The sequence below is a fragment of the Ahaetulla prasina genome, chromosome 1 (assembly GCF_028640845.1).
Source record: "Ahaetulla prasina isolate Xishuangbanna chromosome 1, ASM2864084v1, whole genome shotgun sequence".
Classification (NCBI taxonomy): domain Eukaryota; kingdom Metazoa; phylum Chordata; class Lepidosauria; order Squamata; family Colubridae; genus Ahaetulla; species Ahaetulla prasina.
In genome coordinates, this window is record NC_080539.1 from 57484775 (window position 1) to 57761261 (window position 276487).

General features: G+C 40.0%; 3 protein-coding genes across 7 annotated transcripts; 2 read left to right on the plus strand and 1 right to left on the minus strand.

Annotated features, from left to right (window-relative positions):
- The first annotated feature begins 18773 nt into the window (after positions 1-18773).
- SMYD2 (SET and MYND domain containing 2) lies at positions 18774-74999 on the plus strand. Of its 3 annotated transcripts, none has more exons than XM_058165398.1 (12): positions 18774-19280; positions 25122-25185; positions 31321-31431; positions 33542-33602; positions 37623-37747; positions 38601-38668; positions 45779-45881; positions 49066-49176; positions 50019-50139; positions 52841-53015; positions 56130-56238; positions 71516-74999. In XM_058165398.1, exons 1-12 carry the CDS (start codon positions 19099-19101, stop codon positions 71570-71572), a joined length of 1287 nt encoding a protein of 428 aa, XP_058021381.1. In that variant the 5' UTR covers positions 18774-19098; the 3' UTR covers positions 71573-74999. The 3 variants fall into 3 exon arrangements, with proteins under 3 accessions (XP_058021381.1, XP_058021382.1, XP_058021380.1); XM_058165397.1 differs by lacking the exon at positions 71516-74999 and adding an exon at positions 59349-59787 and having other exon boundaries at positions 18780-19280; XM_058165399.1 differs by lacking the exons at positions 31321-31431; positions 71516-74999 and adding an exon at positions 59349-59787 and having other exon boundaries at positions 18776-19280.
- Positions 66968-208968, minus strand: PTPN14 (protein tyrosine phosphatase non-receptor type 14). Of its 3 annotated transcripts, none has more exons than XM_058165387.1 (19): positions 208249-208964; positions 154667-154991; positions 148036-148205; positions 117014-117129; positions 114797-114861; positions 107488-107558; positions 106387-106471; positions 103015-103103; positions 97842-97929; positions 95877-95959; positions 92725-92782; positions 92234-92312; positions 89100-90583; positions 86842-86985; positions 86188-86406; positions 82976-83104; positions 76877-77108; positions 75008-75171; positions 66968-71545 (listed from the first exon to the last, which is right to left on the minus strand). In XM_058165387.1, exons 2-19 carry the CDS (start codon positions 154838-154840, stop codon positions 71417-71419), a joined length of 3579 nt encoding a protein of 1192 aa, XP_058021370.1. In that variant the 5' UTR covers positions 154841-154991; positions 208249-208964; the 3' UTR covers positions 66968-71416. The 3 variants fall into 3 exon arrangements, with proteins under 3 accessions (XP_058021370.1, XP_058021369.1, XP_058021371.1); XM_058165386.1 differs by having other exon boundaries at positions 106387-106474; positions 208249-208963; XM_058165388.1 differs by lacking the exons at positions 66968-71545; positions 75008-75171; positions 76877-77108 and adding an exon at positions 77138-77350 and having other exon boundaries at positions 106387-106474; positions 208249-208968.
- An 18958-nt stretch (positions 208969-227926) lies between these two features.
- CENPF (centromere protein F) lies at positions 227927-270129 on the plus strand. The gene is made up of 17 exons (XM_058165406.1): positions 227927-228036; positions 230243-230423; positions 232246-232442; positions 234557-234666; positions 234814-234905; positions 235568-235865; positions 237620-237822; positions 242237-242353; positions 245985-246107; positions 249649-249784; positions 251014-254048; positions 256490-257326; positions 259140-260429; positions 261369-261531; positions 261881-262210; positions 264609-264778; positions 267009-270129. The coding sequence occupies exons 2-17, from the start codon at positions 230262-230264 to the stop codon at positions 267180-267182; spliced, it is 7437 nt and encodes a 2478-aa protein (XP_058021389.1). The 5' UTR covers positions 227927-228036; positions 230243-230261; the 3' UTR covers positions 267183-270129.
- The last annotated feature ends 6358 nt before the right edge of the window (positions 270130-276487 follow it).

A 276487-nucleotide genomic window follows, 5' to 3' on the forward strand; every position in this document is an offset into this window, starting at 1 on the left:
CAAGAGAGACAAACATTGGTTCTCTGAAACTCAGATTTTCCCACAAAGATTCGACAGCTGTCTACATTACCATTTTTTTTTTTTTTTTTTTTTTTTTATAAATTTGAATTTATATCCCGCCCTTCTCCAAAGACTCAGGGCGGCTTACATTGTGAAAGGCAATAGTCTCATCCTATTTGTATATTTATATACAAAATCAACTTATTGCCCCCCCAACAATCTGGGTCCTCATTTTACCTACCTTATAAAGGATGGAAGGCTGAGTCAACCTTGGGCCTGGTGGGACTCGAGCCTGCAGTAATTGTAATTGCAGACAGCTGTGTGTTAATAACAGGCTGCATTAGCCTGGTGAGCCACTTCCCAGCCCGGTTGGGAAGGTTACTTACGGTTTCTTTAGCTTTCTTCTTCTTTACTGCTGGCAAGTCTTCAGAATACTGCTGCGGATGTGCACGTGCCGATCAGCTGGCACATGCTCACGCTGGAAAATGGAAGACCAGCTCTGACGCAAGCACAAAGGTCAGCTGATCGTCGCGCACACATGTGCACCAAAAACCCAGAAGAGGAACAGGTGCCGCCGCGGGTGCTAGGCGACATGGCTCCGCCTGCCAATCTGGGCACACGTGCCATAGGGTCATCATCACGGCCATATACTAACATCAAGACCCTATGTACATTTTTTGCCCTGTTAAATCCCTAAAAGCAGCTCTAGCCTCTCAGTCATTTTGGTTGCAAAGAATCTTGAGTAGTTTCCAGGTTACCATTCCCCACCCCACCCCAAAGCCACTCTCAAATTATTTCATTGCCACCAGTGGAAACATTCTTTGAAATGCAGATCCCAGCTTTGGAAAGTTAATTTTCCAAAGGCTTCCCCATGGAGAGTGACAGGGTGGAGTGGAGAACAGGATGATATTAATTGCATCCTGTATCCTTTTAAGTCAACATCTTTTCCCCCACCAACATTTTTACCATATCACATGGTACTATCCAGTTTCTCATAATTTTTAACCATACAACAGCATCTTGATATTTAGGAAATCATTTTAAACCATCTCAAATGTTTGAGAGGGTTTTGTTTTGTTTTGAAAAATGGGGATCTCAAACTGTCAAAAGCAAGATATTTGCAGCTACTTGATGTTTGCACAAAAATAGGTCTCTACTGCCAAGAGTCACTGATTAAAACAGGCAGTAATCAAATTCTGCAGCAGATAAGCAAGGACTACTGTGATTTATAAAGCCTGAGGATTTATCTGTAGACTGAAACAAACTCACAGATTAGTTGTTCAAACCGAGGAATCAAGCTTGGAACAGTTCCTCTATAGCTCCAGTTAGGGGACTGTTGGTTCCTAAGTTAAACAAGTCTAGTCATAGCACTGTTGATGGACAATATCAAAATGTTCCTGTTTTCATACCTTGGGTTGGGAGCTCAGACATCTGTGCATGCAGTTGAATTCTTTTTCTTATGGCATCTCCTAACAACAGAAGCATGTTTTCTCATTATTTCACCCACGAGCCCACAGGTGCTTTCGTCCCCTTTTTCTTCTTATGATCCATCACATGCTTAAAAATCAGATTCCAGACAAGCAACTAGACAAGAATTCCACCCTTAGAAACTTCTTAGAACTTCAGGTTATAAGGCCTAGCTTGGCAACAGACAAACTGAGGAGTCTGCCCCTATCAAGACCTACTCATTGCTGCTAATACCTTTTTCAGCTTCTGACCAATTCAGATGCTACTTATTGAAATTCTTCTCCTCCCATCTTAGTGGAATCCAGCACAGCTGCTGTCAAATCTGCCAACAGTCACAGCAATGCTACTGTGATAAAATAGGTCCAATTCTCTCCCAATCTTACATTCCTGGGGAAGGACAGAACTCATTAAATAATTATCAACTGTGACAAGAAAGTAGCCGGCCAAACACTTGCTGCTAATCTAGCCATGACAGCAGGACTATACCTTTCAAAACGGTAATTAGCTAGATGAACGACAACATAAGTAGCAGACAATGACATGGAAAGGACTGTCCCCAAAGAACAGATTCATTATACATAGGGTTTAGAGTTTGCATGACTTATGAATGGCATTTTGCATTACACAGTGGCATTCCATCTTTTTCCTTTGTTGTTCTCCCTGCTGTAAGCAAAGGAAGAAAGGAAGTGTATGTATTATGTACCTAAAGGTGAGGCTGAACATCAGAAGAAATAATTCTGCCTTGGCACAGGTATGACCAGAGAAGGAGCTATTATCGATCATTAGAACCTGTGCCCTATCATTCGAAGCACTTGACTATTAACCTCCCCCCTCCCATGAATGATTACAGAAACAAAGGGCTAAATTAAATACTAAAGGAATGCCTATGTGAACAATATGAACCAACAGATACCTATGTGACTTGACAAAGATCCACAAATGAAACTGCTGAAATATCACCTTAATTGCTCACATGCAGTGGTGGGATTCAAATAATTCCACCACCGGTTTGCCGAAAATGCATGTGCATGCATGTAGGCATGCACAGCCTCTGCACATATGACGCACACACTTTCCAAATGGGACTTCTTATAGGTAAGAACCATCCAGACTCTGGTCCATTCCCAAACCGCTTCATCCCTCCTGTACTCACACCACCACCACCCCCGCGGCCTTTTGGCCTAGTGCGGCAGGCCACATAAATTACTTTGGCCTGGGGCCGCATAGTTTGAGACTAGAGGAGGGCAGAGGCAAGGCTGGAGTGGGAGAATGACATGTTCCCTGACCCGGGCAAGATGAATGGTGAGTGGGCGGAGGTTCTGGGGCAAGTCCAGAGCCAGGGAAGCCGCTTCCCTGGGCCCCGACCCAAGGCAAAGCGTGAGCGGGCGGCATGCTTACCTTTGGTGAGCAGAGTGGGTGAGCGGGCGGCATGCTTACCTTTGGTGAGCAGAATGGGTGAGGAGTAGAGGTGAGACGCAGAGATTAGCTGGGCTGCATAGCAAAGGCAAGATATATAGGATGGGGTGGGGTGGGGCAGGGCGGGGCCAGCGACGAGCGGGTGGGCAATGCGAGCGGTGAGCCGGCGACCGGGTGGGGGCAGGGACAACCAGAGGTGGAATTTGCCGGTTGTCCGAACTTCTCAAAATTTCCACTATCGGTTCACCCAAACTGGTCTGAACCAGCTGATTACCACCTCTTCTCTCATGGTATTTGCTTTCATCTTGCAAGAAATTAATATCAATATAATACAATATAATAGGATTCATTCTGCCCAAGAGAGGTGTCTTCAGGAGATGGTAAAAAAAATGGTCAGGAAGGCAGCTGTGACAGAGTGAGCAACCAATGGAAATGAGATATCTCATCTCAGCTAGTTTGCTGCAGTGATTAAAACATCAGGATAGAAACTGGAAGACTGTGAGTTCTAGTCCTGCCTTAGGCATGAAGTCAGCTGGGTGATCTTGGGCCAAGTATTCTCTCCCAGTTTTAGGAAGAAGGCAATGACAAAACACTTCCAAAAATGTTGCCAAGAAAACTGCAAAAACTAATCCGGGCAGCCACCAGGAACCATAATTTTGAAGATTCAGAAATAAATATTCAGAGAGGTTCCTTTGGAATCCCCTTTAGTATCATTTCAACTTCAGGCAAAAACCTACTTGCCCAGGCTTTTTAATTGGCTTTTCACTATATTTTAATTTAGATTGTTTTAGGTTTTGAATGACCACCATAGGTTTGACACATGACACCCTGGTCTAGTATCAGCTCTCAGAATTCTCCAGTCAGCATGCTGGAGTTGAAATCCAGACATCTTAAAGTTGCCAAGTTTGAAAATCCCTTCCCTAACGTACATGATTTTATTTGATTTTATTATAAATTGTTTTATCTCAGATTGTATTTTGTACATGAGTATTTTATTCGTGGTGCTTCGTCTACTGAACAGTATAAATACATAGATATAAAATAAACCAACACACAAGAAAAGGGGCAGGGCTATAGCCAGTGGTGGGATTCAACCAGTTCGCACCACTTCGGGAGAACTGGTTGTTAACTTTCTGAGCAGTTTGGCAAACTGGTTGTTGGAAGAAAACATTAGGGCAAAGAACCGGTTGTTAAATTACTTGAATCCCACCACTGGCTATAGCCATGCAGTCGAGGTCACCAGCCTGATTTTGCACCCTCCCTTGAGCAAAGTCTTGTTCTCCAGACATGTTTTCATGACTTCAAGTGGGAATCTGACAACCATGTCAAATTACAAACCTGACATATAGTGTTATTCTGGTAAAAAGATAAAAATCGTAAACAGGATTTCTCCCAGGACGAACTTCAGAAAACATATTTCTTAAAGAAATGAGTAAACATAAAAAAGAAGAAAATGTAAAATTAGAAGAAAATTTTTATTTCCCTCAAATTGTTGGCCTGGGGGATGTGTTTCCTTTCCCCCTTTTTAATTATGTTGTTAGAAATTCTGATACGTTGTATTATTTCAATACAGTGGTATTTATACAATATTAATTGAAGATTATTTACATTCTATTATTTAGATAATTTAGAGTGTTGAAAATAGAAAAACTATCAATAGAGAATCATTTATTTGTAAACGTATGTATGTCACCTATTACCACACTTTTAAGGACTTACGAAACACCCAGTAAAAGATCTATAAATACTCATAAAACTATCCATACTTGTCTTTCTTATCAAAAATTGTTAAGTTAGATTGTTGTGTGGCAAGGGCTGTTTGTTTGAATTCTAACATCTCAGTTTAACTTTAACTTTTAACTCGCACTTTAACTTTTCATTTTCTATTACTTTGTCTAGTTCTTGCTTGTAGGTAAATGGTATTTCTTACAGAAATTATTGTGTTTTGTTGCATAGTTAGCCAAATTAGATTTGGCATTTTTATTCATCTATTCATTTATTTATTTATTTTGTCACAACAGTATATATAAGCATAAGCATGAAATAACCATACAATATATAAGCATATATATATAAGCATATATATAAGCATAAGTATGTAACAACTATATTAATTGGATACAATCAAAGGGAACATTAGGACAGGAACAGTAGGCACGCTTATGCTCTTATGCATGCCCCTTACAGACCTCTTATGAATGGGGTGAGGTCAATAGTAGACAGTTTTTGGTTAAAGTTCTTCCCAGGGACCTGGGAAAGGCAGATGTTTGTGCTTGATGGCACTTTAGGTATCATAGGATATAAGCCAATGATGTTCATGTGGAGTGTTTTGGGATTGCATTCAAAGTGCCTATTGGTACTACTTTTGCTTTCTTTTGCCACAGTGTTCTATTTCTATTTCTTTTTATTTTGTGATTTTCTTTTTATTTTGTGATTTTCTTTTTATTTTGTGATTTCTCCAGTGCTTTTTCTTGTATTTTATTGCCTCCAGGTACTGCCACGTTTACAATTTGTCTTCCTTATTGACAGATGTTAAGTCTGGGGTGTTATATGGCAGGTGCTTGTTTGTTTGAATTTTTTATTCTTATTATTACAGTATCATCAGAATCATTTCATGGGTGGATGGTTTTAATATTTGATAGACAAATAGATAGACAGACAATGAGAAAATTACTCCATAATGCCCACAGTTTGAATCATGAAATATGGACTTATTTAAATGCTCCAAGGAAGGCCTCTTCCCCAGTCCCAGTTCAATCTGTTCATGAAATAAAAATTAAATGGTGCATTAAAATATTTGTCTAACTGGAAGCAGAAGTAGAGTTAATGTGAAAAAAAGATGAATTAGCTAGTCAGAAGGCCAAAAGAAATACCCAGTTTATCACATGTTCTGGTTATTTATCACATGATTATTGCAAGGTAATATTTGGTGGAGGGATGCAGATCGCCACATGCTTGCATAGGGTATTACAGAAGAGCCAACATTCCTATTGGCACATGGGTCATGCCATCCTTGCAAATTGTGGGTTTGTGGCTGCACTGCTCTGTTTCTAAAATTGCTTCTTGGTTGCCAAGTTCGGCTCCGGCTTCGGCCACATCCTTTGTTTGCTTGCCCATTCAAATTCTTATCCACCCCCGCCCCTGCTTCGTATGGCAGATGATTCCATTATTTCTGCCTTATATTGGTCTAGCCTCCCTCCTGCCTCACTTTTCATTAACCTAAGCAGCAAAAGCCAGGAGTAAACCGAAGCAGCTGGTTGCAGATTCCCACTATCAGACTATGCAACAGCTGCTTTGCAGAAGGGCCACACTGAAAACTGCCTACTGCAGATCTCCTATTATTCTAAGTGTCAGCCAACAGAGGAGAAAAGACGGAACAAATTCTTTATTTTTACCTATGCAATCACTGGTTTAGCTAGGCGAAAGGAAAGGGGCAAGGAAGGAAAGAGACTTGAAAATGTATCTAATCTCTCTTTTTGGATGTTACGTCTGTACCCAAATCAGGCTTTGCAGGTACATTCTTGGCATTGGATCACATTATTATCTATTTGTGCACCAGCATTCATTGGCTCTCTTTCACTGTTCAGTCTTGAAAATGATTTCTGGATTTTCAGTAAAAATTAATATCCACTGGTTAGTTATTTTTGGCAACACGTTGTTTGACAGCATTTAGTAGAAATGGCAAACAAGGGAACCAGAATATTTACACTCAAATAACTTCATTTAAACGAGGGTAATTTGAGAGTAAAATCTCTCTTTTTTCCCCCCTGAGGAATTACATTCATGACACTGACACCCCCTTCTGTTTCATATTTCCTAATTAACAATTTAAAAAACCTTAAATGTCAAAAACAGCCAATCAAGCCTAATCTTAAAACAATAAACAAAATCAGTGGATTGCATCCAGATTTAGCAGTGCTCCCCAAAAACTCAGCGAGGCTTATATTCCTGACTAATCCCTTCCACTTATTCCAGTGGTCTAAGCAAAACTATATTTGGATTTAACCGAGTATATTTTAGAAAGACCACATTAATGCAAAGGCTTTTTTCTATGCAGACGTTTACAATCAGCGAATTAATCACTGCAGATTCTCTTCAAAGTTAGCTTTCCTATAATCTATATGGGGAGAATACTCAATACAGAAAGTTAAAATAAAAGGATGCTTTCTTCAGTACTTCCTTTCATCACTTACAGTTCAGCCCACGTCTGATCACTGTGTGGAGATGCCATTAAAATGATGAAGTCAGTGGCCCTTTTTCTCCTGGACTTATTCCGTGACTAAGGTACGTGTTTAGTCTTCTTTGAATCCTCAAGGGCTCAAACAGGCTATTATCACCTAAAAATGATCAAGATCGCTTTTTAAATCTGAAATACTTCTATAAGAGGTTCTATGTAGTATAATTGAAAGTTAGACAATGGGCCTATAATATTATGAAGAGTCAAGGATAAAAATTCTAACGTAATTGTGGATGATCAACTAGCAGATCATCCGAGGTATTGAATTAAATAGCTAGAATGTTAAGAGGGATAAGATTCTTTCCTATTTTTTGTTCATATTATTGTACAAATTTTATACTGTAAACACCGCAGCTAAGCACATTACCTAATCTAGTCTAATCTAATCACAATATGCCATTCAAAAGTGACTACTGCTGTCACATCTCCACCTAAACCAGGTGAGTACTATCTGGAACTAGAAGTCAACTTGACATTCCTTGGGACACACTAATCTAATAAAATAAGTAATGAAAGATGGGACAATGGCACAAAATAATACATAGAATAAATTTGAGGATTTTCCATTTTTCCTTGGATAAGAATTTTCTTCCTTCCTTAATTCCTCCCTCCCTCCCTCCCTCCCTCCCTGAATACCAAAGTAATAGTAAAACAATAGAACAGAACAGAACAGAACAGAATAGAATATATTGCTTTATTGGCCAAGTGTGATTGGACACACAAGGAATTTGTCTTGGTGCATATGCTCTCAGTGTACATAAAAGAAAATGTACCAAATTTAAAATAATAGGAAATAAATATAAGTACTCAGAACTGATAGAAAAGCCATGTTTATATTAACTATATTCCTAACAAACAGGAAGCAACAGGTGAAGCTAAGCACAGTCACATCAGATACCTGTACAATTAGCACAGGGCCCTTCCCAAGGCTGCGTGCTCTTCCCACTTCTCTTCTCTTTGTATAGGAATGACTACATCTCTAACAATCCATCTGTTAAATTACTGAAGTTCACAGATGACACAACAGTGATTGGTCTCATTCGAGACAATGATGAATCCGCATACAGATGGGAGGTTGAACAACTAGCCTCGTGCTGTGACCGGAACAATCTGGAACTGAACACACTCAAAACTGTAGAAATTTTCACATTTCTAGCTTCTATCATATCGCAAGATCCAAAATGGACAGCTAACATCAAAAATGTCATCAAAAAAGGACAACAAAGAATATTCTTTCTGTGCCAACTCAGAAAGCTCAAACTGCCCACGGAGCTGCTGATCCAGTTCTACAGAGGAATTATTGAGTCTGTCATCTGCACTCTAGAATTGTCTGATTTGGTTCTGCAACCCAACAAGACAGACACAGACTTCAACGGATAATTAGAACTCCAGAAAAAACAATTGCTACCAACCTGCCTTCCATTGAGGACCTGTATACTGCATGAATCAAAAAGAGAGCTGTGAAAATATTTACAGATCCCTCACATCCTGGACATAAACTGTTTCAACTCCTACCCTCAAAATGAAGGTTTAGAGCACTGCACACCAGAACAACTAGATACAAGAACAGTTTTTTCCTGAACAGCATCACTCTGCTAAACAAATAATTCCCTCAACACTGTCAAACGATTTACTAAATCTGCACTACTATTAATCTTCTCATCATTCCCATCACCCATCTCCTTCCACTTATGACTGTAACTTTGTTGCTTGTAGCCTTATGATTTATACTGATATTGATAGTTTCCTGATTGCTTATTTGTAGCCTATGACTATCATTAATTGTTGTATCATTAAGTGTTAAATTTGTCCCCGATGACTATCATTAAGTGTTGTACCTTGATGAAGGTATCTTTTGTTTTATGTATACTGAGAACATATGCATCAAAACAAATTCCTTGTGTGTCCAATCACACTTGGCCAATAAAAAAATTCTATTCTATTCTATTCTATCATTTTGCTGGACCCAGGAATCATATCTTCTATCTTGCCTCCTCTGCTTTGTGGCTCTATCAGAGATTTGTATGGCTACACTCTGTTAGTTTTTTATAAGGCCCTCAAAACTGGCTCTTTCCTCAAATATTTAGGCCAGAATATTAAGTGAACTTTCATGATTGGTGGGTTTATTTCTGTTTTTATGGTAAAAATGGGATTTTTTTTAAAACTGAAGTTTTGATTTCTGGTTTATTGGTTGCTCAGTGTTACTGCTGTTTAACTTCTTGTACAACACCTATGAGATGGGCAGCTATAGAAATTGTGTGTGTGTGTGTGTGTGTGATGTGTAAATAAATATCTTTTGCAGACTATGCTGGATTAATCCCTTAAATCATTTCCAAAAGAAGCAGGAGGAGGAGGAAACCACTGAGCAGAAATACTATATTGGGATGACGGCTTACTCTTAACACGAGGCAATCAAGATTATTGCCAGAATACTCTTTGTTTAATTGTGTGGCAGCACCAACTTATTTAAAACAACCGAATATTTATCCCAGCCTTGCTTTGAGCAAGGTCCATTTGGATAGGCAGAACTACAAATCCCATAATCCCCAGATGACTCAACCAAGAGTCTCAGATGCACTGATTGAAGAAAAAAAAGATTATGTAGTGGCACACGTACATATCTAAGCCCATATGCAGCATCCTACAAGCCGTGGAGCCTGGGGCCTCTTGCCCCAGTTTGCCATTAGTCATCTTCAAGGCAGGGAAATTTGGGAACTAAACTAAGGCTGCTGAGCTTTGCTTGGGATGACACTGATATATATTCAAGCCAATGTCTTTCAAATGTTATTGTGATTCACCTTCCCCTCCTTCCTTCCCCTGCTTCAGTTATCTTGCTGGCTCTGAATTTTTTTACTTTTGTCTCGAACCTCAGCTGTCTTCAGTTTATTGCAGATGACTGCTATTATCTTTCTCTTTTATCCGCTTCACTGTGTCTCATTTTCCTAAAGTACCTGGCACCCATTTTTCCATAACATTGTTCCTTTGTTTCAGGAAAAGCATAATTTCAGGAGACAGCAGAAACATAGTTCAGAAGGCCAGGAGGTGACATCCTCTCTCACCTGATCTTTATTCATATCTGGTTTTAATTGCATTCTTTTTTATTTTCCATTTCTCAAGCACCTTGAAACTCCCTTCCTCCCCGACAGGAAGATGCATTTTGTTTCTCATAAAATTGCTTTCCTATGGCATTTCTATTCTTCAGAGATGTAAGGCCCGCTTGGCCTCTGGTGGCTCTGTCCTGCGCATTGAACTGTTGGCCTTCATGTAGCTTATTCCTGTTACAACTTGATGTTATTCTTTTTCCCCAGTTGCACCATAATGGACTTTTAAAATGTTCCATGGCCAATGAGTTCAGAATGAATGTTCGTAGGCATATGTTTAACACCACAGCTACGTTTTTCCATCCCTTCTCACAGTTAAGTTGATGCCTCTTTAGCGAAGCAAATTTTCTCCAGTTCATTCAAAATGCAAACTATACAAATATAATTATAATAATATAGTATACTGTACTACACTACACTACACTTTACTATTATATATCAATCACATTTCTGTATTGCGCATCTCCCACACAGAGGAACCTTGTGTGGTGTACAATAAAATGTTAAACTATAAAGCAGAATATATAAAAAGTTTTTAAAAAATTAAGAAGAGTCAAGAGATTAAAATTATTTAAAATTTAAAAGTAGTTAAAAGGTGAAGGAAGAATTTGCAGAGGACTAACCAGCCCCATGGCTCCATGTTCCCCTGGGCTCCCCATAAGAGGCTACAGAGCCATGTTTTGACTCCTATTCAAGAAGCAAGCATTTTAACATTTTGTTTGCACAGAATATGGGTTCTGTGGCTGATTGGTGAACCCATAGAATGTCTCTCATTGTGTAAATTATCCAGTTTTGTGTAGGGGTTAAGGCACCAGGCTAGAAACCAGGAGATTATGAGTTCTAGTCCCATGTTAGGTATGAAAACTGACTGGGTGACTTTGGGCCAGTCATTTTTTCTCAGTCCAATTCACCTCATACAGTTCTTGTTGGAAAAATAGGAGGAGGAAGGAGCATTAGATATATTCACTGCCTTGAGTTATTTATAAAAAACAATAAAGGTGAAATAAAAAAGATCTAAAACAAAATAAATATTTGTTCTTTAATGAAGTTCCACTAGTAACAAAAATGGCACAGGAAGTTATGGGAAAACATGATGAATTTCAAATGGTGGTGAGTGTGGTTGGAACTAAAACAAGATATTTTAATAGGAGTTCTCAAATCCTCTGCTTGAAATAAAATTCCCTAACCCACCAGGCTTGAAATCTTAGGTCTAGAAAGCCTTGAACTACATCATCTACGTTTTGACCTATGCTTAGTTCATAAGATTATTTACCAAAATGTTCTACCTGTAAATGAATACTTTAATTTCAACCATAATAATACAAGGGTCATTAATAGATTTAAACTCAATGTAATTCACTCTAATCTTAATTTTAGGAAATATGACTTTTGGAATAGTATAGTAAATGTCTGGAGCGATCTACCTGATCCTGTTGTTAGTCTCTCTAATCCTCATACCTTTTACCTTAAACTGTCTACCGTGGACCTTTCAGGTTTCTTAAGAGGTCCCTAAGGGGTCGTGTATAAGCACACCAGCATGCCTACCATCCCTGTCCTACTGTTCCTAATTATATGTAATCATTCTATGTGTTTATGGTTATGTTTTGCCAATTTATATCCTTTTTTTTGTGCCAAAAAATTTTCATGTGTCCATGTCTGTGTCTGTTACTTTTTTCTTGTATTTGTTGACAAATAAAATAAATAAATAAATAAACAAACAAACAATCTTTAAATTACATAAATATATAGGGCAGTGATGGTGAACCTTTTTGGCACTGAGTGCCCAAACCAGAACACGCGTGCACATGCACGCCCACACGCCAGAAACCCAAAGATCAGCTGGCTGCTGCGAATGCGAATAGTCTAGGCCCGCATACACACATGCATACCAGCTAGCTGGTTTTTGGGTTTCCGGTGCTCCAGTGCGCGCAAAGACCAGCTGGCGCACCAAAAACCAGAAGAGCAGCTGGCTATGGCACGCATACCCACAGAGAGGGCTCTGCATGCCAACTCTGGCACCTGTGCCATAGATTCGCCATCACGGATATAGAGGAATGGCGCAATAAAAACTGGAAACACTCACAAATTACCCTTCTCTACAAAGAGAATGTCATCTTACCCCCTTCCTTGGCCCAAATTTAGCTTAACAGATAGAAAATTTCTGAATTCTACTTTAAAGTAAAATGCTGAGAGAATGAACAAGAGAATCAGTATTTTTATTTTATTTATTTTATTAGATTTTTATACCGCCCTTCTCCCGAAGGACTCAGGGCAGTGAATGTTATACTCATGTATCAGAGCCAGAACAATTTTTCTAGAAGTAAGAAAGTAATAAATTAACTTGCCTTTGGCATCCAGTCAGAACACTCTTCTAATGCCATTAGCTATGTCTATACTGTGTCCTACATTTTATATGTCTTTATTTTAGCTAAGAACATATGGAGGACAGCAGCATCAGCTTTTTATTATGTGAAAATTCGATGGAAAAGATGGAAGAATTTGTAAGGTCAAGAAGAGGAGAAGTCTCTTTAACCACCAATTCTTTAGACAAAGGGAGCTAAGCTTTCATGGTTTTCATTTATGTAGTATACAGAGCCACAATGTTGCTGAAGTCAAAAACAGCATGGAAATAACTCAAAGATGAACAAAACAAATGGTGACTTAACAGCTGCCCCCTTTGGAAGACAACTCCGTAAAGTGCTGAATACCTCTGGTGTGGTTGTTTTCAATAATCAACAGCTTATTTTTCTAACGGGGCTGTCCTTGACAGAGACAAAGAGCTGTGTGTAAGGAATGACATATTAACCGTGACCTACTCATTAGTATCCATTCAAATCTTTTCTAACAACTGTACAGCTAAGCAAATCTCCTTGGAGTATCACACAATTCAATTCTATATTCAACTCTTTTCTATGTTTTTTTTTTAATGAAGATATCCTTTCAGTATATGGAAAAGTATAATACAGGTATAATGAGTGGCACCTTTCTTCCTTCCATGACATGCATGGCTTTCCACTCCAAAACATTATATTGCAACAACTCTTGGATTTTATTGTGCAAAGCTTAAAATCAAGAAAGAATACTTTCCTTTTAGTACACAACCAAAGAACTTGATGCAATCTACCAAACAAATATTGTTATCGATTTTCTATGCCAAGGATATGATCCAAAGCAAATCAAGCACTATTAGACTTCACTGATTGCAGCGTACAGTTAAGATTGCATTTAATTCAATGAATGTAATTTAGAATACTTGTGGGTTCAGCCTAGAAGTCCACCTGGCAACATAATACTTCCAATTATTTAAAGAAATTAAATTATTTTCAGTAGCTAATAACTTCTCTGTTATTAATACCTTAAAGATAAAAACCAAAAATACTGGATCAAAGGTAACTAAACGTGCAAGAGGTCAGAGGAAACTGGCTTTAATTCAGAAATCCTTTTGCCTAGTTGAGTTTATTTTCTTTAATTTTTTTCATCTGTGAGATAAATATACCCTAATATACATATGGAACATTCAAATCTATTCAACTGTAAGATGAACCCAGAGAGTCTATATTAGTAGACTCTAGTATACTACTAGATTTCTGAAATTCATCTGAACATATATATTAGGTCAAAACTTGCGTCTCAGCCGAGTTGCCAGTTCAGTTGTGAAGATGTATTCCATATGCTTTTATTTACTTAATCCCTGATAGGGCTGGTAGGGCAAAATGGATTTAATATAGCATGACAATTGAGACGCTGCTGTTTCTGATAAAAAGCTATTATGAACTTCTAGCCATCTAAGAACTGGATGTCATTTTCATACTTAACAGCTGCCCTTGCCTTTTCTTATCACCGCTTTCCTAATCTGTTATTGAAGACAGATCTGTGCTGCTGTCACTCCTTGTCTTTGCAGATTTCCTGGAAGACTGATAGATTTAAAATGCATTCAGAAATGCCGACACACTGAAAAGACCTTGCAACTTTTACAGCTTAGTTATGTCACTAAATTGTATATCTGTGTTTCTATCTCAAATCTGTGAGATGTCTATGTCTCAGACACACAAATATTTATTTCAAAAACCGAACTGTCATTGCCTGTGAATTTATATATCATCCAGGATCAGAGCTGAGGCCAACCAACAAGTTGCTTTTTAGAAACATATTTAGCAGTCTGACAAGCACCATCATTTTTATAATTCTGTATGAAAAAGTTGTTTAATCATTCAAATTGTTCTGATGCTTAATTATTTAAATGATACTAACCTTCAATCAAATTTTACTGCAACACAACTCTATGTGCAGATCCATCCTGTGCACTAGTTGGCACTTGGTGGACTGAAGCTCTGCTCACAGTCACTCATGTCTTAGTCACCTCCCAATTAGACTATTGCAATGTGTTCTACTTGGAAGTGCCCTTGAAGAGCATCCAGAACCTGCAACTGAACCAGAATGCAGTAGTGCAGTGCATGGAGTTCTGGATACATGTCCACGTAATACCAGTTTTGTGAGTTTCACCAGTTCCCAATAGGTTTCCAACAGGGGTGAAATGCTCCTGGTTCGGACCGGATCGCCTGATGCGGTAGCGACGGCGATGGGTGGTTTGGAGAACCGGTAGCAAAAATCCCTGCCCCCACCCCACCCCAGCTGAGCCGTGTGATCATCAGGTTTTGTTTTGTTTTTTAAAGCATTTTTTCTTCAGCTGAAAAAATGCTTTTAAAAGTAAAAAAACCAAACCCTCTGATGATCGTGTGGCTCAGCTGGGATCGTCAGAACACTTTAAAAGCATTTTTTCTACAACCTCTTCAGCCAAAGAGGTTGTAAAAAAAAAAAGCTTTTAAAAGGCTCCTCTGGCAATCCCAGCTGAGTTGCCTGATTGCCAGAACATTTTAAAAGCATTTTTTTTACAACCTCTTTGGCTGACAACTCAGACAACTCAGCTGGGTTCGTCAGAACCCTTTAAAAGCTTTTTTTCCTCTGGCGATCCCAGCTGAGTTTCCTGATCATCACAGGCTTTTAAAAAGCATTTTTTTTGGCTGAAGAGGTTGTAGAAAAAATGCTTTTAAAAGTAAAAAAAAAAATGAAGTTGGCCACACCCGCCTAGTCACATTACCCCCCCCACCAAGCCATGCCCACAGAACTGGTAATAACAAATTTTACATTTCACTCCTGGTTTCCAAGTGCATCAAAATGCTGATCGTCACCTACAAAACCCTGCATAGGACAGGTGCAGATTACTTATAAGACTGATGTATGTAATGATCTAATTAAATCAGATTTAGCAGGATAGACACACTTCTGTCAAACATCAATTGTTTAGACCCAGGAGATATAATTTTGCAGTACCTGCCCTACGGAACATCCACCTCCCAAATGATTCAGATGGTTCCAACTTTATTAGCTTTCCATAAGATTTGGAAAACCTGGCAATTCCCCCAGATATTGAGGTCAGGATTTCGGTTGAGTCCAGTACGTATGCTTTACAATGTGTTGCGGACAAGGTTTGCTTGGAGCCTCAATCGCATTGTGTCATGCTGAACTCATTTTACCCAACCCCATTTTATGATTTTCATTTATTTATTTTTGGATTTTATTGTGATACTTTTATCAATCTACATTGTAAGAAATTTTGGAACAGCACTGCTGGAAAGCTAGATGGTTACATATTAAATGATCACATAAACAGAATGTAAAGCAATTAAAAGGAATAAAATTGTTGGAAGTTTTTTTGTTATATTCATAACAAAGACATGTTCAACTCTGTTCATCTGTTGCACTCCCCATTTTTTAAAATCAATTTCTGTCTGTTAATTGTAGCCATGGCTAAGTCATCAAACTAATGCCTTGGGAAATCTGACATGAGTAATATCATTAGTAGTATTTAAGTTGATTTAATAACATTAATGAAAATGGTAAACATTACCAGAAAAATAAATGATCCACTATATTCTGGTGTGAATGAAGTGTTAGATTATTCTACTGTTCTACTAATGCAGCTTGACAAATCTAATTGGCTTCAGAAAAGCATTACTGACTGAGATGACAAGGAAGGAGGGAGAGTACTATAATATTCTATAGTAGAAAGATCCATGCTATACAGGAAAGTGCATTTATTCTGTAAAACGATGGCCAGTCGTAGCTTAAGGAGGGATCAGTTATTCGCTGGATTCACACATAATTTTCAAAAATATTTTTGAACACACCATAGGTTGGATCTGTATATCTATATCCATATAATTATTTCAACTATGATTAAGCCCCAAATATTCATTCATTCATTCTTAGCATGCCATAATGACTCTACTGGCAATGGGGTTACAATCAAGTTATTTGTAGTAAAGCATTTAAAGTATCAACAATATCAATTAATAAAATGATCTCAGGTTATAATCACAAAATCACATCAAAAACACAAGTTCAAACAAGAAAATAATTAAATTATTGCATGTAAGCACCAAATTCTGACATGAAAACTGAAGAAATATACAAATGCAAATATAATCATGCTGAAGACTCACTAGAATCCATTAGTCTTATGTTATTTGCCCTTCATCAATACCGCTGATTTGAATTCTCTTAAAACTGATTTCTGTGTTCTTGGGAATAAACACGCATGAGCAATCTCATTTACGACTGAGGTTACAATAAACTACAATTTGCTATTATCATGATCTGTTTACTAAACCACTGTTAAATCAAATGACATCCCTGCAGTTTAATTCAAGGTGCTAACTAGTCTCAAATTATTTATTTTTGATTCAATCTTATGCATACTTACTTAGAAGTAACCCCTACAGTGTTCATTGAATTGATTTCCAGATTAGTTTGTATAGGATTACAGCTTCAGTTTAATATTAGTGTGTGATTTGGTAGGGTGAGCATCATCAATGAAACAGTATTTTTCCTTCTCTCATGAATGGTTATTTACCCATAGACTTATGGATTTCTATGTAAAATAAATATGTACATCCTGAGCATTCATCCTTATCTAATTGTCCTCAATTGCTTAGAAGCACAAATTGTTGAACTAACAATGTCTGTAACAGAATTACAAATACCTGCTCCCAAGTGAATAAAAGAATAGCATATAAACTTTCTATGTGGGTAGTGTAGGAAGAAAAATCCAGTTCCAGTTCCAAGCCAGGAATAAGATGGAAGCTGCTTAAGAAAGATCCATTTATTGGTGAACAGAACCAACACACACCAGAGGTGGTATTCAGCAGGTTCTGATCAGTTCTGGAGAATCGGTAGCAGAAATTTTGAGTAGTTTGGAGAACCGGTAAATACCACCTCTGACTGGCCCCGCCCCCACCTATTCTCTGCCTCCCAAGTCCCAGCTGATTGGGAGGAAATGGGGATTTTGCAGTAACCTTCCCCTGGAGTGGGGTGGGAATGGAGATTTTACGGTATCCTTCCCTGCCATGCCCACCAAACCAAGCCACGCTCACAGAACCGGTAGTAAAAAAAAATTGAATCCCACCACTGACATACGAATAGCATGCAGCTCTGGGAGAGCTGAAAAAATTGAGTTGAGAGTAGGGGTCATGAGAGCAGGGGTCATGTAGGGGTCATGGCTGGCTCTATAGGCAAAAGGGGAAATGCAAACCCTAGGTGTTTGTCTGAGCTAATCTTGTCTTTTCTAATTGCTTATCTGGAGTTTCTGTCTGACCCACTCTTTCTGAATGGATTACCAAATCTGTATTTCTAAAAGCTGGCCTCCTGAGTTTCTGCTTGGGGCAGGGAGACTGGTGCTGGTTTCTGCCTCTCTTTAAGATTTTTTCCCATTTTTCCTTTAGGGGAAATATTCTATCCTGCCTTTTTAATATACTCCAAAATGTTTCATTCTCTAGGAGGGTGGGCGAGTGCTGACTTTCTAGAGTAGCAAACAACCAAGAACAAATCCATTCTGCAGCAGATTTCTGAGTATAATATCCATGTGAACTTATCCATGAACACGAATAGCGTCTACTTATACCCATTTGTATGGCTGTAAATTAAAACAGTATATGACCCTTTCGACCCTTGAAATGAGCATACAAAGAACACACTTAGGTCCTTTGTCCTATCTGCTGGCTTTATCCAATGATTTGTCAATGATTTAAGACTAAATCAGAATGGATTTGTTGCCCCCACCCCACTAGACCATTCTACAATTTTATCAAATTTAGATATTATCATCCCACTGTCATTTAGAAGGGATATTAGTTTAATTAAATTTCAATAGTTGAACTGAAAACTCTATTAATTATCTGGCCATAATATCTACATTTCATCAACTGTAACCTGCTTGAAAGAAACTTGCTATGTACTTTTTAAACTTCCGTAAATATCACACGAATCATATTTTACTACTACTCCATTTTTAGTGGGTTCCCCCTCCCACCCCAAATTCTGGATCCTAACCGATTCGTAGTAATCAGACCGTTTTTATTTCTACTGTAGATTGGCCCAGAGCCCCTACCTCGACAACAAGACCGCCTGCACCCAAAACGATGCCACTAGGCGCGATGTGGTTCTTGCACAACTTACGGGTGCAAAAGCCCAGCCACTGCGCGTGGTTTTAATACATCGCGGGGGAGCAAAGGAGGCGCTCGGGGAAGACGCAGCAAGCCTCGGGCTCCTGCAATTGCGCCGTCGAAACTTTTCCTTCCAATAGAGGCTGGCGGGCTATGCCCGATCTCAGCGGCACCCATTGCCTCTAGGACCCAGCGGGCTCCGACGCACTTTTTTCAGGGAGCCGGCGGCTGCCGCCGTTCATGCCCATGTATGTGCCGCGGTGGCTGACTCGTTGGAGCCGGGCGCTGCGGGTGGCGGCCGCTCCATTAATAGCCCCGCGAGAGGCGCCGCCATCCCGGAGCCGCGTTGCTTGAAGGCAGCGGCGCCCCTAGAGTCATGCGCGCCGCAGCCCCTTCCCAGATGGAACGCCTGGAGAAGTTCCAGAGCCCCGGGAAGGGCCGGGGCCTGCGGGCGCTGCGCCGTTTCGTCGTTGGGGAGCTGCTCTTCTCTTGCCCGGCCTTCACTTGCGTGCTGACCGTCAACGAGAGGGGCAACCATTGCGAATGCTGCTTTGCCAGGTACCGCGCAGAGGGAAGACAAGCTGCCGGCCGCCCTGGGAGGAAGGAGACGAGGCCGAGCAAAGTGATCCGCCCGGCGGCCTCCCCCACCCCAACACCTCCCCGGGTCCCACCACGATGCGATGGTCCCTCGCTTCCGGGTGGCTCCCGAGGGATGCGGGCGGGGCGGGGCGGGGGAGCTCGAAAGGCCTTCGTGGAACTTGCGCCCCTCGTGCTTTAAAAGAAGAAAAAAAAATATCTCCTCCTCCTCCCTAAACCCGGATGTTAGCGGTGGGCTGTGGCTAAAGGGCAGCCGCTTCCTCCTTCATCTCGTGTGCTTAATGCGGTTGTCAGACAGACAGCAGCTCAACAGGTGCCCGCCCTGCGTTGAGGGCCATCGCCTAAAGCTGTTCGGCAGGTAGAAACTGCGCAAGGAGTCTGGGTGTGTAGAAATCAAAATCAGAATCAGAATCGAGCTGTAGGGGACCTTGGAGGTCTTCTAGTCCAGCCCGCTGCTCAAGTAGGAAACCATATACCATTTCAGACAAGTGACTGTCCAGCCTCTTCTTAAAAATATCCAGTGATGAAGCACACACAACTTCTGAAGGCAGGTTGTTCCACTGGTTAATTGTCCTCACTGTTAGGAAGTTTCTCCTCAATTCCAGGTTGCTTCTCTCCTTGATTAGTTTCCATCCATTATTTCTTGTCCTGCCTACAGTTGCTTTGGAAAATAAATTGACCCCCTCCTCTTTGTGGCAGCCTCTCAAATACTGGAATAATGCTATCATGTGTCCCACCCTCCCCCTAAACCCAGTCTAGTTTCTCTAGTCTAGTCAAATCCAAATCCTGCAACTGTTCTTCATAAGTTTTAGTCTTCAGGTCTTTAATCGTCTTAGTTGCTCTTTGCACTTTTTGCAAAGTCTCAATATATGTAATCTGGTTACCAAAACTGGATGCAGTATTCCAGGTGTGGTCTTACTATTTCTTTATAAAGCGGTATTAATATGTCATCTCTAAGTGATAGAATACATGATTTTGATTCTATGCCTCCGTTTTAACAACAAAGGATTGTATTAGGCTTTTTGGCTGCTGTCGTACATTGCTGACTCATGAGTGATCATCCACTCAGTGAAGACAGGTTCCTGGTCGGCAAGGGGGAGGCACAGGTGTTCTGAACCGTTTCGGTCTCACCTTCTGCTGTTATTTCTCTTGACCCGCAGCTGAATTGTGGACCTAAAATGAGACCCAGGATGTAATTTCATTCACCGCCTGTTTCTTGCATTCTTCCTTCAGCCCATGCCATAAAGGGCAGTCCACATTGTCAAATAGAACAAATAAGCAGGGTTTGAATAGTTTGATTATGGTGCCTCAAGTTGGTGTCAACCTTTAGCAACTGCATAAATAGACCTTGTCTAGGACAGAGGTCCCGAGCCCTCAGTCGGTGGACTAGCACCAGTCCATGGCATGCCAGAAACTGGACCACACAATCAAGTGAAGCCCTGTCCGTGGGATACAGGCAGCACACAAAACACACCACTTCTAGTCCATGGAAAAACCTCTCTCCACGGAACTGGTCCCTGGTGCCCAAAAGGTCGGGGGGCTAGGATGATCCATCCCCAACTGGGCCCTTTAGGAGTTTTTCTGGTTTACCCATCACCACTGTAATAGGGCTCATTGTGATCTCCAGAAAACTGAGCCATTGCGTAATGTGTCCAAAAGATAAGTTAAGCCTGGTCGTATATGCTGTGGGTTTGGAACTCAGCACTGGGTTTATTCTGTGTTTCATTTGTTTGTTTGAGAATTGACCACAATGGGTCTGAGCAGACTTCTCCAACACCAACGTTCAGAAGCTTCAGGGAAAAACATATTGCATGCATGATTCTGATCTTTGTATAAACATGTTACAAAATCTGAATATCTTTTTCAAGGCCTTCATTGCTACTTATTTGGTTCCAGGGTTGGTGCATTTCTTGCTGATTCCTTTACTGAATCAGTCTACCATTTCTAAATCTTCATTGTCAGTTCTAAGATTTATAATCTAGTCCCATTTTTCCCCACTGTGTTCCTTGACATTCATTAGTTGCGCTTGTAGATCATTCCCATTTTAGATAATAAAATATATCGATAAAATAATATTTTAAATGCGCTCACAATATTGATTCTCCAACCTCTTTTTGTGTTTACCTCAGTGCCTGAGAGTGTCCAATTATAGAAAAATAGTATATTTCCATATATAAAGTCTGCATGTATTTGATAAGTTGGACACAATGCTTGAGGACAAAATGACACTTTGTAGTTCATAGATGGGTGGGAATGGCAAGGAGCAGTCCCTATGTGGACTTATTTGCAGGAAGATAAACTATTGAGGTCTGGATCTCAGGATGCCTAACTCCGTTGGCTGGGTTTCCCAGGAAAGTCCCATTCTTTTTCACGTTTCATTCTTCCTTGAATGGCCTTGCTTGGATTTCCCCAATCCTTTGAATCCACCAAGACCCCTTCAGAACTTTCTAAATCGGAACAATTTTAATGCAAACCTGGAAGTGTGATTACTTAGCAGAAAGTCTTATCTGGATAAGAGCTTGACATAAGCCCTAAGAGATGGGATATCTTTTATATTTTCTTGTCATCTTATTTTCCCAATTATTTGTTATTATAAATAATAGTGGATTAACCAATAAAAATAAAAAGCAATAAAGTACAATTATATAGTTAATTTTCTCTAGTTGCCTCTGCCTGTCCAGAATGGTCCATCTCTGAGTCCTATCAATTGAAGAATAACATTTTGAGAGATCCAGGAAATGTACTCAGTTGCAATTCCTACCCTCTAGATAGAATGATCTCCCTTCAGAGAATTGTGTTCTCACCCTTATTTTATTCAGGAAATTATTGAATGGTTGGTTGTTCTTCCAGGCCTTGGAGACAGGGTGACTGAGCCTTTGCTTTGCTTTGCTTTGTGTCAGTTTTTCTATTTTGTGCTTCTAGTCTGTATTCCTTTTACATAATTTTTTTTAGTTGTAAGAGAATCATTTGGAAGTCAAGTTGTCTATATATAAGTAAATAATCAAATAAATAAAAAATAGTGATTAAAATAAGCTAGCGTAAAAAAATGATCCATTCAATATTAAAATATGATTATCCTTTAAAATATACGAGTGATGGCTAATCTTTTTGCCATCACGTGCCAAAAGCAGGGGGAATACGGGGAGGTGAGTCACACGTGTGTGTTTCCATACCCATAATTCTATGCACCCCGTGCATGTACGTGCCCCCCCCCCCCCCGCGCTCCCCCTGCTTTTGGCACGTGATCTCCCCAGGCTCCAGAGCCTCTCTAGGAGCCTGGGGAGGGTGAAAACAGCCTTCTCCACCCCCCCGGAGACCCTCTGAAGGCTAGAAATGGCCCATTTGCTGACTTCTGGTAGAACTGGAAGACCCGTTTTTTGCTCTCCCCAGGCTCCAGAGCCCCTCTAGAAGCCTGGGTAGGGTGAAAACAGCCTCCCTCCCCCCGGAGGTCCTCTGGAGGCTGGAAATTGCCCGTTTGGGAGCTGAGCTCACGTGCCCACCGATATGGCTCCGTGTGCCATAGGTTCACCATCATAGATATATACTTTTAGTAGTTCAGATTTTTATAGGGAACTTAAACTTGCAACTAACATTTGTATTCATTTGAGCAGCCTGGATTTCCTCATTTCCTTGGGGCTTGACATGAACCTGAACTAATAACAGTCAAAGCAAATTGACGGTAGATAAGAGTCAACGGAATTCAAGGTGGGCTGGACTTAGATCTCTTGGGGGTTAGGAGGGACTCAAGACTCAGGACATGTTTGACACCTCCCTTGGGCTAAGCCTGGTCATCTCCTATAGAACTATTGAGCAATGCATTATTCTGTCCTATGATTATTTTATTTATGTATAAAAGGAAGTTTTATTGTGAAAAAAAGCTTGTAAAATTTATAGCTTAATAGATGGATTAACAGGAATATAACGCCAAAATGTTACTGCTTCCATAGGTATAAAGAGGCTAAGTAGCAGCCAGGTATTGCTAATCAAATGCCCTTGATCAATTAATCATCAGCAAGTATGACTATAAGAGCCAAAGTTTTAGGAGTTTGCTGATCTGCAGCATTAAGGTATAATGTTAATACAATGCCAAAGCGTAAAGACATCAGCAAGGATCTTAGAGAAGCAATTGTTGCTGCCCATCAATCTGGAGAAAGTTATAAGACTATTTCCAAGCAATTTAAAGTCCATCATTCTACAGTGAAGCAGATTATTCACAAATGGAAAACATTCAAGACAGCTGCCAATCTTCCCAGGAGTTGGACATCTCAGCAAATTCAGCCCAAGGTCAGACTGCAATACTCAGAGAAATTGCAAAAAATCCTAAAGTTACATCTCAGACTCTACAGGCCTTAAATGTTCATGACACTACAATTAGAAAAAGACTGAAAAACTATGGTTTGTTTGGAAGGATTGCCAGGAGAAAGGCTCTCCTGGCCATGGTAGCCCAGCTTAGATTTGCAAAGTTAATTTGGCTTTGCTGGATCTCATGGCTTCCCATATTTTCTGTGCATCATTTAAGCCCAAAGAATCACCATGGGAACACGGCTTAGTAACAGTACTGGATATCATAAGGGAAATCATAATATTTGGCAATGTTATGCTTAGGTGATAAGAACAGAAAGCAATTCTTATTAACCAAAGCATTTATTTATTTATGTACTAATAGTGTAAGATACAGAAATAGAAAAGAAAAGAAAGTGAACATAAAGATAAAACCAGAAACTTTTCTTTTGGGTTTAATGGGAAAAGATTTGGGGGGGAAAAACCTGGAATGCTGTATATGTTGATGGCAGCAAGATTACGTTATGCAAAAAATGGAAGGACACTTTGATTCCAACAATGGATGAATGGATGCAGATTCTAACAATGGATGCAGAAGTTGATGGAGTTAGCAGAGATGGCTGACCACTTTGATGAAAGACAAAAATACAACAACTTTGTTTCTACTTGGAAGCCGCTTCTGAATTTTGTGCTTGAGGTAGAAAAAAACTGAAACTTTGATTTTGGGTTAGATAAGTTTGTTGTTATAGAAATGGTTTATACTACCTTGTTTCCCCGAATATAAGACCCTTTCTTATATTTTTTGGAACCCTGAAATAAGTGCTTGGCCTTATTTTCAGGGAGATCTTATTATTTTGGGGCGTGTGGAGCAAGACGGGGCTCTTCTTGCCATCTTACCTGATTTCCAGCTCTGTCTCCCTAACCCTAACCAGACCGGCTACGCATGCATATTTTCGGGGAGGGCTTATTTTTTGGGGGGGGTTTCTTATTTTCGGGGAAACACGGTATTATGTAAAAGTAAAAAGTTGAGAGTCAGAAGTCAAAGCCCTTCCCTCCCCTCCCCCCTCTTTTCCTTCTCCTATCTTTCCTACTATTTTCGTTTGTGTTTCTGTATCTTATACTATTAATACAGGAGCAGAAAGCAATTCTTGAAAAGTAACTAGAAATAAAAATAAAGAGCAGAGGTAGACATAATTTGGGAGCTGGTGACCTGCTTAAAAATTCAAAAGACCATGGGCACTTTTACAGAATGGATCTAAGAAAATTGTCAAGTTGCAGTGAACTTAATAACCAGAAATATCAGCTGGCAGAGTGATGCCTATGGGCCGAAAACTGCCCACCCTGGTCTGGAGAATAAAGCTCATCTTGGCAACTTTTTATAATAATGATGATTGTTATATGAGTCTGCCTTTGTCCTTATAGGGATTACTAATTTTATTTTATTTTTTTTGCCTGCTGCAGTACTAAAGGCTGTTATTGTCATAAAGAAAGCATGACCATTTTGTACTTACTTCTGTTTAGGAAAGAAGGATTGTCCCGATGTGGAAAATGCAAGCAGGCTTTTTACTGCAATGTGGAATGCCAGGTGAGTAACCCAATAAATGTTGATTTTTGTTCTTAATGCTGTGTTTCTAAACGTCTTTATGTCAGATAATAATTTCCAGGTACTGTAGTTTGTAGAGGGAAACAGGGATTGAAAACGTCAGTGTAGCACAAAGAAAGGCTGCAGGGGGAAGTAAGGGGACGCTGTTGATCAGTGGGTCTGGTTGGAACTAAATCAAGACCTGAACCATTCTAAGAATTTGGAAATTATCAGAATGCAGTATTTCTCTGCCTTGGCTACTTTAAGTTGTGTGGATTTCAACTCCCAGAATTCCCTTGCTGGCTGGGGAATTCTGGGAATTGAAGTCCACACAGCTTAAAAGTTGCCAAGGTTGAAAAACACTGCCATAACAAGTCACTGAGGATCAGCTGTGCTGGATCATAGGACTGCTGAGCCATTAGATTAGTTGACTGCTACATGGCCCTAATTGCTTCAAAAGCTTCTGCCTACTTTTAGGGAACCAGATGGTTTAACGTTATTTCACTAAGCCGATGAGGAAGCTTGTGCCTATCTGAGCAATCAGAAATAAAGACTAGATTTAGCTTTGGTGTGTGTGTGTGTGTGTGTGGTGTGTGAGTGGGTGGGAGAATCTGTTTGCAAATGTACTTCATTGCTGCTAATAATAGTGTGTGTTTACAAACCAACTGTGCCTGGCTAGGTAGTTTTATACTTATATTACAGAGGAAGTACTATTAGGCTAATTTTGAATATTTATTACCACTTACAAAGCTTTTGTGCACAAAACAGGGGTTTTTAACCATAAGTTAAAAATGTTTTTCAGTTTAGAGCGTTCCTACATAATTGTTGTATGTGGATTTCCACTGCCACATTGAAGTTTTCTGTTTATATTCCAGATTTAAACTAATCTATGGAATCAGTTTGGAATTAATTTACATTGCTATACGGTTATATGTCAGGAAAGTAAGATCTAAGGAACCATAAAGAATCATATGAAAATGGAATTGAATCAGGCAAAATTATATAATCATAGCCAGTTTTACCCTAGAAAGATTGCTATATAGATGGATACTTTTGTAATCCTTGTCATTCATATACTAAGATGTCTTATTGCTACTTTTAATAAATGAATTGGAATCTATGTATCTTTTCTCCTCTTGAACTAACAGAGAATAAGAAACAGAAGCAAACTTTGCTTTTCTTCATTTTGGCCTGGAATAGTATGATGCACAGAAGCAAAACTGACAGTAGAATATTTAAGGATAGAAAGTAAAATGATGCACACAATAATAAATTGTTAGCCTATAGAGAAATTAAACTATTTGGGGAAGCTAAAATATATTAAAATTTAAAGATATAGGGGACAAGAGTGATTGCAAATGCTTGGACAAATATATAATTTGTTTATTATCTGAAGATTAGGAGACAGTATCATGACAAAAGCTTCACCACCAAAATAACCTTACTTCTGGTTATCACACTCCCAGACAATATCAGTCCTCTTTTTCTTTTCTACCTTCCTTTTTTTTCACCATCTAATATGACTGTCAAGGAAGAGCCATGCCATTCTTTCTTGAGTCTGAATTTTGCAAAAGGCTTTTGAAATTAGTCCAAGGCCATCATCCCTTTTTCTCCTCTTTCCGATAGATTCTTTCTGAGTCTATCTAGAACTGAGTCCCAGCTGAACTGTTCAGAATTGACAAAAACTGAGAAGAATTTGTTATCCTTATTAGAATTGCTGTTCGCACTCTGTGAATTTTGTGTGTGTGTGTGTGTTGCTGTTGTTAAATCACCAAAGCTGAGGTAATGCTTTTGGATATTGTCTGTTTTTAAATACTGCAGATCAGCTGACTTAGTTTTGTGTATCTGCATGCTTCTTATTTATTTTACTGTCTGGAAGGTTTCTGGGTATTGGTTTGATGAAACTGTCATTTACTGCAAATGTCCAGCAGTACAGCTGTAAATACCTCAGAAAAAGTAATTCTGCTTTCATTGGTAGGTGTGCAACAGAATTATATGGACTGAATCAAGAGAAATTAGGAATTTGATGGATTAAAACTGTTGACTATCCATATTATTCCTGTGCTCATGATTTTATAATGAATTGCATGAAGGGTCATGAAAGAGTCACAGGCATATTTTTCTTGATAGCTTTATAATATGGGAAGATGAATATAGCTTCACAGTGAATAAGTATAATAGCAGTATTACATTTTATATTTGAAATCATCTGAAATAAAATTATTTCAAGTTCTCTTCTAAATTTGTGTATTTCTTCTTTCAACTGGATTTACAAGTCATTGAAAACCAATCCACTTCATAAACCCTGAATAGCCATGTCTTCTGCTTTATCTGAACACCGTAAATTAATTCCACTCCCAGCTTTAATGCTCTGACTAGAACACTCTCTGACAGCATCCCCATCATGTGGGGTTGTTGTGGCCTGATCCCTTTTAGTGCTAGTGCCAGCTCACCACGATCAAAGGCAGAAGTAAATTAAGTACTTCCGGGGAATCTGCTGTTTTGCTGAAATTCCTTTTTCTTGAAGAAAAACCCACCTGAAGCCATCTTGTTCATCTACCATGTTTTACGGGGTGTATGGGAGGGGAAAGGGGAAAAATTATGTATCTTTTATTCCTCCTATGACTTTTCAATAGATTATTTTTGTATATGTATTGTATATTTGGATTCCCTTCTCAGCTTGTAATTATTCTGAATAAATTACGTACCTCTGGGGAATCTGACTGAATCTTCAATAGTAATGTGGATGATTAATTACCTTGCTTCTGGTTTAGCACTCTGGCTCTCACCACAAAGCAAGCCTGTAAATTGTCTTCCAAGAAGGAAGATTCTTCCACCAAGATTTTTGGACACTTAAAAGTTGAAGGCAGATTAAGATTTATATGAATCCTTAAGACGTACCATCATATAATAATTTCATGATGGCCCTCCTCCAGATATAATGGACATTGCACAGCTTTATTTACTATAGTTTCAAACATCTTGATTGTCTATATTCTGAGCTCAGAAATATGCTAGGTTATGATATGAATAAGAGCTATATCAAGTTTAAAGAAAGTAGTTTATAAAGTTTTTTTTTTAATTTGAATTTATATCCCGCCCTTCTCCGAAGACTCAGGGCGGCTTACATTGTGTTAAGCAATAGTCTTCATCCATTTGTATATTATATACAAAGTCAACTTTTATTGCCCCCAACAATCTGGATCCTCATTTTACCTACCTTATAAAGGATGGAAGGCTGAGTCAACCGTGGGACTTGAACTTGCAGTAATTGCAAGCAGCTGTGTTAATAACAGACTGCATTAGTCTGTTGAGCCACCAAGTTGTGGCTTGGAGTCAGTTAATTTATGTTTAATAGTTATGAGCACAGTGAATAATAGTAGTATAATAATAATAGTTCTTATCCCTTGCAATTCAAAGGGAAAGGCCCCCAAATTAAATTTGTTTGCAGCTGCATCTCTAGTTTTTATACAGCTATCTTAAATTAAAGTCATATTTTCATCTTGTTCAGATTGTAGTGTTGACGTGAATCTGGGGAGGATAACTCTAGTCTAGACCATTGCAAGACCTTCTTGCTCCAGGAATGGTAGTTAGTACCTAAGGTGTATGTATTCCTTTTAAGATATGGACTACATTCCCTCAACTAGAAGGTAGAAAACTATGTTTAAAAGTGTCTGTTTCACCAGGATTTTAATTTAAAGCCATCAGTTAAATTTAACATTAACTATGATTTACGTAGTTTTTGGATGTCTTTTCTTTTTGAATTTTGCTAGCTGCCTTGAGTACTTGTTTAAACAAAAAAAGATATATAAGTATCAAGAAATGTTACTTTTTGGACATGGCAACTATTATAACTTACGTGGTTCCACAATGATTTTCATTGTACTATGGTATATAATTTAAGATAGCTGGTCTTTTAACAACTTTCCAAAATAACCAGTTCCCCAATCAAGTCCAGATAATTTGCCAAACCTTATTAGTTATAATACGTTTCAAATTGAAGAATTTTAGATCTACTTCTCTCTGTTATGTTTCCACTTCAGAAACTGATTAGCGGTACTGAAAATAAGTATTCTTGTTTTTGTCCCATTACATCAGCCCATCCCATCTAGTCAGGCAGGGAAAGTATGTTGCAGACCCTGTCAATGAAAGAAATGGCAGATCCAGAAAGAGAACCTTCTTTACCACTGTTCCCGCCCTTTGGAATCGTCTTCCTCCAGAGGTGAAACAGGCCCAATTCTGCTGGCCTCCCAAAAAGGAGACAAAATATGGCTCTGCCACCTTGCGTGGAGAGCCCAGAGGAGGTGGCTAGTGCCCTGAAAGCCCTCCCTTCACCTTTTAATTAAATTTAACCGTGTTTAATCATCCTTGGTGCTTTCTAAATCTTTAACTTTTATATACTGTTTTTATATTTATAAAATATAAAAATTTAATAATAATAATAATAATAATAATAATAATAATAATAATAATAATAATAATAATAATAATTATTATTATTATTATTATTATTCAACATTTTATTGTACGCTGCCGGAGTCCTTCTCTGAGGAAGATGGATGTCCAAAAAAAGGGAAAAATGAATAAATTCTAAAGCTCATCTCAGCTATATGCACTGTTATTTCTCCCACTGTTCATTCTATTGGACCTCAATAAGTAAACAACATCTCTTTTGGGTTCTACTTTACTTTGGTTCTTCCCATCCAGGCCCTTACTGCCTTCAGTCATCACTTCTAACTTTGACTGTAACACCAATGTGACCTAGATTGGTGATGTTCACAATCAGAGTTTTTTTTTTAATTCTTTCCCCTACTTTTTATGTATTATTTATTTTAGGTTTTGGTGAGTTTTCCTTTGGTCTTGATGCCTCTGAGAATCTAAAATGCATAGGAGACTTCGAAAGGAAATATCAAATAGCCACATTTTAGCTGTGGAGAACTTGATATTTTTTGTGTGTGAGAGAGATAAGTTTCCATAAAGTTCTGTTCAGTATATCCTTAGCAGATGGGAGTCATTCCGAACACCCCAGCAGAGACAATTCATGTTTCCCCTTCCATTTTTAAAAGGCAGATGTCCTTTCCAGAAGTTTTCTGATTGTAATCCTTAAATCAGAGAGAAATATTGGCTGCCCTGTTTTTTCCCCTCTTGAATCTGGAGTATCGTTACAGCATTAGAGAGTTGGCTAGAACAACGCTGCCTGCTATCAATCAAACGGCTTAGAGGAATGGTGGAAAAGAATGTTAAATGTGATCCTGCTGTGATCACTAAAAAGATCTCTGTCAGAATGCTTCCGTGCCAGATATTATGCAGACACTGCTCCCATATTCCTGCAATGTTCCTGCCTTTTATCTTGTTTTGCACAATTCATCTATATCTTGTCCCTTTAACCACCTTACTAGTTCATATAACTCAGTTGGATTCAGCCTGAGGAAAAAATTTAATTAACTATGCTTAAAGAATAAAGGGGTCAGAAGGGGATGTTGGAAGGACATATTGGCATTGTCAATTTTGCATCTGTCTTAACTGGGCATTTTCTATGCCTATGTGCGCTAGTGAAAATAAGACTGTTGATTAATGTTTTGAAGATTATTTTCTACCTCATAAAAGTCAGCAACTTCTCAACAGTGTTTTCTCTCACATGTATCTCACATACAAATATTCAGCAGCTTCAAATGGGTTTTTTTTTTTAGCTTTAATCTCTGATGATTACTTCTTTGGCAAATATAAGTGGAGATCACTGGAAAATAGTTTCTGGAGAATAGGATTTTAAGAGATCATCCAAGATTTGCTTCAGTTCTTTGTTGTGTAATTTGTAGCAAAGACAATTATTTCATAGAACCAGCAATGGTGATCATTGCTGGTTCTATGAAATAAAATGAAATTCCATTCATGGCAATGGAAGAAGTAGGTAATGGTCAATGACATTTCCCACTGTAACCCAGATCAGTTCTTTCAATTATCATATTGCAGATAGACTCTATGTTCTTTTAAGTATTACAAATATTACCAATACATATGAATTTATGTCAGAAAAGAGGATACCTTTACCTTCAAGTTTAATTTTTTTTCCAGTGCTATCTTTTCATTGTGAGGAAAACAAATTTCATGCATTTTCAAATTGTATGTTTAATTCTTTAGAAACAAGATTGGCCATTGCACAAATTGGAGTGTTCTGCCATGTGCGTATTTGGACAGAACTGGAATCCCTCTGAGACAGTCAGACTCACAGCAAGGATTCTTGCCAAGCAGGTGAGCTGATCTGAAATATTTGTTTTGCCTTGCTTTGTCTAGATGGTTAGGAAAGAAGAAAATAAGTCTGTCAATAACAGATCTCTGCAAAATTTATTTCCTAACTTCTTGCCTATAACTATTGATAGTTCTTTGCTGAACCTCTGAATAATACATTACTTAAGAATATTTTAAAATGTTGCATCTTGAAATAATCTTTATCTTTCCTATCTGCCAAGTTGCCTCCTATTGCCCTCCCTCTTACAGGATTCCATAAAACATGAATCTGGGTTTGAGAGTACTTGCTTTAGTCATGCAGTTGAAATTTTGAGCCTGCTGTGGTCAGTTTCTCTACAAATCTAGTTGTTTGGAAGCTGGTGTTATTTTTGCATCACTTAAAATACATGAATTATTGAGAAACATGTTCCCTAAGGTAAAACAAGTATAGCTATTTTCACTAGGAAAGTAGAGGTCTTTGAAATGACCTTTGTGACAACCTGTCATTGCCAGCTGAGACATCATAGCTTGGTTTTTAAAACCAAACATAGAGAAGATTTGAGAAAATAGAATAAAAGGTAGATATGAAGCTCAGTCTGATTAGATCACTAAAAATAATAGTCTAGCAGATGAATGAGTTTAATTCTAGAAGATCTGCTTTATATTTGGAAAGAGAAGAAGAAGAGGAAAAAATCCTTAGACACCTTTATACTATTTGCTAGGTGATTTTCACTGCTCCATCAGTCATATTTTATGTAACTTGGAGATTTTCCTTTTCTTTACAGTTAGACATATAGTAAAACCTTCTGAGTTTTATACATCCATTGATCGGTCACCTCCTGTATCAGGGTGGCTTAACATAGATGAAACAATTGAAATAATGTGACACTAATGGGGCCTAAATTAGCCAGCACATGCTTAATTTATTGTAGGATTAATGGATATGTTGTCATGGGGTGACCCAGTTTGGCTTTAATCTACTGAAATTTGCTCAAAAGCAAACAATTCAGAAAAACTTAATCCAATATGAAAAAAGTATTATATCAAAATAGTCCTTGAATAGGTAGGTACCTTCTTTGGTTTCAAGATAACTGCATGAATGGGTATATCTTAGCCTATTTTACCATGCAAAGATAGCAGCTTAGTAGAAGAGAAGTAAGAGAGAGCACAGAGCATAGAAATAACCCCATCAACATCAAAATACCTGGATAGTCCTTCCTATATAATTCTTGGATTGGTGAGAAGCATGCCTAGAATTTGTTCACAGGAAGAATTTGCTTGTTTGCATGTTTCTAAGTAACTATATTGTACTGCTCTTGCACTTCTCCAGCATGCCCATCTTTGCCATTAAAATAAAAATTAAATTCCTTAAACAATGGCCTTTGAAGAAAATCTATATGTCCGAGAATTACTAATCTGACAAGAATAATCCAGGTAGAGTATAGAGAAAAGATGCTGAAGGCTTGTTGGCAGGGTAGTCTGACCAATTCCCTCCTCTGCTTCTTTCTTTCTCCCTTTCCCTTTTTCAAATTAAAGCATAGTCTACTGATGACCCAGAAACAAAATTAGACATTTTAATGATGAAAAGTCATTGGAATAAATTTGGGCTTTTATAGCTTGCAGGGAATGGAAGGGGGCCCTACATGGAATATGAAAACTAAATATGCAAACTAAAGTCTCCAAACCTCAGCTGTTGGGCCACCTGCAAACTCACATTTAATGGCCAAGATTACAAAGGAGTGGCTTTAGGCCAATGCTGGAGTGTTGCTTTTGAACTCTTGTCAACATTGAGATTATTCACTTTCCTCAAAGCAGAGTTTGCCTTCTGACTGCTTGCTATTCTTAGCTGGGTTTTTTCCCCCCAAATTTGCAACTAAAACAAGGGAGAGTTTTTCTATCACTCTTCCTATATGTATGTGTGCAAATTCCAGCATGAGCTCTATGTCTCTTGATGGCTTATATATTGTAAGAGGTCTTGACAGGTAAACCTGAAAAGCTGTTCATCCCTTCTCTGCAGTCTTCACAGGATGATTGTTACAAGTGACAATTGCAAATAGCCGAAGAAATATTTTGGAGGTTTTTCAACAAGTCATTTTCTCTCCCTCCCCCCCTCCTTTTTTTGCACCATTACCAGAAAACACACCTGGAAAGGACTGAGTCAGAGAAACTCCTTTCTATAAAAGAATTTGAATCCCGTAAGTAAAAATAAAGGAAAACAGTATGTTGATTTTCAAAAGGCTTTTCAGGGGAAGAAAAAAGGCTTACTAATTTTTCTATGTATATATTCGCTTTGTATCTGTTATGGATTGGATGTAGACATTGGTGAGGAGCAAGGAATAACTGAATTCTGGTTATCCTCTTCTTTGCAAGAAGCTCCCTCCAGGCCTTGCTGCCTGGACCGGGGCATTGTGAGAAAAAGGAGACATTTGAAATATTGGCAGAAGCATCTTCTGAATATGGAGCATATGAATATGAACTGCTGCCTATTTTCCATCATCTCCCCATTTCCACTTGGTGGCTTTCCACAACAAACTATGACAATCCAAAATGACAGTACACATGAAAGATGACACAAGTTTTAGCTTTTGTGTGACTTGGTCCCCTCTTGTCTCCTCTGAGGATGGTTATGGGCTCAACCTCCCACTCCACTTAGCAAGATTTCCTCATCCTTGAAGCATGTTAAAGCATTTCTGTGGGCTGATGGGAAAAAGTATAAAGGGAAAGTCATTTCTCTTGACTCTTATCTACAATTGGATATCTGGATCTAATCCAATAGTTGAAGTAATCCAACAAGCCAACCTTGGTCTCTTTGATTTTGACATAGCATTAAATATAAATGCATCCATTTTGGATTGTTAACCATTGTTTAGAGCAGGGGTCTCCAAGCTTGGCAACTTTAAGATTTGTGGACTTCAACTCCCAGAAAAGCTGGCTGAGGAATTCTGGGAGCTGAAATCCACAAGTCTTAAAGTTGCCAAGGTTGGAGACCCCTGGTTTAGAGTGAGCCCAAACCAGTTATGGCTTTTTAAACAAACTGTGCTTAAACTATGACATGCTGGATGATTTGAACAGTCCCGTTGAGGAGCAGAGTAACCCCCTCCCCTGACCTACCCTCCCAAATGATTCTCCCAGATGTTATAACTTTGGGAAAGATAATTAAAATTCCACCTTATTAATTATGTCATTTCTATTTGTCAAACAATATTCCTGGCTGAGGGTAACTTTTGTGGCTATTACTGTTATAAAATTTTAAACTTGTTACCACAAGTCATAAAATTAGAGATGATACTGTTTTTTGATAGTGCCTCTAACTGTAAGGTCCACTAGTATTGCCATTCAGCTCTGACATGTCCTTCATGATTTCCATCTTTCTGGATGTCCCTAAAGTAAACTAAGGAAATAACTGCAATTAACTCTTTATATATGTGGTGGTGGTATTGTTGGAGAAAAATCAATAAGGGAACTTCTGAATATTTATGGCTTTCACTTTCCTCTGTCTTCTCACTTGGCCTTGCAAGACAAAGATGAGTTTATTTTTCGTCGTACTTCAGTCTCCACACAATTTATTATAGGTTTGCAAAGCCAGGTCAAGTGCGCATGGTCATGTTCAATAACATACCATGGGCAAGATCATGAAACAAAGAAAATAGGGTGTGTTTATTGTCAAGCAACAAGAACCTAGAAATTAACACACTATGCTGTACTTGTCAAAGGCAAAATTCCCCAACTTTCCACTAGTTCTGATTGTCTGAGCAATTTCTTCTTGAACCCTTCTGAATATGATTCAAGGTGGTGCTGATGATCTGAAATCAAAGGTAGGTTTCAGCAGGTTTTGACCAGTTCTGGAGAACCGGTAGCAGAAATTCTGAGTAGTTCGGAGAACTGGTAGTAGAAATTTTGAGTAGTTTGGAGAACTGGCAAATACCACCTCTGGTTGGCCCCAGAGTGGGGTAGGAATGGAGATTTTGCAGTATCCTTCTCCTGGAATGGGGAGGGGATGGAGATTTTACAGTATCCTTCCCCTGCCATGCCCACCAAGCCACACCCACAGAACTGGTAGTAAAAAAATTTGAAACCCACCACTGCCTGTAATATCCTTCACAGCACAGGACTGGATTATTTGAGGAATAACCCCTCCCCCCAATTACATCTACCCATCCCGTTAGGTCCAACAGAAGGGGAATGCCTTGAGGTCTATCATCTGGGACTCCAGGAAGAGTCTACCTGGTCAGGTAGAACAGGTCAAATGGAGAGAAGAGATGTGTCTGTGCCACCAGGCTTGGGTATCTGGAGGTGCAGTAGAGCCTGTATAGTGGTTGTGTTGAGCGAAGATTAGTTTTATTAAACCTTGGCTATGGATTCTGTTACTTAGCCTTTTAGATGGTTTCATGGGCTTTTTATATTTTTCAAGATTGCACTTCATTCTGTTGTAGTTTTTAATTTGTAAGCCACCCAAAGTCAAGAAACTGAAATGTGTAGCTATATAAATTGAAATAATAAATAAAAAAGCACTAACACAGAGTTTGAACTATTACATGCTAGCTAATGAATGGCTGCCATATAATACTTAAAAGTCTGACGATGCCTGTGCTAAAGCGCTTATTAGTATTCAAATTGTACCTTCCACGGGATATATGTATGTGTATGTGAGAGACAGATAGAGAAAACACCCCCACCACCACCACATTGCCCCATGGCAGACAGAGAAATAAAGCAACTGTGAAAGAAGGCAGAGCAAGCTGGAAGAATTGGCTCTTCAATCAATTGATAAATTGTTGCTTGATCTGGAGAATTAAAAAAACCCACTCAGGGGTTCAAGGGAAGCTCCTTGGACAGTGAAGATTATGAATTCAGGTTAGAGTCATTTGGGGAGTGGGGGGGGCAGGACAGTTAGACCTTTACTCAGTTGAAGCACTTTCTCTTTCAGTTTGTGTTAAATAAAGGTATTTTGTGTGGAAAAAAGGGTACAGTGCAAATACTTTAAATGTTGCCCGTGCATATTATAACATAGGTAAAGGTAAAGGTTCCCCTCACATATACGTGCTAGTCGTTGCCAACTCCAGGGGGCGGTGCTCATCTTTGTTACAAAGCCAAAGAGCCAGCGCTGTAAGACGTCTCCGTGGTCATGTGACCGGCATGACTCAACGCCAAAGGTGCACAGAACGCTGTTACCTTCCCACCAAAGGTGGTCCCTATTTTTCTACTTGCATTTTTACGTGCTTTCGAAACTGCTAGGTTGGCAGAAGCCGGGACAAGTAATGGGAGCTCATCCCGTTACACGGCAGCACTAGGGATTCGAATCGCTGAGCTGCCGACCTTTTGATCGACAAGCTCAAAGTCCTAGCCCCTGAGCCACCGCGTCCCCTATTATAACATAAACTTGGCTTAACAAGTAATTGTTCAAGATGAAATATTTTTACTTCTAGCTTTACTCATTTATACATTTAGAACTACTTCTAAATGTCTTCTCAGATGGCGCCTCTCAAGATGCTTTCTTTTTTAATCACAGTTTGAAAAAAATAGCAACAGGTTATATTAGGCATGTAGTTTTTTGCACAACTGAAGACATTTTTGACATGTGGTTTTCAATTGTTTTCAAGTCCTCAATTTTAAAATCTGAGCAATGTTAAAATCTGTTTTCCTTTTGAACTATTATTCAAAATACAATGATTATTCACGTAGGATATCACATCATTGGTATCAGCTTAAAACGAAGAGAATTAATTTTATTATAGGCTTAACAAAAATTTTGGTTGTCAATTCCCCCCTCCCCCATGATTAAAGGTTGAAGGCCAGTTTTGTTAAGTCACCAGGTTAGAGATTGTGAGTTCCAATCCCATTTTAGTGGCAAAGTCAGTTGGGTGGTTTTGGGTCAATCACACACTCTCAGCCCAAGGAAGAAATGCAGCTGCAAACCATATCTGAAATCTTGCCAAGAAAACTTGTCTAGGCATTCACAAGGAATTATGACTGATTCAAAGGTACATGAATGCACACACTCACATACAGAGTTAAAATGTCCTGGTTATTATCATTTTTGATGATAATTACTCATGTTCACAAATCCTGGACAAGGGAAAGATTGGAGTAACATTGTTCGTTGCAGTAAAAGAACAGTACATGGTCTTTCCATAGAGTGTATAATATCTTGAGCTTAAGTTTATTATTGACAACAAGTGATCATTATGGTGTTAAAAATGTCCTTTCCTTCATAGATCTTGATAAGCTTGACAATGAAAAGAAGGAGCTAATTCAAAATGATATCTCTGCTCTTCACCACTTTTATTCAAAGCACATAGAATACCCTGACAATGAAGCTCTGGTGGTACTTTTTGGACAGGTAAGGTAGCTGAAGATAAAAGGGGTTAGGAAGTATGATTGCATAGGTACAAAACTGTGTTGTAATTTCTGCAATTGTTTCTTGGCAGTCCTTCAGTGTGGACTGTGATTGCACTGATTCTTCAATACTGCAAAGATATTTTTTACAGATTGCTTCCTCTTGTATTGTGTATATAAAAACACTTGGGCATAATAAATTCCAAATCCCTTATTTTGGAAGCATGCTAATATCAAAACCACATCAGATGCACATTTTATGTTTTAAGGAATTCTGCTGGGGAATTTTGGGATAAAATGCAACATGCTTAAATGAGGAATTGCTTTAAGACTGAATTTCTTTCCCCAAAGAAATAAAATATACTTTTATTATTTTGTTAAGCAATTTAAAGTAGGAATAACTTACTTTCATGTTTTTCTGGACTGTTATTTCAGAATCTATTTTTTTTTAGATTTAAATGTTATGAATGGATGGATGGATGGATGGATGGATGGATGGATGGATGGATGGATGGATGGATGAATGAATGAATGAATGAATGAATGAATGAGATTTTTTGAAAAATTCCTTCCAGCCTTCCATCTTTCATGGTATTTGTGTCGTTTGGTCTGCCCCAGCTAGGCTATGCAATTCTCATTTTTCAGGCAAAATTAGATTATAAATAAACTTTGCATAAGCTCCCTTATGTAATCCTGGTAGTTCAACAGCAAGATTTAATTAAGAATAAGCAGTGTTATAATCAGATTAATCAGCATGGTACAGATGAATGGGGTCAACTACCATGCAGAGCTAAGTAAGCCGGTGGATTTTTTTTATTTCTAAGATCTGAGTGTGTCTGTCTTCCCGCTTCTCTCAGGTTAATTGCAATGGCTTCACAATTGAAGATGAAGAACTTTCACACTTGGGATCAGCAATATTTCCCGAGTAAGTGTTTGAGAAATAGTACTGTATTCTTTCCCCCAATGTATTAATGTTGTTGTCAGCGTTCCAGAAGAACCCAACTCCAACTAAAAACTCCGAGACAGTAATTTTCTCAAAGTTCCCATTTATTAGAGTAGGTATAACTAGCACATCTGGGAAAACCCGAATCTTTATTATTTATTTATTTATTTATTATTTAAATTTATATACCGCCCTATCTCCCAAAGGACTCAGGGCGGTTCACAGGCATATAAAACATCGATACACAAAATTAAAATAATCTTTAAAAAACTTATTCCAATGCCCTATCATTAAAAATAGAAATATAAATATTAAAATCAATTTAAAACCCCTATAAAATTTAAAATCTAAGCCAGTCCTGCACAGATGAATAAATGTGTCTTGAGCTCATGACGGAAGGTTGAAGGTCCGGAAGTTGGCGGAGTCCTGGGGAGCTCGTTCCAGAGGCGGGAGCCCCACAGAGAAGGCCCTTCCTGGGCGTCGCCAGGCGACACTGCCTAGCTGACGGCACCCTGAGGAGTCCCTCCTGTGAGAGCGCACGGGTCGGTGAGAGGTATCTGGTCGCAGTAGGCGGTCCCGTAGATAACCCGGCCCTATGCCATGGGCGCTTTAAAGGTGGTCACCAAAACCTTGAAGCGCACCGGAAGGCCACAGGTAGCCAGTGCAGCCTCGCAGGATGGGTGTTATCACGGGAGCCACGAGGGCTCCATCTATCACCAGCGCAGCCGCATTCTGGACTAACTGTAGCCTCCGGATGCCCTTCAAGGGAGCCCCATGTGAGGCGTTGCAGTAATCCAGGCGAGGCGTCACGAGGCGTGGTGACCGTGCATAGGGCCTCCCGGTCCAGAAAGGCGCAACTGGCGCACCAGGCGAACCTGGTAGAACGCTCTCCTGGAGGCGGCCGTCAAATGATCTTCTAGAGACAGCCGTTCATCCAGGAGGGCGCCTAAGTTGCGCACCCTCTCCATCGGGGCCAGTGACTCGCCACCGATGGTCAGCCGCGGTTAGCTGACTGTGCGGGATGCGGCATCCACAGCCACTCCGTCTTGGAGGATTGAGCTTGAGCCTGTTTCTCCCCATCCAGACCCGTCGGCCTCCAGACACCGGGACAGCACTTGATAACCGTTGGGGTGGTCCGGTGTGAAAAGTACAGCTGGGTGTCATCCGCATACAGCTGGTACTTCACACGAAACCACTGATGATCTCACCCAGCGGCTTCATGTAGATGTTAAACAGAAGGCGAGAGAATCGACCCTGCGGCACCCACAAGTGAGGCGCCTCGGGGCCGACCTCTGCCCCCTGTCAACACCGACTGCGACCGGTCGGAGAGATAGGAGGAGAACCACCGATAAACGGTGCCTCCACTCCCAATCCCTCCAATCGGCGCAGCAGGATACCATGGTCGATGGTATCGAAAGCCGCTGAGAGGTCTAATAGGACCAGGGCAGAGGAACAACCCCTATCCTGGCCCTCCAGAGATCATCCACCAACGCGACCAAAGCCGTCTCCGTGCTGTAACCGGGTCGGAAACCGGACTGGAGCAGGTCTAGATAGACAGTTTCATCCAGGTGCAAGGGAAACTGATATGCCACCATACTCTCTACAACCTTCGCGAGCGGGTTGGAGACCGGACGATAATTACCTAAAACAGCGGGTCAGGAAGGCTTCTTGAGGAGGGCCTCACCACCGCCTCTTTCAAGGCGGCGGAAGACTCCCTCCACCAAAGAAGCACTCGTAATCGCCTGGAGCCAGCCTCGTGTCACCTCCTGCGTGGCCAGCACCAACCAGGAGGGCACGGGTCCAGTAAACATGTGGTGGCATTTAGCCTCCCCAACAACCTGTCCATGTCCTCGGGAGCGACAGGGTCAAACTCATCCCATACAATGTCACCAAGACCGCCCTCAGCCGTCTCACCCGTATCACCGCAATCTTGGTCCAAACCATCCCGAAGCTGAACGATTTTATCGTATAGATAACCGTTAAACTCCTCAGCACGTCCCTGCAACGGGTCATCCCGCTCCCCCTGATGTAGGAGGGAGCGGGTCACCCGAAACAGGGCGGCTGGGCGGTTATCTGCCGATGCAATGAGGGAGGAGGCGTAGGTACGCCTCGCTTCCCTCATTGCCACTAGGTAAGCCCTAGTATAGGACTTCACTAGTGTCCGATCAGCTTCTGAACGGCTAGACCTCCAGGAACTCTCTAGGCGTCTTCTCCGGCGCTTCATCCCTCTCAGCTCCTCGGAGAACCAAGGGGCTGGTTGGGACCTGCGCTGGGTCAGAGGCCGCAAAGGCACGACCCGGTCTAAGGCCCCCGCCGCGGCCCGTTCCCAGGCCGCAACAAGTTCCTCAGCCGAGCCGTGTGCCAGACCCTCAGGAAATGGCCCAAGCTCCGTCCGGAACCCCTCCGGGTCCATCAGGCGCCTGGGACGGAACCAACGTGTCGGCTCCGTCTCCCTGCGGTGGTGAATGGCGGTCAGAAAGTCCAGACGAAGAAGAGAGTGATCTGACCATGACAAAGGTTCAATGACTATTTCCTTTAAGTCCAGATCTCTCAACCACTGACCAGAGACAAAAATCAAGTCCAGAGTGCCACCCCCAACGTGAGTAGGGCCATCAACTACTTGGGTCAGGTCCAAGGCCGTCATGGAAGCCATGAACTCCCGAGCTACCGTCGATGACGAGCCGGACGATGGCAAGTTAAAGTCCCCCACGACTAAAAGTCTGGGGGTCTCAACTCCCACCCCAGCAAGCACCTCCAGGAGCTCGGGCAGGGCAGCTGTCACGTAGCAAGGAGCCAGGTGCGACCAGCAAGCCCATCTGACATCTATGACCCCATCTCACAAGAGGATTCGCACCCGGCAATCTGAGGTACAGTGGTCTCCCTCGGCTCTAGACTCTCTCTAATCACAACCGCCACCCCACCACCCCTACCCTGGCCCATTGGCTGGTGAAATGCTTCGGAACCCGGAGGGGACATCTGAACAAGGGCACGCCCCTTCTGGGCCCAACCAGGTCTCCATGCGCCCATAAGGTCCGCGGCACCCCTGAATAAGATCGTGAATTAGGGGGCCTTATTGGCCACGGACCGTGCATTGCATAACATCAGCGAAGGCCAGGGCCCTGAGGATCCTGACCATCCGGGAACGGGAGAAGTTTGAGGGCTCGGGGCGCGCGATCGCCTGTAAGCACCGAGCGCGCACCCCCCTAACACGATATGAGCCCCCACTTCCGCTATATCTGCCCCTCCCCCTTACCGTGGAAATAGCACCACCCTCCACCAATGGAACACCGACTCCCCATGACCTCGGACCCACCAACCCCGCCACGAGCATGTGCAGGAACTGGACTCCCCGACGGGTTACCCCAACACCCACCCTTCCTCCCACCCCCAACCCAAGCCCGTCGGTTTCCTTCCCCCTTAAAATCCCTTAAAACTCCCTTAAAAATCTATTAAAACAGCCAATTAAAAACCCTAAGCCTCCTATTTTTCGCATGCCACCTCTCGGGACTCCAAAGCCCGTCCTCAAGGTGGGCCCTCGATAATCTGGAGGGCCAGACCCGCGAGAGAGGGGCATCTCGCAGGGCAAGAAGGTCAGCCGCAGTAAATGTTCGCATCACTGAGGCGGTCCGGGCAAGGCCCATCCTGGGCTGGTCAAGTTGGCAGCAAAAGTCATAACAGATGATAAAATGACCATGACCAGTCTGTCCTGATGGGAAATAGTTCGAGATAATCCATGTGCGGTAGATGACAAAACCGCTGACTCAGTCAGTTCACCACCCCATACAAACGACCTGGGGTGGGCTAAGGAAGAAGGGGAGAGGAACGATGGTAGAGATGTTATAAAGATGGTAAATAGTGGAGGGGTGTCCGCTGGACCCGCGGGTCTTCCTCCGGCGCTGTCACATATCCGCGCCACTAGGGCAAGGTCACAGCCACCCTGGGCCTATCGGGCCATCCGCCACTTCAAAGCACCGGGGCAGGCCGCCGCCGCCCACCGCCTCCGCCAGGCCACCGCCACCGCCTCCGCCAGGCCGCCGCCCTCGCCACCGCGAGCAGGCCACTGGAGCTCCCCTAGATGAGAGGGGGACCCCCGCCGCCAAATCCGCCAGCAGACCCAGGGCCCACCAGTGACAACGCCCGACGGAGAGGGAAGGGCCAGGCCGCCGCCCTCGCCACCGCAGGTTCGAAGGGCCGATGGAGCCCGGGCGGCCCTCCAGATCTTCATTGGGGCGCAGCCCCTCCGGGGCTCCTCCCATCGCCACCGGAGACGCCCAAACTCCAAACCTCAACTTCCACTGGCCAAGGCTTCCAGGCCGGGGTCCAGGGCGCTGCCCCTACCCCCGCCGCCGCCGCCGCCGCCGCCGCCGCCAAACCGCCGAAAAAGGCTGGCGGCGGCTCGGCAAGCCGCTAGGCCGCCAGGATTCCCTCTGGGGGGCCGGGGCTCCGCCGGGCCTCCCGGGCTTCTCCCAGCGCCCAGTGTCAGCGCCCAGCCACCCTATTTACGGGTGGCTGGATCTTCCTCCATCAGGGCGGGGGCCTATGATGGTATTAAGGCCCCCCCCCAGACCCAAAAAGAGCCTGGAAAGGCCCGTCGCCGCGTCCCCGATCAGCAGGGCGGCGCCATCTTGGACATGCGCAGAAGACTATCTGACTATCTGAGAGTTCCAGGCTTTCCCTCAATAATTCAAAACCCAAATCCAGCCCCTGCACCCATCAGTCCATCACATGGTCCAACCACCATCCGTCCCAACTTGAGACACCAATCCAACCACTCCTCCTCCAGATGCAGGAATACCATGATCTTGACCGAAAAGAAGAATGCTGTTATGTCTAACTATATTCTCTCTACCAAATCCCCCCTCCTAATTTCCCAGGCACAAGAAGGTGGCAGCATGGAAGCTTCAGGTGTTAATATGGCTTCCAAACCTGACAGTTGTTTCCAATAACAAGTGTTTTAAAAAAAATCTCTAGCTTGTTTACAGACTTGAGCCAGTGGTCCTAATTCCAACTTGTACTTCAGACATCATTCTCAACTACTCCATGTTCAACCTAAGAAGCAGATTTTCTAGGTAGCATCTCTGTTTCTGCATTAGGAATGACTGCTGAACATAAGAACTTGCATTAGGTTAGGTTAGGCAAAGTACCTTCTCTAACTTAGGACTGTCTACTTCCACTGGCAATACTCCTCCAGAGATCTTTGCTTGGGAGAATAGCCAAAGGTGGGCAATCAGAAGAACTTGGAGAAACTCAATTTATAAAAGTCTGATATAAGCCATAATAGATTAAAAGGTCTCGTATGGTGTATTATACTCTTTTATGGTAGCAATCTACCTATGTAGAGAGAAAGCTGTGATGGTAAAGACATAACATTTGATTTCTTTGGACTTCTGAGAATCCAGCCCTTAAACTTGTGAATAGATGCAAAAGAAGCATCAAACACTTCAAAGGCAAAACATAAATTTTGCATGCACAGGGATTCGCCAGGGTCTCTGGCCTCTCTAATTAAAAATCCTCACCTTTATTAAGAAGGCTTTTAGGTATTAGATTCACGAGGCCCATTGTAAATTAAGATAGGTGATTTTGCCCTTACGACTGTTGACAGCTTTTTAATATTTATATGGTTGGGAGATCATTGAGTTGATACATATGGAAGGTGTCTATGAACCCCATAGAAAATGAAGGTGCTGAAATGTCAAAAAGAACAGAGAAATAAGATGTACAGTTGGCCAACTGACCCATGGAGGAAATGGAATGTGCCTCCCCTTTTATTTGCTTAGCTTATATAGTGTTGAGGTACAGGCTAGATAGTCTTGGTCTACCCGTTGGTGCTTGAGACGTACCGTTGGGACTGGAAATCTGACCATTCAGTTATAAATTGGGTTGTAAATCAAGGCACCTAGATGACTGGACCTGATTTTTTTATATATTTTTGCAGTAGCCATGCAGTAGTCATGCAATTGTTAAGTGAATGGCACAGTCATTAAGTGAACCCATTATTCTGAATGGGTGTCTTTTGCCAGAAACTGACCAAAACCACTGGAAACCTGCAAAAAATCCATAGCAAATCATGGGTATCTGACCACAGGATGCTGCAATCAGTCATAAAAGTGAGCTGGTTGCCAAGTGCCCAAAGGTGGTCACATGACTGCCTGTTTCTCAATTTTTAGCAATTTGTAGGAAGGAAGAGCAGGACATAGACCATGAGGGAGACTACAAATTAATGACTAACTTAATGTAAAATCAACATTATCTTTTGGGAGTTGGAATATGGGACATGTGGCTCAACTATGATCGATTCTGTTATGACTTATTCAGCTACACAATGTGTTGCCATAAAATAATCACTTCTGTAATATATTAACACTTGGATATGACTTACGATCGCAATTGAGCCCAAAATTTCTGTTGCTAAGTGAGACATTTGTTAAGTGAGTTTTGCCCCATTTTACCACCTTTCTTGCCACAGTTGTTAAGTGAATCACTGGAGTAGATATAGTTAGTAACACGGTGGTTAAGTGAGCCTGGTTTCCCCATCGACTTTGCTTGTCAGAAGATTGCAAAAGATGATCACGTGACCTTGGGACACAACAACAGTCATAAGAATGAACCAGTTGTCAAGCATCTGAATTTTGATCACATGATCTTGGGGATGTTTCAAAGGTCGTAACTGTGAAAAATGGTCATAAGTCGCTTTTTTCAGTGCCGTTGTAACTTTGAACGGTCAGTAAATGAACTGTTGCAAGTCGAAGACTACCTGTATAGAAAAGTTTGCAAATTCACCACCCAACCCAAACCAGGCACAGTGAAATTACTTCAGTACAGTGGCTTCAGTGAGAAAGTTAACACATATTGAATGAACTGTTTCTTTAAAATAACTTGTGTTTTTAATTCATTTAGCTACATTGTGTACAAACTTCATTTTCTAAAATAATCACTGGCAATGGCAACATATTCTAGAAATTAAGCAAATTGTTACGTCCATTTCACATTGTGCTAATCTTTTCCAGTGTTAGAAATATATCTCACACCTTTGCATAAATTGGAGTATTGCTTGTTTCTTAAAAAAAAAAAAAAAACCTCTCTTTTTCTCAGTGTGGCACTTATGAACCACAGTTGTTGCCCCAATGTGATTGTTACCTATAAAGGGACGGTGGCTGAAGTCAGAGCAGTTCAAGAGATTGAAGCAGGAGATGAGGTAACTGACTCTATGCAATTTTTATGTGCTGCTTTGGAATGTATAACAAATACGTTGCACAGGGAAAGGCCAAGTGTTTTGCTCATGCAATATTGCTGAAATAAATAGTATCAAGTTTATGGTATCTCAGTCGCTTCATCTGGTTTCTAGTTTTAAAGTACAGCTGGAAAATAAGCGTCTCTAAATTTTGAGGAATACAGAAAGGAGAATGATAGAGCTGGAAGTGACCTTGGGGTCCTTGCCTAAGCTGGAGACCCTGCTATCCAGTGTCTTCTTAAAAATCTCCAGGGATGGAGCACCCACAACTTCTGGAAGCAAGCATTCCCGTTGATTAATTTCTCCTTGGTTCTAGATTGGATCTCTCCTTAATAAGTTTCCATCTGTTACTTTTTATTGTGCCCTGAGATGCTTTGGAGAATTGATTGAAACCCTCCCCTCTTCTCTGTGACCATCCCTTAGGTATTGGAAGACTGCTATCATGTCACTCCTAGTCCTTCTCTTCATTAGACTAGTGATACCCAGGTCCTAGAACTGCTCATCATATGTTTTAGCCTCAAGCTCCCTAATCATCTTCGTTGCTCTACTCTGCACTCTTTCTAGAGTCTTAACATCTTTTTGTATCACAGTGACCAAAACTGGACACAATATTCCAAGTGTGGTCTTACCAGTGCCGTATATAATGGCATTAACACTTCACATGATCTTGATATTATCCCTCTGTTGATGCAACCTAGAACTGCATTGGCTTTTTTGGCAGCTATAGCACATTGCTGGCTCATACTTAGATGCTTGTTCACTAGGACTCCTACTGTTACTACTGGTAACCCAGGTACCACCTATTCTATATGTGTGCATTTGGTTTTCCTTGTCTAAGTGTAAAAATCTTACTTTTCTTGTGTTCTGTTGGAGACTGCCCAGTGTTCAAGCCTGCCAAGATCTTTTTGGATCTTGAGCCTATCTTCTCAAGTATTGTCCATTCTCTCCAGGGCTTGCTGCAAATTTGATGAGTTTCCCTTTTATCATCTCATTTAAATTGTTTATGCTAAGAATACTGGGCGTAAGATAGAACCCTGGGTCCCCGCTGCATGCTTCCCTCCATGTAGATGTAGTTCCATCCTTATGTTTAGAGATTTGATTGACTGGTTATTTTCAGTGTTCTAAAATGGTAATCCCAGTTTTTTCTCCCACTTCTCTCCCTGAATCTTAAATTTTTTTAAAAAAACCTGTATTTTTTGTCTCCAATCTTCAGTATGATTGGATAGCCACTGCTAAGAGTGGGACATTTTGGCTAAGTGCAGTTTAACCAAAAGAAGACATTATGGAGTTGCTGGATTCATTAGCAAAGAATATGTGATTAAGTGGGCATACAGTTGCTCTCCAGTACTCTAAGATGCTTTCAGAATTTTATTGCTGCAAAACGTGGACTAAGTTTTACTTGCTAATTCAAGCACCTAAATGTAAAGAACAGAGAAATAACAGGATAAATAGATAAATAGGCACCTTCTCATAGTGAAGAAGTATTTTAGGAATGTAACTTCTCACTTCCTGCATATTCATCCTCATCTGAGTTTGCCATGGCAATGGCACTAGAACCTCTTCACTGCATTCCTAACTACTATGGGGTTATTCAAGAAGACCCTGATCTCTTTGGATGCCTGCCTTATATCTGTTTTGGAGACAAAAGGGCTGTAGAGGAAAAGTTTTAACAGGTCAAATGTAGAGAATGTTAATTGAACTTTTGGAAAAGATTCTTAAGTAGAGTTAAACTCTAACTCATTAATCTTTGGTGGTATGGCGTATGCCTCCATCTTCTGGTTCAATGTGATTATTGCATGAGAAACGTGTCAAAAAAATCCCACTGTGTGTGGGGAAGGGAAGTACACATGTTTAAATTGGCTTTCGTATTTTGTATCTGGAAAAAGCAATTGAATACGCTCACTGTAGAATAAAAACAAGCAACTGTTAACTAACATCATTGCCTTAGGTTTGCTGTGAGAAAGTGAAGGACACAAAGAGCTGGCAGAATGAACAATTTACATCTGTGGTGGAGCAATTAGATATTTGCCTTTCCTTCTTGGTTTTATCACATTTTATTTTAGTTGAGAGATTCAAAATGGGACTAGGGTCATTTTAATTTTGTTTTTCTTATATGTGAATGTATTTTTTATTTTGAAACTTTTAGAAAAAAATATAGGTACTTTATAACTGACTATGATAATAGAAATAAGCAAAAGACCTCAACATCCTATTTTATATATGGAAGGAACTAAAAAAAAAGAGAAGGCTAAATTAAGATGTGCAACCTTCATTTGTGTGGCTGTATTTATCCACAAATGGCTTTTGGTGGTCATTTTATTTGATCCTTCTATAATGCAGTTTCCCAAAGTATGTTCTACCAATGCTATTTATTTAACAATCAAGTTGGGATTGCTTAGTACAGCATTCATTTCTGGGGTTTGTTTGTTTGTTTATATTTATTAGATTTTTATTCAACCTTTATTATTTTATAAATAACTCAAAGGAGCTATATGAGTATACTTAATACTCATTCTTCCTTCTATTTTCCCCACAACTATCCTGTGAGTTGACATTGGACTGAGAGGGGGACTGGATCAAAGTCACCCAGCCAGCTTTCATAGCTAAAGTGGGACTAGAACTCATAGTCTTCTGGATTTTAGGCCAGCACCTTAACCAATGGTGGGTTTTACCGGTCTGCCCCGGTTTGGGTGAACCGGTAGCGGTGGCTGCGGGAGACTCTGCCCACCCACCTGGATGTCTCTGCACATGTGCAGAAGCTTCTACACACAGAAGCTTCTACACATGTTGTGTGAGTGCATGAGTGCACGCCCACGAGCGAACCAGTAGCCACTGAAATTGAAACCCACTACTGACCTTAATAAATGTACTAAATTGGACAGTCTGGCTCTCCTTATGTCTGTTAATCCAGTAACAAACTCTAGTTAGGAATTATGATTTTCTTGGGTCCATTGAATCTTTTATTTTATTTTATTTATTTACACGAAGGGAGAAATATACATTGGCTGGAAGCTTACTATGTCCTGAAGTTTTGAAAAATAATTGTCATTGGAGTTTCATATGCATAGCATATACAGCAGGTTTAGTATCAGATGGACTGTATTAAAATCTGTGTGCTGTTAGACAACTGTCATTTTACTTTTCTCAGATTTTTACCAGTTACATTGACTTATTGTATCCAACAGAAGATAGGAATGATCGATTAAAAGATTCCTATTTCTTTACCTGTGATTGCAGGGAATGTTTTACTAAAGAAAAGGTAAGCCAATTTAACCATTTAATTATATGCTTTAGTACTTAGACCGGTAGATTGACTATGATCACAACACTATTCTTACAATATCTAGCAGTTTTATAGTGCCCCTGCAGTACTTGAGACCCCCAAACAGACTTGGGATTTTTGAGGTCAGCTAGAGCTAAGGAGAGATTGAAACCCAGGTTACGTTTCCATTTCATATTTTCTGCCTGTTCCCCTTTCTGTTGTATCTTAACTACATCACTTATTTCTATTACAATGCAATGCCCTTTTCCAAAATCATTCCATAATTCAGATCAGGTAGGTGAAATGGTCAGAAGCCAAAGGTACAAGGGTCATAGATCCCTCACCCCCAGCCATGGGGGGGATTTATGAATTAAAAGCAGAAGCTACTCTCTTACTTTCTCAGCAACTTTCGTCTTATAGATCAGGGGTCTCCAACCTTGGTCCCTTTAAGACTTGTGGACTTCAACTCCCAGAGCAAAGCTGGCTGAGAAACTCTGGGAGTTGAAGTCCACAAGTCTTAAAGGGACCAAGGTTGGAGACCTCTGTGATAGATGGAATTGTAGCCTTCCAAACGAGTCAGATCTCATTTTGTAATTGAATGAATTTTAACTTGCTTCTTTGTCAGTCTTCTGTAATCTAGGGTCTTCCAGATCTCCTCACGATCACAGTAGGTAGCCCATGGCTTTCAGTTTGATAGAAATTAGCCAATACATCCAGAAGGAACCAAGTTTTAAGATGCCTTACCCATTTTGATCAGTTTAGTTACTGCCAGTTTGCCTGTGGATCTGCTTTTTGTTTTTGGAATAGCCTTTGTAACTTTCTTATAAATCTTCCCTCAGGACAAAGATAAACTGGAAATCCGTAAACTGAATGAGCCTCCGTCTACGGAGGCTGTGCGAGATATGATCAGATATGCCAGAAATGTGATTGAGGAATTCAGGCGGGCCAAACATTACAAATATATCCTTTGGTGTTATCTTTCTTGTGTCCATTTCTGCAAAGCTGAAATTTCAGTTCAATTTAGCAGCCTCACTTGTTGAGGCATATCCAAAAAATGATTTCCCACAAACTTGGGTTGCAGCTCTCAAATAGAAACTTTTTAAGAATTTTATTTGAACTGCATTGTTAAGCCATCCTAATTCATGGTTCCTGACTAAGGTACAGATTAGAAAACAGTTGCTGTTCTTCAAATGTTGTAATGTACTTCCCAGCTCAAAAAGTGTGTGTCGACAAGGTCTCACTCATCATCTTCAGGCTGGTGCTTTCGGCTTTGTGCTTCTGTGAGCAAAGCGTGGTCGGAGCTGCCATCTCTCTATAAATACTGGTGGGGAGGTGGGGAGTGTTGCTGTGAGCGGGTTGGTTGACTGTGTGGTTGCATCTTGATTGGTAGATGGAGTGGGTGTTTGCAGATTGGTTGAGGTGGGGAGTGTTGCTGTGAGTGGGTTGGTTGGCTGTGTGGTTGCATCCTGATTGGTAGATGGAGTGGGTGTTTGCAGATTGGTTGGTTGTTTCATAGCATCCTGTGTGGGTGTGGTCCTAGTCTTTTGTTCCTGAGCTTTGGTGTTGTGGCCTTTGGAGTTCTGTGATGTGATGTCTTGAGCAGATGGCTATGATGCAGCATCTCGGGTTTTGGTTTGGCTCTGAGTCCGAGGTCTTGTCATGTGTTCCTGGCATGTATCAGCTTGCTTTGTGGGGATCGGAGGGGGGGTGCCAGCATGGTCTGGCTTCTGGATGGTGGTTGTGTTTTGTCTGTGGGACGGGTTTGGGTTTGAATCTGGTGAGAATGATTGGTGGTGGAGTTGTGTGTTATCCTGGGTCTGGTGTCAATTTTTGTGGCTGGGACTCGTTTGTTGACTAAGGCTAGTTTCCAGATGTCTGGTAGGCGGGAGGTGTCATCCTGTTTGTCCTGCCGTATAGAGAGACAGCAGCTCAGACCACGCTTTGCTCACATGGGCACGAAGCCAAAAGCACCAGTCTGCTGTTTATTCCTTTTTAACTGCTAGTGGGGGTTTGAACTGATTGGGTGGGAGCTTGGCTGTGCTCTGATTGGATGGGGGTTTTTTTGTGCTCTGATTGGCTGGGGGTGTGTCCTGTTTGGGTGGGGGATTGGTTGTGCTCAGATTAGTCTGAGTTACAGGGGGATTTGAGCTGCTGAGCTGCATTGCTGTTGTTTGGCTTCGTGTTTGTGGTCGTGCTACATCTTCATAGTGGGTGTCTGTCTGCTGTATGTATGGATTGGAGGGGTTTGAAATGGCTAATGTTGCAGCTGCGGTCTGGCTTCTGGTCCTTGGTCGTGCTTCCTGATCAGTGTGGGTTTGGGTCTGCTTTCTGGGTGGATGTGTGATGGTGACATCCTGTGTGGACCTCGTGAGTGTGGGTCTGGTGTCATTCCTCGTGTTAGGGATTCGTTTGTCATCGAGTCCCTAACACGAGTCTTGACATCGAGTCTTGACATTGAGTCAAGTCCCTCGTGTCAGGTCCCTCGAGTCAAGTCCCTCGTGTCCCTGACACTGACTTGACATCGAGTCAAGTCCCTCGAGTCAAGTCCCTCGTGACATCGAGTCAAGTCCCTCGTGTCAGGGACTTGACAAATGAGTCCCTAACACAAGGAATGACACCAGACCCACACTCACAAGGTCCACACAGGATGTCACCATCACACATCCACCCAGAAAGCAGACCCAAACCCACACTGATCAGGAAGCACGACCAAGAACCAGAAGCCAGACCGCAGCTGCAACATTAGCCATTTCAAACCCCTCCAATCCATACATACAGCAGACAGACACCCACTATGAAGATGTAGCACGACCACAAACACGAAGCCAAACAACAGCAATGCAGCTCACCAGCTCAATTCCCCCTGTAACTCAGACTAATCTGAGCACAACCAAGCCCCCACCCAAACAGGACACACCCCCAGCCAATCAGAGCACAAAAAAACCCCATCCAATCAGAGCACAGCCAAACTCCCACCCAATCAGTTCAAACCCCCACTAGCAGTTAAAAAGGAAGAAACAGCTGCAATCACACATTGCTCCCAGAAGCACGAAGCTGAAGCCTGAAGATGACGAATGAGGAACCATAATTTGAACATTTAGGCTAATATATGAGTATTATAAATAAGCTTGGTATAAATGTTCATTAATGGTCATACAAGCTAAAAAAAACTTATAGATCAGTATTTTGAAACAGGATGGGGCTTTCATAAGACATCAAACTGAGGTGGATTGGAAATAGGGTGCTGTTTCCACCCATCCTTATTGACAGCATCCTCCATCTCCCTGGGATGAAAACAAGCAAGGGAGAAAATATTTGGTATCATCAAAATCTTACTGTCTATCTACTATCAGCTTCACATTGCTTTGTATAGATTTTAAATAACATGCAAAGATGAACTGAAACTATGCAGCACCTCAAAGGCCAAATGTCATATGAAGCATCACCACTATAATTCCTCTAGTCTAGGCCTTTAGAGGAGGCTACATATTTACTATTAATAATCTCTTTAAATGCTAGTCTGCAAAAACAAAAAGCAAAAAGGTGCAGAGTATACATCCTTACAGTTTCAGCTGAGGCAATAATGATGAGACATAATATTCAGAAACCTAACCTGGAAAATATAGTTTTCATTTGTCATGTACCTTAACTCTTGGCTTACCCCCAGGTGAACTGCAGGAGATTTGTGAGCTCAGTCTGGACAAGATGGGTTCTGTGTTTGCAGAGAGTAATGTTTACATGTTACATATGATGTATCAGGCCATGGGAGTTTGTCTGTACATACAAGACTGGGAAGGTGCTTTGCGCTACGGGCAGAAGATTATTAAGCCATATAGGTATCTGACTTTTCCTCTTGCAACTTGTATAATATAGTAAATTGAAATATTTGTAAAGAAATACATCTAATTAAACACACTGTTGGCTTTCCTTTCAATGAGCAAAGAAACAAATATCATTCCTAAATATTTTGGTGTGCATGTGCCAATATAAAATTACCTAAAACAATTACCTGAAACAATATAAGTCTTTTTATGGTGGCAATCAGTTGTCTTGAAGCAACAACTTTTAATTTGTTTACATTGATGTTTGAATTAATAGATAGATAGATAGATAGATAGATAGATAGATAGATAGATAGATAGATAGATAGATATAGATAAAACAAACAAATTTCTCTAGAATATTAGATGAAAAGTTCTAGAGAAAAAACTAGTAAGCTAGGAAGAGAACTATGAATGTTGACTTCATAAACAAACTCAGTGTGACTGAAATTTTATAAAGCACCTTATCTCTAAGCCCATCAAGAATAGAATAGAATAGAATAGAATAGAATAGAATAGAATAGAATAGAATAGAATTTTTTATTGGCCAAGTGTGATTGGACACACAAGGAATTTGTCTTGGTGCATACACTCTCAGAGTACATAAAAGAAAAGATACATCCATCAAGAATCATAAGGTACAACACTTAATGATACTCATAGGGTACAAATAAGCAATCAAGAAACAATCAATATAAATATAAATCATATAAACCTATCAAGTGGTAGCTCCATGATAAAAATCGTTTCTTGGATCTCTGGCCTCTTCTATCATTAGAGATGTCAAGTTTTATGTTCCTGTTTCTCTTCTTCTGTTAGCCAATCTTCCCAGTGTCTCATGTTATGATTATGACTGGTTGGTATTCTGACCTCTTGCTTTCATTACCTAAAGAGTCATGAAATTAAGAGCATTCATGGATCTATTTTGATGTCGGAAAATATGAAGCAGATTTTGCCCAGAAAATAGAATGCTAGCATAGCTATGCATTTTGACCTTAAGCATCATATAAGTTATCCATCTCAGTTTTCCTACCCAGTATATCCTTCATGATGAGGACAAAACTCATATACATGCTTTACATGGAAAAGGTCACAGGTTTATTTGTCAGCATTTCTTGTTATGGCTGGAAGCACTGTTGTAGGAACTGAATTGTTGGTGTACTGTAATATCGAGACACAGCTACAGGGTCCAATGGCCTGTCTTCATATATGGCAGCTTTCTTTGATCCTATGTTCCCAACATATTTCTCTCCAGTATGCCTGTTCCTCTTGCTCCCCTCCAGCAATGCTACTGTAACTGGTTGGTCTTCTATTTCAGGGGTCCCCAACCTTTCAGACCTTAAGGATCACTAAATTCATAATTTTAAATCCCACAGATCATTAATATGATCTGCCTAATGACCAGCTGGGTGGGTGTGGCTAGGTGGTCATGTGACTGGGTGGGTGTTGGCAACCCAATGTCACTCACATCGAGGGGCGCCTCTACTCACCCCTATCCTGCCAGCCACTTCTTGCCTGCCCGGCCGGGCTCCTTAGGGCCCCAACAAGAAGCAGTTGTTGGAGCTAAGCAGTCACCATTAGAACTAGTTGGCAAAACAGCTGCTCAGTTCAAATTGGATCTGACCAAGAATGAGGCTCAGCAGAAGCACCTCACTGAGGACTAGGAGCATAGGCTTTCCAAGCAGAGGCAAGACCTGCGGGAGTGCAAGGCTAGGTACCAGCGCCTGGAAGCGGGCTGAGATGGTCAGCTAGTTCCAGGCCATGAGGCAGTCCCACTGGAACAAGGCCCTCTGGCTTTTTGCCACCAGTGGTACTTCCCTCCAGACTTCGGCCAAAGCCCTGCACCAGGAGGCTGAAGCAGACCCCAAGTTGGAATTTCTGCCTCCCTCCGACCCACACAAAAAGACCCTGAAGGGGGAGACACTCTGCAGCAACACAAACATTCATTGCACGTATCTGTCCCAGGGACCATAGTTTGAGGACCCCTGATTTAGTGCAATATTAAAAAAATGCAAATAATTTTTCTGTGGATCACCAAAATTTTCTCAGGGACCACCAGTGGTCCATGGACCACCAGTTGGTGACCCCTGTTCTGTTTTGCTCACGACAGTTAGGAATTGACAAAGTTCAGCAGAGTTTTAGGAGAAGAGGAAGGCAGGTTCTTGTGGCAGACCTCTGGCTTACAGGAGGTACTTCAGTAGGCCTCTCGAGGCATTTGGTTTGGAAAAAGATTTCATTGGCTTGGATTTTAAAGAGCCACTGAGGTATATGGGCACTTCTGTATCACACAGATAGGCAGTCCGATGGCCTCCAGGTGTTTTGGAATACAGCTATCGTAGTCTGCAGCCATTATGAACAAAAGGAAAGGGATGTGGGAGTCCCTGTCCAAAATCTAGAGGACCAGCTCACCTTCTGTATGGGAAGAACAAGTATTTCTTTGAAATGGCAGATTTTTACAGGGCTGGTGGCTTCTTAGATATTTTAGTTTCAAGGTTATAAACAAGATTGTTCTAAAAAGGCTACATTTTGTAGCCTATTTACAGAGAAGCATTACTGCCAGACTTGTAAACCTTAGGTTTGTATATATATGGGTGTGTGAGCCAGCAATCAGTAGGTTCCTTGATAAATTATTATCTTAGAGCATAATTTCCCCCCTAGCTGGGAATACAGCTCTTTCCCTTTGAATCAGATGCCAGTGTGAAGTCATAGATCAGCTGGCGGGGAGTGGTGATAGGGAAAGCACAAGAGCACACACTTCCCCCCTGAGGCCACAATCAGATTTATCACCCCTGATCCTTGCCTAGCTTTTATGGGCTTGGAGCCTAATTTCCTAAGCTGGTTTAGGCTGGCTAAAAAAACTACCAAGGGTCTGGTGTACTAATACTTTAGTTCTTGGATTGCCTTCTCCCTGAATGGCTATCTGTAAAAACTGTAAAAAAAATAATAATCTTGATCTGTTGAGCATCAGTTGACTAAAGTTCCTTCCATGAGACTATCGTGAAACATCCACCATCTCTAAAACCAATCTTTGTCCTCGTGGTCAAGTTAAGTGAAGGCAGGGCTGTGATACCTCTTGGATAGCTAAGAAACCACATCCTTTATAAGCAAATGTGTGTTTATATTTTGCAGTAAGCACTATCCATCTTACTCTCTCAATGTGGCATCCATGTGGCTGAAGCTGGGAAGACTTTACATGGGCTTGGAAAACAGATCAGCTGGTGTTAAGGCTCTCAAAAAGGTATACGCATTGTCTTTGCAGAATATGGGTGTTAGTTTAATTTGAACCTTCATGTCGTCACATAGCAATGTTTTGCTTAGGAATATTTGTTCATTCCAAAGGGCTTTGCATTATAATGTTCTTTATTGTGAATTCCTACTTGGGAAGTTAGCCTCCTTGATTTTAATGGGATTTACTCCCTATTAAATGTATATAGGGTCATACATTCAACTTTTGCCTGCCACCAAAAGAGTAAAATAAAAGGTGTCCCCCGAATCAAAATAATTATTTTTAAAACAAATGATTCTAAAGATTTCTCAAATGTATTTCTCGTGGTCACTCCAACTCTTCAGTTCAGGTAGTAGGAAGAGAGAGCTGAGTTTAATTCATGCATGTGGGTCTTCCAACAAGATCCCTCACTGAAAAGTTGTTCTGAGTTTTCATGCTTTTGTGTACAGTCAGGAGCTGTTCAGAAACTGAATGTTCTTGGCTGTGGTCAAAGCTGACATATGGCACCAAGCAGATTGCATTTCAGTAGCTAGTTTGAATGTTAGTGCATATGGTAGTCAAAATATTTTTTTTGTCTGTGGTTTCACAAAAAAAAAACATGTGTTGGGGGGAGGGGTGTGCGAGCAATAAACGTGGAGATTTTCTCATTTTGCGGGATTCATTTTGCTTCTGTGGGGGCAGTTGCTTTGGATACCTTCTAGTGGGTCAATATCCAGGCAGGAATGATAGAAGCTCTCTAGAAACTAGAGTAAAGATGAATAGGAAGCTGGAGTTCTCGGTATACAAGGCTTAATGGAAGCAACTACTACAGAAAGCAGCTTACATAAATCATATGCCAGTCTTAATTCAAGAGGACAGTTCATATAAAATAAGTTGATGATTCACATTGGATGAAGGATGTTTATTTCCTGATTTGTGGTACTTTGCATGATTCCACCTAAATCGATTCATGGCCAATCTTGCTAATTTGCTTTAGAATTAACCTGAGATTCCACCTTCATGAATTTCTTTGAATCCTCTGCCACTAGCGAATTCTGTGATCACGCCATATAATATACTGATTTTATTTTATTTATTTATTTTTTTAAATAATTTTTATTAAACAGATTTGTCTTTAAAAACAACATAAAAAACAACCACAAATACATAAAAACAAAACACAACAAACAATACATACCATCTAAGGTCATTTTACAGCTGTCTGTATCAGCATATGTATTTTGCTTTTGTGGTTCTCTATTCTATCGTATCTATTTACTTCTTGATAATAGTTTAATAATGTTACATCAACTTAAATAAACATACTAATTTTAAATTGCACACATATTAATTCAGTACCTTGGGAAAGGTGCTTTGTGACAAATTGTCAATTGTATCCTATCCTTCTTGTATCCAAATAATTTTTATTATTAATTATATCCAGTGATGTAGAATTACCTCCAAAAGGTTTTTTAACTGCTATTTATCTGATTCTAGTTGGTTGTGATTTTCCAGTTGAAAGTATCTTCAGGGAAGCATCTTTAATATAAATGTCATCATCATCATAATTAAACTGTACCACCCAACTCTCAATGACTGTGGACAGGCTAGCAATTGTTAAAAACATTTACAAGCAAGGAAATAGTAACAACAACAAAAGAATAAAGATGACAGAAATAACAAACCCAGATGGAAACAAAAAAAAAGAAGAAAAAGGGGCTTCAATCACATTTGCCAAAGGCCTGTGCAGGAAACACCATCTTGAGAGGCCTTGGGAAAACGGGGGTCATTTGAGTATCAGGGGGAAACTCATTCCAGAGGGCAAAGCACTGCTACAGAGAAAGTGACTTCTGGGGTCCCAATAGATAACATTGTTTAATCAAAGGAATCCAGAGTGTGCCAATCCTGCCAATTTGGTTGTTATTACAGGAGACACCTAGTCCCTATGCCACTTAGGTAGCAACCATACCTTGAATTGCACCTGGAAGCAAACTGGCAACTAGCGCAGCTTGTGAAGCTGAGGCGTTATAAGGCCGTACTGAGGCAGTCCCATCACTGCCTCCACAGCTGCATTCTGGACCAATTGAAGCCTCTAGATCAGGGGTGTCAAATTCAAGGCCTGCAGAGTGCTGAGATCTGGCTCGCAGGGCCACCCTGGAAACAGTGAAGGACTGGCTTGCCGTGCCTCTGCCAGTGAAAACGGAGCTCCGCTTTCGCTGGCAGAGGGTTGCAGGAAGCCATTCCAGTCGAAAATGGAGCTCATGAGCCTGTTTTCTCTGGCAGAGCGCTCAGGCCAGCACAGGTGCCCCCAACATGAGTGACGTCAAGCTAAACCCCCCCCACCCCTGAGGTCAAACACAACCCTAATGCGGCCCTCAATGAAATTAAGTTTGACATCCCTGCTCTAGATGGTCTTCAATGGCAGCCCCATGTAGAAGACAATCTACGTATATAGTAACTTCAATTTAATCCTATTCACTTTTGGTGGGTCTATTAACTGGGCCTATTAACTGAACATAGCAACTTGAATCTTCCAAGGTGAATCCCTTTTAAGTATGTTTATTGCCTCAAATTATTTATAAAAATAATAAGAGAAAATGAATAAATGAATAAAAATAAAGTATTACTTCAAATCTGTTGAAATATTTTAACTAAATTGTCACAATTTATAAGTACAAGTACTTTCCTCCTAATTGTTGCACAAATGATTGCAAGGGTCTTAGCACGGACTAAGGCCAAGATTACTTATGTCAGTTAGGTTACAGAGGGAGCATGAGCCATTCTTCTTGACTACCCAAACTCCATCTTGTAATAGAGTTTTTTTTAAATATAATCGGGGCCAAATGTGGCTCAAAACAGCCCTAGGCAAAAGTCCTCTTAAGTTTGGAACAGAAAAGCAGATATAATGTCATTTAACTTTTTGCTTTTCTGTGCCTTTCAAAAGAGCTCAGAGATCTCTCAGGATCAAAGGTACTGTGTATAGAATACAGTTTGATACTTGCAATCAAATGGGCTGTTTTCAATGGGGTACATTTAAGAGGACAAAAACCAGCTAGAGGTTTCTGACTCTTTGGAATCCCTGATGAGCATATTTCATAAACCAAGGCTGTCTGAATCAATTGTATTTTTTCCCCCATTTGCAGGCAATCGCTATCATGGAGATAGCGCATGGGAAAGATCATCCATACGTTATAGAGATCAAAAAGGAATTAGAGACCCACTGAGTCTTTGAATCTATGTAATCCTTCAACCTTTCTTTAAAAGCCTTGCTATGGAAACTTCGGGAGTGCTTTGAAAATTGACGCGGAATGAAAGCTTTTCTGTAAAATAATTGGAATGACAAACATGTGGTGCATTTGGGCCTTGCCTCTTCCATTCTCTGAGGTCTATGTGAAATATCTTGAGCCTTGATAAATTAATTCTGAATGCCTTTTCCTCCCTAAGAAAATGCCATGGTTTCACACAGCTAATGCCTTTGATTGATCATGTGCAAAAATGACCAGTTCTTCTCTCAATTGAGTTTAATGTATTGTATCTTATGCAAAACGACTAATTAAATTTGGACAACACTGCTTGACCTGACTTGCTTGTTTGCCTCGTTATTGTGATTTAAGTGTATAAAAAACATTCTGGGTACTATTTTTTGTAACTTTTAAATATAATTATACACCTTGCATCTCAAAAGTTCAAGTTCAAGACTATTACATATACAACTTGTTGATGTTGCATATATTTTGTCTCTAATTATATTCTTATTATGCTTACTCAAGTTTGTGCTAATAATACATTTAGGGATTGTGAACATATATTTTCTAAGCATTATGAATGGCTGCATAACTTAATATGCCTGGTTTAATATGGAAAAAATGGAGGCTTGTCAATTATATATTCCTGTAGATAGTTTTTTTCCATTTGGGAATACCTTTACTGTATTTGTGGTTTTTTTAAAAATATTTAACTGATACTCATCTCCGTGTATTTTTAGAAGCATACATTTGCCAAGTGCCTTCTGCTCATTTGGCCATACAGATACCAAACAGAATTAATGCAGATTGTTTATATAGAAGTTAAACCTTAGGAAATATCCTTTTCTGACATGAATAGCAGTATTCAGTGTTTTGATACTGTATGGGAAAGCTACACGTGATGGACTTTATTCAGCTTAATTTTGCTTCTTCCGATTAAAGACAATGTATTCTCTTAAAAATTCAAATATAAAGCTTATTGGTTAAACACTAAAAGTACATTCAGAGTAATTCTATGGTATATGTTTTATTGGAAAGAAACTTGAATGATTTAGGCAGGTTTGTCCTTTGAGTTTGTTGCTTGGCTCCTGGACATTTCATTACCAACTAGGTAACATCTTCAGCGAGGTTTTGGGGCAAAGTGTCTTGTTTGTTATATAGGTCTTGGGTGGTTGATTGGTTTTGTGATTGAATCACAAGACTGAGTTACAAGACGGATTGGATCACAAGACTGTTTGAATCACAAGACTGCTTCTGGTCTTATGACTTCTGGTTGGTTGCTGGGAGGCGTGAAATTCAATAATCAGAGGATGATTGGTTCTGTGGTTGGTTGATGGTTTGGATGGTCTGCTTCCTTATTGGTACGCTGGTTCTATGTCAATGTGTTTGTTGAATGGGCCCGTTGGCAGAATGCCAGGCTTCGATAAACTCACATGCCTGACAGGTTTGCCGATGACTTTGGCTTCGTTCCAGTCGAAACAGTGTTTGTTGTTGGCTTGACTGTCAATCAGCGTCTTCGAGTCATGCCATTTGACAGCCAGCTGGTGTTCATGGATTCTGGTTTTTAAATTCTGCTGTCCTGTCTGCCCGAGTAGAACTGGTTACAGTTGTTGCAACTGATTCTGTATATGATGTTGGTACTGTCTTCCTTCTGTGTTCTGTCTTTGATCTTTGTACCCTGCTGAAGATGTTACCTAGTTTGGTAACGAAACATCTGGGAGGCAAGCAGCAAGCTCAGAGGACAAACCTGCTTAAATCTACAAACCGAGCTACAAATATTTTCTCCCGTCTCCAGACTTGAATGAATTGTAATTTCCAAACAGATGGGCCACTTCTTCATACTTGATGCTTTCTTACAGCACCACTTTAAACAAATGCTGGTTGCTGGGTGACGTTGTGTTTTAGCAACAGATGCAAAGTGTTTCTCAAACCTCATTGCAGCAAGTGGGATGGACAGCGTTGAAACTAAAACTACCAAGACAATGAACAATCCTAGTCTCAAATGGAACTTTCCCTGCTCATTTGCCTAGTTACACAGTGGCTTGTTTTGAGTGACAGAAATTATCACGGGACCTTAACTGACCCTGACTGAGCTTCAAAAAGTTAAGCAGGTTCAAACTCAGATTATTCTTACACGGGAGATGACCAGGAAGTCCCAAGACTGAAAACCACACCGGGAAGTCCAAAAATTGTTTTGGAACACTTTGCATTATCTGAAAAAAAGAATGTACGTGCTGTTGCTAGAAACCTGCATGGTTGTCAGTAACAAGAAGTCAAGCCTGACTCAAGGACTGTATCTTTTAAATCAGGGGTCTCCAACCTTGGCAACTTTAAGCCTGGAGGACTGCAACTCCCAGAATTCCCCAGCCAGCAAAGCTGGCTGGGGAATTCTGGGAGTTGAAGTTCTCCAGGCTTAAAGTTGCCAAGGTTGGGGACCCGTTTTAAATAATGGATTAACACCCACAAAGAACATAATTGATAATATTTCTACATGTCTAAAAGTACCTAAATAATTTGGAACATTTTCCTTTTTAAAAAATTGTGAGACCAGAAGAGTGGAAAGTATCTAGTGCCAATAGTGTGTTAGTATGTTTGATGGACCAAAGTGTGAAAGTCCTCCTGTCTTCCTGGATCTGAAACAAGATAATTCTTGTCACTTACTAATTCTTTTTCTCTCTTGAAAGCTATGCATCTTCCCGCTCTACCAGCAGCATCTGCAGATACCTGTATAGTTATTCTATGGTGTAATTTCCATAGTGCCTTCCCCTAGTTATTTGGAAAATGCTAACTTATTCCCTCTCCATTTTTAAACCCTGAAACTTAGAAACAGCATACTAATTCATGCCCTTTTATTTTGTTATTTGTGTTTGCTTGTATGTATGTTAAAAAATAAAGTATCTTCTGGCACATGACCGGCTCTGCTATTCTTTGAAGTGGTTATTTATTACTTTGCTGAAACTTGGTAAATTTTTGGATGTTTTTCTTATGCTAGTTGTCTAGAGAAGGCATGGGAACATGTAACAAATAAGTCTCTCCAACCTTTCCTCTTTCCATTCACACAAGTAGGGCATTCGGTTATTTTTAAGCAAACTTAATTAGGCAAATTTAACAGCTGCCTTTTCTCATACAACACATATCCTGGAGACCGTGTATGGAAAGCCAGCTGGGTGGCTTTGGACCCGTCAGCCATCTCACTTCACAGGGTGGTTGTTGTGGGGAAAAATAGGAGGGAAAAGTATTAGGTATTTTTGCCACCTTGAGTTATAGTTTATAAAAATAGTAAAAGTGAGACATAATCAAATATAAAATAATTACGCAGAGCAAACTGATTCTAAATTAATCCAAATCTGATGTCATCTTCTTTTAAATGACCCCATAATCCCTTGCTGGATGGAGTCTGGGCAACTGAATGGAGCTGAGTGTTTACTGGCCGGATGCCCTTCCTGTCCCCAATGTGGAGTTATATTCAGCAGATATAGTCTCATTGTGCCGAGTGAAATATCTGCCTCAACCTAGGATTGAACTCACAGCCTCCTGATTGTGAGGTGGGAGCTCCACCTCTAGACCACTGCACCACTCAACAGCATATGCAAAATAGTCACTGCCAATGTTTTTGAATCAATTACACTGATTATTAGAAAGTTGAAAAAAGTTTTATTGCATAATAAGGCTAAGCATAATCTTTTACAAAACAAAGCTTGAATCAAAATTTTCTTACATTGCAAATATTTACAAAAAAGCAGTGTAAGATGTAAAAAACATATTGCAATTATATGCTGAAGTAAAAATTATAAAAACCAAAGAAAAGCGGAGAAAGTGCAAAATACTGTCAAAAATCAATTGCTTTTATACAAAAGAAACCAACAAGCATAAGCTTATGTACTGATACAAATATAACATGGCATGCATAGGTTTTTTTAAGGCTTTCAATGGTACAAAACAATAGGAAATGGATTATGGCAACCATTATGAATTCATAAAATGACTGAACTTAATTGTTTACAAAATGTATACTTAAGAAATAAGTTTTTTTTTTCAATGATGGCTCTGGATTTAAATTTATAATGCAATTTTCAAGTGAGGAATAAAAATACTGCAGTAAACCAGAACGAGAACAAATCAATGATGCAAAATATTTTTAGTGTGTTAATTTCTGGAACACAAACCTGGCATAATTATATTTGGTATAATTTAGGGACATCCATATAGTGAAATACCCACTTAAGATACCTGTCTTAAGGTATTAAGTTGATACTGGAGGTGATCTAAGCAGACAATTATTGTTACTTTGTATCTTCTAGTGTTACTAATGCCTTTTAGAACTGAATAGCAGCACACACATAAGATTTCAGAAAAACATCAGTGATGAACTCATTTCTAGACCCTATGCTGACAATGAAGAGAGTTCAAATCTAATGTTGGAATGGAAGTTTACATTCCATTCTAATTGTTTCCAAAAGAAGATATTACAGAATGGCATTAAAGGCAGCTTGCAAACTTCTGTGGCAGACTCATTAAAAAAAAAAATCAAGACAAATACAAGCTATTTGAAATATATGGATATAGAGAAGTCTTAACACAGTGCAGAAATGCATTTTTAAAGGTAACAGTCAAACAATTAACTTTGTAGAGCTAGCTTTAGTGCCAAGGCATTTTCCAATTGCTTGTCCATGATTGCCCAATGTTCAGCAGCTCTCTGCCATTTCCTAACAAAGCAATGGCCAAAGAGACATGCCACCTATCTATTAGGCAAAGGGCTTTTAGGACAGAGGACTGTGTTATCTTTTAGCAGCTAGGAATGCCTCTCAACACGTTTTAGAGGTTAAGAGTGTCTTTCTCTTCTTTTGGACGGGTCTTTTTAAAAAAGTCATTCATACAATTTGCTTTACACTTTCCCAAATATGAGATTTATGCCAATTTTAGCAGTACTGCTCAGAAGGTGGGGGGGGGGAAGCATAAAATAAGGGATGGTTGGCAACCCTGGAACTGCAAGTGGTCCCACTTTGTCCTGTGATATGAAGTCTAAAGCTATAACTCAATATGGTTTATTAACTGTAAGGTGTTAATCCATAAAGTGAATTATGTTTCAAATATTTAATTGGGATATATCTTAAGTATGGATAAAGTAATAGTCTAGACTTACAATTTCAATTCAAATGGAGGCATTTCACTAAATAAAAATGACTTCAAATATATAAATGATTTATAGGGTCATCCTTTACAAATTTACATAAGCAGGAACCATTGTCAATAATTATTTGACAGAACTTTGTACATTAAATTAACTTGTGGATGCAATTTTTCCTAGCTGAAATCATGCTTTGGACTATAGGAGACATTTTGTCTTTTTTTTTTGCTAAAGAAATAGAGAATGTTGTTATAAAAACAAATAGAGTAACTGAATTAGAGACTAATTGCAAATTTACATATGGTGTATAAGCCTAACAAAGGTGCAAAAATGTAATCTGACTTAAAATAATTCCCTTACTATGGAACATGATTATATCCTAATTACTTAACAATATCAATTTCACTGTATTTTACACAGCCAACACTAAAAAAAGCTGAAAGAATTCAGTGCACGGTCAGAGCATCTACAAATGTATAAAAGCAATGATCTGAGGATAAAGTTTGGATATATGTTTCTTTTTACACTTCGGTGCTACAATGGAATATATTATGAGAAGGCATTCTAAAAAGTATCTGCATCAACATTTGAATGGGATAAATGATCTGAAAATGGAGTCCAGATGAGGAAGCCAAGCAAAATGCATTGTTAACTCCAACCGTTAAACATATGTAGATACATAAATGTGGTAGCCCTTTTTCTAAAATATAGGCTCTATTCCATGAACATCTGAAACATATTGAACAGTGTAAATATAGTACTGATTTAAAAGCAGATTAACCGCTTGATTTGAAGTCATGTATTCAATCACTGTTAACTGCACTTATAGTATATGGAGGAATCTCGGTTTTCAAGGTAATGGGAAGTTTTAAGCGGCTTTTTAGTTAATAATGATTTCTGGTATTATTTAAGAATTGAACTGTTGTAGGATAGGCTTTATGGGTATAGGTAATATTTAAGTTAGATTTTGAAAAACAATATATGAATGTAGAAATTTGCTGTCAAAATGTGAAAGCCCAGAAGGAATATATTAAAGCAACTAATGTCAGCATCAATAACTAGTCATCAGAATCTAGAAAGGATACAAGAAATTTTATCTACAACATAAAAACTAAATAGCATGGTTTTATATGTATATCCCTCATGAGTGATTTTAGGAGAATAATCAGATTAAAAAGGTGCATCTCTTCAATAATTACTGTCCTTATCTTAGTGTTTTGGATTTACAAGTTAGTAATGCCCTTTTGGTAGCAACTTTGAGTAGTAATGCTCATGGCAGAAGCAATCTGTGACAAGGCAATGGGTTTTTCATGGGAAGAATTTTATCTTTTGATCAAGAGACGTGCAAAGATAATTCAAAATATACTAAATTGCTTTATTAAATACAACACAAACTTGAGAGAGTGAGAGCCATTTGGTGTAGTGGTTAAGGCATCAGGCTTAAAACTGGGAGACATTAAGTTCTAGTCCCACTTTCTCTCAGCCCATAGGAAGCAGGCAAGGGCAAACACCTTCTGAAAATCTTGCCAAGAAAATGGCAGGGATTTGTCCAGATCACCAGGAGTAAAAAACTACCTGAAAGGAGGGAGGGCAGGGGAAGCAATGAGGTATGGGAGACACTAGCATCCTGAAATACATTTCCAATTTTACACATCAAAAAAGGTCATGCGTTAGTAAATAAAAATGTGTAAGTAACAAATGACTGCAAGGTTGATTTAGTGTTTGTTATTTTAAGGAATGCCCCTAGTATAAATTGAAAAGAGCAAGCTACTTCTACCCTGGCATTGTGAAGTCTTGGCACCTCAATAGAAAATGTTCGCTCTCAGAAAATTCTCCACAGTATGACATTTGGTAGACTTTTCAGATAAAAGGGTTTTAAACATGAGTAGGCAATGCAACAGGCATGCTTACTAAAGATATAGCAAAGAAATATTTGACACGATGGGAGTAATATTGGGGATTCATTGAAATCTTGCAAGATGTAATTAATTTAGCTTAAGATTTTACTAATCTGACACAAGGTCTCGTTAACTACTCAAAAGATTTCTCCCTGAAATCTCACAAGAATTCAACAATTATTTACTGTTCCACTATGCAGGATTATGCAGCAGTATGCAAAAGGGTTAAAAGTTCAGAGCAATTCCTATAAAGCAGGGCTGTCAAACTTGTGGCCCACGGCCAGGCCCACCCCCATTTTAGCAAAGGGGTAAAAAGTCGTGATACGTCATGTGATGATGTGATGCCGCGAGTTTCACACCCCTGCTATAAAGAAAAGACATTCTAGATACACTGGTCCAGATCATTTATTACTATATAGAAATCAAGTAGGCTTCAATGTCAGCCTGCATTATACAGTAAAACACTTGCTAACACAAGTTACCTACCTAAGAATTCTGCCATGTATAGAATATATTATAATAATTTTAACAAGGATGATTTAAAAAATGAATCATGTTAGGTTAGAGTGAAACTATCTAAGGAGTAGCACTACCAAACCAATTGCTTCCATTCAACACATCTTTCATGGGCCGTAAGAGCCTTCTGTTATGTAGTTGGGGGAAAAGATTATGATGTTTACATTGTCAGATATTATCATTCTGTACAACATTAATTTGCTTGCAATGATGTATGAATATTGCCTATTGATTTTTTTCCTACAATTCCATAGTTCATTATTATTTATATTAACCCACAAGAGGAACTTTATAATTTTACTTAGCTTTTTCTGAAATTAACTAACTTAATTTAAACCAGAATTTTGGTTCCACAGGCCATACATCTGCTAATGTGAAATTTTATCTCAGAACTGGGGTGATTAATAGATCTATGTAAATTCTAGGAAAGGGAATAAAAGACCATTCTTCAACTTGATGTTCACTAATACATTTGAGTACAAGTGTCTTACTCTATAGCCGGCCTGCAACTGAAGTTCCATTCATCTCTCTATACTACTCAGGATAGCAGGTGTTAAACTGGCAGCCTGTGGGCCTGATGCGTCAAGCGCAGGACATACCCACCCCAGCTCTGCAAATGGGAATAACGTCGCAAAGTGTCACACAACAGCAATGTGACGCCATGAGCTTGACATCTGTGCAGTACAGGAACAGGGGATATCGCATCATCCCCTGAAACATTATGATATTCTGAGATTAACAACAGTTGCTTTTTTAAAAAAAAACTATCCTTGGATTTATTCCTTGAAGTAACTTCATTCTTGAACTTTCTTGAAATTAAGATCATTAATATAATCAGTTAAGTTTTGTCTTTACAGCATGATGCTTAATTAACATTAGATTCTTCAAACATTAACAAAATAAAGCTTCTGATGCTGAGGGTCATTAGAATTTGAGCAAGACTTTTAAAATTAAGCTTGTTAAGGTCAACATTAGTATGAAAATCACACTAAAATAGTATGTACCTTAATAGTCTTAATTTTTTTCTTTGAACACCATCTTCCTTGTAGACTACCTTATAGTGTGAAAATGGTTCCTTATTATATTAGTAGTGGTTCTTTATTATATTAGTATTAGTGGCTTGGTCTTGGGCATTGGTGTTTAACTGCAGGAAGATTTCCCTTGCAATTATGTGTGCAAGATAGGTATACATTGTGACAAAACGCCTTGGCAATGTCTCATCAATACTTCCTTTTTTAGTATCCATTATGCCTGCTTATTAAATAACTTCTTTTGGTTTGCATACTTCTAGAACAGCCAAGACTATACAGATCACATCCTAAATCTCAGAGCAATCAGACCTTGGAGGGGATTATTTTCTCTTTCTAACTCCCTACCTGTCAGGCCAAATAGAGCAATGGGACTTGACAGCTCTGGTTTCAAACTTAATTCATCATTAGGAAATTATTCAAAAAACTATAATGAGATAACTAATTTAATACACTTTGCTTCAAGGTTTATTCCTTGGCCAGCTTCCCAGATACAAAGCGTCTCTGTTCAATTATCACGCAGATGCCACTAAAAGACTTTAAATGGTTTCAGCTAATTTAACAAGAGATATGTTGGCATTGGCAAAGATATGCTGGACTGGAAACTGCACACTAAAGAAATAAGAGTCTCTAAAGGAGCATCAACAGAAGACATTCTCTATATATTCTTTTCCTAAATATTTAAGGTGGCTTGAATTCTGTCTTTTTCTTAGTAAGGTTGGGGTGAATTGAGCAGTGGTTTAGATTTAACATGTGAGGGCAGTGAAATAAGTTAAGCCTATCCATATATACTTAGAAGTAAATCCTTCTGAGATCAATGGGACTTGCTCCCAGGAACATATAGACAAGACTGCAGGTTTAATCCCTACAAAGAAACTGCAGTTTTTTTAAAAAGTATATATTATACTATGTAAAATATAGTATAAGTAGTCCTTGACTTATAGCCATTCATGTCAGATGCAAGAAATCAGGAGTCAAGGTGGTTCAAATGACTGCATGCTAATGATCTTTACAAGAATCTGAACTACTAATGGTCAAAGCACGGGTCCAGTAAACACTTGGTGGCATTCAACCTACCCAGCAACCTGGGTAGGTTGGCAACTGGCAGATATTTATGACAGCTGCACTGTTCTAGGATCATGTGATCGCCATTTGTAAATTTCCCAGCTGGTTTCCAACAAGCAATGGGGGAAGCCAGATTCACTTAGTAACTACATAATTCGCTTAACAATGGCAATGATTCACTAAGCAACTATTGCAAAAAATGGTTTAAAATAAGGCACAACTCACTTAACAACTGCCTTGCTCAATGGAAATGTTGAACCCAATTGTGGTTGTAAGTCAAGGATTACTTGTATAATATAAATATAGATACAACACAGGTGTCAAACATTATGTTAAGAGATATTTTTCCCATCGGATATACAATGGGAATGCCTCTTCTATTCAAGAAACTGCCTGCAATGTCACTTTGGGTGTTCATCTAAAAGAAAGCATGCTAGAAACTGTGACTTTTGCTTTGATATCATTCTTTTCATGTATATTCAATTTTAATCTATAGTTTGGTCACAAAAATAACTTCCTCTCTTTTTTAAAAAATCCCTATTCATTTTTATATTTTGGATTGGTTAAAAATCTTGAATCTGGCTCATTTCCACAAAGTCTATAACCCATCCTAAGCATATCAGCTTTAATACTATTGTCTAATTTAGAAATTTGGGGGGGAGGAGGAGAAGGGAGGAATCATAAGTATTTTAAAAGGCAACACAGGATTATTATGTATAAAAGCAATATTAAAACTGGTTATAATAACTCAATGTCAGATGGATGTTTTGATGAGCAAATCATATTGTTCAGTGGGAGGGGGAAATAATTTGAATCAGGACCTTGGAGAGCGATGGCAAATCAGAGTGGACACTGCTGAGATAAATGGATCAAAGATTATGTACCATCAAGTCACTGTCAATTCCTAGCGACAACGTAGATTTTGTCCATGACAATCTGTCCATCACCTGATTTTTCAAGAGCAATAAGCAAAAAGTCTAATTTAACATAATTATTACATTATGTGAAGATGATTAAAAATTATTTGTGAATCCAAGGAATGCATTGCAGCCACACAACAGAGCCGGCAGACACAAACCCTACAGGGGTTTTAGAGCCTGGAGACACTTAGGGCAACATACCTAAACCACTAGAACATTCTCTTTTGCAAACAATACTAAATCAATAAGTTAGCATTTCCTATTCATTTAAATGGATGTTTTTAAAACACTTTCAACTGTCATGTCCTTATACCTGCTGTTCTAGGCTACAGGTAGTTATTGGCTTACAGTAATTGGACACAAGATTAACCTCAAAAGCTGTTTGCATGTTAACCTAGTAAGATTTCTAAAAAAAGCTAAACAACCATTCTCCATATATACCTCTCCCTTAGAAGGAGAGAGAACAGAGAGGAAGTCACAGAAAGGGTGACTCTGCTACTATCAGCATGCACCAACAGAATGTTCTACCAAAATATGGCCATCAATAGAAAAGATCTTCAGATTTACTCTGTATGATTCAAAGAATAATCTGACTTGAAAAACACCCCTGATCTCGGTATTTCACATCATGTGCAGGGCAATTTCTAGACTCAAGATACAGCATCAACTGTAGGATTTAGGATTGATTAGATCTTGCTTGGACCCTTAAAAACTTCTTAGAATGGATCTCATTCCAGTATTTCAGCTATTTTATAGCTTTAAATATTGCTACTATCCATCATCAAGGTACTACCAGTATAATCATACTTGCTTAGTACTGAACCCTTGAAATCTTGAGCTTATTGGAAATCCCCCTGCTATTCTGTAAGGCACTGCATGTATCATAGATGGCAAAAGCTTGTTCCTTTTCTATAATATTATAGACATACATCTGCTTTTAAATTTGAACAAAAGTCAAATACTTTTTTAAGCTGGTTTTTCTTCTATGTGCACAGCCCTGAAAACAGATTGCTAAATACTCTTTTCACAAAAATAAAATAGAATACAATAAAATAGCAAAGCTGCCTTGCATGTCATATAGAAATGCAATGGTCAAGAGAACATCTCCAGATAGGATTATTTTCCGTCCTAAAGACAGATTACAATAAAGAGATGTGTCAAATGTGGTTCCGTCATTTTAAGGTTACCCCACGTTCCACCAATTAAGAAAGTTCACACATCATTTAAAAAAAATAAATTATCTCATATAAAATCATCCGCAAGAAGAACAAAGTGTCCTTATCATTGAAGCAATTTTGATCAGGTGTCACAAAATACTGCAAAGCAAGCAGCTTTGTAGTAGGGTGATTCTCAGCCAAACCAAAAAGGCTGTCTAAATAAGTGAATGAAAAGAATGTCTCTTTTAAAGGTGTTAAATGAGCCTGGAATTTTGTAGAAATAAGATAAGGACCTGGTAGACAAATTTATACTGTGCGATAGTTTGGATCATGAACATTCTTTGTTCCCTCAGGTGTTGAAGCATCACTGGAACGTCTACTTTCTGCAAAGAGGAAGAGAAAATGCATAGCAACATTATCGCTGTAGAGCTAAACAAAATAATATAGGAGTCAAACAATTGTTGCATTTGCTTTCTTTAATTCTTATTCTGCACCATTAAATCCCATTGCTGTATCAGTTAGTGGTTTTCTTTTTTTTTTCTGGGAATCACAACAGTAGGATAAATATAAATACAGAAGAACAACTAAGTCCAGGTTTGCATACAATTTGGGAAGCATCAACCTAAAATTAAACTGGACAGCATTCTTAGATTAGAGGTCCATTTAGTTTCATTTCTCTTGTGCTCTAAATTGTATCAGAGACACATAAGATGTTTCTTTATTCATGGGAAGAGTTTTCATGTGAAAGAAAAAAAACAAGAAGAGTGAATTGTTGAGATTATTAGCACGTATTTGTTCTAGAGCAGGGGTCAGCAACCCGCGGTCTGGAGCCACATGTGGCTCTTTCATCCCTCTGCTGTGGCTCCCTGTTGCTGGTCGGCTCCACAATTGATAGGGCTTTCAGTTCGGACAGGTAGAGGGAAAAGGATGCTGCGCTAGGAGGAGACTATGGTGGGGGAATCAACTTCCAGTTGGCAGAGGAAAAAGGATGCCGTGCTAGAAGACTCTATGGTGGAGGAACCGGATTTCTGGTTGGCTCTAGAATTGAACAGGGGCTTCCATTAGAACCTTTGTGGCTCTTTGAGTGTTTAAGGTTGCCAACCCCTGTTCTAGAGGATTGTTATCTTTATCAAGGCAAGAAAAGAAATGGTTCAATTCATATTCTGCAACTAATATAAATCCAATAATTAACATAGCCTCAGAATGGCCATTCTGATTGTTTAAAAATGTGTCAGTTAAGTTCAAGAAGACATCTAAAGACTATTTATTAGAATGATGCTTAACAAGATATATTTAGAACTCCAGTCTTACTGCCTTGCAACCACTAGTGAGGCAAATATAAGAAGAAGACTGCATAAATATTTTTACACCATTCTTCTTCCTGGACCCTCTTCGCCAAAGAATCGCAAAAGCTAAGAGGTGCACAGAGGGTTCTATACAACCCAATAAAATTGAATACATAAAGATGCTATAGAATATTTATATTCTAGCATGTTCAAAACACAAATATAAACTTCAATATCCCAGCTTATTTTTTTTTCTTGCTAGAACTTCTTTCATTGGCAGAAACAGGATAGCATCATTTTCCTATTCTCTGCAGCCCTTCGCCATCCTTCATATTTGCTTCGAAAGTTTAAAAAAACAACATTGAGAGGCATAATTGGGATTACAGGTGTCTTACTATGAGGAGGGAAGTTTCCTTGTGCAAAGTTTGTTCTTTATGAAAAGCAGTTCTTAACCGGTTTCAATATTTGCATTTTTGCATTCACTTTCCACCAATGTTCCTTTGTTTCCCGATAAAGGTATTTCCTTACTTAATTTGTTCTAATAAAGAACAAATTTCAAAAGTTGTTATTCTACCTAAATATGATCCTGTTTTACAACAGAGATGTAAGATAGTTGTCTTCAAATAGGACAGTTGAAGGACTGTCTTACTGATGATGTAGTAAACTTGTTTGGTGTTCTCTAGAAGGCAAGAAACAATGAGCTGAATGGATAATTCAGATTTTGACTGGACATCAGAAAAATTTTCCAATGATAAGAGCTGTTCAACAATGAAACTGTATTAGGGAACTCCTGTACTGGAAAAAGAGTTAAGAGTAGTTGATTTCAAAATTCACTCCAATTCTAACTTTCTATGATTATTGTAAGTAGCACAGTTCTTTCCCAGTGCTATTCCCATCACCTAGACATTTCAAACAAGTTCAGCATATATAATGCCAATTCCTGTTGATCTTCATTGATGGCACCCTATGCTTGAATAGCATCATAATATACTTTTATCTATTTTGGGATGAAGAGCTACTTTGAGTAACACACTGAAATCTGATAATGCAAAACTTCAAATGATTTGTTAAACTTACTGTAAATTAAACACAATTAGTATTAATGTTCCCAATAATCTCCCTTTTTATGACCCTGTAATCTTCAGGGTGGAGTAGGGGTAACTGGATGGAGCTGAGAGTTTACTAGCCAAATGCCCTTCCCCACACCATGCGGAGTTCACAGATTTTTTTTTTTTTTGCACCCTAGAAGAGAAACATCTGCTGCTACCCAGATTGAATGCTCAACCTTCTAAATGGGAGGTGAGCATCTTCACCACTAGGTCACTGTGGCACTCAGTACTATTGCTCCCAATGAAATTTAAAATTTCAGTTTTCTGTCACACTATAATTTAAGTATTATAGTTCAGAGGAACTCTAGAGACTATGAGAGGTAACTCTAGAGACTATGAGAGGTAATTTTGCCTTGGGACTTTCAGCTAAGTGCCATTCCTCTACCAGGTCCTATACAACACATTTTATTTGAACCATCAGATTGCTCTCTTTGTTTTAAACAAGTACGGATAAGGATCTCAGTTTTCTTCTTCTCAACTTTGTTAACTTTCAGACCTTACCAAAGAACGTTGCTGTGTGGAATTTGATCAACAGCAGCCTAAATTCCTTTGCTAAGCTAGTTAGAACATAGTTCAATCTAAGCAAGAAAAAAATGCAGGCTAGTTTGGACTTGCAGGGCTCAACCCAACTCTTAATAGCCGAGTGTTTGATTTTCAGTCATAATTCTCGTATTTGCTGCAAAAACAAATCTATGACAATATCCTTGTTTTCCAAGCCAAGCTTCAAAACCACTTGAGAGGACAGGGACAAATATTGGACAGTGTGCTTTCAAATCTCTTTTTTAAAAAAAACAACAAAAATCTTGAAAAAAGGCAAGTGGGGGATGGGACGTGCAAAATTATTCATGGAGAGAAGGAGATCTGTCTCTTTTTCTCATTGTACTACAAGCTGGGATTTGGAGACTCCACCATGAAATTGCTGAACTAGAACTAATTAAGAAGTTTCCCTATATTTAGATTTGAGTGGAGACATTTGTTTTCTGTTCCACTACAGATGTTAATTAGCATACTTTACTGGGATGGCTGGATCATTACCAATGGCTGTTGTTCTGAACGGTCAATTTACTTATCTTGAGTTTTACAAAGATCTCCCCCCCCTTTTTTTTTTTTTTGCATTCCATTGGCATTAGACTTCATTTCTTTTTCATGTCTCTGTGTGACTTTGCAGATGCATAGGCCAGTGTGTATAAACTATGTTGATTGCCGATTGAGGCTTCTGCCACAATAAGAAATGTATTCCGATTATCCTATCTGGTTACATAAGTCACATTTGTTAGTTTTAAGGACCTACAAGAGTGTTGCTTTTGTGGCACAGTGCAATATGGTGACTCCTTTAGTATTGGTGGACCTTTTCCTGCACACATTTGTACTTCACCCTGCAGTGACGCTCCCTGGACTGCACCTCTTCTTAGGAAGAAATACATAACTTCAGGAAGACCCTTTCACTTACCTCATTGTGTTCCAAGCAGCCAATCATAAGCTCTGTCAAAATAACCACACCTGTCCTCCCTACTCCAGCACTACAGTGCACAACAATTGGAGGGTTGCAGTTATTACTGCTGTCCAGAATGCTGTTGGTGTGACGGCGCACCGACTGGATCTCTTCCAAATAGGCTGCAAGGTAGGAATAAACAAAAAAAAAGTACATTTCCCAAATCTATTGCAGTTTTACATAAACTACGGCAAGGAAGTTGAGGGGAGCAAGTTTCCTTTTAAATTATGATCATTTACAGTTCTTAGGAAACACTAATTATTTGGCCTCTAGACAGCAAACCACACCGAATGCAGTAAGTGCCAGCAGGGTGTCGATTACTACTTGGGACTTTAAATTAATCAGCTGTTTAAAAAAATACCCACACATACACTCTTCCACCCTTTGCAAATCCCAAAGTCCCTGAAGCAGATGACTGTAGACATTACTTACAGCAATTCCTACGATTAACAGGCTGGGATCAGAACAACAGCAAGTTTCCCCCAGAAACATGCCTGCTGGAGCACTATCTAATAGGAAGGGGCCATCCATCTGGCCCTTTCCTTACCTTGCAAATTGTGACTGAATTTCAAGTATTTCTGCCCTATCCTCGACTTCCAGGCATCGTTTTTAGGGCTAGTGAAAAGTTTGAATAGCAAAACAAGCAAACAGCAGGTTTGCCCTTAGCTGCACCATAGTTTGTTAAAGACAGAACCTTTGACAACAATGATCTGTGATGTTAAACAAGGCACAAGACTGCTTAGTCCTACTCAAGGATTCAGCTTTAAGAGCTGCTGAATGCAGAAGGGGAAGAGAGGAAGGATGTTATGTCAGTGATGAAATCTGAACCGGTTTACTACCGGTTCACTGGCAGCACATGGGCACTCTGCGCGCATTTGCAGTGCACACCATGCACCAAATGCGAGATGCGCGTGTGCAGTGCATGTCAAAAGGAGGCATTTGGTAAAGTAGAACAGCACCAGGGGGTGGGAGGTGATCAACTGTGGCGCGTGATCTGGTTTTGTTTTTGTTTTTACTTTCAAAAGCATTTTTTTACAACCTCTTCGGTCAAAGAGGTTGTAGAAAAAATGCTTTTAAAAGTAAAATAAAAAAGCCTCTGATGAACAGGCAACTCAGCTGGGATCATCAGAGCCTTTTTTTCCCTTTTAAAAGCATTTTTTACAACCTCATCGGCCGTAAAATGCTTTTAAAAGGCTCTGATGATCGCGTGACTCAGTTGGGCATGGGCAGGGAGGGGGCGAGGGATTTTTGCTACCAGTTCTCCAAACCACTTGCCGCCATTGCTACCGGATTGGCCGATCTGGTCCGAACTGGGAGCATTTCACCCCTGTGTTATGTCCTTCATGTAATTGTTTCAGCTACTTTACGGATTTTGGAGACAAACTCTCTAGTGCGGAGTCTTCTGTATCCAAATAGGTTCTTAAAATGTTACAGCATATGCAGTAAAGTATTTCAGAGCAATCTGCATATCTTATACTTACTCAGTTTAAAAAACACTGACCTAAGAGAACCCGAGCAAAACCTTGGGAAATCATGACAAGCACATAAGAATACTATTTAGGTATTCTACAGTCATTGTAGAATATTCAATATTCATATGCAGAATTCATTCGTTATTGTTTTCTCAACAAAATGAATTCTGTTAGGTTATTGCATTTATTTTTGTAAAATAACAGGATTCATTTCATCAAGAAAATGCAATGGTCATCTATTTGTTATCTTTCCTCATAAACATTTCTTAAGAGTCCTCTTTTTTTGCTCTCCCTCCCCCCTCCCCCTGCTCCAATAAACACAGTTGCCATTAGATTCACATGTAGGAAAGCTTACAAAGGAAGTCTTGCTCTCCTGGACAAGCATGATCTGGCCAGTTGGTGTACTGTAAATGCCACACAGTCTTCTCTTGTCCTAACAATAGGTGCTTGACTTTCAGGCCCGTTGTAGCATAACAACCAGAAACAGTCCGGAACTTGGTGGTCACTTTGAATTTTCCATAAGTGGCTGAGCTATGTTTTGAGCCAAGTTTGGGCCAATAACGATGGCTTTTGGTTCTTCCTCTTTCCTACCCCGCCCCCAAAGGAAACAGAAACAAAATTTGCAACAATCACTGAAACGAAAGAATTGATCAAGTATTAGGTTGGCATGCTATAGCTGTTACAATGTCAAAATAAGATTAGAGTCACCTGGATTCAATTCTCCATACAGTTCACTGGATAGTTGTGGATTATTATTTTCTTTTAGTTTACAGCCTTGTAATGCAAGTAACATGAGCTATGGAGAAAACTCCATCTGCTGTTCAGACTTCTTTGGAGAAAGGATAGGATAAATCAATGTGTTAAACAGCCGTTCAATGCTGCATATACCACCCTTACTTTTGTCTCACCACTGACTAGCCTGTAATATTTTTAAACTGTCATATACAGTCGCAAATTCTACCTTTATTGAATATAATATAAAATACAAAAGATCTGAATATAAAATACAAATCTTGTGTTTATATTTGGGATGATCTCTGAGAAGATATTCAGGTTGAAATAGAAATTGAATAAATAGAAATTGAATAATTGATTGCTTGAATGAATGATTAATTCTAACCCCTGACAACTAATTTGGCAGCATCCAAGATCTATAAAACACATGTGTTCCAGCACAAGACTATTGACATATGCCCCTCTATACACAATAGACCCTGTATTCAATAACTTGTCTGATAATCAGAAATGTGGACTTTGAAGAAGCAAGACAGAAAAAGTATTAATGCTTTTGAACTTCAGGAATTGGAAAAGACTCCCGATAATAATATAGATAGCCAAGATAACAAACAAATGAATAGATGAACAACTCAACTCAGAGATCTGACTCAAGACACAAATGAACGGACTCAAATTATTTCACTTCCAACACATTATGCTAAGACCATATCTCTAGAAAAGGCTCTAATACCGGGAAAGGGAAAGGTGGGAGGAAAGAGAAGAAGAGAACAACCAGCAGGAACCTGGATGGACAATGGCATTAAGTGCATCATTGGAAAACCTGAAAGACCAACGAGGATGGAAAAACTCAATCTATTTAGTCACTGAGAGTTAACACTGACTCGGTGTTCCATGGAACTCTGTGCAAGCTACAAAGTGGGGTAGGAGAGGAGGGACAGATTTCACCCAAGGCATTATCACTACAATTATTCCTCCCTTTCCAGGATTCAGTTTGCGTTAGCATTAGAAGAAGCAAAGTCACAGAATTTCAGTAGGCTGGAAGAGAAGGATCAGATTGGTAGATGCAGATATGAACTTATAGACAAGGGACATGATGCTTTATGTTTTAACTGGTTCTGTTTTAGAGTTTTTAAAATAATTTTATATGTCTTTAAATTTTTGATTCAGAGCCGCCCAGAGTTGGCTGAAAGATGGATGGCTATATAAATGTTTTAAACACACAAACAATATGTACACATTGCACATGCACGCACACACACACAGTGTTCTGTGCTACCATTGAAGAAAAGGAGCCTCTCTGCAAACTGCCAATAGAGTTTACATCAAAGAAAGATTACACTAAGAAACAAGTCTAAAAAAAACCCAACAAAAAACTAGATAAAATAGCTTTATAGGATAAATCAAGAACTCTAAGCGCGCTTTACGTCATGAACCTACAAGGTGTTCAGAGACTGAAAAGTCCACAATGCAAATTGATCCCCTGTCTGGGTGTCATCTCCTCCATCTACTGCCAACAGAATCATAAAAGGAGGTACGAGAGATCAACCTTTCCTTTTGTTCCTAGGAGACTTCCTGAAGAAATCTGTTCAGGAAGCTGTTAGTAATTTATTTATTTATTTATTTTGTCACACATATATATCAGCATAAGCATGAAATAATTATACAATATATAAGCATATATATAAGTATAAGTATGTAATAACTATATTAATTGGATATAACGAAAGGAAACAATAGGACAGGAATGGTAGGCATGCTTGTGCTCTTATGCACGCCCCTTACAGACCTCTTAGAAATGGGGTGAGGTCAATAGTAGACAGTTTTTGATAAGCTTTGGGGATTTGGGGAAGAGACTACAGAGTCAGGTAGTGTATTCCAAGCATTAACAACTCTGTTACTGAAGTCATATTTTCTGCAATCAAGATTGGAGCGGTTAACATTAAGCTTAAATCTACTGTGTTTTGCAGGAGGAGCCCAGGAAATTAAAAGACAGGTATAAGGATACTGAGAGAATGAATGAAACTCTCAGAGATTGCTCCATATCCTTTAAGATTACACTTCTATATGTTTAGATTCTGTAATATAGCCACAAACAAAGTGTGTTGCTAAAGACTTTCTATCATGAATTCATATGTCACAGCTTGTGTTTCATTTAAAGAGAAAACAAATTTCAGCATGGTATGAATTCCCATTGCAATTATTATGTAGACATTTCTGCTATCCTGGGATTCCAAAGATTCCCTGCCTCATTAAAAAGGTCGCAACAGCATACATACGTATATATAATCACAGTCTGGGTCCTAAGATTGTCCTGTTCTCTGCGGCTGCTTAGGAAGCAACTTTTTCCATCGCCCAATTATTCTGTAACGGTGCATTTAATGGACTCTTGCTCCCCCTTCTGAACAGCTGATAGCTGTAAATGTTTAAAATGGGAATGATCGGGAAGAGAACAGCTGACCCTCTGTGCCTGTAAAATCCATGCGTCTGAACTGGATTCAGACTGCTGGTTGCTGGTGCGTGCCAGTTTTACAATGCAACGTACAGTTTGGGGATTATCTGTTTTGCTTGGCATGAAACAGCAGACTTTCTCTTCCCCCCCCCCCACTTGATACTTTTATACAGGAACAACAGCTTCTGGTCTCCTTGCAGCTGATAAGGATTCTAGTACGCAGAGGTGGCCTTGGATGAGCTGAGAATGTCATTCTTTTCAAATAAGAACGGCTTTGTATTCTCAGAATTCACTGGAATTCCGTTTGCTTTGTTTGGCATGCTGCAATCGTCTAATGGAGCTAGAATGTTACAAACAAGGTTGTAATGGTTGAGTCATCCCAGGCAGAAGTTCAAAGGATTTAAAACAAAACAAAACCGAAGAGTAAAGGGCCAGCAAAGACAAGCTGAGAGACCTTCCTACAGCACAAAAACCACACACGCATAACCATTTAGGTACCCCTCCCTCAACGGTATGCAGGATAAAACCCGGGCCTGCCACAGTGGAGTTCTTGCTATAACAGAGGGCAAGCTGATCAAAAGAGAGAGAACAAATCCACAGAGGAAGACTTGTTCCAAGATTTGAAAAAAAAAAAAAAGAAAAGAAAAGAAGAAAAGGAATTAAATTTGTGGCATAGAGCCTAGTTATTTGAGACATCACCTGCTTTAGGGTTGTTTTTGCCTGTCCCATGAGATTGAACAGAATCTTCTCTTTTGCTAAGTTTAATTGATATTTAGTTTTTAGCACTGAAATTAAAATTCTTAAAAAAATTTTTTTAAAGATTGGGTACAGTGGGGGCACTTCTGGTCAATCTTTGTTTCATTGATCAAGCAGTGTGATCTTGTGGAATTCAGAAATCTGCCTTTTTTCCTGTTATCTGCTGGGATGGTTCCCAGCCCAACACTGTTCAGGAAGCTACTACAGATCTGGCTTTGGTTGAAAGTTGAACCCTAATAGTTTTGGTTTGCGGGGGAGGGTTGTTGGTTGGTTTAGTTTTATGCAGTTTCTGTTCATGATTTCTTTTTGTCCTTTGTATTTGTCCTTTTTATTTTTTAATTGTAACCTGCTCAAAGTCAATGGAAGCCTATAATTTGTGTGTTGTGTATGTTTGTGTAGACAGACAGATACACACATACCACACACACACACACATATATATACTGTATATGTGGTACCTTGCTCAATAGTAGTAATTGTGAGAGGGATCTTGGAGTCCTAGTGGACAACCATTTAGATATGATCCAGCAGAATGCAGCAGCTGTCAAAAAAGCCAACAGTTTTGGGTTGCATGATCACGTGAAGTGTTAATACCACTTTATAATGCCTTGGTAAGGTCACACTTGGAATATTGCATTCAGTTTTGGTTGACACGATATAAAAAAGATGCTGAGACTCTAGAAAGAGACTCAGAGAAGAGCAACAAAGATGATTAGGGGACTGGAGGCTAAAACTATGAAGAACGGTTGCAGGAACTGGTATATCTAGTTTAATGAAAAGGAGGACTAGGGGAGACATGATAGCAGTGTTCCAATATCTCAGGGGTTGGCACAAAGAAGAGGGAGTCAAACTATTCTCCAAAGCACCTGAGGGTAGAACAAGATGCAATGGGTGGAAACTAATCAAGGTGAGAAGCAACTTCATGGCATAGGACCCGGATATCTACGGGACCGCCTTCTGTTACCATATGCCTCCCACCGACCGGTGCGCTCCCATAGAGAGGGTCTCCTCAGGGTGCCGTCAGCCAAACAATGCTGGCTGGCGACCCCCAGGGGGAGAGCCTTCTCTGTGGGGGCACCTACCCTCTGGAATGAACTTCCTCCTGGACTCTGTCAACTTCCTGACCTCCGGGCCTTTCGCCGCGAGCTGAAGACGTATTTATTCTTACGAGCAGGACTGGCATAACATGGGTTTTAAATTGGATTTTAAACGGGGTTTTATATTATGTCTTTTATAGTTTTAATTTGGCCAATGTTGAATAAGTTTTTTAAATGGGTTTTATTGTATATTGTATTGTATTTTTATCCGCCCTGAGTCCTTCGGGAGAAGGGCGGTATAAATAATAATAATACACACACACACACACACACACACAATAATAATAATAATAATAATAATAATAATTATTATTATTATTATTATTATTATTATTATGTGTGTGTGTGTGTGTGTGTGTGTGTATTATTATTATTATTATTATTATTATTAACTTAGAACTAAGGAGAAATTTCCTGACAGTTAGAACAATTCATAAGTGGAGCAACATGCCTGCAGAAGTTGTGAATGCTCCAACACTGGAAATTTTTAAGAAGATATTGGATAACCATTTGTCTGAAGTGGTATAGGGTTTCCTGCCTGGGCAGGGGATTGGACTAGAAGCCCTCCAAGGTCCTTTCCAACTCTGTTGTTATTGTTAATATATACATATATACATACATACATACATGTGTGTATGTGTGTGTGTGTATGTTAAAATCAATGTGGCCAGTGATCAGCTCAAGTGAATGAATTAAAGATCATCTTCAGAGTTATCAGTGAGCCAGTTGGTTTCTTTTATAACCCTGATCAGTCTACACTAGCATAGCTAATCGCAAGGCTGTAGCTTTTTATATATATATATATATCCCCCTTTCTCTCCAGAAGCAAAAGGTTTGCCATACTGGAATATTCTACATAATGATAATACTGGACAAGACCTAAATGGCTCTCACTCAGCCCCAGCGTTACTAGGATGCTTTTGAAATCTCTATTGGGTAACAGTTAGTGCTGACTTAGAAATAACGTGTCCTGAGTTCATTTCCATATTTAGCCACGTTACTCAATGGCTTATTGTTTCATACTCTTGATACCTTAACTGCTGTTTGTGTAATGATTGTGGTTTCTCTACGGTATGTATTTAAAATTGTCTTCCTTCTGTCACAATCAACATGACACTTTTGTAACTCCTTGGGACATCTCTGGATAGAGGAAGGAGAACATGCCTAAGGCTCTTACAGATCTCAGAGTTCACCTTTTCTGGAAGAGAAAGTTTCCTAACTCTTCTTCTTGGCTTCATGAGAGGAAGAGGGGAGCACATGAGCCTGGGAAATGGCCAGAGCTTTTAACACCTCACTTAAGCCACGACTCAGCCTGATCTCAAATGCAGTGGTCCACCTCCCTTGGAAACATTTTTCCTGGCTGGGAAGCTTCTGTTTGTGTTCCGCTGCAGATGTTTCCTGTCCTGTTACATACCTCTTCTGCTGTCACCATGGCTATCACATTGACTCCTTCCTCCCACACCATTTGCCAGAAATCATGGCATGTTTGTGGCAAAGGTCCTTGTGTAGCTATATAGTGCCATTCTTCTCCACCTACTGTCACCTAAGGAAAAGAGAGAGAGAGGAATTACTTTCATAACTGCACAACTGTCCTATGGGTGCTTATAACATGCTGATCTGATCTACACATTTTTGCTCTTCTTAAGGCCGGACACCAAATCAAGTTTATGTTTCTCTCTATTAGTTCAAAATAGAAGTTCCCTGTATGAACAATATTTAAGTAATTGGAATGTTCTTAGCCTAGCTTTGATGGAAATATACATTTGAAAGCAAAACCAACAAAATACAAAATGTCTGTCTAGAAATGAAGCCGCTTCTTATTTCTGATTCTCCTGTGAAATATTGTCTGCTTGTCTACTCTCCCCATTCTAATATTTTTTTCCAGATAAATTTTCGGATTTAAAAAAAATTGGTCTGCTTATGTCACTTGTAGTGCCATTCTATGACTCTACTCTGTATCTATAAATGCATCTGTATCAGTGGTGCTATTCAGCCGGTTCTATCTGGTTCGGGCAAACCGGTAGCGGCAGTTTTGGGAGGCTCCACCCACCTGCCCAGACATCATCATGTCCCATTTTTGACGCTCTGCGCACATGCAGAAGGTCCTGCTCCTGCGCGGAAGTGGCGAATGCAAGCAAAGCAAGCGTGTTGGCGCGCTCCTGTTTGCTAACTGATAGCTAAGGTAAGTGAATACCACCCCTGATCTGTATGGAGTTTTCGGCGGCCTATGTTCCATCTGATAATGTATGTTTATTTCCCAGAGATGAAAATTTCAGTGCTTGTATGTCTTAGTCAATCTTTAAAAAGGGAGAGCTCAAAGATGGTACATTGATGGTGGTTAAAAAAAAAGTAAACATGCCGACAACTGAGATTATTTAGAATATATGGATAGAATGTTTGTAATTTCAGCAACCTAGATAAACAGTTAAGTATTTAAAAAGGCAGACAACCTACCAAGACTGGCAGAGGAGTAAGATAACTCTTATCAGACTATTAAGAGAGTTCAGCTTTGGTTACAATTTAAAGGCCCATTTTCAACTACCTGGAACAAAGCTGGAATAAAAATCCATAAATAGTCAAGAGTGAAAGAATAGCCTGGAACATGGAGGAATAGTATTATCCTGACTGCAGCTATATTAGATATTGGTAATTGGGAGAAAATCACTTACTGTGTAAATGAGGCAAAAAAAAAATTGCAGATGGAGTTTCACCTTCTGAGTAAAAGAACATCTGCTTGGCTTCTGCCTCAGCCACTTGGAGTGCAGGAAAGAAATGTACTGGCAACACAGAGTTGTATATGACTACAGATCAGCACATGCCCCGACATGTGCTACAGAACAATGTGTGCATGTCCAATACTGATATACCAGATGAAATATGAGGTTTTAAAACTGGCTAGGGAGAATTCTTCTTGGCCCTTGCCACCTGATGGGGTGAAATTATGCCTTCCCAAACAATTTCTCCTCCCATAGATAGATGAAAAATGTTCCATTCAGTAATCAGTCATCCAAGCTAAGGCAGATTGTGCCAAAAGTACCCAATATCTTCTTGCCACCAGGTCTTTTGGCAGAAATCTGATAGGATTCTGATTTAGAAGGCTTTTAACTCAACAAGGGGTTTTAGTATTGCAAATTATGATCAAACAGCTCTTGGAACTCAAGAGAAATGTCTTTCAGGAAGTATAGTTAGAGCTAAAAATTATTTGGACCAAAATGAAAAGTTATCATTATAAATAGATGTATTCATTTTTTTAAAAAAATAGCAAGACAACAAACCACTAGATAGAAATGTGGAATGATTTTCTTCTAAACTCTTTTATTCTAGAAATGATTTTCAGTGTCACTATCAGTTACACCATAAGGCCAAGAGGTTTGCTTTGAAAATGTTGCCCTAGCCATCTTCTTATGTTTCGTGCAGGGTTGTTTTGAAAATACAGTAGGGTAAGAAAAGCCATAAATGCTGCCTTTAAATCAACTTTCTTTTGCATATGTTCAGTTGTTTCAGATTCAGATTGCAGAATGAAAGCAAGAATAAAGCCAAGTCAGGATCGAAGGATGATTTGGATTGTAATCTAAAATCGACTAAAGATGCCAGTTATTTTATCTATTCATGAATTTCTATACACAGGTGCACTGGCAGCTCACATAAAACGTTTAAATTGAGATCAAATAAGAACATGAAAATAGTCTTAAAGCTGAGTTTGCCAATGTAATACATAGGGCCTTTTAATAGCAGAAAAGAAAACAGAAATAAAATCAGATAACTGCATTGGAATCTGAAGAAATAAAAAGGTTCTCTGTCTGCCAACTATAACAACAACCAGAATAGGTTGCAGAAGAGAAACTCTAGGAAAAGACCATAATGGAGTCAATGAGGTTGGAAGCAACCACCCACTAAAGCTCAAACTTTTAAGAGCACAAGGCAGAAATCTTCAAAAAGCCTGAACCTATAGCATGTATTTTATGCCTATTCCAATGAATGATATGAATTTACATTAAAAAGCCTCCCTGTATTAGTGTACTCTTAGATATTCAATGAAATACAATCCAGATAACATCACTGATTCTGGAATTTTCCCTGCCACAGACTCATTATTATGAATTTACATTAAAAAGCCTCCCTGTATTAGTGTACTCTTAGATATTCAATGAAATACAATCCAGATAACATCACTGATTCTGGAATTTTCCCTGCCACAGGCTCATTCACTGCCCTGAAGCAATCACTGTCTTCCCCCACATAAATTAGAGATACAGCAACAAAATCATTTGCCTGATTTGCTTAAAAAATACATGTTTGCTGATTTTAATAGTATGATCTTGAGTATCTACGAGTGGGCCCCAAATGAAGCCAAGTGATTCCTCTTCAAAGAAATAGGTTTAAATTTTGATATATTTTTTCCATATTCATTTTCAGGTGTATTAAATCCTGGATGACAATTGCAACCTAGCGACAACGGGGTGGGTTACTTATCAGCTACTGAGGCCAAGAGGTTGCCTTTGCAACCAGCCTGCTACTTCGTCCACATCTCAGCAAGGCCTGAGCATTTTGCTCACCCAGGTTCATGTCAACTTCTTTTAGCCACAATTCTTTTCACTGTACACGGCTTGTTTTCCCTATTATTACCTTTATGTGTGATGCATTGATATAGCCTGTATTGTTTTCTTTGGTGGGTACCAGCTCCACTCGATTTTCTTCGTAGGGAATAACTTCTCTGACACGATTACGCTCAATGTTCTCGGGGAGAATGGCAGTGGTAAAAATTCCGTCTGCCTTCTTCTTTGGAATCTGCTCATACTCCGTGAACACCATCCCCTCTTCCAGTTTCCTCCTCAAGGTTTTGCACTACCATTTTCCATTGAAGATATAAATGAAGAGAGAGTGTTTATCTAAAAGGCTGTTCCAACTTTTTCTTTAATCCATCCTCATACAGTTGTCTGAGGATATACTAGCAAAGGGGAAAGAGCTACCTATGCTACCATTAGCAACTGAAAGGTAAGGAAGGATAAAAGCATTCTGTTGTTTAGAGACAAATATAACTATTCATGGACTAATTCAAGGGCAAGACTTTCATGACCTAGCATGGTCCTAATATTTTTCCCCATGCTGCACTGGTGATCCCATACATATGATCCCAATTTTACAGTTAACAAGGGTATAGTATACTATTGCCCAAGTATTTTTAAATAAAATATTTAAGAATGGCGATTGCTGACAACCTCCCTACCCCTCAGCAAAAGGGGGGGAAAATCTGCTTTGTTTTGCAAGTCCTATTCTTACCCGCTCATCCATTGGCACCTTGGCTCCTTCATCTTGGCTATCCTCAGGCACTGGAACTCGAGCAACTGAGAGTCCATTGAGTGCTGCCAACATCAAGGGCCTCTTCTGGGCTTCCAGGCCTGCCATCTTCTGTTTCTCTAGATACTTTTGGCAAGAAAAGGCATGCTTTCATCTCAGGATGATTAGAAACAATGCCAGCAGAATGTTGGAATGTCGTTTTAATCTCCCACAAAATCTACAACACCAACTGAGGAGTGCAGATGATCGTCATTAGCAGAACAAACCCAAATGCATCTCCTAAACTTCCTATTATTTCCTTGGGGGAAGGAGATAACATTCTGACATGAATGCAGAATTTTAATTTCAAAGAAACTGTCTCATAATACAGAGGACTTGTCATCAGAGGCAGTCCTTTCTCTCTTTCATACTCTCCGTCAAATGTAAATGTTAGCCACAGAATGAGCAACACAAGCTAGCCAAGAAAACTACAAAAGTCAGATATAACACCCAGATTGCTAATATACTTTAAATGAGGTTGTCATGCTGAAATTAAAACAATGAGCTCCATTAAATATTAATTTAAAAAAATACATCTCTCCTCACCCATCTACCCCAATCCCACCAAGAATATCAATTGGAAAAGGTTCCTAATAGGTAAGCATTGTATAAATGTGCAGAATTGTATAAATGTGTAAAAAAAACCCTCTATGGTCCATTTCTGTTAGGTTCAAAAACTGTACATGCCATTAACTTGCCATTTGTGAGGCCATCTCTCAGAATTCATGAAAGCTCCTGTATTTTTTTGATTGCTCCCAACTAACAAAAGAAAGAGCATTCTTCATTTGGGAGCGGGGGGGGAAGGTAAGGGAGCATTATGAAATGTCAGCCATCTTCTCTTCTTTCAGCTTGGTAATATTCTACCTTTCAAATATATTATTCATAGATTTATATGTAGCCCTGAAAGAATTCTCAAATATTTTTCAGGGTTCAACTAATCTCTTTGCAAAGTTATTAAAATTAAAATTGTCTTGCAATTCTGTAATAAATGGCTGCATTTCAGATCTAGGTGGTCTGGCTTGATGTTGAAAGCTTCAAGGGAAACTGTTCTTTTGATTGCCCCCCTAAGCCTTAGAGTCCATAAACCTTTCTGGGGAGTTTCCAGATCTTCAAAAGACAACCAAAATAGTTACTACTGGATGACCTGAAAACAACAAAAGCCAAGGAATGATGAATTAGGGAGGGATTGTACCCTGCCTTGAAAATAAAATTAATGTTCTGTCAACCTGAGCAGCCTGAGTAATCTAGATGTTGGATTTCTTGTTCACTCTGGAAATATGAGAGCATCAGCAATTCTACATTTCTGTTCTTATCAATGAGTCTTGCTTTCAGGTGAAGAAAATAAACAGATTTATTCATACAGACCATATTTAAATTATAACAATGACAAGCAACTTGAATAGCTTTCAAAATGGGGGCAGATAGCTATCATTGGCCAGCGGCTATGACGTTTATTCACTATTTCAACAATCAGAACAAGATATCCCTGGATATCAGTTGCTGGAGAATAGAAGCAAGATAATGTGGTTCACCCATATCCTGCTTGTAGATTTCCCCATGACATTTGGATGAGTAACCACAGCAACAGAATGTTGGCCTAGACATGTTTTTAAGGTGATCCAGCAGATCTCTTACTATCTCCTTACCAGTTCAGACATCACATTGGCTTATGCATCAATGAAATCTAATGTCTTCTATTTTAAGTATTCTGGAATGTTTATGCTGACTCTGAACATGATCCAAGACAACATTTATCTATTTCAATGATTTTTATGTAAACTTTCTAAAAGCTACAGTTAAGAACGTTCCAACTTTGCTACTTACTTCAGTGAAAGACTTCAAGTTTCTAACCAATATGATTATAATTGCAGTTTAATAAAGACATTCTTGGATCTGATTCCCCCTCCCAATTGCCCATATGTTCAAACAGAGGCATAATTTAATTTAAACTAGCTTTGAAAGAGGCTTCTTTTTAATGACATAGCAGATATTTCTTTTCAATTGTAACATCTGGTTACCGTTCAGAGATACCCCTAAAGCAGGGGTCTCCAACCTTGGCAACTTTAAGACTTGTGGACTTCAACTCCTAGAGTTCCTCAGCCAGCTTTGCTGGCTGAGGATCTCTGGGAGTTGAAGTCCACAAGTCTTAAAGGGACCAAGGTTGGAGACCCCTGCCCTAAAGTACAAGAAAATACACTCACCCTCATTTCCCTTTCTATAATACTATCTTCAATGGAGAACATTTCAGACACAGGCCTCTCCTTCACCGGCTCTTTCTTGACCCGTTCCTTGACACTTGTGAGGTCTGGCTCAGAGATTGATGGACCAAGGGAAGATCCATTCATCATGCTCTGATCAGTCCGAGATATGCTAATTGTCCTGGCTGGTCCCGGCCTCACCACCTTGGCTCGAGACACAGCCCGTGGAACGTTATTCATCTGCTCATTCCGCAGAGCTCCATTGCTAACGCTTTTCCTAGGACCAGGATACTCAGGAGGAGGTTTGTTAGGTATTCGAGCCAAGGCAGCTTGCAACTGAACGCTATACTCCATGTTTTCATGTAGGGCTGCCATGGAAGGCACAGATTCTGATGCTTCTTCCTCATCTTCACTTTCACTGCTGTGGATCAGCATTGTAGCATCTGAGAAGGTCTTTTTGTGATGGTAATGAGGGAGCTGCTGAACTTCATGCCCTCTTTGCACCACTTCCTCTGGCTGCATCTCATTGCGTAAGGTATTTCTGCGTGGCAAGGGAGCATTTAGGCTTTTTAAAGCCATAGCTTCCATTCCACGCACCATATTACTGATCACTTCCAAACTGTGGCGTTTGTTGATGGCCGCATGATGTTTGGCTGCCATAAGAGGTTCGCTAACTTCCTGCAGTGACTGGTGGATGACAGGAGCACTATCCTCTTGGAAAGTCTTCACTGAAAGCTGCACTTTCCGAGGGACCAGGTCAGGACTACTGCCAGTGACATACTTGTGGCGGTGACTGGCTAGGTCGGGTGTACTGGTAGCAGGACGTGGACGTGGATAGGGTGGTGGCGGCCTGAAAAGGTAGTTCTTCAGTACGTGTGCAGGGCCACATCTTTGATTGCCGGGGAGCTGCATATTGGCCAGCTCTGGAGTGCTAACTGTATGGGAAATGGCACTAGATGTCGGTTTTGCCTGCAAAGCATTCATGGGATTCACTTGCTCAGAAGGAGTCACATGTTTTTTATAAGTGCCTTGAGGCCCATATGCAATGGTATAAGAAGGTCTCTCCTGAATTTCTGGTTGACTGTATACAAGATCTGTGGGTTGGCTGTAAACATGAGTGTTCCCAATGTTGAGGTTCCTCAAAGACTGGCTTTGGCTATCAGTGTGAATCACTCCTCTCTTCATTTGCCTCATTACAGTGTCATAATCTGGGGTTGGCCTATACGAAGGGACAATTATTGCACTGTGTCTATGGCTTGGTATGTAATCTGCTCTCATAATGTCACTTCCAGGGATACTGAGGTTGGAGGACACTGGAGAAGCTTGAATGAAGTTCTGTGAATGGTTGAGGGAGTTCATACTTTGAGCACTGCACACACTGCCATTTGGGACACTGCCGTTCAAATAGCTGAAGTCCATTGCACATCTGTCCAAGCTAGTCTGAGATCTATAGTAAAACATGTCTTCATTTCCATGAAAAATGCTATCTGTGTGTAGGAAAAGTAGAAAATGAATGGAAAATACAATTAGCAGGCTATATAACAGATAGAAAAAATGATGTAAAAGCATTATTACAGCTACATCTCAGTTTTGGCCATAGCAATCCCACCTGCATAATCAAAGTCTTGTCACTGATGGCTATAGAAAAAGAAATCTAATGCAGTTTTGGAGTTCCTCACATTTAGGAATAGCAATGCAACAACCACAGAAACTCGGGATCATTGTCTTCTGAATTGAATAAATACTGTTATTGTCACTATTCAATAACCTTCTTGTTGGTGCAGAATTCTAATATGCACAACATGGGAAAGCTTTGTATTTCCATTCATCCATCTATTCACCCACCCATTCAAAAACTGTTTCTTTTTCCTCCTTTTTAATAGGAAGTTTACTCGCACAAACATTTTGTACTCTCATCCAAGTACATGCAGGGCTCTTGATTAAAAGTTCGAATCATAGTGACCATGTATTGCTGACTGCAGTTTTATTCAGAAGTATGACATGATAAGATGTATGTATTGCCCTTCACTTACCTTTGTCAACATGTTGATGGGAGGAAGCTCAGAAGAATAATGGTATTTATGTTCAACTGGGAATATTTATAATTTCATTTCAGATGTTCTCTATTCATTCAAGTAAATTTGGAGGTTGGGGGGTGGGGAGAGACTGACAAGAACTTTTGTTCTAAGAAGACCAAATATGAATGATAAGCGTTCTCTGTGATGGATTTCAAATTCTGGAACTCTTGACCACCAGATGTCAACAAGCTCCCTTGAAGTTTTTAGATCTCAAAGGCTAGCTAAGATGGACACCATCTTGGAGAAAGAATTGATTGCTTGTTATAATTTTGATTTATTTCAACTGCTGATTTTATACTTTCAAGTGTTCTAGTTTGTCCAGAGTCTTCTATATAAAAATTGTAAAATAAATAAATAAATGTTCCCATTTTCCCTTGGACTATCTAAAGCAAACATAAGAAGGTACTTTTTCTAAACTGTAGCAAAAATAAATCAACCATCTATTTCCAAACTTTAGGATGGAATCAAGGATATTTTATTATAGCCTGTTACCATTTCAAGACATACCATTTATCTCTGCATTTTAGATTTTAACACACTAGGAATGGCATTGCTAAATAATTCTTATTAATGAATTATTTACTTACTTACTTCACTTTCTCTGCCATTCAGTTCAAGTATTAGTCAGATCACCAGTAACCTTCCATGGGAAAGGGAGATATGACTGTTCAATAGGTAAGAACTATGGCTCTAAATCAAAAAGGCTCCATTTCAATCCAGCAACTATTATCAACTATGTACCTGGCCAGTGGGCCAAATACAAAAACTGAGACTGCCAAGTCTAGCTAGATCTTTGGATTTGAAAGGCAAAACTTGGATGCAAACCTATTTCGGAAAGAGGATGCATATACTCATTTAATTCTGCCCTGTCTTCAGCCAATTGCAGGAATGTGGCCTCCTCAAATATTGACTAAGTTATAGAAACCTTATGAAAAAAAATGCCTATCCTTATCATATTGCAAAAAAATAAATAAAAATAGCTTGATATTTTAAATTCCTTTTTAAAAAGTAGCCACTATATCTGATATTATTGCTATTATTCCCGTTCCCATCACTAACCTTGTGAATTGTGAGTTTCAGTGTAGTGTTCTCCACACTGGACATGCACAGGAGGCATAATAAATGGGTGCTGCCTTGGCTAAAAAGTGAAGTAAAATAAAACATATACACTGGACAGTTATTTACAGCATTTTTTTGTAATTCATCATAGCAATAGCACTTAGACTTATATACTGCTTCACGGTGCTTTTCAGCCCTCTCTAAGCGGGTTACAGAATCAGCCTATTGCCCTCAATAATCTGGGTCCTCATTTTACCAACCTCGGAAGGATGGAAGGCTGAGTCAACCTTGAGTCTGGTGAGAATCGAACTGCTGAACTGGTGGCAGCGGGCAGTCAGCAAAGCTAGCCTGCAGTACTGCATTCTAAACACTGTGCCACCATGGCTCTTTTTACAAAACCGTTTATTACAACTGTTTGTAATTACAACTAGTTGAGGAGCTCTAGAGTATTCCGTGTCTCTTGAGCTCAGCACTCATGGCAAGATATTTACCAAAGATGATCTGCTCCATGTGGGCCGCCGTCTGATAGGGGGAGGAGAATTTGATTGTCTGTGGGGAAAAGATGAAAATGCTTCTTAATCACTGTAATTCTGTAAAATATAGCACATGTATTTTTATGCAAGTGGAATGAAAATACTGTTACATAACGGCAGTTATTATCTGTTTTGAAAAGATATGAAAATATATGTACTAAAGAAATAGAGAGTATTATTTATAAAGGTGTTAACATTTACTATCACACATTCCCTTAAAAAAAGAACTAATTTATTTAAACCTGAAATTGCGGATAATAAATTCAATAGAACCAAACCAAACTATCAGAGTTAATTTGACATTGTTTAGGCCAATTTTTTCTACAATTAGAGCTCTCCAGACCTGTTTAACCACAACTTCTGTCACTTCTATTATTGAGGTGATGACCATTATAGGTCCAAAATATGAAGGGCACCGGGTTGGAGAAGGCCAGTTTTAGAAAGGGAATTAAAAAAAACAACATAACATTAAGAGCATAACAAATCACCCAGCAAGATAAAAGCACTCGCAGGCTAAGAGAGAAACAAGCAGGTAAATGAAATTTCATGTTAAAATAGTAAGAAGCAGGTGGGAGGTGGGAGAAAGAACAGAGGCACAAAATAAAAAAAAAATCACAAGATAGAAATAAAGTGCTTACGTGCAGAAAGGAAAGGTGGAATTCCTCATCTTACATTTTCTGATCTGGTAAATGATGTGATGTGCAATTAGAAAATACCCACTCATACCTGCCTCCATACAAATTGCAAACAGCAGACACAAAAGATAAAGATATGGAATACTTCACAGCTAGACATCATAGACCTTGGGAACTAATGCTATTAACCCAACCAACAAGAAGTACCGGGCGGCTGTTCTCTTGTGAGCGGGACAGGAGTTTGCAGGTGAGGGAGATGGATGGATGAATGGATGGGAGGCAGGCAAGCGCAAAGAACGCTGGGGGGGTGGGAAGAGAATGAAAGGCAGCTCCTAATCAGCTCAGCTGATCCACGGGTTGCAATTAAGGGGCCCAGCTGCCATTAGCTGAAGGGAAGGGCTGCCTCCTGTGCTGGCCACACCCACCCCATCACTAGGGCTTATTTTTGGGGAGGGCATGTATTTACACCCACCCCAAAAATCAGGCTTGGCCTTATTTTTGGGACATGTCTTATTTTCAGGGAAACACGGTAGTACTGGCTACTTGTATGCCTGAGACCAGCGTGACATAACTACCTGCAAGAAAAGGGTGCCGCAGGGGTCAATTCTCTCGCCCCTTCTGTTCAACATCTATATGAAGCCGCTGGGTGAGATCATCAGTGGCTTCGGTGTGAGGTACCAGCTGTACGCTGATGACACCCAGCTGTACTTTTCCACACCGGGCCACCCCAATGAAGCTATCGAAGTGCTGTCCCGGTGTTTGGAGGCCGTACGGGTCTGGATGGGGAGAAACAGGCTCAAGCTCAATCCCTCCAAGACTGAGTGGCTGTGGATGCCGGCATCCCGGCTGACTGTTGGGGGCGAGTCATTGGCCCCGATGGAGAGGGTGCGCAATCTGGGCGTTCTCCTGGATGAACGGCTGTCTTTTGAAGACCATTTGACGGCCGTCTCCAGGAGAGCTTTTCACCAGGTTCGCCTGGTGCGCCAGTTGCGCCCCTTTCTAGACCGGGATGCCTTATGCACGGTCACCACGCCTCGTGACGCCTCGCCTGGATTACTGCAATGCTCTCACATGGGCTCCCTTGAGGCATCCGAGGCTTCAGTTGGTCCAGAACGCTGCGCTGGTGATAGAGGGAGCCTCGGGCTCCCATGTTACACCTATCCTGCGCAGACTGCACTGGCTACCTGTGGCCTTCCGGTGCGCTTCAAGGTGTTGGTGACAATCTTTAAAGCGCCCATGGCATAGGGCCGGGCTATTTACGGGACCGCCTACTGCTTCCAAATACCTCTCACCGACCGTGCGCTCCCACAGAGAGGACTCTCAGGGTGCCGCCAGCTAGGCAGTGCCGTCTGGCGACACCCAGGAAGGGCCTTCTGTGGGGCTCCCACCTCTGGAACGAACTCCCCCCAGGACTTCGTCAACTTCCGGACCTCCGAACCTTTCGTCGCGAGCTTAAAACGCACTTATTCATCTGCGCGGGACTGGATTAGATTTTAAAGTTATTGGTTTTAAGGGTTTTTTTATTATTTATATTGTTTATATTGTTTTTAAATTAGGCAATAGAATAAGTTTTTTAATTGTTGTTTTTTAATTTGTATTTATATGTATTTTAACTGCCTGTGAACCGCCCTGAGTCCTTAGGGAGATAGGGCGGTATATAAATTTGAAAAATAAAATAAAATAAATAAAATAAATAAGAAAATGCAGCTGATGTACCCCTAGAAAAAATGGTAGTTCAACACAGACCACAATCTGTATAAAGTGGCAGTAGGTTTTTCTTCTCCATTCCAACACAAAGGAATATTTGCCACGGCAAGTTAATATGAAGGAAGACAGGACAGAAAGCTTAAAACCAAGGAGAGATGAATATGCAGTATAGATAGGGATAGCTGTAAATCAGAAAGCAACCAACAGAAAACCTGAATATAATAGTCTTTGGCATGAGCTACTGATTGCTCATTCCATAAATGACAGCAACACTAAAAAGCACTTCCTCCAAGTGGAACCAGGAGGGCAAAACAAGTTTCTGGAAACCAATTTTCTCATTCTGGTTTGTTAACCAAAGTCAAGTTAGAAACTGAAAAGTCCTACGAGGCTTGCCAATAATTTATAAAGCCCTGTACAAATTCTAAACCTAAACTGTACATTTTAGACCACAGTGAGAAACACCTGACTTTCATGCCGTTCCTTCTCATTCTTTGTCTTTCAATGAGAGATTTCCAAGACATCTACAAAAAAGAACATTTCCATTTTTTCCCGTATCTCTGCTGTAACCATGAAGAAAACACATTACATCTAGAGTTATAATCTTTGATTCGGCTGTATGGGCAATGAGCAGATGGAGAATAAATAATACAATGGCCTCAAACAGACAAACAAACCAACACATGACAAATACATAAATAACCTAATCCAAAACACGACCACTTGACATTTATTGCAGCCAGCCAGAATTTCCCAAAGATATGTACTTACTCTGTGCAGATTTTGTTTTGTTTGTAAAACTTGTGCTTCGCAGCAAAGAGCCGTGAAATGTACTTGGCGTTTTCAAGGTCATCCTTTTAAAGCAGAAAAGGGGGGAGGGAGAGAACAGGGAAAAAGAAGGAAAGAATAACACTGAATTTCGCTGGGACAAACATAACGAAGAGTTATATAACACTGACCGTGTTCCTCTGAAATATTCAGTAGGGAGAATGCTTTGCAGAAAAATATCTACAAAAATCCCAAGTTTAGCACCATTCAAGTTATCGTAGATCAGGGATACTAGTGCAATCTTGCCATACCATCTGGCTCGAAGACTGGGCTAAAGAATAAATAAGGCTGCTGCATTATTAAACTTGAGCAGGTCTTTGCCAGTTCTGTGGCTCAGAAGTGAATGTAATTGGCTCAAAGTTTCCCAAAAGCAGAGCAGTATGAAAATGCAGAGAACAAGTTTCTCTAAACTGTGAAATGGATACATGGGGGAGATCAGGTTCAATCAGCATGCAGCCACCGTGGCCTGCTAAGTCTGGCCACTTCTGACCAGCTGATGGTCACTGCTCAATGGGAGACTGCTAACAGTCAGCTGGCACTGCCCTCTTCAGCCCTCATCTCCATTCATTTACTGAAACCCAGCTCCCCAGCACAAAGCCCCCACCTCAATCAGTAAACATGTAAGTAATTTTGGGTTACAGTTTTAGTGCAAAATTCAACTTAAAGGGCCTTTTGAAATAAAAGGGATGGGGATACTTTTTATTATAATTTTATACTTCAAAAAGATGGGAAGAAATGCTTCTTTTATTATAATTTTATACTTCAAAAAGTCATGATCTTCCAAGTTGTTGAAGTCAAACATAAAGGGACAGAATGCATATTTAACTGAGTGGTCCCCCCTCCCCATTCTTCAAACTTTATTTAAAAGAGCCTTGCTGGCGCAATGGTTAGAATGCAGCATTGCAGGCTAACTCTGCCCACAGCCTGGAGTTTGATCCTGACAGGCTTGAGGTTGATACAGCCTTCCATCCTTCTGAGGTCAGTAAAATGAGGAGCCGGATTGTTGGGGGCAATATGCTGCCATTGTAAACAGCTCAGACAGTGCTGTAAAGCACAATAGGGTGGTATATAAGTCTAAGTGCTAGTGCTATTATTCAGTATGGTTAGTCCAGGGGCGTCAAACTCGATTTCATTGAGGGCCGCATCAGGGTTGTGTTTGACCTCAGGGGGGGGGGGGGCGTGGATGTGGCCAGTTTGATGTCACTTGTGTCGGGGATGCCTGTGGTGGTCTGAGCGCTCTGCCAGGGAAAACAGGCTCCCGAGCTCCATTTTTTGGCTGTGACTCCTGCAGCCTTCTGCCAGTAAAAACAGAGCTTGTGAGGGCCAAGTGTGGCCCTTGCAGGCTCTATTTTCAGCTGCAATGGCCTCCTGCAACCCTCTGCCAGTGAGAAAGAAGCTTGGGAGGGCCACATGAGGGCCAGTCCTTCACTGTTTCCAGGGCGGCCCCGCGGGCCAGATCTAAGTATCCTATGGGCCAGATCCAGCCCCCAGGCCTTGAGTTTGACACCCCTGGGTTAGTCCAATGTCAATGTGTATTACAACTTCTCTCCAAAGGTAAATTGGAGACAGCAAGACAGCATGACTTTCAATTTTGCTACACTTGGTTAACATCCCTGGAAGAAGCCTACTGCTCTCTATCATATGGAATACCTAGGTGATGTAAACATTCATCAGAATGAAGTGGAAATTTCCACTTGAGTGGAATGTCTCTCACTGAAAAGGAACCAAGAAGATGCTTTGCTTCTGTGGAACCATCAATCTACTCAAGAAAAAGTTGTAAGAATTGCCACATTTTCTTCTTGTCTTTGACTATAGAAGCTTTATTGCAATCTATCATTGGGCTCAGGATACGTCACTTTTATCATTATTATTTATGATTCTGAGATTGATCTTTTATCATTTGCCTACCGTATGAAACAGTACAGTTTCTTCTTTGTTAACCAGTTCTACAACAATTGAAGACTTGTTGTGTGTTATATTTCCAATATCATTCCACCTATAGAAAAACAACATGGTTTTAAAACAGGGTAATCTCATTGCAAAAAATATTTCATTTGACTATCCTTTACATAAATATTTAATTTGGTAATCCATTACATACACACACAAAATTTTGATCCTCCTCTCTCTCAAATTGCCTTGGGGGTTTGTTTGTTGGGTTTTTTGGGGAACATTTTTTCTTTTTTTTTTCTTTTGGTAAAGTGATTTCCTCATCTTACTGAATATGCAAGAGCTATTACTTTCCAGAATTCCCCTACAACATCAGTGCTATAACTATTTAAGTAAAGAAAGTTGACATAAGCTACATGTTCAGAATATTTATTTTTTACAAGAGGAAATATTCATAAATCATTTAAGTCAAATTGCTCTACATATAATTATAAATTCAGGCATATACAGTGTAATCACAAATCCTAATACTCTCAGAAGCAAAGATAAAAAAATATAAATCTAGGTGTGCTTTGATGGTCGTTAGGCTTCTTGAAGGAAAAAAATAACTGAATGACAAAGGAAACATTAATAAGATCTGATTTATTCGTTTTTAAAGGTTTTGTTTTTTCTCTCTTTATAAACTATGACTAATAACAAGCTAATTATATTCAAACAGCACCAATACAATATAAGCAATAGTATTATGATAAGCAAAGCACTTTGGATTCTCATTGATTTCAGTGGATAAAGTCTAAACCAGGGATAGTCAACCTTTTTATACCTACCGCCCACTTTTGTATCTCTGTTAGTAGTAAAATTTTCTAACCGCCCACCAGTTCCACAGTAATGGTGTGACTGCAAATAAAAGAGCCTGCACCGTGTATCGTCATCTGCGCATGCCTCTCGCACATCATGGATTGGGATGGGGGGGAGTGCCAGCTACCAGCTCTGCTTGTCTGTTACAGCTGGGTGGTGTGGGGGGAGATGCGCGAGCTATTCTGGGATGAGGCTCTTTTGCTTGCGGTCGCACTATAGTGCCATTTAGTTTGTTTGTTTGTTTGTTTGTTTGTTTATTTATTTATTTATTTATTTATTTTTTATTTATTTAGATTTTTATACCGCCCTTCTCCCGAAGGACTCAGGGCGGTGTACAGCCAGATTAAAACAATTCAATATACAAATTAAAACAACAATTAAAATACATATTCTATAAGTGGCCGAGAATTAAAACCGTCGAATTGACCCATACTAAAATATCCCAATTAAAATTATTAAAAATTCAAAAATTTAAAATTTAAAAATCAAGCCAGTCCCGCTTGGATAAACAGATACGTTTTCAATTCACGGCGAAAGGTCCGAAGGTCAGGTAATTGGCGCAAACCGGGGGGAAGTTCGTTCCAGAGGGTAGGTGCTCCAACAGAGAAGGCCCTTCCCCTGGGGACCGCCAGCCGACATTACTTGGCGGGCGGCACCCTGAGAAGACCCTCTGTGTGAACGTACGGGTCGGTGGGAGGCATAAGGTAACAGCAGGCGGTCCCGTAAGTACCCGGGCCCTAAGCCATGGAGCGCTTTAAAGGTGGTAACCAACACCTTGAAGCACACCCGAAAGACCACAGGTAGCCAGTGCAGACTGCGCAGGAGCGGTGTTACCCGGGAGCAACGTGTGGCTCCCTCAATCACCCGCACAGCTGCATTCTGAACTAACTGGAGCCTCCGAGTGCACTTCAGGGGTAGCCCCATGTAGAGAGCATTGCAATAATCTAGACGAGAAGTGACGAGAGTATGAGTGACCGTGCATAAGGCATCCCGGTCAAGAGAGGGGCGTAACTGGAGAACCAGGTGGACCTGGTAAAAGGCTCTCCTGGAGACGGCCGCCAACTGATCTTCAAACGACAGCCGTCCATCCAGGAGAACGCCCAAGTTGTGCACCCTTTCTGTTGGGGCCAATGACTCGCCCCCAACAGTCAGCTGCAGTTGCAGCTGACTGTACCGGGGTGCCGGCATCCACAGCCACTCCGTCTTGGATGGATTGAGTCTGAGTCTGTTTCCCCCCATCCAGACCCGTACGGCTTCCAGGCACCGGGACAGCACTTCGACAGCTTCGTTGGGGTGGCCCAGGGTGGAAAAGTACAGCTGAATATCATCAGCGTACAGCTGGTAACTCACCCCAAAGCCACTGATGACCTCGCACAACGGCTTCATATAGATGTTGAACAGGAGAGGCGAGAGAATCGACCCCTGAGGCACCCCACAAGTAAAGCGCCTCGCGGTCGATCTCTGCCCTCCTGTCAACACCGTCTGCGACCGGTCAGAGAGATAGGAGAAGAACCACCGATAGACGGTGCCTCCCACTCCCAAACTCTCCAACCAGTGCAGCAGGATACCATGGTCGATGGTATCAAAAGCCGATGAGAGATCTAACAGGACCAGGGCAGAGGAACAACCTCTATCCCTGGCCCTCCAGAGGTCATCCACCAACGCGACCAAAGCTGTCTCCGTGCTATATCCGGACCGGAAGCCGGACTGGAACGGGTCTAGATAGACAGCTTCATCCAGGTACCGGGGGAGCTGCCATGCCACCACACTCTCTACAACCTTCGCCACAAAGCGAAGGTTGGAGACTGGACGATAATTACCCAAAATAGCTGGGTCCAGGGAAGGCTTCTTGAGGAGGGGTCTCACCACCGCCTCTTTCAAGGCGGCGGGAAAGACCCCTTCCAACAAAGAAGCATTTATAATTCCCCGGAGCCAGCCTCGTGTCACCTCTTGAGTGGCCAGCACCAGCCAGGAGGGACACGGGTCCAGTAAACATGTAGTGGCATGTAACCTCCCCAGTAACCTGTCCTTGAGACCCACAGAATCAAACTCATCCCAAACAACATCAACAAGACGCGTCTCAGTCATCTCACCCGGATCATCGCAATTTTGGTCCAAACTATCCTGAAGCTGAGTGATTTTATCGTATAGATAACCACTAAACTCCTCGGCACGTCCCTGCAAGGGGTCATCCCGCCCCCCCTGATGTAGGAGAGAGCGGGTCACCCGAAACAGGGCGGCCGGGCAGTTATCTGCCGACGCAAAGAGGGTGGAAACGTAGGAACGCTTCGCCACCCTCAGTGCCACTAGGTAGGTTTTCGAAAAAGACCTAACTAGTGTCCGATCAGCCTCGGAACGGCTGGACCTCCAGGTACTCTCTAGGCGTCTTCTCCGGTGTTTCATCTCTCTCAGCTCCTCAGAAAACCAAGGAGCCAATTGATATCTGCGCCGGGTCAGAGGCCGCAAAGGCACGACACGGTCCAAAGCCCCAGCCGCAGCCTGTTCCCAGGCCGCAACTAGTTCTTCGGTCGTGCCGTGGGCAAGATCCTCAGGAAACGGCCCAAGCTCCATCCGGAACCTCTCGGGGTCCATCAGGCGCGTGGGACGGAACCAACGCATTGGTTCTGTCTCCCTGCGGGGGTGAGCGGTGGTCTGAAAGTCTAGGAGGAGGAGAAAATGATCTGACCATGACACAGGAACTGTCACTAAATCTCCTAATACCAGATCATTAAACCACTGTCCAGAGATATAAATCAAGTCCAGTGTGGACCCCCCCCATGTGTGTAGGGCCATCAGTTACTTGAATCAGGTCCAAGGCCGTCATGGAAGCCTGGAACTCCTGGACCACCGTTGATGACAAGCTGGCCGATGGCAGGTTGAAATCCCCCATGACCAAAAGTCTGGGAATCTCAACCGCCACCCCGGCAAGCACCTCCAATAGCTCAGGCAGGGCTGTAGTCACACAGCAAGGAGCCAGGTACGCGATCAACAGACCCATCTGATTCTTATGGCCCCACTTCACAAGGAGGGATTCACAACCGGCTATCTGAGGCACAGTGGACTCTCTCGGCTCCAGACCTTCCCTCATCACAACCGCCACCCCTCCACCCCTACCCTGGGCCCTCGGTTGATGGAATGCTCGGAATCCTGGAGGGCACAGTTCGACTAGGGGTACACCCTTTTCTGTGCCCAACCAGGTCTCCATAATGCCCAAAAAGTCCGCGGACTCCCCCTGAATAAGATCATAAATCAGGGGGGCCTTATTGACCACGGACCGGGCATTGCACATCAACCGGAGGCCCAAGCTCTGAGGATCCTGACCTTCCGGGGAACGGGTAAGGACTAAGGGGCCGGAGCAGGTGATCACTTTTAAACAGCGAGCACGTGTTCCCAGAAAATGATACGGCCCCTTGCTTCCGCCATATCTGCCCCTCCCACTTACCATACAGATGGAACCGCCCTCATCGCCTGGAACGTGCCCCTCCTCCCCCGCCCTCGGACCAGATGAAAAAACGCCGTGAACAAACCCTCCTCGACGGGTTTCCCCCCCCGTCTCTTACCTCCCCCCCTTTAAAAGACCCTTTTTAAAAAACCTATTTACAAATCCCCAAAGGTTTCACTTATGTAACGTGAACTAAACTTATGCACGGGCAATATAAATAATATATTTTCAGAAATTTAAATTGCATGGGGAATTTTATGAAAACCTAATGAAAATGTTTTTAAATAATGCTATGAAATTTTTTTAAAAAGTCAATTAAATTAAAAAAAAGGAAAGTGCTTCAGTATCGGACAAAACCTTTACTGCCCACCATGAAAGCTGGAACGCCCATTAGTGGGCGGTAGGGACTACCACTGGTCTAAACCATAATATATACAAAAACTGTTAGGTGAGATCAATGGGTTACTAAGTCTAGTATACTGCTTCCCCTGTGAATCTTGACACCATTAAGCAGAGTATAAGGGCAATTAATCTTCCCTACATTGTTACCTGAAACTCAAATACTTCGGTCACCTAATGAGAAAGAAACACTCACTGGAGAAGAGCCTAATGCTGGGAAAGATTGAGGGAAAAAGAAGGGGACGACAGAGAATGAGGTGGCTGGATGGAGTCACTGAAGCAGTAGGCATCAGCTTAAATGGACTTCAGAGGATGGTAGAGGACAGGAAGGCAAGGAGGAACGGTGTCCATGGGGTCATGATGGGTCGGACACGACTTTGCAACTAACAACAACAACAACAACAACCCTCTACTGAAACTAATGCAGAGTTTCAAATGCATTTTGAACTAGTAGTTAGGATCGGATCAAAATCCCTTCAATCTTACTTTTACCTGTAGTTCACTGTGGATCTTCCCATTGGGTTCTTTAGAAAAATCCCCATGCAGAAAATTCCAAGATGAAAGTCATTTCCTTGATTGTCCTGCACAGAAAGTTAAAATATACATTGAAGTAACTTCAGCCCAAAATCTAATCTCTGAAAATGTAAAGATTCCCATCTTTTGATTAAAACCGCTACGCGGTTCTAGCTTTTACGAACAGTCACTTGCATCAGATATTTCTTGGCTTGAATTGTCATATAATGCTGATAAAACAAATCGGCGGGAGAAGTCCTGGCCTTGCACGTCATGTTAAAAATAAGTCTGGAAATGCATCTCAAAAACATTGCTGGAGCTACAATGCATCAGAATAGGATTATAAGTAGTCTCTGACTTACAACAATTTGTTTAGTGACCGTTCAAAGTTACAAAGGCACAAACAAAAAGAAAAAGTGGTTTAAGACTAGCCCTCACATTTATGACTGTTGCACATCCTCATGATCACGTGATCAAAATTTAGGCACTTAGTAACTGGCATATATTTACAATAGTTGCAGCATCCTGGAGTCATGTGACTGCCACTTGCAACTTTCCCACTCAGCTTCCAATAAGCAAAGCCAATGGAGGAAGCTGGATTCACTTAACAACCATGGGATTTACTTAACCACTGCAGTGACTCGTTTAAACAACCATAGCAAATGTTATAAAATTGCCACGCTTAGCAACACAAATTCTGGTCCCAACTGTGATCGTAAGTCAAAAACTACCTGTATTGGTGAAGCTTGAATGACCTCAAATCATTATATTTTTTTCTCATGGCCCCAATTTACACTTTATGCTTTGGCATTTTTCCCTTTGGTCTTGTGTAGCTCTGCAATGGGACTTGCTTTGGTACTACCATAAATGTCAGTCGCCAATCATAACTAGCCCCAAAATGATAAAATGTACATCACAACTTCCCACTTCAAGCATGAATCTTTTGCCCATATGCCACAACTTTTTACAAAAGGGATGGCGCTCTTGTTGTAGTAAAAGTTTTGTCACTTGCCCCCTTCCCTTTTCTGGGTTCTTGCCAAAGATAACTCATGTGAAGCAGAATGCAAATTTTGTTACAGAATTTGCTTGCTAGAGAACAGAATTTTAAACCTCCTATAGATGTTGCATTTTGGTCGGTCAGCTAAAAACTGAATGTGGAATGTGAAAGGAGGTGTTAATTTCTACCCGGAAATTTCTTCGCTGCAAAAAGTCATTAACTTTGATGCAGACTGTCACAAGATCCAAATCACAGGAGCTAGCCAAACTGTTTATTTACTTCTATCCCTCCAAGCTATTTTGAGAATTGTCCTGATTCTTTCTATCAAGCTGCAGCAGAAGCAGGATTGATCTTGAGCTAGGATATGCCTTAGGGTAGAAATGGAATTGCCCATAGCACATAAAGCAATGGCATGGCTCCATAGCCAACACAAAGAGGGGGAAATGTGTTTCCTAAAGCTACAAAAGGCAATAATTTGAATTATTCTGTATGCACGCAATAATTATTATTGCTACCGGGTAAAAATGTGTGAATTATCAAAGGGGGAAAAATCATATTAAGAAGATTACAGGGAAAAAAGTACAAAGGGAAAATACTGATTGAATTTTAAAAAAACATGCAAGAATGTTAATTTTATTTCTCTCTCACACACACAGACACGTCTTTTTTTCTGTGCAATAGAAAGAGGTTTGGGAATGGGCAGTTATAATGGAGGGATTGTAGGTCAGTGCAAAGTTGTGTATTTTGAGGTTCCAGGCACAAGGCCTCAAGGCCTCAGGAAGCAAAAGAGGGCCGGGAGATTTCACATGTGTCCTGATATCCTCAAACAAATGATGTACCATGACCAGTCAGCAAAAATCAAAAGAACAACAGGGGAAACAATTCTGAACTGGTAAGGTCACTTGTAGAGGGTCATTCTAATACAGATAGACCAGTCGACTGACTCAGTATAAAATGGCATTATATGAAATGTAACAAAAAGCAGGCAAGAGCAATGGACTGGCTCAGTTTACAACTGCAGAAGAATGCAATGAAAGTACTGCAACTGTAAATATTTTGAACAATCCTTTGTTTATTTGTTTTTTCAAAAAGGGCCAAAATGATGAGCTAAAATCAAGGCTGCAAATAGACAGGAAGAAAAGTTTAAAATGTTGCTGGTTTTCTGTTTGTGAAGATTAGGATAGCCAAGTTCCCTTTTTTCCTTTAATAATTCAAAGTATAGAAGACTTTCTGGCACCTGGCTTTAAATGTGAAACAAATTTGAGACCTCCCCCATGTAGGTCTAAAGAGGTACAACTCATTCTACACTCCACTATTTAACACTTCATGGTGCTGTGTTTGTAAACCAGATCTGACATGTGATCTGGAGTTCAGATTCGATTTACTACCTTGTACATTCTTTGCTGTACAAAGAATGCCACAGTTCCATTTTAGTGGCATTTATATGCATATTTCTGTAAGGATCTTTAATAATTTGGAAAACAGTAAAATCTTTTTGGTCTCTTTGTCCATTCATTCAGCGACAGTTCAAAATTACAATGCTGACAAAATGGACTTACAAACCATGCCCATAGTTACAGCCATTGCAGCACTCTGATGGTTACAAATTTGATTCCTTGGCAGTGTGTCTGTCCTTATGATTGGAAGGAAGCTGCAAGTTCCCCCAATACCAGCCTATGTTCCTCTTCTCTCTCTCCCTCCCTCCCTCCCTCCCCCCCCTCTCTCTCTCACACACACACACATACTGGCAATAGGCTGTAGTGTCAGGCCTGGTTTGTAGTAGAGATCCAAAGCTTCAGAAGTCTCAGCCAACTGCCACTGCCCCATCCTCTACAATACATCAATCCTAACACCGCAACTGCATTCAGAAATGTGACCTGCACCATTCTCCAAGGCACACAAGCTGAAGGCCCATGAGAACTGGCTCCAAGATACTTCAGGAAAGAAAGCCTAGTGTGATTGAAAGTTACTTCAGAGAGACCACACGGGCCTCTTAACACAGGGTCCCCAACCCGGGCTGTGGCCTGATAATGGGCCACAGCCGTTTTGGAACTGGGCTGTGTAAGCGGCGGGTGAGTGCACATACACAGATCAATTTGCACGAGCAACAGGCACTTTTCTCTCACCTGCACTACTCCACCACTTAAATATGATTTTAATCTGAATGTCCCTAGACAAAGTCCTTAATCTTAACAAGATATTAATTCTCAAAGGTATAGCTAAGACTGGCTGCAGCAGGATTGGTCCCAAGCCCTAACAGATAAAAGCTTTTTATCTCTTCTTCCTCTTCCACTAACATTTATCTATTAAGAAGTTTTTACTCCACCAATATAGTATAAGCACTAACCCCTTACCTTCACAGGAAAACTTTCCTGCCCAAATCCATCTAGTCGTTCCACTTCCCTGATGTAAAGCAATTCTGCTTCTGCTGCAGAAAGGCTGCTGCAAATAAAATTAACAGAAATATCACACAGGATTATAGAAAAGGCCAAAGATTTTAACATCCTCTTTGCTTTGAATTTATTTTCTTAATCATTTACATGGCTGCTCATCTCACAAGGGTGACTGTGGACAGCTAACATTTGTAAAAAAGCCCTCTTATACAGTGGTGGGATTCAGCCAGTTCACACCACTTCGGGAGAACCGGTTGTTAACTTTCTGAGCAGTTTGGTGAACTGGTTGTTGGAAGAAATCATTAGGGCAGAGAACCGGTTGTTAAAGTACTTGAATCCCATCACTGCTCTTATAAGATATAAAGAAAGAATAAAAAACAGATAGCAGCTACTGGGGACAACATAATAATTATCAAATTGTATTGGATAATTACAATATTCATATGTCTTCTGTCCATCAGCTTATCCAAATATTGTAAACACACGCTAAATCTGAGCAAAATCAAAGGAAATATTATAAGGGTGCAAATGCATGTAACCTAGTTTCTAGATGTCATTGAATTAACTTCTATATCTGATTAAGCTAAATAGGTATTTCAGTGCACTATCTGCCACTCATTCAGGAAATAGCTTTAGGCAGTCTACCACTTTACCCTAACACCTTATCAATAATACAAGGACAAAAACATGCACACTGCCCTTGTAATCAGTCATTTGCATGAAAATTGACAAAATCAGAAATGTTCAGCCAAAACTGTGCCCTCATATCACAGCAAAATTAATGGTTTGCCCCAAAGTGGCCAAATACGTTTGAGAAATCTTGCAAGAAGAGCATCAGAGAAACTCTGTGCCCTCATTGTTTCTTCCCTTAATCTTTTACAAGTCTCATTTAACTAACATGACTGACATGGGAACAGACATTCTTTTCCTGAGACATGAAGTTCCGTTCCACATAAAGTTACTGCATAAGTTAGAAAAATAGCTAATTTTAAGAAATAGCCTATTGGCTGAATAGTAATTTATACTGACAACAATGTAATATTAATAATTTGGAAACCAAACCTATGATTTTTGTGTTCCTGGACTACCTTCTGAATCAATTCTTCCAAAATGGCTTCATTTTGAATCAAATCCTGCAAAATAAATTGATAACAAAGAACTGTGTTTATTATGAATAAAGGAATTCAAAGAATCAATGCCTTTAATTTGCTTTTATTTAAACAATTTGCATGCTCCCCTTAATCACACAGTGATTCTAAATGGAGTTAAAATATCAAGAAAATAACGGTTACAAACAAAAAGAAACTGAATCACTAAAAGAGTACAGGATGCACAAAGGGGAGGTTAACGACACACACATTATATTCAGAGCTTCAGAGCTGAAGAAGCTTCTTGGATGAGAAGCAAAATGTCTTCAAAGAAAAACCAGAAAGTCCAGTTGCCTCTTGAAAAAAAGCACCTTTGGAACAACCATGACCTGGATGACTGAGAATCTCCATAGATTCTATGGAGCAAAGCCCTCTTATGCTACCCAGGATTTTACAGAAGGCCAAATGTCAGGACCATACGGATCTCAGGGAACACCCTATTCCACAGCACTGCTACAGAGAAGGCACATCACCTAAAACCCACAAGGCAAAGTGCTTTACATCTGGTTCCTGGCATGCCAAATTTTCCAGATCTTATCAGTTCCAGAGAAACAAGACAAAGACAGTCCTGTAAGTAACCAGGACCCAAGCCATGAAGGGCTTTATGGATATCCAAAATAGCACCCAGAAATCCACCAGTAATCAGCACAGCTCACAGAAAAATGTTTTTAATAAGAAAGGTCTGCTCATGAGGCTGTATTTTGATTGAATCAGCTGTAGTTACCAAGTAGTCTTCTCCCCATCCAGACTTATCGCCCTCATGCTCTAGGGCAAAATCTCCACAGCATCATTTATTCAGCTTAGAGTTGAGATGAAAAATTGTGTATTATATGCATATTGGTATTAACTTTGTTCCAGTAGATCAGGGGTGTCAAAAACTCAAGGCCCATGGGCCGGATCCAGGTGCTTAGATCTGGCCCGTGGGCCCACCCTGGGAACAGCGAAGGACCAGCCCGCGGTGACTCTGACAGCAAAAATGGAGCCCGCGAGGGCCACACGCAACCTCCCTGGCTCAGTTTTTTCTGGCAAAGGGAAATGTGTGGCCTCCCCGAGCTTTATTTTCACTGGCAGAAGGCTGCAGGAGGCCGTCACAGCCAAAAATGGAGCCTCAATGAGTGACATGGAGCTGGCCACACCCACCCTGGCCATGCCCCCCTGGCATCAAACACAACCCTCAATGAAATTGAGCGGCCCTCAATGAAATCGAGTTTGACATCCCTGCAGTAGATAATCTTGCCTAGCAGCCTTTTGTGTATGTAGAATAGAAGTGGTTATTTAAATATAACATCTTATGCCAAGTTTACGAAGATAAAATTTACTGTATCTTCATTTCTGTGATGGAAGAAGAGCTTCACGTTTTAAGGAAATTTTAGTGCAATCAATTATTGGTTTGTGTAGCTGTCTTTCATTTGCTCCCAAGAAACAAAATGATTCAGTTACCTACTCTAACATAAAGTTACAATAAATCAAACTTTCTAATATATCAGGATCCATTTGGGAATGGTAGAAGAGTGAAGAAAATATTCACATATTCAAAAAGTTAGGAGAGGAAAAAATTAAACAATTCAAACAGGCTACAAACTAACTGAGCAAACATGAACTGTATCACTTCAGTGCAAGGGGCAAAGAGCTCTTCTTTGAACAAAATCCTGAAGATAAATTCATCTTTCCTGATAAACATTTTAAGTAGACCAACAGAAAATCCCGCCTCACAAATAACTAAGTAAGACACTTTAAATTTAGCCATACATTTGAAAGCCATCTGACCACTGGTGAAATCCAATTTTTTTTACTACCAGTTCTGTGGGCGTGGCTTGGTGGGTGTTATGTGTCTTGGTGGGCATGGCAGGTGAAAGATACTGCAAAATTTCCATTCCCACCCCACTCAAGGGGAAGGATACTGAAAAATCCCCATCCCCAGCTTTGGTCGCGTTGGTGGATGATCTCTGGAGGGCCAGGGACAGGGGTTATTCCTCTGCCTTGGTCCTATTAGACCTCTCAGCGGCTTTTGATACCATCGACCATGGTATCCTGCTGCACCGGTTGGAGGGATTGGGAGTGGGAGGCACCGTTTATCGGTGGTTCTCCTCCTATCTCTCCGATCGGTCGCAGACGGTGTTGACGGGGGGGCAGAGGTCGGCCCCGAGATGCCTCACTTGTGGGGTGCCTCAGGGGTCGATTCTCTCGCCCCTCTTGTTCAACATCTATATGAAGCCGCTGGGTGAGATCATCAGTGGTTTCGGTGTGAGGTACCAACTGTACGCTGACGACACTCAGCTGTACTTTTCCACACCGGACCACCCCAATGAAGCTATCGAGGTGTTGTCCCGGTGTCTGGAGGCCGTACGGGTCTGGATGGGGAGAAACAGGCTCAAGCTCAATCCCTCCAAGACGGAGTGGCTGTGGATGCCGGCATCCCGGTACAGTCAGCTGCAGCCGCGGCTGACTGTTGGGGGCGAGTCATTGGCCCCAATGGAGAGGGTGCGCAATCTGGGCGTTCTCCTGGATGGACGGCTGTCTTTTGAAGACCATTTGACGGCCGTCTCCAGGAGAGCCTTCCACCAGGTTCGCCTGGTGCGCCAGTTGCGCCCCTTTCTAGACCGGGATGCCTTGTGCACGGTCACTCATGCTCTCGTGACATCTCGCCTGGACTACTGCAATGCTCTCTACATGGGGCTCCCCTTGAGGAGCACCCGGAGACTCCAGGTAGTTCAGAATGCAGCTGCGCGGGTGATAGAGGGAGCCCCTCGTGGCTCCCATGTAACACCTCTCCTGCGCAGACTGCACTGGCTGCCTGTGGTTTTCCGGGTGCGCTTCAAGGTTTTGGTAATGATCTTCAAAGCGCTCCATGGCATAGGGCCAGGTTACTTACGGGACCGTCTGCTGCCACCGAATGCCTCCCACCGACCCGTGCGCTCTCACAGAGAGGGACTCCTCAGGGTGCCGTCGGCTAGGCAGTGCCGACTGGCGACACCCAGGGGAAGGGCCTTTTCTGTGGGGGCTCCCACCCTCTGGAACGAGCTTCCCCCAGGACTTCGTCAACTTCCTGACCTTCGGACCTTCCGCCGCGAGCTTAAGACACATCTATTCATTTGCGCAGGACTGGACTAGGGTTTTAAATTTTTAAATGATTAAATTTTAGCTTGGGTTTTAAATTGGGTTTTATTATTTATATCTTATTTTAAATATTTGGCCTTTATAATAAGTTTTTTAGTTGAATGTTTTTATTCTGTACATTTGTGTGTTTTTATATGGCTGTACACCGCCCTGAGTCCTTAGGGAGATAGGGCGGTATAGAAATACGAATAAATAAATAAAATAAATAAATAAAATCCCTTCCCAATCCTGGGGGAAGGATATTGCAAAACCTCCATTCCCGCCACTCTCGGGCCAGCCAGAAGTGGTATTTGCCGGTTCTCCAAACTGCTCAAAATTTCCACTACCGGTTCTCCAGAACCTGTCAGAACCTGCTGGATTTCACCCCTGCACCTGACTTTAAATTCCTACGTACTATCCGTACCCCAAAACAAACTTTAAAGCAGTGGTTTTCAAAGTGGGCAACTTTAAAATATATGACTTCAACTCCCATAGTTCACCAACCAGTATGTTGGCTGAGGAGTTCTGGCAGTTTAAGTCATGCATTTTAAATTGCATGACTGTGTAAATCAGACAAAGGCAGAAGGAAACCAATGTGCTTCAAAACCAATCCTCTTAAGCCATGCTTCTTGCAAGGCAAACCAGCAACGGCTATCCCAAGCATTAACCATTTTACTGGGAAAACTGGAAATTGCTTTAGGTCATCTCATATGATTGGTCCAATCAGTTCAGTAGATCTGTACCAGTCTTCTCTAACCTGGCATTATCTAGTATGACTAGGAATCCTGGCAGATTCTAACCATCCAAAATATACTAGATTGCAGAATGCTAATTTGCAGATCTCCAGAGCTTTGAAGAGGGTCTTTCTCAGCTGTTCTTAGAGAGGTGAAGGACTGGAACCTGGCAATTGTTCTCACTTGCTAGGTTATAAAAAATTATCTCCTAAGCATGATAATTTATTTCTAAAACTAAATATATCCTACAGTAAAAAAAAACACAAAAAAATGTAACAGCTTATTAATAGTGAACTGACTAGAACTTCCAACGTGGGGGAAAAAAGAACGTGGAAGATCTTTTTTTTAATTGCTGGCCATATATTATATGACCAAAAGTCTATGTTATTTGGAAGATGTCATACCTATATTACTTACTAACCATAGGTGTCATACCTATAATAACCATTACCAAGAATCATACCTTTAGCTTTAAACAGGGTTTTCACATGCTGTATGTAAAAATGCTGGGTACAATGAAGGATACAAATGAAACAGACCAGTGGTGTAATCCAATTTTTGTTACTACCGATTTTGTGGGCGTGGCGTGGCTTGGTGGCCGTGGCAGGGGAAGGATACTGCAAAATCCCCATTCCCTCGCCACTCCTGGGGGAAGGATATTGCAAAATCTCCATTCCCACCTCACTCTGGGGCCAGCCAGAGGTGGTATTTGCCGGTTCTCCAAACTACTCAAAATTTCCGCTACCGGTTCTCCAGAACATGTCAGAACCTGCTGAATTTCACCCCTGAAACAGACACATCTATTTTCTTTCTTTCTCTTTCTCTCTTTCCTTTCCTTTCTAATTATTGTGGATGGAATGCTTCACAGGTGTGTATTTATACTTAAATCAAAATGCCTAACTTCTTGTTCGCTGGGGCCTCGCTGTAATATTTGTTCCTGACACTGAAAAATGTAAAACAGTGCGAATGAAAAATGGCACTGTACGTGCCTGTACATAGCTACACACCTGTGAGCTGTTCTGTGTACATAACTTTGTTCTTTTCATTGCTGAAGAAATGTTGTTTCACACAATCTGAAGCAGTACCAGATAAAATAAAACAAGTGCAAAATACAATGCAAGTTGTATTCAATCCCACGGTGCCCACTCAACAGGCTTGCTATTAATTAACTAAAATAGTCCTTATATTTAATTTACTACAGTGGGCAGTTGTTGCTAAAGAACAAGGCTAGCTAAAGCTACTGCTTAGAGAAGACTGGATTAGCTACTTGACTAATTAATCGTCAGCATGTAGCATAATTTTAACTTCAAGAGTTACCCAGAGTTTGCGACAATGAGAGATTTGCTTCAAATACTTGATATGATAGAGTGATTACATCCACTGTTTCAGAGTACAGACACACATTAAAGCTTAATATTCAGGTCTGGGCACCGATCTACTGCATGACAAGCAAATCACTTTTTCTTTTTAACAGAATCACAACCATTCTACAAAGTATGTTCCATATTCTCCTGACCTTCTCTGGAGGTGGACATAGAGGTTTCAACAAATGATATAATTAGTATCTTAAAGAAAATGGTACATTCCTTCCAAAAGAATGTTTACCCACCCTTATTCTTCATTTCTTACAATCCTTTGTGTGGGGAGTTCTACATTTCAAAGAAGGGCTGTTTACTATCATTGGTGTAAATGATTGACTTGAAATTACTGAAAGCTGCTAAGAGGTAGGTAACTTTGTCGCCCTGGGGCATGGGAAATATTTTTGTACTTTTTTTTTTTACTTTGTTTTACTATAGAGAAAAATGGGCCAAGTTTTGATAAAGCAATTATATTGGATATGGACTATATTGATATAGTCCATATCCATGTAAAATATATATTGTAATTTCCATGCAGTTTTTTTCATGCAGGTTATACATACTCATTTTCACTATATCTTGATCCCTAATTACACTTTATTGCTTATAGCAAAGTATACAATTATGCATTTTCTTCTTTTGAAATTGTTTACATGGAAATAGGAATAATTTTGGCAGAGAAAGCAGTACTCAAAGCGAAGAGGATTGCCTTTCCATTTCCAGCCATGATCTTGGAAACACAACTAGATTAGACTAGACTAGACTAGACTAGACTAGACTAGACTAGATTAGAATAGAATTTTTATTGGCCAAGTGTGATTGGACACACTAGGAATTTGTCTTGGTGCATATGCTCTCAGTCTACATAAAAGAAAAGATACCTTCATCAAGATACAACATTTACAACACAAATGATGGTCATAGGGTACAATTTAACACTTCAAACCAGAACAGAAAATTCCCTGTTGCCATGATTGCTTGTTTAAAAAAAATGAACATCCATAGACATGCAGGGAAAATTTCAAGTATTGCAAATTTAACATTCCTAATTTGACACAAATCAGGGAAGCTATTAAACATATTAAGAGCACAAGGTGGCATTCGATATGCCTATTACAAATGCTTTGTAAAATAGGCAAGCTCAGAGTCACCAAGTGAACTGAGTAATGGTAGATTATAATCTGAGTCTCCCCAATATTAATCCAACACTTTAACCACTACATCACATTAACTCTCAGTTTATAATCCACCTTTCTTTCAGGACCTCTAGTAAGCATTCATAATTCCTCCTTCTCTTTCCAGCGATAAACCTCCCCCAACAAGTTGACACAGATATGGCTGGTTTTCAACAACTTCATCACTGGAATACACTGGATTACATTTCTGTTACACACATACCAATATTATAATATTCTATTTTTTTAACTTTTAAAATGTTTTATATAGCATAACTTTTTCCAAAATAGATTAAAGTAACTATGTAAAATAAAAATCAAATAATTTTTGGTGGAGGCATTACTAAAACCGTATCATGAAAGCAGGACAAGTGGAAGGATAAATGCTTATGAAACTATCATTGAAATCAAAAGGGATGACTTGGGACTAGAATTCTTACCATTTCCACCCACTTTTGACCCACTTGACTTAAGTAACTCAGAAAAAACTGTTTGAGATCCCTGTCTTTCAAGCGATAAGGTGTCACAGTCATGCATTCTCTATGGGAGTGTCTACATTCCAGAATAGCTTTTCTACAGAAATCTGATCTGCCCCTATTTTCTATAATTTATTAAAAAGTGGAATTACTTGGACAGCCTTGGAGGCATTAGTTAAACCATCCAATTGAGTAATGGTGTGATTTTTTAAAAAAAAATACATATATCAATTTTTACTGTGGATACTTGATTGTATTTTTAATCCATACATGAGAATTGCCAATTTATCACTAAAGAATCATCTCTTTTGACTGCAGTGGAATACAAATTCAATAAATAAATATATGAAGAGGGGATGGTGGGAACATGGGGAGTTAACTCACCATAGGAAACAAAACATACTGCCGGAGATCATGAGATTCAAAATGAGGGTAATCTCCAAAGCCAACTGGATGGGAAAAAGAAAGAGGAATGAGAAATAAATTGCTTCAGCTTTTACTGCATATGAAACTCTTTCCTAAAAGGTTCTTCAACGGCTTAACCTGGAGGAAGCAGGATTATTCAATATTTAGGTTGAAATCCCTGGCTATGAAGACACAAAAGTGTTTGTCTCATCTAAAAAGTACAGCCATGAAATCATGGGGTTGTATTCATTTTTTCTTGAAAGGAATTTATATCTTTCAAATGGATGGGGGGGGGGGGAGACAAAAATTTATACTTGAATTCCTTCCTTTCCCTATTTTATACATTAACAGTGCTGGATTCTTCTTCAGAAGCAGTAGAAACCTGTTTGAAATTCAGTTGTAATCCCATGATAGCAAAAATAATTTTCACTGTATACTTGAGGAAGGATACATGCTTGAATGTTTCCAAATAAGTTTTTTAATAAAAAATGGAAAGAAGTAAAGGTTTCACTATGTTAGTGGAAGTCTTCCTATTGAGCAATTGAGTTCACCCTATATTTCACTTTCATTCAACATAGAATGGCATTCCTATAAAATATTTCCTTTGCTTTATATAAGTTTTGGAATTGGAGAAAAAGAGTGAAAATACTTCTTAAAGTACATATCCTTAAAAAATATTCTTTCACAACATTTTTATGAAAGATCCACCATTTATCTCTTTTTAAACATTTTGATGCTTAGGAGAGACGGGCAAAATGCCCAGGGGCTTTCTTTTTATTTTATTTGAATCAAAGTCAGCCAAAAAGATTTTCAATACTGGAAATTCCCCTTATTAATTATTCCAAACAAAATATTCCTGTAAACCCACAAGGGAAATTTGACATTATTATTTTGTTTTGTTTCACATCGTAAATATATATTTTTTATAACCAATAAATATAAACTTGTTGAATACACCAAGGTGGTATGTATACAAACAATAAAAATAGTAAGAGTACTAAAGATAAGCTTTTAGGAATTCTCTGTGTATCAGTCAAGAAAAATAGCTTAAAATAAAAATGTGAGCATATGGATTTATGAATGCTCATATCATTCTGATAATAAAGACGTATTTCATTTCAATCCATAATCAAGGTTTTGCAAATACCACTTGAGAAAACATATACTTCATTTAATAGATACATGAAACAATGATTTCATCTGTGATCAAGCTGTAGCTAATTTTAGAGATGCAAACATCCTTTCCTATTTTATACTAAACATTCATTTATGGCTTTGAGAAAATAACCCACAATTTTTAAAAGCAATGAATTAGTTTAAATTCTGGTTAGTGAGAATGAACCAGAAGCAGAAACCATCTTTCCCCTAATTTATTCCCTTAACTATAGTTTAAGCAATCTATGTTAGATTTTCCATGTTAGATTTCTGGGTAACTTTAATTAGTCTTCCTCTAGTGTGTTCTTCCTCTAGTCTTCCTCTAGTCTTAGTCTTCCTCTAGTGTGCTAAAAGTGTGAAGGGAGTTTGCAAGCATCAGCTTTATACATGTGGTAGGAAACTTGTTATATTTTGTTTGTAAAATCCATTGTTTAAACACATTATATTTGAAGAAATCCATTTAATACATGCAAAATACACAAGAAATGGTAGAAGCAGAACAGAAGATAGCATAGCTAAAGTGATACCTGACTAGCCTTCTTTTTAACTCACTTTTTAATGCTGCAGTGCTGGAGGAAAAAGACATGAACCATGAATTCAAGCCCCATCCTATTTATTTCTAACTCTGATCCACTACTCTTTTTCTAGTGCAGTTCACTAATAAAATTGGGTGAGTATCCGACTTATGGAATTAGTACAGAAATAATTATTTGCATGCTATGTTAGGATATTACAAGGTCTCAAACTAAAAGACATCTTAATTATGATCTTCATCCTCAGTATCTTGCAAGAAGCCTAAGGATTTCCACTTCAGTAAACAGAGAAAATAGCTCGTTCAAATGAATGACTCATTCATTTCGGGAATTATTGCTACTTATTGCCACTAATGTTTCCAAAATATACAGTATTAAGCTTTTAAGAATGCAGTTCAGTGTCAATATTTTCCCTAGTGGGTTGCCATCTCCAGTTTAACAGGAATGTATTGTTATATTTAAATAAATAGATAAGAGGGGAAAGAATGGGCAGATGTACTCACTGTACCTTGAGCTGCCAATGTAGCTTGAACGGCCAGTGCAGCCAACCTTATCCCTTGTTCAAAGGAAGATCGCAATCGTCCATCAATAACATCTTTTTTTACTTGAAGATAATACTGGTACCTGCAAACAAGGGACAGAACAGAATGAAATCGAGAGTACCTGAACAATTTTTGTTCTCACTAAGTTTTAAGTATTGATAGGGCTGTTCTGTTCTGTATAGGTCAGGGGTCTGCAACCTTGAACACTCAAAGAGCCATTTGGACCAGTTTCCCACAGAAAAGAAAACACTGGGAGCCACAAAACCCTTCCCGTGCCTGAATATTTCTTGAGCGGCTACAAAACTAGCATATGTAGTTGAATTAAACCTTCTGTTTTCTTCTGAAACTTTTTTCTTGGATTTATCCATGATTGGCCTACCGGGGGTTGAAAAGCTCAATAAATTGCATGCTGGCGGGTGTCGTACATTGGCGGTTGTGACACATATTTTGAGTGACAGGGAGCCGCGGCAGTGGGGTGAAAGAGCCACATGTGGCTCCTGAGCCGCAGGTTACCGAACCCCTGGTATAAGTAAAAGAAATATTGAAGGTGATACTTATGACTAAACCAAGTAGGCATTATATTCTGTATAAGTAGGCAAGGATGACTATTTCACCCTGACCAAAAAAATATATTATTTTTAATGGCGTATCTGCATGGTAGTATTGAAAGGGTTTGAAGAATACCATCTCTTAACTTTGGAGAATATGTACCCTGATATCATCTTAGCCAGGGGTGGGTTCTACATACTTTTACTTCCGGTTCGCATCATGCCCACGCACACGCATATGTGTGCTCTTCTGCACATACGCAGAAGCTTCTGCATGTGCTCAGATCACTTTTGATGACGTTCAGGTCAGTGGGCGGAGGCTCTCTCCAGTTTTACTACCGGTTCTATAGAACCGGTCCAAACTGGGGGCAACCCACCACTGATCTTAGTATTCTCTCTACTGAGGTCACTGTCAAACAGTACCATCAGAAATTAAAAGCAAAAATAATTGAGAAGCATCTGTTAAACATTAAAGGATTTCCTTGGGTGAATGATGTAATATCTATAAAGAGGTTAGGAAGATTGACTTGCTTATGTCCTTGGTTATAATTGAAATGAAAAGAATCAGCCTTTACAACACTGTTTATGAATTTTGCAATTTCTGTTAATATTATAAGGTGATCCTGTGATCTTCCACAACTAAGGTTTTATTTTGCATATGCAAAAAACAATGGAAAGGTCTATAAAAAGTAAACTCTACATGCATAAAGTATGCTAATCAATTTCAATTTCTAACCAAAAGTATTACTTTTCATAAATATCCTTTTAAACGTCCTTTTCCTATCACCTTCAACCTTAAGAATATCTTGAATTGCCTAGAAGAAAGTTCCATTAAAATTAATGGTATTTATTTTTGAGTTGACATGAATAGTTTACACCTCTCATCAGTAACTCAATTGCTGCAATTAAAATGTTTCATTTTTAAAAGAAAAGTGTTGCCAATTAATCAGGTAACTTTTAAAATAACCCACTTTTTCAATTGGTTGAGGGACTTAGTTGTTGTTGTTTTTTTGCAAGCTTTTGGCTTTATCGATATAACCTAACAGAGGTTCACAACTGAAGGTTCTCAAAATTTTAGGTGTGACTCCAGAGCCCCTAAAACATTTAATTTTTAATGTAATAAAAGGGGACAATTATTAGAAACGTCAGAGTTAAACTTTAATTTAGTTTTTGTACTAGTCACAGCCATTTTCTAGGGTGCTATTACTTGTATATCATCCAAAGGCTCAGTGTTTTTTTAAAAAAACATACTCTCCAATTAATTTTATTGGATTCAATTTAGATACTGCCCAACTCAATTAATTCTGGGCAGTTCACAAATAAAAACACAAAAACAATACAAACCAAGCTCAATATGGCTCTGGACAAAATAATAATAGTAATAAAAAAACTGATATTCCTCCCTAAGAATTTTTCTCTGTCAAACATTTTCAATACTGTAATTTTAGGTACAGTATATTGCATTAGAAAAAGATACCATTCAGATACCACTCAAATTAGCCTTGGGGTGTGTGTGTGTGTGTGTGTGTGTGTGTGTGTATTCTGCCACAACAAAAGCACAATCCCACAAGCCCTGCATATATACATGATTAAGGTGGACATAACAGAATAAAACACAAAGATATGGAATGTTTGACCACTTTTTTTGAGAGAGTAATTTCTTATTTTAAGATAAGTGTAATTTGATAACTAGAAACTCTATTGAAAAACAGCTTTGCTCTCCTTCTTATAAAATCCAAAGTCACGCTATACAATCTCTGAAACAGAGGCAGGCAAGCATCGGCCACTAGACAGCACTAAAGCTCCAACAAGCCTGGCTTCTCCAGGTTGCATCAATCACAGCATTATCGCTTCAAACCATCACCAATTACTGGAAAAGAAATCCTGGGACCTTTCACAGAATGAGAATTTCCCAGATATTTTAAAGGCTTTTGAAGAGTATCCAAATGACAGTATGACAAGCGACAAAAAAACAAACAAACAAAAAAACCACTAAGCAGCGTCTACACAAGCCCTTGTGGGGTTTCTTTTTGGGGGGAGGGGGAGAGAGAATGGGGCTGGGTTTAAAAAGTATGTTAAGTTATAGATTGTTTTACTGTGGTTTATCAAACACAATTGTGTGTGCTAGGCCAAACCACAAAGTCTGGTTTACGAACCTAACTGCTGAATTGCATGAATTGGTTGTGTGTTTTTAGGGTCACGGCATCCTGGATGGAATAAGAAAAAAAAAAACCAATTCAAGGCAAAGCTTTGCAGTCAGCAGGGATTCGAACCCAAGTCCAGAATTCTTTCTTTACTTTATAAGTTACATGGAGCTTCCTTGGTTGTGTTACTTTTTTTTTTAGTAGAATACACATGGTTTTATTATCAATAATACGAACACAGATTGACGTTCTCATTTCATGGGAAGCATGTAAGAGTGGAAAACAAGTCCAAACAAAGGCATAATTATAAGATGGCTATTTTCCTTCAGCAGACAACACTATAAGTTGTAAACTTATGCATTATCAGACGCATATCACTGTATTTACAGTCAAATGACAGGATTGTAACAGAGAGGCAGAAGAAGGCAAACTTTTTATCTAAGGTAATTTGGTGCCTCCAGGCTGAACCAGCCAGGATCACAACTCCAGTGAGATTTTTCACTCCTACTCGGATAATCTTCAATTTACAACCAAATTTGGGATCACAACTTTCATTGCCAAGCAATGCAGTCATTAAGCGTATTGCACCCAATTTATGACCTTTTTTGTAGCAATTATTGAAGCAAATAATGAAGTGTATCCAGTCTCTCGCAATTATCTGCATAAGTATACAGTAAATATACTTTGTGAACTGTTGGGGAGGGGTCCATCTTTACCTTTTTCCTACATACCAGGCATTGCAGCCTCTGTTTTCTCTTTGTCTTCTGGAAAAGAGCCCTTGCTCCTACAACTACATTCGACTACAGGAATACTGCAACTGTGGCAAATATATGCAAATTTTTCAAACACCCCCCCCCTATTTTGATCATGTGACTGCAGGGATACCATGCAGGTTGCAAATGTGAGAACCAGTGGTAAATCGGGTTTTTCAATGCTACCCAAACCAGTTGTTAAACCAAGGGTTATAGGTCAAGGCTATCTGGGTTTGTTTTCTCTCAAAATGAGCCTGGAAAGAAATGAATGGCAGAATCCCCGTGTAAAGCCAAACAATGAAACCATAGAGGTGTGTGACAGATTGGTACGAATCTCAACGCAGAACTTAACCCAGAAGTAAGGCAGACAGATTTCTGCATGCAAAAGATTATTTGAGATTTGAGAGGGGAAAAAACCCCATTTCTCAGATCAAAATATCAATTCTCATTCTCTCCCTCTCTTCCCCACTCCCTCTCTCTCACACACACACATTTTCTGAGTTAGAATTCCTGCAAAAATTAACTTCAGGGTTTAATCTTCTGTTTAAATTGCAAGCAGACCCAAAGAGGTGGAGAAGATCAGAAAAAGTTTGCTAATGATATAGATCTGGATTTCTCAACCTGGGCAACTTTAAGATGGGTGCACTTCAATTCTCAGAATTCTTAAACTTGCTAAATTGAAAAACACCAAGAGACCACCATGCATTTGGGATAGTCTCCACTGAATTCACTACTTCTGAGTAGAAACAGATACCTGCCTTCGCCACATTAGCAAGGACTGCTGGTAATTAAGCAGTATGAGTAGCCCTTAACTTATGGCCATAATGGAGCCTGCTCATTACAGTTGTAAGTGGTGAAGGTCGGAAAGTGGGTCACCCTCATGACTGACCAAATTTTACAGTTTTAGTGTAAAATTTTACAACCATGTCGTAAATTTTAAGCCAATTTCATGATAGTAAAGTAGCTGCCTTGGTCATTAAGCAAGCACCACATTCCCTTAAGCAAATCAGTTGCTTACTATGGGCTGGTGTTGCTAAAAACTGGAAGTCAATGGAGAATCTGGTGGGAGTGTAAGCTTCCGGAAGGAAGGAAGGAAGGAAGGAAGGAAGGAAGGGAGGGAGGGAGGGAGGGAAGGAATTTCTGATGCTCCCAATAAGTTGATCAAACTCAACGTGGAAGCTGTTCCTATTCCCACTATTTTTTTACCCATCAACAGTCATTCTGTTTAGGTAAGAAAATATCTCTGAATCATAATAATATCATGACATCAATTCCCTCTCACTCTTACTATGGATGCCTATGGAAAGGAACACTGCTTTGCTTACTTAACTCCTGAAAACTATAATCTCCCTACCTGATCCATCTAGTTTCTATTGTCACTGTTTCTATTGTTCAGTGTCATTAGACACTGAAGAGAAGATAATTAGGTTTCTCATAATTCCAGAAGATCATTCCTTTTGAGACCCAGTTTGTTCAGCTTCTTATTGGCACTCCATGCCACAGAGGCTGGCTTCACGCAATGCTCTGAACCACAAAATAGCTGAACTTGTTTTGGTCCATCATCTTGAGCAAGCCTAGTTTACATGGTTACATTTTGGTTCTATCTGTTTTGTGAACCGAGATGATTAGGTTAATTCAGTAATAATAATAATAATAATATTTTAATTTGTATACCGCCCTTCTCCCGAAGGACTCAGGGCGGTGAACAGGCAGATAAAATACAGACATACACAATAGTTAAAACAACCCTTAAAAAACTGATTTAAATTTGCCCAAAAATTAAAATAATATGCACCCCCATAAAATTACAAAAATTTAAAAACCCATCAAATTCAATTAAAATTGGTAAAAATCAAGCTAGTCCAGCCATACAAAATAAATAGGTTTTAAGTTCGCGGCGAAAGGTCCTAAGGTCAGGTAGTTGTCGAAGCCCGAGGGGAAGTTCGTTCCACAGGGTCGGAGCTCCCACAGAGAAGGCCCTCCCCCTGGGGGCCGCCAGTCGACACTGTTTGGCTGACGGCACCCTGAGGAGTCCCTCTCTGTGGGAACGCACTGGACGATGGGAGATAGAGGCCGGCAGTAGACGGTCCCGTAGATAGCCCGGTCCTAAGCCATGGAGCGCTTTAAAGGTGGTAACCAATACCTTGAAGCGCACCCGGAAAACAACAGGTAGCCAGTGCAGTCTGCGCAGGATAGGTGTTACATGGGAGCTCCGAACCGCTCCCTCAATAACCTGCGCAGCCGTATTCTGGACTAGCTGAAGTCTCCGGGTGCTCTTCAAGGGGAGCCCCATGTAGAGAGCATTGCAATAGTCCAGGCGAGAGGTAACGAGAGCATGAGTGACCATGCATAAGGCATCCCGGGCCAGGAAGGGATGTAACTGGCGGATCAGGCGAACCTGATAGAAAGCTCTCCTGGAGACGGTCGCCAAATGATCTTCAAAGGACAACCGATCATCCAGGAGCACGCCCAAGTTGCGTACCTTCTCCATCGGGGCCAATGACTCACCCCCGATAGACAGCCGCATCTGCAGCTGACTGAACCGAGGTGCCGGCATCCACAGCCACTCCGTCTTGGAGGGATTAAGTTTGAGCCTGTTCCTCCCCATCCAGACCCGTACGGCTTCCACACACCGGGACAGCACTTCGACAGCTTCACTGGGGTGGCCCGGGGTAGAAAAGTACAGCTGAGTGTCATCAGCGTACAGTTGGTATCTCACCCCGAAGCCACTGATGATCTCACCCAGCGGCTTCATATAGATGTTGAACAGGAGGGGTGAGAGAATCGACCCCTGCGGCACCCCACACATGAGGCACCTTGGAGTCGATCTCTGCCCCCCTGTCAACACCGTCTGCGACCGGTCAGAGAGGTAGGAGGAGAACCACCGATAAACGGTGCCTCCCACTCCCAACCCCTCCAACCGGCGCAGCAGGATACCATGGTCAATGGTATCAAAAGCCGCTGAGAGGTCTAATAGGACCAGGGCAGAGGAGTAACCCTTATCCCTGGCCCTCCAGAGATCATCCACCAGTGCGACCAAAGCTGTCTCCGTACTGTATCCGGGCCAGAAGCCGGACTGGAACGGGTCTAGATAGACAGCTTCATCCAGGTACTGGGGTAGCTGACATGCCACCACACTCTCTACAACCTTCGCCGTGAAGCGAAGATTGGAGACTGGCCGGTAATTCCCTAAAACATCTGGGTCCAGAGAAGGCTTCTTGAGGAGGCGTCTCACCACCGCCTCTTTTAAGGTGGCGGGAAAGACCCCCTCCCGCAAAGAAGCATTTGTAATCCCCTGGAGCCAGCCTCGTGTCACCTCCTGAGTAGCCAGTACTAACCAGGAGGGGCACGGATCCAGTAAACATGTGGTGGCATTCAGCCTACCCAGCAACCTGTCCATGTCCTCGGGAGTCACAGGATCAAAATCATCCCAAACCACCTCAACAAGACGGGTCTCGGAACCCTTGCCTGGATCTACCCAATTTTGATCCAATCCGTCCCGAAGCTGAACGATTTTATCGTATAGATAACCGTTAAACTCCTCGGCACGCCCTTGTAGGGGGTCCTCCCGCCCCTCCTGTTGAAGGGGAGAGCGGGTCACCCGAAACAGTGCGGCCGGGCGGTTATCTGCCAATGCAATGAGGGAGGAAACATAGGAACGTTTCGCATCCCTCAGTGCCACTAGGTAGGTCCTGCTGTAGGACCTAACTAGTGTCCGGTCAGCCTCAGAACGGCTGGATCTCTAGACACTCTCTAGGTGTCTTCTCCGGCGTTTCATCTCCCTCAGCTCCTCGGAGAACCAAGGAGCTGGTTGAGACCGACGCCGGGTCAGAGGCCGCAAAGGCACGACACGGTCCAAAGCTCCAGCCGCGGCCTGTTCCCAGGCCGCAACTAGTTCTTCAGTCGTGTCGTGGGCCAGGTGCTCGGGAAACGGCCCAAGCTCCGTCAGGAACCTCTCCGGGTCCATCAGGCGCCTGGGACGGAACCAGCGCATTGGTTCCGTCTCCCTGCGGTGGTGGGTAGCGGTCAGAAAGTCTAGACGAAGGAGAAAATGATCTGACCATGACAAAGGTTCGACAACTAAATCATTTAAAACCAGATCATTCAACCACTGGCCAGAGATAAAAATCAAGTCTAGGGTGCCTCCCCCGACGTGGGTAGGGCCGTCAATTAATTGAATCAGGTCCATGGCCGTCATGGAAGCAATGAACTCCTGAGCCGCCGAGGATGCCACGCCGGCTGATGGCAAATTGAAATCCCCCATGACCAACAGTCTAGGGGTTTCAATTGCCAACCCGGCCAGCAACTCCAACAGCTCAGGCAGGGCTGTTGTCACGCAGCAAGGAGCCAGGTACGTGATCAGCAAGCCCACCTGAGTCCTACGACCCCACTTCACGTAGAGGGATTCACACCCAGCTATCTGAGGCACAGTGGTTTCCCTCGGTTCCAGACTCTCCTTAATAATAACCGCCACCCTGCCACCCCTACCCTGGGCCCTCGGCTGATGGAATGCTCGGAAACCTGGCGGGCACATCTCCAATATGGGAACCCCCCCTTCGGTGCCCAACCAGGTCTCCGTAATGCCCATAACGTCCGCGGTCCCTTCCTGAATAAGATCTGAGTTCAGGGGGGCTTTATTAACTTCGGACCTGGCATTACATAACATCAGCCGAAGGCCCAAGTCCCGAGTACTCTGGCCACTCGGGTCACGGGAGAATCCTGGGGGGCCGGAGCACGCAATCGCTCGTAAACAGCAAGAGCGAAACCCCGAAACCTGATGTGCCCCCCCACTTCCGTCATATCTGCCTCTCCCACTTATCGTATTAATGGCTCAACCCTGACAAACTGGAACGACACCCTCCCCCACTACCTTCGGACCTGTTGAATTAACGCCGCGAACACACACTGGACTTGGCTCCCTCCCCGACGGGTTTCCCCCCCCACCCATCCCCCCCGACCCAAACCCGTCAATTCCCACCCTCCCCTTAAAATTCCCATTAAAACTCCCCTTTAAAAACCGGTTAAAACAACTAGTTAAAAATCCCCTAAGCCCCTTAGTTTTGGCATGCCACCTCTCGGGGTTCCAAAACCCGTCCTCAAGGTAGGCCCTCAATAATGTAGAAGGCCAAACCTGCGAGAGAGGGGAATCTCGCAGGGCAAGAAGGTCAGCTGCTAAAAATGTCCGCATGATAGAAACCCGGTTAGCGGCCCCATCCTGGCCGGTCAAGATGTCACCACCGGCTCTCCAGCTGAGAACAGTCAATAAAGTCAGACTTAGGCGGTAGATGGTCCAAAACCGCCTAAATCAGTTACTACACCAGCATCTCCTGGACAATCCGGGGTAGTCCAGGGTGATCTACAGAAGGGAGCAGGAACAGGGGGAAGAAAAAAGTCCTCCAGTGTCGTGGGCTCCATGGGCTTCGCCTAAGCTCTACGTGGGACGACAGCAGCGGCGATGTCAATGGCCAAGCCCTCATGATCATAACTCCACGGCCCAGCCAGCTCGAAAAAAAAAAGGGAGGAGGGGTCACCCCCATCAGCACCATCCGGCATCCCCATTGGGTTCCTTATCACCGATGATGACCTCGGGGCCGTCGCAGCACTCAAGCAGCGGACAAGTCCAACTGCCCCAGCTGCTGCCGGCTTCTGGGCGTCACCAACAACGTCCAGAAAACGATGTTACCGCCGATGGCGCCGACCTCCAGGCTGGGCTGCCCATGGGGAAAGCACCCCAGTCCAGGACCTTCCTTGCCTCTTTCGGTTGGGGAAGAAACGCCCCATCACTCAAGCGGGGGGTCTAAGGTCTTACCAGATCCCCCCAGCTCAAGTTAATCCAAAAGGGCTTAGTTAGTCCGGAAGGGCTCAACCGCCGCCAGTCCCTACCAGCCCCGGCCATGCCGCCAACACCGGCGCCGCCCACTCAGACGCCGAGCCAGATGCCGAGCCAGGCTGGGCCGCCATTTTCTCTGGGGAGAATTACCTCTCCCGTGGAACTGGACAGAGACAGGGACCCACGGTCTCCAGAGGGGTCCCTCCATGGCCGGTCTGTAGATGTCTTCCTGAACGGCCCGATTAGCCTAAGAACTCGGGCCGTTCACTTGCTAGTGAAGCCTGACTGCTGCCGCCACCGCCGGAACACCGCCGAGAAGTGCCGAGGAGCGCCGCCGAGGAGAAGATATTCCGACGCTCCTCCGGCGATCCTCCGAAGCCGCTCAGCCCCGACAACACCTCTCTCTAGCTGGGAGACTGTTCTCCATTCGGGCAGGGACCCTAAAGGTTCTAAAGGGTCCCTTCTAGCCCGGGCCGGTCAGGATGGGCCGCTGCCGCATTTTCAGATCAGCGGCGCGGCGCCATCTTGGACATGCGCAGATATATTATGCTTCCCTTAAACACAGGCAAGCATGTCATGCAAACCTACCCTCATCAGTATCTTCCCTCTTAAACAGATGCATTTTGCATAGTAAGCTATAATTTTTCGGTTCTGGATAAAAATCTTCTGACTGCCCAACCAAGTTATTATTATTCATCTCTTCTGGCTCCCTTGCACTGAACGGCTCCTACGCACAAGAGCTTCGCCTTGTTCTCCACTTGCTTTGACTGTGAAGCCCTAGAATTATATGGGGCAGTATATAAGTCTAATTTGCTTGCTTTCATAGCAAGGAAAGCAGGAAGAAAACAAATGCTTTGTAAAGCTTCTTCAAGGTTTAAGGCTTCCATGCTGCCTCTTAAATCTCCAAAACTAAAAAAAAAAAATGCCTAAAAATATCAGACCAGCCCACTCAAGGGCTGAATTTAAGTTGCTTCTCAAAAGAGTCCTAGTGCCTCCTCTATTTCAGGAGACCTTGCCAACAAAAATAGCCATTAAGACTGAGGCTATCTGCCCTAAAGCCAAGTCCTCTAGCTCAGGGACCTCCAACCTTGGCAACTTTAAGCCTGGTGGACTTTGTAAAACATTGCTGGCTGGGAATTCTGGGACTTGAAGTCCACCAGGCTTAAAGTTGCCAAAGTTGGAGACCCCTGCTCTAGCAAATAAAGTTAGGGTTTCTTTTAAAAAGGTATTCATTCCCATTGGTGTAACAGTGTTAATTGTACCTTCCTCTGGAAAAGACTAAAAAGAAAACAAAATAAAAGAGGCATTGATTAAAATGTCTAAAGACAACATGTAGAATTTTGACAAGCATATAGTTTTGCAGCTAAAAGAAAGATGAGTTTCAACCCAGTCCTTCCTTCTGTCCTTGGCTGCTTGAATTAATTAGAGCAAATTACAAGAGAGCCCATGAACAATTCAGAAGCACACAATTTAGAAGCACACAAAGCTCTCTTTTTGAGCCGCTTATAATTTAACCCAAATACCGGAGATAATATCAGGAATGTCTATTTTTAAATAACATTTCACACTACAATTACTCTACTACTATTGATGAGAATATCATTGCTAAATATTTCTGGAATTGTCTTATTTGACCCTTACTTCTGTCCTGTTTCTCAAAGGCATTGTGAAAGAAACCTCAACTGAAAATGAAATTGGGGGCAAGGTGACAGCATAAAAAAACAAAACATCAGTAAATTAATCCCAAGACCCAGAAAAATACAGTTAAAGGGGGAAAAGGGTTTTTTTTTTTGAGGGGGGGGAGGCTTTGGAATGAAATAAGTCAAAAGAAAAAAATTGTTTAAGAAGCTTGTCCCATCTCACATAAATGAACAAGGGGGCAGATGAACAGTTTGTTCCAGACTAAATTTGTACTCAGAATAGGATTGTTTTGTTTTCTCATGCTATTCAAATTATCACCAGTCTCCCTTTTATCACGTGCAAAACATTCACATCAATGTACAGAGATATATTTAATGTACAGATAAGAAAATATCCACAGCCCATGTGTATTCTATCTCACTCCTAGCATAAACTATGCTACTCGGTTGTTTTTTAGGGCTTTATATTTTATTGCTGCAACTTCAACCATTCATCTCTTGATCTGCTGATTTGTTTCCTTACATTGGTTTTTGCTTTTGCTGTATTTTATAGCAGTTGTCTCTCCCCTACTGAAATGATATGTGAGAAAGACCTTGGGAGCTGGGGCAAAGAGATGCTGCCTAGAGCAGCAGTCACCGACTGGTGGTCCGTGGACCACTGATGGTCAGCGAGAAAATGTTGGTGGTCCTCAGAAAAATTATTTGCATTTTTTATATTGCACTAAATCAGTGCAATATAAAAAAGGGGTCCTCAAACTATGGCCCCTGGGTCGGATACATGCACTGAACATTTGTGTTGCTGCAGAGAGTCTCCCCCTTCAGGGTCTTTTTGTGTGGGTCAGAGGGAGGCAGAAATTCCAACTTGGGGTCTGCTTCAGCCTCCTGGTGCAGGGCTTTGGGCGAAAGCTGGAGGGAAGTGCCACTGGTGGCAAAGAGCTGGAGGGCCTTGTTCCAGTGGGACTGCCTCATGGCCTGGAACTGGCTGACCATCTCAGCCCACTGAGCCTCTAGGTGCCTGTACCTGGCCTTGCACTCCCAGAGGTCTTTCCTCTGCTCCTAGTCCTCAGTGAGATGCTTCTGCTGAGCCTTCTTCTCGGTCAGGTCCAATTTTGAACTGAGCTGTTTTGCCAACTCTTTCTCGTGGTGGCTGCTTAGCTCCAACAACTGTTTCCTGTTGGGGGCCTAAGGAGCCCAGGCGGGCAGAGGAGGAATGGCTGGCAGGGGAAGGGTGAGTAGAGGCTGGCGAGGTGCCCCTTGACGTGAGTGACATTGAGTTGGCCATGCCCACCCAGTCACATGACCACCTAGCCATGCCTACTCAGCCGGTCATTAGGCAGAACAAATTAGTGGTCTGCGGGATTTAAAATTATGAATTTAGTGGTCCCTGAGGTCCGAAAGGTTGGTGACCCCTGGCCTAGAGGACAGACACAGCATAACCTGCTGCTAGATAGTGGGTCCAGCAAGAGGCTCACAAAGGACCCTCCCCATATCGTGCTGACACTTTTAGGCTGGTGACAGGACAGTTTATGCTCGATCAAGTTAGATGTAATTGCTATATTAAATGAGTCGAACTACTTATTATCCTACAGCTTGGCATAGTAGATTAAGGGGCAGAATCTCTCACATGATTTGAAACTTAGCTCACCATAACAGAGTTTAATTGTTCCACCAACACCAACTGAGTCATCTGAAAATATGCCTCTGCTTGCCCAGAAAGGGGCACACTACTAACTATTACAGTACAGGGGGAAAGAAGATTGCATTACATATGAAAGCAATGGGAATCAACAGTTTGAAAATTTCTCTAATATTCAGCCAGATTAATGGTTAAGCTAGATCCTGCATGTCATTCTAAATGCATCTTGGGAGTTAGCTAGAACAAAATGTTAGATAGTCCAAAGACATTAGATAGATAGAATCTAGTGTTAGATAGTTAAGATTCCTATAATATGGTTAACCTCTATAACAGGGTTGATACTATCTATGCTGAGCTTTGGACTCTTATTTAGTAGAAATAAAGAAGCATATTATGCGTCTCCATTTTTAATATGTCCAAAGATTCTTTTTAGGGAAAGGAGTCATAGCATTTTTCCTGTTAATTCCATCATTGCCTTTTTTATGTTTGTTTTTTGTTTTGTATTTCCACTAAGAAAGTTTCTGTAAAAAGGTTTGGCACTATGAGAACAAGGTGTTGAGGGAGTGTAGTTCTGCCTTGCTCCCTTCATTCCATCCCCTGCCAACTTTCTCTCCAGGAACAGGTGACTTGTAGATAGTCATTTCATTCCAAGTTGCAATTTTTTTCACTTTCTCTAAAAAAGCAGAAACAATCCTATTTTGCTAGGTAAGCATGATTGGTAGTACTGATAGTTCAAAGGAAACACCAAACAAAGAAGACCTGGAATCCCCATACATACTTGGAGAAGAAACATGAAAAGGGAAAGAAGCCTGAAAGGCAGAGGTTCAATCTCACTCTGCCAAAAGGCCACACCTTCACATTCTGATTAAGACAATATCACAATATTCTGTATTGTAGGAAAATGCAGGGATACTTGATCAGCTGTCCTAAGCTTTTTTTTTTTAAGCAAAAAGAAAGTGGAGCAACATTTCCGTATTCATGTTCGTATTAAAATTGTTTCTCAGCATGCTTACTTTCACTGTGTTCATGTTCCAGAACTTTATACGGATGCCCTTTAGCAAATGTTGGTCAACACTCAAAAGGGGGTTTCATAAAACTAATATCTTTATGCCAGCAGCCCAGTTCAGGTATGTGTTTATAGCTCATTTACTGCACCAACATGTACAGAAATATCACAGGTCTGGGCAAGTGAGTGGAATTCTTTTGTGACTTGCACATCAACAGGCTGTTAACCAAATCCCAATTTTCGAGTCACCTGCATTACAGCATTGTTTTCAAATTAGAAAATGGAACGTCAGATTTATGTTCAGTGATACGTCAATTGGATTTGTAGAAATAAGTTATATGGGGGAATGGGCAAAAGAAGTCTTGTGCAATTAGATAATAAATTGATCACCAGATAAAAAGAGTAATTTTTGAAAAGTTGAGGGAATTCTACAAGAATGAGATGTAAGGAAACTATAGCACATTTTTTAATATTTAGCCTTCTTTGCAATTTAAACATAGGATGATTGCTTCTAGAACTCTTGGGATCTACTCTAATTCCTTGGCATAGATCAAGGGTATAAATAGAGTATATAGTACAACACGATTGTAATTCAATACATAGATGTTACAACTTAAACAATGAGGCTTCCGCTTTTATAGAACTCAAATAACATGAAAATATCTGTCATGGAATGAAACTGAGAATTCATATTATACGGTACTCATATAATTTAGATGAGTGCCATATAAATGGCAAAGCATTGGAAGTCCTGGGACTTGGGAGTGTACGTAACCTATAGGAGGTCATACTTTGCAATCTTATGCATATTTACTCAGAAGTAAATAAGTAAAATTACAGCTTTCAAGGAGGAAACTCTGAATCAGTGTTTTTACAAACTTGGCAACTTTAAGATATCTTGACTTCAATTTCCAGAATTCTTAGAGTTGAAGTTCATTCATCTTAAAGTTGTCAGGTTTGAAAAAATGCCACCGTAAATAAACCATCTTGCTTTAAACATTTTAATTTCACCACAAAGTATTTTGCTTGCCTATAAGGCTTATCTTTATTTTACACAAGAGTGCTATATCACTAGTTTTAAGTTCCAATAGAAACTATGAACATTTCATAAATCCCCTTAAGCAGTAATTTTCAGAATATGTTAGTTTACAGTTCTCTTTATTCTCCAGACATCTTAAATTGAACAGAAAGTTTGCCTTTTGTTTTATTTGAGACAGAAAAATAAAACATGAATGTTAAATTCTACATTCATTTTGGAGCAAAATATGAGAGCAAATCTTTTAAAAAGTGCCAAGTTATGTTTGAGCAAATTCATGCTTGAAACTAACATATAAACATATGCATGTATTTTAATCAATCAATAGTATAAAGCAGTCCCCCAAAGGAATTCAATCAGATGATAAGCACTGATTTCATTTAGGATGCTTCTGAAACCAACTAGTAAGAGCTATTGATTAAGTCATAAAAAGACTGTGCTGATTTAATTAATTGTATGCATGTATTTATACTCATTTGTCTGCTGTCTATTTGCCAGACTCTTGAATAGGATAAAGTGCTAGTTGAGCTACAACAAGCCAAGCTGCATCCATTCAGTCCAAAACTTTTACTTTAAAGTTAGTCAAACAGAAAATGGAAAACAGAGAAGAAATAAAATTGGAAATGTCCTTTTGGCAATATATAGTAGAAATCTGAGGCCAGAATAAATAAGCAACCAAACTTGTAGTCTGTGGTTATTAGACTGCTGAGTTAGGACAGTAAAAATACAAGTTCAAGTCTATACTTTGCTGTAGAGTTCACTGGGTGATCCTTGGACTGTTAATGTCTCTCAGAATTTACTAATCTACCTTACAAGTACGTAGTTGTGGTAGCAAACAGGAAGATGTAATATTATGCAAATTTTGAAGCAGAATATTTATTTCATGAATGAAGAGATAAAATCTTAGAATAGGAGAAAAAAAAGACTTCCAAACTAGCTACTGCATCTTTATGCAGGCCCTCTAAACGGAAAGCACTGAAATTTAGATGACAAATTCTTGGGAATTTCTGTAAACCATTTAGGAATCTAGATCGAGTCCTTGGTCCATCTAAACAGGATACTGAATACTTCATGGAAGGAATGTATTTAAAGGAACTCTTGCTTGACCTGAATCTTGCTTGAGATATTCTTAATACCCTTTAGTCCTTCATACCTATTTATCTTCCCACCATATTTATTGCAATTTAGTCCATGGCTTCTGGATACTTCCATAGATTTCCTGCCTATGAAACTTTAGTGCCCAAGAATCACCATTTCAGCCATTTCTATATTTCTTGCTCCCATCCCACCCCCAATCCCAGATTCCCACCTAACTTCCTTCATCTGCCAAATATTGGCCAAGCCCAAATAAGCTGCGGATTTCCTGTGTTATTTGTTTTCTCCAAAACCATGAGATCTTTCTATCAATCATCATTTGTTTCCCCTTCTGCTTCTTCTCTGTGACATGAAACCACAGAATATGCAACTATTGATCAGGCCTTTGAATTCAATGCCTGCACACCTCACACTTTCTGAACCTTTGAAATTCAGGAAGTTTAAGTTATACATCTGATATATAGGACCGATATAAATCAAATCCCACAAACCTATGAATGGCATATGCAATTGTAAAATGCATTATAAATACAGTTCATATAATGAAATTAGGCTGGTTTATGTATCTAATGACTTGGATGATTCATAAGAAAATCAAAACTCCAAGACAAATATATATTAAATATTACAAATTCTCTATAGACACATATGGTGCAGAAAAAGAATTCCCTGCCTTTTGTAGGAGATGTGCAACTGAAGGGTTTCCAACATCCTGCCTATACCTCTGCAACTTTCATTACAAAGGCATTTTCTTCCAAGTCTGACAACCTAATGAAGAATTAATGGCATTTTAAAGTTTCTGGCATAAATAACTCTTTTTTTCAATAATCAACAATGAGAACAAGCTCTCCATTCACTGGAGGAAGTCAGCAGGGAGAAAAAGTTACAATCCTCAGCGATTTATTTTATGAACATAGAATTGTGGCCTTGAAGGCGTTGTCACTCTGAAGGTCACGAGATAAATTTCTGACTCTGTAAAAGAATTCAAAATAATGAAAAGAAGCTAAAAGCATAGAATTATTGTAACTCCAACACATGAACAGCACTCCGCAAAACACCACCCACTACAAATAAACCACCTGCCCTATATAGACTTTCATTGCACCCGCATGTGGAAAATCTTTCAAGCATCCCATTGACACTGTATTATAGCTCCCTTCTAAAAGCAGAGCAGCCATGCTGTTTATATTTCACATTGCTCCAAGGCTACCTCAACATTTGAGTGGCACTTGCTGTATTTGAAGGAGCTTTTACCACATATGCTGTACCGTAATCTCTTCAATCTACTGCAAAAGCTGGTTGAAGTAAGATATCATGAAGCACCTCTCTGTGGCACATCATGTTGTCTTCTTTACCCCAGGAAGGTGCACATCTCCTTCATGCTATAACTACCTCACCTCACCAGAAGGAAAAAGCAGCCACTCATAAGTCTACTCATAAGATAGGAGACTGCCATGCCTCAGCCTGATCAAGCTTCCCATCTTCTATGGTGCTATCCCCATTCCTGTTTCCTTCACTTTCAGCCTTGGCTGCAAGGCTAGATTACTGATAGCTGACTTTGTGATGTTACAGCAAATATTTCTATTGAGCAAACCTTCCTAGGAATCAGACAGAGGAGACTGCCATGGATATTTCACATCCAGACCCCTCACCTAGTAAGTGCTCTGAATTCTAATATCCATCCCTTGAATGCAGTTCAGAACAGAGACAGCTTGGCTGTTCTAGACCACCTATATTATTCTTATGTTATATTACAGCTTAGTGCTTCCCATAGGCTTCTCATTTGAACTAGAGCTCAGTTTAAACTAGTGGTGCTTATGTTTAGAGTGCTCTGCTCACAACCCCGCTGGTAACTACCAGCTCTTATTTCTCCCTACAATCTTATTTGCTCTTACATTCTTTTGAGCAGGACTCCATGGTACATTATCGAGGATTTAAAATATTCTGAAATCAGCTATTCCGCCCCTACACACACACACACACACACACACACACACACACACACACACACACACACACTTCTCTTTGGCTTTGTGAAAGTATGATGGCCTTTACAAGCAGTTGGAATAGCTCTTGTTTTGATGAGTTAGCTAGTTTTGGTTAACATAGGGATTAGTTATACCAGCTTACCCTCATTAACCTTGACAGCTCCTATGTTCATACTTATTTTATTTTAACTATGGATGATACCTGCTTGGCTGCATTGCAGGGCAATGTTTTAAATATCTATGCTTCTTAAACATGCATGCTTGCTGTGTTTAGCTTGTTTTTGTTTTAATAATTGGCTGTTAATTTGTGAACTAATTTTCTTGGATGAAATCTTTAACTGCTGTGCTTTTTTTATTTGTACCAAAACTTGGTAAATATTCATAATAAATACATTATAATTTCAACAATATTATAAATAAATGGTGGTCCTCGACTTATGACCACAATTGAACCCAAAATTTCTGTTGCTAAGTGAAATATTTGTTAAGTGAATTTTGCCCTATTTTATTACCTTTCTTGCTACAGTGAATTACTGCCACTGTTAAGTTAGTAACACAGTTGTTAAGTGAATCTGGCTTCCCCATTGACTTTGCTTGTTGTTTTTGCAAAAGGTGATCACATGACCCTAGGAAATTGCAACAGTCATAAATATGAACCAGTTGCCAAGCAGCCGAATTTTGATCAAGTGACCACGGGGATGCTGCAAGTCGTAAATGTGAAAAACATCCATAAAGTCACTTTTTTCAGTGCCCTTGCAACTTCAAATGGTTCCTAAATGAACTGTTGTAAGTTGAGGTCTTTTCCATATTGCTCATATCATTATGAATGCTGTATTACACAAATTCGATTGTTAATAAGAATATCCTACTGTTCTCTTGGCATGTTTCATAATGCAGTTAAGATCCTTTTCTACTAACATGTTTAATGTAACAGGAGCCCTACTTTCCGTTCTGAAAAATACAGGAGGATTCATTGTTCTCTGACAAAAACAGAAAATTTATGAGCAAGTCTGAAAAGAAAAACACTTGGAACAGCCATCATAATTTAACACCACTGATAGTTGCTATCACAAAGGCAGACTATAAAAGTAGGTTACCTAATTTAATCAGATATTCATTTAAACACAATTGTTAGACTCACAGGGTATGAAGGGAACTTTAGATGCTAGATAAGGGAAAAGCTTCAATTTATTTGGACCACAGTCAAAGAGTAAGGGGTGAGATTGATGATGTTTCTCCTCTTCCAATCTCCTCCATTTTCCTACATAATTGCCTTGAGAGGATGATTCCCTAGACATCTGTTTGACTTTCCTTACAGAAGAGTGAAACCAGGAAACGTTTTTCACTGGAAAACTGCTGCTGCGAAACATACTCCCAGAGTAAGATGTGTGTGTGTGTTGGTGTGTTTGAGAGAGAGAGGGAGGGGAGAAGGAAGGAAGGAAGGAAGGAAAGAAGAAAGGAAGGAAGGAAGGAAGGAAGGAAGGAAGGAAGGAAGGAAGGAAGGAAGGAAGGAAGGAAGAAAGAAAGAAAGAAAGAAAGAAAGAAAGAAAGAAAGAAAGAAAGAAAGAAAGAGTCCTTGCATGTTTTAAGGGTATCACTAAGTATGAAGGAGATGTTTATTGTGATGTATCTGATAGTCATAGTCATGGGTCCAATTTCACAGTCAACACATTTTCTCTTGTGGTCCTATTCATAGCATGGAAGAAATCAACAGACTAGTTCAGAAGCAAAACACTGCTGAACAAAAGGCATCTAGAACCTCACTTGACCCCAACGTAATGTAGTGGTTAAGATGTCAAACAAAGAAATAGGGAGACTTAAGTTATAATCTATCCTCATCCATGGACACTCACAGGGAGATTTGGGGCCAACTATCTCAGCCTAAATTCCCTCCCACAGCCGTTGTTGTGAGAAAAATTAGAGAGAGAGAGTTATGTACATATCCTTCAGCTCCTAAGGAAAAGATGGATTACACATGTAGTAAATAAGTAATATAAAGGAGAAAAGAAAGAGAGAAAAGAAAGAGAGAAAAGAAAAGAGCCACCTCCTTCTTCCACAGAATTTTGAATGTATTCTTTAAAAAACCATAACAATTATAATTTCCCACTGCAGCTCTTTGAAACCATGTTAGAGGTATAAAAAGCAAAGCAAAAATGTCTGAGGAAACTATGAGTGTCTTTTTCCTTGCAGGAAAAGGGGGTAGGGGGCAATGTGGCTGTTTTTCATTTTTGATTTATATTCTGTTACCACAGCAAAACAGATCGTCATCCTGCTCACTTTTCAGGAAAGTTAGAATCACAGGATGAGAACCGGGTGCTGATATGTAAACAATGACAGAACATGGAGCACATTACAAATTCTTCATTTTATGTTGAGGGAGGAAATGGTAACTCTGGGAAAATCAATCCTGATTAGAGTCATGAACAATGAGGCTGGCAAGGAAAATGCCGATAAAATGGAATTCATAAGTCAGATGAGTGAAATGTACAACTCAGAGCCACTTCAAAATACTAAGAAAGGAACACGTTTGTGCAGCTTTCCGACTGACAACTGTAATTCAGTGAAACAGCCTTTTTCAGATTTTCTGAATTTTTGCATATCTGTGAATATTCTTAAAATGAAATTAATGTTATCAGAACTTACTCTAAACCCTACAAATACAGAAAGTGAATTTGAGGGAATAAATAATACCAAACTTTTATGTTTGTTACCGTCATTGTGTAATTTGTCCATGTGAAAAAAACACTGTGTGTCCTTAGAGTCAATAACTGATTGTACCGACTTTGGCTGCAATAATGCAACTGATGCCTCTGACATTGTTATGTAGGAACCTTAGTCTACTCTTCTATGACAAATTGATTTGCCTCAGCAATACTTGAGGTTTTCTAGTAGAAATAATATCAAACTTCAAACTGGAAGATGACCTTGCCCAGTGGTTTCATATGAATGAAATGGAGGGGAGGCAAAAAAGAACCCTTCAGCATAGGTCCAAAGAAAGGAAGAGAACCATTGAAACAGGGCTCCCAATCCTCAACCCAGACAGCTGGCTTGCCATATTTGATAATATAGAAAGTCAAAGAGACATTAAGGAACAGAAGAATGGCTGCCCTACTACCTTCCAGCTCTGCCACAGGTCATAAAACCATAACCAGAGTTGTCTCAGTACTAAATCCCAGTCTGAAACCTGACTAAAATAGATATTCCATTTCCTCCAGCGTTCTCCTCAGCTGCTCATAGACCACTTTATCAAAATCTTTCTCACAAAGGGGAAGTAAGACACTAGGATGGACTCTTGAGGAGGGGGTACACTATTGTCTCTTTCAAGAATGGGGCACCAGCCCCACTATCAAAGAAGCTAGTATAACAGCATGGACCAATTGTGGGTCACCGCCCTGGCCACTTTCATAACCCAGGAAGGACCTAAATTCAGTAAATAAGCTGAACTGAGAGCACAGAAACCCTATTATTTCAGGAGTCACTGGCTCAAAGTCACCCCAGCTCATACCACCAGATGGTACCACGGGCACTTCCAACTGTCCTCCTCAGTCAGAGTCCAAGGCACAGAAAATCTGAGTGATATAAAATTATTCTTTTTATCCATTTTCTTGTAAATGTATTTAATATTTGGAAGCACCATACAATGCTATTGCATGTCAGCTTCAGTCTGGTACTCCCCTGTACAATTGTTGATGCACAGAATTCATGCTTCCTTCAATGATGGCAAGTTGTTGACATTCTGAAGATGCAAAGGCTCTCAAGATCATGACTCCACCAACTAGCAACAGTAATAGCACTTAGACTTATATACCACTTCATGGTGCTTTCCAGGCCTCCCTTAATGGTTTACAGAGTCAGCATATTGCTCAAAACAACCTGGGTCCTTGTTTTACCAACCTCGGAAGGCTGGAAGGCTGAGTCAACCTTGAGCCACTCAGAAGAAAACTCCTGGAGTAAGCAGTGAGTTAGTCCTGCAGTGCTGCACTCTAACCACTGTGCCACACAGCTCTTACTACATATTTGAAAGGTGAAATGATATTCTTATTGTGGAATGCTGTTTAGTTTTTATCATAAAAAATAAGATGATAAACCATGCACCTCTGGACTACTTGATGTGTCTGTCAGTGTTCTTAGTCAGTAATAACTTCTGCACTACTATTTTCCCATTAATTTCATTTTCCCTCATGCTCTTTTGCGGTGAAATTATATCAAGATGAAAGAGGCCATTCCTGGATATCATTCTGTGGTCTTTGTGACTTCTTGGATAATTTTAGATGACATTCTTGGACTGACAGCAACGTGACAGCCATTCTTAGGAAGATTCACTATTTTTTCAAACCATCTCCTTTCCAAGACTTTATCTCTGACTTTGAATTGATGCAATCCCAGAGCTTTTGAAACAGTTCTCCCAGACTGATAGGCACCAATTATTATATATACAAGCTTTACATTTTTTAAAAGTAAGCCATGATCTACCTTTACAACTATGTGGAGAGAACTACTATGTGACAAATGAAGGCAAAAATTTACATAGGTTAGGAGTGGCCAAATCAACCTTTGTTGTTTAATGAAGTGTTCATATAATTCACTTTAGCTGCCCTTTTAATTGAATGGACTGAAGCAAGAAAACTAATTTCTTTTTCATATTGCTATAGTATGTGTTGGATTACTTTGTTTGTAACATAAAGAAAACAGTAGTATTATTTATTAACTGCCTACCATATATATTAACAGGACCTACGTAAAGCTCTTTTGCAAAGATATACAAAACTTCAGAAGATTCAAACATTTTACTACTTCTTCTCAGACCCGTACAGTATACCATATTTTTCAAGCAAAATTCTGAAAATCCAAAAATATAATTTAGAATATTTTACAGTAATTATTAACACTGTTCTTTTTTCTCAAATGTGGAAGTTGCCACCTCTTATAATAGATGGCAATATTCCTACCCCCAATCCCTTTCTCTGATAAAATCCTGGTACCAGTACAAAAGCAATATCAAAGAAGCATCAAAATCAATAATCAGGAACTACAAAATGGGCTGACAGCAGAATCCAATGTTTTTTTAAAAAGAAATTCTTAATTGCCAATAGACTACAGAGGCAATGGAAATAGTCCATGCCTTGGGGCACAGCATTCCATATATGGGAGATTGCATAGAGACACCTCAGTTATGCCTGCCTGACTAGCTTTATTAAGTCAGGGATGCAAATTGACCTCAAATAATTATCAGAGCACACAGGAAATAATATGGGGAAGAAAAGGGTCTTTTCAGATGCAAAGCCTTTTAAACTAAAGATTCACAACTACACTTTGAACTGACCATTGGAAGAAATAACAGTTTTAGCATGTAAAAACTGGAATTCAGTGTTAATATGACAACAATGCCTAGCTTATGTCAGCAATCAAAGTATTGCTTTTTATATCAACTGCCTTTCAGGGATAGCTCCCTGTAAACCACATGAAGACTTTCCAACCAGATAACTAGAAAATGATTGACTGGAGGAAAGTGCATCTTACACCATTTCTCCATTTCCTCAAAGTCCAGCAGTAATGCTACCTCATGTCAGACATCCACTATTTTAAGAATGAAACTCCATCCAACAGAGGTGGCACATCTAAAGCCAAGTCATCTCGCCCATTTACTAGAAGCATTTTCATCTTGTCAGGATTACCTTTCACTGTCCTTTGCTCTACACAGTCTGTCATAACTGTCAGTGAGAAATTTGATAATGCTGTGCATGCTTCAAAAATAATTTCAGGCATAAGCTTAAAGAAAAATTATTTTCATGTTTGCACAGAAGACTGAAAAAGACTAGATGTTTTAATGATAGCAGAGGTGCTAACCTTGGGCTAGGTCCAAAGCACCTCCTCAGAATCACTGAAAAGTGCAAAGCCTTGCAGTTTAATGTTTTTATTCTTTTTCCAAAATCAGATAAAAACAAGAGATCAAGCTGGAGAGTGTCAGCGTCCTCTGCAATCCAAATCTACCAATGACTTCACCCAACACTTTCACCCAGAAGATAAAACGACTAATCTAAATGTTCGTAATGAAGATGTCGTCAGACAAAGCCTTCCTAAATTATATAGGATTGCAATGAGTTATCAATACAGTTGTTACTGCACCAGTATATCCAACTGGAACGCAAAAAAGCACTGCCAACATCTCATCACACGACTCTGCAGAATCTGCAAGAAGTATTAGGGCCCATGATACTTTGCACAAGCCCATTCAATTGTGTTTTGGACCAACTAGATTACTGATTCCTCCTGAGTCATATTGGAATCCTGTATAAAATTGCAAGTAATAGTAATAAGCCAAGTCCTGTTTCCCACCATAAGACAGTTTCAATTAGAAGTTGCCTAAAGTGCAGTAATGTCATACAAGTAACAGCATTCTTACTATTCTAGCAAGAACAGGCACATATGATGCAATACCTCTCCAAAGTAGAGTGGCTGGCATGCTACAACACTAATCTGAGATAATAGCAAGAACTTGCAAGGACAGGTTTCCTGGCAGGGAAAACAGAATCAGGCAGTTGCTTCCTTGCCAGAGACAGGATGTGAGCTTAAAACCACTACTGCGTGCCTTACGCTGCTATCATTACTAGAACCCAAGAGTAAGGAAGCTGCTACTGTATTTTCAAGGTTTTCCATTCAATTGCAATGTTTAGTGGTGATTCCACCGAAGAAAACAGACTGTGTTGTGTGTCCTATTATAAGGACAGAAAAAACAAGGCATTTATAGGCAAATATAATGGACATTGGTCCTACCTGAATGTCCTTTCTCTGTTGGCGGGACCAGCAGCCAGGCATGGGAGTGACTCGGTCTGTATCCAATGGGATCGAGTCTGCTAGTTGAAAAGCACCTCCTCCTCCTGGTGCCTTCCAGCTTTCGGACGAGGATGATGCGGCAGACCGACGCACTGAGCTGTAAAACAGGAACTGCAAGAATATGCTATTATGCCCTCCCCCCCCCCGGCATATGACCATGAGAGCCCGAATGACCTCTATAGAAGACAGGAACCGGGCGTTCAGGGAGGGGCTGGCTGCTGGTCCCGCCAACAGAGAAAGGACATTCAGGTAGGACCAATGTCCATTCTCCAGCAGGGCGGGACCAGCAGCCAGGCATGGGACATACCAAAGCAAGTCCTATCGGGAGGGATCCGCCCGGTCCGGGTTAGAACCCCCTTCTAGGACCCTTTGGAGAACCCTGCGGCCGAACGCCGCATCAGCAGATGCATAGGAATCGATCTTGTAATGGCGTATGAATGGATTCGGAGGAGACCATGTGGCTGCTTTGCAGATTTCCTCTAACGGAGCCTGGGTGGCCCATGGCTGAAGTAGCCGCTTCTAGTAGAATGCGCAGTGATGCGACTTGGAACAGGAATTCCCTGAATCTGATATGCTCTGGCAATGCATGCCTTAAGCCATCTACCGATGGTAGAGGAAGATACCTTAAGGCCGATGGTGGTTGGTTGAAAGGACACAAAGAGAGCCTCCGTCCTCCTGAGAGAGGCGGTACGCTTGATATAAATACGGAGGGCTCTCCGGACATCTAGGGTATGCCAGGACCTTTCCAGCCGGTGTACCGGATCTGGAGAAAAGTCGGGAAGAATGAGCTCTTGTGATCTATGGAACAGTGAGTTAACTTTAGGCAGGAAGGTAGGATCTAGCCGGAGGACCACCCTATCTGAGTGAAAAACGCAGAGATCCGCCCTGGTGGAAAGGGCAGCAAGTTCAGAAATTCTGCGAGCTGAAGTAATGGCTACTAGAAAGGCCACCTTATATGTCAAATATTGCAGGCCACACTCCCGCAAAGGTTCGAAGGGGCCCTTGGTGAGGATGTTAGAACCTTCGTGAGGTCCCAAGATGGATACCTGTGGACTACCGGAGGACAAAGGTTGGTTGCTCCCTCAGAAATTGACGGATGAGGGGCGGTGGGCTAGGGCGTTTAGCACCGCAAGTTAAAATAGAAGAGAGAGCAGCTACCTGTCGTCGAAGCGTGTTCGCTGCCAAACCTTGTTCCAATCCGTGTTGAAGGAAGATCAGGATAGTGATCGTAGAAGCGTTGGTAGGGTCTATGTTCTTGCTTGAACACCAGGTGTAGAAGGTGCGCCACGTCGAGCCGTAGATGCGAATGGTGGAACTACGACGAGACGCCTGGATGGTGTTGGCGGCGTTGGCAGGTACATGTCTCTTCCTCAGGAGGCTCCGCTCAAGCGCCAGGCGGTCAGCTTGAACCACTGAGGGTCCTGATGAGTCAGCTGCCCTTGGCTGAGCGAGATCTTGGTCTGAGGAAGTTTCCACGGGGGAGCCACTGAGAGAGCCACCAGGTCCGCAAACCACGGGCGCCGAGGCCAGTGTGGAGCCAGCAAGATGAGTTCCGCCTGTTCCCTCAGCATCTTCCTGATAACCTTGGGTATTGTCGGAATGGGAGGGAAGGCATAAAGGAGGCCGGGGCCAAGGGCTGCGCAGGCGTCTATGCCCTCCGCCCCTGGACTGGGTACCTTGAGAAGAACCGATCCAGTTGACGATTGTCTCGAGTGGCAAAGAGGTCTACCAGCGGGTTCCAGGCGGAGTGTGATCTCGAGGAACATATCCGGATTCAGTCGCCACTCCCCCTGGTCGACTGAGACTCGGCTGAGCCAGTCGGCCTGTGTGTTTGCCACCCCTGATATATGAGAGGCCCGTATGGACCTCAGGTGAGCCTCCGCCCCGAGGCCCCGTTGCCCTGCCTCCTCCAAGAGAGGCTGAGAATGGGTTCCCCAGGCGGTTCACATGAGCCTTTGCGCCACATTGTCCGTTAATACTAGAATGTCTTGATTGAGAACAATGTCCTGGAACGATAGTAAGGCCAGATGAATGGCCCTGAGTTCTAACCAGTTTATGTTGTGGGTCAGGTCCCTTGGGGACCACTGACCCTGAGCCATGTTTGATCCCAGATGGGCGCCCCAGCCATGAAGACTGGCATCTGTTGTCAAGATTAGGCGGTGGGGTTCCTGAACTCTCTGCCCTTTGACAGGGCTGGGGAGATCCACCATAAAGAGAGTGTCTGACTTGTTGTGGAAGTTGGACAAGTATTGGTGACGTAGCTGTGTGTGCCTTTTGATAGGGGAGTAGAAACCACTGCAGTGTCCTGCAGTGGAGACGAGCCCAAGGTACAATGCCGATGCAGGAGACCAGTTTCCCCAAGAGTTGGGAAAGGGTCTTTAAAGGAATAAGGCGTCTCTTGGTTACCCCCCTGACTAGATTCTGTAAATTGGTGAGGCGCTCCTGTGACAGATAGACCCGGCCCTCTATCGTGTCTATGATGGCCCCTAAGTGTTGGATTCGATTCGTAGGATGTAAGTGACTTTTGGCCTTGTTGATCGAGAAGCCGTGGGCTTCTAGAACCTGAATGGTTGTGGACAAATCCGCTGCCGCCAGGGTCTCTGATCGAGATTGAATAAGGAGATCGTCCAGATAAGCCTGGATTCTGATTGGAATAGCCGGAGATGCGCTGTGAGAGCGGCCATTAGCTTTGAGAAGACCCTGGGGCCGAGGAGAGCCCGAATGGAAGGGCACAATATTGGTAATGGAGACCCCCGTGGCAGAAGCGGAGGAATCGTCTGTGAGCCGGGAGGATAGGGGCGTGTAAGTATGCCTCCGTCAGGTCTACTGACGTGAGGAAGTCCCCCTCCCTGATGCTCTCCAAGATGGACTGGAGTGACTGCATCTTGAACCGCCTGTAGACTATGTGGCGGTTCAGAGCCTTCAGGTCGAGGATTGCTCTCCATCCCCCCGAGGGCTTTGGAACTATGAACAGTCGGGAGTAAAACCCCCGACCGTGCTGATCTCGTGGCACCGTTTGGATGGCCTGAATTGAGAGAAGATGTTTTATGGCCGATGCCACGAGCAGCCGTTTCGTCGGGTTGCAAGATAACGGGCACCTGACGAAATGGCCCGGGGGGGTGGAGAGGAATTCCAGGATAGACCGAACCTGATTGTCTCCTGACCCAGGAGTCCGAGGTGGACTCCTCCCATTGGCTGGCGAAGAGCGCCAGTCTGCCCCAGTGGGAGGGACGGGCAAGCAGTCAACGTGAGCGTCTGAATGGGCGACCTCTCCCCCCCCGAAAGGGCCGCTTGAAGGAACCCCTCTGACCTTGACCTGCCTGTCTATCCTGCCTATCCTGTCTACCCTGTCTGGGGGAGAAGGGTCTTTGGGTTCTGGAGTTTCCAAAGTTAGAATCAGCCGCTCTGAAGGGACGAAAATATGGGGTTGGTCTGGAGTCTGAACGCGGGACATGCTTGGAAGGATTTTGCGCTTGTCCTTGGTCTCTATAAGTAAAGGATCCAAGGCTGCTCCAAAGAGTGAGGTCCCGAATAAGGGGCTGAGGCCAACCTCCATTTGTTTTGGCGTCGGCTTGCCAACGCCTAAGCCAGAGAAGGCGGCGTGAGGATACTGGGAACCAATCGATTTGGCAGCAAATCGAGAAGCATTCAGGGTGGCATCGGCTGAGTATTCGATGGCAGCTATAATCTTGTTTAAGTCCTGATGTGACCGAGTCAGTGACTGGTAAACGGTCCCGCAACTGTTTTAACCATAAAAGGGCCGCTCTATTAAAGAAAGAGGCCGAGGAAGAGGCCCTAACGGCCCAGGCAGCCGCCTGATGACTCTTAATCAGGGTTTGTTCGGCCCGTTTGTCTTCCGGGCGAAGGGTTTCCTCTGGAGGACCTGTGACCACAGATGGCCCTGCTAATGCAACTACTGGGGCATCAACTGTGGGGATTTGCAGTAATTTAAGGAAGTTAGGTTCCAAATTATACAAGCGACGGTCCAAGGCATTAGGATTAGGACCAGTTATAGGAGTGTTCCATTGCCTATCGACTACTTCCACAAAGAGCTTGGGGGCAGGCACCTCTTCTGACTCGACCACCGGAACTGAAAACAAGTCCATGGGTGGATCAGTGGTCTCTGAGGTGGGAATTGGGGCCGGTCGGGCCACTCCCAGCCGGGTAGTGACCTTGGCCTTGTGTAGCAAAGACCGAAATAATTGTGGGTTGAAGAGACCCACAAAGGAGGGTTGGTCTGGAACCAAATCCTCATCCTCAGAGAGGTTCTCATCCCTAAGGTCCCCTTCATCCCCCAGTGAGGCCCGAGATGGAGAATGAGCCTGGAAATCTTCAGCTTGAGGTGTGGAGTAGTCCTGCACCAAATCGTGACTAGTTTGGGATGCTACATATTCTGAAACCCATGAATGGGTTCTTGTCTGCCTGGAAGCAGTAATACCCCTCTGAACAGCAGCTGCAATCATTTCTGCCATAACTGCAGGGTCATTAGCCACTGGGGCAACTGCCTGGTGACTCACAGGCCCCATTGGAATAGTGGCACTAGAAGGAACCTCTGCTGACTCAAGTACTGGCGGGGCTGCAGGTAAAACCTCCATTTCAGATACAGAAATAGGACAGAATAAATCAGAATTGGGCAGAGGTTGGGATGAGTCTACAGATATATCAGGAGATAAAGTTAATGGAGCCCCAGGAGACTGCACAGGAGGCTGAACTGGTAAGGAGGTGGATTGCTGTTCCTGTATAGTATCAGCAGATTCCCTCACTGCCCTAGCAATGGCCCTATCCATAGCCTTCTGGCGTTGTAGGGCCTTCTTTTCAGAAGTCTTAGAAATAGCCTTTTGGGGCTTAGAAATGGAGGATTGAAGTGTCTCTGACCTTGTGGGTGCATGAGAGCTCGAAGCACTAGGCCCTGGGCTTGGACTGGTCTGATGTTGCTTCCTTTTACTAGGCCGGACTGGAGGAACGGCGGCCATCTTGAAAGGCCTAACCGATAGTTAGGCCTCAACCCCACGTGGACAAGGCCTGGATGCGAGGCCTATGAGCCTTTAGAGGCCCAAGCCAAGGCCTATTACAGAAATGACCTAGGACAAATTATAATTAAATTACCATTTAAATAAAAATTCAGTGGGGAAATTTTTCCATTCTCTAGGGCCTACTAGGTATTTTGCCACGTGGCTAGTAAAACCGGAGGTGGCTAAAGGGTAATCATACTCACAGACTGAAGGCCTCAGTGAGTGGCCGGAGAGCCAGTCGAAGATCGATGCAGAGGCCCTGCTGAGTCACCAAGCGATCGGGAATGAAGCCCGGAGCGCCACGAAGATCCGGTGACTGGAAAATAGGCCCATCAATGGCCTGATTAAAGACGCCCAGAGCTCAGGTAAGGGCAGGCTGGCCGGCCTAGACCCTTTATGGGTAGGCCGAGGCGATCGGGAAGCACCCGGAGCGCCCAAACTTAATATTAATTAAAGCCGCCACGCGGCTGTGTTTTAAATTCGGCAGCCGCCGAATTTGCCAGCCACGGGGAGGCGTAATTGAGGCCTAACAGCCTCCCCGTTCTTCCAGCAGCTTCTTATGCTGTCCCCAGCGGTATCGGGCTGAATCGCCCTTTCTCGCTGGGGAGGGGGAGAGCTCACCTACAATGGGAGCCTCAACCCCTATACCAGCAGCTGGGAAGGAATAAATAGGGCTGAATCGCCCTCCTAATTACTTAAGAAAAGCTTACTTTGGGAAGAATTCAAAGGGAAGCAGCTCCGAAGTGCGTCTGTTCCCAATCAGATCGAGTCTGAAAGCTGGAAGGCACCAGGAGGAGGAGGTGCTTTTCAACTAGCAGACTCGATCCCATTGGATACAGACCGAGTCACTCCCATGCCTGGCTGCTGGTCCCGCCCTGCTGGAGAAGTGCCTATAAACACTTACCTGTTAAATTATTCTGTTAATTTATATTAATAAATATAAAGACATTCATGGTTTAAATTTGGACCTTTCTTAATTACACAATTCAAATTCTTTATACTGATTCCAAAGAAATAAAAGCTTTATTTATAAATAACATATAGTTCAATCTTATGTGTCTGTTCAGGATGGCATACAATAGTACAAGATCAATGTGGATCATCATAATTTCTATCAGATAGAAACATGGAGAGTCTTCAGTCCCAGTGGAATATCACAGTAGGATCTGTAATGCCATGTAGTATGAAAAGTTGGCTTGCTAAAAACCATGGTTTTCAAACCTGAGTTTGAAGAGAATCTGCAAATCCAGATTAGGCAGGAACCTAATTAAGATATTAAGTAGACTTGTTAATGCTAACCTATGTTTAAAAGTTAACAAGAAAAGGGAAAATCTGTAACGGACAAGAGAGCAAATACATTATTAAGGCAAAATTCTAAATTGTAACTCATGACCTCTGGGAGACATCTCTTCAACAAGAAAATATCTGTGGCAATGAAGAAAAGTGAAGAATCTTTGCAACAGATACCTTGTAACTTCGTGCTGCAGGAGGGCAACGCTGGGCACATAAAACATGACCCCAAAGAAAAGCAAAGATTCGCTGGCAAACTTGTCCAGCTGCTTTTTCAAAGGTTTCTCCAGTTCCACCCATCGCACTTGCTGGCTCTTGTTGTGAAACCAAAGGCCAAAATAGTGTGTCTAGAAAGAGAAAAAAGTTTAAAAACAAACAAAAAAGTTATTATTTGGTCACATTTACAAACAATAAAAGTTTCTCTTTTTCTTCCTTTTCCCTTACATGCTTTCTAATTGTTACTATGCAAATTGGAGAATGAATCCACAGGTCATTCTGGAGTACCTCAGTGATGGTGTTTCACAAGGCATCTGACCTTTGCAAGGAATTCAATACACCTGGGATCATAAAAAAAGCTCTTCAAAATTATTTCATTTTTTTATTTATTTATTCAATCTTTATATCTACCCATCTCAAGCAAGTGACTCTTTCTTTAAACAATTAAAAACACTTACAATATAATACACATTCAATAAATATGTAGCAGCCATGGAAAAATGTCATTATAGATATGAATATAGGAATTACTGTAATTATAGTAATTATATTATATAGAAATTATGGAAGAGATGCAGCTGAAATCTCCTAATCCAGAAGCCATTCCAAAGGTATTTTGGATCAGGACCAAGAATGATCATGTACCGTAATCCCTTTGGAGGTGTGTACGTCCAAACCACCTGCCTCACTTAGGACAGGAAACCTTTTCCTGGTAGCTAAAGGCTGGGAAGCATCCAAGACCATAAAGGACAAGGACAGTTTGACATTTTGAAATACGTCATCATCCAAGCATCCCAAAGATTTGTTTTAAGACCTTGACGCGAACGTATGGCACGCGTGTCCAAAGTGGCATGTGGAGCCATGTCGCCTGGCATGTGCAGTGTTGCCCGTTCCTCTTCTTGTTCACATGACGATCAGCTGACCTTTTTGCATGCAGCAGTGCCGGAAACTAGAAGATCTTCTAGCTGGTCTTCCGATTTCCTGCACGTTGCACCAACCAGCTGATCGTTGCATGCGCATGCGCGCCAGAAACCTGGAACAGTAGCTGAAATCGGAGGTTCAGTTGCTGAAATCGAAAGTTCATTTTTGGGGGCGCACATGCACCCTGGGCAGCTCCTCTTCCAGGTAGCAGCCCAGGTACGTGCACACTCCCTTTACGGCACTCAGTGGAGAACAGGTTCGGCATCACTGTTGTTTTGTATATTTAAATAAACATTTATGTAAACACTTCCACTCCTAAATAGCCATGTAAATGCCAATCTTCAGCAGTAAAATACAGAATGACCAACTTCAATCCTTGGCATTGCCAAATTAAAAGGTTTAGGCAGCAAATAATGGGGAAGACTTGTAGCTGTAACCTTGGACAGCCGTTTCAGTTACTGGGCTCAGAAACAGGTTGACAATATTTGCCAGCTCCTCTCTTCATCCCTTAATTAGCGAAACCTTCCAACAATATATGATTTATTTTGAAGAACCACCAGCTCTTAGGACGAAATTTAGAGGTATTCTGAAGGTCATGCTTACTTTGTTTATTTTTTATTTATTTTATCTGTAGCCTGCTTTTCTTATTTTTACAAATAACTCAAGGTGGCTAACATATTCAACACACCTTCTTTCTCCTGTCTTCACGTTGCCTGTTTTCACATTGCTGCTTTCTGGCTTAAGGTGGCTTTTAGGTCTTACCAATAACAATAATCATGTGTAAAAATCTGATTAGCAAAATTAGCAGTATGTAAAGCTGGATTCAGGATTGGAGTTAGAAGATGAGTCTTTTTTCAATGAATACAGTTTTTATTTATCATCAGACAAAAAGTTAGCCTTAAGTGGCATGTAGGAACAACAACTGAAATATTTAAAGTCCTAAGGAAGGAGGAAAAGATACTGCTATAAGACGATCAAGGAGTAAAAAAAAATGTGTTCCTGTTCTTTTAGAGCATGATTTTTATCTATTTGTAATGTGCTGGTAACACATTATTAATACTAATTGCTCACTGGTTTCCATATTTATTTACTGCCTTTTAGAGCAACTAGTCCCTAGGAAACTTCTCTTAATAAAGTAAGAAACTAAAACTGTATCTTTATAACAGCAAGACTAAAATAGGCCAGCAAAATAAATCAGATAAAACTATTTGTAATATATACTAAAAAGTTCAACTAATTAAAGCAGTGTCTTAACTAAAAGAGGTTAAAGAAAAGCAGGATTTTGAGCACTCTGAGAAAATCATTAAAATTTCAATTCCTTGGCTAAAAAAGTCTCAGTTTAGGTTATAAAGAAAAAATCATCATAAAATAATTGGTGGAACTCATAATTTTTGCCTGGATATGAAATATAACAGAAATCTGATACATTCTAAATATTCTTAGATCTTTTTTAATTTAAATCTTCTGGAGTTGCATTTCCTTCTCAACATCAAATGGCACAGATATCAGTAAAAATATGGTTCCAAAATTATTTGGGGGGTGGGGTGAAAACAAGCATCACAATAAATGTTATTACATCTATCAACCAGAAACCAAGTTTCCTATATCAGCTGTGATAAAAGGCTGCCAATTATCCAAAATGACATATGGTTAAAACTTAGATCAGTTGGAAGAAAGCTAGAGCTGCAGAATAATTCAGAACAGCTTTTAAACAGCAGCAGGTTTTGATAGCTTTTTTTTTTTTTTTAAATGTACTACAATGTAAGTAACACAAAAGTCATCAGAAGAGATTCCAGACCAAACTAACAAAAACAAAATGTATCATTTGAAGAAAAAATGAATCAGTATAAATTCATGGTGCCTGGAAAGCAATGGTGATTGTAAAGAAAGCTGCTCCTTGTGTACCTTCAACCATTTTTGTGATGACTACACTAAGCTGTGGCAGAGAATTTGGCCTGGAATGGAATGCAAGAATGCCCCATAGTTCATTCCATATTAACCCATATCCTTAACCCATATCTTAACTGGATAACTGAATTATCAGATTGCAACTGCAAGAGACAAAATGAGTTCCAGGAGCTGCGTGCCAGCTATTTTATCATGCTTTTAGCCATCATTCCTAGCTTATTATATATATAATTCAGATTTTTCCTTTGGCCTTGTTCATTTTTTTAAAAAACAAAAACTAGAATTATACCGACTATTAATTGGATTAGCAAGAAGTCCATGACTTGATCTTAAATGACATCAAAACCCTACTCTTCCAAAAGTATAAAGTCAGCAATCAAATGTCCATTTACACTCCCAACAAGAATACTGTATAAAAGTAAAAGATGGAGAAATAAAAGGCCCTCTTTGTCTTACTTGTCCCATAAAATGTTGATTTCCATTATCTTCCTAATGAAGGAATTTAAATAACTAAAGTCTCATTGTTATACTTTGGCATCATCTGTAAAGAGAACAGGGCCTCATGCAGTTATTGTCCAGCAAAGAAGAAACTTCTTCAGTATCGCAGCCCTGCTGATGGTGTACAGCCTCCGAAAGCAAGGTATTAGAAACTTATGATCAGCCACTCCTCTCTGGTTAAAATACAAAATCAAAACATTCTATAGTATTCCTAGCTCTTTCATACCACTGAAACTTTTTGGCCCAACTCTGTGGAATGAAGCTCAGTGCCACTCCCACCTGCAGAGCTGGGTTTTCGAAAGTTGGCTTGAGGTGGGAACAGTATTTGCTGGTAACTACAGCAATTGCCTTTGCATGATTTTTGTTTTCTCAATATACCTGAAGATCAATGTACCTGAAGATCCAAATTTTGGAGTGAGATGAATCTTTATACTGCGCTTTTTCTTTGTCATTAAGTGGGTTAGACTGAACAATGAATCTCTGCTTGGACTCAATCGTGAGCTGGATTAGGGGCAATAAAATGAAAGGAGATTTTGAAAAGAGGCAGGCAGTGTGAGGCTGATAATCCTTTGTCTAGCAGTCTTGTGTTGATGAACATCCATTAGATTATAACTTGAAGACACTCCTAAATCTAGCCTGGGCACTAGAACCTCGAGTAATCTCAATGCCCCAAAACTATTTTTAAAGTAAGTTTTCATTCATTCACCATTTGTAAAATGAAAATCAATTTCTCATACCTGTCTGGTAATACTAATATAGGGCTATTGGAGGTCAAAAACACTGAACAGAACCACTGCAGAATTAACTGGTAATATCAGTCTTATTCATGTCAACTCTGTACTTCCTGTATTGCGTATTTTCTAATCCAGGTTAGAACTATAAATCTTAAATAATTGGGGTTCAGAAATTTGAAGGTGTCTCTCTCTCCCCATGCCAAAGCATCTTGTGGTATTAGAAGAACTCTTGTACTCTATCAAAAGATGAAGGGAGGTATGTTGGTGTTACTGCTCTCTTTGATAAATGCACTACCTTTCCTCAAAAGATGCACTCAGATTCTATATAATCATTGTCTGGCAGCAATTTTAGTCATTTTCATTTTCTTAAGCATTTTCTTTTGAAAAACACATTACTATTTACTAATTATACCAGAAGCACTATACTGTTAGGGTATTTTAGTATTTTACAATAGCAATAACTGATTATTTACCCTCGCTCCTTATTACTTCGGAAAGTTAGATGTTACAAAATATTTTTAATAAATACAATATATATATAATTCAAAGAATGCATATCTACAATGTACAGATTGTACTCCATGTTAGTCCATGTCTGCTGAATTTTTTTTAGTATATATTGAAATTCTATAGATAACATGTGTCCCAATGACACTTCATGGGGAAAAAATAGTTACAAACAGCCATTCAGTGTAGAGGCAAATCCAAAAAGAGTACAGGTAGTCCCAGACTTAAGACTGATCGTTTTATGATAGTTTGAAGTCACCACAGCGACCAAACAAGTGCTTTTTACAGTCCATAAAGCACCCTCGGCCATTATAAATGTTCATCACACACATACATACACACACACACACACACACACACACACACACACACACACACACGGCCATGTGGCCAAATGTTGGAAAGATCACCTTTACAACCAGCATTCAGTGATCATGTGACTGTGATTCACAACGATTTTGTTGGTTTCAGCAATCCTTCTCTTTCAAATGAATGGTTTCACTTACCAACTACAGATTCACTTAATGACCAATGTGAAAAATGGTTTTCATTTCCTTATGTTTTCATCTTAGTTAACGACTGAAAAATTACTTACTATCTTGGGATATAATTAACATTATTCCCCAGAGACGTCCAAATTTCATTCATATAAACATTTGCAACCTATAAAAAGCTTCCAGGCTAATTGAGATATCTTTTAAAGCAGGTTCAGACCATGTCTGTTCTGTTCTATTCTGTTCTGTCCTGGGCACCTCTGCAACTTCTATGGAACTCCAGAATGATAAAGCACACTTTGAGGTAGGGCTCCACCAGAGGTGGGCTGCTGACGGTTTGGACCAATTCTGGTGAACCGGGAGTTCCAACCATGGGTTGGGCCCGCCCACACTGCCCTGGTGCTATCCCATCCTATGTATCTCACTCTCTGGCTCACTCGCCCCACCCATGCAGCCCAGCTGATTTCCGTGCCTTGCTCACTCTACTCACTGCTGCTGCCCGAGATAGTGTGCTGGAAGCCATGCACATGAAATTGTTGTGTGTTTGAAGCTGCACGCAAGCGTGGAAGGCACGCGCACTCACATTTTCAGTTCTGCACTAGACGAACCGGTTGTTAAATTATGTGACGCCCACCTCTGGGCTGCCCCCAACAGATGCTATTGGAACTACCTCTGGCTTAAAATAAAATTGAATGGCTGAGAGCTGCAGAGATGGATAGCACTGACACAATGACATTACCAGACAGAAAATCCAAACTAGGATTTTCACACTGTTTTCCTCTCCTTCTTTTCTGTTTATTTTTTAAATAAAGACACTCATAACATTCATGTACCCTTTAAAAAGAAAACTAGGTGGCCAATTGTACCACTGTTATCCATCAGTTTGTCACTAAATTTCAAATGCTGATTTACAGGTCTGTGGCTGAAGTAAAGAGGCACCATTCTTCCTTTAAGAGGAAACAGTTACTGGGCTTTAGACTCTTGTGGCAATAAAATCAGACTTGTAATAGCATTGAATTGAGATTCATGTTAAAATTCCAGTATACTTCAGTGAGAATTAGATGACTTTTGAAACATACTGCTAGAATCAGTCTTACATCTCATGGACTGTTTAATGAAGATACTTCTTCCAGCAAAACTGACATATATTTCATATGTACAGCCACCCCCATTAATAAAAGTGGTCTGATGTCATGTGTGAATGTGGTTGTATTGTTATCCACTTTGCCTACATAAAAGCAAAAACAGCCTTTTGCTTATAGATAAGGAAAAAGTTGTTCCCTTGCATATTAGTTAAGAGTTTCATCCTGACAGGAAATAACACTGAATCACAATCCAAACCGTAGGTAATCGACTGCCCTGATGCTTGGGTAAGCAAGGTACATTTGCCAAAGTTCCATTCAATGATAAGATCGGACCAATTCCAAGAATAACAGGATTGTAATAAACAGATTCCAAATGACACACAGCCAGAGCTAAAAATACACCAAGCGGCAAGTTACAGATGGTCTTTTCCTGGGTTACCCTTACCTCTGGTAATTCCAGCCTCTGAGCTACGGCCTCCAAGCATTCTTGCCCAGTGCTTTCCACAGACAATGTGCACTCAATCACGTTGTTCTCCAACAGTTTAATCCGGGTCATGAAACAGTTCTTGCTCCGGACATTATAGCGTCGAGTCCTTCGTAATTTCAGCCCAAAAGGCATGTCTGCTAGGCTAAAGCAGCTAGCCCTCTTCTTCTCACACCTTGGATCTTCTTAGTAAGGAAGGTCTGAACGTTGTTCCTCTATTTCCAGAATTTTTCCTCCAGGTTTGCAAAAGGTAGCCCATGCCAAAGGTGGGTATCACAGCAATATCCTGAAAAATAGCAATGCAATGTGTGGTTAATTGTCATGGAGTTGGCTGGGAAAGGATTTTTCCCTTGGGGCTGTAACAGCTGTTGCCTCTCAAAGATAGTTCAGACCATTGGCCAAACCCACAAAGTTTCTTTGAAGAAACATTGTATGAGTACATGTTCTCTTTGAACTCCCTGTCTACTACTAATGATTTCCTTTTTCAGTTCTGGACTAGAGAAAAGAAGCATACTACTAAGGCAGAAAGACAGAAATTGAAAACAGGATTAGAAAGACCAGCAGACTATCTGTACCAATTGTGATTTGCAAACAGAATTCCATCTTGGGGGTGCAAATATTTTCATAGCCAGACTGAATGCTCTGTGGCCTTTTTCACTGGAAGTTAACTCATACACCTTAAAGTAGAAAACATGATACTAAAAGTAGCCTTAACCATAATTAGCCCAGGTGCACATCTATAATAACTTTAAATAATTATTAATGCTTTTAAAAGCAGGAATTAACTGTAAAACATTTCCCAGGAGGTCTCCTTCGGAACATTGAGTTGTGGAAAGCCAAACTGTTTTATCAAACAGAAATTATGATAAATCGCTTTTTAAAAAATAATTTAGAGTTATAACACAATAATTATGGTAGGATGAGGCTGGAATCAACTAAAATGGTATGTGGATGTAAGGGAATGCTACCTTGGAGTGTCATGAGTTTTTATAGAGATTTTATAGATTTTTTAAAATTCTGATCATTCGGGGGTGGTTGATGTTTTGATTGTTTTGTGTACTGCCCAGGGTTGCTGTTACAATATGTGTAGCTATGTAAGTCTTTTTAAAACAATCCATCAATCAAATAACACAGAGTTACCATAGGTCAGCCCCAAACAATCTCATTTGCTTATTGAAATTAATGTTGCTATTTAGGTAAATCATGGGGAAGACAAGAAGAAGCTGCTCTTGTAAATTTCCTAGTCCAAATAATACTTTCAAAGTAGTTTTTCTTGTAGGAAACAAAAGTCTAGAAAGTTATTTTTGTTAAAAATCTGCACCCTCGAAAACTAAACAAAATTAAAAACAATTCTAAGACCAGTAGGTCTAATCCAACATGTTTCTACCCACCCCCCAATTACAAAAATAAGTAATGTTTAGGTTTCCAATGGTGGTAGGCACTCTTGTCCCTCCATTTAGAACAATGGTAGTCAACCTGGTTCCTACTGCCCACTAGTGGGCGTTCCAGCTTTCATGGTGTGCGGTAAGGGTTTTGTCTGATACTGAAGCACTTTCCTTTTTTTAAATTTAATTGACTTTTTAAAAAATTTTGATAGCATTATTTAAAAACATTATCATTTTCATAAAATTCCGTGACAATTTAAATTTCTGAAAATATACTATTTGTATCGCCTGCGCATAAATTTAGTTCACATTAGGTAAGTGAAACTAAATGGCGCTATAGTGTGACCGCAAACAAGAGCCTCATCCCAGAATAGCTCGCGCATCTCCCCCCCACACCACCCAGCTGTGAAAGACAAGCAGAGCTGGTAGCCGGTGCCCCCGCAACCCAATCCACGATACGCGAGAGGTGGGCGGTTAGAAAATTTTACTACTAACCGAGATACAAAAGTGGGCGGTATGTATAAAAAGGTTGACTACCCCTGATTTAGAGTATACTGCTGTCAAAACTTCCAATATTTCTAATGCCCTAGCACAATGATGGTTAACCTTTTCGGCACCAAGTGCCAAAACTGGAGCATGTGTGTATGCGCATGCGTGCATGATGGAGGGTCAGAACCCGGAAGAGACAAGCTGGCCGCCGTGCACATGTGCATGACGGAACCCAGAAGAGCAGATGGCAGTGGCACGCCTCCTCTGCGTGCCTCCTCTGGCACTGGCATCACGGCCCTAGCATCAGACCAGCAGCTAAGAAAATAAGACGAATGTATTTTCCCTCTTTTATTGCCAGAGCTGTTGTTTTACCAACTTATGGGAAAGAAATGAATGTTCTAAATTTTCCCCACAGTTGGAGCTACAGCAGAGAGGAACCTAATTTTGTTTAGATGGAGAGATCCAACTGGGTAGAGAATGAAGTCTCCCATACATTCACATGGAGGTCTGAAGGGACATGCCCTCACGTGACTTTGAATGAGACTATGTCTCTTTTTGTGATCAAGAATCCTAATGAAAAATATCTCAAGTTCTACATGGAGGACTGTATAAATATTCAATATTAGAAATTTAACTCCCCTTCAGATCTTCACCTGATTATGTGGAATGGAAGGACAAAGCCATGAGCACTGCCCATTCTTTTCTCAGTTTGAACCCTCAAACATTCAACTAGAACAGGTTTTCAGTTCCTTCTTCATCATGCTTGCCCCTTTGTCTTGTTCTCCTAATGTCAAAGCCCTGATATTAGGAAAGAAAATCTACAAGTCTATAATTTTTTACATACAACCCCCCCCCCCAAATTGGATAGAATCCTAGTAACAACTAGCCAATCAGGGTCTGGGATTTCATTCCATAAAACTAAAGGCATCAGCTTGGATAAGGCTACAGTAAGAAACCCAATCCATTCTGTTTTTAGAAATGAAAATATCTCAAGTTCTACATGGAGGACTGTATAAATATTCAATATTAGAAATTTAACTCCCCTTCAGATCTCCACCTGATTATGTGGAATGGAAGGACAAAGCCATGAGCACTGCCCATTCTTTTCTCAGTTTGAACCCTCAAACATTCAACTAGAACAGGTTTTCAGTTCCTTCTTCATCATGCTTGCCCCTTTGTCTTGTTCTCCTAATGTCAAAGCCCTGATATTAGGAAAGAAAATCTACAAGTCTATAATTTTTTACATACAACCCCCCCCCCCAAATTGGATAGAATCCTAGTAACAACTAGCCAATCAGGGTCTGGGATTTAATTCCATAAAACTAAAGGCATCAGCTTGGATAAGGCTACAGTAAGAAACCCAATCCATTCTGTTTTTAGAAATGAAAAAATAGGAAGAATGGAAGGAAACTAGACAAAGATCATTAAGGGAAGGATTGGGTCCTGTCTAACTTTTTCTTTTGCAAATTGAACATCAAAACTACTTGGCAATGTTATTTTCCTTATTGTTTTACTTAAATAGATTTCCTTTCATCAGAACAGGCACTCCCTTAGACTCATTTAATTTCAGACTAGTGTGCTATGAATAAAAATACATATTCTTGTATGCAGTATTTCAAGGCTTTCAGAAACAAGAAGACAACAACTGAAAAAACTTGCATATAAAAATTATGGGGACAAATTATGGACAAAGGTCATTCAGGTATAATTCAAGGGACTAGTTATGCTCTATAAAAGCCTTACATGACATATAACCTAGTTATTTGAAGGACTGATTATCTCCTATGGTATCAGCCAAACCACTATAATCCAACAGGGTTGGTAAATTCCTTCAATTTAATAATGTCATTATCGGATTGTAGAAGCATGCCTACTCTGTCCTGGTAACTGACATCTGGGATAAAGTCACTCTCAAGAACTGGGTGGCTCCCACCCTGGAGCCATTCCTGAGAGCCTTAAAGACCTGGTTCTTTTCTCAGGCTTTAAGCAAGGTAGTTGGAGTCCCTTGAAGGGTATATATTAGTTGCCGCTGGCCAGATTTGTCATATTGTTGATTTTTTAAAAATTGGGATTGTATACTGTCATTTGTTTTTATTTCAGGAGCCACACAGTGGCGGCGGTGTCTAAATCAAATCTTCATCAATAATAGTATCAAAATGCATGAATTATGATTCCAGAAAGAGGAGGAATCACGATACATTAGGATTGCACTTCTCCATGTTTCGCTGATGCACAACTTGGAAGTCATCTCTGAGTCACAATTCCAGTTCAAAGAGCAGCTGGCAGCTGTAACCAAAAAGACCTTTGCACAGATACACTTAGTTGTACCATTTGAAACCATTCTTAGACTAGGAGGCCACACAGACAGTCACTTACACCCTAGTTGCCTCATGCAAGGATTACTGTGATATGGTTCATATAAAATTGTTTTGAAGACCACTTAGAAGCTACAGCTAGTTCAGAATTCAGTGGTGCTTGCAATGTTGGCCATGCCTCATTAATACCTTTACACTGGCTTCTGGCTGCAGTTCATGGTGCTGGTTATTCACCTCCAAAATCCTTTATGGCAGAGGCCTGGCTATTTGAGGGCATTCCTGTCTCTAGTTGCCTTTGCCCATCCAGTAGTAACAGGCAGAGTGAGCATCACTTAAGCATTATCATCTTAAGGGGCATAGAAAGCATGTCTTCTCTATCGGGGTGCCTGCCCTCTGGAATGATGTCTGTTCCTATCCTCAAGATACAACTGACTCACATGCATATCCCACACACACACACACACACACCACGATATTCAAAAAGCTATTAAAGACCTGGTTATTCTCCCTTCTCCCATAATTTGTAAATATTCTATACATTTATAAATACCATAATTAGACTATTTCCCTAGATGCATATTAATGAGAATAAATATTCAAACTAGTCTCTGATTATATAAAAAGATAATGATTTTCTCAAGTTGAGCAAATTTTTTGGTAATAATATAGACATGTCTTTTTTTGGTAGAAATACTGAGTGAGACAGTATGTTGTTGATGGAAGTTGCTTCCTAGTTGAATCTACAGCCTTTATATAATCTAGTGCTCTCACATCCAAGTGTCAACCAAGTATGACTAACCTTAGTTTTTTTTAAAAAAATCATGCAAGGTTAGTAGGTTCTATATACAAATTGCATAATAATTATCACACTCATGTAGCTTTTTTCTCTGAGACAACACAAGAGTCAGGATGCCAGAAATGGAGTTGAAAGCAAGGCTACAATTTCTGATGGGGGGCTCGTATTCATAAGGCCCATTGTTCCACCAATCAGACTCCATATCTGGTTTATTCCAAAGTCAAGAAAACTCTTGACCTCACATATCTTCAAAAAGGACAGAATGGGGTAAAAACTATATTGGAATGTATCTATAATTCTTGAAAACACAGCACATTTGCAACTGAAGAACCTATAAAACCAGCTTGAGAAGTGGTCTGAATTTACTATTTTTCAGTCTTTCTGGGTAAGCCAAAAAGGAAACATGACTAGATGAGCTAATTCTACTTTATTGAAAGGCTACATTAACATTAATCTTGCAAGTCTGAAGGCACAAGTTTCCTACTGCCACTTTTCTTTCCTTCCTAAATTTCTTTCTTCGACCATTAAACCATTAGGTGTTCCGGCCTCTCGTCTGATCTTTTCCTAGACAACATCTCTTCCCCTCACCACCCAAGATCATCCACCAATTTCATTATAGAGAAGCACAATTTGGGGGGAAATGAATGTGGAATCATAAGTAGGTATTGTGAAAGTTTCACTATTGTCATGCCTAGTTCTCTCCTTTGCTAGCTCAAACAAAAAGAAGGCACTTTATTCCCCTACCCACCTCAAGCAAGCTACTTGATTCCTCTAGTTTTTTCCTAATATTGGACTCAGGTTTTTTGATTGTAGATCTATTGTCATAGCACTATTTTGACAAGAGTTGGTAGCATTTGGTTTTCCAGAAATTGTCTACAACATAGACAATTCTTCATTAATGCCCTAGTTAGGACTGGTAGAAGATGGGTAGATTCCACATTGGTGGTGAAAGCTCAGATCATTCTATCCCTTATATGTATATTGTATGTCCTGCATATTCAACAGAGAAACCAAACAGGAAGGGATTGCTCTGATCTCTTGATAGCTGCTGCCTTTTTAGCCTATAAAATATTTTACTAGTCTGAATTTTACTAATGTGAGGAATTGCCCAAAATTTGGATGGAATGCTATATCTGTTGACCATGAAACTTTTTTTCTAGTTAGTTAGTAATATGCTGCTAAGAATTCTTAAAGGCAAATTTTCAAGGAAATTTACCTGAATTATTCCATTCCCAGTTTCAGGTATAGCAAAACTCAAAAATTTCAAAACTCTAACATATTCTGAGAAGCCAAGATAATAACTCAGTTTAATTATTTGGATTTTCTAGAAGCCTGGCTGGTCTGTTTCCCCAAACACATAGCATTTGTGAGAATATGCCCATTAATGTTGGTGACTTGATATGTTCTTTGGCTGATGATAGGAACAAATATTCCTGAGTGACCTGATCATCCAGCACATCTTACCTATCTGGAAAAGCCTAGGCAAAGTAGATTTCTCTGTGGAGGGATGGCTGAAGTCAGAGGACAACTTAAAACGACACAATAAAATAGTATCTGTTACACCTTACTTCTGACACCATGTAGAATGCCAGATCAGCTGGCATTTCTTCAACATAAACCAGTTGTTCACTCTTGATCTAGATGATGAACTAACCAGAGCTATGATGTATTAAGGAAGCTAATTAATTAGTTCATAACTGAGAGCAAACATTTTTAAACCTAATCAGAGAAGAAGAGGGAAGGCCAATGCCTGAGACAATGTAGTGCATGCAGAAAAAGACCACTACGACTTGTAGCAATAAACTTTAGCAACAAACTGCTAAATTTTAGGTCTCTGGTTTGTTTCAATAAATTTATGATTAAGCCTAAGAAATAGTGACTGTCCCAATGATAACTTCACATGTATTCTAATCACCACCTAATTACCATCTCACAGTGCATTTTATTAAAGTTAACACAATTTCCTGCAGGAGGATTGTAGTTTTCATTAGCACCTTTGAATGTCCTGTTTCCATTGTTCAGGTACAAGCAAGACCTAAGAGTATCCTCTGGTAATTACTAAAATTCCTTATGGGTAAATTAAACTCAGCTTTACATTAAATGCCTCTTCTCTTATAGTTGAAGATTTCACTAACAGCTTCTGGAATTCTTCCAGCATTCCATATATTAAAGAACTAAAGCACACCTATCAGAACTATGCAATTCTGGGCTGGGCATGGATAAGGGGATAATTAATCCAACTTGCTTGATGAGGTACAAGCCTGCACTTTTAGAAGAGGACATTAAAGAATGCCAAATACCAAAGACAGGTTTCATCTGGAAAGATTTACCTATTTACCTCCTGCAGTATCTACTATTGCTCTGAGTACAAAAACAGGGTTTGAAAAGGAAGCCAACTTTTCTACAAACTAGTTAGAAACAAGAAAAATATTTTAGTGTCAGTTAATTAAAATGCATTTACAACAAAGAGGTTTCATGTTAATTAGAAATGGAAGAGTCTGCCCTTTTCATTTTCTTAAAATCAATTAGATCATTTAACGCATGCACCAAAATATGTAAGAGATTCCCTACGCTTTTCTATAAATGAATACAACCCACACATCATATGCAGAGTTTTAACAAGTCCCCACCCCCACATTGAGAAAATGAAATGAGGATATACTTTTTTGCTATTCTGTAGCTTCCCGTTACTTGTCCCAGCTTCTGCCAACCTAGCAGTTTGAAAGCACGTAAAAATGCAAGTAGAAAAATAGGGACCACTTTGGTGGGAAGTTAACAGCGCTCCATGCGCCTTCGGCGTTTAGTCATGCCAGCCACATGACCACGGAGATGTCTCCAAACAGCGCTGGCTTTTCAGCTTTGAAACAGAGATGAGCACCGCCCCCTAGAGCCGGAAACAACTAGCACATATGTGCAAGGGAACCTTTACCTTTTAGCTTCTCTCTGCAGGGTTTTTTAGCTGAGAAATACATCATAGTGTTTTCAAAGTATGTATTTAGACATGCATGCATTTCAAGTTTAACAATTTATTGGAACATCTACAATTATATTTTGCTCTGAAGAATTCTCAATCCAAAAAATTGTCATGCCATGTCATCTTAGTTAAATTGGCATCAAAACTGAGATAAGTACTATTCTGGTAAGCTAATATTGCATATACAGCAGCTGAAGACTTATTTTGAAATAGAACGGCAGCTAGAAGAAAATAAATAAATCAAATGATATTTTCAATAGAAAATTTTGATGTTATTGAATTTGCAGATTGAAAAAAATCTGCATGAATCTGAGCTACCTTCATTCATTTGACAACTAGGAAAATAGTGTTCTAGATTCTACAGGTAGTCCTTGATTTATGACTGTTGAGTTCACAACAGTTCGAAGTTATGATGGTGCCGAAAAAAGCTTGAAGTTATGATGGTACTGAAAAAAGTGACCTATGACCTATTCTGAAATTATGGCCATCGCTCAATAGTTATGTGATCGTGATTCGGGTGCTTAGTAACTGGCATTTTTTTACAGCTGGCATTCATTTACAACAGTGGTAGCATCTTGTGGTGACATGATCATGTTCTGTGACCTTTGCAGTTGGCTTTTGTGTCAAATAATTTAGTTACATTTTACACAACATACACATAAAACAATATAAACTAACAATCAAGAGAAATGATAAAGAATAAAAAGAGAATACAGTATGAACAGGTATAATGAAAAAGAAAGGGGAACACAAGTATTTTAAGAATGACTTCTGACTTTTTCTTCCAAAGTTATGACATTTACATTTGACTCTTTCTCAGAGAATCTATGCGCAACACTTTATTGGAGTCTACAGCAGGGGTCTCCAACCTTGGTCTCTTTAAGACTTGTGGCTGAGCAAAGCTGGCTGAGGAACTCTGGGAGTTGAAGTCCACAAGTCTTAAAGGGACCAAGGTTGGAGACTCCTGGTCTACAGGGCAGAAGCAGTTCTTTGAATGACATGATGACATCATAATCATAAAAGTGTTTCAAGGAGTATTGCTAAAAGTCCCCACCCCCACATTGAGAAAATGAAATGAGGATATACTTTTTTGCTATTCTGTAGCTTCCCGTTACTTGTCCCAGCTTCTGCCAACCTAGCAGTTTGAAAGCACGTAAAAATGCAAGTAGAAAAATAGGGACCACTTTGGTGGGAAGTTAACAGCGCTCCATGCGCCTTCGGCGTTTAGTCATGCCAGCCACATGACCACGGAGATGTCTCCAAACAGCGCTGGCTTTTCAGCTTTGAAACAGAGATGAGCACCGCCCCCTAGAGCCGGAAAAAACTAGCACATATGTGCAAGGGAACCTTTACCTTTTAGCTTCTCTCTGCAGGGTTTTTTAGCTGAGAAATACATCATAGTGTTTTCAAAGTACCGTATATACTCGAGTATAAGCCGAGTTTTTCAGCACGTTTTTTGTGCTGAAAAGCGCCCCCTCGGCTTATACTCGAGTCTACCCTTGCAGCTGGGCCGGCAGGACGAGCCCAAATGCTGCCGGCATGCTTTGCCAGCTCGGCCGGCTCGTTTTGGGGCGGCGGCTGGCCTCGGCGCTTCCGCCGCTTTTGATGGCGGCGGCGGTGGTCGGCGGAGGGGCGGGGCGGAGGGGCGTCGACATTTTCGCCTCTCACTGCCCTCCTCTCGCCTCGGAGGGGCGGAGGGGCGTTGTCACCTCGCCTCCTCCAAAAGCCGAAATTGAGTGCGGCGGCAGTGGGGTGGGTGGGTGGGTGGGGAGGCCGCCGTGAAGTGCCGGCAGGACGAGCCCAAATGCTGCCGGCATGCTTTGCCAGCTCGGCCGGCTCGCTTTGGGCGGCGGCTGGCCTCCGGCGTTTTCTTCCGCCGCTTTTGATGGCGGCGGTGGTCGGCGGAGGGGCGGGGCGGAGGGGCGTCGACATTTTCGCCTCTCACTGCCCTCCTCTCGCCTCGGAGGGGCGGAGGGGCGTTGTCACCTCGCCTCCTCTTACTCCTCCTCTCGCCTCGGAATGTGAAAGAAACGTGAAAACTCCAACTACAGTATAAAAAACATTTGCACTCAGTACTTTTTATTTTATTTTTGCCAAGTTTTCCCCAGGGTTTTTTTCCCCTATGGAAATTGGGGAGGTGGGGAGAAAGAGGTGAAAAGAAAAGCCTCTTGGAAAGCGGAGAACACGGCAAGAACAAACGATTTCTCCCCGCCCCTCCCGGCGCGTCCTTCTCTCCCGCCAGTCACACGGTTCAGTTTTTTCAGGCTAACTATACTTTGCTTTCACTCCCGAGTGAGGAAGAAGAAGGAGGCAAAAGAAACCGACCTCGCAGAGATCAGCAAATTAGCTTTCCTTCTCCAAACCAATTGGAGGCGGGGCGACGCTGCCGAGAGCCGCTGCTTACAGAGAGCGAAAAAGCCAGGAGACCTTGGCATAGGTGGGCGGCTGGTGTAAGGAAGGAAAAGAAAAGGGGAGGAAAATAAGAGCAGTCCGAGCTCTGAACTGGGGAACGAGAAGGAAAGAAAGAGGGAGAGAGAGTAAGGACTGCCACTGGGGTCAGGGAGCAGAGCACCAGGAAACAGGGCGCCGCAATATACTACACACACACAAACACAGAGCCAGCTCCTCCCTGCCGCTGTTGAATCTTACTTCACCGCACTGAGTCCTTCGGGAGAAGGGCGGTATAATAATAATAATAATAATAATAATAATAATAAAAAAAATAATAATAATAATAAAAATAATAATAATAATGATAATGATAATAATAATAATAATAATGATGATGATGATGATGATGATAATGATGATAATGATAATAATAATAATAATAATAATAATGATGATAATAATGATAATGATAATAATAATAATAATAATGATGATGATGATGATGATGATGATGATGATAATGATAATGATAATGATAATGATAATAATAATAATAATAATAATAATATTCAGCCGTGCTTCGCTTTGATGGCAGCCTGACGTAAAATGGGGGGCAGGGGGATACATACACGGTTAGGGAAAAATAACAAAACAACGTTTTGGGCTCAATTGCAGTCTTAAATTGAGGACTACTTGCAATTTGAACCTTATTGGACACTTCATTCCTGGAGGGTTTTTAAAGAACAGACTGGACAATCCTTTGTCTGAAACAGTATAGGATCTCTTGCTTGAGGAGTGGGGACTGGACTAGAAGATCACTGTTAGTTTGGGATATGTTCAGAGCCCACACATCTGATGACATAAAAAAATTGGCAAAGTCATCTCAAGTCACTTTGGCCGTTATTCCAGGTGGGCTTACATCTGTATTGCAGCCCCTAGATGTCAGTTTAAATAAACCTTTCAAGGACCGTGTGCGAAGGATGTGGCATGAATGGATGACATCTGGTCAAGCTTGCGTGACAAAAGTTGGAAATCTGAGAAAGCCAGACATAGAACTAATAGCACAGTGGGTTCGTGATGCATGGGAAGATATTCCAGAGGACATGGTGCAACGTGCCTTCAAGAAATGTGGCATTAGTAATGCTATGGATGGCAGTGAAGACAGCGCATTGTATGAGAGTGACAGCAGTGATGATGACGACTGTGAACTCAGTGATGACGACAACGATATGCGGATAACATCACAGAAGCTGAAGTAGCTGAAGCTCTGTTTGGACAAACAGATGATGAGGAGGAGAACTCCAGTTTTGAGGATTTTAGCTCGTTAGCTTGGTTGCTGTTACTTTTAAAGATACTGTATTTTTGATACCATATTCTTTTTGGGGACCCCCTTTTGCACTTTTATTGTTTTTTGTTCAAATAAATATTCATGTTATTTTACTTGGCTCTATCTTTATTTTTTACATTGACCAGTAGCTGCCTCATTTCCCACCCTAGGCTTATACTCGAGTCAATAGTTTTTCCCAGTTTTTTGTGGTAAAATTAGGTACCTCGGCTTATATTCGGGTCGGCTTATACTCGAGTATATACGGTATGTATTTAGACATATGCATGCATTTCAAGTTTAACAATTTATTGGAACATCTACAATTATATTTTGCTCTGAAGAGTTCTCAATCCAAAAAATTGTCATGCCATGTCATCTTAGTTAAATTGGCATCAAAACTGAGATAAGTACTATTCTGGTAAGCTAATATTGCATATACAGCAGCTGAAGACTTATTTTGAAATAGAACGGCAGCTAGAAGAAAATCAATAAATCAAATGATATTTTCAATAGAAAATTTTGATGTTATTGAATTTGCAGATTGAAAAAAATCTGCATGAATCTGAGCTACCTTCATTCATTTGACAACTAGGAAAATAGTGTTCTAGATTCTACAGCTAGTCCTTGATTTATGACTGTTGAGTTCACAACAGTTCGAAGTTATGATGGTGCCGAAAAAAGCTTGAAGTTATGATGGTACTGAAAAAAGTGACCTATGACCTATTCTGAAATTATGGCCATCGCTCAATAGTTATGTGATCGTGATTCGGGTGCTTAGTAACTGGCATTCTTTTACAGCTGGCATTCATTTACAACAGTGGTAGCATCTTGTGGTGACAGGATCATGTTCTGTGACCTTTGCAGTTGGCTTTTGTGTCAAATAATTTAGTTACATTTTACACAACATACACATAAAACAATATAAACTAACAATCAAGAGAAATGATAAAGAATAAAAAGAGAATACAGTATGAACAGGTATAAAGAAAAAGAAAGGGGAACACAAATATTTTAAGAATGACTTCTGACTTTTTCTTCCAAAGTTATGACATTTACATTTGACTCTTTCTCAGAGAATCTATGCGCAACACTTTATTGGAGTCTACAGCAGGGTCTCAACCTTGGTCTCTTTAAGACTTGTGGCTGAGCAAAGCTGGCTGAGGAACTCTGGGAGTTGAAGTCCACAAGTCTTAAAGGGACCAAGGTTGGAGACTCCTGGTCTACAGGGCAGAAGCAGTTCTTTGAATGACATGATGACATCATAATCATAAAAGTGTTTCAAGGAGTATTGCTAAAAGTCCCTAATAGGACTGCAACATACTGCTTTTAGAGAACTGACAAATGTGAAAGTTAACATATGCATATATATGCACCCTCAGGAAGTTTAAACACATATTAAAATAAGGAAAGCCCATTATCTCCACCAGCATTTTTTTTTCTGAAACAAATACCCTTTCTAATAGGAGTCCTGGTGGTGCAGTGATTAGAATGCAGTATTGCAGGCCACAATCTGGAGTTCGATCCTGAGGGAGCTTCAGATTGACTCAGCCTTCCTTCCTTCCAAATTTAGTAAAATGGAGACTCAGATTGTTGGGGGCAATATATGACATTGTAAATCACTCAGAGAGTGCTATAAAGCACTATGGAGCAGTGTATAAGTAAGTGCTATTATTATTGCTATTACTACTGTTCTAACTCAAAAGTCAGAAACTTTGTGAATTTCTCTTTGGCACAACAGTAATTTTATGTATAACTACTACCTTTTCAGTTTTTACAAACATTGTGAAGGGGATTTCCACATTTCTTCACTCTAAGTAATGTCCAATTCAGATCTTAAAATAGTTGTAATTAGGCTTGAAAAGCAAAAAAAGATGTACTTGTTTTTAAATTTCATTTAGAATAGAATAGAATAGAATAGAATTTTTTATTGGCCAAGTGTGATTGGACACACAAGGAATTTGTCCTGGTGCATATGCTCTCAGTGTACATAAAAGAAAAGATACGTTCATCAAGGTACAACATTTACAACACAATTGATGATCAATATAGCAATATAAATCATAAGGATTGCCAGCAACAAGTTATAGTCATACAGTCATAAGTGGAAAGAGATTGGTGATGGGAACTATGAAACGATTAATAGTAGTGCAGATTCAGTAAATAGTCTGACAGTGTTGAGGGAATTATTTGTTTAGCAGAGTGATGGCCTTCGGGAAAAAACTGTTCTTGTGTCTAGTTGTTCTGGTGTGCAGTGCTCTATAGCGTCGTTTTGAGGGTAGGAGTTGAAACAGTTTATGTCCAGGATGCGAGGGATCTGCAAATATTTTCACGGCCTCTTCTTGATTCGTGCAGTATACAGGTCCTCAATGGAAGGCAAGTTGGTAGCAATTATTTTTCTGCAGTTCTAATTATCCTCTGAAGTCTGTGTTTTTCTTGTTGGGTTGCAGAACCGAACCAGACAGTTATAGAGGTGCAAATGACAGACTCAATAATTCCTCTGTAGAATTGGATCAGCAGCTCCTTGGGCAGTTTGAGCTTACTGAGTTGGCGCAGAAAGAACATTCTTTGTTGTCCTTTTTAATGATGTTTTGATGTTAGCTGTCCATTTGAGATCTTGCGATATGATAGAACCCAGAAATTTGAAGGTTTCTACTGTTGATACTGTGTTGTCAAGTATTGTGAGAGGTGGAAGTATGGAAGGGTTTTTCCTAAAGTCTACCACCATTTCTACGGTTTTGTGTGTGTTCAGTTCCAGATTGTTTTGGTTGCACCACAAGGCTAGTCGTTCGACCTCTCGTCTATATGCGGATTCGTCATTGTCTCGAATGAGACCAATCACTGTTGTGTCATCTGCGAACTTCAGTAGCTTAACAAATGGATCATTGGAGATGCAGTCATTGGTATACAGAGAGAAGAGAAGTGGAGAGAGCACACAGCCTTGGGGGGCCCCTGTGCTAATTGTACAGGTATTTGATGTGATCTTGCTTAGCTTCACCTGTTGCTTCCTGTTTGTTAGGAAGCTTGTGATCCACTTACAAGTCTGTTCCGGTACCTGTAGCTGGTTTAGCTTAGTTAGAAGAATGTCTGGAATGATGGTATTGAATGCTGAACTAAAGTCTACAAAAAGGACCCTTTCATAGGTCTTTGGAGACTCAAGATGTTGTAGGATTTAAACGTTTTTAAAATTGATTTAAAAGTTTTAATTGAAGTATCTACATGTTAGGTACTTTAACCTTAAATAACTTTCTCATTCCAACAAAGACAAAAGACGGGCTGACTCTGCAGTACCAATATGACCTTAAGACCACTTATTTAAGGTTCTGAGTATATTTTTGCTTGAAGTGTCAATGGTAAGATTATTTTTCTTATATTTTTCTTGCTTATGTTACAATAAATTTTATTTCAGTGACCATGTCATTCAGTCTTTTATTCCAAGAATGCTCCTAGTGACTCTGTCTCCATTACAAAACTGAAGGGGGAAAAAAATCACAATTATGGATCTGTAATGCATATTGAATAATTAACCATCAAGTCAACAGACCAAGAAATGGTCAAGAAATGGAGAAAATGCACTGGCTGTTTTACAACAAATACACTTTGCTTAGATTTGCTGCAGATGTACTCCCAGTTATACAAGTATTCCTATAGCAAAGATAAAAAGGGGCCTGTTTCTTTCAAAATCTCCTCGATGGTCCCAGCTATGCTTCACTATTTTGGCCAACCTGTTGTGACCCAGGCCTAAGTAGGTAGTAATACACTTAGTCCATGGAAAAATAAACTTTATTCGAACAGCTGGGAATTACTTCATTCCCAGCATCGTTCAACTCAAAGTAAAACAAATGCCTCCCAAACACAAATTCTTCAGTTATCTCGCAAACCTTAGTCCAATTAGGCAAACTGCCAAAGGCCCTTCCTGGCAAATGTCCAGAAGCCACGAAAACAAAGACATACATGAAGCAGAGGACGCAGCTATAACAGTGTTTTCCGGCAAGCTGAAACACCGGTGCTGGTCTGTTATTAAGCCTTATGGGAGAGGCCAATCATCTCTTGGCCCTACTCCCGAGTTGTCCTCTCTGTTTGAGCTGCTCTTGCCTTTTGGAAGCTCTTCTCATGTATGCATTAGGAACAGGCTCCTCCTGTTCCTCTGCCTCATTACTCTCTGAATGCTCTGGAGTCTGCACCTCACTTCCCGATGGCCCTGGCCTCACCTCAGCCTCATCGCTGTCCGACTCCGTTGCCAGCTCCGTAGGCTGCTGATGGATCACAACGCAACCATTAATTCTTAACTCAACCTGCCTCACAGGGTTGTTGTAGGAAAGAAAATGGGATGAGATTACATTGTACTTTAAGCTCTTGGGGAAAAAAAGCCAGGATCTTTATTAAATCCTTCTTTTACAAATGCCTTAGTTCTCAACTCCTTAGTACCCTGAAAGCAGTGGACTAAATTACAGCCTTTTTCACCCAGGGTGGAAACTGATGATATCCAAGTATGGAATTTCCTAGAAAGCTTCCTCATCACAAAGCTACTTTGAGGAACTTGAGTATTCAATCTTACATATAACTTTTCTTCTATTATTATCTATCTGTCACATTCTGAATAATAAATTACCTCTTTTTAAATCTTTCAGCAATCAAGAGGCCCAGAATAAATATGCCTGATGTGTAGTTCAACATTCCCAATTTTGAGGGAGGATTATCCTTGTTTCATTTAACTTGTTAACGAGTGTGATGTGCACACTCTGGTCCAACTTCCTCTGCAAGGGAGAAGAAATCCACATTTTTTTTAGTTCTTTTATTTGGGAAGGAATTAATAAGTGCACTTTTCATTTTTACTTTCCTTGCTAAAAACTACCATATGTTGTGTTTTATTGGTAATATGTAAGTAGAAAAAGTGCTAGATATTTTAGAGCGAAATACAGGAATTAATAAAGGCACACACAGCCATCAAGTGGTTTTGAGGGCAGAAAAAAACAAAGATGCTTAGAAATAAAAGTTGTCTCTTTGTTTAAATTTTGTCTTTTTTTAATGAAAAATAGGAAGATGGATATATATGGTGCTTACTGTAAAATGGTCACAAAAATTAATTTACTCATATTCAGCTTTTAGCTCACAAATAATCTTTAAAAGCTTTGTAAGAAGGATTTAGGGAAGACTTTTTATAGTACTGGAATATTACTGTTATTTCAATTCCAGTACATAGAAGACAACAAAATGGATGTTTCATTTTATGTTCCTTTTGATTGTTTCCTCAAAAGGTTTTTTTTATTGTTGAAAGAGTGAATTGGCTGACAGTTTTCCAAGCCTGGTTTAGGTCATTGATATGCAATGCAGTACAGCAGGGGCATCAAACTCAAGACCCGTGGGCCGGATCTGGCCCATGGGATGCTTAGATCTGGCCCTGGAAACACGAAGGGCCAGCCTGCGGTGCCTCTGCTGGTCCTCCCGGGCTTCATTTTCACTGGCAGAGGGCTGCAGGATGTCGAGCTGGCCATGTCCACCCCAGCAATGCCCACTTGGCCCCCTGAAGTCAAACACAACCCTGATGCGGCCCTCAATGAAATTGAGTTTGATACCCTTGCAGTACAGGATCTGAGCCCAAGTAACAAATCTGGGTACAATTAGTCCTCAATATATGGGCATTCATTTAACAATCATTCAAAGTTACCATGGCCTCGCAAAAAGTGATTTATGACCATATAATTTGCTTAATAATCATGGGATTCACTATACAACTGTGGTAAAAATTGGTTGTAAAACAAGGCCCATGTGATAACTCACTTAACACATTGCTTAGCAACTAAAATTTTGGTTCCAATTGTGGTTGTAAGTTGAGGACTACCTGTCATCTTGTGGCATTATTCAGAACAGGAAAAAGATAATTAAATAAGTGGAGATTATGATTGGTTGTGCGTTCAACCAGACATTTAGACTGGGTTTGGCATTTTTATCCACCTATAGAATCCTTCCCAAGGACCTGAGATAAGCAGATGTTGTTTTATTAGGTTTTGTCAGTTAGCCAGATGTTAGACTGGATTTGGCATTTTATCCATTCATCAAGTCTCTTCCAAGGATCCAAGATAGGCAGTTATTGTTTGATGGTGTTAAAGGTATCATCACAAGATTAAACAGTCCCAAAGCTGACTTTTGCAACTGACTGGTGTCAAGGCCTATGGTGTTCAAGTGGTGCTCCAGATGTTTTGGAATTGCACCCATCTTTACTTTCTTTTGCCACAAATTATTATTATCTATACAACAATGTGAGATCAGTTCTTTAGTTGGTGTTGGCCTTAATATGCATTAAGTTCTTCCCATGGTTTATGTCATGATCTTTCAATTTTGGTTTTTAGGTGTTGATACTTTGTGATCTTTTCCATTTTTTTTTTGTCTTCTAGTATCCCTTGGTATTGCCACTTCAATTATTCACACTTTCTTCTTTTCAAACAGACTTAAATCTGGTGCACAAGGTCCTGTATTTGGAAATCCCATAACATATTAACCTGTTCATCTGCATCTATTTTTCTAACTCTATGTTCCCATCAGTTTTTCATTACTGGCAAATAATTTTTACAACTGTTCCAATGAATCATTTTGGTGACTGTGTTATATTGTTATTTATAATCAGTTTGTGCAATCTTCTTGAATGAGCTGAGAAAAAGCTCTACTATTTCTATTGCTTCTTTGCATAATCTTCATTTTGAATCATTTGAGAATTTTTCAATTCAGGCCTTGATTGCATTACTTCAAATAACTTGTTCTAGAGCAGCCAAAATCAAGCCTTCAGTTTCTTTCTTTTTAATATTCCAGTTGTAAGCCACTGACAGCTTTTTATCTTTATCCAATTTCCCCTTTGATCTTTTATAGAAATTGTCTATGCAATGTTTTTCTTTGCTAGCATTTTGTTCCTGTTTTTATTACATTATTGCAATATTTATGTTTTATTTCTTGAACATTCAGTAATTTTCAAGTTTAACTTGCATCAATGCTTGTTCTTGGCTATGTTTTACATAATCAGCCAATTCATACTTTTCTTTGTTGACAGTTTGACTTGAAATAAACCTCTACCTCCATTTCTGCAGGGCAGATATAATCTATCAATAATACTATGGGGATCTAATGCATAGTAAATACTTACTAGATTTTTAATTTTTTGGTCCAAACTACCATATTCCTTGTGTCTAGTTAAAAGTTCCAGTTATTCCAGTTCAATCAATAAATTGTATTACATATATGGTACAGGTATTGATGGCTTTGATGGTGCTTCCACCATTCAATTTGTCTTCAGCACTTTTCTCATTCTTTAGATATATACTTTACTAAACACATTTTTAACTTGTCCATGCTTGATGTTGTCCATCTGTAAAATACCCAGATATGTGTAGGTCTCACCCTGATGGCTCCTAATGGTTTGGCCACTTGGCATTTTAGCTTGATTACTGTTTGTGATTTTACCCCAATTTATTGCTACTGTAGCACATCTCTCTAGGCCACATTCCACTGCTGTATTTGTATAAAAATTCATGGAGTATTTGTCAATGACTGGATTTTGATTTCTGATTTTATTATAATTTTATCCCATTTTTCATTTTTGATCAACTCAAGATGGCAAATATACTTAATACTCCTTCCTCCTATTTTCTCTACAGCCAACCTCCCTGTGAGTACAGTTGGGCTAAGAGAGAATGACTGACCCAAGGTCACCCAATCTTTAAGCTTTCATGTTTAAAGCAATCCTAGAACTTACCGACTCCTGGTTTCTAGATTAATACATTGAACTTTACAGTACACCATAGTTTTTGTGGCTCCAGTCTGAAACAAATATATAGTGCAGACATCAACATCATCACAATTATTATAAGTTTCAATGTAAAAATAAGGATATTTATGAAGACCATTTTCCTAATCCAGTCATTGACAAATACTCTATGAATTTTTAACACATGTTCAAGAAACAAAACATAGCAATGAGAAATGTGCTACAGTAGCAATAAATTGGGGTAAAATCACAAACAGTAATCAAATTAAAATGCCAAATTGTGGTACTTAACAGATGTAGCTCTGAACTCTAGGAGATGGATGAATAGATGCCTGGACAAATAGATGAATGGGTGGATGCATGATGTAAAATATAGTTCTCATGGTTATTAATGCCAAATAACTATAAAAGTTTTTAGCAACATTCCAATCAATGGACAGAAGGAAGGTATTTCAGAATACTATAATGGATAACATAAGGTAATGTTTTGACTTCAGAAAAGCCAGTACCTAACAATCATCCCAAATTGGAATCATATTCTCTCTACAACCAGAGATGACTAAATCTTTAAAATTTTGAGAACACAGATTTCTGACATTAAAATTTACAAGAAACCACTTATTTGTCTTGGATCCTAGAAATGGCAAACATTATGAAACTTGCAACTTTTGCACAGGGAAAACCCTAAAATTCTCTGATAGAAAAATCCCTTACATGGAATCAACATTTCCTTCATTAGGATAAGAGAGTTCAAGCAATCCAGTCATCCTGACAACTAATGGATTATAGAAATATTATATTGTCCAGTTGCTGTCTTTGATGAACAATGAAGGAGATGATTCATAGCTTGAGAGTAACAGAAGAGAAGATCCACCTTTCTACTGAACTCAATTCTCAAGATGGCTAACAAACAAACAAACAAAAAAGAAGTTCAGAAAATTTCTAAAACTTTTTTCCCAGGCTTTTAATCTGTATTATTTAAGAGTACTCCTTTTGTGGTTTGGTGTTCTAGGTTTTTTTTCTTTTTTTTCATTCACTATGACTTTGGAAAGAACACCAAACCACAAAAAGAGTACTCTTAGAAAGGTGGAGTAAAAGACTAATACATACCAACATAGGAATAAAGGTAAAGGTTCCCCTCGCACATATCTGCTAGTCGTTCCTGATTCTAGGGGGTGCTGCTCATCTCTGTTTCAAAGCCGAAGAGCCAGGGCTATCCGAAGACGTCTCCATGGTCATGTGGCCGGCATGACTAAACGCCAAAGGTGCACAGAACAATGTTACCTTCTGACCAAAGGTGGTCCCTATTTTTATACTTGCATTTTTTACCTGCTTTTGAACTGCTAGGTTGGCAAAAGCTGGAACAAGTAATGGGCACTCGCCCTGTTACGCGGCACTAGGGATTCGATCCCCTGAACTGCCGACCTTTCGATCGACAAGCTCAGCATCTTAGCCACTGAGCCACAGCGTCCCCTAATAAAACCTTCCGACATAGTTTAGTTACCAAAAAGAATGATTTCCCTTTTATGTTGCCCAACATTATTATTTATTAAATTAAATATGCTACCTTTCTCTCAACAACTCTGAACAATCAAATAAAAACTTTAAAAACAAGAAAAACATATTGTATAAAATAGGCACCCCACAGGATTTCCCTTAGTATGTCTACTGCTGTTTTTTTGATAGCTATATGGGATTTCTGACATTCTGCCTCTTTTCTCTCATTTAGAAAAAAAAATCAATAACACTTAAAAATTCTTGATTCCATTAAGACTTCGCAATGAGGAAAATCCATCAAAGAAAGCCATCAGAACAGTAAGCAATGAAATGCCTTATTACCAGAATTAAAGGAACACGATTACTGGCCAGGTACCATGGAAATATTTTAACCTCACATGCATCTCCTTTTCAATGTTTAACAGAATAACAGAGTTGGAAGGGATCTTGGAGGTCTTCTAGTCCAACCCCCTGCTCAGGCAGGAAACCCCATTTCAGACAAATGGGGGAGGTCCAATCTCTTCTTAAAAACCACCCACAACTTCTTACTTGACAAGAACTAAGAATGTCATAGTTTCATAGTTTACTACACACTGCCACAGAGAACTCACTGAGATGGACTGTAATCATTACAAGCATATGTGTGAGAGTACCCTTTCTTCTGCCATGCATCTGAGAAAGCAGAGAATGTCATGCTCGCTGACAAAAATTCAGTAGTAGTTCCCAGATAAAGGGAGGTCCTGAGTTTCCTGAGCACAGAATGGAGATTGGGGAGAGTTTTAAGCAAGAAATGTTTTGCTTAAAGAGTTTTGCTTAAGGAGTTTTAAGCAAGAAAGCATTTTCTGCATGCTTGGAATGTAAGGGATCTGGATGTTAAAACAAGGAACACATTTGTAACTTCCTGACCTGGTATTTGTTAAGTTTGCTTTGAGTCCGTAGATGTTCCAGGTTCTTATAATAACTTCTAACTTCTAGAGGATAACTCATACTTCCAGGAAATGGCTCCAGGTCTGAAAGTGCTCTTTGATGGATAAAACCTCTTGTTAACGGTATCAGCCTCACTTGGCTTGTAACAGCTATAGAGTAAAAAAGTTACAGGGAAGGAGGTTACCTGGAAACTCTGAAGTGCAGTGGAAAAGCATAGCTCTGAGGTGAGATGAGAGATATCAGTTACCATAACGGAAGGGCAGTAGGAACCATAAGATGGAAGAAAGGTTGAGAGTGAGAAAAGGCTGCTAGGCTTTGAAAACCCGCTTGAAAGGAACATCTTTTTGAGAAATCAAGTCAGTGAAGTGGTCACACTTGCAAAGTCAAGAATATTTATGGTAAAATACTATGAAATGCTGTACTTTTCTGATAACGCAAAAGGAATGCAAAAGTTCCCATACTATAATGGATTGTACTTTAGATGGACCTTTCAGAGGAAATATGGAATTCAGTATTCCAAAAAACCTAATATAAGAATGTAATAATAACGACAGAGTTGGAAGGGACCTTGGAGCAGAGGTGAAATCTAAAAATTTTCCCTACCGGTTCTGTGGGCGTGGCTTAACTGGTGGGCGTGGCTTGGTGGTCAGATGGCTGGTTGGGCGTGGCCAATAACAATAAATAATAAAAATAATAAACAAAATATAAAAAACAATAAGAGGTACCAAAAACCAACTTTCACTTTATACACACACAACACGACACAACTGACTCACACACAATGTAAAAGCAGCTGCACTTCACACAGCCACAAAAAGCTCAAAAACCAACTTTCACACTTTACACACATACAACACAACTGACACACACACACACACACACAAAATAGAGATTTTGTATGTTTGTGTAGTTAGAGTGAAACACTACAGAAAAACACCAAATCTCAGAAAGCTGCACAAATATTTTATTTTATTATTTTATTTTATTTTATTTTATTGTGGACTTCAATTCCCAGAGTTTCTCAGCCAGAAAAGCCAGACAGCATTAATCACTCAGTGATGAAATAGATTAGCTAAATTTAGATTAGTTCTGTCTGGTGCTGAAAGCGAAATTGGGGCTTTCCGGCTGGGAAAGAAGTCATGAGGTCGATCAGTAATCAGGTAAGTGCCTTAGAATCTTTTAAAAGGAGGTTTTTTTACATGTTTTCTACAGAAAACATGTTTTTTAAGGTTCTGCTGATGAGGAACTCAGGTGAGATCCCCAGAGTAGCCTTTATTTTATTTTTTTTAAGTTTAAAGGCTCTGCCGATCTCAGCTGAGGGGCGGGATCCTCAAAGGCTTTTTTTTTTACTTTTAAAGGCATGCTGAAGCAAAACCTTCTTTTAAAAGTAAAAAAAACCCTCTGCTGATGGTGGGGCTCAGCAGAGGCAGGGGGCGGGGCCAGGGATTTTTGCTACCGGTCCTCCGAACCAGCAGCTGCCATCGCTACCTAATCGGCGAGCCGGTGCGAACCGGGAGCATTTCACCCCTGCCTTGGAGGCCTTCTAGTCCAACCTCCTGCCCAGGCCTACACCATCTCAGACAGATGGTTATCCAACATTTTCTTTAAAATTTCAAGTGTTGGAGCATTCACAACTTCTGCAGGCAAGTCGTTCCACTTTTTAATTGTTCTAACTGTCAGGAAATTTCTCCTTAGTTCTAAGTTGCTTCTTTCCTTGATCAGTTTCCACCCATTGCGTCTTTTACCCTCAGGTGCTTTGGAGAACAGCCCAATTCCCTCTTCTTTGTGGCAACCCCTGAGATATTGGAACACTGCTATCATGTCTCCCCTAGTCCTTCTTTTTATTAAACTAGACATACCCAGTTCTTGCAACCGTTCTTCATATGTTTTAGCCTCCAGTCCCCTAATCACCTTTGTTGCTCTTCTCTGCACTCTTTCTAGAGTCTCAGCATCTTTTTCACATAGCGGCGACCAAAACTGAATGCAGTATTCCAAGTATGGCCTTACCAAGGCATTATAAAGTGGCACTAACCCTTCACGTGATCTTGATTCTATCCCTCTGTTTATCCAGCCCAGAACTGTGTTGGCTTTTTTAGCAGCTGCTGCACACTGCTGGCTCATATCTAAATGGTTGTCCACTAGGACTCCAAGATCCTCTCACAGATACTACTATTTTGGGTTTTTTGCCTAAATGTAGAACCTTACTTTTTTCACTGTTGAATTTCATTTTGTTAGATAGTGCCCAATGTTCAAGTCTGTCAAGATCCTTCTGTAACTTGAGCCTATCTTCTGGAGTGTTGGCTATTACTGCCAACACTCCAGAATATTATATTAGAATATTATGATATTATTCCTGTAAAAGGGAAAAATCTTTAGTGTAACACACAAAAGGTTATCATTAAGACACTAAAGAACCACTTGGACATCTGGAGGAGAGGATCCTCAAAGTAAACAAGCAAGTTATGTAAATAACCAATCAATCAATCAATCACAGAAGGAGCGTTGTCTCACCTGAACGGCTCTTCTCAGTGACTGCGGAATAGTCCAGGAATGGATGTTGCTAGATTCAGATCTGCCCAGATACTGAGTCGTAAAATCCTTAGACACACCCTCTTGCTTCTCTCGCTCTCCAGTTTTTTGGTGAGGTCATGGCTGAATGAGAGGCTTGTGAAATGTTAGAGATAGCTGGTTCCAAACTTTATGCCTATGAGGGTGGGGCTGGACTGTTCCGCAGCCACTGAGAAGAGCCATTCAGGTGAGACAACGCTCCTTCTCCAGTATAGCTGTGGAATAGTCCAGTAATGGGGCATACCAAAGCTTGGCTGTCCTAAGGGCAGGTAGACATTGGGTCTGGAGCCCCACAAGGCCATATGCACCTGTTGTAAAACCCCTCCCACCAAAGGATGCCTCTGCTGATGCAAAGACATCCAACTTATAATGGTGAATGAAAGGCAAGGGTGTAGTCCAGGTAGCTGCCCTACAAATGTCTTCCAGGGAAGCTTGTATCAGAGGCAGCAGTGGTAGCTGCACCTCTAGTCGAATGTGTAGTTATCTGTCTGGGAACTGGAATCGACTGCATCTGGTAAGCTTTGGTGATAATCGCCTTCAGCCAGCAACCAAAGGTCACAGGGGACACCCTGGTGCCCAACGAAGTGAGCTGGAAGGAGACAAACAGAGCCTCAGATTTCCTGGTGGGCGCAGTTCGTTTGATATAGTTCTTGAGAGCCTTCCTTACATCCAAGGTATGTCAACATCTCTCCAGGGCATGGGACGGCCCTGGATAGAAGTTTGGCAGGATAACCTCCTCGGCCATTGGAACCAGGAGTTAATCTTGGGGATGAAGGAGGGATCAAATCTCAGGATGACCCTATCCAGATGAAAGATGCAGAAATCAGCTCTAGTAGAAAGAACTGCCATCTCGGATATGCAGCTAGCTAATGTTATAGCTACCAGGAATGCCACTTTAAGAATCAAATATCTGAGGCTCGCGGTCCATGGTGGCTCCGTAAGGGCGTGCAAAACCTTGGGCAACTCCCAAGTTGGGTATCTATGAACAATGGGAGGTCTCAATTTCCCCACCCCCCACGAATGAATTTGAGGATGACGGTGTCATGTAAGACGCCCTTGGTCATCGCTCATCAGTACATGGCTAAAGCCGCAACCTGCCTTCAAATGGTACTGTGCGACATCCCTCTGTCCAGACCATCCTGCAGGAAGTTGAGTACCTGTGGAACAGAAGCAGAAGCAGGGGGGACATGATGCACCATCGGACAAATCCTGCCATGGTGGCGTTATAGAGTCTGGTGGTTGATGGTCTCCTAGCCACCTGGATAGTTTGTATGACCTTCTCCTAGTACTTGTCCCTCCTTAGGAGGATCCCTTCAAGTGCCAGGCAGTCAGTTGGAGCCACCTGGCTCCAGGTGTTCCAAGACCCCCTGGTTGAGAGAGATCCTCTCCAGAGGGATTCGCCGGGGCAGAGAGGCTGACTAAGTCCGAAAATCATGGCTACCTGGGCGAATGAGGAGCGACCAGGAGAACCTCTGCCTTGTCTGTGATCACCCTCCAAATCACCCCCAGTATCAGGAGGAGGTGGGAATGCGTAAAGAAGGCCTGGAGGCCAAGTGCAGCAGAGAGCATTGGCCCCTTCCGCTCCTAGAGTTGGAAAGCTCATGAAAAAGGGAGGAAGTTGGGAATTTGCCAGTGATGCAAACTGGTCTACTGTCGGTTGTCCGAAACTGCCGCATATTTCCTGAAAGATCGCCAGATGGAGGTACCATTCAGCATTGTCCACAGTAGTCCTGCTCAGGTAGTCTGCCACTTCAATGTCCCTGCAATGTGCTCTGCCTTGAGGGACAGGATGTTCAGTTCCGCCTACTTTCCTAGCTTCAAGGATTCTTCCATGAGACGGTGTGAGTGGATTCCTCCCTGGCGGTTGACATGAGCTTTGGCTGCAACACTGTCGGTAAGCAGGCTGTGTTCAGGGTCAGGTGCCATCGGCACTGCTGTGGGCAATTCTTCTGATAAGTGGGCCATGGCCTTCACCTTGTGCAGCAAGGACTTAAACACCCCTGAAGGGAATAAGCCTGTAAAAGCAGGAATATAAGGTGATAGCCCCTCATCGTCTGAGAGGTCGAGACCCCTCTGGGACTCGCCCCCCAAAAATGAATCCTCACTGACAGAGAAATGGCCAGAAGAATGACCTTGGATGTCTGGAAGGTCAGCAGATAGCAGGGTCCTGTTGGGGACGAACAGGAGATTCTGAAAGCAGGGAGGCAGAACACTGCTGGTATAGCAAACAGCAATGCCTTAGGTCAGGGGTAGTCAACCTTTTTATAACTACCGCCCACTTTTGTATCTCTGTTAGTAGTAAAATTTTCTAACCGCCCACCGATGTCACAGTAATGGGCCATGTATCGTCGTCTGCGCATGCCTCTTGCGCATTGTGAATTGGGTTGGGGAGGGGGGTGCCGGCTACCAGCTCTGCTTGTCTGTTACACTGGGTGGTGTGGGGAGAGATGTGCGAGCTATTCTGGGATGAGGCGCTTTTGTTTGCGGTCGCACTATAGTGCCATTTAGTTTCACTTATGTAATGTGAACTAAACTTATGTGCGAACGATACAAATAGTATATTTTCAGAAATTTAAATTGTCATGGGGAATTTTATGAAAACCTAATGAAAAAGTTTTAAAATAATGCTATGAATTTTTTTTTTAAAAGTCAATTAAATTAAAAAAAAGGAAAGTGCTTCAGTATCACAAAACCCCTACCGCCCACCATGAAAGCTGGAACACCCACTGGTGGGCGGTAGGGACCAGGTTGACTACCACTGCCTTAGGTGATTGCCCGAGCTATCAGCTGTTGTAAGCTATCAGGCAAATCTGCCAAGCTGGTATCCTGTGGAGGCAACTCAGCAGGTGGTGGCAGGGGAGAGGTCCTGGGAGCAAAAGGCCCAGCCTGAGTGGGCTGAAACCCTGTCTCTGCCACCTGGCAGGCAAATGGGACAGGTTTCCTGTCCCTGCTATCTAGGGAAACTGGATTAGGAGAGAGATCACCAGCATCCCCTGGTGCCCAATCCCAGGGAGGCAGAGGAGGGAGGTGAATCTGTTCTGGCAGAAGGGAACGGGAGGTAGAATTCTCAGCTAGCTGAGACTGCCTCTTCAATTCTGCCTGGTTCTTCTCAGCTCTGGAGACTTGTTTATCTAGGGCTCTCTGTCTCCGTTCCCTGTTCTTTTAATTCTGCCTTTGAGGCCTGCTTCTCCTTGCTGCCTTGGAAGATTTGCAGTTGTCTTTTTGCGCAGTGAGGCTTCCACACTCAGGTCAGCAGCCTGGGCAAGGCATTTCTCCCTCCTCCTGGAGCTCTCCATCATTTTGAAGGTGGCACAGCAGCTGTTTGAATCCAAGCCCTCTCCTCCAAGGACAGGATAATGCACAATTTAAGGGATATGTGGATATAACAGTCTTAAGGGCGGGAGGAGGGAGGCAGTGGCGACAGTGCCGGAAAATTCCAGGCTAGCCAGCACACACTAGCAGGCCTGCTTCGCAGGGGCAGTATCCTAGGGCGAACCTAGTGTAAGCCAGCACCCAAACCACTGCAACTTCGCCCAGGGAACCTGGGACTGGCGGTCTGTTGCCAGAACTACCCCGCGCAGCTCCACACCTGAATTCAGGGGTCAGCGGCAAACAGCAGGCTCCAGAGGTGTAGCACAGCCTTGGAAAGGTGTTGGCAGTTGCGAGCTGCCCGCCAAGCACGAGTTCTGCTCAGAAGAAGGAAGCACCACTTCTCTGTGTCCAGGCATTTCCCTGCCACTATAGGGCCCAAAATCGGCCTCTGCTGCCACTCGCCAAAGGCGCTCCGGTACCAGGAAAAAAGGTGTGCTCCCAGTGGCACCACAGCCCACGCTGAGAAGCGTGGGTGCCTTAAAACTGCCCAACCGCCGACTTACAGATGATTAGAGGCCTACAAAGCAAACCTGTGTCTGCCGGCTAAAAAAGCGGCAGTGGCAGTGTTAAAATTGTGGTGGTAGTTGCAGTTGCAAGATGGCGGTGGCAAGTGGCGGCCTCCAACAGCGACAGTGACAGTGAGCAAAGCTCAAAGCCTAATCAGTGTCCCATAAGGTAGTGCCGCTTCCTGTGCTCTTCAAAAGCGCTCCAAGGCACTTCCAGGCGGTGAGGCTTCCCGGCCTATTGGCAGCGTGTGAGCCTGAATCAGGCTCCTGCCTGATGAAGAGGGGGGGCCTGAAAAGCAGCGGCAGTTTCAGTATAATCTGAATAAGCCAGCACGCTAAGAGAGCCACCTGAGGAAGTAAACTGACACCAAAGAAAAGAAATTCAAGGAAGAAATCCAAACTTCTAAATTTTAAAAAGGGCCTCGACCAGAATAGTCCAGGAATGATCCACTACAGTCGCACAGCACCAAAAAAATCTCTACTGGGCTCACTGAGCCAAAAAACTGGAGAGTGAGAGAGGCAAGAGGACATGTCTAAGGATTTTACAACTCAGTCTCTGGGCAGATCCGACTGTAGCAACACCCATTCCTGGACTATTCCGCACTTACACTGGAGAAGATACAATTTATACATTTTTCAGAGATTGAAAAATTATCTGCCAATCCACAGTGCTTTAAGGTTTGTTCAAACCTCACATTATGACATCCAAAAGTTGTTAAATAAATACGTGTCTCACACAAATGAAAGCAAATATACGTGTTCCAGGAACAAGGTGTTTGCTACTAGATCAAATAATCAGCTGCACCTCAGAGAATTGGTAGTGATTGCATCTATTTTTGATCTGTAGACAATCTTTCTCTTCCAGTTGTGGTAGGAAAAATGAGATGGCAATCAGACTATCAAAGCTCATTGGTAGTTCCCAAAACAGTATGTTGAATATCCCAGACATTCAATTCAACACAGTGTGACTAAGCTGTTAGACACAAGCTTTGCCTAAGTCTCAGTCACAGAACAGCATTAGATAAAGCCTTTACTGTATACTAGAATAAAGCTACTAAAACAATTGATTGCCCTCTGTCAACATGAAACTGCAATCTCTTCTTACACCCACTCTAGCTTAATTCTGCCATTCCCTTTCCTGCTCTTTCCATGGTTTAATGGATTCTTTGCTTTGCTTGTTAACCTTGAAGCAACGCAATTGTTGCCATCGCCCCCAAAGAAACTCGGGCCCTCCATCTGCTTAATCCAGTCCTCTATTTCTCTAAATATAAACAGCACTGAGTTTCTTCTGAGAGTTTATTTAAGCCTGAGAGGGCAAAACTGATGTTAAACTGCTTGTTGGGAATTCAGTGCAAAGAAGTGAAGGTGGTTGTTAGTTTTGCTTCAAAAATAGAGAAAGGCGAAGTGTTTCCTGGAGGAGAAATCCTAAAGGAAAAGGAAAGGAATTTAGCCAAGATCATAGAAGATATATATGTAAGATACAAAGTTCAAAACAGACAAGCCAATGTACTTTTTTCCTAGTGATAATGTATGCCTGTGATGCTGGACATAAAGAAAAGCAGGAGACAGAAGAGAGATGCCTTTTGAATTATGGATTTGGAGACTGTTACTAAGAGTTCCACGGACTGCAAGCAGAACCAATCAATCAGTCCTGGATGAAATAAAGACTGACTGCTCCCTTAAGGTGATGATTAGCAGGATGATTTACAGAAAGGCTGTCACGAAAGCTACTAGTATCTCTCTTTTACTTTCTTTTATAAATACAGAGTATCCTTTTTTTTCTTTCTCTCTTTTTATTCTGTCTGCCTGTCAGGACTGGCTTCCTCTTAACTCCCTCTCTTTCTCTTCTCCATATTCCCTAAGTTTTCCATCTGATCTGATCTCCTAAAGTAACAGTTTATTTGCTTTCAACCAATGCAATAACCTAATATTTCATCATAGCATATATGCATCAGTAAAGAAACTCAAACTCAGTAAGACTCCAGTTAGATCAGATGCCTGCACAGTGAGGCATGAAATCCAAACAATCAGCTGGAATTTTAACCTTGCTATTAAGAAACCTGAGGATTTGGTGAGCACTACATATGTCTGTGCATGTGCGCACACTGAACCGTTGGCAATCAACGGAAGATTTCACCACTGGCTTACACCATATAGACTCCCACATTTCATCTTCTGAAAAATCTGATCCCTCAAAAAAATGAAGCTAGCTATTCCCAAGGGTCAAAACATTATGCTGTATCCAATCTAATGACATCATTACCTCATGCCACCAGATCCTGGCAACCTAAAAAAAATTAACACACAGTTCAAAAGCAAAAGAAAACTGCTGACACAGTCCAACAATTTGGCTGCAAAGCCATCTGCAATACTATTATTATTATTATTGTTGTTGTTGTTGTTGTTATTATTATTATTATTATTATTAAATTCATGCACTCTCTTTTCCTGTATTAATCCAGAATTATATTATATTTTATTTTATTTATTTATTTATTTATTTATAAATAATTTAATTTCTATACCGCCCTTCTCCCGAAGGACTCAGGGCGGTTTACAGCCATATTTAAAAACACAAAATACAAATAGCAAATTTAAAACAGAATTAAAACCAAATATTTAATAGGCCAAATTAAACTAAAACGGTCATAGACCGACGTAAAACCCATTTAAAAATTTTGATTTAAAAATTACCCTTAGGCTACTCCCGCACGATGAAATAATAAAGTCTTAAGTTCACGTTTGAAGGTCCGGAGGTCGGGGAGTTGGCGCAACCCCGGAGGCAGCTCATTCCAAAGGGCCAGTGCCGCCACAGAGAAGGCTCTCCCCCTAGGGGCCGCCAACCGACATTGTTTGGTCGACGGCACCCTGAGAAGGCCCACCTGTGGGAGCGCACAAGTCGTTGGGAGGCTATTGGTGGCAGAAGGCAGTCTCGTAAAGAGTCCGGTCCTAAGCCATGGAGTGCTTTAAAGGTGATGACCAGCACCTTGAATTGCACCCGGAAGGCTACCAGCAGCCAGTGCAGGCCGCGTAGGATAGGTGTTATATGGGAGCAACGGGGTGCTTCCTCTATCACCCGCGCAGCCGCATTCTATCCGATAATACAAAGCCAGATGATGCTAAGAACATAATTAGCAGATGTTCATTACTGTACCTGAGCAACCAATGTTCAAAAATTCCTGTAATAGTAAATTTCATATGGATGGTCTATGTATTACCGTGTTTCCCCAAAAATAAGACCCTGTCTTATATTTTTTTTGAACCCTGAAATAAGTACTTGCCGTTATTGCCATGCACTCAAAAGTCTAATTGGGCTTATTATCAGGGGATGTCTTACTTGGGGGAAACAGGGTAATAGTGAATTCATTTTCTGAATTCCCATGCATTTGTACCAAAATGGGACTATCCACACTCAACATGTCCCAGTAGTTAGCACCTTATATTAAACTGTAATAATGATCACTATTCAAATTCAATGGATATAAATTGCTAACTAAATTTTGGATTGTGTATGCACCAAATTCATTGCCAGTCTTTAGTGTGTAGACTGTATAGCCAGTGAACAGAACTACTTCCAGTGTATAGCCACTGAATAAGACTATGTCCCCTTCCATGAATGAGTGATGTTCTGTTGAATATTCTTTGACAGTCACCTAATAATGATAATGCAATATGGTTATTTGAATGTCATCTAAAGTTAAGAGTATTAAGGAGAGGTGGACATATACATACATAAGCAACATAACATAGGCACCATTGGAAATAGTGGTTTTTTTTAATGTTGCTAATCAAGGGAAATATGCCAAAGGTTAGGTCAACCTAATAGTAAAACTTGACCTGCTGCTTTCAGAAGTCTTTCTTGGCCAGCTGCTTTGGGTATTAGTACTTGAAAAGCGAGTCGAATGGACTGACCTTGATTGGACCTCTTTACAGTGATGAAGTAGTGCCATTATAAACTTCTTTTTCCAAAGGACACTTGATTGATAAACTATGGTCAATATCCTCATTCCTTAACATTTCCTCTTGGTACAGCAATGGCCACATCTGTCTCCACAGATGTGAATTTATGCAAATGGGACATATGGGCTTAGGCTGGCATTGATCTGCTCATAAGAAATGCTTCTGGCAGGGGAGCAGAAATATGAACTGTGTACAGCCTGCCCCTCTTAACCCACCATTGGTTGGCACTAGGGCACTGTTGGTAATGAGTAGTCTACTTTCTCGGTGGGCCTTGATCCAATGTAACAGATGGCCAGCCAGGAAGACATGCCAGAGAGCCAGAATGTGCATCTAATTTGATAATTAAGGACTGTATTCCCCTCCAGACACAATGAAATGGAAGGCCACACATCACTTCTGGCTTATACTTGGGCAGAACCTCTAGTTCGAAACCAAAGTAAATTTCAAAATTAAGTGGAAAAACTAAGCAATTCATTGGCCACTGAGGAAGTATTACAAGATTACTGAACTTCAAGAAAATGTGCCGGGGCGGAGAACATTAAAATATAAAGATTTTTATTTACAAACTAATTTCCCATATGTGATATGAGTAGGTCTTTCCTAGGATGGTACTATATCCTTCCTGAATTATCCTGGATAAAAATACAGGCAGTAAACAAACTTTTTACAGGCACAGAAATTAAGGTTTCTTGTTCATGCTGCTCATTTATACATAGCATAGACATTTCAATGAAAAAATGTGTATCAGACTTGTATTTTTTAAAAGTGAATAAAAACACAGATTTGGCTTTGATAAATGGCCACATTGATTATTTAAGTGCAATAGTTTAGCTAGAGATTGATCCAAATCTCATACATTCTACATTTTCAACTATGGGGGTGGTACAATATTCCCTCCAAGAGGTATGATATTATAAAACCAGAAATTTTAGGTATACACCTAAAAAGGTATACTTTGACAGAAAAAACAAATTTTATATTATAATATAAATACAGCAAGGGGTTTAGATTATTTCACTCCAAAAAATGCTGAAACCAGAATATGCTGAATATCAATTGTCCAGACACTAAATCTCTGGACCCAATAAACACCCCACCCTTGAGGTTTTCAAATGAAAACATGAGAATAAATCCTATGAATGCCTTTGAACATTCAATTAGGTTGTTTTCCTGAAATAGGCCTTTTGTCTGTAAAATTGGCTCTCTCTGATGGCTTGCCAGCTCTGGATGATCTTGTGGGCACCACATAAGGGTTTCTTTTGTTGAAAAAGAAAATGTTTGGAGGACTACAATCAAGGTAAGTGTGCCCAGGTGTGCAACAGATATTGGCAGGGATTCACCAAGCTGTCCATTAGAAAACAAGATGGTCTGTTTATATGTCAATTAGTTCTTTTGAAGAGATAAGTTACAAATCAGAAAACCATTTAAGAAGGAAATGAAGCATTCCCCCTCCCCCTTCCTTCTTATTTCATTTTTGGGGCTTTTCAAAAACCATCCATGTTCACACAAACAGAAACTCAGAAGAACCATTTCAAAACCAAGTTCCTCCAATTAATTATAAATTCCATTCATACAATCGCACAGGTTAAATCTTGTTCAACTCTGGGAAATTATTTATATGATCTACTTTTCTATCCAAAAATACCAAGGAACATTCAATATTCTTCTAGTGATAACTCTGATGTTGCTATATATTGAAATGCCGCTCACTATAATTCTTCATATCTTTCTGTCTTGCATAGCTTCCAATTACTTTTAACAGCACATGAATTCTTTGTACATTTATCCAAACAACAATGGGGACATTCAACTTATGCCCTTTATGTTATGTTTTCTCTAAATCAAAAAATGTGCATTTCTGAATTTTAAAAATAAAATGAGAAACAATATTTAAATAATGCTAAGGAGGGGATCAGTAACATATTTCAGGCCTGAATGCTCAATTCCTTCAAACTTTCAGCCCAAATTCTTACCAGGAATGTGTTCTGTGAAAGCTCACAAAATTTCAACCATATATGTTAGTATTGCTCAGTCCTGACCTTCAGCATTCATGCTTCATATGATGATTTGACAAATTTGTGAAGATAAGACTGTTAATCAGGTCTAGTTGTGATGACTATATGTTACTCTGGAATAAGAAGGAAATACACCTCTAAGTATTAATTACTAGTAGAGAATAGTAGGAACAAATATGCTGGTATTTATGAACTGGTTTTAAGCTTTTCAGAGCCATCCTACTGATCACCATAAAAAAATAGAAAATTACTCAACATAGTCAAATGTTAACCCTGTCTTGAAAAACGTCTTTTTTACATGTATTTTGAATGTACAAAATAAAGAAGTACATATACTCTTATCATGTGTGTGTGTTTGTGTTTTTCCTTTATATACTTCCTTTTTATTAAACCCTTTAAAAACAAATAGGGAACTGAAATAAACAAATATTGTTACCGGTATGTAAAGCCCAAATAGCTACAATTCTGACCCTTATGTGACTTAAACCTTGGGTGCACAAATTTAGCTTATTTCTGTCTCAGGATCATGCATGAACTCAGGCATAGTAAAGGTTAGTATATGTTACTATTTTATAGGAACCAATAGATTTATTTAAAAAATAGCGCATTAAAAAAATCAGGGTTAACAAACATTGGCTCAGTATAGTAAATGAACTGAAATATATTAAAGAGCGTACATCATAAAGCCATACATGGAAATAACAAGATTACTGATGCAAATTGACTGCAATATATATAGCTTTTCTTATTACATTCCAAAAGGATTGTAGGAAGCAAGAGAAAAGGCTAAAATCTTTCTGCATTATTGCAAATTTACGAACAAATAGCAGATTTTGACTTCCCTTTCATTTCAGTAAGATAACCAGACTCTAGATAGCTTCCTCAGGTATGAATTTTTCAAGAAAGTAAAAGAAAATGAATAAGTTTTCAGAAATTAAACCCACAACTAAAGATCATCTTAAGAATTACACAGCCCAAGCACCATTCAAAAAAGATGCAGTTAAAAACAATTTTTCATAAGTCCTCTGAAAGAAGAAAATGGGTGTTGGAATTAGATCCGGTAGCAATGGTGGCAGCGGCTCAGGGACTAGGACGTTGTCGATCGAAAGGTCAGCAGTTCAGCGGTTCGAATCCCTTGTGCTGCCGTGTAGCAAGCTCCCGTTACTTGCCCCAGCTTCTGCCAACCTAGCAGTTTCGAAAGCACGTAAAAATGTAAGTTGAAAAAATAGGGACCATCTTTGGTGGGAAGGTAACAGCGTTCCGGGCGCCTTTGGCATTGAGTCATGCCGGCCACAGGACCACAGAGACGTCTTCGGACAGCGCTGACTCTTTGGCTTTAAAACGGAGATGAGCACCGTCCCCTAGAGTCGGCAATGACTAGCACGTATGTGCAAGGGGAATCTTTACCTTTACCTTTCGCAATGGCGGCAGGTGGTTCAGAGAACTGGTAGCAAAAATCCCTGCCCAGCTGAACCACGCAATCGTCAAACCCCCTTTTTTTTTTTACTTTTGAAAGCATTTTTTTAACAACCCCTTCGGCCGAGGAGGTTGTAAAAAAAATGCATTTAAAGGGTTAAAACAAGGCTCTGACGATCCCAGCTGAGGTGCCTAATTGTCAGAAGCTTTTTTTTTTTACTTTTAAAAGCATTTTTTTAAAGGTAAAAAAGCTGAAGCCTGCTAGGCAAAAAATGGGGGGTGGGGGGCTCGTGTATGAGAGAGAGAGAGAGAGAGAGAGAGAGAGAGAGAGAGAGAGAGAGAGAGAGAGAGAGAGAGAGAGAAAGAAAGAAAGAAAGAAAGAAAGAAAGAAAGAAAGAAAGAGAGGGAGGGAGGGAGGGAGGAAAAAGGAGAGGAAGGAAGGACTACAACCTGGCACTAGACATAGCTTCAGAGGATAATCCAGGGCTGGAAGGGACCTGGAGGTCATCTAGTCCAACCCTGCACCAGCAGGACATTTTTAGTGAATTTCTGTCTTTTGATCCCCCAGTCACATAGCCACGCCCACTCAGTCACATGACTCCCCCACCAAGCCACGCCCACCAAGCCATACCCACAGAACTGGTAGGAAAGAAATTTAGATTTCACCACTGCACCAATCCCTATTCTTCAAATCTCAAATGAGAGGAACTGAAATGTCCAGTTTTGCAGTAAGATTTGGAGAGCTAATGCAAGCTGTCAAGAGACTTCAACACTCAGAGAACACAAAGTGACACTGCTAGTTGCTCACTCTCTTGAATCACAATGTGAAAATCCAAAATTACTATTTATAAGCCTGGTAGGAAAAAAAAATCCTAGATATTCACAATAATAGAGGGCGACATTAATGGCCAAAGAAACAAAGCAGCCTCAACTGCCTCCACCCTTTTTGTCAGAGTAAATTACCAGTTGGCTAACAACCTGAGATCATTTCTGATGTAAAAGACAAACCATCTTCCAAAATAAAACATGGATAAACTATTTGGAATTCTTGACCATGTTGTCAGAAATATATTTACAGGAAGATATTAATCAACATCATAAACACTGCGGTTCAACACTGCTAGCAAGCAGCACCCTTTTTTTGTATCAAATTATTAATCATACTTGTTCTACTAGTAGGTATAAAACACTATTTTGAACAGCCTTAAGAAATAAAGAACAAAACAAGAAGTGGAGAAACTGAATCCAGGGAGAAAGGAAAACCAAAGGATTAATTAGAAAGGTGACCATTATTATTCTTTTAGGAGTTCAGGGAAAGTTGATTATGTCTCTGTGTTTACATTCGCAAATACAGTAGTCATGCTTTGAAGATAAAAATTCTTAATACTGTTGTTCCCATTCTCTGCCAAGAGTGCTCCAATTCCACAACCAGAATATAAAAGATTAGAAATATATAAAATTATAAACCCATGTAATTGCTGAAGTGATATTTTAATATGTGTATGCTGTATTTGATTACTTTGTATCTGGCACTTAAATCTCTCAAAACAATTGAAACAAATGTTAAGTATAATGCTGGTTGAAAGTCATAAGAATTCTAGTTAACAGAAGAATTTCAGTGGAATAAATAGAATAGAATAGAATAGAATAGAATAGAATAGAATAGAATAGAATAGAATAGAATAGAATAGAATAGAATAGAATAGAATAGAATTTTTTATTGGCCAAGTGTGATTGGACATACAAGGAATTTGTCTTGGTGCATATGCTCTCAGTGTACATAAAAGAAAAGATACCTTCATCAAGGTACAACACTTACAACACTTAACGATAGTCATAGGCTACAAATAAGCAATCAGGAAACAATATCAGTATAAATCGTAAGGATACAAGCAACAAAGTTACAGTCATAAGTGGAAGGAGATGGGTGATGGGAACGATGAGAAGATTAATAGTAGTGCAGATTTAGTAAATAGTTTGACAGTGTTGAGGGAATTATTTGTTTAGCAGAGTGATGGCGTTCGGGGAAAAACTGTTCTTGTGTCTAGTTGTTCTGGTGTACAGTGCTCCATAGCGTCATTTTGAGGGTAGGAGTTGAAGCAGTTTATGTCCAGGATGTGAGGGGTCTATAAATAAATACTGAAGATTCAACATTCCAAGTGGCCTCAACAACTCTCAGAGAATTAACAACCTTCAGAGTGCCAATGACCAGATGACAGTAAAAAATATAAATCCTTCCATTCACCACCATTCAGCCAGAACTGAAGAAGCCTTTTTCAAGGGGCGGGGGAAACTCCAATAAAGTCCATTTGCTTTTTGAACAGCACCTTTGGAACACTGATGATTCAGTGTATTTCATAACCTATTCTTTCTTTGATATATGAAATGATTAAAGATACGAACATTTATGTTATAATAAAAATGATCAAACACTGATGAATTTAATTGCAATAGACACTCTTGATAATAAGTGACACCACAATTAGTTTTACTGTAACCAGACTTGATAGTTAGGGCAGGTTCCCCAATCTACTTTGGAAATATTGACTGGGAATTTTGGAGAGTCTGGAAAATTGTAGATGTGAAAACACATTTAAAAAGTTTCAGTTTCGATAGAATTATGTTAAGATAATACAGTTTAGGCCTGTCTAGAGCTTCAGCTTAATAACCACAATCACTAGAAGGTTTGGGCAAATTCTTTCTCTGCAATTACATGCATGCATCTGCATAAAAAACTAAGGGTTACTTGATAAGAGCTAATCTAAAATACCAAAAAGAATGCTAAGTATTTTCTCGTTACAAAACACACAGACCCAAGCAGAGAATAAAAATGATTGCTGCTGACCTTGCTTTCTTGTGGGAGACACAGGGATCATCACAGGTTAGAGCCCACCACTCAACAGATAAGCTGGCATTCCTTAGAGGAGACTAAGCGAAATGAAAACAAAATGCCTTTCATAGTTTTACAAATACCTGTATCCCCTCCCAATTGGACACTGCAGTAAATCCTTAACTTCTTGTATGAACAACTCTGTAATACCTTACAAAAAAAGAAGCATTATAAAGCATTAAGAACATTCTATCTATCCATGCCAAGGTCAGGGCAGATGTTATTTCTTTTTCCAGATTTAAAAATACTTCAGAAAATATATTCAAGATTAGATGTGAGTTTGGGACTATATTTACGTTTTTTATCAACCCAATATCTGGACATCAAGCTTCTGTAAGCTATTGTGCTCCAAATTTGTTGGACAACAACTACCTTTGCCAACAAACATGAGTGTAATTGGCGGGGGATGATGGAGTCTATTTTGCAACAGAGAATCAAAGTGGAGAAGGCTGTTATAGGAATTACCTGAATCCAATGCAATTAAAGTCTCCAGAGAAAATCTACAGTACTATACTGAGTATATAATTGGCTTTAAAAACGAACATTGGTTGCCTACATATCCAGTAGTCTCTGTTGAAATAAAAAGGGAAGCATAGGCCCATGAGAATCATGGGCATGTTCCAATATGTACAGATAGTCTTGAATCTAGTGCACTTTTGCATATTATGGTATTAAATCCTAGTAGTTTCAAATGCCAAGAGTGTGACTTCTGGTTACTAATAATTGTTAACAAACATCAATATCTACCTCTTAGCAAAAATGTTGAAAAAATTATATTCAAATCTTTTCCGAACAGTTTCTGCTGCTGAACTAATATTGTTCCAACAGATAAAAATGATGGCTGTGTTTGTAAAAATAATGGGGGTTAAATAAAACTCATTTCTCACCCCCTCACCCCCAAAAAACCCACAATACATCAGTAGCAAAAAATAAGCTTCAGTTTCATTGATTTATTCCTAAGGTATTTTCACTGCTAGTTTCTTGCACAGATTTTGCTTTTCCCATCTCTTTTGGCCAGTATAACAAGGAACTTTAATATCTGGCTAACTTTCACACCTGCTTTACTGATTACAGTTGAAGCAGACAATGCTCCGAACTTCCCTTCCTTGGAAAATTTTGCCCAGATTCCCCAAACAATTGAAGGGGTCATTACAAGCAACCTTTCTTCATGCAAGTCCCAAACTGTGAATCTGGACATAGTCAAAACAAGTTTATGAATAGCCACTTATTCACCTATGAGAATTAGGAATTGGCTGTAGGTGAGCAAACAGGAATTATTGTGTGAATCAAATGAGAAATAGTTATTCTCAAGCTTGAATACTTAAAATATGTGGATATGAACTCCCATAATTCCACAGCCAGCATGCATGCTGTGGAATTCTGGGAGCTCAAGTCCATACATCTTCAAGCTGCCAAGGTTGAGAAACACTCTGTGCAGTATTTTTGGGGCTGTGTGTATATGTGTCAGTAAAATAAACAGGGTTTGAAAAGAAGTTAATTATACAAATAATCAAGTTTATAGAAACAGGTAAAGGAGAATTCATGACCCCACAAAACCTTTCAATGGCTCAGCGGCTTTTTCTATTGAGTTGATGGACATTGAAAAAGTATGATGTCGCAAAATAACAAGCAAGAACTTGCTGTTTCTGCAATTTTGTGATAGCAGGCATTTTTTTCCTGGTATTTGGCTGCTGGGGCAGAAGATGCATGTAGCTTCTCAGATTTCAAATGCTCAGAACAGACAGGTCAAGCAGTGGGGAACTAATTCATTCTCTTCTGGGCAAGCCAATAGAAGTCAGAGAAAATTTTGCTAGATTACTTTTTTTAAAGTGTGCTTAATTATCAAACCTTTCACCCATCACCTCTAACTAAAATTAGACCTTTGTTTTATAACACTTCCACAGTTTCCCTTAGAGCCATCTCAGTTTGACCCAAAATTTACCCAACGTTATTAGTGAATTAATGATCATAACATAGCAGCTTGCTCTGCATAAAAAATGTGAATTGCCCTAAATAAGTAGCATATTTCTGTAATTTGCTCAGGCTAATAAGCCTATGTTAACCCTTGGAACCTTGGTCATGAAGGAAATGGATAGCCTCAGAGAAACCTATACATGAAATTATTCCTTAGTACTGGAGGTGGCTCAGTGGCTAAGACTCAGACCTTGTCAATCGAAAAGTTGGCAATTCAGTGGTTTGAATCCCTAGTGCCGTGTAACCGAGTGAGTGCCCGTTACTTGTCCCAGCTTCTGCCAACTTAGCAGTTCGAAAGCACGTAAAAAATGCAAGTAGAAACCTTTGGCATTTAGCCATGCCAGCCACATGACCACGGAGACATCTTCAGACAGCGCTGGCTCTTTGGTTTTGAAACGGAGATGAGCACCATCCCCTAGAGTTGGGAACGACTAGCATATATGTGCAAGGGGAACCTTTACTAAAGGAATGGATGGAAGGCAATCCTTTGCTTTTCTCAGCATATTCTAAAAAGGACTGGGGGAAAACAAGAAATTTGGTCCAACTTTTATAAGATGGCCCAATGAGGAACAAATACAGGTAGCCCTCATGTAGCTACCACAATTGGGGCTGCCAGTCTGATCGGTAAAAAAAATGGTCACTAAACTAAACCATGACTAAGCTTATGCTCTTACTTTAGCTTTCCTTTGCTGGTCATAAATGCCAAAATTGATTATAAAATTACTTTTTTTATCACCAGTGTAACTGCAAATAGTCATTAAATGTAGAAGAGCAGGCAGAACCTGGGGGGGGGGAATCAAGAGAGGACTCAAGCTAGAATTGTTACATGTTCACAAACACTTCAAGTCCAACCCTTGAATTGTGTTAACTCTTAATTTAGTGCTGACCAGATTGTGTATATGCTTGAGCAATAAATCTTCTAAACTGGAACCTAGGTTTGATCCTGATTCTTCACCCCTGACACTAAATGAGGCAGTTGCTAATCGACTTTCCTGTATCCCACCTTTGTATTTGATCAGACTTTCTTGGCATCCAACAAGAACACTGATGGAAGCTTTAATTCATAACATATTGTCCTAGATCTTGCAACCCTTTAGCAATCAACAATTCTCTTATCTTCAGAAAGGTATACAATTAAATGTACAAGATTAGTAGTCCTCAACTTGGCATCCTTCAATTCATAACACAATAGCTTTTGAAAAATCTGGGAGTTGAAATCTAAAACATGACACAAGGTTCAGGGTCACTATCTTACATGGTCTTAAACTGCAAATAAAAGCTTCAAAAGTGCTATCCATTTCCTTTGTGTAAAGAACTATTTGTTGTAAACACGCTCAGCTGCAAAATCAAAGGCATTATTATGAAAACAGAATATATTTCAGCTTTAAGCTAGGCCTGAGAAAGAATACAGTCAGTCACATAGATAGAACACTAAAGTAGACTGGCTTAATTTGATATACAGGTAGTCCTCGACTTACAACAGTTTGTTTAGTGACTGTTTGAAGTTACGACAGCACTGAAAAAAAGTGACATTTTTCAGTTATGACCTTTGCAGAATCCTGATGGTCATGTGATTTACATTTGGATGCTTGACAACTAGTTCACATTTATGACAGTTGCAGTGTCCTGGGGTCATGTGATCCCCTTTTGCAACCTTCTGACAAGCAATGTCAATGGGGAAATCTGATTCACTTAACATCCATGTTACAAACTTAACAACAGCAGTGTTTCACTTAACAAATGTGGCAAGAAAAATTGTAAAATGAGTCAAAATTCACTTAACAAATTTCTCACTTAGCAACACACATTTTGGACTCAATTGTGGTTCTAAATTGAGGACTATCAGTATGTAATTTTTCTTTGTTCCTATTTGTCTTAAGATCTTCAAAAGCAGAATATCCAACAAAATGCCTATAACAAAACTGGAATATACAGCTCCATTATGGAAAACTCTGAAGCAGTTTGTTCAAAATTTTAATTCCCTGCAATTATACATTTTCTTTTGTCAGTTCAACAACAAATCTGATTTAATTCTCTGGGTCTCAAGACAGTGAGCTAATCAGTTCTGAAACAAATTTCAAAACATCTGTTGCAGTTCAGGTGGTCAGTGCATGAAAAAAATTGACGCATCTAAGAACGTACAGGTTTGAGTAGTAATAGACTAGCACTCTCTTATTCAATTGATTGCAGAACAAGGGAAGAAAATGGTCAGTAATGTAAACAGGTTCACAATAAATAGATAAACAATCTGGGTTTCAGTGGTCTCTGGAGTCAACTCCAGAGAGTTAAGTTCCCATCAAATAACAAAGACACAACATAATGGAAAACATTAACAATGTCTTCCAAATAACACTTAATTTTGGAGATATCAGATTGTGTCAGATGTCACATTGGAAACAATTTGCTAGCCAATATTTATGTGAGCCAAGTATCTTTCACAATCCCATGAACCCACACAAAGCCCCTAAATCATATTACAGTTTAACAAAATACATAGACAAGTTAATTTAATCAACTCCACTCTGACAGCAGAGGCACAAATAAGACAGATGATGGCTTCTGTATGCGATTGTATAGTGCTAATTTAACAGTGATTCTTTTGCAAGATGTGATTTGCTCTATCATCATCATTTACTCCACTTTTGACTGGAAGAGGGCCCACTTTAGAGGGTTTACTCTCATTCCATCTCTCCATTCCTTCCCAACCAAATTCCTATTTCCTTTTCAATAATTAATGTTTTGTACTATATTCAACCAAGCACCATCATGCAGACAGGGATATTGGCAGAGAGCCAGCATGTTCTGTCTGCTATTTTGCCAATTGTGAATACAACCCCACCCAGGTGTACAGCTGATTTGGATCTAACCCTATAAGAAAATATATAGATGGGAAGCTCTACTCTTTGCTTGCAAAGGAGACTAAGCACTGGAATCAGAAACATTTTAATGGTGGCAGCATAAGATGCCATCTTTTATTTGCATGTTTCCTATATGGTTTCTTTGGTCCAAGCTCAACTTTACATATGAACCTAACTAATTCTCTTTTATATTACACAACAAGATATTATTAAAACAAACCTGGCTTTCCAAGGTGTGTAAACTCCACTATTTTTTCCTCACTCGAAGAACTATAAATACACTTGACCTACCCAACTGAATAGCCTAGTACAGTATCGGCAAACCTTTTCGGTGCCAAGTACCGAAACGGGAGCAAGCACATGTGTGTGAGCGCCGGAAACTGGAAGAGCAGCTCCCTGGCGCGCATGCGTGGGAGCACCAGAAACCTGAAGACCAGCTGAACTTCGGGTTTCCGGCGTGCATCTGGTCACCTGGTCTTGCGCACATGAAGACCAGCTGGTTGGTGCGCATGTCAGCAACGGAACCCGGAAGAGCAACAGACGACGGCTGGTATGCTCAGAGAGATGGCTCTGCATGCCACTTCCACCACACGTGCCATAGTTCCGCCATCACGGGCCTAGTACAACCTATCCATTGGTTTTGGCTCGTCTAGTTCCATTCAAAATAATTATGGTTCTTATTTGGTTTTAGGCTAAAACATGCTAAGTGGCAACTTTTTAACCATTATTAAATGAAATGTCCAAGTCCAGTTTTATAATACTGACTCTAGTTTATGTTACTATTCTGAAGTAAAAGAGTCAGAAGCAATTCAGGTAAATGAGATGGATGCAAATATCTTCAAATCTCTGGAATATTTATGGCAGCCAAACATGCAACTTCACTTTATAATGGAAAATGGATTACAACTTTATCAATTGCCTGGCTTTAAAACTATGCCTTAAATAGAATTCCAGAATTTTATTTTATCAGAATATCTCTTTCACCACAATATGACATCTTACACTAAGAATAAACTCTACAAAATAAAATAACAGTACAATATAGCAGTATATTTCCACCACCAGTTTAGTGTTTTTCAGTTTTAATATAGACTTGAAATACTTTTAAATGTTATCATTTTATTTTTGAAAACTTCTAAATAGCAGTAAAAGCATGCAGTACATGCAATCTGTAATACTACTTAATATTTCCCGTCTAGTACAAAAAGTGTAAGACAAGTATAGATTTGTATATTATGTATATATATATATATGCATCATACTATTATCTTTCAGAGTAGAAGATATTATATAAAGTATAGAAAGGGAATAAAGAATAGAAATTAAGGTCATGAGACAGGTGAAGGAAATACAGCTAAATCCAGTTTTTAATCAACACAATTTATTACACTTTTTTACAGCTTTCTATCATTGATTCATACCTACTTATTCAGCCCTTCTTAGACTGTTCTTTAAACTTTTCACCTTTTTATTTGGATCTCAATTCCCTCCAGTTACAACTTTCTCAATCTTCCCCTTCCTCTTAAGCTTTTCATTCATCCTTTGTATACCTATTGGGGTTTTTCTGTTTTATGATTTCAACCTTGTCTATTCTTCGCATGATCAAGGCACTAGAAAATACTTTTCTTACAGGTCACTCAAATTTGTATCCAATCCACATTCAATCATTTTTGACCCAATCTCTTGTTTTACCACATATATTTCCTAAGTAATCTATCCATACAGTACTGTATATATAGCTATCACTTCTGTACTGTAGAAGCAAATTCTTATACACATTCATTTTGCTTCTGAATGTGGAAGCTAATAACACTAAATAAGGTCATTGGTCAATTTCCCTATTGATACAATAAGGGAAAACACTCACATTTTTACCTACACAGACATACAAACACACACACTCTATTATATATTATACCCGGTGGCTCATTGGCTAAGACTCTGAGCTTGTCAATTGAAAGGTTGCCACCCTTAGTGCCACGTAATGGGGTGAGCTCCCGTTACTTGTCCCAGCTTCTGCCAACCTAGCAGTTCGAAAGCACGTAAAAATGCAAGTAGAAAAATAGGGACCACCTTTGGTGGGAAGGTAACAGCGTTCCATGCGCCTTTGGTGTTTAGTCATGCCATAACCACGGAGACATCTTCGGACAGTCCTGGCTCTTCGGTTTTGAAACGGAGATCAGCACCGCCCCCTAGCGTCGGGAACAACTAGCACATATGTGCAATGGGAACCTTTACCTTTTTTTAATTAAGAATGTAGATTGTAATGGTAAAATTTAATACAAACTAAACTTAAAGAAAAGATAACAGAAAGCAAAAAGTGCAAGGAAAAAGAAAAAAAGAAAAGTTAGAATATAATAAATAAATAAATAAATAAATAAAAAGTGATTTCCAACCTTTATCACAAGAACATAAACAAATTTGATGACTCTTCACCACCACTCCAAGCTTTCGTTTTTGTTTGTTTTTTCATCCTATAGTCCATCTCTTCTATAAACATCCATAAAACATAATATTTTCAGTCTGGTGTCGAGCAGAAAGTCAATAAAGGGTAAACAGAAGTAACAATATATCTTGTTCTAACTTTGATCAAATAAACTTACTTTATATTCCTTCTTTTATAGTCTTATTCTTTAGTTCATTTATATATTGTATTAGGATTTTATTTTTCATTTCTTTGTTTCATCATACAAAGTTCTTTAAGGCTTTTACAAGACTCTTTTGAAAAACCAATGATTTTTTTCCCAGTTCAGTCTCTTGATTTTAAATTTTAAAACCTCAGCCAGTTTTTTTTAATCAACTGAAACATCCTTTTCTAAATAATTCTCTTGGCTATCAATTATAAACCTACTTTTGATACCATCTCTATCTTGTCAGATAAAATTTGTTCTACATCTGACTTTTTAGTAATACCTTTTGGCCCAGTCTATCCACAGAAGCCAACACCATTATTAACATTGTTGATATTCTGGCTACCGTTTCTTGATTCTATTCTTCAAAAATCTCCTTCCAATATTTTTATTGACATTAACTTTTGAGCCATCCTACAGGCCTGTATCTTTCCTCAACCTAGAATCTTTAGTCCCCTCCAGTGTCCACTTTTTGAAATCATAAAATTGCTTTTCATCCAGGATTGAAGGCAGACTCATTGGGTGTTTTCAAACTTGTTGTTCTGAACATCTCTAATAGCTTAGAAGTAGTTACTAGAATGTGTGGCTTGCAAACGTCCTTTAAAAGTTTCTGTCTGCTTACATGCAAGATGGCTAATCCTATTGTCGTGCAGTCTCCTCATGAGAAGCAGTCATCCTGACTACATTGGGGACAACTTCTCATCTATTCACTACTCAGAGAGCTTCCAAGGAACCAGTCTACTCATCAGTTCCTTGGCCTTTGTTGCAGTCATCTTCAGTTCATTATACTTCCCTCAGATTCACTTTCCATCTTCTTCCACCTTCAGGTATCTTTGTAGCCACAAAGCTCTGTAGCAACCTCGTTACTCAACTACTTCAAAACTCATCCAATTTGGTACTCAACATATTTTGATATGAAGATTTTGTTCTCATACTCATTGTTTGTTTGGTACTCAACACACTGTAATAGGAAGAGGGGGGTGGCCATGGAGAACAGATAAGAAGACAGCCATGTTGGGAAGGTCATTGCAAAAGGAAGCAGAGGACAGCTGCAGAGGGCGGACAGGAAGTAGTCATGTTGAGAAAGCTGCTGAAATAGGAAAAGGGGGATGGCAGTGGAGAGCAGACAGGGAGTCCTTCCAGGTCAAAACAAAGGGTCACATGGTAATCACATGGTTGGTTGGTTTCTCGTCATTTTTAGTATTTGTCACACCTCGCAGAAACAATTAAAGATGAGTACTGAGATACAGCTGTACTTCATTTCCCAAAGGTCCTCAGTTCACCTATGAACCAGTATGGATGAACTCGGAGACAGGCACTCAGGGACAATCTTTTGAAGCCAGTACAAACATTCCACCAAACAGCCTAGTAGGCCATTGGAAAAACTCCAAACATCTGATATAAATCAGTCAGATTTATAAGATGCCTGGAACAGACAACTCTAACTGGGCCATTTGCCGATCATGTATCCTCAGCATGGGAGTCCTTGGGTGATTTTAGGATCAATTACAGCCTATCCGGTGAAAATAAACTAAAGAGAGAGCCACACAAAAATTACTCTGAGCTCTTGGAAAAAAGGTGATATATATATAAATTCAATTTAAAAAATAGCATAAAACTGAAATGACACAAAACAAGGCTATAAAAGTTATACATATATGTTTATTCTCTCACAGCATCAAAAAAGCAAATGGCTGATAGGTCATTTAACCTATTTTCAAAAGGCCTATTATACAATATGAGATTGCATACAGAATTTGCAGTTTTTAATAACACAGTTATATGTCCGTATTATTTCAGTAATAATCATTATCCAGATCTACCTTCCTAGTTTTAGCCAAAAGTAAAAAGGAAGGCCTATCCAGTTCAAAAATTGGCAATACGGTACATCTTAAAACAACAATTTTTGAACCAAGTTCCTTCAAATGAGCTAACTTACAGAACGTGTCCAAAATTTGGGACCCATAAAATCTATGGGATGAAATTTGGGAAAGCTGTGGTTGTTTCAGTGCCATCATGCCTTCTGACTATAGTTCCCAAAAACCCATAGATTATGTGGCAAAAGGGAAGATGGCGGTGGCATATTCCCACCCTCTGATCCCTTCACAGAATCGGCTGGCAGCAATGCCCAATGAGCGAGCAGTGATTGGTGCTTTGAAACCAAAGCTGAAATTTAAAATCTTTTAATGGTGTGAGTGGCAGGGGAAAGAAAAGGAAGTGACTTGAACACCTGCTTACGAAGTAGGACTGACTGGGGGCACCAGCAGTCAACAGCTGAACCCTCTTTCTCCCTGGAGGGGGCCTCTGGGGACACACCAGGATGCAGAGCAGGGGTACAGTTTTCCTTGCAGTCCATGGCTCTCTCCGTTCCCTCTCCCTTAGCAAAGTAGCAGGCAGTTCTATGGATCAGGCAAGTACAAGGAGGAGTGATTTCTGACTTTCCCTGCCAGTTCCCACAAGCATCGTCAATGGGGAAGCTGGCAGGAAATTGGAAGACACTTCCACTCCCCATTTTTTTCCCCTTGCTTTTCATTCTATTTCTTTGTTTAAGTAAGAAAATATCTCTGAAAGGATGACCCAATGCGACATGGGTTGTCCAGTTCTTCTCATACACTGACCTGATATACCTTCCTATATCCTTTTTGCTTAGGCAGGTTCCAGCTTTTTGAGATTCCAAGAATCTCAAAAAGCTAAATACAGGAAAAACCGCATCAAAAAGATATATTTATTTAACAAATATTGTTCTACAACTCTAAAACACCCACAGCCCAAGCCTAATGTAACTTCAAAAAAAGACACCATGACAAAATGTATGAAGAATGGTGCGTTATGCTAGAGCAGGGGTCTCCAACCTTGGTCACTTTAAGACTTGGGGACTTCAACTCCCAGAATTTGCTGGCTGAGGAACTCTGGGAGTTGAAGTCCACAAGTATTAAAGTGGCCAAGGTTGGAGACTTCTGCGCTAGAGTGTTCTTTTTTAATATCTATCCCATAAACCTTGACTCAGATTAAAAGAGGTTTTTTAGGGTCTCATATCTTTCCTGATACTAATAGAATTTTTAAGCAGAACATGAAAAATATCTACCATTAAGCAATTGTAATCCTACAATACTAACAAGTCAAGCATCCTCCTGAAAGGGCAATCGTGGAAACTTCAGATTGTTAAACAATCGAAATAAAGAACAAGCGCTTCTGTCAAGGAAATACATCTACAAAGTGTATATAATCGAACAATGCAATGTATGTGGGATTATGCAGATCTGTCCACTATTTCAATAAACATGTTAAACTCCAAAAATAAAAACAAAAACAGGCAAAGGAGAGCTGACCATATTCTGTCAGAACAACTATGTAAACAGGCTGCCTCCAATTAATTTTACACTATATATTTTTTTTATTAGAAAACAACTTGGAGATCACCATCTTAGAAGTGCCACTCACTTCTTTTATACAGGGAGGAAACACTTCTGTGAAAATTTAAGATCTGCTCAAGTCAAATATATAAAAAGAAACAATATTTGAATTTTTACCACTGCTTTATATAAACGTTCAAGGAAACTATTTAAACATCATAATACTTGGAATGCAGCATGAATCCATGCCCGATAGCTCAAAAGTCCCCAACACTCTCTTTTCTTATTTAATATCCTGCAAAAGTTTGGACTAAAACTTCTATAATTTTCAGTCAATATGTCAGTGGCCATCTGGATTGAATTTGTAGGCTATGTAGTCCAATACATCGGAATAGTTCCAGACTGAAGGCAGATTCTATTTGTTTAATCCAGAAATAGGACAATTGTAAGTAGAACTATCACTCAGTAAAGCACATGGTTTGTCCACAGACCTTTCCTCAACATTCCCAGATAAAGGTATAAAGAAATTCCAGTCCGATACCTAAAACCCAGAGAGTGACTGACGATAGTTAAGAGAGTAGAAGATAATTTCCTATGTTTATATTTTCCTAGAACCTGAATACTTCAGCATAACTTGGATTGCCCATCTCTTAAGACATTGTGATTGGATATTTCACATAATTAGATTACTCCAATTTAGGTATCAACAGTATTTACAATATAATAGAATTGGAAGGAATCTTGGAGGTCTTCTAGTCCAACCTCCTGCTCATGAGGGAAACCCTACATGTTCTGGATAAATGGCTGTCCAATCTCTTCTTAAAAATCTCCAGTGATAGAACCCCCAGTTATTGGAGGCAAGCAATTTCACAGTATTGTTCTGCCAGGAAATTTCCTCTTGGTTGTAAGTTGGATCTCTCTTTGATAAGTCTCCATCCATTGCTTCTTGTCCTGCCCTCAGTGCTTTGGAGAATAGGTCAATCCCCTCCTCTCTGTGGCAATATTGGAAGACCATCCATATATCATGTCCTCCTAGTCTTTCTTTTCATTAAGACCACACATACCCAATTCCTACAAGCTTTCATTGTTTGTTTTAGCCTCCAGTCCCTTAATAATTTTTGTTGCTCTCTTCTGCACTCTTTCTTAAATGTCAACATCTTTTTTGCTTTATAGTGACCAAAACAGGATGCAGTATTCCAAGTGTGGTCTTACCAAGGTATAATAAAGCAAAACTAACACTTCACCTGATCTTGATGCCATCCCTCTGTTGATGTAGCCTAGAACTGCATTGGCTTTTTTTGATGGCTCCAGCACACTTCTGGCTCATACTTAACTGGTTGTCCACAAAGACTCCTAGATCCTTCTCATAGTTACTGCTGTTTAGCCAAGTACTACCTATTCTATATCCGTGTTTTTGTTTTTTCTTGCCTAAATGCAAACTTTTGTCACCACTGAGTTGCATTTTGTTGGATAGGGCCCAGTCTTCAAGTCTGTAAAGATCATTCTGGAACTTGGGCCTATCTTCTAAAATGTTAGCTGTTCCCCCTCCCACAGCTTGAAAACTTGATAAAGTCCCCTTTTATGCCCTCATCTAAATCATTTATGAAGATATTGAAGGGTACTGGGCCAAATATAGAACCTTGAGGTATGCCACAGCTTGTTTTCATCTATGTGGATGTAGTTCTATTGAGGACTACAGGTTGAGTACAGTAGGTCAGACAGTTACAAATCCATCTGGTGGTAATACTACCCCACATTTTTCTATCTTACTAAGAAGTAGGCTGTGGTCTGTCAAATGCATTACTGAAGTCCAAGTATACAATGTTCATAGCATTTTGCTAATTTACTAATATAAACTCTTTGTCAAAGAATTCAATTTGGATGGGATGATCAAATATTTTTCAATGTAATCATGATAACATATATGAAGCACTATTCTAAATTTGTTGTTCCTAATGCTGCTTATTAACATTGCCAATAGTTTTGCATGATTTACCAATATCCTTTCATTTGTATCCAGAATGCTAATATCATCATGATTATATTTTTATGATTCTTTTTTATTTTAATACACTGTATCTATATAGAATCTTCTGTATCCAGAAGAATTGGAAAATTAGAACAGCCCACCAAAATCCTTCTACAAATGAGATGGGGGTGTACAAAACATACTGGGATAATCATTCACCTTACTGATAATAGCATGATGCAATGATGGACAGAACACTGGGTTTTTTTCTAGCCAAATTCACATTTGTGTAATTATGGTATTTTGTTTCCTGGCCTTAACATAAGCTCATGCATATTTGGTCCACAGCTTAAGGTCTACAGTTCTCTGATATCAAATGATGTCACAAGATTTAACATGAAAAAGTTTTCTCATTGCCTAAAACACACTGCTGATTCCACTGGAATTGATTCATAAGCTAGTCATTCAGTTGTACTGTACATAGTTGTATTGTAAAAAGGAATCCATCAAGATTTATGGGTAGGTGAACAAGTTGAATAATACAATATTCAAGTAAGAATCCTTGGCCTCTTAATATCCAGCAACAATGAAGAATTTGTTCTTTTCCAGATGTTGCCCACTGCCAACCTCCCTCACCACTGCTACGCTGGCTGAGGCCAATGGAAATTATACTTAGTAACATCTGGAGGGCTTACCACACCTAGCACAGAGACGCAAATGGAAAAAATCACATTTCCATGCTTTTGCTCCCACCTAAGCATATACAAAAATGAAACTATGTTTTAGGAATTCTAAGTGACAATACAGTAATTGTATTCTAAAATAATTATATACATAATTGTGATATATACTTATGCAAGCAAATGTGTGAAACTTACACCTTTGGAAAAGACAAAAAGGAGTAAGGCTGCCTTTTAACTCTAGAGGCCTCTCCTAAGGCCACATTTGGATGCAGGATGACTAAAGGGAAGTTGTACGGCGGCTACAGTATGGCTTTTTTAGTCTTAAATTCTTAGGAAAAGCTTAAAACTTCCTAACGCACTAAGAGGATCTACAAAGCATTTTTTTAAAAAAGCAGCTTTCAACTTTACAATGCACACTTCACTGAAATAAAGACATCACGAGGGCAGAGAAAACATCATTTGGCACGACTTTCCTCCTTCCCTTCATTCCTGCAGCACTTTCTCAGAAAACCTTCATACAAGAATTCAGAAAGTTCAAAACCCTCACCCTATTTACCATATTTAAATATCCACAGTTCTGCAGATGTTATAAATCAAAGGACCAACCCTCAAATCCTTGTGCCCAGGCTGGCTGGGGATGCGGAAAAGTCTAGTCCAAAACCCAGCCAAAAGACATCAGGCTGGAAAAGGCCAGTTTAAGATTTTGCCATGCAAGGAACAGTAACAGATGCTACCTTGTCACAGCATTTGCCCGAGATGGATGGCTAACAGGGAATTTGACTGCCAGGGAACAAAGAGCAGAAGATACCCCTCCACACACCAGTGGGGAGTGGGAGGTTGGCTGGCTGAAAGTTGAAGGACAGAAGTCACTCTGCAGTGCTCTGGAAGTCAGCCATGGAGCAGGAAAGTTAAACTGTTTACAATTGTTGTTTTTTTACCAACACCACAAACAGTAACTTAGAGAATTGAACAGGGATTTGTTCTAGTTAACTTTCCAAATTCACTTTATTTCCAAAACTCCTTTCCTTTTGCAGGCAAAGCTTACAACTTAAATTCTCTTTACAGTCATTCACTTTATTTCCAACTCTCCTTTCCTTTTGCAGACAAAGCTTACAATTTAAATTCTATTTAAAGTCGTTCTTCAGAAAAAGAGAAGGCTCAGAAACTGCATGTTAACTGAGCTACCTCAGAAGATAATAGTAGTAATAATAATAGTAATAATAATAATAACAATTATTATACAGCAGCAAGGCGTATCATTAGCACCAGTCAATGATATCTGTGATGCCTTTTTGAATGTTCAGTTGACTGAGTTTCATGTTTAATGAATAAAGATAATAATAATAATCATCATCAAAGCACAGCCGATAAAAGCACTCAAAGATTATAGACGGGAGACCCGCTTACAAAGGCAAGTGTGTTCTCGCACGCTAGGCTCAGAAACTTTTCGCCCAGGCCGCCACCCCCACTCCAAACTGTTGCATCTCCCGCTTACCTGTTCACATGTCTTGGGATCAACCAAATGCTGTTTTGCCCGAAGAAGCCAGATCACGAGCCTCTTTTTTCTTCTCTCGCCTCCACCTCCCGGGGGCGGTGGGGGAACCCACACTTTTTTTGGGAGAGGAGGGGGAAATCCCGAAGAAAATCGAGCCACGACGGATGGACCAGGCGTCTGTCTTAACCACAAGAATCCAATCCGGAGGGGGAAGAAAGTTTCAGGCGAGAGAGGTCCGTTCGTTGCAAAAGTTAATCGGGGGAGGGGAGGGGGCGGGCTGAAAGGAAAGAGAAGCGGGATCCTGGTTGGTGGGGGGAGCGACAAAAACGGGAGAGCGAAACGGCTCCGCCTTTGGTTCCCCCCCCCCCTCCTAAGGCACAGGGGCGCTAGAGAAAAGTTTGGAGTTGGGGAAGGAAGCGCAAAATTCAGGAAGAGGAGGAGAGCGAGGGAACGGAAAAATTGGTGCGGGGGGGGCGGTGCAGGGATTACTGTCTCGCTATTAAAACGAGGGCCGGGCGCTGCGGAGGCGGCCACTGCACTGGGGCGAGCGCGCCTGCCCTGCTGCTCTCTTTCTCATCCAAGCGCTGCTGCTCAGCGGAGACGACTACGACGACCTCGGAGTCACAGCCTAGGAATGCCAAGAATGCGGGGCGGCCGCCGGCTGTGGAAGGCAGGAAACGTCGGGGCTTTGAGTTGAGACCTCGCTCCTTTCCCCCTCCCCTCTCCCGTGTGCTTTTACACACAAACACACACACAGTTCCCCTCCCCCGAGTACAGGAATGAAAGCCCCCCCCCACACACACACGACGGAAGCCTGGCCTCTTCACCGCACCGATCCGCTGAGGAGGGTTCTTTCAAGCGGGAGACGGACGGAGCAGATGCCGAAGGAGAGACTCTTTAGACAGCACCGTCTTTTGCTTCCCTTCCCAGCCGCAGGGGCTGGTTCTCAGCCCGGCTCGCGGGTCGTTTCAAATTTAACACGTGTCGTTCTCGGGGGAAGGGGCACCAACCCATAGCCCCCTCCCTTCCCTTTGGGAAGAGGGAAGGGAAGGAGGAGCGCCGAGAAAAGGGACCTTTTGGGGTTTCTCTCGCCGAGGGGCGTAAAGCGAGGAACCCCGAAAATCGGCTTGGGTAGGGAAGGAGGAGTTTTGGAGGGAGGGAAGTGAGGTTGGGAAAGCAGGCCGGGCGAAGAAACTGACCGAAGGCGGCTCTTCGCGAAGTTTGGGGAAGGGAGGAGCTTAAGGAAGCCTTGCGAGCCCAGCGGCCGAGCTGGACTTGGCGAGTTGCCGTCTTACTGCCCCGCTGGGAAATAACGCTAATATATAGACTTTTTCCACCCCACGAAGATCTGGGGTGCGTGTTTTTTAGCCAGATGTAGTTGTGGTTCGAATTTCGGCTACTTCTTCTGAGGAACCGGACGTTACATGTGGGTACATGCGTGCACCCGCGTGCCTACCGTCCCTGTCCTAATATTCCTTTTTTTACTTACTCTTTTCATGTATCCAAATTATGTTTATACTTTTACTTGTTATCTTATACATGATTGACAAATAAATAACAAAAATAAAAATATTTATGTGGTTCAAAACCATAGGAGTTGGCGGTTTGGTGGGAGTTGCTAGCAAATATCTCTCAAAACGATTTTTTTTCCTCCCCTGAAGTTGATTGAACTGTTACGCTTCCGTAATGGTCAATTTCTGGAATAGGTAACTGCCTGTTTTTATGTTTTCTTTAACTTGATGGAAAGCGGGGATAAGTGTGATGTAAATAAAATAGCACAAGAATTTCAGGGGTACTCTGGTTACCAGTGTCAGCAAAGCATCATTTTTTTAAAAAATTTGAATTTATATCCCGCCCTTCTCCGAAGACTCAGGGCGGCTTACATTGTGTTAAGCAATAGTCTTCATCCATTTGTATATTATATACAAAGTCAACTTTTATTGCCCCCAACAATCTAGGTCTTCATTTTACCTACCTTATAAAGGATGGAAGGCTGAGTCAACCTTGGGCCTGGTGGGACTTGAACTTGCAGTAATTGCAAGCAGCTGTGTTAATAACAGACTGCTTAGTCTGTTGAGCCACCAGAGGCCCATTTTGTTTTTATGAAAATGTGGTTTCCTCTCCCACTTCACCAAGTTTACCCAGGTGTTCAGGAAAACGAAAAACAAATGCAACATGTTTTGGATCATATAAGAAATACAGTAGTGGATGGATTTCATTTGTATTCCCAGCAATGCAACCCTGCCTGCCCACATATTTCTATTTTGCCTTCCTGATAAGTGTCCCTTAGCTAAGCCAGCACAGACCTGTATCTTTGATAAAAAATACACATTTCAATGCATAAACTCTTTGGCCTTGATGTTCAACTCTTGACATTATTCGTTTCAAATAAAAATGCTTGGTTTTCTGTTTACAACTGAATTGCATTCAAAGCACAAGTGGTTATTTATTCAACATCTATATTAGAGCCACCCATCTCAATCAATGACTGGGCTGCTTACAAGTCATAAGTAACAAATTTATGAGTGCCTCTTCCTGTCCTTGCCCACAAAAATATTCCTAAATTGTGGGCAAGCTTTCTAAAAACAAGTGGGATAAATTTTATTTTTTTAATGAGTCTATATATCCAACGAGGGGGAGCTGGATAAAGCAGTGATTGTGGCCTGACTGCGTAACAAGATTACCCAGGTTTTACCACTGAAAACCATCTTAATATTCCTAATTTATTTGGCCGGCTGCTATCAAGTTTTCCATTCTTCATTTAATTCAAGGCTGTGGTTGATTTGCTATATGTATTTACAATAATTATTCTCGTCACTTAACTCCTAAACCCAGTGGTATTGGTTGTTAAGGGTACACACCTGTATAATAAACTACTCAAAACTCAAGAGTTGTGGATATTGATACTAAATCCATGCATGCACTTAGTTTGTATCTGCATTGAAGAGGTGCCTGTACTAAAACCAGTATAGTGTAGTGATTAAGATATTTTGCTGTAAACAGGAAGAATCAAGTTCTAGCTATCCTCAGCCATAATATGGTAGAAGCCCACTGGGTGATTTTGGGCCATTCACTTTGCATAATTTGCTTCAATGGGGGAGGGACTATACCACTTTGAATTCAATGGGGGAGGGACTATACCACCTTGAACTCCTGAAAACGCAATACAGGTAGTCCTCAACTTACAATAGTTCATTTAGTGACCATTCAAAGTTACAACGGCACTGAAAAAAGTGACTTATGGCCATTTTTCACACTTATGACCACTGCAGCATCCCCATGGTCACGTGATTTACATTCTGATGCTTGACAATTAACTCACATTTATGATGGTTGGAGTGTCCTGGAATTGTGTGATCCCCTTTTGTAACCTTCTGACAAGCATAGTCAATGCGGAAACCAGCTGTTACTAATTTAAGAACTGCAGTGATTCATTTAACGAATGTAGTGAGAAAAGTCGTAAAAGGGATCAAAACTCACTTAAAAAAATATCATTTAGCAACATAAATTTTGGGCTCAATTGTAAGTTGAAAAATTAAATAAATTTAATAAGATGTATCTTATAGTTACACAGATTTACAGTAAGTCTATTTAGGACTATCATATTTAATTTTAGGTGAGTACATTTGCAGCTTAGAAGTCTGAAAAAGGAGCCAAAGGACAAAAATGCAGCATCACAATGGAATCAAGGTCATAAATCACATGCAACCGAACTGCATTTGAAAGCACAGTTACCAAGTTAATAAGGATAAGAGAAGTGATTAAAATCAAGACCACCCAGGGCTAGACTGTTCCTGAAAGACATGGAACCTATGCGAATCTTTGGATATTTATCATGCATGTCTTTACCTGCTCTGGTCAACAAAGGAAGTTTTGTAACTTTTCAGCTGCAAAAAGATCACATTTTTCTTTTGGAAAAAAAATGTAGCAGTATGGGACATTGATGGAGCAAGGCCTTCATGGGGGGTGGAGGGCAGTTTAAAAAATTTAAGAGGTCTCAGGCTTACCTGAATTTTAATATATCACTTGCATAAAAAATAATGCTGTAATGTTTTAATTTCAGCAATAGGAACTCAGGTGTGATTGGGGATTAGCAGGCCAGTTTCAGGATTTCAGAATAGTGAGGGGGGTGGGTGGGGAGGAAGAGAGCTGCTTATATAGGACACAGATCACTTTCAACTTTGACAAAATAGCCAATAAGCTAAAGCCAGTTTAAGACCAACAACCCCAAAACTGCAGTCTGGGATCTGCAGGTAGAGCTGATAGAATTTACTAATCCCCAATCGGTATTCTTGGGTGGGCAGCCCAAGAATATCTTGTGCTTCTTGAGCCCTATAGAGCCATGATGGTGAACCTACTCTCTTACAGGTTCTGGCGCTACAGCGTGCTCCAGTTTTGGCACTTGGTACCGAAAAGGTTAACCATCACTGCTATAGAGAATGTTAAGAAGGACAATTGGCCAGTCTTTTTATGTTCATTGCATTATAATAGGAAATAACAAGCCTGACTTGCAGGATTATTCAAAAGGACTCCAATGCAGAAGGCTTTGAATATTTAAAAGCATTAACTATTATTACCTCCCCAAGAGATGATCACGTTCCAAAAACTGGGTATTATGCTTGGGATATACAGCATTAACCTGGACATTGTCTATAGGTGAAATTCTACTCCAAAATTGCTTTTGAATGTTAAGTACTCTCCTGTAAATATATACCACTACAAGGAAGCACTTTTCAGTAAGTTCCCGGTAGGGAGGAACCTTCATGTTTAAACTGGCCCATAGTGCTTGGCTTTAGGACATTCAGTTCTGGAAACTCTCCAATGAACCTAGGAGATTATACATTTAAAGCAATTCTTAACAAAAAGGAATTACATTGAAAATCTGAGCACACATGGAATGAGCTGAAGCATTTGAAAATGCTGCTAGAGTAACATTCACCAGATTATCTTGTTTGCATACTGTGCAACACACTGCCCCAGGGTGCATTGCATGTCACACCTTGAGTTGGAAAGAGGAAGGAAAAGACACATTCCAGAGGTGGGCTGAAGCTCCCGCAAGGAGCTCAGATAAGACCTGGATGAGCAGGTCTGAGCATCTGTGTAGTAATGCAGTGATTTTTCAAAATACAATGTGTGTACCTACATTCTTCTGGTTTTAATCAGTTGCAGAAAATAGATGACTTAAAAATCAAGTATGTTAGACAAAAAGTCTTCATAGTGCCCTATAATTTGTGCTTTTGTTATTTATACCAGTATATGCCTTTAAAAATATTGTTGTGTGGATATATACACATATACGCATACATAATGTTTATACTGAGAGAAGCAACCTAGAACTAAGGATAAATTTCCTGAGAAAATAAATAATCAGTGGAACAACTTTGAGCATTCACAAGTTCAGAAGTTGTGAATGCTCAAACACTGGAAGTTTTTAAGAGCAGATTGGACAAGCATTATGTCTGAAATGGTATAGAGCAGTGGTCATCAATTGGTGGTCCATGGACCACTGGTGGTCTGTGAGAAACTTTTGGTGGTCCTCAGAAAAATAATATGCATTTTTTATATTTCACTAAATCAGGAATCCTCAAACTAAGGCCCCTGGGACAGAAACATGAAATGAACATTTATGTTCATTTGCAGAGAGTCTCCCCCTTTGCAGTCTTTTTGTGTGGGTCAGAGGGGGGCAGAAATTTCAACTTGGGGTCTGCTTTGGACTCCTGGTGCGGGGCTTTGGGCGAAGGCTGGAGGGAAGTGCTGCTGGTTGCGAAGAGCCGGAAGACCTTTTTCCAGTGGGACTGCATCATGGCCTGGAACTGGCTGACCATCTCAGCCTCCTGAGCGTCCAGGTGCTACTACATGGCCTTGCACTCCTGCAAGTCTTCCCTCTGCTTGGAAAGCCTATGCTCCTAGTCCTCAGTGAGGTGCTTCTGCTGACCCTCCTTCTCGGTCAGATCCAATTTGAATTGAGCCAGCTGTTTTGCCAACTCTTTCTCATGGTGGCTGCTTAGCTCCAGCAACAGCTTCCTGTTGGGGCCCTAAGGAGCCCGGGCGGGGAGGGGAGGAGTGGCTGGGAGGGGAGGGGCAATTAGAAGGTGGCAAGGCACCCCTCAACATGAGTGACATTGAGTTGGCCACGCCCACCTAGTCACATGACCACCTACTCATGCCAATCCAGTCGGTCATTAGGCAGATCATATTAGTGGTCCGTGGGATTTAAAATTATGAATTTAGTGGTCTCTGAGGTCCGAAAGGTTGGTGACCCCTGGTATAGAATTTCCTGCCTGAGCAAGGAATTGAACTAGAAAACCTCCAAGGTGCCTTCCAACTCTTCCAACTCTTATTCTATTCTATTCTATTCTATTCTATTCTATTCTATTCTATTCTATTCTATTCTATTCTATTCTATTCATGCCCATGTTCACACAAAATTACTTCATTAAGCAAACCTTTCTGCACATTGTCTTTTAATCCTGCTAATCTACTTGATAAAAAATGATTTTTCATGTAGCTTGAGAGAAAGACATTAGAATGTCTTTTTATTTTTGTGTGAGAAAGCAAGGAAGAGTCACAATCTTTAAAATTTCTTTGGCATCTTTAAGGACTGCCCATATTTTTGTAAGATGATGACATGCTTCTCTTTGCAAACTGCAGTCAGATAAACGTTACATATTTATGTATTTATCTTGTCCCTGAGACAAAGGTAAGGAATCAGTGGGTAGCAGAAGCTGACACTAGGGGGAAAAACGGGAGTGTTACAGTTGCCGCCAATCCTTGAAGACTTGTGGTAGACATTGAATAACATGAGGCATTACACTGCCTTTTGATAATTCTACTACATTCAAAATTCAATAATAGATTTCCAGTTCTCTTTATGCATTAATCCTGCATGCGTACGGAATAAAATGTTCAAATTAAGAATTCTTTCACAAATGTACCGTTTTATGAGACAAGCTGCTTGGCATCCAAGATTCAAAATACTTGAATTCTGGGAAGTAATACAGAACTCTTTTTCAAGCAAATCAGCCAAAAAGAGTCCTACTTTCCCATTCCCAAAATACACTATAACTTGCCTATGATTTACAGCAATGTTTCTTAACTTGTTGCCCTTAAAGTGTATTGTATTAATCATCTTACAGGACTCTCACCACTGGAGATGATGGGAACTGTAGTCTAACCCATTTGGGGCATGAGATTGGAAAAACTGTTACAGCATATTTCAACATAGTCCTATTTGACATGGTCAAATACAAAACATACATTTTACAAAAGCTATGATTTCCCTCTCTTGTTTGCCACTCCTTGATTGCAAGAAAAGTGGGTGAGTGACTTTTCTACTGAAGCTGCAAACCACAACACATTGATAGGCCACTGTTGAGGTTGTAGTAGCTCACTGAAAAGGCTTCTGATCTTGCTAATTTGTTATTCATTGGCATTTTCTAAATGCTTGAGAATAATCATAATAGCCTTTCCAACATTAACCTGTTGTTCTCCTGCTTGTGACAGATTTCAGCTCCCATACTTTTCAATCATCTTGGTTGACAAATGTTAGGCTGGTAGAAAGTACTGAGTTTCCAACCAGAATTGCAAGCTTTTTGACGTTTACCTTATAGCCAGAATATTCTATAGGTATCTGAATGAGCCAGTTCTCACTTTGTTTTTTCTGTGCTGACATCAATACAGAGCCTAAAATACAATAGCAATAGCACTTAGACTTATATACTACTTCACCGTGCTTTACAGCCCTCTCTAAGCAGTTTACAGAGTCAGCATATTGCCCCCAACAATCTGGGTTCTCATTTTACCACCTTGGAAGGATGGAAGGCTAAGTCAACCTTGAGCCTGGTGAGATTACATACCTCACAAAATTGGGGGTGGGGGACGGGGTGAAATCTACTTACCTTCCCTACCGGTTCAGAAGTGCACGTGCTGTGTGCCAGCATCACATGCGCGCATGGATCCTCTGTGCATGTGCAGAGGGTAAAAAACAGGTTACTTCCTGGTTAAAACCAGGCAGTAACAACGACTGGGCAGGTGGGCAGAGCCTTGAACCACCATTGCTACCAGTTCTCTGAACCACCCGCCACCATCTCTACCGGTTCAGCCAAACCGGGCTGAACCGGTAGCATTTTACCCCTGAGATGGGAACTTCATATCGAATCCACATCTTTACTTTTCTCTATATATTGTTTTAAAATATGAATGCTTTCTGTATTTACTGTTTGTCACAACTACCTTTTGCAAACAGTATTAGAAAGAAGGTGTTGCTGCTCAAAAGGCTACATCTCAAACTTTTACATAAGTGTATGTAAATGTAAATACATGCTAGATTCTTTAGATATCAAATTATAATATCTATCCCATTGCAATTCTATGGCTCCATATTCTGGTGATTTTATTATGATTTTATCTTAATTTAATATATTATGTCCTATATTGTACTGTCCACACATCTTTTATACGTACATATTTGCTGCTGCTTTATTTAAATTAAATTTGTATATCAGCGATTACATGACTTTTATTTATGGCATTCACTGAATAAATAAAAACATACTAGGTTGATATTTATGTTACAAATATACATATTTGTATAATACCTATATGCCATCTCCACAGTTTACTGTATATTCAACAAACAGACAGAATGCATACATAACAAAAACATTGCTAATAAGCAAGAGCAAGGGAAATCAAGCCAATGATGATTAAAAGTGGGGCATTTCTATTTAATAGCTACCTAACTGGGAAAGGTCAGTTTTAATAAATACTTGTCTTAAGATCTGCCCAAAGGGGCAAGCAGAAGAAAGAGAAGAGCAAGAAAACTCTGCCTATTGTATACTGTATGCTAGATTAGCTCTGTTGGAACACTAGCAAAACCCAGATAATAATCTAAATGGTGGAAGAGCACGCGCCCTTTATCAATTGATTAAAAACTAGCCATTTAAATTATTAGTTATTAAATGTTATTTAAAGACTACACAGGTTATACGTTACTATAATATACTTTCACAACCTTAAAAAACCCACAGATGCTGAATAATACATATAGAAAGAAAGTACTGTATATCAGTCATGGCATCAATGCATTCTAAAAGTCTGCTTTATATTTTGTGGTGCTTACAATCATTAAGTCAAAAGTTTATTTGCCTAATGTGTCTGTGCATGCTAATCTTTACACTTGCCAGCTTTATCTCCCTCCTCTCTTCTTTGGAAAAAGGAATTTGGATTACGCAATCCTGGAAAACAAACCTGTTGCCTTGAAGCATGAGCTAACATGTTATAATACTTTATGGCTTGCAATTACTAAGGTGGATACTAAGCCAAATAGTTTTCTTGGAGGTTATCATCCATTCAGATAACATGTTGGAAAAGAAGATAGGATGAAATGCAGCTTCTCAAATAGAAAAACAGCATTTTTTTATTGTTGTTTTCCAAAAGTTCTATACTTGAATATTAATTTTGAGTCAATATAATTTTCCTTCTCCCTGTGTGTATTTGTGTGTGTGTAACTATCCGCCTCATCATCACTTATTATTCTTGCCAGAGCAAGCCTACAGAACCTTGTATTTCAATAATTTGTAGAAATTGTCATTTAAGAGCTTGGAAAATAAAGCAGCCTAATTTTCAGCTATGATAGCTTGAATTCCCATGATCTGAAGCATGTTACGTTCCACTAATACTCTGAATATGACTCCAATACGAGCAACAGAAAAAGGATCAGTTCTGACCTAGTTTTCCTCCATATATGCTGTAACACAATGCCCATCGCAGCCCACAAGAAGGCTCCAGGTTGCAGAAGTTTGATCCAAGTGATCAAGGGATTGTTTAATAATAAGGTTCATATGTTAAATTAAATATTCAAAAAAATAAAAAATCTGAAGCACGAAGCAATTATATAATTCAGTAATGGTACAATGTTTCACTAAAGCGATTTCTTATATTCAGAGGTAAAGAATTAGCAAAATTTTCCAATGGAAAGGGAACTATGGAAAGGGGGCTTCAAATTTAAAGCATATCTGCTGATCAAACATACTAGCATTTCCAGGGCTATGGTTCACTTTCTCCCTCCTCAAATAATCGACCTCCATTGAACCCAACTCTAGATCTTCAATTCAGTTCAATTCTTGGAGGATCAAAAATAAAGCAAAAATATAGTAGACTATCAGTTACATAGTGGGATTTCATGAACAATCTCTTGAATCAAAAGCTGTGTTTTTCAAACTAGGCAACTTTAGGATGCATGGACTTTACCTCCCAAAGTTACCAAATTTGAAAAACACTGCTCTAAAATGAGACACTGATTTTGAGAGGGCATGCTGTATACAAATTGTCCTTATTTATTGTCAGCCTTGTATAGTGACTGTTTGAAGTTACAATAATGTAAAAAACTGCAACTTTATGACTAATCCTCACATTTACGACAGTTGTAGTGTCCTGCCCTCGTGTTGTGACCTAGCACCAAATAGCTATTACCAGACACAATCAGTCCTAAACAAACATATTTTATTAAAACAGCTGAGAATTACTTCATTCTCAGCTTAATCCAAATTAATTCCAAAACAAGTCCTTCAGAAAAAGTCCTTTGGCCTTATCACAAACCTTTGTCTTCTTTGGCACCGTGTCAAAGGCTTTTCTGGGAAGAACCCCACAAAGTTCAGAAACAAAAGACACTGACAAGAAAAAATTGTAACAATGTTGCTTTCCTACAAAAAGCCCAAGAGCCGTAGCTGCTCTTTTAAGCCTTAGGGGAGGGGCCAATCAACTCCAGGACTGGCCCATTGTCCTCCCCAGCCTCCTCACTGTCCAACTCTGCTGCCACCTTCACAGGCTGCTGGTGGACCACAACACCTTGTGTGATTTCCATTTGCATGTTTCCCAGCCTGCTCACGACAAGCAAAGCTAATGGAGAACACAGAAGTAAAATTGTTAAATGGTGTCACATGGTGTTTCTCTTCATAACCGCATTGACTTGCTTAATGACTGAATGGGAAGCAATATCTTTAGTCCTTCACCTTCATATGATTTTCCACTGAACAACCATAGTGCTTAGCGATGGAATTGCTGGTCTCAACAATGGTCACTAAGTAAGAACATGTGTGTGTTTTAAATTTTCATCTTCCTATGATTCATATATTGTGAAGGCTTTGTTTTGTTTAAACATGGTTCTTTGAATAACTTGTAACTGGCTAGTTCATACAACCCAATCATGTAAGCCAACTTTGAATTATTTAGCAAAGCATGGTTAAAGAAACTTATTCTGTTATTAACAGAATAAGAGTTGGAAGGGACCTTGGAGTTCTTCTAGTCCAATCCCTTGCTCAGACAAGAGACCCTCTACTATTTCAGACAAATGGTTTTCCAATCTCTTCTTAAAACTTCCAATGTTGAAGCATTCACAACTTTGGAGGCAAGTTGTTCCACTGATTAATTGTTCTGTCAGGAAATTTCTCCTTGGTTTTAGATTGCTTTTCCGCTTGATTAGTTTCCATCCATTGTTTCTTGTCTTGCCTTCAGGTGTTTTGGAGAATAGATTGACCCCTTCTATGTGGCAGCCCCTCAAATATTGGAACACTTATCATGTCACCCCTAGTCCTTCTTTTCATTAAACTATTTCTTTTAATTAAACATAATGGTTCCTGCAACCATTCTTCATGTTTTAGTCTCCAGTCCCCTAATCATCTTTGTTGCTCTTCTCTACACTCTTCTTTAGTTTCAATATCTTTTTTATATCATGGCAACCAAAACTGGATGCAATATTCCAAGTCTAGTCTACCCAATACATTACAAAGTGGTATTAACACTTCATGTGATCTTGATTACCGTAAGCCCCTATGTTAATGCAACCTAGGACCGTGTTGGCTTTTTTGGCAGATGCAGTATATTGCAGGCTCATATTTAAGCAATTTAAGCATCTACTAGGACTCCAAGATTTCTCTCACCAGGCAACACCTATTCTCTGTCTATGCATTTGTTTTTTCTTGCCAAAATATGGGACTTTTCTTTTCTCACCAATGAATTTCATTTTGTTAGATACCTCCCAATGTTCAAGCTTGACAAGATCCTTCCGTATTTTGAGCCTATCTTCTACATCTACAGTGTTCGCTATTCCCTATTCCTGTCAGTGTGGTGTCGTCTGCAAATTCGATGAGTTCCCTTTCTATCCCCTCATCTAAATCATTTATGAAGCTACTGAAGACTACTGGAACAAAGACAGAGCCTTGAAGCACCCCACTGTATGTAAACTGAGGGTTTGTTTTTTTACTGAACTATATACCCTTTTTTTACCACATTCCCACACAGAGAGTCCATGCTATCATGATGTCAGGATAGTATTAGCTGTGCACACATAAAGGAGCTGAGATATTATGATTAAATCACTAGAACTTTTGGCAGAATCCCAGGACTCTTCATGATTCATTATTTTAATAGTGTCTGTGGCATAAATCAGCAGCAATATTAATCACAGCTGTGGTAACTAAATCAATTACTTATTTACAAATGTTTAACTTGCTTTTCACTGATAAAGAATCCCAGAGTAGGCTTTAAAACTAGTTAACTAATTTTAGACCCTAGACCCTACTTAACTAGAGTCAAAGTGGGGACCCTGGTTAAACTGTAGCACAGTCGATATGGCTACACATGCAAACAGTAGATAGCACACAGTGTCATAGGTAGCAGGGAAGAGTATAAACCACTTCCTTCAGTGCAACTGTACAATAGATCACTGCTCATCTTGCTAATGGCCAACCAAGCAATGCAGAAAATGGAAAGAACACCCATGGGTCAATTGGCATAAAGAGAAGGACACATTCAGCTTGCAGGATACAGATCACCTTTTCTCTGCACAGTATAACAATATGTACTGTACATGCAATTATTTCTTAATAAAAAAATTTGTTCCTTAGGAATACAATAACCAATGAATTAAGAAATTTTAAGACAGAGATTACCTACAGTATATTATAGGTAAATTTAATTATATCATCTGAGAGAAAGAAAAATTACATGTAAAAATAAAATACAGCCTATTTTAATTTTTTAAATAAAACTTTAAACTTTGATCATAAAGCAATATTATTAGATTTTCCACTCAATCAAGAGTACCAGCATATATTTAACTGATCCATTTCTAAGAAATATTAAAATCTGACTCTGCTGATGTCTAATATTATAATAACCAAAGTGGGGGCTATATAGAATGCCAAAGATTTAAAAATCCAAATCCATTTAGAAAGTTTTTGCTTTTTTTCCCTCCCAAAGGCACATATAACAGTATGGATTTTCCTGTGTAAAAGGGGATCACCTAGTGGCAAGAATAGAAAAGATATTCTGAGAATTCAAAAATTCAGATGAAATTTACCACTCTGACAATTGGTTACAGAATAATCAATATATTTAGAATAGAATTTTATTGGCCAAGTGTGATTGGACACACAAGGAATTTGTCTTGGTGCATATGCTCTCAGTGTACATAAAAGAAAAGATACGTTCATCAAGGTACAACATTTACAACACAATTGATGATCAATATATCAATATAAATCATAAGGATTGCCAGCAACAAGTTATAGTCATACAGTCATAAGTGGAAAGAGATTGATGATGGGAACTATGAAACGATTAATAGTAGTGCAGATTCAGTAAATAGTCTGACAGTGTTGAGGGAATTATTTGTTTAGCAGAGTGATGGCCTTCGGGAAAAAACTGTTCTTGTGTCTAGTTGTTCTGGTGTGCAGTGCTCTATAGCGTCGTTTTGAGGGTAGGAGTTGAAACAGTTTATGTCCAGGATGCGAGGGATCTGCAAATATTTTCACGGCCCTCTTCTTGATTCGTGCAGTATACAGGTCCTCAATGGAAGGCAGGTTGGTAGCAATTATTTTTTCTGCAGTTCTAATTATCCTCTGAAGTCTGTGTTTTTCTTGTTGGGTTGCAGAATTTATAATTTGAACCAACAACCCCGCGATCCCATACCTGTCTATTCAGAGTACTTAAGGCCAATGTAATTATCTTGGCACCCCAGGAAGGAAAACAAATACTAGCATTCTTTCCAGCAATAAAAGTGCAATGATAACAAATCCAATAACTAGGAATTTATCTCCTTTTCATACTGAAAGGTTCTCATGTATTAAAAGTTTGAGTGTTGCCAAATCTCGCTCAGGTATTGTCTGCAGTGATTTGTGTATTTATTTATTTGCAGTAGTTTTATATTGCTGAGTTTGTAATACTCTGCCATTTATAGCCACATAAAAATATAACACCTCAAGGACACAATGGTGTCAGAGTGACTATAACAAGTTCCCAGAAGCTCTATGGAAGACTTTTCACTACCTTCCAGAAAACTGTAAAGCAAGTTGCCATCCAGATCTCCTGATAAACAACAAATAGTCTTTCAGATCGACAATAGTCAATTTGTTCAGCGATTATTCAACGTTACTGCAGCGCTGAAAAAAAATGGGCGTATGACCAGTCCTCTAAGATCTAGCCAAGGCAGTATCACATGATTACAATCCAGACAATCCAGGTAACGATTATGATGTTGCAGGGAATTATGATCACTTGATCACCATTTGTGACCTTCCCTGCTGGTTTCCCACAAGCAACGTCAATGTGGAAGTCAGCAGGGAAGATTGCTAGTCATTCCAGTAAGACACTTTTGCATGTAGGGCACCCACCCAACAGCCTCCACCAACTCACATTGGGCTTCCCAGGGCCTCCCCCATAGCATCCTGCTCTCTTACCTGGGACTCCTGCCATTTCATACTTAAGAACTCATACACCTTGAGGTTATAATAGCAACCAAGACTGCCAGGATTGCTGTGACTAAGCAACACAAATATATTGTGTCAAGCTTCATGCCTGCCAATTGCCATCATAACCCAAGGACTACCTGTAGTCTAGTTCCCCCTTCTCTGATCTCATTGGAGACGAAGTATCAAAATGCTCCTCAGGGCTAAATGAATTAGATTGGCTCTACCTAAATCAGTCAGTCCTGTAAATACCCAGATGCCAAGGGATTCATAATTTAAAACCTGCACTAAAAGTCATATCTGGAAGCCTACTGGAAGCCAGTGGAATGTCCACAAAACTGGTGGTGTACTTTGCTGGCAATGCTATAGCTAGGCTGCTCATATTTAATAATTGCAACTTCAGAATAGCATTCAAAGAGAGTACACTGCAGTAATTGATCCAAGAAATAATGAGGCATGGACACCCATGCTGATTATGCATGTAAAGCATCTGCACCAGTGCTGAGTAATGTATCCTCCTTATATAACTTGGGAAGTGGCCATTGGACTTGGGTAGCTGACTTGAAGCCGCAAATTTACAGCAAATTATGCTGTAAATTCATAATTTCTATGTGCCTTTGTACCTTTATCCCTAGCCATGACAGTTGGAAACAGCCCCTCTTTTTATTATTATTATTATTATTGTTTCGATTTCTATACCGCCCTTCTCCCAAAGGACTCAGGGCGGTTTACAGTCAAAGTAAAATCAATTAATACAAAGGAAAATTTAGAGTTGATTGAAGAACTTAAAACCAATAAAACCCCTTATTAAAACCCCACTAGGCCACTCCTGCACGGTGAAACAGAAATGTTTTCAGCTCGCGTCGACAGGTCCGAAGATCAGGGAGTTGACGGATACCTGGTGGTAGCGTGTTCCAGAGGGTTGATGCCCCCACAGAGAAGGCCATCCCCCTGGGTGTCGCCAGCCGACACTGACTGGCCGACGACACCCCAAGGAGAACCTCCCTCTGGGAGCGCACTGGTCGATGGGAGATCGCCGGTAGCAGCAGGCGGTCCCGTAAGTAACCCGGTCCTATGCCATGGAGCGCTTTAAAGGTGGTAACTAACACCTTGAATTGCATCCGAAAGACCACCGGAAGCCAGTGCAGCCTGCGCAGGAGAGATGTTATATGGGAGCAACGAGTCGCTCCCTTTATCACCCGCGCGGCCGCATTCTGAACTAATTGAAGTCTTCAGGTGCTCTTAAAGGGAAACCCCATGTAGAGAGCATTGCAGTAGTCCAGACGGGAAGTGACGAGGGCGTGAGTGATTGTGCACAAGGAATCCCGGTGTAAGAAGGGGTAAGAAGAAGTAACTGGCGTATCAGGCGGACCTGATAAAAAGCTCCCCTGGCGACAGCCGTCAAATGCTCTTCTAACGACAGTCGTGCATCCAGAAGGACGCCCAGATTGCGGACCTTCTCTGTGGGGGCCAATGACTCGTCACCCACAGACAGCGATGGCCTCAGCTGATTATACCAGGACGCCGGCATCCACAGCCACTCAGTCTTGGCAGGGTTGAGTCGGAGCCTGTTTTTCCCCATCCAGACCCGCACGGCCTCCAGACAACGGGACATCACCTCAATGGCTTCGCTGGGATGGTTAGGGGTGAAAATGTACAACTGCGTATCATCAGCGTACAGATGACACCGCACCCCAAAACCACGGATGATCTCACCCAGCGGCTTCATATAGATATTGAACAGGAGAGGCGAGAGAACCGACCCCTGGGGCACCCCACATAAGAGGCGCCTCGCGGTCGATCTCTGCCCCCCTGCCAACACCGTCTGCGACCGGTCAGAGAGGAAGGAGGAGAACCACTGAAAAACGGTGCCTCCCACTCCCAGCCCCTCCAGCCGCCGCAGCAAGATACCATGGTCGATGGTATCAAAAGCCGCTGAAAGATCTAATAGGACCAGGACAGAAGAACAGCCTCTGTCCCGGGCCCTCCAGAGATCATCCACCAACGTGACCAAAGCCGTTTCAGTGCTGTACCTAGGCCGGAAGCCGGACTGGAACGGGTCCAGATAGACAGTTTCATCCAAGTACTCAGGAAGCTGATGCGCTACCACACTCTCAACAACCTTCGCCACAAAATGAAGGTTGGAGACCAGACGGTAGTTCAATAAAACAGCTGGATCCAGGGAGGGCTTCTTGAGGAGGGGTCTCACCACAGCCTCTTTCAAGGTCGTAGGGAAGACACCCTCTCTCAGAGAAGCATTAACAATTCCCTGAAGCCAGCCTCGTGTAACCTCCTGTGTGGCCAGTACCAGCCAGGAGAGACACGGATCCAATAAACATGTGGTTGCATTCAGCCTCCTCAGTATCCTGTCCATGTCATCGGGAGCCACAGTGTCAAACTCCTCCCAGATGACAGCCTCAAGATCCGCCTCTATCATCCCATCTGAGACTACCCAATCTGTGTCCAGCCCATCCCGAATCTGAGCGATTTTATCATGCAGATATTGTCCAAAGTCCTCAACACGGCCTTGCAAGGGGTCTTCCCTAACTCCCTGAGTAAGAAGGGAGCGGGTCACCCTAAACAAGGCTGCTGGGCGGTTATCTGCCAACGCAATAAGAGCGGAGAAATACTCACGTTTCGCCGCTCCTATCGCCACTAGATAGGTCTGAATATGTGACCTTACTAGTGTTCGCTCAGATTCAGAACGGCTGGCCCTCCAATTACTCTCTAGGCGTCTTTTCCGGCGCTTCATCTCTCTCAACTCCTCGGAATACCAAGAGCCGGTCGAGACCGGCGCCGGGTCAGAGGCTGCAAAGGCACGACACGGTCCAAGGCCCCCACCGCCGCCCTTTCCCAGGCGGCGACGAGTTCTTCAGCCGAGTCGTGGGTTAGGTCGTCAGGAAGTGGCCCAAGTTCCGTCAGAAACCTCTCCGGGTCCATCAGGTGCCTGGGACGGAACCAACGTGTCAGTTCCGTCTCCCTGCGGTGCGGGTTAGCGGTTCGAACGTCCAACCGAAGGAGAGAATGATCCGACCATGACAAGGGTAGAGTGACTAAATCCCTTGATTCTAGATCATTCAGCCATTGTCCAGAGATAAAAATTAAGTCCAGGGTGTTTTCCCCAATGTGAGTGGGACCATCAACTAACTGGGTCAGGTCCAAGCCCATCATGGAAGCCATGAACTCCCGAGCTACAGCAGATGACTCACCAAGCGATGGCAGGTTGAAGTCCCCCATAACCATAAGTCTGGGGGTATCAACTGCCAACTCAGCTATCATCTCCAGCAGCTCGGGCAGGGTTGCTGTCACACCGCAGGGAGTCAGGTACATAATCAGCAAACCCACCTGTATCCCCTGATCCCATCTCACAAAGAGGGACTCACATCCTGCTCTCTGTGGAACAGTGACCTCCCTCAGTCGAAGACCCTCGTTAACAATAACCGCCACCCCACCACCCCTACCCTGGGCCCTCGGCTGATGAAATGTATGGAAACCTGGTGGGCACATTTCAACCAGGGGCACCCCCCTTCCGTGCCCAACCAGGTCTCGGAAATGACTAACAGGTCCGCACCCTCCTCCCGTATAAGATCATGAATAAGGGGGGCTTTATTCACAATGGACCTGGCATTGAACAACATCAACATCTTTGACTGAAGATATTAAGATATTTGTGTCTGGAAATGCTTGCAGAATTCTCCTAAGCAAGATATGGATATACCAGAGTTGTGAATCACGACTATATTCACATTCCTCCTTAGTCATGGAGTTCTTTGAGTATCACCATTTCATAGAGAGTGAAAGTGAACTTGGAGATCCCCAACTCCTTTGTAGTATAGGACTCTCCTTGAGTAACAGGATAAATGTGAGGGGGAAATCAGGGGGGTAGTGAATAAGGAACAATTTTGCCCTCTTAAGATTTAAAGGAAATTAAAAATATACATAAAATAAAAAATTTCTAGGCAGCTAAACTCTGTCTTTCCGAGTCCTTCATTTTCCACTTTCTTTCCATCACTGACGTCAATGAACCTACCCAGGGAGAATTGGCAAGTATAACAAGTCAACAGGGCTGATCCTTACCTGATTATATGGCATCAAGTTGTCAAATCCTGGGAATTGTACAGACCGTCTCCAGAAGGAATCCATTTATTGTATTTCCATTTTAGAGTGCAAAAATGAAGACCACCACCAGATGGGAGCAGTGAGTTAGGGTTTTCTGTAATTTCTATTATCTAGTGATCAGCTGGATTTTGATAGTTCAAAATCTGATTTATTTTTGTGGACTGCACAATGCTGGATTATACATTATGGAAAACTTTTATTTCCTTCACGTTGTTGAGCTGTGCCTTAGGCTACAATGAAGAAAGAGAAACTTGGGCGCTTTTAATAAGCTTGCCTTCTCTCTGCCGCTTCCCACTTCATTTCCGATAATTAGCTTTTTGTACTATGGGAATGGGAGCTAGAGGTTCCCCCAAACAGGCTTCTCGATACTACCGTAGTAATTTTGTCTCATTGCTATGCAAGTCACTCCGTGCTCAAAAGTCATCCGAAAAAAGTCATTCTTTTTTCTTTTTTTTTCTTTTATGTACACTGAATATGCACCAAAACAAATTCCTTGTGTGTCCAATCACACTTGGCCAATAAAATTCTATTCTATTCTATCATAATTCAGTTGGGCTATGACGGGGCTACCAATTCCTTCAGTCTTCCAAGCTACGTGCAATCCTATTGCAGAGGAGAAGTTGCAAGACTATGAGACGCGCTCCCAGCTCTCCTTTGCCTTCAGCCAATCATCTCTCACTTTTCGAATTGAGAGCCAATGAGATTTGAAAAACAATCCAGGCAGCGCGGTTCGGAGGATCCCTATTGGTTCAACCGAAGAACGCGAAGGCAATTATTTTCAATTGCTGACCAATCGTTCTCGGGTGGCTTCGGCTTTTCCGAGGACTCGAGGGAGAAAGTGGCAAATTTGAATGCGTAGCGGCGCTCGAGGAAAATAAAGTGAAAAATAATTTGGAGCGTTGCTGGATTCTTCGTGGGAAAGGTGAGGAATGAAGTCGTATTTCTCATAGAAAGATGCATTTAAGTTAGGATTGTTATTTTCTCTGCATTGTCAAGAGAAAAGTAGCGGGTGTGAATACTGATATGCTAAAAAACTGAAAATAGATAATATGTATGTGTCAGTCATTTGAGATAAGCCAATTCAAGAAACAAGCAGGGCAGGGATTCCAGGAATTATATTAATGTTAATGTGGAATCATACATCATTATAAAAGTCTGCCCAAATTTCTTTCTGTCCCATCTTATACTAAATAAAAGCAAGGGCTATTTAGAATTTCTTTTTCACAGTTTCCACTTTTTCAGGACCGCATTTCCTCCAAATTATCAACTAAGGGTTCACTCCTTCCTTCACCTCACGATAGTTTGCTACTCATGGAGACATGCAGATAGTTGTCAGGCTTCTGCAGTAATCTTAGATTACACAATCAAAAATTAATTTGATCGGAGGAAAATTAAGGTCAAAGAAGAAGAGAAATAGCATCACCAGGCCCTCGCACAGATATTTCGATCAATCAGCAGAACATAAGGATGGAACCTAGCATGGAAAAGAAGGAAATACACATTTATTAGAAGAGGGTAGACAAAGTTAATGAAAGATTGAAAGTAAGGGCTAGAAAAGTGTAGAAGATCTTACTGGAAGTTGGCGAAGAATTTTAGGAGCCAAGAAATATAGTCAGAATGGGCACAGAAGTAACATGTACCCTGTATTTGGTGCACTACTCTGATATTTAACTTGTATGCACACTTGACTGTTGAATAAAAATGTATTGCTACTTCTTGCATTTTCTTGGTTTATAAGAATCCACAATTGACCAGGCAAGATCTGAATAAAATCAGGTTTCAAAAAGGGCAAGAAGCTTTCAGTCATTCTATTATTGCATTATGTTGTGGAAAGCATACCTAAGATTACCTGATTAGGGAAAGACAGTTCCATGAACTTGGAAGGTGACGTTTGCATTTTATTTGGGTGGCCATATAAATGTTCTTAATTAAAATAAATATTGCTGTATATAGTGTAGGAAGTTAGGACCCATCCCCCTCCTAGAAGAATGAAATATTTTAGAAAACATTTAAAAGGCAGAATATATTTCCCTGGATGAGAAATGGAGAAACATGTTTTAAAGACAAAGCAGCTTCCTGACTCCCCCCACCTTTGTCAATGGGTCAGAGACAGAAACTCACTCCCCCAACCTTTGTCAATGGGTCAGAGGTAGAAACTCATTCTCCCCATCTTTGTCAATGGCACCATCATCTGCAACACAATAGGACCCACCTAGCAACAGAAACTCACCACATGACACCTGGGAAGATTACATCAGCCAGCAAGGCTAGCTAAGACCCCCACCCCCTGAGAGTCTGACAACCAATCAGGATACTCTTCTTGTGCCCCAGAAAGTTCAAAGCTCAGAAAAAGCATAAAGCCAGGGAGCGCACAGGATCTCATCCCTTTTCTGTTCAGGAACTCAAGCCATGTGATCCTGACCACCATTAAACCATCTTTCCAAGCAGCCTCCATGTTTCCAGTATCTTTGTTCCCACTTGGAACTGAACCCAGATGGATATTTCTTCCAACAATAGATCACTTCTACAGGTATTGAGACATTGTAGAAGTGCAATGCTTCCCTGAGTTAAGATTGTTTTAGGAGGTCTCTGGAGGTTTGTTAATGTTTTATAATATTACTATTTATAAATATGCAGGCAGAGCATAATCAATGTTGAACAATTCAGGGAAGCGGCTAACAAAACTCTTAGGAATACTATTTCCCCAAAAGAAAACTCTTTGCTTAAACTAATGCAAAATAATTGCAGAAAAGTAAAGAACTGACCCACGAAGATGGGAAAGGAAATAGGACAACAATCAGAATGCTTACCTAGCTATTTCTAGCAAAAGAAGAAACTGGAATAAAACCAAATGGAATTGCCTGTGCAAATAACATTCCAATGATCCTGCCTGTTACATAATCCAGACTTCCCTTCCTATCTGATTTCATTGGTAGCAGAATGGTAGCAGAATTTTGTATGAATCTTACTCAAAACTATAACCCATTTAGTTCAATGAGACTAATTCCTATGTAAACATGAATTCCTGTGTGATTTGAAACACATGTATCCTTCAATTTAGTCATGTAAGTATAATTTTAGACACTGAAAAACAATTTCTCCATTTTATAATTTCACTTATGTATTAGGAGTGTGAAATCTGGTGACATGAGCTGGGTTGTGGAAGAGTGGAAAGAGGGTCTTTCCACCAGAGTTCTTCAGAAAATTCATGATCTTGAAAGTCAAGTTGATAAATTTAAAAAGGAACGTCAGCAAAGGCAATTTCAGCTGGAATCTCTGGAGGCAGCTTTGGAAAAAGAGAAGCAGAAGGTATTATAATTACTGTATAGCACAGTGCTTTTTGAAAAAAATATCATCACATTTCTCATAAGTCCTGTGTTGATTCAAAGCTTGCATACTAAAAGCAGACAGGTTAGTGTTGTTTTTAGCATGTGTTTATTTCATAACTAGCTGTTACCTGAGGGGGAAAAAGTTCACCCAAAATGTTGCCCTTTATTCTTGGAGATTAAATAAAAGGGTAAAATTTAATTGAGTTTTCATAGGCCACAAACTGTTGGTGTCTTCATGTAGGGAAACAACAGGACATAATTCCAATTCCTTAACCATGTATTCCAGTATTTCTGTTTGGAAAAAGAAATACTTTCTATTAAAAGGAATGTTTCTTTTACATCAGGGGTGTCAAACTCACGTTGTCACGGTTGTGTCACGTGACATATCAGGACTTTCTCCCCCACCCACCCCTTTGCTGAAACAGGTGTGACACTTTTGGCCCATGGGCCGGGAGCTTGACAGCCCTATTTTAAATTAAAAGGATTGTTCCTTTTTGATCATGTTTTGTGTAGCTCCAGTTAAAAGTTAACTTGGTGTTCAAAAAAAAAAAAATGAACTCAATGTTTAAACTGGTCAAAGGTAACCCTTGGCTCATAAGTCATATGAGTGGGACAAAGATGAAAACTTTATTTGTTCAATTTCCTTGGATATAGTAATGGAAATGAATTCACATGCATTAAAAATTACACATTGTATACAACATTTAGGGATGTGGTGGCTCAGGGGCTAGGACGTTGAGCTTGTTGATCGAAAAGTCAGCAACTCGGCGGTTCGAATCCCTAGTGCTGCCGTGTAGTAGCTCCCGTTACTTGTCCCAGCTTCTGCCAATCTAGCAGTTTCGAAAGCACGTAAAAATGCAAGTAGAAAAAATAGAGACCACCTTTGGTGGGAAGGTAACAGCGTTCCGTGCGCCTTTGGCATTGAGTCATGCCAGCCACATGACCATGGAGACGTCTTCGGACAGTGCTGGCTCTTCGGCTTTGAAACGGAGATGAGCACCGTCCCCTAGAGTCGGCAATGACTAGCACATATGTGCGAGGGGAACCTTTACCTTACCTTATGCAACATTTGGAAGGCTTAAGGCCCAGAGCAAAAGGTTTATGGAGCCTTGAGATTATGGCTAAATATTTAGGAGCTGAGATAAGTACTATATAACATAGTTTTTTACTTTCATCTGATTTTTAAAACCAAAATGCTTAAGAAGACTCTGAGTGAGACTCTGATATTATGGAAGAGTAGTAGACCTGTTTAAATTTCCTTTCAGCATTGTTCATTTTTCATCCTATTGCTTGTCCCTATACTGTTTTATCTTAGTGGGGCGGGGGGAATACAGGGGGGTTATGTGATGGGAAAAGTAGCTTGGTACCTGGAGGGATGTGAAGGAATCTCTCTTTTTTCTCTAAACTTTTAGGTTAATATTTCTTTCTCTTTTTCTTATTTTAATTTGCAGAAAGAGAAATAGAGCTGTTTCATACCTGGGGTAGCTCTTAGGGACTCCAGCAGGCTGTTTTTGTGCCCAAAGATGGTTATCTATGCGATGAAATAGGAAAATTAGATAGCTATCTATTCTCTGTAACCACGTGAATCACATGTTATAAAAAAAACCTGAACCCTACTGTTACATTTCCATAAAATATAAGTCTACCAAAACTGGACAGCTACTAGTTGGCAACAAAGAGATGTACGCAGGTCCCCAATAGCCACTTTGCTACAGCCGAGATTGGTAGCCCTATGAAATAGGATCTTAAAGTCAGACTCTGTGGTTACATGTTCATGGATTCTTTATTATTCTTCTATTAAGGTCGGTAAGGAAAAAAATGAAGGTGCAATCTTGAAGAGAGAAAATCAGAATTTGATGGAACTTTGTGATAACCTAGAGAAAAACAGGCAGAAACTTTTTCATGAACTTCAGATGAAAGAATCACAAATTAACTTTCAAGAAGGACAGCTCATTTCGTGCAAGAAACAGGTTGAAAGTCTGGAGCAAGACCTTAAAAGGTGGACATCTTTTTAAAAGCAAGATAGTAAGTAAGGAATGGGTTGCACAGCTACATTAGCTAGCCAGCACCAAAACCATTGTCATTGTGTCTATAGCAATAGTGACAAAAGAAATTCCAAATCCAATCATATTCCATTAAAGGCACTTGGTTTGATTGGAACTGTATTCATTTAGAGGGCAAAGCTACTCATGCATCATAAAAAGTTAAAATACTTGGAAGCTTTTAACTTAGAACCTACTGTACTTTTCAGAGTATAAGACGCACTCCCCCCCCCCAAAAAAAAAGAGAGTAGAAATGCCTGTGTGTCTTATACAGCAAATGTTGCCGAAGCCCCACCCGCCAGCTCCCACCTCCCAGCAATTTACCTCCTTTCAGCAAACAGCCTGGCCAGCTTCAGCACAGCCTGATTTAGCATGAGCAACTGATTGGCAGTTGGATTGGCCTCCTGGAATACCTCCTATCAGTTGTTCTAGGCTGCGGGGATCACTGCTGACCATCGGCGCTGTCACTGTCCATCACCAGTGTCACCTATCGCCGCCTCTGCGTGCTTCTTTTTCGGTCTCTGTGCATCCCGTTTTCTGCTTCTGTGCATCCTGTTTTCGGATTGTTCCAGGCAGTGGGGATCAGTGGTGGGGATCCCCACTCCCTGGAACAGGCCGAAAGTGAGATGCACGGAGGCCGAAAATGGAACGCATGGAGGCCAAAAACAGGATGCACAGGCTGAAAATGGGGTGCGTGGAGGTGGTGATAGGTGACAGCACCGATGGGCAGCAGCAATCCCCACAGCCTGGAACAGCTGATAGGAGGTATTCCAGGAGGCTGATCCAACCGCCAATCAACTGCTCGTACTAAACAGGCTGTACTGAAGCTGATCTTGCTGTTTGCTGCAAGGAGGTAAATTGCTGGGAGGCAGAGGCAGATTTTTTTTTCTTGTTTTCCTCCCCAAAAGCTAGGTGCGTCTTATACTTCGGAGTGTCTTGTAGTCTGAAAAATATGGTATATAAAAAAGGAATATTATAACACTATTTAAAATTATACATGGTAAGAGGAAAGTGAAGAGAGACTTCTGTCTTTCTGATAATAGCTGCTTGTAGAATGAATCAAGACAAAAGGAGACACCAAATCCATCATTAATGTATTCAAATTGCTATAATAAGTTGGAATGATGGCCACCAATTTCTGCTGCTTTAAGAAATGGTTGGATAAATTGATGGAGGACAAAGCTATTAATGGATCCTGATTATGTTGGCTGTGTTTTCTTTCTAGTAGCAGTGACAATGTGCCTCTCAAGATCATTTTTGGGAAAACCAAAGCTGGAGGGTATTCTCTCCAACTTGTGGGCATTTCATAAGCATGTAGTTTACCACTTTGAATGGAATACTGATTAAATTGGCCTTTTTTCTAATGTAGGAAAGCTCTTTTGATGTTTTTTTAGTTACTAATGAATTACATAAAACAATACCCTTTTTTCAGCTTTGTTTTATTTTTGCAAATAGGAACATTTCCCTGGGAAATTATAGTATCCAATCTATCTAAAATTGGCACTGAAAAATTGGGGTTTAGCATCCCAAACTGAGCATTTTAATAAATAAAATAGTTTTTATAATCTGTATGAGTGTGTGTGTATGTATGTGTGTATGGATAGATAGATAGATAGATAGATAGATAGACAGACAGACAGACAGACAGACAGACAGACAGACAGACAGACAGACAACTTTGGTCTGGATCCATATTATAATGCAATGAAGGAAGGCAGTATTAAATTGCAAGCCTGTAATCTATATTTGAGGTGAAATAATATTGTCGTTTTCAGTGCTCCCACCAAGATTATTATTTTACCATTTCCTTGATTTTAAATACTTTCTGATAAAAAGGTTACATTGTTTATATTTTAAAGACATGTAGCCACAGTTTCCCCTTGAAACAGGAATGATTTCTGAGTAACCATACACAGAATTGCTCAGTAAGTTAGGTTGAAATTAATTTACACTGAATTCATTGGTACAAGTAATTTCCTAATGTGTTCCTTGAAATTCAGTCAGCTTAAATTCAGTCTTAAGTTGTTTTGTTGCTATCCTGAATTTCTATCCCTTTCATTAACAAAAATAGATACAAATCTGAACTGGAAAAACAACCAAAGACCTTTGGCAGTGGAGATACATCTTTTGAAAACACATCACAGAGAAGCGACACTGGTTCTCCAGCATCAATCTACAATGGTATAAGAGATATTTGTATATATGCATATTTTCCCCCTGGGGATCTTACGAATATAATTCTTTCTTTACTGAAAGCATCTCTATTCAATATCTTCATCCTTTTTACCGTAAAAGGTTTATTGTGACATTTTTGTTCAACATTAATAGATTCAAAAATCCAAGAGTGTCAAAGAAAATCCTGCCATGAAATTGAAGAAAGAAAACACCTGGAGGAAGAACCAAAGAGCATGGCAAGTCAAGTAAGACTTTAAAACCCTGTGTGGTATCTATATATACTAGCTGATTTGAAATAAGAATCGTATGATTCATAAATAATTTTAAAGTCAAGATTAGAGGTAATAATTGAATAACGTATCTTTGTTTGCTAGTGTTAGTGATCAATCATAGGTGACAATGCGTGGCTAATGATACACTTTTGTAATTTATAATAATAGAATCTTGAATTGATAAATTGTAAATTTATGAGAAGAATTTAATGGTCTAAATCAGGGGTCTCCAACCTTGGTCACTTTAAAACTTGTGGACTACAACTCCCAGAGGGAGTTGTAGTCCACAAGACTTAAAGTGATCAAGGTTGGAGACCCCTGGTCTAAATATCAATTTTATCACGTATCAGTTACATCCTTACCTAAGCAGAAAATAAATTCAGTTTTGTGAAGGAAGGTTGAGGATTTCTGCATGATTCAAAACATCTCTGTTGTATATTAACTGCTCTCTCATATCCAAAGTCTGGGAGAAAATGTTGGCCCTACTAAGGGGGATAGAATAGGATAGTGGGGGACTGTAGGTGACTTCAAGTCGTTCATATGTGAAAAACTAAAATCAAGTCTACAGTTGGTTGTTTCATTATCCTTTACTGAAGCATCTTCTTTATTAAGTCCATTTTCTCTCTTACTTTTAGACGAAAACTAATGCCTTGCATTCAGAAGGTAATATAACTCGCAGAGAAATTGCTCGGCACCAAGCTTCCTCATCTGTATTCTCATGGCAACAAGAACAAACTCCAAGTTACCCTTTGTCCAGCCATCGAGAAACTTCTCGTAGCAGTGGGTCAACCAAATCAAAATTTCCTTTGGAATCTGCAGGAACTCCTAGTCCTAATATTATAAAATTAACCAAGAAAGATTTCATCAATTGCAAGGTTGCCAACAGCAACCAGGATTCTTCAATCACTGAGGAACTGAAAACTCAGAACAAAGGTATTTTAAAAATATTAGAAGCAACTTATTCTTCATATATTTGACAATGCAATCATTTTTCTGCAATAGACAGCCACTTTGGCTAGCCGTTAAGGCACTAGGCTAGGAACTATGAGACTGTGATTTGTAATCCCACATTAGTCATGAAAGCTGGCTGGGTGACAAACTGGTTGGCAATTCCTGGCAATCAATGGATGAACACTTGGTTGATCTGAAAAAAAACAACACCAAAATGCTAGGAAGAAAAAAATACATTTTTTCTGCAATGCCACCATAATATTATCCAACTAACCCTTCCTTTTGCACATTTATAAGAGCAGAAGAGTGTACACGATTCCTTGAGCTCCATAGAATGGGCAGGACTCAAATTTCACACTTTTTGAAGGGAGAGTTGTTGTTGTTGTTGTTGTTGCGAAGTCGTGTCCGACCCATCGCGACCCCATGGATAACATTCCTCCAGGCCTTCCTGTCCTCTACCATCCTCTAGGGAGAGTATGAACATTTAAAATGGTAGAAAATAAAGCTTCAGAGTTTTAGGGGCTGCTTAGACCTGTAATACTCTCTTTCAAAATCATCTTTTCTCAAAACAATATTTTTTTGTCATTTTGAGTGGGACTAAAGGGCAGAATGGGGGCCTTAATCCTGTGTCCCTTAATTCCCCAGCACCAAAATAAATGGATCCAAAAATGTCAGCACGGTAAAGTCCTAATATCACCTGTTGCTGCACAATGGCACAATGGAAAGAAGAATCGTGTACACTCTTCTGTTGTCTTATGAATGCACAAAATGAAGGGTTAGTTGGATAATATTATGGTGGCAACCAAGCTGAAATTGATTATCCATGCCTAATTTGCTGCTAGACGATATGAACATTACAAAAAAGGTTATGATTTATACTGAGTATCAGAATAATAGTCTTGTCTAGGGCAGTGCTGGTGAACCTTTTCGGCACCAAATGCTGAAACGGGAGCACGTGGGCATGCGTGGTGGAGCACCAGAAACCAGAAAAGCAACTCCCCAGTGTGCATGCCAGGAGCACCGGAAACTGGAAAAGCAGTTCCCTGGCATGCATGCACGTGTTGGGAAACTGAGCTTCCAGTTTCTGGCATGCGCATGTGCACCAGTTGAGAGACTGGGATCTGCTCTTCCAGTTTCTGGCGCTCCCGCATGCACGAAGACCAGCCGGCCAGTGTGCATGTGCACTCCAGAACCTGGAAGAGAAACGGGCAACAGATGGCGTGCTCAGAGAGTTGGCTCTGCGTGCCCTTGCCAGCACACGTGTCATAGGTTCACCATCTTAAGAGAAAGGAAAGATTTCAAGCCAGAATTCGTAATGGAAAATATAATAACTGATGTATCATTTACACAGAAATAACACCCAGAGTTTTCCTTAGACGGAGTGGTTTTTCTTGGCTGAGATTATACTGGGCTTTTGGAAGAACATGTCACTGACCTTTGGCACAAGCTAGGACAAAAACTATTTTTGTTTGCATTTTCATTTAATTAGAACTAAATATAGTTAATAGGATCACTTTCCAATTGGGGATTCAATGATTTCCCCTTTTTTGATGTATTGTGGTCAAATCATAACATAATTTGGTAAGGATATTAAGAGGGCTTCTATATTCTGAGGGCCTTAAATTGGGTACCACTGCTCAGGAACAGTATAGAACCTGCCTCTGAAGCAATCCAAATCCAACATGTATCAAGGTATACTGTATTTATATTTTATGCATATAATTTTTTATATGTAGAGCTAAGATGCAGAATTCAGGAACTAGAAAATAAATTACAAATTCAGACACAAGACATGAAAGCCAAGGTAATGAAGCTTCAGGATACTCAGCTGCAAGTGGAAAAGATGCAGATGGAATTAACTGAAAAAGAGAAAACTCTGAACAAGGCTAGAAATGAAATAATTAAAATTAGTGTACAACTGGATCAAACGACTGATCAGGTAATGTGCTTTTTAAAATCTTGGAACCTTTTAAAATTCCAAAAACTGTTGTATGTATGGCAGACCAACGCTAATTGAGTTAAATATAACATAAATATGCTTGTCTGCATGAGCTGTGTCTCTTAGAGAGGACTTGCCTAAACTTACCCATAGAGTTTACACTGCTTGGTTTCCTAACCCTAATTGCTTTGAGGTGGGGAGAGGACCAATTTTTATACTGCACTTACACTGAATGATTGAAGATTGCTGTTTTGAATAATACTTGCAAATCTGTAAGGTAATGCCCATCAAGCTTGTACTTAGTGTTTGGGTTCTTTTTTCCAATATGTAGAACTGAGCATTTGCTGGTTGAGATTTGGAGTTGCCAAGTTTTAGACCAATCGGAAACAAAGTCAAGGTCATCTTGAAGGGTAGAAGTATTGTTAGTGGTATTCAGTAGTTTGACATCATCAGCAAAAAGAACACAATAACTTGAGATAAGGTCACAGAGATCATTTATGTATAGTATGAAGAGTGTTGGACCAAGAACACTACCTTGGGGAACGCCACTTTTGACAGGAACAGGATTTGATAAAGCGTTACCAATTTTGACCACTTGTTGTCTGTTTGACAGGAAGGCATTTATCCAATTGTGAAGAGGTCCTGAAATGCCATAGGATTTTAGTTTTAGGAGAAGTTTATCATGTACTACTGAGTCAAAAGCTTTGCAGAAGTCTATGTAGATTGCATCTATTGCTTTTCCTTGATCAAGGTTAGTAGTCCATATGTTTTTGCAGTGGAGAAATTGTAAGTTACATGATAATTTTTTTCTGAAACCAAATTGTTTATTAGAGAGTAGGTTGTTTGTTTCAAGGTGGAGTGTAATGGATTGGTTTATGATAGATTCCATTACTTTGCATGAGACACAACATAGAGAGATAGGTCTGTAATTTTCAACTAGGCTGGGATCTCCTTTTTTGAAGATAGGGATGACTGTGGCTAGAGACCAGAGTTTGGGAAGGGAACTAGTCGTGAAGGCTTTATTAAAGATTATGCTTAGGGGTTCTGCTATATTAATTGAAAGTTTTTTTAAAAAAGTATGTGCATAGTTCATCAGGTCCAATAGATAATGATGGTTTCAGGTTGTGAAGAGCTTTTTCAACATTATCTTCTGTGAAGTCTATATGTGTTAAGTCGTTGTTAACATTTTTTGTACGATTGAGGAATGTCGGATATGAGCCATCGCTGTTTACAAAGACTGAGCCGAAGAATGTGTTAAAGAGGTTTGCTTTAACTGTTTCATCAGTACATTCTTTGCCGTTTGATTCTTTTAGTGGTGGAATGGATCTTGTTTCTTTAAGTTTATTGTTTACAAAACTATAAAAAGCATGATTGGAATTAGTGCATAGAAGGTCTTCTTCTTGCTTGGTGTGGTAAATGTTACATTCAGTTTTTATTTGGTTGCAAATATTTCTGTAGCGGTTTTTGAAGTTTGCTACATAGCCCTTTTTGTTTCTTCTCCAGAGGGATTTTTTTTTTGATTGAAGCTTTTTTATTGATATGGGTAATTTTTATTTTTATTTTGGTGGTGATTTGTGGTATGTATAATTTGATGATTTTATTGATTACAAGTAGGAATACTTTATAGTGGTCTTCTGCAGTGATACAGGTTGAGAATAGATTTTGCCAGTTAAGAAATGAGAGATCATTGTTTGTAAGGTCATAGTTGGCTTTTTTAAAATTGTAGTTTGGGGTACTATTGTTATGACGATTTATGTTAGGGCATATATTTAGACAAAAGTCTATCATGCAGTGGTCACTGTTGGAAAAGGGTTATTTTACTTGTAGTCCATAAATTGTGTTCATGTTATTACAAAAGATGAGGTCGAGGCAGTTCTTGAGCCTGGTATTGTTAGTTATTAGTTGCTCAAGAGCTAGGTTTGTAACGGCGCTGTATATTATAGTATGGATTGGTTTGGTTGTACATTCATTTGTATTCCAGTTAATAGAAGGTAGATTTAAGTCACCCAGGAAGATGAGAGGATATGGGCAGGAGGTAGCCCATGTTAGTAGTGAGGTTAACGTATTTGCATGAGCGATGTTGTAGTCAGAGGCTCTGTAGCATAGTATGAATGTAAGTGTGGTGTTGGTGGACAGGTCGCATATAATAGTTTCAGGAAGAGAAAGTTTATGTGCAACTTGAATATTTTTTAAGTTCAGTGATTTTTTGTAAAAGATAGCTACTCCACCACCTCTGCGGTGTTCACGATCTGATCGAAGGACTTGATATTCTTTGTTTGAAATAATGGAGTCAGTGAGGGATAAGTTTAGCCATATTTCACACACAAATATGATATCAAATGTACCATTGTTTAATAAGAGGGTAAATTCAGCTAATTTGTTTACAACACTTCTTGCATTTATTAATTTACATTTGAGACCTGTAGTGTTTGGTGTAGGAGAGGTAAGGGGCATGCATACCTAGTTATGATTGGTAGTTGATTGAGGATTATTTGTAACAGGTGGTAGAAGGAAGGTTGGTTTAGCAATGAATGGTTGATCATTGGATGATTGGAGGTTTTGAATGGGTGGTTGAAGATTAGTAGGTTGATGGATGTTTTGATTTATAGATGGATGGATGCCTTGTTTGATGGATGGTTGAATGTTTTGATTGAATTGTGGTTGGGTGGATTTTCTTTTTATGCAGTCAGCACAGTAGTCAATGTAAAGGTTAGTTTCACCTTCTTCTTGCTGTCGTTTGAGCTCTGAACGAAGTTCACGGGATCTGATACGTTGTAGGAATGATAAGTCTGGTCTAGCTCTAAATTTGTTGTAGCTGAGGTTGTTTCTGGCAATTGTGTTTATAGTATAAATGAAATTTCTTTCGCTGGTTTCATTTTTGCATATGATTCTACAGAATTTAGGTGCTACTGAACCATCACTGTATTTGAATTCAGGTCCATCTCTGGAGACTTCGGTTATTTCCACTAGGGTCAAAGGTTGATAATTTGTAATTTGAAATGATGTTTCGTATTTTATCAATATCTGGTTCATTTGTAATATCTAGACCAAATAATATAGCATTTTGTCGCTTTTTTTCTCTCTCAATTGTATCTCTTACTAGTATTGTTACGTTGTTTGGTTGATTGGTAGATGCTTGTGGTTTAGTTTGTATACAAGGCAATGTTTGTTGATTTGGGAGATGTTTTTGATCAGTTGTGTTTCCATTTATTTTAGTTATAATTTTATTTTCAAGGTTTGTGAAACGTGCATCAAGTTGAGCATCAAGGTATGCTAGTAATTTTTTTTCTAAGTTTGATAGAATGGTGTCAAGTTGTGCATCAAGGTGTGCTAGTAATTTTTTTTCTAAGTTTGATTGAATGGTGTTAATGACAGTTTTTTCAATGTTTGATAAAATAGAGTTAGTGATAGTTTTTTGTAAGTTAGCTTGAATAGATTCGATGATATTTTGTTGAGATTTTATAAATGTATCCATGTTTAGTGTATTATCAGATGTAGGATAATTACAGTTATGACATAATTTTGATTCGTATTGGTCATTATTTGCAGTTGCATCTATTGATCGAGAGCGTTTTGTATTTTTGTATTTTATTATTTATTATTATATTATTATTTATAATAATATTATTAAATAATAATATTTATTATTATTTTATTATTTATTATTATTTTGATTAGGTCCTAGTTCTCTGCATTAGCTATCACATCACTCTGGCTATTTTTTCTTAACTACCAGATGAGTACCAGAAACATTTCCCATCTGTTGTGACGTAGGCTTACTGAGTCATTACAATACACAATTAGTCCCAAAAAATCTATTTTATTGTAACAGCTGAGAATTCTTTTCATTCCCAGCTGAGTCCCAATTAGTTGGAAAACACGTCCTTCAGAAGAAGTCCTTCGGGATAATCACCAACCTTTTTCTTCTTTGACACCCTACCAAAGGCCTAACTTGGCAAAGCCCCACGGAGTTCAGAAATAAACAAGAGATGCCGACTGGAAACAGAGTTAGCAACGTTGCTTTCCTGCAAAAGGTCCAAGTGCCTTTGTTTCTTTTTTAGGCCTTATGGAAGGGGCAATCATATCCTGTCCTTACTCCTGAGTCATCCCTTTTGCTTTAGCTGCTCTTGCCTTCTGGCAGCTGTGCACATGTGTGCACTAGGAACATGCTCCTCCTGTTCCTCTGCCTCTCTGCTGTCCGACTCTGGAGACTCCAGAGTCCATGCATCACTCCCAGATGGCCCTGGCCCCATCTCTGCCTCCGAGGTGGAGCCCTCATCCAGGCCTTCCCCAGACTCCAGGACTGGCTCATGTTCCTCCCCAGCTTCCTCACTGTCTGACTCAGCTGCCAACTCCGCAGGCTGCTGGTGGACCACAACACCATCCATATTACCTTTACATTCTCTCTTTATAGCTTACAGCAAAGGAGAAAAAGTTCAGAGGACTCTCAAATGAGCTAAACTGTCAGAAGCAAAATTTTGAAAGTGTGCAGTGTGTTTTACAACAGAAGATTAAGGACAAGGACCAAGAGGTGAGGTGCTACATTATAGTTACAGGTAGTGCTTCTTACAATCATTTGTGTAACAATGGTTCAAAGTTATGATGACCTTGGGAAAGGTGAGTCACAACCTGTTGTGACCCAGGTTCCTGGACTCGGACTCCTGGAGGACGATGATTCAGAAAGTGAGGAGGAACTGGTAAGGCCTGCTTCCCCTGGGCCCTCTCCCTCCCTGGCACCCACCCAGGAGGAGGAGGAGAGGCTAGTAAGGCCTGATTCCCCCGGGCCTTCTTCTGATTTGGCAACACCCCAAGAACAATCTTGACTTGATGCAAGACTGCGCAGATGTGACCGGCGCGCGCAGCAGAGGAGGCATTGGGACAAAGTCAAAGAATGATGAGTCACGGATGAGTCACAGGGGCTATAAAGCAGGAGGCGGAACTTCCTGGCTTTTTGTCTTGGACAAAGCAGTGAATTTGCGCGGGCAAATTGTTTCAATGGAGGAAAGAATATATTCATAAGTAACTCTGGCCTTATCTATAATTTCCTGGTTATCTCCAGAGACTTGGCAGGCGCGTGGGTAGACATGGCCAAACATCTTTGTGCCAGAGGAATCCAGCCTAATCCAGCCATTTATATAAATAAATTTGAAAAGGAGGCCTTTGACTGACTCTTTGTTGGGAGTATTGGGAGAGGGAAACAGAACACAACCTGTATTTATGACTATTGTACCACCACCATGGTCCTGTGATCACAATTCAGACACTTGGCAACTGGGTCCCCTTTACAACTGGTTGCAGCATCCTGTGGTGATGTGTTTGCGATTTGTTGTCTTTTTTGGTCAATTTCCAGAAAAAAATATTCACTGGGGAAGGTAAACTTCCTCAGCAACTGGTTGCAGCTTTAGTAGAGAAGACATTGAAAGTGTGCAGTGTGTTTTACAACAGAAGATTAAGACAAGGACCATGCGCTTGAAGGAAACATGTGCTTTCTTAATTGAAAAATAATATTTGAATAGTTAATGGGAAACCTGGGAAATCTAATCTCTTGAGAATTTCTGGTTTTAAATTTTTTTGTTTATAAGAAAATATTCCATGTTCATCAGCATCCCTCCCTTCCTAATGTCAGAGTTCTAGTTGTCATATTTATATGAGTAGACAGAATTGTCCCAACAAAGAATGTGGTTTGAAAACTCAGAAGTCCATAGAACTATTCTTGGTGCAGGTAGTATAACAGACTAACTAGCAATTTTAAGTATGTTCAGTTTCGGGTCAGCCTCTGCCTATCATATGTAGAAAAATTTCCAGCTAGATATTAGTCTGTACCATTAGCAGGAATATTTACTCAGTTCCAGAAGTTTATGGCCTTATAAGAGCTGTGGTAGCGCAGTGGTTAGAATGCAGTATTGCAGGCTAATTCTGCTGACTGCCAGCAGTTTGATTCTCACCGGCTCAAAGTTGACTCAAGCCTTCCATCCTTCCAAGGTCGGTAAAATGAGGACCCAGATTGTCGGGGGCAATATGTTGACATTTGTAAACTGCTTAGAGAGAGCTGTAAAGTACTGAAGCAGTATATAATTGCAAAACAATTCTAGTACTAGGGGCCGGGATAGCTCAGGCTGTTAGAAGCCTGTTATTAGAACACAGCAGCCTGCAATTACTGCAGGTTCAAGCCCGGCCCAAGGTTGACTCAGCCTTCCATCCTTTATAAGGTAGGTAAAATGAGGACCCAGATTGTTGGGGGGGCAATAAGTTGACTTTATAAAAATATACAAATAGAATGAGACTATTGCCTTATACACTGTAAGCCGCCCTGAGTCTTCGGAGAAGGGCGGGATATAAATGTAAACAAAAAAAAATAATAAGTCTAAGTGCTATTGCTATTGCTATATACATGCTCATACAGCTTTTTCTATTAGGCAACTTTTAAGCCCATTTATTATCTTTGCATTAGATTTCATACGCAAAAATACATTTCTGTGCATGTGCATAATCCATATATTTGTTGACAGTGATCAACAATATATGTTGGAAAACATCTATTTTATTTTTACTAGAACGTGATGTCAAACTTTGAGACATTTTGGAGAATATCAGGGACAAGATGGATAGTTTAGTCTAAATCTGTTGTTAGATATTGTCTTAAGCTAATGAAAAATATTTTTTGCTAGAAGGATTATTTTTCATTTTCTTTCCTCTAGTACTAGAATTGTTTTGCAATTTTTTTCCTTAATTGTGAGCATTGAAATATTTTGAAACCTTGCTCAAATGACTGAAAGAAAAGGAAGCATTAGATTTTATGCACAGTGCATATAAGACCTTACTTATTTGTATCAAGTATAACATATAGAAACATATCCATGACTTCAGCGATATTTTAATTTAAAATATAGCTACAAATTAATTTTTGAATAATATAGAGCTATCTGTTGTTTCAGGACAGAAATATGTTATGTGACTGTTCCATGATTTCTAAATTTCGAACCAGTAGTGAACACCCAACCTGGGCTGACAAATGTATGACTCTAAGCCCTAAAATTCTTATTCCTGCTCAGTTTCTTCATCATTCAGATTTTCAGATGTGATCCAGGTATAATTACAGGTAGTCCTTGACTTACGATTGTTCATTTAACAGCAGACTAGAATTATGATTGCAAAATGTAGCACCACCACTACTACTTTATTCACTTGAGTTCAATCTGGGTGCTTGGCAACTATTTTGTATTTACAACCAGTTGCCAAGTGCCCCGCAATCATGTGATTACCATTTGCAATCTTCTCTGCTGACTTCCCCAGACACTCAATGGGAAGCCGACAATGAAGGTTGCAAGCTACTGCTACCTGCTTTTCCTAAGGGCTGGCTAAAAGAACTGCCTTCTGATAGGAGCTGAATTTCTTCATCAGGTTGCAGAAATTTCTGCTCTCTTGCACTTCATCAAAGGAGTTCCTTTCTCTGCACAGAGGGGAGCTAAACTCCTTTGGAGGGGCCCGAAGCTTTTAGCTCTATTCCTGCATCCTTCTATCCCACGAGAGGAATTGAATTCCTTTGGCAGGCAGCTGTTTCAGCCACTGCCAAAGACAAGAAGGGGCTGAAATTCATGCAGAGAACAGAGAGTCAGTGCAATAAGATAAGGAGTTGGATGCCTCAAGAGCGGATGTGGGGGAGGTCCTGGAAAGTCCAGCAAAGGCCACGCACAAGTATCTTTCTCCTCAGGGACTAAAAATCCTGTCTGGATTTCAGCAGGGAAGATTTTCAGCTCCTGATGGAGCCTTCCAGAATCTACACCATCCCCTTGAGCCACCCTGGACTTTTTCCAGTTAAAATGTGTGTGATCGCTTAGTAGTCACAGTCTACTGTGTGAGTGTGAGGATTGCATCTGCTGAATGAAGCAAACTTGTGGACAGTCACATGATGTCTTGCTTAATGACTGCTTCCCTCGGAGACAAAGTTTCTGATTCCAATTATGCTTGTAAGTCAAGGACCACCTATATAATACCTTGGGCTATACAGACACTTGGTGGTTCATGTTTCTTGAAAGCTGGATTTTTCTAATTTTTTTTTAAATGGACTTTTTCTATGAGTTTCTGTTTTAGCAAGAATATTTCCATACTGTTTACTGTTCAATATGACCACAAATTAAAGCTTTCCATCTTTTATTTTACAGATTTACACAACAAAACAACAATTTGAAAAAAATGCCAGGGACTGTGCACAGAAATTAAGTCAACTTGAACAGGCTACACAAATGATGCAGTTGAAGGAAAAAGAATTGAAAGAAAATTATGAGGTAAATTAAAACTGTAATAGTAATTATACTCCTAGGGCAGAGATGAAAAAGGAGATGGAACATCTAAGTATCAGTATATCCTTAGATACCAAGCTTCCTGTCCTAGTGTTTTTAAAACAATTCTTGAGCTTTTTGACATAGAGTAGAAATCAGTTAAAATAAAGAAATCTGAGATAAAGGCTCTGTTTAAACAAAATTTCCCACAAGGATATTACAGGAGCTTCCTGGCATGGCTTTAAACAACAAAGATGACAGGTCCTAAAACTGTTAACACTAATAGATTGTAGAAAAGTTGATATTAATAAAGCTGTCAACCTGGAGGGGAAGGATAATGAAATGTCAAGAAATGAGATATATGTACTGTATTTGAGAACTAAGCATTAAATACATTAGCAAAATGTTTGTTAGTTGTGATGATCTCTCTGTATCTTTTCTCAGTGTTGATAAACATGCCAATATTTTTGTTTCTGGTCTGGAAACTGTAGTGTCTGTTCAAGCTCTACCAAAACGCAGTAGAACCTTTTGGGACATTCAGCATCACCTTTCAGACAAGTTGACATTTCCCAGATCTCAACTGCTTAAGCCCACAATTCCCAAAATGTGCACCATGGCACCCCTGGAGCACTGCAGCAAACTCACAGGGGCACTGCAAGATAGTTAAGTTTGTTGTGACATCCATTTGCGAAATTGTATTTTGGGCAGTCTTTGGCCTAGGGTACTATGGAAAAAGTATTATGGAGACACTTAGAATACCGTGAACCAAGAAAGTTGGGGAATTTTAGTTTAAGCAGATTGGGAATGATGCGATCTCATTGCAGTATAGATACATCCAATGGCAGAGTTTCAAGCAGCTGCCTGTGTGATTCAATGCCCTCCACATGTGTTAGATTACAAGTGATTACAAGAAATAAGTCTTCTTGTCTGAATCCCACCAGATTGGAAAATGAGGGTCCAGATCAATTTGAATTATATGCTTGCTGATGACACATTCAAGATAAATGGGATCGTTTTAGGAGAATATAGTGCCTTATTAAGGGACGTACTGGCTTAGTGGGTAAGAGATGCTGAGCTTGTCAATTGAAAGGTCGGCAGTTCAGCGGTTCAAATCTCTAGTGCAGCATAATGGGGTGAGCTCCCGTTACTTGTCCCAGCTTCTGCCAACCTAGCAGTTTAAAAGCACATTAAAAATGCAAGTAGAAAAATAGGGACCACTTTTGGTGGGAAGATAACAAACAGCGTTCCGTGCGCCTTTGGCATTTAGTCATGCTGGCCACATGACCACGGAGACATCTTCCAACAGCACTGGCTCTTCAGCTTTGAAACGGACATGAGCACCGCCCCCTAGAGTTGGGAACGACTAGCACACATGTGCGAGGGGAACCCTATACCTTTAGTGCCTTATTTCTTCTTGGTATAAAGTCCAGTGCTAAAGGACTTGTATCGATTTTTTTAAAACCTGCAAACTTAATTAGCCATATTTATATTCTGGAAGTATTGAATGGTAACCATTACAAGTCGCAAATCCCATGATACGTTCCATCTACCTAAACTTGATCATACAGGGATACCTTGGTACTCATCATTAATTGTTCCAGGAGACACGAGGAGTGCAAAAAATGATGAGTGCCAAACAAGCCGTGTAATTTACCAGATGACCCTTTGTTTCAACTGGGAACGACTTCTTGTCTGTTGCGTTTCCCATGTTAGCGACCTTCCCAGTTTGGCCGACTTCCTGTCTGTCCTCTGTGGCTCTCCACTTTTTTTTTGCAGCAACTTTTCCAGCATGGTCAACTTCCCGTCCATTCTTTGTAACCCTCCCTCTTTTCCTATCACAACGCATCAAATAACAAACAAACAACTAGTACCAGGACAACATTTTCACTTCAAAATGTGTCAAGTATCAAATGCTAGTTAGGAGCTCAGCTCAGGAGGTACCACTGTACTTGAGAGTTTTTTAAAATAACTATCAATTCAAGAACTTGCTTACTCTCAAAACTTAAAACACCAAGAGGAAATGTATGAAGTATATATGTAATACCAACAATTATATTTTGTAAAGATAGAAAGGTATGAAAAGAGAAGATGGATGGTATAAACTAATTTTAGCCATTTAGCTTTCCCCCTTCCTTTATCTCCTTGATTTTCTTTGGCTTTTTTGTTATTTTTCTACTGTCTGTATAATATTGTTTACCCTAAGTGGAAATAGCATAATGGATTTGTATGTCAAAAATTGCTCAAATACTTTCAAAGGTGGGCCTCTGGGGAGAACATTGGCACAATCCCCTGATTTTTCTAACTATTTTTTTTTGTTAGAGAGAACCGAGGCAGAGATTGATCAACAGAATCACCAAGAAGTTCAGCCTTGCTCTGATGCTGATTTGCTTCAATTGCTGGAAATACAAACCTGCTTTGCCAGCAAATTTCCAGCTTATGCTTCCCATCCTGGTGGCCCCTTCCCTTACACTTGGCTTGGGTGCCTTGGTGCCCATCTGTTGGTAGCAACTCAATGGATAATTGAGGGCTCGAGACCAACAAAGCTCTGCCAATGCCATCTGTTATCTTAGCAACTCAGGAGTGGGTGGTGCACGGATGTATGTGCCATTTTCTTTTGGAAAGATTCTTTATTTTATTCCCAAGAGGACAAGGTTATAAAGAATAGACCAATGCTTAGAAGTTGACAGCAAAGTGACCTCAAATCTTTCACATTCTCTGTTAGCATTTTAAAAAAGAAAAAGGATGCAAAAACCAACCAACCAAAAAGTCATGCTTTCCAGGCTCTGTAATGGAAAGGATGTCTGGCATTTGATTTAGGAATTCTCAAGATAACTGAGTATCAAAAGGCTGGCCTCGAAGCTATCCCTGATATCGAACCTTGTCTTAGATGCTGGTTCTACTCCAAGACCTCTGGCTGTAGTCTAATTTATCTCTTCTTTTTAAGCTCTGAAAGAGATGCAGTTGGATTGTGACTCTCCAGTATTTATTTATTTTTTTACCCTGTAGAAACCTCACCATGGCACAATTTATTACAGGCTAGAGGTTTCCTTCGTTAGCAGCTGCAGTTGGCAATTGCTGGGAGAGTACCTTGACTTTCCATGTAGATTGCCATGTGACAATAGACCGAAAGTATAGGACACTTGGCTACTAGAATTTGACACCTGATAAGGATAAAGATATTTGGGTTGGAATTGCAGGTAATTTCCTTTTCAAGAAAATCAGTTTCTTGAATCAGTTATATTACCAGTGGTGGATTTCAAATTTTTTCATTCGATTCTGTGGGTGTGGCATGGCTTGGTGGGCGTGGCAGGAGAAGGATACTGTAAAATCTCCATTCCCACCCCACTCCAGGAGAAGGTTATTGCAAAATCCCCATTTCCTCCCGATCAGCTGGGAATTGGGAGGCAGAGAATATATGGGGGCGGGGCCAGTCAGAATTTATACTAACAGTTCTCCAAACTACTCAAAATTTCTGCTAATGGTTCTCCAGAACTGGTCAGAACCTGCTGAAACCCACCTCTGATACTACCTTTTTCCAATTTCATAGGAAATTAAGAAGCAAAATAGCTTTCTCAGCTGCCAGGCTGCTGAACAACAGCAAGAAATTTCTCAACTGAAAGAAGAACTCTGTAGCACTAAACTATCCCTACAACAGAGTCAGCATTTTGCTGAAGACCTGAAAAGTAAGCCATGGGATTTCTGTTGTGCTTAATAATAGACCTTATTTCAATGCAACATCCCAGTGTGATGTACAGTTGGTAAAATCTCATTTGAATGCTATGGTGTGCACCATTGTAGTTTTTTTTTTTAAAAAAGAAGGCAGAAATTGCGTTATGTCCTGCAAGGGAAATTTACCAGCGAGTCAAAAAGTCAAGAGTTCACAACTGATATCAGATTTATGAAATAATTATTCTTCATTCTTTAATTATGTATCAATCGTGTCATTTTGTCTTGCACTTCCAAAACTTAAAGAAAACTATTTGAACTCTTTCTTCTACACAAAAGAAACTATAGTTCTATCCAAATTTCATAAATGTGTGATTGCTTATATAATTTGCATATTTCTGTATAACTGCTAGGCATAACATATTTATTTTTTATTGTGTTATGAACTGTCAGATTCTACAAAAAATGGCTCCCAGCAAGTTACAACTTAAAAGCAATAAAAACATAAAAGCTGATAAAAATAACAAGATAAAAGTAATAAAAATGTAATATTACCATTAATTCCTTAAAGACCTAGAATAATTTTCATCTTTAATAATCTCCAATAGGCCATCAAGGTACAAATATCATATCATGTGGGCTGCAATAGAAAAAACTACTTGAGAATGTATCCCTCTTCATTCCCTCTATATAGGGGAACATTAAAATATGTTGATGGGAGGTCAAACTGGATGAGGTGGGAAGGGTACCCTTATAAGCAGAAAGTATCTTGTATATCTTGACATATACTGTTTTGACCTCAGAATCTAGTTCATTATCATGACTTCATTGTAAAGATAACTGCAATATTCAATAAATTGATTTACATGTTATACCTTTGATATTTCAAACAAATGTGAAAAACCTGAAGCCACTCTAAACACTTGGTTCCTATTCTCGTTGGCAAGGTTTAATAAGTATCTCTTTTCTTCGATCAATCAACAGTTTAATGCTTTATCCAGATGAAGCTTGTACACCTTTATTTTTCTAATGCAAGTTGCCTGATTTAGATACAATGGCAAACTGTAGTCTAATATTTCCTGGGAGCATAAAGATAGGAGTAGTTATCACAGGAGCACAGATTTTATTTGTGGAGTGTTAAGGCTTCATAGATAGAATTGCAGCCTGTATTTTTTCAGTTTATATTTTAATCTTTGTATACTAAGCATTTTATATTTTTACGTCTCTTTAATGACTCTCGTTGCAGATAAAAATTGCTCACTGGAAAAAGAATTAAAATTGCTTGAAGAAAAACTGAACAAGCAAGATAATTCTGTCAGTTTAGAAAAAATGAGACTTGCTGTTTCTAATGTTGAACATGAACGAGATTCTCTCCAGCAAATTCTGAAGGACAAAGAAAATGTAATTGAAGAGCTCAATAAGAAACTGGAAAACACGGAAACTCTGCAGAAAACTACTTTAGAATGCGAAGACCTTAAGAAAGAGATTATGATTCTTTCTCAGTGGAAAGAAAAAAACAAACAACTCTTGAATGAACTAGATTTAGAAAAAGAAGATTTAATGAGCAAAATACACAGTTTGGAAAGTGCTTTAAACGCTGAGCAGCTTAAACATCAGGTAAAGGAAATTGCTCTCAAAGATGAACATGAACAATTTAGTAAACAGCTAAACATTTTTGAGCAGGTGGTAAAAGAAAAAACAACTGAACTAGAGGCCCAAAGAAAAGCCTATAGTGACCTCCAACAAAAAACAGCAATGTCTGAGGAAAAACTACAGAAAGAGAGAGAAAAAAATTCACTGAAATTATCTGAGTTCACCAGAGAAGTAGACACCTTGCAGAAAAGACTCAACTCTGAAGCAAATGAAGTCTTAAAAAGGGGGGAATGTATTGTCTCCCTTGAAGCATCCTTAGCTTCTTACACGCAAGTAAATGCATTCCTTCAGAAACAGGTTGAAGAACTGGTCCAAACCAGACATGAAATGGAAAGATTTGCTGAAAGAGAAGACCCAAAGCAACAAATCCTCATTCAGGAAATGGAGCAGCAGATCAGTGAATTACAACAAATGGTTTTCCAAAAGGAAGGCCTGCTTTCCGAAGCATTAGAAGCTCTTGAAGGAAAAAAAAACAATCTACAAAAGTTGATTACGGAATCAAATAGGCAACAAACAGAGATTCTGGATTTAAAAGAGAGTAATGTGCTGCTTAAGGATTTGGTCCAGCAACTAAAAGTTATGGGCTCAAAGGAGCCAAATGTACCTACCAAAATATCCTTAGAACAAGATGAAACCGAAGGACTTCAGAATGACAGTTCCATGCTTGAGAATACTATCAATATTTTGGAAGAAAAAAACTTAAACACGGAGCAAGAAACTTCCAAAAGTTTCAAAGAAAAGAAGGAAAGCCTTTTGAAGTTGTCACGAGAAAAGCAAGAGGAGAGCTTGTTGCTGCCAGAAGCTGATGATGAAGTAGAAAGGAAAAGTACAAAGGAAGATTATTTAGAAAGTGTTATAAGGAATCAGACTTGCAATTTGAAGGTACAAAAAGCCATATTTGGTACACAAGAGAAACAGCCTATGAACAAATGTGAGCAATTGCAGCATAAGCCAATTTCCTTGGAGAAGAAAAAGAATACTTTACTTTGGCAACTTGAAAAAAGACAGTCAGTATCTGAAGAAACTAATAGTTTAATACGGGAGGAAACAGGAGAAAATAACAGGCACTCTTCTGTAAATATCTTGCTGCAAACACTGGTCTCAGAAATGAAAATAAGTGAACATGCAGCACTTGACTTTGTTTTAAATGAACCAGCGTTGGAACAGCTGAGGGTATTTGTAGAAGAAAGAGAGAATGAACTTAAGAAGTATCAAGTGAAGCTTCAACTGCTTCAAATGGACCTTGAGGACAGAGATATTTTTCTAGAAAATTATACTGATCAGATAAAGGACTTAAAGATGATATTGAGAACTATGGAGATAAAAATGGAAGAAAGTGAAATGGAAAAAGAGAAGTTGTTGCATAAATTACAAGCACTTAAAGATTTGCAAAATTCAGCCTTAAAGATGACAGAGAGAAGTGAAGATGACGAATCACCAATGTGTTTCAGTGCTGTTATCAAGGACAATTTTAACCTACAGAAAGATGCCAAGTGTTCATCAGTTCCTCATGATCTGATGCCCAGCCAAAATGATTATCTCCAATTAGTATCCTCCCTACACATGACAATGAGCAAGCTAAATGAGTTGGAGAAAATGTGTGAACACCTGCAGAAAGAAGACTCAACATTAGCATCACAGCTGAAAGACTCACAGTTGGAATGCATCATAAACACAGATATTATGAGAAAAGAATTAATAGAAAAAATGGATAGGCTGACAGTAGAGACCATTTCTGTTTCTGATAAATTAAGAGAGAAGGCTAAAATGGAATCTGATATGAAGGAAATTCTCTTAATTACTCCAGAAGGTTATGAGGAATTTGATTACAAATATTTGAAATTAATTAACAAAGAAATCAAAACACAGTTGAATGAAATCAAAGAAAAGATCTTTTCTTTGAAAAACAAATATGAAATTTTAGACATTCAAAACCTGAATGTGGCCTTTGAATTGTTAGAGTTGGAATCCTACAATGAGATGCTTAAAGATAAAAATATTGCATTGCCAATAAATCTCAGCAAAGCCAAGCTGGTTTCTTTTCCAGCCCAGATGACAGTCAATAAAGAATTTAAAGCATATGGACATTTTTGTATGGAGACTCTGTATGATAGTGAAGTCTTCCCCTGTGCAAAACGAATGTTTATGGAGTCTGATTTGGACAACGGTGTGTCATCAACTGAAATGGGACAACCACATCAAAACAGACAAACTGATTTGGAAGGTACTCCTGAACAGTTTAATATTGCTGATGAGTTATATAGCAATGATGCCTGGACCTTCCCCACTAAACTGATGACTATCTCCAAATATTTGCAGTGTGAATATTGTGAAAGCTCCTTTAAGATGCTTAAGGAATCATTTAGATCTCATAAGATTCTAGAAAATAAGGAAATAGAAAAGATTCAAGAGCTGCTCCTTTCTGCAAAGAAGGAAGTAGATGGTCTACAAAAACGCAGCGTATCTGACAATGAGTCCTGGCGACAAAAAGTTCATAAAGTGATCCTGCAAGTGGCACCTGAACTTCCAGCTGAGAAGAAACTTCCTGAGCTGTTCCCTCAGAAACAAGGAGAGCTACAAAACCTTGATTTAAGTTCTCATCCAGTAATTTGTGCTGATGCTGGCCAAGTAAGTTTACCTAATTTGACTGCCTAATTTGTCTGAATCTCTTTAGGCCTATTATATTCAAGGAAGTGTCCCGCTCCTTACTTTCCTCCTGTGGGGCAAAGGGGGTTAGGTTGCTTGATGGTAGAGGTAGCTGGTCAAGAACTTAGAAAGCCTTAACATAGGCCTTTCCCAAAACACAAACATGGAATTAATTACACTTTGCTTTGGAGACAGACTTTTCAACAGCATTAAAAACTGATGCCTTGTGATCAGAAGTAATTGGAATTAAAGTACAGATTTGTTTTTAATATCTGAATTCTAAAAGAGCAGCTAACTTACTAATTTGAGTTTTTGCACCAATTAAATTAAATCCTCCTCTGGTTTCAGCCATAAAAAAAGAAGCTATTTTTCTTACTCTTCCTGTTCCAAGATAAATATTAGTTCTTGTAGTGTAGGTTCAGATAGCCCTAGCAACACTTGTAGAACAGTAGATTGAAGAAAGCAACCATAATGCTTTATTTTAATCCCAATTCTGGCTTTATAGAATTACGCATGTGCTCACAAAATGAACCTACTTTAGTAGTTAATGTGAGCTACAAGAGGATAGAACATACATTTTGGAAGCACATCCACAGTGCTTACTCAGGAAAAAAAAACAATATGCCTAAGCAATTAATAGGAATAACAGTATTAGAACAGCAAATGTTTTCTTCACATCTTGGAACATGCCATTGTGATAACAATTCTGTTAAGGGAAAACCCCAACTCTTCTTTTTTTGATTATATTTTTCTTCCAGTTTTTAAATATTTAATTATATTTATTTCTACAGTCTTGTACTTTATCTTCATGAATAGAATTCAATAAAATGTAATATAAACATACAATAATTAAAAACCATTTGAACAAAATAAAACAATGACATGTTAGTAGAGATTAAATGGTTAGTAAAACCATTAAACCAAAACTGAGAGGGATTAATAGCACTGAAGAACGCGGGATTTGCGTGGAAAATGCCCATGTATCTCAAACTAATTTCAATATCTCCCCTCTTCCTCCCCACCCCAAAGTTCTATTTAAATTGCAGACAAAAGCAATCCTACTAGAAAAACTGCTAGAAAGAGGGTCAGAAATGAAAAGGTGATGCCACCAACATTGGAGCCAAGGAATTATTTCTTAGGGTAAAGAAAAGGTTTCTCATTCCTGCTTTAGTATGGTTCATTGCGCAGACAGCCAGATGTTCAGACTGGATTTGGCATTTTTATCAACCTATCAAGTCCTTGGCAAGGACCTTGGGTAGGCAGATGTTGTCATTTACCTATCTCAGGTCCTTGGGAAAGACTTGATAAGTGGATAAAAGTGCCAAATCCAGTGTAAAATTTGGCTGTATGTATAACTGGTCATATTAATAGTAGTTTATGGTGTAGTTTATGGTGGCACAGTTGTTAGAATGCAGTACTGCAGGCCAGCAGTTCGACAGTTCAAGTCTCACCTGCTCATAGTTGACTTAGCCTTCCATCCATCCAAGGTCGGTAAAAGATTATGGAAGATTGACAATTCCTCAAGTAACCAGGCCCCATATCACGTTAGGCTTTATGGGTCATAACCAGCAACTGGAATTGTTCCTGGAAGCAAACTGGTAACCAGTGCAGCTGACAAAGCTGAGGAGCCTCAAGGAAATACCAAAACATGCCCATCAGTGATTGACCTCTGCAGGCTGAACTGTTGAAGCTTCTGATCTTCAAGGGCAGCCCCATGTAAAGGGTGTTATAGTAGCCAGTCACAAGGTGATTAGGGTATGAGTGACTGATGGGCAGATGGTGATGATGAAAATATAGGAAGGACATTCCCAAGGTCGGCATAAATTTTTTATTTTATTATTATTATTATTATTATTATTATTATTATTATTATTATTATTATTATTATTATTATTATTATTATTACTACTACTACTATTTAATTTCTATACCGCCCTTCTCCCGAAGGACTCAGGGCAGTTTACAGCCAGATAAAAAACACAATGTTAACATACAATATACAGCTAAAACCAATTTTAAAAAACCTATTCAATTTGGCCCATTGATTAAAATATACCTTAAAACCATAAAAAAACCCATTAAAATTACTAATAGTTTATAATTTTATGCCAGTCCTGCACGGAAAAATAAGTACGTCTTCAGCTCATGGTGGAAGGTCCGGAGGTCAGGGAGCTGTTGAAGTCCTGGGGGAAGCTCATTCCAGAGGGTAGGTGCCCCCACAGAGAAGGCTCTCCCCCTGGGGGTCGCCAGCCGACATTGTTTGGCTGACGGCACCCTGAGGAGGCCCTCCCTATGGGAGCGCACGGGTCGGTGGGAGGCAAACGGTGGCAGCAGGCAGTCCCGTAAATACCCCGGTCCTATAGTTTGTTATTTATCAACTAGCTTTTATTTGATGAAAATAATTTCTTTTAATTTCCTTTTAGCCAATTTCTGCTAATTCACCAACCTTATGCTATTTGAAAATGGATAGCTTTCTTGGGGAAAGCCTGGAACTTAAAGCTGTAAATGATCAAGCAGTAAAAACTTATGAAGCAAACAGAAGACAAAAAAGTTCTGCATATGTAGCAGATATAACATCTAGAGAAAAATACTTTCCACATCTCAAAGCAAATTACCGATTCATAAATTCTTCAAGATGTCCTCTTGAGTCATCATGTTTTCCTTCAAATCTCAGTGCACAGACAAGGTTGGTAAATTCCATGGAAAACCAGAAGGCCATTGAAATGCATTGGTTATCAATGAAGAAAGCTGATGATGATAACAATTTTAAGCTTTCCCATGAGGAAAGCAATTATAAAACAATTAACATGGCAATTCAGTATCTGCATTCAGATTTGAATTCAAAGAATACAGAATTGACTGAAAAGGAGGTAGCTTGTGGAGCTGTGGTTCTTGAACAAGAAAAGGAAGACTTGAGTGAGGTGCTCCAAATTGTAAGTTTTGATACACCACAATTATATTTTAATCTTATGATTCTTGAGCTAGAACTTAAAGTAAAATCTGAACAAGAAATGTACAAAAGCAGATTGCCTGATACAACCCATACTTTAAAAGAATTGCAAATGATCAAAGCAGACAATAATGAGAAGCTTTTTGAAGCTGAAACTAAACTGAGCAGGGTAAAATCTGAGAAAATAAATTGCGAAGCTTATACCTTGTCCATGGAGACAGATACTGAAAGGCTTCTATCAAAAAGCAAGCGGTTGGAGCAAGAAAAACGAATCAACATAAAAAATATTTTTGGCCGGAGACGACTTCCGGTATCCAGCGGCAACGGACGTCTGGAAGGCTTCTCCTGCCTCCAGCGCCCGAATCCGGCCGCCGCCGAGGCCCTCAGGGGCCAGGTGTTCCGAAAAGGACACCTGCCGCACGGCCGGCCCGCCAGGGGTCCCCCAGCCGACATACAGGACTGTGGGGACCGATGCTGGCGCGTCCTAGGCTCGGCGGGGTTCGGAGGCCACAGGCCGCGGCCATTATTTTGGTCGTCGCCTGGGCCGCTGTGCCCGGTGACACCGGGGCATTGGATTTATAACTGCAGCAGCCTGGTGGTGAACAGGGCACGGAGAAGAATTGAGGAGGAGAAGGGAAGGGAATATCGGTGGCGTGGTGGAGTGCTCCGGTGCGGGGGTTTTCTCCCCTGCGGTTGGAAGGAGCACGAGTTATTCTGGAGAGAGGAGAACTTAAAATAAGAAGATTACTGGTTTTGTGGAGCTCTGGAGAGAAGAGGTGATGGAGAAATTTAGGAGGGAAGGTTTGAGGCCCCCCCTCCTTCTGGGGAACAGTGGTGGCGTCCAGCTTCCGCCTTCACTATGAGAATTTTGATGACATCACTTCCCTTCGGCTTCCTGGTTGACTAACTGTACTCTGGACTCGTTGCTCCTGTGAGTGGCCCCTGGTGGATCCGGAGGGAATTACAAGGATACTGTGCCTGCCTGGGGGTTTTGTATTTTTTTCCTTAATGGCAAAAGGTCAGAGACCAACTGCTGGAGAGATGGAGAGAATTTTGGAAAAGTTATCTAATATGGACAAGAAATTGGATGAAATAAGAGCAGAAATTGTGACTATCCAAAAGGATTTAAAGGATACTCAACAAGTTTCAGCAGAAAACAAGCAGAAAGTGGAAGGTTTGGAGGGTGAGATGCGGGCAGTGCAGAAAAGAGAGGAGACGACAGGCAATGCTGTGCTTGGACTACAGATGGATAAAATGTCTTATTTCCTTAGGTTTCAAAATTTGGAAGAAGTGGACCAAGAAGACTTGAGAGATGTTGTGACTAAATTGTTGGGAGAATTTCTTGGGAGAGGTGTTGATTTCATGAATTGGGATGTGGATCGAGTTTATAGAGTTAATTCGCAATATGCACGCACGCATGCAGTTCCCAGAGAGGTTCATGTCAAATTTGTGAGAAGAGAGACGAGATGAAATTCTTAGAAAACATAGGAGTGGGGCACTGATTTACAGGGGCAGGAGATAGCCATTCTGAGGCAGATTCCCAGACAGGTACGTGAAAAAGAAAGAAATATTATTTTTGTCAAGCAAATTGTACCAGAAGGAGTGGGCTTCAGATGGCTGATGCCAGAGGATTGATGATTTTCCGGGAGGGCATTACGAAAAAATCAGTACAATTGCGGAGGCTACGGCCTATGTGGAGGAACACAAAGCCTTCCTGGAATCAGATGACCCAGGAATTGAAGAAGGAGGTTATAGATCATGGGGCTGAGCGGCTGCCGCTGTTATGCCCTGGAGTTGGGTCAGGCTGAACCCAGAGTTCTGAGATCCAAAACTAGGAAGTGATAAAGATATTTGGGATTGTGTTGGTTTTCCTTATTCTCTTTTGTACGATATTCTGTTTATTCTTGACTCTTCTTTATTACGTATTTAAAATTTGCAAACTTAGCTACTTCGTGTCACCTGCTTGCCTTATGGCTGTTGTATGTGTTAAAAAATTTGAGTAAAATTCTTATTTTAGATAAGAAAAATGAAAATTTACCATACCTGATATGTATTTGTATAAACCTTTTTTGACTAATAAAAACTTTTTGAATAAAAAAAAAAAAAATATTTTTGGCCTTCAGGAGCAGCTAAAGATTATCACTGCAGAGAGAAACCAATCTAGTCAGGATCTGACTACTTTGTTAAGGTATAAAGAAGCATTGGATAAGGTGTGCAACAAAATGCAGAATATAAAAGAGCTTGATTCAAATCAAATGGATTCTATTGAATTTATCAAACTATTGGAGGCTGAAGATAAAACCCAAGCAAATTTGCTTCCAGCTGTTAAGGCTGCAGAGGATCAATTATCAATTAAAAATGTTTGCTCTATGGTGCAGTTCCAGAATCTGGACAGAGTTATGAGGGATCTCATATTGGAAAAAGAGGCAGCAGAAATTCAAATCCAATATCTGACTGAGGCAAGAGAAGTGAGCCTTAAAAAATATGAAATCTTACATAGCAAGCTAAACATATCTGAAGCCAAAAATGCCACGATATCCAAGTCCTTGGAAGGTTTACTAGCAGAAAAAGGTGAACTTGCAGCACGGCTAAATTCTGCACAGGAAGAAGCAGATCATTTGCGACAGGGCATTGAGAAACTGAAAATAAAAATAGAATCTGATGAAAGGAGCCGGCATCATCTGGCTGAAAAGTTGAAAGAAAGCAATAGAAAAGCTGACACTCTCACAGACAAAATTGAGTATCTGGAAAGAGAATTATATATGTCAGAGGAGAATTTGGAAGACGCAATTCTTAGAATGGAGACAGCTAAAGCAGAGACTGAAATAATGAAGGCTGAGATAGAAAGAATGTGTCTGTGTCAACAAGATTTAGAAGGTGAAGCCAAAGTCTTTAGATCAGAGAAAGAGGCTCTAGAGAAAAACTTGAAAGAAAAACAAGACAAAGTAACTAGTTTAGAAGTTACTAATTTTACATTAGTAAATCAACTGAAAGAGAATGAAAAAGAGAAGGTTCAAATTAGAGATGAATGTGAAAATGCACTAAAATTAATGGAATCACAGCTAAAAAAGTTCTGCGAAAAAAATAAACTCCTTTATAGTGAAAAAGAAACTTTCAAGTCAAAAGAACAGGGTCTTGTTTGTGAAATTACTTCCCTCAAACATGACAATATGCAGTTGGTTAGTTATCTGGAAGAAGCACAGTCCAGTAGCTCTAAAGTACATCAGTCAATGGGAGCTTTCATCCAGGAGTTACAAAGCTTCAAGCAAACACTGAATGAAAATGTTTCTGTTTTTGAGCCGTTAGTCAAAAATGAATCTTTGCAAACTATCCAAGATGACCTACAGATGTCTTTCAAACATATCAAAGCAAATCTGGAAGTCACACCATGTGAAGAAAACATCTTTGAAAAGGTATTGTACAATTTGTATACAACATGGATAGAATATCCTGGAGGGTAAAAATGTCTGTATAAAATCAGGATCTTTTTTACTGAGGGAAATTTTCTAACAGTTACTAAACACAGTTTAGAAACACAGTTCTTGCTGTGTTCATTGGGGCTTGATTCTAGGTAACTGCCAAAAATTGTAGCACCTGTCAATATATGGTCCACTTGTTATACAGCGATGTTTCCCATCCTGATGCTCTCAGCATGAATTAGATGAGCTACAGTGGCTTGAAATTCTCAAAACAGAATCCAACCCATATAGAGGATATAATTATATTATATATCTTGTATGTATTTTGGTTCTTATGATTTTTTTTAGTTTTGTACACCACCTTAAGTTGTTTTGAAGTGGCAGCCTTATAAACCTAGATAATGATGATATTTACCTTATGTGATTAAAGGTAACAAATTATAATTATGAGATGAATATACAAAGTAAAACCTTGACAAAAATAAAAACATTTTCGCTCAGTGTAAAAAAGAAAACAAAGAAAGCATCTGGCTTACTTTTTAGAGGGTGTTTCAAAAATTTCTTGCTATCACAGAGAAAGTCCTACATCTGAGATGAAATTGCAAATGAAATGATGGAGCTGGCAGTAAAATCAAATGGGAAATCAGCTGGTCAGGGTGGAAACAGATAATGCTTGAGATAATTTAAGTTCAAAGACCACTAAGGTTTAATCAGGTTTGTCTGAAGTAGTGTAGGTTTCCTGCCTAGGCAGGGAGTTGGACTAGAAGACCTCCAAGGTCCCTTCCAACTCTGTTATTCTGATATTCTGAATCAGAAGAAGATATATTAGAAACAACTAAATTCAGAACTGAATAAATATCCAATGCACTTTATTTTAATTATATAAAGTTTCTATTGTAATAATTACATATATGTTTTTTTTTAATTATGCAGACAAACAGCCTAAATCAAATGCTTCAGCTCCAAGAAGAGTATGATTCTTTCTGTCATTCAGTTCAATTGTGTTTGGACGCCTATAAAATGCTAAAGCAGGAAAAAGCAGTAATGGAGAAGCAAATTCATGAACTTGAAACTCAGACGAAGAGGATAGCTCCACGTATGTACCATGCTTTGAAAGAAGAAAGACTTTTTCCATCGGTAGCTACAGATGTCAATAGAATGCAATGAAAAAATGTTTGTTGTGCTGGAATTTAAATGGATTATATTGAGCCAGCACAGTTTTTGTCTCTACATATCTATTAAACTACATGGTGGTAACACAAGTGAAGGCTTCTCACACTTCTTTGGGAGTCAACAGGAAAATAGCATATGTAAATGCATAGCTACATTTTTGCTGTCCTCCACGACCTATATGAACAACTATTCTAAAAACACGATATAAGAGTGTGAGGCTTATTTTAGTAAATGTAATAATTTTTAGTAATGACCCCTCTTGTTTTACATAGATTTTCAGGGGGATGTTGGTGCAGAAGAAATCAGGTTGGAGCTAGAAGAATTGAAAGGATCAGTTGGGGAGAAAACCAAAGAGGCAAATCACAACTTGGAAAAATATTGTGTACTGGTAATCAAGCATGATAAATTAGAAGAAGAAAATGAGATGCTAAGGACACAGGTCTCCCTTTTAAACACTCACCTCAAGCAGTTATTAAATGACACCAGTTCCTCTCTCCAAAGTTCTCAAAACCCAGTGGAAATTAAAAGGCTTCTTGCAGAAAGAGCAGATGTGCCTAAGATCATTAAGAAGGGAGAAAGGTGTGAAGAAAACAGAATCAATGGTGAGAATTCACTTGGAAAAACTTAAGTATTCTTAATAGTTATCCTCTATAATTATTAATGATTTAGAATGTCACTATTTTTTCCTCACTTTTTTATGAATGTAAATAGTGGGAGATGAAGCACTTAGACTTATATAGTGCTTCACAGCGCTATCTGAGTGCTTAGTACTTCATCAAGCAATTGAAGCAGTGGTGGGTTTCAAATTTTTTTGGGTTCTGTGGGTGTGGCTTGGTGGTCATGTCAGGGGAAGAATATTGTAAAAATCTCCATTCCCATCCCACTCCAGGGGAAAGTTACTGCAAAATCTCCATTTCTTCCCGATCAGCTGGGATTTGGGAGGCAGAGAATAGATTGATTGGCGGGGCCAATCAGAATTTTTACTACTGGTTCTCCGAACTACTCAAAATTTCCGCTACCGGTTCTCCAGAACTGGTCAGGTTCTGCTTATCATTATATGCTCTTCATGAAACAGGCTGTCAGGCTCACCAGGTAGACCAAACCAGGAAACCTAAGTCCACAGGAAGGCTACAATTATTTTTACTGAAAGTGACTGTAATACCATACCTCCTCTCCCTTCATTTGTCCATGTAAATTAGGGAAGTGTCTGTCTGAGCTTCTTCTGCACATTTTCTCTCTGTTGTGGAATTAAAATATGCATCACTCCTGGTTACGTTAGTGATGAATCTTACATATCTCCATCAGAATAATCTTCCTTACTCTCTATAAGAACCAGGTTGCTTATGAGGCCAGTTATTTTTGTTCTGTCTGTGAGCTCTAGGAGAGTGAGAATGCTTTGGATTTCTTCTATGAAAATGCCATCTTTTATATTGCAGCATTTGCTCTGGGGAACATAGTTTTAGCTGCCCTGACCATTCTGACCTTCCACAAACCCTTAAAAACCTGGCTCTTTTCACTGAGCACTGAACCAAACTATTTCGTCATCTGTTTTATAGTGATGATCATATAGTGGCTGGATTGAGGTGCACATGAGAGAAATAAAGTAGCAAACTGAGGGTGGGTTATTTATTTGTGTATTTAGCAGCAGCCAGGGACAAAAGGAGAATTGAGGAAAAATAATAACTTACATTACTTAACACAACTTCAGTTGCATGATACAGTTTCCCCATTTCCTCAGCAAGGAAGGGAAATGTAAGTTAAACACAATTCAAAAAGCAACATGCTTAAAATGTTGAGACCCATTAACTCACTGGAGTTTACTCAGGTGAATATGGAGAAGCAGCCTTAATATACAGCTGCTGATCCAATTCTACAGAGGAATTATTGAGTCTGTCATTTGCACCTCTATAACTGTCTGGTTCGGTTCTGCAACCCAACAAGAAAAACACAGACTTCAGAGGATAATTAGAACTGCAGAAAAAATAATTGCTGCCAACTTGCCTTCCATTGAGGACCTGTATACTGCACGAATCAAGAAGAGGGCCGTGAAAATATTTGCAGATCCCTCGCATCCTGGACATAAACTGTTTCAACTCCTACCCTCAAAACGACGCTATAGAGCACTGCACACCAGAACAACTAGACACAAGAACAGTTTTTTCCCGAAGGCCATCACTCTGCTAAACAAATAATTCCCTCAACACTGTCAGACTATTTACTGAATCTGCACTACTATTAATCGTTTCATAGTTCCCATCACCAATCTCTTTCCACTTATGACTGTATGACTATAACTTGTTGCTGGCAATCCTTATGATTTATATTGATATATTGATCATCAATTGTGTTGTAAATGTTGTACCTTGATGAACGTATCTTTTCTTTTATGTACACTGAGAGCATATGCACCAAGAAAAATTCCTTGTGTGTCCAATCACACTTGGCCAATAAAATTCTATTCTATTCTATTCTATTCTATTCTATTCTATTCTATTCTATTCTATTCTATTCTATTCTATTCTATACTTAGGGCAGTCTTCTGCATTCTAGTATTACCCAGATAGGTCCAGAAGCTTCCAGTTTGGGGATGACCAAAGGAAATATTTTTTTCAAGTATCTTGTACTTGTGGGAAGTTTTTTTGTTTATTTATTTATTACTTACTTATTTACTTACTTACTTATTTATATTCATCAAACAAAAATTACAAATTCAAACAAAGAAAATAAGAAAATCAAAATATAATAGGGACAATAGGCACACCAGTGCACTTACGCACAATCACAGAAGTTAAGAATTAAATTAAATTTGTTTTTCAAGCACCAATCAAATTCTAGAAATAGAAATCCCTCATATCCCTTATGCATGGTGACTGGATATTGTGAGCTCTCAGAATTGGCATGACGATCTACTGACACTGATTTTCTGTTTTCCCTTTTTACTAAGCCTACTAAATGTAAATGTGTAAGGAATTTTCACAACTATTTTTGATATCCTTCCAGAATACAGCCGTCCTTGCATTTCTCCTCAAGCATCCTTACAGCCAAGAATGGATCCCTGTCTTTTCACTCCTAGCTGGAAATCACCAACATCTATTGATAACTCACAAATAACAGAGAAGATGAAGACAGAGAATCTTAAAGCAACAGCAGAGGGCAGCAGACTACAAAAGGTAAGCAGCATATTAAACATCAGCTTGCATGTGTCAAATAAAAGAAATTCAACATTAATATTAGTTAATATTTCCAAGTGCTCCTAAGAGTGTCTTATCAACGAGCTGTAAACATATTTAGGATGAAGACAAAAAAGTGAATAAAGGCAGCAAAGATCTTCCATAGTATTTTCTTGATCCCACTCCATGATACAATCTTTAAAAATATCCTTCCTATGTATGCCTGTGATGACATATCTTTAAGCCATACATGGGATGTTCTCATATTGCTTTTTCTTCTTGAATGCACAATGCCCAGAAAAATTATAATTCATTTATCAAAGGATAAACAATAATGAACTGAATGAATTATTATCCTTATTAAAGGATAAATAATAATAAACTGAGTGCCTGAAGTATCTGTTTCACAACTGCTTATCAAATTGCTGCCTACTCAATAAATGTAAACTTCCAATATGATGCCGACCAGATATATAGGACTTCAAAAGCCGGGGATGGGTGGGTGGGTAGGTCTGGAATACACTATATTTTGAATAAATTCTAAACTTGCTGGTTTGGAAAATTTTTAAATCTAAGTAGGAAAATTAAAATCCTATATGGAACTGGAAAAATGGAACTGTTCTTAAAAAAAAAAAAGTAAATATCCTAGTAATGTTAGGCAACATATGTATGAAAGCAGTTTTTCAATACATCTTACTTGCTAGTTTTGAAACTCCCTGTACAAAAAGTTTTTGAATGCATGGTTCTTGAGTGGGTTTGATTAACTTACTGGTTTCATACCAACATATATTTCTGTATCCTCCATTTTCCATGATCTCAGTATGTTTACAGTGTCGAAAAATAAATTCAGTAAAATCCCACTAGTACAAATACAACAGTATATGAAAACATGATGCCGAACAATTCATATACAAAAAAAATAAAAGCAACAGTCCAGTTTCATCATCAAAATTCAAACCCAGGAATCAACACTCAGTCTAAACAATTCATTTCCCCAAAGTCCAATAAACTGGAAACTTCTTGACAGAAAAAAACAATAAGGAAGATGCCAAACAAATCAATGAAAGCAAGGTATTCCCTAGCATTGAAACTATAAGAGAGATGGATTGTCTTTGGGCCCATATTCCCCTGATTTCTCTCAAGGATGGAATCCTAAACATCTCTCTGGACTCATATATGGAACCCAGATTTTGGAGAGATTTGCATACAGAATGCAGCTGCGTGGGTTATAGACTGCACTGGCTGCCTGTGGCCTTTTGGGTGCACTTTAAGGTGCTGGTCACTACCTTTAAAGCGCTCCATGGCTTAGGGCCTGGGTACTTACGGGACCGCCTGCTGTTACCACATGCCTCCCACCGACCCGTACATTCACACACACAGGGACTCCTTAGGGTGCCGTCCGCCAAGCAATGTCGGCTGGCGGCGCCCAGGGGAAGAGCCTTCTCTGTGGGGGCTCCTACTCTCTGGAACAAACTTCCCCCTGGCTTGTGCCAATTGCCTGACCTTCGGACCTTTCGCCGCGAGCTGAAGACGTATTTATTTACTCGCGCTGGGTTGGCTTAAATTTTAAATTCTAAATTTTAATTTTTTGGATGTATTTTAATGGGTTTTAAATTTTTAATATGTTTTAAATTTTTGGCCAATTTTATAATAAGTTTTTTAACTGTTTATTTTAAATTGTATTTGTTACTGTTTTTATTTCTGGCTGTACACCGCCCTGAGTCCTTTGGGAGAAGGGCGGTATAAAAATTTAATTAATAATAATAATAATAATAATAATAATAATAATAATAATAATAATAATAATAATAATAATAATAATAATAATACTTTGAGAGTAATGTTAATGGATCAACAGTGTCTCAGGAGGCAAGATCATGTTCTGAATCAAGACTCCTCCCAACATGTGGCATTTTCCAGTAAATTTTGCCATCCCAATTTTTCCAAATGTATGAATATCTATTCTGTTTAAAATTATATTGACACCAAAGAAAAATAACTTAATTGATTCACCTCCTCTGGAAGTAGACTTCTGCTAAATGTCTGCTTAAGAACTGAAAGAGCTTATGTTCCTTAATAACCATAAAAGATATCTAAGAGGTAACAGGATTCACATAAACAGAAAAATAAACAGGCAAATAAGATTAAATTTTATGCTTTCATTTGAAATAAAATTCATATACATCTTCCTTGCATAGCTGAAATAACTTGTTTCTTGTGTATGTTTCAGATGAACCATGATCAAGTTGATAGTTCGGGTGAGGGTTTTGTTCCCAGATCCCCCCTTTCCATCTCTAACCTGTCATGTCAAGTGGTTGCTGAACAATCTACCAACCATCTTGATATAAGATACTTTCCAAGTACAAAAGAAAATGATTTGGACAAATCCTGCCATGTACAATGAATCAGGACTGGGTTGGTTTTAGACTTGAAAGAATGATTCAGAATGAAATGCTAATAATTGTCGTCATAAGCTTAAGTCCTATGCAATGGGAGAATCCTATTTATGACTGATGTCTCATTATGTTTTTTACATCGTGGTAACCAAACTCACAGGGTTATGGTAAAAACTGAAGGCAGGAGCATTATGTCACCTTGAGTTGACCAAAAATACAAAGTGGGATTAAAAACCCTAATAAATTATCAAACCTGTTTAAACAGACTCACTTAAAAACTGGTTTAAAACAAATAATAATAGCTTGCTGCTTATAGTGCCCTAATAAATGTCATCCCACTACTCCCCACCAGGCAAATAACCTTTAAAACCAAGCAGTTCTCACTCTCCAAGTCTATGTAGTAAATAATATTTGAAACAGAAGTTTATGTATCTTTTTATTATCATCTAAAGTGGACATGTCTGAAAAACCAAGTTGAGACAGACCAGAATCCAAATGGAAGTACAAGTCCATACCAGTATGATAACACATCACCATCAGTCAAAGCAGTATTCAAATGTAGGCATTTAAGAAAAATAATCACAAATCCTTATCCCTGTGAGAAAGAAAGTTGCAAACACCTGTTTTGAATCTTAACCCGTCCCAGATGAGCCAGTTAGAAACATGGCAATAACCAAGCTGTGATATACTGTATCCAGTTCAGCATATTGCCACATGGGGTTGCCATATTACAGACCCCACATCAAATAAAAATCTTATCTTTAATTGCTCTAAATGTAAAGCTTGGTTATTTGGATTAATTTAAAGTGATTCTAGATCTGGGATGGAGAAACCCAGATGATGATTAACTGGAAACAGCTAAACCTGATTCCTGGTTGCCATCTGATATCTGGATGTTTGCTGCTAAGTAGTCCTATCTTTGCAGATATTATTGAATTAGTACATTTCCTAGCAGAAGTCATTAGAAAATATATTAAATTGCTTCAGTGAGCAAAATGCTAGGAATCACCAGGGGAATTTTTTTTTAAATCCAAGTATAATCCAAGTAAGGGTCAGCTTCTCCCCCATCCCACCCCACCCCGCCTTCCAAGAAAGTACAAAGTCTTGAGAATTTTTATTTTTCAAAAGGAATCTTTTATTGAAAGGGAAGAAAGCAAGTCAAAACTCAAAGCAGGCTCTGGGGTCCCTCAGGGCATGAAGTTCAGGATAAAGGAAATTAGGAACCCCTGCCCACCTTCTGATGTGGATTCCAGCCAATCCGCAGGTGTGACTACGAATTGCATCAGCCTCTCTGAGAAGCAGATACGAAGAGTTTCTCAGGGTCATTTTACAATCCACTCGTTTCCCCCCTTTTTCTGAGGTGTGAGATTTCTTCAGGGATTCCTGGCGCCAGGCAATGGTTATAAATCAGAGTAAATTCTATACGAAGAGGATCAGGCAAGAAATTGGAAAAGAACTAAATGTGACACTCCAAATCCCGCCCCCCTTCTTCCACAAAGAATGGCAGATACACAGATCTGACATATAACTTCTGAAGCTTATTTCTGGCTTGTCAGCAACAAGATGCTGAGAATTCAGATACACAGTTTGCTTTACCTTGCAATACAATTGCTTTCAGTGGCTGAAACTCCAGTGGAGTTTCTACCTGGATCAACAAAATTTAACAAATTTTCTGTCAGTAATTATACTGACAAGTATTTTAAATGTGCAGATTAGTTAAACTAGTGCAGATTAGTTAGCTTTTATGAGTGCTTCAGTCATCTCACAAGTTGCTTAATTATATCTTACAAATTAATAATTTAGTTTTACACATTGCTGAATATTTTGCTTTCAGTTATGCATAGATTTCTGCATAAAGGAAGTAAAATACTATAAATAAGGGAAATGTCACAAGAGTGACATCTTCTGGCAGATTTTATAAATCACAGATCAGATGATATTTGAACAAGGAGAAGCAAGAAACTTGTAGGAAACTTCAGAATTGTTTGTTGTGCTGTTCTTATAATGTTTATGCAAGACGTTACAAATCTTTTAACTCTTGACCAATTCTATCATCTTAACCATCCTCTCTAAACTTTCTGAAACTTCTGTCATGTGTATTGAATTTTTTATAAGAATTTAACCTAGTGTAGAGGTGTCAAACTCAATTTCATTGAGAGTTGCAACAGGGTTGTGTTTTACCTGGGGAGGTGGGGCGGGGGGCATTTGCTTTTAGTCTGTTTTGCTAGCCTTCTGCCAGCGCAAACAGAACTCTGGGGGGGACCATGTGCTGCCCCCCCGGGCTCCATTTTCAGCCACAACAGCCTCCTGCAGCCCTCTACTAGCAAAAACAGAGCATGTGCCCCCCCCCAGCTCCATTTTCGCTGGCAGAGAGCTGTAGGAGGTTGTTGCGGCTGAGAGCCTGGGAAGGCCGCATCTGGCCCTCCCGAGCTCCATTTTCGCTGCAGAGGTACCACAGGCTGGTCCTTTGCTGTTTCCAGGGCAGCCCCATGGGCCGGATCCAGCCTGCAGGCCTTCAGTTTGACACCGCTACCCTAGTGCAAGTATATACTCATAAATGTACCTATATTTGAATGTTGGGACAAATTAATAACCTGGAATATGGAATTATATATATTCTATAAAATCTCAAAAAGAAATTCTTCCACTTTTATGCACTTTCAAAATCTATGGCAAGGGTGGTGCTCCACAAGCACAAACGTGCCTCTTGATTGGAGGCTATTTAAAGAATACGAAAAGTAGAATAAGATTAAATTTGGCCAGACCCGAGACATCTGTAAAAATGTTCATTTTATAACAGGGAGACAAACCTGATTATGTTACGGTACCAAACTTAAGTTTTTCTTAACCTATGTTAAATGTTTATAATTGTAAAATGTATTACTGTTTATGCTGCACTGGCATTGTTTCTGGCGTTTGTGTATGATGCTTAATATCTTTCTAGACTGAACAAGTATACAAGTGAATAAACATTGTAATAAATAAATAATACTTTCTAACATTAAGCCATGATACTTTCCCCTTGATTTTAATGAAACACTTTACTCTTTCTCAGGAAATCAAGCGGAGCTGAAGCAGGCATGTTTTCTCTAAAGTGTTCACGCTATCCAATCCCTATAACAGCAGAGGATGGGGGGGGGAGTCACAATTCCAGTTGCAGCAGTGCAGAGTTGAAAGCCTGCCCCTGTAGTATATGCATTGATCCTGCTGCAGATGCCACTGCATCTGCACAATAAGGCTATTAATATATGACCTTGGGCTACCCTGCTCAGTCTGTGTTTACAATATCAGTGGAGGGTAACTCTGCATCTAAACTTCCTTGGAGACTGCCAATACAAAAGAAGAGACATCTCCAGGTGTGCTTAGACTGAACAGCTATTGATTTTATTTTTGCAGTCCTGTATGATGTACATATTAGACGGAACATGATGAAAGCCGTTACACTATGTTCCTCCTCTAGTTTATTTTCAGTTGGGGTAAATACTACTTCTATTTGTTCTTATTAACTATTAGCCTTGGCTAGAAATTTGCAGACATGGTAAGAAGAAAAATATGGGTGAAGAAAGATATTTATTACTCTGTTACACCAAATCTAATACCACAACCTAAGTGGAAGTTTTAAAATACTGTAAAATGGATAGCCAATGTCAATGGGAAAGGGGTGTATGTACACACACACAGAATATATAAATACATCTCAGAATTTTCTCCAAGAGGAACATTCTCATTAGTGAAAAGCAAGAAAATAAGCTGTTGCAAACGGGCGTGAATTGCCTACAACTTGAAACTAGAACTTGTTTGGTTTTAATCAGGGTGGTTTCATTTATTTTAACAGTTGCACTGATTTATGTGAGCAATTATATCCCAGCACCCTGAGGTTTTAAATATAGTCCTTTTAAAAATAGCTAAGATTAGCTTGCTCTTCTTTTGCCTTCCTGCACGGGCTGGGAAAACACTCCTTAATAAAGCCCAAATACAATTGTTTCTGTGACAGTTTGCATTAATGAAACACTAATAAGAAGAAAAAGGGAAAGAACTGGTGTGCAAGTCATCTTCCTCCCACGCAATATCAAATATCATTTCTAATAGGCTGGAAGCAAGTTAAGCTCTTTGGAAGAGAAATAAACTTTGTAAAGCAATTTGTATTTTGGAAACAAAGCCTACTACAGAATTTGTTTACATCAAATCCAGATTTTTCCCATATAGGGTATTTGGCTACAGAAAGCTTTCAGGAAATTCTACCTGACACCAGGACTGAAAAGTTGATGCTTTATGGATAAAGAAGGTGATATGGGATGGATAGATACCCATTTGTAACCTTATAACAACTTTAGACGAGTTACTAAATCTGTCTAGTCTTGCTGTAATGAAGGTTGGAAATCAGCTCTTTATGTATTTCTTTTCTATTTCTTGATCATATTCTTTCTTTTCTTTGTTCTTGCGCTTTTTATTCTTAGTATTGGTTTTCTTTCTGTTTAGTTTCCTTAAGTTTTAGTTTGTGTTCAGTTTTACTATTGTAAACAAAATCCTTAATTAAAAAGTACACAGCAGGAAATTCCAGATCTTTTGCTCTCTAGCAGAAGGCCCACATTTTTGCAGCCCAGATCTGCAAAATTGTCTTGAAGATACTTGACCCTGAATTGAAAAGACAAGTTAATATAATGGTTGAATCACGACGCAGAAATTAATCAAGTGACCTTATATTGAATTAAATTGTTGCTAAATACTGAAGAGTCTAGAAAGAAGACACTGTTTTTAGGTCTTATTTGGAGGGGGTTTGAATCTTCTTTCTACACCAGGGGTCTCCAGCCTTGGTTACTCTAAGCCTGGAGGACTTCAACTCCCAGAATTCAACTGGGGAATTCTGGGAATTTATTTATTTATTTTATTTATTTATTTATTTTATTCGTCATAACAATATAACAATATATATATACAAGCGTTGCATAAAGGGTTATATAATATATGAACGTATATACGAGGAGAAACGAGGTACTAAAAACATATATATACATAGGGGAAGAAACAGTAGGACAGGAACGGTAGGCACGTATGTGCTCTTATGCACGCCCCTTAGAGTCCTCTTAGGAAAGTGGTGAGGTCAACCGTGGACAGTTTTTGAATAAAGCCTTTGGGGTTATGAGAAGAAACTACAGAGTCAGGTAATGCATTCCAAGTATATACAATTCTGTTACAGAAATCGTGTTTTCTGCAATCTAAACTGGAGCGGTTGACATTGAGTTTAAATCTATTGGTAGCTCTTGTGATATTGTTATTGAAACTAAAAAAGTCATTGACAGGAAGGACATTACAACGGATGATTTTATATGCTAAACCCAGATCTTGTCGAAGGCGACGAAGTTCCAAGTTTTCTAGACCCAAGATATCAAGTCTGGTGGAATAAGGTATTTTATTAGTTTCGGAGGAGTGGAGAATTCTTCTCGTAAAATACCTTTGGAGTCCATCAAATTGAAGTCCACCAAATTGAATTGAAGTCCACCAGGCTTTTTTTTTTTTTTCTTTAAAAGTTTTATTTTTACAATCATATCAAATAATTCTTCCAATGTACAGTTATATACAATTAGTCGGGCTTGCCCAGTCACCACCACCCTTTTTAACACTCTTCCCTCTTCTACCTTCTTTTACTTTCCAAACCTTCCTCTCCTTCTCTTATCTACATCCGCTCCACCCTCCACCTTCCTTCTCCCTCTACTATCCCTCTTCCTTCCTCTTCTCCTCTTTCCTACCTCCTACTCTCTCTTTTCTCCCTCCTCACCGTTCTAAAATGGTAACTATGCAGACCCGACCCTACATTAAGTATATTTCTTCAATAACCCCTGTACATTGACCATCACTCCATCTCTACCCTCAACCCCCCAATTCCCCTCCCCCTTACCCCCCACCCCCCACCCCGACTTCCCAGAACAAAATGCAGGGTATCAAAACTAACAATCATAATCCAAAATAATTCCTAAATTATAATCTCTAGTCACACCACACTTAGTCACACTCTCAATTCCTCTCCTTCAAAAGTATATCTAATACAAAATATTTCCTAAATTTACTCATATGCTATTCGATATTTTTTTATCTGATACTTATTTTAAATATAATCAATCCACATTTTCCATTCTAAAATATATTTTTCTAGTGTATAGTCTTTCAAATAAGCGGAGATTTTTGTCATCTCTGCCAGATTTGATACTTTGAGTGTCCATTCTTCGATTGTAGGTAAGTCTTCTTTCTTCCAATACTGAGCAATCAAAAGTCTTGCGACTGTTATTAAGTTCAAAATCAATTTAGTCTCTATAGCTGTGTAGTCCATAATTATTCCTAGTAGAAAGAACTGCGGAGTAAACTTAATCTTCTTTTTCAAAATATTCTGCATGATCCACCATACTTTAATCCAAAATGCTTTAACTTTTTTACAAGTCCACCATATATGGTAATAAGTAGCATCTTCACAATCGCATCTCCAACATTTAGCAAGATCTAATATGTGTTTCTTGTAAACAGGTAATGTCATTTTTAAATTGTTTCAAATAATGAAATACTTTCCTTCTCTTCTGCGGTGAATTCAGGCCATTAACATTCCAAGATAATAGTTTAATTGCCATTATCGGCCGAAGGAAACTTTTGGAACACCAGCCGCAGATCACATTTTACTTTAGGCCTTGCTCCTCCCACTGTTTCCGTTGTAGTAGTTGCCAGTTGTTGTTGTTGTGCCTTCATCTCTTGTTCCTTGCGTTTAGCAGCAGCTCTTGTCAGCCTTTGTTCTTTTGAATCTAAACCCATCGTAGGTATTTCCAACACTTGTAATAAATCTTCTTCCATCACAATCTGTTCTTGTACCTGCTTCACTTCTCTTTCCTTCACTTCAGCCTCCCTTCTTCTAGCTTCCAATGGGGGAAGACTTCCAACTTTTAATACCTCAACATAAAATTCTCTTGCTTTTCCAACCGTATTGAAACGATGTACTTTCCCTGCATAATATACTATTATACCAGTTGGAATATCCCATCTATATTCAATCTGATGTTTTTTAAGTTCATTCACCAGGAAGGCAAATTCCTTCCTAGCCCTTAACATTTTTGGTGGAATTTCCTTTAATATCAAAATATCTTGACCAGCAATCTGAATCTTCTCCCCCTTATATGAAGCTTGCAAAATCTGATTTCTCACTGTTCTGTTTGTAAAATAAATAACAACATCCCTTGGCAACCTTTTTTGCCTTGCTATCCAAGAATTCACACGATATATTTTAACAATTTGATAAGCCACATCTGCTGGACGAGCTGCTAATATCTCAGCAAATACTTCAGAAAAATTTGCCCTTAAATTCTCTTTCTTATTTTCTTTCAAACCTCGAATTCTAAGAGCAAATTCCATATTTCTATATTGTATCAAAACTATTTCATCCTCTGTTTTTCCATTTTACTTTGAAATTCATCCATTTTATTTTCTAATTTTAAATTATGTTGCTTAATTTCTTCAACCTCCTCTTCCAATAAAATCACATTCGTTGCCAAACTTTGTACTGCCATTACAAATCCTTCTTTAACTTCTTTATTTCCCACTTGAATTTCTGATATCTGCTCTTTCATTTCAGACATCTCATCAGTTATTACTTTAAATTTTTCTTCTATAAAGCCTTTTAAGTTCTCTTGTAACGCCTCTAAATTCAATGTTCTAGTCTCTGCTGTATGAGCTGGAGAGGCACCAACTGATAAAGTTCCAGAGCTCTTTGTTACAGTAGACTTTAATTGTTTGGCTGCCATCTTCTATAAAATTATTTATTTATTTATTTCCAACTTAATATTCACTTTAAATCTTCTTAACCTCTAAGAAACACAGTCTTTTAAAGCAGTATTTAAAAATCTCCCCTAGATTCTATCAGCAGGCAGCAAAGAGTTAAAGAGTAAGAGCAGCAAGTAACATGCAAATTACCAACTGCAGACGACAAACGCTGAAAGTATCACTTTCGCTTTCCACTCGTTAACTTGTTAACAATTCGCCTCCATTTTTTTACTGTTTTCAAGCTTGTTACAAAGTATCGGGGAATCGGCTTGGCTACTTGCATAAAGTTCTCCCACTTTCGTTCTGTCCGGTATAATCCTTTATTGTCCAAAATAAATCTCGGCGTTTGGTCGTGGTGATTGGTTCCGTCAAAGCAGAAGAATCCTCGGATCTGGAGCACTTCGGGTTACTGGAGGGAACTTAACCCTTCAAACCCCTTTTTTCTCAGGGGCTTTAGGGAAATTCAACCTCTGCCCTCAGCTCACCACCTTCTCCTTCTCCCGAAGAGGGGGTTTTCCGAACCGCTGGACAGCAGATTTAAGCTGTCCTAGCGATTCCACATAATCCAGAGGTTGGTGATCGTAAAGATCACCGCCATCACCTATGGTGCCAAACCGGAAGTCCGAAGTCCACCAGGCTTGAAGTGGCCAGGGTTGGAGACCCCTGTTCTACACTGCTGTGGTCCCTTTCTAGACCTGTTTGAAACTTGGAGAAGTGAGAGTATAAATGTTCTGGTACCTTTGCACATTTTGTACCAAAGCTTTTTTTTTTTTTGAGCTAAAAGGAAAAGCCTTACCTTTTCAGTTTAAATCTTGAACACCTACATTCTTTTCCGATAATTAGATGGATGGTTTTTTAAAATTTGCTTAGAACAGGACTAGGTAACTAATATAAATTAAGTAATCCCCTAGAAAGCTAAAGGGAATTTATATGGTGCATTCATTTTAAATCATGCTGTCATTATATTGATTTTAAATTTGTTGTGGGTATTTGTATATAAAGAAAAGCACAGTTAAATACAACAGAGAGTTTGATCTATTGATAAAGATTACATATTTTGTCTAGTCAAGACTTGGCTCTTGAGGGAAATGCAGGAGAGAGAGAAAAATCTTAACCTTTAAAATGTAGAGCAAAGAAGAAACATTTCTTGATGTGTTTTCACGCATAGGCATAAAGAACATTTATCATAGGTCTGCCATTACAATAGTATATATTTGGAGGGGGTCTTCACTTAACAAGTCTTTGAAGTTACAATGGATTTTTTAAAAGCTATTTGCAACCCATGCTCAAAGTTACAACTGCCACACAAATATATACGCATCATAGTCATGTGATCACATTTTAGGCACTGGCAACTAACTTGTATTTATGACCAGCTGCAATGTTCCCACTATTACATGACTTGCAAACTGTATTATTTTTTTGGCATTTTTTATTAGAAAATGAAATACCTGCAATGGATGCAAATATTAAAGAATTTTGAAATCAACCAGCTTGATTTTTCTGATATGAATTT

Excerpts from the sequence above, each read along its gene's own strand:
- SMYD2 (XM_058165397.1), top strand. The coding sequence starts at position 19,099 with ATGCGCGCCGCAGCCCCTTCCCAGATGGAACGCCTGGAGAAGTTCCAG. Across the intron at positions 33,603-37,622 it reads TATAAAAGAATTTGAATCCC|ATCTTGATAAGCTTGACAAT; the intron begins GTAAGTAAAAAT and ends TTTCCTTCATAG. Across the intron at positions 49,177-50,018 it reads AATGTTTTACTAAAGAAAAG|GACAAAGATAAACTGGAAAT; the intron begins GTAAGCCAATTT and ends ATCTTCCCTCAG.
- PTPN14 (XM_058165386.1), bottom strand. The coding sequence starts at position 154,840 with ATGCCTTTTGGGCTGAAATTACGAAGGACTCGACGCTATAATGTCCGG. Across the intron at positions 103,104-106,386 it reads AGGAAAGTTTTCCTGTGAAG|GACAATCAAGGAAATGACTT; the intron begins GTAAGGGGTTAG and ends CTTTCTGTGCAG. Across the intron at positions 97,930-103,014 it reads AGATCCACAGTGAACTACAG|GTGGAATGATATTGGAAATA; the intron begins GTAAAAGTAAGA and ends GTTTTTCTATAG.
- CENPF (XM_058165406.1), top strand. The coding sequence starts at position 230,262 with ATGAGCTGGGTTGTGGAAGAGTGGAAAGAGGGTCTTTCCACCAGAGTT. Across the intron at positions 232,443-234,556 it reads CTGGAGCAAGACCTTAAAAG|ATACAAATCTGAACTGGAAA; the intron begins GTGGACATCTTT and ends TAACAAAAATAG. Across the intron at positions 249,785-251,013 it reads TTTTGCTGAAGACCTGAAAA|ATAAAAATTGCTCACTGGAA; the intron begins GTAAGCCATGGG and ends CTCTCGTTGCAG.